Raw genomic sequence first — 283,160 nt, 5'->3', positions numbered from 1 at the left:
ATGACTCCGATTCTGAACCCATCTATGAGGTGCGCACCATCAGGCATGCGTTCCCCAACCAAAGGAATAAAGGCTACAGAGCAGGAAATATGTCCCCTGCAGAAGACACAGATAGCGAGTCTCATGATGAGTTCCAGACTGAGGATGACGATGAATCCCATATCCCTGAGTTCTAGCAGCATGATGCACATGAATTAAATCCCATATATTGGTGGCAAGTCGGGAGGAACTTGTTGCCACGTGTGCCTGATACAAACACACTGAAGCCACTGATAAGAAGAAGTAGGTGCAAAATGGACCCTGGGTGGAGCTAGGCAGCTGCTGAGTGGGGAGAGGCTGGCTGCCAAGAAACAACAAGGAGGGGGACAACAAGGAGGGATGGGCAGAAGGAAGAGGGGGGCAATGCAGTAGTGAATGCAACCCCTCAGGCAGAGAAAAAAACAGTCCTATGCCGAAGGGAATAGCTTCACTCTCACAAGTCACCAATCGACTCCACTATGGTTGAAGAAGACTCAGGCAGAAACATGTCCTCTAAGTCTACTTGCTTACCAGTATAGTGAGAACTGAAAATTATGGGATCCATTAGGACGGAGGTTAGCAAAGGGCAATGGGCTGTTTAATAAAGGTTGGGAACAGTGATGTTTGTTTCCATTTTCTTTTCTGATCAGCCATGGAGGAGATACTTGTGTTCCTCAAGATGAAAGAATGCAGTATGGTCAAGATTTCTCTGGCTCTGGGGCCTACAGCCTTGTGGTGGGGGTTGCCTCAGAGATGTGATGCATCTTCATTCACAGATGTAGTTCTTTAAATGGCAAAGCTGAAGACATTCAAGTTTTTAGCTGTCCAACTTCCTTCAGCTTTGACGATGTCTGGGCAATTGCAGCATGCATCCAGAGTCATTATCCGTGGCAATAAAGAGAACAATAATTTAGGACACAAAGAGACACTGGTCTCTGTAGAGGGTGTTTACTATGGTCCACAAAAATGTGTAGAGAAAGAGTGGCTAACCTGTGGGCTTCTATATGATATTGGACTCCAACAGCCCCAGCCAGCATGGCCCATGGGTCAAGGATAGGAATGGGAAGAAATTGGATTTAGTTCTCATTTAAAGCCAAATTTATCAATTTTACACTTTCTGAAACAATATCAGAAACAAAACACAACCACCCTTCAAAATTTGCTCATATCAAAATTGAGTGATTCACTTCTCCCACCAAACATTGTTTACAAAAATGCATATATTAGATAAAAAGTGTGCATGAAAAAGAATATATTAGGGAAAATAACATGCAGAAATGCATTGTACTGGGAGAAACTGCATACAAAAACGTGTTCATTGAAATTTAAAAATCCTGAATTTTTATGAGGATTTTCAAAAGTTAAAATTGAAGATTGCTACAGAAATGTGCAAAACCAAATTTAAGATTGGAAAAAAGGAGAAACTGAAAAAAAAATGACAGATCCATCCATCCATAATCAAGGATGATTGAGGTTGGAGTTCAAGAATGTTTGGAGGGGCTGAGTTTGGTCCTTGTGGCTCCCTTCTGGAATTCCTGGTTTAGCAGGATCACCTGTATCTTAAAGAAATGGATTAGTATCAGAGCAGAAATAGCTTGTTTGTTAGGAACACTCCTGTCTTGAGTGTCAGTTGTTCAGTTTGGGGGGCTGCGCAGAAAGCGGGGTTTGTGACACACCACTTTGATACCAGCGTAGAGTCTATAGGACGTGGTTGGGTTTTGGGGTGTCCTTGTGGCCCCCGGATTTTTTTACTGGTTTGGAGTTGATTGGACAAGGTTGGATTTTTTGGCATCCACTTGTGACCCCAATTTGCTTTGTCAGTTACGGTACTTGTTTGGGGGTGGCAGCACAAAATGTGGGGTTTGCAGAACAAAACAGCACAAAACTTTGGCATCAGTTTGAGGGCATCTGGAATTTTGGGGTCACATGTTAATGAAGCTCTCTCAAACCACTGTTGGAGGTTACGGTGAAATATGAGTCACCTCCTAGCTAGCAACTCCATTACAATCAGCAGAGTTACTGTGTTTTAAGGTCGTTGTGCAACTGTCATAGGTACCTATCAGCACCAGTGACATCATGGATTACAAGGGACACACTTCCCACCTCTGTGTCCAGGTAGTTTGAGGCATTTTTAGTGGGGCTTGTTTTTTTTTTTTAAGACTATTTTAGGCTAGATCAGGGTGGTCTTAACCTCTCAGACTAAATGGGCTGCAAGAGTGACACACAACCTGGGGGCCAAACAGTGAATTAAAATTCCATATCATAAAGTGGCCACAATATAGTTAATATTATCTTAATATGCACTATTAATGAATTTAATTAAATATATCTATTTAAATATAAACTTAATATATTTAATTAAATACACAATATTATTCACAACATGAATTTATTAAACAGATTTAATACACAAACACATGTATGCACTTTCACTAACAACGCAGACATCTGAGCTAGAGAATTCTTCGCAAATTGATTGATGTCTGCTGTGGTTGGTTTTTGACATCTGCAGGCACCTCTCAAGTGAATTGTCTGCCAAGTTGCTTTGAGTTTTGGAATTTAATGAAGTTTATGTTTGAAAATGCTTGAAGTTAAGCCCCATCACATTTCTGAATCACTATTTTGGTGAATCAACCAAATGAATCAACCAATGAATGCAGCTTCTCGCCATCTTTGCCATGGCATCTTGCTACTTGGGACTGGTCCATGGATAGACAGCAAACAGAGTTATTGACAAATTAATTACAGGCTTAAATGTGGAGACTACACCATTTCATTTATGGGCTGTGGCATGTCTATTTGGGTTGCTACAGCTGGTGCGTATTTCTGAGGTTCTGCCTAAGAGCCAGGATGCCCTGGAGCTTACACCATACTTCCTACTGCCTGTTGCCAGCCAACCGCAAATCATGAGTGCAAGTTGCAGAGCCCCTGACATCACAATCAAGCTCCTCTTTTCTTACCCCGGGCAGCAGCTTTGAGTAACTAGGGCTCTGCCTACATGGAAAATGAATATACCAAAGGATGTGTCAATCATCAGGAAAAATCCATTGAGACTGTGAGGTAGGGCTTGGGTTTCAGCTATTCAGATACTTAGTGGAACTGCCCACCAAGCCTTCATCCTGGGTTGACTAGCTCATTTTATGCCACCTGAAAACAATTGCCTTTGATACACAAGGCCAGGGTCACTGCTATGCTAAGTATTGTTGGTTCAAGAGGAAAAATAGGTATAAAAGGATAATTTCTGGATGCCAAGCTCTACATTTGGGGCAAATACTCTTTGGTGATAGAACCACAGCAGAGATTTAAAATCACAAAATATGCAGCAAAGTGAAATGTGGATGTATAGCCTGTCAGACCTTTAAAATATGCCCTTGTGAGTTCCAAAACTTCCAAAAACCACGTTTGGTAAGTTAAGATTGGTTTACTTACAAATTCTTCAAAGGTCTGGTTCATGTACTTTTTTCCATCCAGCATTCAGAAAAAAGTTGCACTGGCAGTAAAACTTGTCAGTTACAGAGGTGAAAGTTCCTAAATAATTGGTATAGGAACTCAAAGAGTGGCTTGTGAGAGCTATGCAGCTAAGCTGTAGCAACCAGGTTAGCCTTTTCACTCACTGAGCTTCTCAGAAACACTAAAGGGGAACAAAGGATTGATTACCTAGTCCCTCCCACAATGAACTAAACTTGGCAGGACAGCTTACTCTATGGTCTTAACTCCTTCATGCATTAATTAGACTTATGTATGTTGGTTATAATAGGCTGGTTATCCCACAAGTAGATCATAGACTTGGGCTCTAATCATGTCAAAGGGTCGATTTAAGGCAGCCTTCCACCAGCTAGTGCTCTCCAGATGTTGCTGGACTCTAGTATTTCCCATCCCTGACCACTCAGTTGGAACTCATCAGCATTTGGAGGGCATCAGCTAGAGAACTCTGTTTTAAAGCAACATTTCAGTTCAGTGAAGTGTAAGCATCTTGTTGCTTACTCTGCTGGCATAAAAGAAATATTCACTGCATATAAACGTGCGGCTACTTTGACAGTGAAGAAAACTATAGCACAGCACTTACCCTCTGAGGGACTATGTCATTTCTTAGGGCATACCATACATTTACAGAACTAATATACCACTTTAACATTATGGCTTCCCCCAAAGAATCCTGGGAACTGTAGTTTGTTAAGGGTGCTGAGAGTAATTAGGAGACCTCTATTCCCTTCCCTTTGGCCCCATATCTCCTGTATCTGAGTTTGGTCACATCTGCACTATAGTTTTAAGGCACTATGACCCAACTTTAAGTTATGACTTCCCCCAAAGAATCCTGGGAATTGTAGTTTGTTAAGGGTGCTGAGAGTAATTAGGAGACTTCTATTCCCTTCACAGAGCTTCAATTACTAGAGTGGTTTTACAACCAATTCTTCTTCCCCGGGAACTCTATGAATTGTAGCTATGAAGTGGTATGATACTGCTTGAAATGTATACTCTGTTTATACTCTGTTTCCTGTAGTGATGCATGTGGCCCTGAAAGGCAAAGACTAATTCTCAGATGCACCCAGTTGAGGTTTAAACCAATGGCTTTTTAATTTTTCATTTGTATACCACTTTTCTACTTTGCTATACACAAAGCAGTTTAAAACCATAGATATGAGAGTATACACAGCAAAGATCACACATTCTATAACAGTCCGATCTAATGCAAATAATTCTTAATTAAAAACACAAGTATAAAAACAAACTTAAACCAATTAAAATAACTGGCATTGATCCAAGATCCAAGCTAGTTTTTATAATTTATAGACTAATGTCAAGACAGTGAGCCCGCTCTTTCTGCTTAGTTCTCCTTCTGCTTTCTATTCTGCAGGGCCAGGTACTTACGGCATCTCCTTGTCTCTGCCCTGCATGGGTCAGCCAAGACACCCCAGTGTCCCTCCATGTCTCTCAACAGGACAGACAAAAGATGAGAAGGACTATTATGAAGTCCTGGGCATTCCCCAGGGGGCAACGCATCACGACATTAAAACGGCGTAAGTCAGCCTTCAGAGCATTCAGTTCACCTGAGGAACCGCCAGCCTTGAGGCAGCTCTGTCTGGCTCACAGCCTCCATTCTTCCCTCCTCATCCCCAGCATCACATTTAAGCTTCAAAAGACTTTCCTACTGAAGCCAATAGGATTTGTTTCCAAGCCTAATTGATTTCTTTTCAAGCCAGAGTCACAGCTAGGGAGGGAAAAGTTAACCTTCCCCCTTGCCAAAAATGCCTTTGCGCCATTACTTATTTAGGCTGGAGAAACTCTTCTGTTGGCTTCAGTAGGAAGGTTTTGTGAGGCCTAAATGCAGCTAGGGAAGGGGGAGGCTACATTGTGTGTATAGGACAGAGAGGAGGGGAGAATGATTGAATGAATAAATGGGTGGTGTGGATAAGATAACAAGAGAGTATGTGCTGTTTTCAAAAGAGAAGACAGCATTGAATCCTGAGTCACCTATTATGAAATGCACAAGTATACTTATATATACTTTTAATGGCTAGGAATGGGGATTTGTTATGTTGGGGCAATGAGGAAGCACTGAATTCTAATACCTTCAGAAGTCAATGAAGTAAGCATTTTCCTTCTTTAGGGTTGGCAAAGTGTTTGATTTTGAGTTGCAGAAATAGATTCAAAAATATATATATTTGCCCAGGTGGTTAACGGGTGGTCCCAAACAGACTAAGTTGTTTCCAGAGGGTCAGGAGGTTTGCACAGATCTCTCACCCATTCAGGTAGATGCCATCTTATGTCCTTTGTGCAATAAATAGCACCTACATAACCCACCTGTGAGGAAGGGGTACAGGGTGATAAGTAGCAAGGAGCACTACAGTACTCTTGTACAACAAACCTGGTTCTATTTGTAGAATTTTGCGGTTAAAAAAAAGTGATGGGGAAAGCACTGGAAAGTGGGAGATAATTACCAGTTGGCAGAGTGGTATAACCTCTGCACAAATTTTGTGCAAACAAATCAGGATGAATTGCTCAAAAAATAAACAGGCCACCTGGAACCTAATTCTTTACATCCTTTCCTTTAACTGAACAGCTACAGAGAGAAACTGAAGAAGTGGCATCCTGACAAAAACCCAGATAACAAAAAGGAAGCTGAAGAGAAGTCCAAGGAGATAATGGAAGCATACAAAGTGCTGTCAAACTGTAAGGGCTCAGACTCCTAGACCCTTCTGCTGTTCTCACTTCACTGGGGCCTTGGTTTCCCAATGAGACACAAGTTGACCCTGGTTGCTGATCAGCAAGAGAGTGAGGGAGAGTGTCTTTTCAACCAGTGCTATGCACTGAAGCAATCCTGGTTAGAAATCCACACCAGTAATCTCCAATCTTTTCCCACCTGAGAAGCATCCTTAACCCCAACCTGCAGCATGGGACCCACATTTATTTTATTTTCTAACATACATATTCCCCTTCTCCTTCTCTCTCCAGATCTATTGACACTGCTTTAGGAGTCTACGGGCTTAACCGTCTTCTCCCTATGGAACGCTGGGAAATGCAGTTTGGGGTGGGAACCAGCCAGTGGTAGATCTCTCTTAGCACCTGTGCCAAACTGCAATTCCCAGGCTTGCAGGGGGAGAGGCTAACAAGTTATAACTAGTACAGAAATGGCACCAATATTTAGAGTGGATATATACCCACACTTTTTTCTCTCAGGCCCCTATCTTTCTACTTTTCTTTTTCTTTTAAAGTAAATGTTGTGATGCCATTGCTACGACCCACCTTATGTCAGACTGGTCCAAACCCAATAGATAAAGAGCTCCTGACTGCCTGGAGGCATCACCCACTTTGTTTATATGCACAGGAGGCTGATGTCCCCTTCGTGCCTCAATGTTTCCATCTTCCTTTTGGGGAATTGCTTTGGGGTGCTCATCTGAAGTAGTAGAGCTGCGGGGAAACATGCAGTTTCGCCATCAGTCCACTTCCTATTAGTAGGTGCCTAGAGCTTCTCTCCTGCAAAATGCCACCTTCTTTAGATGGCTGCCAGCATCTCTGCACCTTTTCATGGCTCCCTATGCTGCTGCAATTGACTATAACTAGGGACAGGGACATAAATTTGCTTCAGCTTGCATTTTAATGCTACTCTACCTTATTCGCGCTTCCCAAACCAAAACACAAGCCAAAATGCAGCTATCCTTCGAAATTCACACTTACCTTAATTTTGCAAAGCAGTTCTTAATAAAAAACAACAACCCCCAAACACCTGTGTATACATTAGAGGAAAGTAAAAATGCATATAGCAAAAACGACACACAAAAATGATTCATAGAATCATAGAATTCTAGGGTTGGAAGGGACCCTGAGGATCATCTAGTCCAGCCCCCTGCAATGCAGGAATATGCAGGCTGTCCCATGTGGGGATCGAACCTGCAACCTTGGTATTATCAGCAACATGCTCCAACCAACTGAGCCATGCAACGCGCTCCAACCAACTGAGCCATGCTTGATTCATGTTAGGAGAAAATAGCTTGCAAAAACTAGGCAAAATTGCAAACAGATATTAGAAGAAATGTTGATGAATTTTCACATGGACTTAAAAAAAAATGCAAACTAGTGCAGGAATGTGGTGAATTGAATTTAAAGATGGAAAAACTAAAAAAAGGGAGAGAAACTGAAACTGGCAGGTTTGTTTATCCCTAACTGTAAGCTTCTTAAAAAGCTGGTTTGTCACTGGGGGGGAGGGGGAATACAATAAGTTTCAGTTTTATGGATGCCTTGTGCCTAGAGGGGTGGTAGTTTTCCAAATCCTGAGCCAAGTGCTTGCAGCTGGCTGCAGCAGGGCTGGAGAACTTTCAGGTATATCTTCTGCCTTTCAGCAAACAAGCGTAACCTGGATTGCTCCCTCCAGAACAGACAGAATGAAAAAGGTGAGTGATTTCACAATTCAGTCTCACGTTCCTGAGAGGAAATGGAGAAAGCCACAATTAGGAGTGTCTTTGTGGAGCTCTTCTTGATCCACAGAGCTGCAACCATTGGCCAAATAACATGCGATGAGGAATGTGTGGCAGCCAGTGACCTGCCTTTCCTATCTTGCCCCGATAATATATTTAGCTAAAGTAGAGCTCCAGTGCCATGTCATTGGGTGCTGCTTGCAGGGGTGAAGAAATTCAGAGTGTGATGATGCCACATGGCACTTCTTCTTTAATTACATGTTACCAGGGAGACCGAGATCAGCAACAGCCACTTGTTCTTTGTAACATGTGTTTGGGACTCAAGGCAGCGGAAGAGAAAGAGTGAAACATCTTTCTAATTGGATCCAGCTTTGACTTAATCCCACTGAGGTTGTCAGCTCAGCTGACCTGCACTGAATCCTGGGTCAGCCAGCCAGAGGCCACACAATTAATATAAGAATGCTGTTTGCCTCTGGTTGACCTGGCAGACAGAGATCAGATCGAGCATAATCAAAATCATTATCTGATGCATGACAGAAAGTGCTGTATTGACATGCTGGGTGTTAGCCGGCTAGCTCAGTTGTGGGTACCTTATTCCTGCCCACCACTATGTTACAGGTTTATGACCTATTTCAAAGCATGTCATGTACTTTTTAATTTTCATAGCTTTTCAGCTCTCAATAACCTGCACTGCATAGCCTTTTGCGCTTAGCTACTCCAAGTGGAACTTCCCTTGATGACTGTTCCAAAGCTGTAGCTTGTGCAGAATGTGTTGGCTGATTTTTTATAACCTTGGAGCCACGATTCAAGTGCTGGTTCGACCTATAGAAGAGCTAAAAAGCTGGTATCTGGCATATCTAATAAACAGTTTCCACCCCTTCCTTTGCATAGTTATTGTTGGCTGTCTTCCCAGCAGTGTCCTCCATCCAACAATAGGCCAGACGCACACAGCGCCATTTGTGGTTGCTGCTCCCCAGAATCTCTCCCTCTGGGATTTGAATATTTAAAGATGGGAAGCGCTATTTTGAGTGAAGCAGGCATCAGCAGCTAGGAGATGTTAATGAGTAGTGTCAGGTTTATCTGCATATATTAGTTAGAATTTAGTTTTAGTTTTAAAAAATGTACAAAGGATGTTTCCAAGCATGTTTGAAGTCTAAAATAAAAGGGGCAAAAACCCGTTGGCTAATGACACACTTTCTCAGTCAGCTCCTTATGCTTGAAATTTCAATTCCTTCATGGAGAACCAATTACTTAGCTGGCCAGAAGGTTGCTTAAGTAGGTGTTTGCCCAGCCGAGCCCAAGCTTGCTTTCCAATTAAGGGTATAACATGCTGTTGAGAACTAGCATTGCTGCAGCTCATCTGCCTGCCCTGCAGCCTGACAGTCTGGCCGGCAGGTGAGTCAGGCAGAGCAAGGTAGCATCACTAAAGCTGTAGGGATGCCTGAACAGCCAGAGAATAAAGGCAGGACTGATGGTGCATCCGAAGCAGGTTAAAGAGAAAGCAGGAGAGACTGGAAGCTAGCAGAGGAGGATAATGGAGGCAACTCGGGAGCTAAAGTAGGAGGCAAGGGAGAGGAGGAAGATGAGGAAGACAGAGAAGGTGGAGAAAGCACAGGCAGTATAGAAATAGAGGAGAATGAAAGGGTCAAAGGGGGACAGGGCTCCTTTAGAGGAGCAGGATACAAGTGGGTAGAAGTGGGTGGAGTTATAGAGCAGAATGCCCCAGTAGTGAGTCAGAAAACAGGAGAAGGCAGTGTAGAGGTTGATAAGATCCCACCACTACAGATACCATTGGGATTAGTAGGAAAAGTTAACTATTAGAATAAAATTTAACCACCATGATATATTAATTGATGAGTCATCCATTGCTATTTAATCTTTCTTGTCTTCTGTTGCTTGTATTGTCATATATGTTAATTCAATGATCCATCTATCTATGAATGAACAGAGAACAACTTGGATCTAATGATGCTAAGAGCCCTGACCACTTCAGAATAATGGGCTCACCAGGTGGTCTCTAAGAGACACCCTGGGGCTCTGAAGACCCTTGGGGTCTTATAGGAAATATGGTGTGGTTCACACATGAGCTTTGCTGACTTTTGCCTTCAAGTAAGATGGAAGTGCTGAGCATCCCAGGCCACTAACTGAACTATCCTTTAAATAAACTGTGGCAAATAGTCCCACTTCTGAACTCATTTTTGCATCCATTTTGATTGGTTCTGGAAACACTAGAATAAGCCCTATAAGCTAATTTACCTTGCCCCAAAGCATCACAATTAAAGTTGTTAACATGGAAATCAAAGACATCTTCCTGATTTTGTAACATCCTTCAAAGGTAGCCCAGACCTGTGTGTCAAACTAGCACATCACTATTCCCCATTTCCTATCTTGCAACGAAATGCTTTTGTCTCCTTTTAGGAGAAAATATTGAATTAGTCTGACTTAATCAAAACAGCTGTATAGATTATTTGAACAAGTTGTGTTCACAGCAATGCTATTTTTATAACTTATACTTTTATTATGCTTAGGTGTGAGCCAAACACATTTTTGTACGTTAGGTTTTTATAATACAATATATCTATGTAACTTCCATCCAGATACACTTAAAAAATCCGAAAGAAACTGTATTTGATGTAGTTCTATTAAATGTTGCTAAAATTATTTTGCTTTGATGATAGTAAGCTATGTTTAATCAAATTTTTTGCAGAAGTTGCATTGTATGTACTTCGGGTATATGATTATCAGATCCTTTCAAGAAGTATATTTTGTGGAATGCAGTCTTGTTTTTCTTTGATAATCGAGAAAGATTAGAAAAATGCATCTCCTTCAAAGGAAGTTGGGTATAAGTATCTTTCTGATATATTAAATTGTGACTTATGCTTTTAATTTCACTTACCGTATTTTTCCTTCTATAACATGCAGATTTTTTTCTCCTAAAAAGGAAGGGGAAATGTCTGTGCGTGTTATTGAGCGAATGTGTGGTCCCTGGAGCCAAATGGCGTGAGGGGAGGCAAAAAAAATCAGGCAAAAATCAAATCGCGAGTCTCGGAGAAGGGAAACCTGAAAAGAGGAAGCGGCTGCTTTCCTGCATTCTGCCTCAGGGTCTTACTGCCCACCCTCCTCTGTTTCCTTGCTGTGTTTGCTCAAACGGAACAAAGAGCAGGGAAAGCCCCTCCCCTCCAGGCAAGCAGAGGGGAAAGCAGAGTGTCGTCTCTGTGCTCCGTGCTGCTGAAAACATGCAGGAGGGAGAGAGAGAGAGAGAGAGAGAGAGAGAGAGAGAGCTGGCTGGCTTGGGTGGGTAGGTGAGGGAAAACTTTTGCCTTCCTTTCCTCCCTCCCGTTATACCCCTCTCCTGCATTCTTAGCCAGCTGCTTCTCTGCACACCCCTCTCGTGCTCCTTGTCCCTTCTGTGTTTTTCCTTCCCTCCCCACTTAAAATGTGGTTAAAAAGCATGGATCCACATGAATCCTCAGGATCTTTGCATTGGGTCAGCCCAAATTCACCATCAGATCACATAGCATGTCCATGGCTACAGCCTGCCCCCAAAAAATCACGCACCCACTGTTGCCTGGGGCTGCAATGGTGCAAAAACGTGGTTACAAAGCATGGATCCACAGGGATTCTCAGGATTTTTGCATTGGGTCACCCCAAATTCACCATCAGATCACATGTCTGTGGCCACAGCATGAAGCACAAAAATGATACATCCACTGTTTCATTCAGAATGTTTTTTCCCTTGTTTTCCTCCTCTAAAAACGATGTGCGTGTTATGGTCAGGTGCGTGTTATAGAGCGAAAAATACGGTATCTTCTTTTCTGAAATGCTTAAGTTCGACTAACTAAAGGAAATGTATTTGTTATGCGCCTGAAGATTCATACTTGAACATTAAATTTTCTGTGTGCTTATAAGAAAGGGGACTTATCCCCCTGTTAACATGGCGGTTGTTGCAGAGGGAACCAAGGTGAAAAACCTGTCAGACTACAGTAGACTACAGACTGTAAACAACTGTTTCCACTGCATAGAAATCAGGTTTAGATTTGTCCTGTGAACAGAGCAAAATTGTCACAAGACTAAAAACTTGGTTTATTGCAGGTGTGATGCCTGCCCATGAGAAACACAAGAGTAATACGGTAGACGAGAAAGACCACACCAAGCCAGACAAACCAGGTTCTCAGGATGACGAGTTGAGTGTGGAGAATGACAAGAGCTCTTGCTCTGAGTATGATGACTCAACATTTGAGTCTGATGATGAGTCGTCGAGTTCAGAGCATTATTCCACCTTGAACTCTGATGAGTCTAATGAATCCAGTTCTGAGTCTGGTTCTGAGTGTAGCAGGTCAAGCTCCAAATCCAGTGAACCAAATTCAGAGTCAGATTCCGAGTGCAGCGATCCAAGTCAGAAGTCTAGCAAGCCCCTTCCTTTGCATCCACATAGAAAGCCTCACAAAAGACACCGGGCAAAGCATAACCAATTGTCTCCTGAGAAAAAGGATTTTCCATTCGGGAAGGGTAAGCAGACCCAGGATGGGAGAAAGAGATTGCAGACTAGGGAGAAAAACCTGCCTGTTGAGAACAGTGCATTGCACACTAGGAGCAGCAAGTCTGGTAAAGAACCTCTTGTGGAGAATAGTGAGAGCAACAATGGGAAGAGGAAAGCCCGAACTCAGAAGAATGGGGCCTATGCAGAAAAGGCCAGGCAACAGAGCGAAGATTGGGAGACCCATACGGGGAAGGCTAAGCTTCCCAAGCTAAAAACTGAGCTGCATGGTGAGAATAAGCTTCATACAGGGAAGATGAAACAGCGGCATGAGAAGTCAGAGTCAAGCACCAAGAACAAGCTTCGGAATGTGGAAGCTGATGCCACCCCTGGAAAGCATGAGATGCAAACTGAGAAATTTTCAGCACAGAAACGTAGATCCCACCCAGGACGTGAACCTGATCGTGGGACAGAGCAGTGTGCTGGGCAGAAGGAACGATCTGACAAGCAGGAGCCACGTATTGGACACCTGAGGTACACTAAGAGGAAAACCTCACCAATCAAAAGTAAGGAGATGTCAGGGAGGATGACTAAGTTGATATCGCCAAAGTTGAAAGATGGAAAAGCAATATGTTCCCAAAAGGGTGAGCTGCAGGCTGGGGAAAACAAGACGCACGCCGGGAAGAGCAAGGCAAATGTCCAAAAGAGGGCACTGAATGATGAGAAGAGTAGGATGAAAGTCCAGAAAAATGAGTTGCATGCTGTGAAGAACAACATGGCAGTCCAGAAGAAGCAGCTGAATGCTGGGAAGAGCAAGGTGCAGGTCCAAAACAGTGATGGGAGAGGTAACAAAGCAGATCCCCAGCACACTGAGAGCACTATGCCTGCTTATACATGGAAGGTGCCAGCTACCGTCTGGCTTGGTCCAGCAGAAAATACAGCAAGGTTTCTCTTTGGTGGGGGCCCCGAGTTCTCTGGTGCTGGCCAAGCACCACTTCCGGCTAAAAGAAAACCACGTGGAATGAATCAGGCCATGCAAGTAAACCAGTGGGAAAATATCCAAGCCTGGAATAGAATAAACCAGTTAAATCCAAGGAAGAGCATGCTTCTTCCACATATTGATGCTCCAGCTCATAATGGAAAGACTTGGTCTCCGTATTTAAGTAGCCAAGGGGAAATGTTTGACCCAAATGCCCCGTCTTCCTGTCTGCGATGCTCCCAATGCTGGTGCAAGCTCTTTCATGACAACCTGTGAGTGTGGATGAGTGCTGGGCACCTCCAGGAGTGAGTGTTTGAGAGTACAATAAAGGAAGGGTCAGGAACCCAAATTTTATTTGTTCATACTTGGTGCTTGCTTTTACTCAACAAGATACATGGGAATTATTATGAGGCTACCCAGATGCTGGACTCCCAGAATCCCTCAGCCCTAGCCAGCAAGGGATGATGGGGATTGTAATCCAGTAACATCGAGAGAGTCACAGATTTTCCATCCCTGAACTACCCTAACAGATGCAGCAATGGGAACACTGAGTATCCAGTGGCTGATGTGGAGAGGAACAACGGTGCTTTGGCCCAGGGATCGTTTTGCTGAAATAGTTGTCTGTCCCCAATATCCATGACACTTAAGCCACTTGCTGCTTTGTCTGAATTTATCCCCACAGCATTTACTTTTCCTCCTCGACACTCTGATAATTTCTGCCCCGATTGCCCATGCCTACATAAGATGCCAACATATGAACATCCAAAGACCTCAGCTGGATGAAACCACTGGACAACCTAGTTCAGCACTTGGCTTTCCAAAGTGGCTAACCAGATGTCTTCAGTAAGTTCAAAAACAGGGTATGAAGGCAACAGGCCCAGTGCTATTTTTCAAGGAAAAGAGATGTTGGAACTCACCATGAACACCTTATATTGGCAATGGTGCCAGAACTGAGTTCTGGTGAGTTCCAGCTGGGGGAAAAGCCCTGAGTAGGCCTCTAATGGCATGCACCTCCCAGCCTCAATCAACTGGTATTCAGTTGAATACTGCTCTTGAACATGGAAGCTCTGCTTATCCAGAATTTGTCACAGTGAGTTCACTAGAACTTACTTCCCTAGTAAGTGTTTAGAACAACAGAAGTTTTGTTCCCTCCCTGCATATAAATAAAATGTCCATGACAGGAAGTGAACAATGTAACACCAATTTTTGAGATAGGGATCCAGTGGGGGCCCAGGAAATTATATGATGGTTAGCTTAACATCTATTCTGGGAAAACTAGTGGGAAGCATTATTAAAGACTTAATTAGAAAGTATACAGGCGGGTGATTCCACTATCTCTGGCACCACATTAGGGCTATTATCCAGGTTTTATTCAGGTTTCATTATTGAAGAGATAGGGGACCAGCCATTAGGAATGCTTCTTTTTCCCCAGGAGATCGTAGTGTAACCTGATACCTGACTAGTACATTACTAGCCTGTTTTGAATGTCTACTGCCACCTCCCCCACTCCATCTTGAGACTGTAATCAGATGCAGGTCACATGGCTTTTTCCTACCCTTACTCTGTATTCTGTCTGCCGTCTAGCCTGATGTAGTTTTGGAGAAGTCAAATGCTTGTACCCTATTTTGGTTGACCTGCTAAAGGTATTTTCCCTAATATGGATTGTGACTGCCATGAGTTGTAACTGAGTGCATGGACATATTTCAAGAGGTTTGTTTTTGTTGTTGCATAATTTTTTTCCCATTTATCACTCTGCAAACAGGAGCAGAGCAGGACAAATCCCTTAGGAGATGTATGTCAATCACGATTGTTACTGTTTTATGGCCTGTCTGAAGCTTCCTACCTCAGGAATCACTGGGACACTCTATGCACTATCTATTAATTATATGCACCTATTCATTACATGACATGCATCACTTATTAACAACCATGCCGGCAGTTTGGCTTGAGAAAATTCATGGATTATCTCCCTCTGGGATGAGCCAGAATGAAAAACACAACAGGAGGGTACCAAGGCACTCATTGCAGTGTGAACTTTTATAAGCACAAATAGGAACAACTGGTTAGGTTGTTATCCAAAGCAACTTGTCCAACACTCACAGATTTAGCTTTCTATGGCATTGAAATAAATTGAGATTGTGACAGATTGGCGGGGGGCACCTCTGTAATATCAGTTGCTGGCACCACCTCAGCTTTTCCCTAGCTTTGAAGCCCAAAGACACCTCAAAATTATGGGCTTTCTCATGATCAGGGAAATAACACTCCTCAGCCAACTGATCATCATAATTGGACCAACCTCTGATTCCCATACACCTAACTAAGCAGGCATTTACTGCAGACCCTCAAAGTGTCCCTATTTTCCAGGGTCATTCCTGGATTTACAGAAGCTGTCCCGGTTTCTGATTTGATTCTGGAATGTCCTGCTTTTCCTTAGGACATCCTTATTTTCACTGGAAAAATGTTGGAGGGTGTGGAGTTATGCGACCCTGAGCCAAGGAGACAAGTACAGTGGTACCTCTGGTTACGAACTTAATTTGTTCCGGAGGTCTGTTCTTAACCTGAAACCGTTCTTAACCTGAGGTACCACATTAGCTAATGGGGCCTCCCGCCTCCGCCGTGCAATTTCTGTTCTCATCCTGAGGTAAAGTTCTTAACCCGAGGTACTACTTCCGGGTTAGCGGAGTCTGTAACCCAAAGAGTTTGTAACCTGAGGTGTTTGTAACCTGAGGTACCACTGTAGCTGTAGTGTCTTAGAAGACACCTGAAGTCAGCCCTGTATAGGGAAGTTTTTCTAATGTTTTATGTTTTATCATGTTTTTATATATGTTGGAAGTCGTCCAGAGTGCCTGGGGTAACCACGTGTAAAGAAAAGGTTCCTTTCTAAATCCCCATGATGCAACTCAGACTAGCTTGGAAGCCATGTGTTCTGACACATTAATGCCCATTCATCCCAGACACATGGAGATTGATGGTAGTTCCTCGGGGTGAGCAAAAGAATACTTGACACATGCTCAGACACACACTCTTCTTTATTATTCCTTTGCATGTTCTAGAACTGAGCCCTGTCATGTCTGGCTGCAGGTGGATCCTAGCCAACCCTACACACAATGGAAGCCAATGACAAAACAGTGTTATTCAGGGACCCACAGATATGCTGCATGACTTTGTGTTACAAAGATGTTATTTCACAGTTTCATGTGTTCATTTCGTACAATCACACACAGTGCCATATATTCCTTACCATTTCCTCTCCATGTCTGTGATGAATCCCAGCCTCTAGTTGTCACATGGTGATGCCCTGGCTTGGAGTCCCCCTCCCTCAATTACTAACCCTTCCCAAGTACCATACACCTGGGCCATGACCAAGAGCTTGCAGCCTCACCCCCCTGACATCACAATCTGCAGAAGATTGTCATTGGTTGCAGTATATGCTCATCAAGAGAGGGTAGATGCAAAAGGATGATGGAGAGGTCCTGCTGTCCTTTCCTATGTCCAAGGCAGCCAGAGGCAGAAACAGAGGCTTTGGGCAGGTATGAAGAGCCAGAGGTAATGAGTTCATGATGCAGATAGCATGCACCTTCTCCCTCCCTCCTGAAACAATAAGATGAATTCAGAACTCCACAGCAAGAGGGTGGAAGAAGCCAAATAAGGTCTATGTCTCCAGGGATGCAGATGGAGAAGAGTAAAGTCTAGAGAGACCCTGGAATGCAGAGATCAGAATCGGGAGGTTAGACCCTTAAGCACAAAAATGTAAGATGAGCCTGCTGGATCAGGCCAATGGCTCACCTAGTCCAGCATCCTGTTCTCACAGCAGCCTTCCTGCTATTTTATATCTGCATTCTTGAACTACAAGTCCAGATGGCTATTCAGTGGTGGGTGGCTGTGGGTAACCAGTCCAGATATCCGCAAAGCAATTGCACATATCCATAAAGCATGTCCTTGACATTGCTTAAAAATACATAAAAATATGTAGGTGGAAGGAAACTTAATGGAATTCCCTTCAGAATATAGATCAATTTATTAGTTTTCCTAATAATCTCTACCTGGCCTTGCAGGGATTTGAACCTGTCGCTATTATACCAAATGACCTTCTCAAAAACAAAGCCCCCTTTTGGCCATCTCATGTCCTAGTGATCTTGTGTGCATAACATGGATTAGTGCAGGGTGCCCAAACTTTTTTCAAAGAGGGCCAGATTTGATGCGTGAGGGCCGACCAAAGTTGTTGAGCTTCTTATAGGATTGAAGTTGCTGAGTGAATATGTGTTGCAGTGCAAATCTTGTAATATTGTCTGCAGTCTGCGCTAAATGAAGGAGAGATGTTGCCACTGTTTCCACTTGTAAAGATCCAGGGCAATTTACTGCAGGTATATATACTTAATGATTTACATCTTGGTTATCAACACAGGCCAAAGACCTTTTTATTTTACTTAAGTACAATAATTTGTGCCTTTGTGATGCTTAGCCAGGACCTAGGGCCACTTTTTCATTTATTATACTGTATAGTGCAATGGGACAGCGCTGGCCCCTGGCCTCTTAAGTGAGATGGGCGCACAACCCCAGAGTCTGTCAAGACTGGCCCGTACAGGCAGGGGTACCTTTACCTTTACCTTTATAGTGCAATGGGTGGCGCTGTGGGTTAAACCACAGAGCCTAGAGCTTGCCAGTCAGAAGGTCGGTGGTTTGAATCCCAGTCTCTGCTCCTGCCAACCTAGCAGTTCGAAAGCACATCAAAGTACAAATAGATAAATAGGTACCGCTTCGGCAGGAAGGTAAACGGTGTTTCTGTGCGCTGCTCTGGTTTGCCAGAAGCGGCTTAGTTATGCTAGCCACATGACCCAGAAGCTGTACACTGGCTCCCTCGGCCAATAAAGCGAGATGAGCACCGCAACCCCAGAGTCATCCGCGACTGGACCTAATGGTCAGGGGTCCCTTTACCCTTTTATAGTGTAGAACAAGGGAGTTGGTCAGCAATGTCCTCCTGAGGTGGAAGCACATGCCACCTGCAACTTATGTGAGGATGGGATAGTGGTGGCTGCACATAAAGCTAAACTGTGTTTTGAACAGACATCTTGTATTAGGTACTTTCAGCAGAAGATGTTTTGCATCTGGCATCAGTTGAGTCTTCTGAGAGCTGGAGTGGGTGAGTGTGGAAGCCTGGCTGGAGGATGATCAATGTCCTACCATGTTCTCTCCTAATTTACAGCTGGCCTCTGCGCTAAACAAGCTGCATCATGGTTGATTACTACCAAACACTGGACATCCCTCAAACGGCCTCCTCAGATGACATTAAGAAGGCGTAAGTAGCACAGTGTGCACCAACCACAAGATGTTATATGAACCTGAATTTGGCACTTCATAAAATAGCCCAGTTTGGCTCAGATCAGTTTGGAGCCTGCCCAGTTTAACTTGGGAAGGTCTATCTTACCTGCTTCCTTCTCCTCACCTTTATTCACTATTGGGATTTTTTTTTAATGACTATGACTTTTTTCACCTTTGACAGAAGTGGATACATAGCAGCCCTTCCAGAGTAGATAAACTGCCAAATTGCAGGTAAATAGGTCCAGGGGCTTTTGTGCTGAGCACATCTAAACTGTGATTCACCCCTACCCCTTTAGGAATATCTGTGCAATCTGCCCTTTAATTATGTTGTTTGGTGCATTCAATTTCTATCCTACCTTTTCCCAAGGATTCCAGGTAGATTATGTGTCAGGGGCTCAGGAGCAGAGGCACAGGGAAGAGAGGAGATGGAGAGCGAAGGGGAAGAATCCGAGGGGAGCGTAGGAGAAGAGGACAGTGGACCGAGGGATTCCATGAGCCTCTCCAGCGAATCAGAAGATTCACAGAAGGGGGCGCCAGTGGCCAGGGGTAGGGGGTTCCCAAGGGGAACGCCCCAGGAGCAAGGGGGCAGCAGGGACTCCCAGAGCAGTAGTTGGAAATCAGGACCAGCTTCCCCACCAGAGCAGAGTGGGGGGGGGAAGAGTCCCAAGGATCGGGGCCAGTGCATTCCCCATCAGGGAGAGAAGATGAGGCAGGGCTGACCACGCCTCCATCAGAAAGTCGGACAACGGAGGGGAGGTCAGATCCGGCCAGTATCCCGGAAGAGGGAAGCAGTGACCGAAGTAGTGTAACGGTTAGGAGAAAGGTCACTGGGTTGGCGCGAGAGGCAAGTTCAAATGTACAGGAGCGCGGGACAGCAGAGAATGAGGATTGGGAACCGGGTCCTAAAGCCCGCAGGAGGCAGGGGGAGGAGCTAAGCGACTCAGCGTCGGAAGAGTCCAGAAAGGGCAATGCCCCAGCGGGCAGGAGGACCCAGAAGAGGAGAGAGCAGCGGAAAAGGTGGAGCAGGGCTAGGATCTTAAACTGGTGTCAGAGGGGAGGAGACTCAGACGGGACTTCGCCGATCTAGGGTTTAAGATGTAGGGCTGCGCGCTGCGGCTTTGAAATGGAAATTGAACTTCAATAAACACTTTTGTACATTACGACAGCCTAGCGTTGGTCCTCTGTGAGCTGGGACCTAGAGGCAGCTCTGACATTATGGTATTGCACTTCAAAGCAATCATACGATAACATAGCTAAATAAATTAAAATCACCCCATGCTTTTTAAAAATATCATTTATTGAAAAATAAAAAGGACATAATTACAAGTGCACAGAGTAATATGACACACACAAACAAAAAGAAGATGAAATAGTACTCATGTAGAAAGCAAAACAAAAAAAATCACCCCATGCATGATTAACCCTGCCACAGAATGCCAGACAACAGAAAAAAAAGTTCTGCAACCATTCTGGACAGCTTACAGGCCCAGACTTTGATTGGACAAAGGACTCTAGGACAAAGGAGTTGTGGAACTATAGGTCAGCCACCAAACTCACCTATCTACAGTACATGCCCTCGCTATTTGAATTTGATGCATGGACAATGAATTCAAGGCGGCACTCAGTAATAATAATGGCCAAAGGGGCTTAAGAGGTCAGATTTAGCACCTTGCATTGTGAATGGAATGCAACAGGGCAGGGAGCCAATGCAGATGCTACATCACAGTGTGGGATCCTGCATGGAAGCAGGATCCCACACTGTCTACTAGCTGAACCCACCAGATAGTAACTGAATGCAACCAGAGTGCATCATAGTAGCCTATCCTCGAGGTTACAAAGGTATTCCTACAAATTGGTTGTACGCTGGCTACATGGTGGTCCTTTCTGTAATATCTTGGGAATGCAGAAATTACATAATTGCCAATATTAGGGTTGCCATATTAAAAAAGTAAAAACCAGGACACCCCAAATTTTGTTGAGCTTTTTTGGAACCCCCACCCCAGATGTCAATTCCGCCTTTGAAATCCCAAACACTGCAGCCCTAGTCAATATTGCTTCTTATGTGAAGACTTCTAGAAATCAACAGATTATGTAGTTTAGGCATGCACCATGGCATGTACTGCTGGTATTGGGGAAGAAATGATACCTCTCCTCTTGACATAATATTGAGAGGTGACGGTTTCTCTTAATGGTAATCCTACAGTTCAGTCTCTCCTTTTGGACTGCTGTAGGTACAGGAAGAATGCACTGAAATGGCACCCAGACAAAAACCCAGGGAACAAGGAATATGCGGAGAAGAAATTCAAGGAGATAGCAGAAGCATATGAAGTGCTATCAGACAGTAAGACATTGGACCATTCTCGCCATTCCCCATCCCAGGGGTCTCCCATCTCTGAGCTGTTCCCTATGTGCTCCTATATGCCCCCTGCCTTGTTGTGATCTTTTAGAGACCTTCCCTATAATGCACACATGCCTCTTGCTGAGCTGCTGCTGGCTCCCAGTTCTCCCTCCCTGCAGGCCACAGAGATGAGAGCTCAGCCCAATCACAGTCCACCCAGCATGAGTTTCCTGGCATCCCCTTTGGTTCACTGCTAGACCTGCCAGCCTGCCTTCCATCCATCTCTTCAAAAGGAAGAACCAGGGGCACTTTTAGCAACTATATTTTCTGCTACTCAGTACTTTGCTGCTGTTTGGGGCCACAGTGCTTAGTGTTGGAGGAAGAGCTTGTGGTGTCTCAGGGCAGCGATGGAGCAAGCCAATCGGGCACCTGGGGGGGCATGCGTGCCCTGCGTCCGGGAACGGGGCCAGCTGGGGCAGGACGTTCCGCAGGACCTCCAAGGAGTCTGCCTGACTCCTCCCACTCAGCCGCCCTACAGCTGAGGTGTGGTGGGAAGTGGTGGGCAGACTGTTTGGGGAGAGACGTGCGGCATGGGTATGCTGCAGACCCCGCGGTGAGTGCCGCCTGGCATTTTGTCACCCTCCACTTAGTGGTGACACCCGGGATGGACTGCCACCACCGCTCCCACCTTGCTCTGCTACTGTCTCAGGAGTCTTGTAGCTAAAGCATATGCACAGGATTGTAGCAAAAGTTGAATGGGCTTCAAGATGGGACTGGCCTCCTCTTGTTCCTTATTTCTGGCAGGTTATAAGCGGGACCTTTATGATCTCTACGGACTCGAGGGGCTGATAGGACTAAGCACAGGTGAGTGGAGGTTGGTGTGTAGACATACAGGACATATTATCCATACGCACCTCTGTTCTGGGCTCAGTCCTCACCACAAGCACTTCCTGGTGCTCTCACCAACTGGTGCTCCTCCCTGCTACCCTGAAAGCATAGAGTTTGTTTAGTACCGGAGGGCAGGAACCTACCCTGTGCAGGCTGTCCCAGGCTTGCACTTGGAAATTTTCTTCCCTACTGGAAATCTCACAGGGAGAAAAAAAATCCCGATGAAAATCTGGGTTGCTCAAAACACATTGTTGCTTCACTGTATCCTTTACCCTTCGCCCTTTCTGTGTTTTTATTTTGGGAGCTGTCTTCTTGCTTGACCACTGTTTGCAAAGGGGTGCATGCATGGAGATCCCTCTTGCATCAAGTGGGAATAATGAACCCTGAGAACTGAATTGTTTTCTTTTGCGGTTTGGGCTGCTTCCTGCTCTGTGTTTCTTCCTTTCTGGCTCTGCATCTTGCTTTGGGCCAAGAGATCATGCCTAGATTTAGCTGTCCTCAGCATATCATCCCCTTTCCCTCCTTCCTCCACTCCCTGAAATACATCCACGGTGTGCTGAGAAGTGATGGTGACAGGTATCTGGTTTGTTTTCTTAAGGTGTTGGGTTTTATCCAAGCGCCACTGAGACTCCGGACTTCATGTTCACCTTCCGTGATGCAGATGAGGTCTTCAGAGAGTTTTTCAAAGGGCAAGATCCCTTCAGTGAACTCCGTGGTATGTGCTGGCATGAGGGAAACAAGGGGTAGGCAACATAAAGCTGCCTTATAATGGTGTCTCTGGCTCACAGCTGTCTCCTCTGGTGGGCAGCAGCTCAGGCCTCAGGCAGAGGGGTCTTCATCAGCCTTTGCACCTGAGACTTCGCTTCATTTAACCTGGAGATGCCAGAGACTAAACTCAATGTGTTCTGCCAAGAGAGATTTATTTTAAAACAGCAATGCTACACCCCCGATTCCCCAGGCTGCATCCCTTACTGGCCCTCCCTTGCACCATCCTTCTTGAGTACTTTATTCTGGTGGGAAAGTGTCTTTGAACCTTGGTAGTCGCTTTGGCTTGCCGTGATAGAGAGATGTGGAAAGGAGGAGATGCAGAAGCTGCTGAGTTTTGCATGGCTGGGCTGCCGCTTACTATACAAAGGTGAGAGCCACATTTGTGTCCCTGCCCACTTTGCACCTGGTCCCACCCACCAGTAGCATGCAGCCACTAAAAGTCTGCCTGGGAGGGAATGTGGTCCTTGGGCTGCAAAAGTTTCACCACCCTGCTTAAAAATGTCTATAACTTACTTCTTCTGCTAAAAAATAAAGGCCCTAATGCAGGTGGCGCTGTGGGTTAAAGCCTCAGCGCCTAGGGCTTGCCGATCGAAAGGTCGGCGGTTCGAATCCCTGCGGCGGGGTGCGCTCCCGCTGCTCGGTCCCAGCGCCTGCCAACCTAGCAGTTCGAAAGCACCTCCGGGTGCAAGTAGATAAATAGGGACCGCTTACCAGCGGGAAGGTAAACGGCGTTTCCGTGTGCGGCTCTGGCTCGCCAGAGCAGTGATGTCACGCTGGCCACGTGACCCGGAAGTGTCTCCGGACAGCGCTGGCCCCTGGCCTCTTAAGTGAGATGGGCGCACAACCCCAGAGTCTGTCAAGACTGGCCCGTACGGGCAGGGGTACCTTTACCTTTTTAACACCCTAGACGCAGTACCTTTCTCAGAGACAAAGGAGCTAGATGTTATTATAGCTTTCAGGACCAAGGTTGCAAGACAACGGCCTCACTCACATTTTTCTTATTTGCATTCTTTTTCAACAGTGGAAACAACTAAAATGTTTCCTCCCCTCTCCAACGGTTCACCCCTGTGCATGTTTGCTCAGATAGCGGTTGCACTGTCTTCAGAGGGTCTTGTGCCCAGATAAGTGTGTGTCGGATTGCTGTGTCACCAGGCTGCTGAAACAGAGCCATTTGGAGAGGAAGAGGAGTGGACTTTTGAGAGAGAGAGGATTGTGTGAGCTCTGTCCTCCCAGCCTGAGCCTGAGCTCAGAGCAGTGTTCTGTTCACTCTAATGAATCAGCCACCACAAGAGTGGATTATATTCACTACCATGATCCACAGGGCTTTTCTTCTTTGTGCTTTGACAGAGACGAGGACAGGAGGAAGGTTCCAGGTCTAGCTTGGCTGCAATCTTTCTGCTCTGTCCTCGCCCTTACTGAAGGGGTGCATGTCACATAAGACATCCTCTCTGTATCTTGGGGTATGGTATAATCATGGATTTGTATTGCATTATATTACCTGATCTGCTTAGGCTCATTGCACCAAGCAACAAAACCGAACATGTCCCTGCATTATCTGGGTTATAATGTGTAACTGGAAAGTCTTCCACTTATCAGCCTCTTCCTTCCTTTCCAGAGGAGTTGTCCCCATATACAGATCTTCAAGGAGGAATACCCCAGTGGGTCATGCCAGGCTGTACTACCTACTCCTATTGCTCCTACAGCTCTCCATTCCAGACAGGTAAGGCAAGGATGCATCACCTTGCAGCCTTGAGCAGCTCAGTGGGCAATTGCAGGGCTTGCCTCTGTGCTTCTTCAATACACATTGCCTCTTCCATATCTGCTTCTCTACCTCATTCTGGCTCTGTCATCTCACAAGGACCCAGTTCACCCCTGCTTTTAAATGTCCGAGGAACAATTCTCCTGTTAAGTGTTGGTGCCTCCTTTGTCCCATCCCTTCATTCCCACTGACATTTGCAGTATGGGAAGGCCTCTGCCATTTGGCTGGTATTGAGGCCTGCGCTAGCTGCCTCCCTCCCTCTCAGCAGTGATGTTGTCACTTTCCCCTCCTAGATTTCTTCACTACGTTTGGGCCTGGTGCTGAATTAGGAATAGGCTTCTGCTCTGTCTCCACATCCACTAAGTACATCAATGGCAAACGGATAACCACCAGGAGGTGAGGTGACAAGGAGGGGCCAGGTGCACGAGAGTTAACCTGCCCCCTAATCAGATGTAATGGCAAACTACCATTTTCTGCAAGAGCAGAAACAACTCACTAAAGTAAATTGTGCAAAAGGAGAATGGAGAGCGAAGAGGGAAGAGGGAGTTTGTGAGTTTGGGACTTTGCCAAAGCATCATTTGGCATTTTGTTTGAACTTAGAATATATGTTCCTTTTCTATTACCTGTCCTCCATTAACCCAAATTAATGTGCTGTGCAAATAATACAATAGAAGAGACCTTCAAAAGCACTTCATGTGTGATGAAATGCTCTTACAAATGGGAAATTCTTCCTTATGTTAAACTAAAACTTCTTCCCTTCAATTACTTTTGCCCTGTCCACCTACCTGATCACCTTCTGAGATTTTTTTTAATACTATTAAAAACGACCAGTATATTGTCCTTCCTTCCTTAATCTGTAAGCTGATCCTTTGCTCAGATTGTTTAACCTTTTATCTTCTTACAGTTCATTTATGAACTGGTGTGGGTTTAAAAACCTTTAGTGTCCAGGCCTCAACACAGTACTGCAAATAACGAATTATCCTTGCTGTAACGTTTCAGATTTGCCCTTGCTTAATTTCATTTTGTTCCTCTTGACCAGTTCTCGTTATTATTGAGATAATTTTGAATGTGTAGCTTGTCCTTTGGATTCCTTGAAATTCCACTCCATCCCCTGTACATCTGACTCTTCTGGCTCTTGCATAACAATACCGGTTATAATAACTCCCACCCCTGTGGAGTAGATCTTGACAATTGTTTCCTGCTTACTATTGGTGGTTTCCCAATTAATCAGTTTATTTGTTTAGATATATAACTAGCCTCCATGCTGTGCTTGTGTTAGTTAAAAACTGTTAAGGCAGAAAAAAATGAAGCAAAACATTCTCAGTGTTGACAATAAAAATAACCACTCTTTATTAACTTTGTGCTAAGTCTTACAGTGCTTCTGAGCAATGCTCAGGTTTGGATTGTGCTGAGCTTCTAGGAGGGAGTTTTTAGGGAAGAAGTCACCGAGAATGCCTCTGTTGTGTGGCTGTTGGGGTGTGGGTGTGGGGTGTGGCGGGGCGGCAGCACACGCTTGACCAGAATGCAATGTGGCAAGTGCTGCAATGCAATGTGGCAAGGCCTCTTTTGCAGGATCCTTGAGAATGGGCAGGAGAGAATGGAGATTGACGCAGACGGGGAGCTCAAAGTGGCAGAAGTGAATGGTAAGAAATCAAACTCGGAGGGCACTAGAGTTGGGCACACATCTAGAAGGGAAGATGGGGGTCTTGGCCTGCATCTTGGTCGGTGGTGACTGGTGTTTCCTGTGACTGCCAGAGCCAATGGGTGACACTGAGCCTAAGTTGCGGAGGAGCAGGAGCAGCTCTATGGCTCACTCTAGGCTGGGCAGTCCCTGGAATAATAAGGGCATCCACTGTATCTCATCGCCCATTAGCAGCTGTGCAAGGATTAAGACTATTTGGGTCCAGGCTTGAATTGGTCCATGTTTCTCCCACATTAAAATAAGCAGAGAAATCCACTGAGGTCAGGATATTCTTTTCACGTTGGCAATGGGTCCTCCTTGTTTGAGGGCTGCTGAAGGGGCACTGGGAAGGCTTCCCATTCTATGTTGCTGTCTCAGGTGCTAAAGAACCCTGCCCCTGCTCCCATTGTCTCTCATTCCTATCCAAATGACACTGCTGCATGCTGGGGCAGAACGCAAAGCCCCTTTGAGCCTCAGGGATGCTGGGCCCACAGAGTGATGCTGAAGGGGCTGCTTCCCCACCCCTTGCTTTGTTCACCTCCTCCAGACCTCACCAACGACGACTTGAAGGCCACAGTGGAGCTCATCCAGCCGGAGCAACACGAGATCCTGCGCTCATCTGCTACGGACATCCCGACTCCGCCACGCCCGCAGAGCGCAGGGTTTTCTTTCGCCCACCCTGAAGATGAAGACAAGGAGCTGCACCGGGCCACCCTGGCCTACAGCCTATCTGAGATGGAGACCGTGGGGCAGCAGCACCTGGCAGGCGCCCCCCGAGACAGCTCCAGGAAGAGGCGAGGCAGCGCTCGGAGGGCACAGAAAAGGATGCCTGGGCCCAGCGAGGAAGTGGCGGGTGCTCCCTTTCCCATTAGAGCCAGGAGCCCGGGCGCAGGAGACAACACAAAGGAGGACAAGCCAGCAGAAGGCCCAAAGGGCAGAGACTGTGCTGAAGAGCCGGAGAGGCAGCAGCTCGCCTTGCCGGCGGCCCCTGAGGAGAACGACTCGGTCCTCAGTGACATGCGGTATGTCTTCCCCGACATTATCCCTTCCCACAGGGAGAGGGAATCCATCATGTGCACTGTCCTCTGAGCCTCACCGACATGCAAGAGAAGAACGCTCCCGTGTCCAATAAAGGTCACAGCCTGGCTGTTGGTCTCCACAGTGGCATTATTCCCCTGAGAGGGGGGCATGCAGGGTACCCCAGCCCAGGAACCGTCTGGCTCTGCCTGAACTGCCAAGCTCAGAGGTGTGCACTTATTTGTGCACTTATTTTATTTAAAACCGTTTATGTATCACATATTTTTTTTTAAAAAAAAAAACTCTTAAGAAAGTAATGTATCATGAAAACATTAATGATTTCACTATGTGCACATCATTTGCATAATTCAGGCATGGGGAATTAGATCTAGCTGGTAGAATGGATCCTTACTTCCCCGACAGACCAGCTTTGAGCCCTGGGCTCCTTGGGAATGGGGGACAAATTCAATAAATAATTGAGTCAGTCATTATGATGTCAAGTGACCACTTTCAGGCATCCTACGAGCGCCAAATAATTTATTCTGATGTCGGAATTTGGTTTTTCTGGGTGCAGCCTAATTGAAAGTGTGTTGGTGAGAACCAGTCAAACCAGAAAAGAATGGAGAAGCTTCAAACAGCTGTGGTTGCCTGATAAATGGATCATCTCTAGGATTTGTCCTCTTCCCCTGCCACCATATTACTGGCTTGTAAAATTACGAAGAGCAAGAAGGGACCAAAATCCTGTCTTGTTGAAGAAAGGGCAGCCTTCAACCCTACAGCTCACTTACTATTAAGTGTTCTTAGTGAGGAAGGGAGATGTTCAAGTCTAGCTGAAAGCCGCACCCTCTAGTCCAGATGCATGGGAGCAGGTTACAAAGATTCAGTAGCAAGGCAGGTGCTTTGCACATGTAGAGATGCCAGTCACCTTTCCATCACTGCCTGCAGACATTGAGAAAGGCTTGTCCCAGCAGATGCATACAAGATGGATGGTGCATCATGTCAGCAAAAGATCAACCTGTTGAACGAGTTGTGGTTAACACCTGCTCTGCATCATACCCTTGAGTGAAGTTAATGGCACCAGGAAAAGGTGTATGCTAGTAGGGTGAGGAACCTGGAGGCAGTTCTTAGAAGCAGGACACCCACACAGATTAATATCCCACTGCACAGGCCCTGATGGGGTGCTGCTTTTATAAATATATAAACTGTTAGAATCTCACCACAAAGTTAGGAACATGGCTCCAAGAGAAGACTCTGGTCTCTCCCATTGCATCTTAAGACACCCTGTCATCCCCTGCCCCCCATTTCATTTGTTTTAAAATAAGCAAGTTTCTACCCTTTGCAAAAACATATGCAGACTTGCCAGGTAATGACACTGTTACAGTCTCTCTACATTGACCACTATTCTCTCTCACACAGAGAAAGACAACAACCTATTAGCATATGCAAATTTTTAAAATATAAACCAATTTAGCATTGCTAAGCATTAAGCATAAGCAATAAAAAAAAACAGGTCAGGATGATTTAAGCCTCTACCCTGACACTGTCCTATTGATTTGATGCACAGCCTTACCAATTTTTCTGGATTACTGTAAGAACATGGAATTCCCCATGCATCCAGTAATTCCTTATGACTTTGGGTGTTCACCAGGAAAGCACTCCTTTTTGTGGCTTCCATCCACTGGGGGTGAGTAACACACACTGGGGAATTGGCATCAAGGCTTTTTGCCAGGGTGGTTTCTTCTTTGTGTGTTAACTAGCTGGCAAATGCCTGTCTGTGGTAACTGTTACTCATGTGATTTGTGTATCTAGCACCACCAGTTACAAACAGCGCACAGGACTAGCTGAGAAGCATATGGAATTGAGGGATAGTGTTATAAAAGGTCTCTTACTCATCATTCATAAGAGGTTTTCCATTCTCTCTCTCTCATCCCCCACTGCAAAACAAAGTGTTTCCTTATTCGCCTGCCCCCCTTTTTCTGATCTGTCACTTCTCTAGCTCCTTTGCTGCCAAATTCCACCCTTTCATTCTGGGGCCATGCACCCAGGCCCAAGCCAATTATCAGATTCTTACTGTTGTTTTTGAAGACTAGGTAACCCTGTGACATTATCAAGACCCACCTCTTGAGTCTCAGGCCTTAGGATCCTGGTGGAGACCTGGCTGACAAGTTTCTATATAGCAGCAATATTCCCCTAATGCTGAGTCACTGCAGCTGGCTTCTGCCATCCACCCTGCCTGTTCTAAATTGCTACATCATGTCTCAGTTGTGCTACCGCTCCCACCCACCAGTTTATAACAACAATCTATGTTCTGGTATTTTCTCAGCTGACCTGCTGCCTCCATGTTGTGCTAATGTTGGCAGAGCTTGCAGCCAACTACTCATCTCACCTCCCTCACACACCATTTCACACAAGTCCTTACTTTCTAAAACAAGAAATTTATAGTGTAAGACACATCTGGAGATTATCATCCCCCCCCCCCATGGAACATCCATATAAGGGCAATTACCTTTACTAGGCTCTTTATGAGGCTGCCTTGTGGGACATCTTTGGGAGAAGAAAAGGCTAAGGGGTAAACCCTACACAAATCCAGAGTAGAGTCCCTAAGGCTGTTGGATGGTGTTTTGTACACCTCCTCCTGGCAACTCCTGCAGCCAAGCTGGTGCCAAACATATTGCTTTCCTCTCCTTTGAAAAAGGAAAACTTTGTGTTTGCAGGTGTCTGTAAACAGGCAAGACCCCCCCCCCCATTTCCTTTGTTGTGTGAGGTAACTTATGTTTTTATACATCATTTATAATTTTACAATTCTATAATTTCAGAATTGCACCCAGTTCATTTACTCATGAGTTGTTTTTAATCTTTTGACTTGATCATTGAAAGCTCCTTGTGTCGTATTTATACTATTTTGCTGTTAAATCCGTTTTTCCTTTTATGGGTATTTTTGTTGTTTAGAAAAATAAAATACTTAACAGTCTGATACCCTTTATGCAGAGAGGGATGGTAATGTGGCACTAGTACAGAAGGGTTTTAATATTATTATTATTATTATTATTATTATTATTATTAACACTAGTGGGAATGAAATCCATGTAGCACTGAGCATCAGGTTCAGAGAGAAAAGCTGCAACCTGAGACCCAGGGCTTCCTGACAGTGTAACCCTAGACGTGTCTACTCTGAAGTCAGCCCCAGGGAGTTCGACGAGCCTTACTCCCAGGCCTGAGATGCTGCGAGATGTTTCCACTCACAAAAGGGGGGCGGCTTCCCCGGCTGCGCAAGGGGTTCCGCCGGCGTACCGGAGTCGTAGCGCACATCCGCGTGGGGCCGGGAGGGGGCTCCACGCGCCGCCCGCCGCAAGCGCGCTCCAGAGAATTCCACCGGAGCCCCGAGCAGCTGTCGGCCGCGGCCTCCTCGCCTTACCTCACCGGTTCAGAGTGCAGGGTTCGACGTCACAATGGAGGCGCGCGTTCCATTGGCCGGCGCCGGCGCCAGTCCCCGGGGCCGAGCTGGGGCTTGCAGGCCGGGGCCGCCCTCCGCTCTTCCCTTGACAGCCGCAGCAGGAGGCGAGAGCGGCGAAAAACTCGCGTCCCAAGCGAGCGGGGCTGCGGAGCTGCGGAGCATGGTGCAGTCGGGACGGAGCCTCCTCCAGCGCTGAGGTACGGTTGCTTGCTGGCTTGCCTGCTGCCCGCTTGTTTCTCGGAGCATCGGGTGCCATTGCAATAAAACAAAAGCGAGGCAGATGACGGCCAGGGGAGAGCGGCTGCATGAAGAGATCTGGAGATGCAGATCTCTTCTAGGATCCCCGGGATAGGAATGTGGAGCAGCTGGCAGATCCCCTGAGAGAGGCTGTCTGCCGACCCACCGACGAGGCTCTAGCAGCTCTGACAAGCAGAAGTGTTTAGAAGTTGCGCTTGCTGTCAATACGATTTAAAAACCGCTTTACCCCTATAGAGGGGTGGGAGGGTATTGTTTTTCCTATTTCGTGTCTTTGCACTGTAAACCGCACTTGTGGGCGAAGGGCGGTATATAAATTCAGCGAATAATAAATAAAAACAACAATTTCGGTCCTTTGCTATCGCCCTGTCGTCCCCGCATCTAGCAGGACTGAAGGGTCGAAGGGTGGCATCCACCCCTGGTCTCCCCGCTTTCAAGTCACGCTCTTGTGTCGGGTGGGCGTTGCGTGTGTGTGTACGTACGTTACGCGGAGAGAGCAGCTGAGTTTCGTTCCGCAGTAACTAACGCGCTGTCCAAAAATAGGGTTTAAGATCCGGGAGGCTGTGGGTAGTTTTAGGCATGCCTGTTTCTTCCCCACCCAAAATGCCATCAGAAAAAGAGGCGTTTGCAACCCGCCGGTGCTGCCCTGCACGGAATGCGTGTTGGTTGTTTTTTTCCTGCCGGCAGGAAAATGGGTGCTATGGGGAAAGGCGCTGTTAGAACAGTCGAGAAGCTGAAACGCGATCGGTCCCTCGCACCGGCCGGATGTTGTGCTTGTTGTTGATCCGGTGGCGCACCGCAAAACAAAGGGAGAGGCGAGGGCCCAGAGCCAGCCCCGAGAGGGACAAATAAGCATTTTCGCCGGGAAACGGCAACAAAAGCACTCACGCTTTCTAGGAGAACTCGGGAGAAGGCTTGTCCCTGATTGCAGGCTGCTGCAAACAAAATTGTAGGATTCTGCCAGCGGATTGAGATAAATGGGAAGGGGCGGTGGAAGCTCCTTAGAGGAAGAGTTGTTGTTTTAAAAGATCAGTTTGATAGGATGAGCAAAGGCAGGGAGTTGGTGACGATTTTATTCAGATTTAATTTGATTCAAACACAAATGTGCACTAGGCGAGGCGGGAAAGAGAATATTACGTTCGGGCAACTTTCGAAGAAGTGAGCTGGTGCCATAAAAAAGCCAAATGAAATGAAAGGTGTAGGAAGGTGCCCTTTTTTCCCCTGAGGAAGGGAACTTGATGAGGTTCTGAAGAGTGTCTCAAGTCAAATATTTTGACCTGGAAACCCATCTCCCTGATCTCGGAGTCCTTAATATTACTTAGTATTAGTTTGCATATTTTAGGGTGGTGTTGGAAAGTCATTCTTGACAGAGGGTGACCTCAAATGGAATGTCTCTGCATAACTTGGGGGAGGGGCAGAAGGGAAATATTTTTAATGTGGAAATGGGGTTAGTGTAACAATGTTAAGGTGGAGTCTTTCTGCTTCTTTCCCAGAGGAGGAGAAAAGAAAACCACCCTATTGCAAAAGCCTTCTCTGCCTCTTCTACTCCAGCAAAGTAGAGGTAAGGAAGGTACCCCTGTCAGAGAGTTTAGGCAGAACCCAGCTCAGAGGAGGATAGCAAGTGAAGGGGCACCCTGTCATCTCCACACCAGCTTCCAATTTTGTTTACATTTTGGAGGACACGTTGACAGAAGAGTGGATGATCCACAAAGGAAATGGCAACAGGAAGTGGTGTATCATGAATCTGATAAATTGAAAATCCAAGACTGAAGAGCTCAAAGGAGTCAGCGCTGATGAGTATCAGCATTAAAAAACAAACAACCCCACAGAGTCAACATCTTTGCATTGTAACTGCAAAGAGCATGGGGTTGTGATTTCATTTCTTATCATTCATATAGCAACTAGCCTGCAGGAGTTCTCCTTGTGAGTTAAATGCCCGAGCATCCATTTGTATGATCCAAACAGGTAAGGAACAATCTGCAGGTCAGCAGGCAAAGCTGAGCTTCAGAACTGGGCTGCAACACTGAGACAGAAAACCCTCCTTGGTCGTTTTCCTGCCTTAGTGTTGTCGCAGTAGCTATTCTTGCTCCTCCCGCAGCCTCCTAATCTCTTAAAAACTTAATGGCCACTAAACCGCTTAATGCATAAAGATACTTAATGAGGAAGGCAATGGGCCAGTCGTATCCTTTTGGGTGCACTGGGCCTGGGTCAGCTCAGTGTTGCCTTTGGGTAGGAGAGATTCCCCATGGATCCCTGATCCATAGGTTCCATAGCAAGGGATGGTCAGGGATGATAGACATTGGGGGTATCTGGAGGCTCACAGATCCCCCCCCCCCCCTGCTTTGCTTGATGATCCAAAACCATGGAGCAAGCAGCAGTGTGGTGTTGTGGATGCATCTCCACACCATGGGTCCTTTAGGTTGCAAAGCAGCTCTTTGCTGGCTGGAGGCAATTTCATCCGCAGTCTGTGGTTGACATAACCCAAGCAGCTTCCTATATGGAGACAAGCAACATTTCTTGTGTTTTAAGCAGTACTCTTCATATATGAATCTGGCCTAAGGCTCCAGCCAGCAGACAGTTTAGTAGCATGGGCTGCTAAACCTGTCTGGCTTCAGGCGGCATGGGCCAGGACTGCTATGCACTTGAAGTTTCGTAGGAGGAGTTTTGGAATTGGAACAGCTTCCCTTAAATCCTGATGCAACCAAGCAGGGGCCATTCAGAAGCTTTCTTTCAAGCACCACCCTATTCTACTTGCATGCGTGAATGGGTTTAGTAATAAGCATCCTAAGGTGATTCCTGATAACCAGATGTCTTTCTGTCTATCCATCCTGGAAGAAGAGACTTTTCAGTGAGAGGGTGTGTCACCCATCTAACTAATGTTTATGCAGAGTAGTTGTTTCAAAAGCAGCAGCACCAGGTCATGGTAATTATAGATCCAAGCTGGGAAATGTGTGGACTCTGTCTGCTGAAGTCAGGCTTCTTTAGTCAGAGAACAGGAGGCTTGTACCTCCCACGTTATTCTCTGCCCCTTCATAAGGCCACAAGTCCCTGTTAGCAGCACCTTGTAACACTGTGATAAGCACAGAGGTGGCACCCCATACAGCTCAGATCCAGGCAGATAGTCGTAGGAAGATGCATGAGATTGGGACCTGCCTGATTTATCCTTGTGGTGACTTAGAGTTTTCTGCAGATAGTTTCATAAGATATACACTTGCAGCATAAGCCTGTGCATGTTTCCATGGAAGTAAGATCTTCCGTGGTACTCTCATGTGAGCATATATATAAGATTGCAGCTGCAATCCATTTATTTTGGAGTAAGTTCCACTGAACAGGCTTAACAGGCGTGCGTAGGATTGCATATTCAAAGAGCAATCTTAAACCTGTTTCTCAGAACTGCCACTGTGTCAGGCAGGGATTACTCCCAGGGAAGTTGTGCATAGGATTGCAGTTGTAATCTCTTAACTGGGCACTGCTGAATACAGCCCATAATGTGTGCTCTGGTTATTTGTGCTATTTTATTTTTTAAAAATAAATAAATCCTTATGAAGCACTTCATGGGCTGGGAAAAAAGCTAACTGTATGCACATCTAAAGCTGTTCAGAGCTTTGAGTGGAAGTCATCATAGTGCTACATCGCTCATTCTGTAAGTGCAAGGATTTCTCTTCGCTTAGCAGATCTCCCCCATCTTCTCCCTGCCCCTACATGCCCTCTAAATCTCTTTTAGGGGTTCCCTCAATGCTCTGGAGCAGATTAAAAGAGGACACAGGGCAGGAGGAGTCCCCTTGCCCAAGCAGAAATCATGGTCTGACAGGATGCACTGGTTGAATACCACCCCCGAATCTAGTAAGATGATAAAAAAAAATTGCAGCTACAACCCTAAATAAACTTACTAAGAAGTAACCCTTATTGAACCCAGTGGGACTGACCTCTGAGTTCACACTGCATTTCAAACTACCCAGGTTGCAACTCTAAGCCACAAAGAGCAGTTTCCTTTGTGACCATTAAGCTTCTCTTACAGTTTTTGTTGTAAATGTGAAAGATAAAGAGAGGCATTTGGTATGAGAATAAGTCTTCCAGACAATCTAGTTTTTACTTCCACTTTCAGGGAAAATATGCAATACCTTCTCAAGCTGAAATGTGTTTTGCTGCTTTTGCAACATAAAATACGTGATTTAATAACTTTGCATACAAAATTTCACTATTGACATATTTATGAAATGTACAGAGGAATCTTATGCATATTTCGTAATGCCTTCTCTAGTTTAGTTTAGTTTATTCCCACACTTAGGATTGCAGCTTCAGGCTGGATTCCTGTTTGCATTTACCTGGAAGTAAGTCTCCTTACCCACAGGTGGCGCTGTGGGTTAAAGCCTCAGCGCCTAGGGCTTGCCGATCGAAAGGTCGGCGGTTTGAATCCCTGCGGCGGGGTGCGCTCCCGCTGCTCGGTCCCAGCGCCTGCCAACCTAGCAGTTCGAAAGCACCTCCGGGTGCAAGTAGATAAATAGGGACCGCTTACCAGCGGGAAGGCAAACGGCGTTTCCATGTGCGGCTCTGGCTCTGGCCAGAGCAGCGATGTCACGCTGGCCACGTGACCCGGAAGTGTCTCCGGACAGCGCTGGCCCCTGGCCTCTTAAGTGAGATGGGCGCACAACCCCAGAGTCTGTCAAGACTGGCCCGTACGGGCAGGGGTACCTTTACCTTTACCTTTAAGTCTCCTTAAACAATGGTACTTATGTCTGAGTAGATATGCAAAGGTTTGCACTGTTATATCTGTAGCTGGAAGTCTGTGGCACAGTTAGAAGATTGGGACCAGGTCAAAAGGACAGTACACATAGGCTAGTTGCTTCTAGTTTCTCCAAACTAGATCAGATGTCACCAAAAGATTAGCAGCAATTCACCAGCAGGGAAGGCCCTTTCATAAAAGATGACAGCACCCTCTAGGTGTGGAAATGCAGCTTGTATCTGAGTGTTGTATACATTCAAAGCATACACTTCATTCTCTAATGATGTAGATTATCCTACATAGATATCTTTGCAATACACATTTTGAGTGGGTAGAAGCTTATGCATTTCACTCATTCAATAGGAGCTTCCCTGCCCACACCCCAGTGTTAGAGAGAGAGAGAGAGAGATGAGAAGGCATTTCCACCCTCCCTGGATGTTCACATCTCTATCTATTCACTTTTTAGATCTCTCTTCCTTCTCTTTAAATGACTGGACATTTATTTACAGTACAAACATAGCAAGCGCATAAGTGGATCTTTCACATCCCTTACTATTTTCCTTAGAATGTGTGAATGCCACACCTGTTGCTTTTTATCATTTGTCTAGGCTGGGTGGTTGTTGTTTTTTTGGGGGGTGTTTAATAAGCACTGATTTCTTATGGTGTGTATAGTCAAGGTGTGTGTAGGAGAATAAAGTATGGTTCTTGTGGCATTGGGAACATCATGGTTAGACATGATCAAAATTGCTGTGAATCAACTAATGTCCATTGTGTGTGTAGCAGCTTGGAAAGGAGGAGGGCATTGTTGGGATGTGGCGTTTTCTGGCAGCTCACAGGAGTCCCTTTTCCAGACATACCTGACTTTGCCAGAGCAGCTGATGGCCAATCCTTGGTTGGCTACGCCTGATGGATTTGGTTTTTCTCACATTAGAGTTGTGCACCCTTCCCTGCTGCAGGTTTTTTTCCCCTCTCAAAAAGAACTTTATTGAAACTCAGAGCAAATGAACCAAGTCTGCATTTAGAAGAATGTGTTTGGTCTCTTGGTGGTGAAGCGTGGCTTATGTTGATGACACAGAACTCTATGTGGCAGAGGGAACTTGATTTTGGAATCATGGAACTGCTTGATAGCTGGTCTGTGGCACTTGCTAGCAGCAATCTCTTCCACCTTCATGATCTGAATTGAGTGAGCCCGAGCTCTAGGACGGGCTCCCATATCGCGACAGCTCCAGCAGTTGTCAAAGCTCCAGCAGTTAGCACAGCCAGATATCGAAATTTTTCACCTTCAACGGAAACTTCTCAAAAACCTGTCCACAGTACACAATTTCCCCAGAAGATTTCTTTGTCTTCTTCAGCTGAGAGACAAAGTACCAGAAACGGGACTTTGCAACAACATGATTAGAGGCAAAGATGTGCATACGATAGAGAGGTGGTGTTGGGCACTTAGGAGTGGGGGGCATCTCCCAGCAACTTCCTCATGGTGCCTGACGCCTAGTGGCGTAGTGTGGGTTGTCAGCACCCGGGGCAAGGCAAGTAATTTGCGCCCCCTAACCCATGGATTTGCGCCCCCTAACCCATGGATTTGTGCCCCCTAACCCTAAGATGTTGCGCCCGGTGTGGCCGGCCCCCCCTGCACCCCCCACGCTACGCCACTGCTGACACCTTCATGGTGCTGCCTCTTTCCTTGCCTGCTGCAGTTGTACCAGTTGTTTTAAGGACTCAGGAAAGGTAAAGATCTTGGTCTGGTTGTCTCCGTGAACCCTTTTCATGTGTTACTACAAGACTCTTGACACAACCATTCCGTTGTAGTTTCTGACTGGCGAGAAAGGGTGGGTGGGAGGGCTATTTTAATTTGGATGGTGTTAGCTTGGGTAATGCCCAACAGAGGTGTGCTATACTAACCTTTCCCTCTTACTCTAGGTTTGCAGTGTAGCACATTTGGGCACGATGGTGGATTACTATGAAGTGCTGGGGGTGCCCCATGGCGCCTCACCGGATGACATCAAAAAGGCGTAAGTTGCATTCTCTCCATTTCTGACTAAGGCTACTGACTGCTAGTCCTGGTGTGGTGGTTATTAGTGTGACTGTGAGATGTGGAAGTGGTGGCACGGTGTACCTGGCCACAGTTTAGTGGAGGGCAGCCTGTTTAAGTTTGTGACAAGAATAATGAGCACTCAGAATGCTGTGTTTCCCAGTGTTAGGGGATACAGGGTGGTTTTGTGGCAGTAATTGTATTGCCAACTTTGCCTTGGACTCTGATTAGCCTTAGACACTGCATTTTCCCAGTGCTTTGGGTTTTTTCCTTTCTGCTTCCATCTTTGGTTCTACTCGAGCTCCTAGTTTTCCTGTGGACAACCTGGTAGCTACTAGTTTCAGGTCTAATGTACAGTACTTGATCTGAGAATCTGTTCTAGCTCTTAGGGCTGTTATGCAGGTACTTAGTTGCCAAATACTGACAATTCACTTTTCTTGCGACTCCTCAATTGAGGGCTGACTTATGTTTGTCTGATTTCCCTCCACTGCCTAATTAACATTCACAAACTTTCTGCCTGCAGGAATACTATAGCATATAAAAAGGAGGCTTTAGATTGCCAGGAGACCAGATCAACATAAGTATTTAAATTCAGTTTCCAAACTACATTTTGTATATTTTCCAAAAACCAAAGCACATATTGATTGGTTGCCATATCCGTTAAAACGTGTTGATGTGCTATTAAATAGTGCCTTGGAGATTGATTCAAGGAGGCTGATCCAAAACCTTTGCTTGTGCAGTTTGTGTGAAGATTCAGATATGATTTGATTTTTAAATGAGAAATCTACTAGAAGTAAAACTTTAAAAAAACCAGAATAGCCTTTTTCATGCAAAATTATTGTTTTTAACCCACCTTACAGAAAGATAATTGAATGGGAGAGGGATGGGCTGTTTGTAGGGCTGCTTTTGTTTTTGGAAGGGGCGTAGGGAGGTCTGCACTCCAGAGGTGGACAACTTGGGTTGCACAAGAACGAACAGAGGGAGAACGTGTCGACACTTAGTGCTGTGCCAGGAGATCTTTGTGGCACTGCAGTATAATGAGAGCTGTAGGATCCAAGAGCCTTTTGGCCCAAAATTTCCCCTTAGGGGAATGCCTCCACTCTGCTCCTTGTGTTAGCGCAGGCTGGAGCTGCCCTAAGGTAGCAGCACACCTGTAACAGGAGAGAGGTATTGTAGAAAACCTTGTTCCTCAGCCTCCCATGAAGCAAATTATCAGGTGAGCAAATCTCCAGGCTTGTTGTCTGCTCTTCCTGTGTGAAAAAAACTCTGTGGATCCTGTTTTGGAAGTGCAGCAATCTACTTGCCTTTGAAAAGCCAAGGAACGGTAAATTGGCTTTTGTGCTACTGTGGGAGTGAAGTGCCCCCTCGTGGAGGACAGATGGCAGAACAATGACCGATGACCACTCTTGGTTGAGCTGGAGCTTCATCTGCTGTGGCCATCAGCTGCTATCAGCTCCTGTGGGAAGAGAGAGGAGTCTAGTTTCACCTGGAAGCAAACAAGGATCATTTAGTCCCATGTGTTGAAACTCCCTTCCCACAGAAGCAGAATGTCCACATAAGCAGAAAGGGTGTGTGTGTAGGGTTGCTGCTAACTACAAGGGGGTGAATGTGTAGGCCAGTATGTGACTGGGGGGGGGGAGAGAGAAGTTGTCTGTGGGCTTGGTTCTTGTCAGGGCCTATAAGAATATACACCAACCAAGCTATCATGGTTGTCTTGTTGTCAAACAGGTACAGGAAGAAAGCCTTGCAGTGGCATCCGGATAAAAACCCAGATAACAAGGAACATGCTGAGCAGAAGTTCAAGGAGATAGCAGAAGCCTACGAAGTGCTATCGGACAGTAAGCATCAACTCTCTCCTCCCCCTTTCTTTCCCTCAGGCTGTTTCGGTTCATGTAGGGTCTTGGCCCTGGTTGTGGGCTGTTTCTGGAGACTGAGGAGATTTCTTGTTCCTTGTAAGAGAAGGAAAAAGAGGAGGAGTGCAGAGTTTTATTCACAGGGTTAAGGTGCAGATGTGGGACCTGTGGCCATCAAGATATGGTTGGGCAACAGCTCCTGTAAGCCCAGACCTTTGGCCATACTGGCTGGGGCTGGTGGGAAGTTCCTCCCTCCCCCTAGCCCCCATTTTTATTCACCAAAATAAAATGAAGCAGAGAAGGGAGAAAAAGGGGCATGTTTTTCAAGCAGAGGCAGAGCATGAGCAAGCGAAGGCATATAAAAGCACGTAGCAAAAGTGCCCTTTGGAGACGCCTTTAAATGAGTGGGTAGACGCTGCTTTGAAGGGTGCGTTGCATGTCTCTTCATGTTCCTGTATCCTTGGAGGTTTTTAAGCAGAGGTTGGATGGCCATCTGTCATGGATGCTTTAGTTGAGATTCCAGCATTGCAGGGGGTTGGACTAGATGACCCTCGGAGTCCCTTCCAACACTTCAATTCTACGATTCCTCTTTTAAACCTCCCACATTGTGTTTAAAGGGGAAGTGTGGAATGACTTTCCCAAAGCTCTGGGAAGAATTTTGACAGGTGTCAGCCCCACCCTCCTGTCAGACATGTGATGCCATCATTATGTCATGTGATTGGCTGGCCAGTTGTTCTGTCCACCTGTCCAATTGGGCCCTGTGGCCAAACCTCCAGTGTCTGGCCTCTGGAGCCAAAAAGGTTTCCCATCCCTGCAATAGTGGAACTAGAAACCAAGAGGTAAAGTTGAGAGCACCCACCCAAGCCTTGTGGGACAATTGGCCATTGGGACAGGCTACTTGAGGAAGATTGGGCTTCCTTTGAAATGAGAGCTTTTTAAGCTAGACTAAATGGAAGGTGTGTTTCATTAACTGTTCTCTCTCTCAGCCCCTAGCTGTAGTATGATTCCAATTTTGCTGGCTGACTTTTCACAGTTATTGCAAGTTTTTCTGAAATAATTCAATGTTTACTGAGCATGCTATGCAAATTACTACTAATTAACCCAAGCAGAACTAGCTTTGGGTAGACAAGACAAAGGACTCAGTAACATTCCCTGCCCCGCAGTCCATGTGTGTGTGTGGGGGGGGGGCAACTGTTTCCCAACTAAGTCAATGGCAGACACGTCTGCTTGAGCCTCACCTCTTTTTTGTGGGCAGCTATCTAACCCAGGTGCTTTCTGATTTCAGAGAGCAAGCGTGAAGTCTATGACCGATATGGCAAAGATGGGCTCATGGGTCAAGGTAAGGAGCTTGGTCAAGATCTGGGTTATCCTGACAAATATCACCAAAAACCAGGATCAGTTTCAAAGCAGATTTCTGCATTGCTAAGAGGACAAGAACAAAGACGGCAACAGATAGCTTATGTGCAGCTCAGAAACACACAGGCCTTCTGCATTAGCTACTTTAGCTGTTGTCATAGCAGTGTGCTTGAGCGACTTTCACAGGGAGCAATTTCCTGGGAGAAATTTGCAGAGTTGGGTAACTTCTTTGGGAGCAGAATATTAATTACTAAGGTCTTGGCTGCCTTGTCAGTTCCAAACCAAAGCAGCTGTAGCGCAGGTAGGCCTTTCATGGCCCAAACAGCCATTTTTTGTGATTCTTAACAGGGTTTTTTTCCTGTTCTGTAAAATGGGTTTGTCCAGCTCTGTAGCCCTTTTGTGGCTTTTGACCCATGAATCAGTGCTTGATTAAACTATTTCCAGGGGCTGCAGGCATAACAAGGCATGGCTGGCTGGCAGGCTGCAGGTTTGCTGGGCATTGGATGTAAATGATTTTAGTTATTCAGTACCCCTAAGCCAGAGGTTTTTAACCTTTCTGAGTCCATGGCTCCCTTGACCAGCTACATACTTTCTGCGGCACCCCTGTGGGGCTCAGGAGCCCAGTTATGTCACCCCTTGCCAACAGAACTGACAGCTTCTCACCCCTTTTCAAACACCCTCCTCTCCCTTCTCTTTGGGAGCCCTCTGGGCAGCTGCAGCTGCTGCCCCTGCCCCAAAGAGAGGTGCCTTCTCACATTGTCCCACAGGGGCCTGTGAAGCACCCCCTGGCTAGCCCCAGAGGCACCATTCGCCTTGGGAGCTTGTCACCAGGGCTGCTGCAACGAACAGCTGTGCAATCCTTTGGGAGGCAGAGACACAAGAGGGCATCAGAGGAGGGAGAGAAAAAAAGAGGGACAGAAACCAACATTGCTCATGGCACCCCTGACCATCATTCAAGGCGCTCCAGGGTGCCACAGCCTTAACCTTGGTAAACAGTAAGCCAGTGTCTTGGTTTGAGGAAAATAAAGGTTCACATTTGGTCTCTGCTTCCTCCACAGGTGGGCCCTCCGGGTCAAGGCCACACCCAGGACCCGAATTCACCTTCACTTTCCGCAGCGCCCACGATGTCTTCCGGGATTTCTTTGGCGGGCACGATCCATTTGCTGACTTTTTTGGTGTGCATTGGGTTTGATCCTCATTTGTTTTGCAAGGGGATTTTACCATATAGGGCACTTCTGTGGAGAGTGCAGTAGGGTTTTGTCACTCATTCCCTGCTCCACCCTGCCCCAATCCTACAGGAAATTCTATGACCTACATGCTACTGTTGTGGTTTGGGTTATGCCAGGTCTGTTGGTGTTTTCTTGTGTGAACATGGTGTTACTTTATTCTACTTGCATCTAAGTTCCTTTGTGATGAAGCCCAGAGTGATTAAGCAGTGCAGTCTCCCATCCAATATTCATGAGGCTGAGACCCGCTTAGCTTTGACAATGTAACCCTGTTGTCCTCTTGGCATTTCTGGACTGCAATTCCCATCATTCTTCCCTCACCATTGGACATGGTGCCTGGTGCTGATGGGAGTTGGAGTCCAACAGCATCTGGAAGACCCACAGCCTTAAAGCCACACCAGAACATTCTCCAGAACTCCTTATGCAGCTGAGGAGAGTAAATGGAGAGGAGGGGGTCTTAGACAGTGAAGAGTCCCTCCTTTTTGGATCATTTCCAGATTACAAGGAACCAGATCCTTTCTGGGAAACCAGATCCCTCCTAGTTAGAGATGGGCCAAATGTTGGCACTGGCTTTAGTACAGACCTCGTTCTTACCCAGAACTTCTGTGTTAGGGAAGGGAAATGCTCCCCTCTGTGTGATGTAATTGGATCAGCTCAGTGGCTGTCCACACCTACTCCTGGCACTGGGTGGTTTCTTGCAGCTCTGGGAGGCTCTGACAAGGCAATAAAACTTTTGTGTGGAAGGAAGCAGCAGCAATGTGGTGTAAGATGCATGAATCAGAACTGCGGGCAGATAATAGGCCAGAAAACAAAGGGTATGGATCTGCATGCTTTTGAGTAGGAGTCTCCCTGCAGAGGAATGTAGTGGTTGACAATCTCTTTTTTGACCTCTCTCCAGACGATCCATTTGCAGACCTTCGACCTGGACCACGACACCCTGGGGCAGGGCCATTTTTCTCTCCCTTTGCAGCATCACCAGGTAAGAAAGGAACAGCTGGAAGGACTTGCCTGCCCACCTGCTCCTCGCTGTGGCCTCCAGTTCCCCACCCTGGTTCCAACTGCACTTGGACCCTTGCTGTAGGGTTGACTTCTCCCTTGGACTGTGTGCTTTGCACACTGTGACCTGGTGTCCACTTTTGCAAGGCCACATTTCTTCTCCTATTTGCCCCTCCTTGGAAGCTCAAAGGAAAGTTTTCCTGCCTGGTATCTCTTTTCCTTTGCTGGTTCATCTCCCCTGGCCTTGGTGCCAGCTGCACCCTTCCTTCTCAGTTATTCTGGCGCGCTCTCTCTTTCAGACTTCTTCTCCCCAGGGCTGGGTCCTGCTATGAATGCAGGAATGGGCTTCCGCTCTGTCTCCACCTCCACCAGATTCATCAATGGCAAGCGGATCACTACCAAGAGGTAAGCTTAGGAGGACGTTTTAATCCATTTGCCTCCTGTCTTCTGGCCTTGTCACGCAGATTTTGGGCCCTCTTGGGGAACGACCGAGCCCATTCTTTCTGTTCTCCCTGGCCCTCGTCCCCTTCTCATTTCTGCTATCTTGTATCTGTATGAGGCAGAGGATATCTAGAAGTTTTATATTTACTCAGGTCACTGGTCCATCTAAGTGAAAGGAGGGGAAAGGCACACAATCTGTACCAGATTGGGGATGCATTCCTTATTTACGTGTGTGTGTGTGTGTGTGTGTGTGAGAGAGAGAGAGAGAGCGTGCGCACATTAGCTCTTTCTTGTTACTGGTCATCTTATCAGCAGCAAGTTGGGGAAATCCCATGGCCCCTGGTATTTTAGACCTTTTTGCAGCTTGCTCACATGTTGCTGTCCCAGAGAGTTAGAGGTTTACTTGCCTTGTAGCCTTGTAACTTTTATAAACTGCAGTCCCTCTGGTGATCATGTGTTTGCAGTGGATTGTACAGGGTAACACCTCTCTCTCTCCCCCCCCCCCCCGCCCACTGTCCTACAGCATAACTGAAAAGGTTAAAGTGTACAGGAGAAGTCAAATTTGTGAATTGATGCTGACCTTTCTACACCCCAAACCTCCAATCTAGTGGAATGAGGCTGGCCTCATAAAAAATACGAAAGACATAATACATTAAAAAATGAGATTCTAAGTTGATGCTTTTGTGCAAAAACCCTCATCTGTAGAACAAAATATATTTATTGGTCTCTCTTCTTCAAAAATAAATTTTAAGAGCAGCTTCAAATAAATTTTTGGTGTTTGTCTTTGAAAAATATAATGAAGGCGAGCAGGTGCATAATTACGGGTATGGTAGTAAGAGAACTGTGGTTGCTATTATGGGATTAATCATGCACCCAAAATGTAAGCAAAGGCTAAACAATAGATATGTTTGTAGCCATGCGACTTAATGTTTTCTCCAGTTCAACATTGCTGGGGGAAGGTTTTGCTTGGTTTTATGTGTTCTTCACAAAGTCATTTCACTTTTCTATCCCCTCCCCTCCCCCCTGTTCTCCAGGATCATCGAAAATGGGCAAGAGAGGGTAGAAGTGGAAGAAAACGGGGAGCTGAAATCCATCCAAATTAATGGTGAGGAACTAAAAGGGGAGAGGTATCCCGAGTTTCTTTTCTCTGTAGTCAGCCGTGCACAGCTCTCTCCAGATGAGAGCAGAAATGTGAGCTTCTCTGGATGCCTGCTGCCTTCTGTGTGATCTCAACCTGTCTCCTGGGAGACGGAGAAAGTAATAGACCCTCATCCCCATGGAGTGCCTCTGACATTTAATCTACAACTTGTAAAAAGCTTTGTGAAAAATGTGCCCTCCCACCAAGCGGTAGGATGCCTGTGTGCCAACCTCTGAGACATTTGGGGGTTGGAAGGATCTCCCCAGCACTCCTGGCCTCTTTCAGAAACACAGGCAGAAGGAAGGAGGGGGGCTTTTCACACTTGTGTTGGAATGGCTTAGAGAGGTAAAATAAGAGATGAATGTGATAATAGCACATGCCAGGCTGGTGGCTGAGGAACGGAAGAGAGCAGTGGGAGAGCTAGGAAAGTTTTCACCTGGGCCTTAAGACATCCATTACCCACAAAGTGTGGTGCATATATTGGAGAAGGGAAGCAGCCTAGGGTAGTCACCTTCAACTTTTTCAGACCCAGATCTTGCCTTTAATTTCAAAAATGCATTCAGGGATCAACTTCATTATCATTATTATTTTCTAACCATATATTTATTTGGTGGTAGTGTTGCTGTTGCAACTGTCTTTAGGCCAGGCTGCAAATCCTTACCCACCAGCTGAAGATCCTGGGGCAGGAGTCCTCAACCATTTTGGGTAGTTTTGGAAATCTCAAAAACCGTTGTGAGCACCACAACAACTGGCAGTACTCGAGCATAATAGCTGCATGCCCCCCCCACAAGTCTATTCAAAATATTGTTTGGAAATGGCAGGTCCCAAGGAGGTGTCTGAGGATGCTGTTGTGTCAGCTGGCACCATGATGGGGACCCCGCATCTAGGGTGCTTGGCCTTTCTGGGCCAGGCCATAGCAATGACAGGAGGGGGAAAGTATACTTGGGGTGCCTTCTTTGGACCATTGTTGGCTCAACCCCCTTCCCTTTCAGGTGTTCAAGACGACTTGGCCCTCGGCCTGGAGCTGAGCCGGCGGGACCAGCAAGCTGTGCAAAGCCGCAAGCCAGCGCCTTCCTCGCCGGCGCCGCAGCACCCGCCCCCCAAGCGCCCCTCCCCCAGTTCGTCCCCTGTGATCTTGTACACCGACAGCGACGAGGACGATGAGGACCTGCAGCTGGCGATGGCCTACAGCCTGTCTGAAATGGAGGCCAAGGGCCAGCACAGAGCAGGTGCGAGAGGCCCCTCAAAAAAGCAGCCCCCTGGAAAAGCGCAGTTGCCACAGGGGAGCCACGCCACAAACAGCCAGGTGGACAGGCTGTCCAAGCCCCCCTCTGAATCCCCCTCGGGGGCCGTGGGAGGGAGCGGACGGGGAAAGGGCAGAGGCAAAGACTCCTCCCCTAAGAAGAAGAAAGATGCGCAGTGCAGCCTCCTCTGAGCCGGCCTGAGATGGGGCTTTCATTGGTTGGTGCGCTTGGGACCCTGGCCAATGGAGGAGCGGGGGGTTGTTCCATCAGGACCGGCTGCCGTGATGCGTCACTGGCAGAATCGCCCGAAGGCCCACCCGGTCAGAAGAGGAGGTGCTACTGCTGCTGCTGCTACTGAGTAAAGGGCAGGAGCAAATTCTGTTAGCTCTGTGTGTGTGTGTAATTTGGCATGGAGAGGCATTGGCCCAGGCAGCTCCTGCACAGCAAAGCCCTGGTGCCTTCAGCAAGTTCAGGCTGTGCTGTCTGCCTTGCTGCTGTAGTGCATGGCTTGGCTGTATGTCCCTGTCGTTCTCCTGTACTGCATAGATCCACGGGGGGTGGGGGGTGGGAGGGGGCTGTGCTCTTGGCTGCCACTGCTTGCCCTGGGCACTAAAGGAAGCGAATGCATTGCTCCCACCCCAGGGTTTTGTATCAGCAATTTGGGGGAGCTGATATATATTTATTATTATTATTATTATTATTATTATTATTATTATTATTATTATTACTTCCCAAATAACAGAATTTGATGGCCTATGTTGAGGGTTGTCCTCTAAATTTGCTCTGGATCTGAGTGCCTTTTCTGCACTAACATCCCCTCCCGTCTCCATGAATGGTACCAAATCCTGTGTCTTTATCCCCCGACCACTGCCACTGGGGGGAGGGGGTGGGCAACGAAACAACCCCCATATGTGAAGGGCTAGTGAGAACTCAACCTGCGCTGAAGGCGGTGGCCGTCCTACAGTGGCTAGCAGCAGAGCGGTCTGTTGATGGGCTGAGATGTCAGAGAAGGCACAGCTCTGAGAGAGGACTCTGCTCTCTTCCGCTTACTTGGCAGCGCTGGCCGTTTTCAGCCTTTGGGGGGGGCAGCCTAAGCATGGAGACACACGTAGGAACTGCCTTAGGCCCTAACGCTTAAGCACTCAATTTCCTGTGCAGAGGAAGAGAGGGGAGGTACCACAGGGGGGCAGGGAGGTCTGAACACGGACCAGGCTACATTAGTTGTGTCTGTCATGACAATGTAGTTGAAAGGCACTTCCTGCTTTTGGAACTTCCTGGGGACTGAGGAATGTGTGAGACATAATGCATGTAGGTTTATACCTCTGTGGAGAACCTGTGGCTCCTCCAGATGGTGCTGGAACGCAACTCCCAGTATCCCTGACTTTTGGCTGAAGCTGATGGGAGCAACATCTGGATGGCCGCAGAGGTTCCCCTTGCATGGCCTGTAGTTTGCAAGTGCATGCCATCTTCCCCTGCAGCTTTTGCCTGCCCCTAAACCAGCGGTTCTCAACCCTGCTTGCTGGCGTCTTGCACCACTCCCTGCTGCTGTGACCTCCTCCTTTCCCCCTCCCCTGCTTCCCAGGGCCTTTGCACCCTCCTCTTTCTCTCCCTGATCCCTTTTGTGTCTAATGTAACCCCCGGTGGCAGGCCCTGGATAAGGCTTCGGTGGATGCTCGATGTAGGAATGTAACTTGTTGGTGCCCTTTCTCTCTCTCTCTGCTGTTGTTGCTGCTGCCGCTGCCGCCACTGCTTGTCTCCTCACCTGCCCATCCCTCCCTCCTGTGCTTCCCATGCCACAGACCCTGATGGACAGGCATACTCTGTCTGATGCCCCTCCATGCTGCCTCTCTGCAGGTAACCCTCAAGTGTTCATTTTGTCCAGTTGGTTGAAATGGCAAAAGATCTGCAGGGTGGTTCTGTTGGTGGTGGTGGTTTAAAATAATAATAGCAGAGCTGTGTATATTTCCTACACAGCCTGGCATTTTGCCATACAAGGCTGCCTATCTTTTAAAGTGAGTTTCTGGCTGTTGAGATGCAGCCACTTCCATGTGCTTTCCCTTCATCTCTTCTTTCCTGTCACCTGTTCCTGGATTCTAAAATTCCAGAGGTTGGGGTTTTTTTTTGGGGGGTAGGGGGTATTAATTGGCTTGTAGAGCCAGGGGGCAAAATGCATTTTTGAAAATGCTTAAATATTTGTTGATAGGAAAGTGCAGTTTAAGTATATATTGGATTTGTTGGTTGCAGTGTTTTATTCTGGGTTTGGAGCAGAATGCATGAACCTCAGGCCCATTAGACCGCTTCCCCCCAAACCATGCTCCTATCAATCTGCTGACATCAGCTGATGAGCAGGGGATGATGTTTTGTTTTGTGTTGGCTGCACATGTCAGTTCCCCACAATGCAGCCAAAGTGCAGCCAAAGCAGCAGGATGCAACTCCCTCCCCCAATCAGCTGATGAGAGAGAGGATAAATCTTGTTCAGAATTCTTCAGTTCCGCTGGGTGCTGCTTTGCCAGTCTATTTCCTGAGGCGAACATGTTGGCAAAGCAGACCACCCCCATGGGTCAACTTTGACAGGTGAGTGGAATCATCAGATGATTGACTGGTGGTCAAAGTTGGCTTGTGGGGTGTGAGGAGATAAAGACCTGGCTGATGGGGCCCAAAGGGTTGTCCACTCCTAGTTTGGCAGTACAGAATATGCACAGCCCTAGTGATTTTGATTGTGGGAATTGATCTGCCCCAAATCTCTCTTGCCTTTGTGTGCACATCCCACGCTACAAGATTCCTCATTAGTCCTTGCCCTGATACATCCCTGCACTGGGTACTGTTTGAGGGAGGGTGATAGATCCCCTCACAGCTATATCAGCTAGGGGCACCCGAGTTTCTTGGGCAGATTCACATAATTCAGTTGGCAAGGTGAGGACATGGCTTCAGCGTGTGGCTGTGGCCAATTGGGGCCTAGAAACTGCTTCAATTCATATGCCTCAGCTGCAGTGCTCTCCCTAATTCATCGCATCATTATAGAAGCACCGCATAGCTCAGTTGGTAGAGCATGAGACTCTTAATCTCAGGGTCGTGGGTTTGAGCCCCACGTTGGGTAAAGGAGTCCTGCATTGCAGGGAGTTGGAGTAGATGAGCCTTGTGGTCCCTCCCAACTCTACATTTCTATTATTCTGTGTGAAGGTCTCTAAGAGCTCCACTGGTTAATATAGAATTGGGTGTTGAACATTGCCCATATGTGAGGCTACCAAGAGAACACATTTAATCTGCTCTGAGCTCCTTTTATAGGAAAGATTGCCTATAAATAACAAAAAGAGGTGAGTTACAGATAGGTAGCCGCGTTGGTCTGCCATAGTCAAAACAAAATAAAAAAATTCCTTCCAGTAGCACCTTAAAGACCAACTAAGTTAGTTCTTGGTATGAGCTTTCGTGTGCATGCACACTTCTTCTTCATGCACACGAAAGCTCATACCAAGAACTAACTTAGTTGGTCTTTAAGGTGCTACTGTAAAAACAGGTGAGTTTGCCTTTGTGTACAACCTGGGGCTCCACTTCTCCATAAGCACAGCTTGAACCTAGTGCTCTTCAGCTTTGGAGCCCAAGGTGATGTTGGACTACAACTCCCAACATGCCTGATCATTGGCTAAGCTGGCTGGGGATGATGGGAGTTGTAGTTCAACAACATCTAAGGCCCTAAAGTTGAACAACACTGTGTCTAACCCACGTTCTCCCTGTGCCTATTTAGATCCTCTCATAGACGAAAGCAGCAGCCTCTCACTCAGGAGGGGCTCACCTGTGGCCCTCCAGATGCTGCTGAAGCACAACGCCACATCACCCCTGACCATCCTGGGTGTGAGGCTGATGAGAGTTGGAGTCCAGCAAGTTTTGGAGGGTCACAGCTTAGTCACCCACCTTCAGCCTCTTGCTCCAGAAGAGTTTCCTGGAACTGAGTGTTGCATATGACTGCAGTATCCACAGGAATGGTCATTCTCTGAAGCTCTAGGTCGTTTTACATTTAAAAAATCTTCCAACCACACATTTTGAGCAACTAAAATCAGGTCTTAAAAAAGAATTTCACTCATTCCAAATATTTCATAGAAGGTACATGTGCACCTGCCGCACCCCCAAGTTCCCCCAATTTTGTACATTGGAAAAAATGTATTCCCTTGTCCCCCCCCCCCCTCCTCCCCAGGACTTCATACCTCTGGTTCCCTTTTCCCTCCCTTATGAGCAATTTGCAACCAAGCCTTTGCAGGATGAATATTTTCATGTAATGTTTAACACTTTAACTGGCAGGGGACCGTGGATGGGTGGGAAGGTGATGGTTCTGCAGAGCAACCGGCTACAGTTCCTTATTTTGCATGCTCGGATGCACCCTTTCCTCCCGATTTGTTAAAAGGGCAGTGGCTCTTTCTTGACCTTATAGTCCACAGCAGCTGTGCCTTGATGCTAGAGCCCCTCACCAGCCCCTCCAGCCCACTCCCTCTCAGTACTGCAAGTCTTACTCCTGCTTGGTGAAGCCTGACCTTCTGGGGGGTGGGGGGGGGAATGATGTAGTGCACAGCCCAGGCTCTGCTTGCTGTCACATCACTTTTCACTGCTGTCTGATTCACTCGGTGTCTGTTTTTCTCCCTCCTCTTCCCCCCTCCCTCCTGTCCTGTCTCCTTGCTTGTTTCCCCAGGTGTGTTCTGAGTCTGGAAGAGCCATGGGAGAATTGCCTCTCTAGCACTCTGTGCTCCCAGAAGGCTACTCAAGCCTGGACTTCGCTTTCTGTTCCCTCCCTGAGCCCTGCCTGGGGGAACGATTGATGGGCAGGTGCCGAGTGTGTGACTTCCTCCCCGCTAGTTCTCTCTCTGCTGTGTGTCCTGTAGCACTCAGTAGCTCCAGAGGGTCGGGCTCGGCGCAGCCCATCTTTTTTTAACACAACAACAATGTACTTGTAGCTATGCTGCTGCTGCTGCTCCTGAGTTAACAGACCTATTGGTGGGGTTGGGCGGAGGTATCCCCAAGCCCCCCGCTGCCTGTAGCTCCCTTTTCACCGGTGCCCTGTTCCCTTGCAAGAGAGGACCGTGGCTAAAGGAGTGCAATGGACTTTTTTCGCTGGACCATTTTATGAGTAAGTTATGAAGGAGACGGCGGTGCTGTGTGAACTGTGGTGGGCACAGGAAGTGATAAGCCTTTCCGATGCAGGTTGGCCTTCTGGTCCTCTTTAGCTCCTGCAGGGACTCTCTGGGCCGCAGCACAACAACACTCTTCCTGTTTATAGTGTTGACTGACTGATTGGGTGTGGGTAAGTGTGGAGGTGTTGGGACAGAAACCGTGGGATAAGGGCTTCCGGTTTTAGCATAGAAGACTTAGTGCTCGACAGCAGCTGTGGGGCAACTTTTGGCCCTCCAGATATTGCTGGACCACAGTTCTCCTCAGCCCTGGCCACTGGCCCTGATGGGAACTACTGTAGTTCAGCAGCACCTAGAGAGCCAAAAATTCCCCCTCACCTCCACAGCGGCTTTCTCAGCCTGGTAGTCCATCCACATATGGGGCGCAACGGGGGTTGGACTCCCAGCAGCCACCTGCAGACCCAAGGGTGGGGGAGGCTGCTCTGGGGCCAAAGGACTATAAACCAAATTTTCCCTCAGAGCGGCAGGGATGTCACTTTTCCAGACCAGGCCTTGCAAAGAGAGTGGGCGTGTAGTATAGGCCTCTCATGCCAGGAAGGAGAGGCCTGGGGCTGTCTCTCTCTCTCCCTCCCTCCCTTTCCTTTCTCTCTGATCCCTTGGAGGAAATCCTCTCCCAGAAAGTAACAGGGCTGGAGTTAACTTGCTCAGTGTATCTCTTGACTCGGGAGTGAGATTGATCTGTTTTGTAATTCAAAGCACTGGCCTGGTATATAGAGTGGAAAACATTGTCAATAAATTTATTTGCAATGAATGCTGTGTCAGAATTTCATCGCTGGTATCAAGTACTTCAACTCACTTACAAATACTGACACGTGCCAGCTAGGAAAGGAAATAAATGGGCCCCCTAGGGGTGGGGGCTAGTGTCTGCCTTGACTCAAGCCAGCCCCCAGATGCTGAGGATTGAACCTAGAACCTTGTTCATGCAATGCAAATGCTCTGCCATGGACTTAAGGCCTCCCGTGTTCAGGCTGAGCAGCTGAAGGCAAGCAGTCCCCTTTGTATTCCTACCCTTTCAAGGAAGCGGCTCAGGGCAGTGGACGGGTTGTGTGCCTGGCATGCGTTGGGACACTTGGCCACAGCTTTTGCAGCCCACAATGCGAATAGCACAGCCCCACCCCACCCCTTCTGGATGACACACAACATGAGTAGGCTGGGCTGCAGCTGCACAAACGCGACACAAAAACTTTATTCACATCAAATACAAAATTAGATTCTCTAGAAATGTCTCTTGGTGTACGTAACATCACAGAGAGAGAGTGGATGGGGCAACATAGTGGGGAGGAGCAGGCATAGGTCCATCTCTCCCAGAGCGACACCCCACCCCCTTTTTTGGAAAAGGAGGGAAAGGCTGCTAGGCTATAAGTAACGGGGAGTAGACATAGGGCAGGCATGGCCAAACTTGGGCTTCCAGTTTTTTTGGGGACTACATTTCCCATCATCCCTGACCACTGGGCCTGTTAGCTAGGGATGATGGGAGTTGTAGTCCCAAAACAGCTGGAGGGCCAAGTTTGGCCATGCCTGACATAGGGGAAAGGAGCGATTGGGGTAGAAGCCTTGTTACGCTTTCCCCACTCTCACCTGTATAGACCTAGGGACCCTTTGGGGGCTGCTCCAAATTGAAGGCGAGGAGATGATTGGAGGAGGAAGAGGTGGAAGGGGCATGAGGACCACATGGTTTAATTAGATAGACTTCCCTAGCAGTGCCTTGTCGTGGATATTACCCCCGATTATGGCACAGGGACAAAGCAGCATTCTGTATAGATGAGGAGCCCACATGCACCCACAAAGTCTACATCTCTCACCTTTGTAGAAGCAGGCACATCTACAGTGGCTGGACACACAAAGGAGGCTCCTTGGAAAACTTGCCTTGAAAAGTGTCTTAACACACTGTTTGAGCGCAGAGCCCCTTGTATTGCTCTGGCACATCTAGCCATGTTTATTAGGGCACAGACTAACCTCCAAGGTGTGTCAAAGTACCCACTTCCCACTAACTAAGGGCTGCGTCCAGAGCAAGGGCAGTCCACCTCCAGAAGTTGCTAGACGACAAACTGGCTATTTGCAATGCTAGCTAGGGCTCCTGGGAGTTGTAGATGCCCAGCAGCATGTGGAGGGCACAATACTGGCAACCCCTGTTCCAGGAGAACATGGGCAGGGTAGCACCCAGCAGTATGAGGAGGGTTAGGGGCTGAGGAGTGGGGCAGGCAGGTGAGGGGCCACCACCCATAGCTTAAATTCAGTCATGGTCGATAACATGGAAATAGACTTTATGAAGGAAGAACATCCCAGGCAAGGACACGGCACAGCAGAGGCAAAAGGGATCGAGTTGGGGGGAGTCACAAAGCTGGGGTACGCCGAGTGGGGCATCACTGTGGCAGGGCCTTCAGGATGGCATTCACCTCCTCCGCCACGGCTGTCAGTGCAAACTCAAACTGGTCCTGGGGATACATAAAATCAGTCTGGGTGTCGGCATCCCCCACATCATGTTCTTAATCCCCCTCACCTCAAAATTAGAAAAAAAGGCAGCAAAGATGGGGAACCTGTTGACTCCAACTCCCATCAGCTGCTGCCAGTCCTGGATGCTGGGAGTTGGAGTCCAGCAACATCTTCTCAACAGAAGGGGGTGGGGAATGTGTGGCACTGCGGCTGGGGCTGCACTCCCATCAGTCCTAGCCAGCATGGTCAATGGGCAGGGATTTGAGAAGTTGCAGATTGGCAACATCAGAGGGACCTCACTTTCCTACCACTGCAGGTGTAAAGAGCTTTAGGGACGGGGAATGGGGAGGGGTGTACCTGGCCCTGCTTCACAGAAGGGGCTTTTGCCTGTTCTTGTTTTGACAATGCTTCTTGCTTGCCCAGATGGAGAATAAAGAGGGAGAGGGTGTGTGTGTGTGTGTGTGTGTGTGTGTGTGTGTGTGTAGAAGCTATCCTACTGTACAAAGGTAGACTTGAGCATCCTCACTGCCCACTTTTGTAAGCTTAGCCAGGAAGGAACACAGCGTCAGCCTGCTCTGGATAGGGTTTGACAACCCAAAAGTCCTTAGTTTCTTCCTTTTTTCTTTTTTTTTACTTCAGTCCTCCTTATTCCAAACCTAGGCACTCTTATCTCCTGGGTAAAAACCCCCTGACCTTTAGTATGCTACCAAGCACCATGTCTGACCCCCCCAAATAGGCAGGGACAGAGAATACAATGGTTGCTTGACTTAGGCCTCATCTGCACTACACATACAAAGCCACATCAGACCACTTTAAACCACCACAACTTCCCCCACAGAATCCTGGGATCTGTAGCTTGTTAAGAGTGCTGAGAGCTGTAAAGAAGAAAGACCCCCTATTCCCCTCAAAGAGCTATAATTCTCAAAGTGGTTGAACATTCGATCCCTCTTCAAAGAGGACTCTGAGAATTACAGCTCTGTGAGGGGAATAGTGGTCTCCGAACAATTCTCGGCACCCTTAACAAACTACATCTCCCAGGATTCTTTGGGGGTTCGTGACTGCTTGAAGTGATGTGATGCCACTTTAAATGCATAGTGCAGGTGGGCCTACACTTCCCTTCCACCCTGTCACTGCCAGAAGCATTCTTATTCCATGCCCTCCAGGAACCAAGTTATGCCACCAGCGTCCACCCACAACAGGTGTTTCAGGTTTTGTCCACAAGTAGTGGGCACAGGGCAGGGATAGCTCAGGTGATGCCTGCCAGATGTTGGCCTACAATTCCCATCATCCCTGACCATTGATGATACTGGCTGGGGCTGCAGAGCATTACATTGGCTACCTGAAAGCAAGCATCCCAACATACCTTTGTCTGCACCATGCCAGGTCGCTGATCTCGCACGTGCTCCAGGGTGGCTGCTATGTCAATCTCCTTCACACCTAGCAGGCAGGCAGGAGAGGTAAAGTCAGAATTGAGTGAAGGGGTAAGAAACAGTGAAGAGGGAAACTCCATACCCCCATGAACAAAATGGTGGCTGTGGAATCTGAAGATAATCAGGGGTAAATGCAGAAGAGACAGGAGGAGATGGTGGGTTGGAGGCCTTCAGACAGCAGGGGCCTGTCTTTGTGCAGTAGTTTGTGCACCTGGAGGTTTGGCCAAGACCAGGTTGTGTGCATGGAAAAGACCTGCCTTCCCTCCCATCCCTTCTCACCTTTGGCCATTCGGTTCAGAACCATGTCGATAAGGATATACGTCCCGGTCCTTCCTGCGCCATCACTGCAAAAAGATAAGAGGTTTGGCACTGCTGCTGAGAACAACACAACAAAAGAGGTGATCCAACTCTGCTGTTTCCCTTAGAAGGGGACCCTTTGACCTGACAGTACAATTTAGTTCTATGACATGAGATGCTTCTGATGGGCAAATCCCCCGCCCAGCCCGGCAAAATCCATCACACTTTGCTGTGTGCTTCTGAAAAGAACTGTTCTCTGTACCTCAGCGGGGTGGTGTTTCCACGGCAACACCACAACCAATTAGACTCAGCCTTCCCAGGGCATTACCTGCAGTGGATGACGATTGGGCATGAGCGGCCGCGGTAGCACTTGTTCACCTTCCTGCCGGAACAAGGAGAGGTTAGGATCAGAGAGCAGCCCTGATTTGGGTTTCAACTGATTGCAGGGCAGTTGCACAGATTAAGGCAATACCCTCCCCACCTCACTTACCAAGCCAAGGAGAACTAGGAATGGGTGCAAGGATGGTTCTCAGCGAGCTCTTGACAGCAGGAGCTCAGCACCAAGTGGGACCAAAACACTTTACTCCCAACTATCAGCAGTATACAGGAAGGAGGACATTGTGTACAGATGGAACTTTGCAAAGTCAACTGGCAGAGATTCTCCTATGTGGCCCATGGGACATTTTCCAAAACGTCAAAAAAAGGTGAAAGTGCAGAAGCCTCCAGGAGGCATGGAGCCTAAAATGCTACTTTGCAGAACAAGTGTTCCTTTTCAAAGCCCGTTCCAAGTGTCTCCCAGCAATCCCCCAAATGGATTTTTAAAATTTGGTTCATCACATTGGATTTTCAATCCTCTTCACCCACCAAAAATGGTATTTTAAAAATCACATACTAATTGATCCACTGGAGAGCAAAATGTCATTCTATTTAATCTGCCCCCTGCAACACACCATTAAATAACCCAAGTATTACCTTCATGAGTGCATTAAACCAATGCGATTACTATAGTGCACATGGTAAAATGCAGTGAACAAGTGATTGAGATTGCTTGCACCAGTCCATATATTTTTCCTAACAAAAACATTTATTTCACATTTACATATCCAATATGAAATGCGTATCCTTCACATGACCAGTATTCCACTGTAGCAACACGAGAGTCCTTTGTTTTGTTATTTGGGGTCCTTTTCACAGCTACACATCTGATTCCACAAAGTGAGTGATGCTGCTCTCATCACTTCACCTTGATTGCTCTTCTGGAGGTGAAGAGCCTTGCTTTCTTGCTAGTTACAGAATTTTTGCTGGCAAGGGGGAAATGTCTTTATTTTTGAGAGAGGAATTTCTTGTATCCACACCATGGGGTGTCACAGATCAGCTAGTCAAATTGTGTGGACAATGAGAAGGAATTATGTCAAATGAATCTAATATATAAGAAAGATGATATTCTGGTTATTTGATTGCTGCACATGTTGAAGGGGCTGGATCTGGATCAAAAAGGACACATTACTCTGCAGAGCATCAGTCAGGCAGTCTGACATTTTGGAGCACTTTGATATATATAAGGTTCCAAAAAGCAGGTGCAGTATACCAAAATATCTCAGAGGTGGGGAAGAAAGCATATTATTGAAGATGTCTGCAGGCTGATTTACAAAACTTCTGCCTATAGCATTCAGGTGTGAAAAATACGATCTTATAGCAGGAAAAGGGAACCTGTGACCCTCCAGATGTTGTTGGACTCCAACTCTCATCAGCCCCACCCAGCAAAGCCACTGGCCAGGAATGATGAGAGCCAGAGGCACTGCATCCACTGCCTGCAAACTGCAGGTTTAACTGGCAGGCTATGAGCAAGGGACCTGCTCCGTATCAAAGTGCCATTTCCATTTCCATGTGCTCATGGTGGCAGAGAGTCATGGGCTCTTCGCCCTCGTGGATCAAATCCCCTCTCTTGCCTTATGGCACAGACCCTCCATCCACTCACAACCGCCACGCACGGCTTCCTTGTTCTCCAATGGAAATCTGCACGTAAGAGACTGGATCTAGTTTTGGGCCTCTTTTGCTCTGGTGAACGAGGGCAGAGCAGGGAGGGAGGGCAGAAGGTGGAGCACGACAGCAGCTGAGGCCCTGTCTCGTTCCATGCAGCCAGCACAGCGGCCAATGATCACTTTTGTGACTATGCAACTGGGCCAGGATTACTAGCTGCAAATCACAAAAATGACACTGGCGGCTGTGAGAGAAAAAAGAGAGAGGAAAAAGGAAGGAAGGAAGAAGAGGAGGAGGAGAGGTGGTGGTGGTGGTGGTGAAAGAGAGAGAGAGAGCGCGCAATGGTGTAATGCAGGCAGAGGAAAGAGCTAAGCGATTTCCATAGGGAACTAGAGAGGCAAAGAGCCTCATAAAGCAGCACCAACAGGACACAGATGGGAGAGAAAGGCAGAGCTGAGAGCAAGCTGGGATCCTCTCGTATTTCAGCTTGCTTAGGTTGCACATGTGCCCTGGGCCCCCAAATGCTGCCCATTGGTGGGGGAAGCTGAGAAGGCCACAGGAACCGTTGAACCCCAAGCCGTGACACCGGGATCCTTTCCTCTCTGTCATCTTCCAAGCCTGAAGCCACACAGAGAGTTTTCCTAATGGATCTGGAAATGCACAGAGATGCCTCTTTTTGCAATGGCTGCCGGGGAAGCTAAGCAACCCCACGTCCACACCCACCACCAGCACAGATGTCAAGGCAGCAGGAGTCCCCTTGCAAAAAGAGGATGGGTGAATGCAGAGAGAGAGAAAGAGAGAGAGGCTTATTGGAGCACGCGGGAGGGACAAGACAGAGGGAATAAAACAGGTTAGAAATAATTTGGAAGCAGGTTGCGTAAGATGGGCCAATCGCTCCAGACGCAAACTCTCTATAAGGGGGAAAAGGACCCAATTTCACAGTCTCCCTCTGCTCTTTTACAGTGTTTTCTCCACTTTTTTTGCCCCATGCAGTGTTTTTATCCATTGGATCTCATCTCACTGTGAGGCTGGGTGGTGGGGAGAACCCACACAACATAGACCACAGCTGAATTTGGGACCCTCACAAATGTTGATCCTTGGCTGCTGTCAGAAAACATGCAGAATAATGACACATATTTGCATAGTTACCTTCATTAGACTAAGATAAGTGTGGGGACCCCTTTGGCCCTCCAGTTAATGCTGAACAAACAGTTCACATCAACCCCGGCCACTGGCCATGCTTGCTGGGACTGATGGGAGCTGTATTTCAGCAACATTTGGAGGGCCAAATGGTCCTCACAGCTGGCGTAAGACATCCCACTTGGTTTTCCCCATATGGAAACTGGACTGGGGAGGGAGGCAGCACACGGGGCCATTTCCAGATCTTGGTAGGAGGTGGGGAGGAAGATGCCCAGCAAAGTCCAATAGCCCCATTCTTTGAACCCTGCTGTAACTAAAGCAAACATTCATTGCCTTTCAAAAATGCGTATCTCCATAACATTTCTTGTGATTCTGTGTTCATACTTCACAATAATCAGGGGAAATGGCCAGTCCTGAAGAATAAATTGTATCTGGTGTGAACTGTGTTTCATACTGCTCCTCAATGGCACCCTTTTGAGTGAGGTGTGTGGAATTCAAAGGGTCCAGCTGCACACAACTCCCCTGTCTATATCTGAAGTGTGTTTTCCAGTCACGAAACTTTTCTCACTTAATTAGAGGCATTCGGAGTCAGTCCCCCCCCCCATCCTTGCCTGTTTTGAAGTCTGCATCTCCCAAAACACATTCCACTTAAAGCATTCTCTAAGGCTGATTCTAAAGCTGAAAGGCAAAGGGTTCGTCATCTACGTTAAGTGTCACTACCAGCCCACACGCCACACTGTGACCCACACAAATAATGCAGCACAGTGAGTAATTATGTTACTTCCAGGTAGCCCCTCAGCACTGCAGCCTCTATAGTCAGAGCGGATGCTCCACAGAGCTAAAGCCCAGAGGCACACTATTTCCCAACCATTACAGGGACTCCCAGCATGACTCATGCACCAGAACATTCCTTCCTGCACAAAGTTAACACCATCGGGCTAAACGACACAGTCGGCATCAATGCAATTTACTTTTGAGTGACACCTCCAGTTCCTAAGTCTGGAGTGATGCAGGTAATTGGTTCTGGAAATGGGGGGTGGGGTGGGGGGAAGGCTGCTGAAGAGGACTTTGATGGCTCCCTTAGAGCCTTTGGGATGCAAGAAAAATGGAGTGCCTCAACACACAAAAACCAGCCTTCTCATCGGTATTGCAAAGGGTGGGGAAGGAGATAGTACTGTAAGGGTCATCAGCACACATTATGAGGATCCAAAAGGGCACTTGACTCCATTTCCACCCATCCTAACTGTGACCTGCCTGTGACACCCATTCTGAGGGGATATCAAGCTCGTGAAAAAACCCCGCAGAGCTTTTGCCTTGGGCGCCTTCATATGGCTCCAAGGGGCACAAGTAATGTCGTAGGTTAACTTGTGCCTTCTTTCTATGGTACTCAAGTCTTCCTCCCTTTCCCCTGAAAGCTTCCTAACACTGGTCCTGAAGACCTTCCTCTGGACCAGAATAGCTAGGAAAGATTCGAAACATGGCCTAGCCCATTTCCAGGAACTCAGCTACATAAGCTCTGACTCCTAACCCTCCTCTTTGCCCAGTGCTATCACAGACACCATGTGCCAGAGCCCCCCCCCCCGCAACATCTCATCCTAGTTGACCACTGAGGGGGGAGGCACGAAATCCCACACCTGCGGAAGTCAAGGAGAGGCCGTGTAGTGGTGGGGATGCCCTCTGCAGGCCAGCTCAGGAAGTGAAACTGTGTCAGAGTTCGTGTCTCCTGAGACTGGACGTTCTTCAGGTAGAAGCTGCGCACCAGGAAATCCTCACACCAGATGTGTTCAGAGACCAGGTTCACCTGTAAGGTGGGGACAGGGGGAGAGAGGGGAAAAAATAGCATATTCACTAAGAGGCCTTACCCTTCCCTAGCCAACTACACATAAGCCAACCAGCCCCCAGTTTCCCCTGCTGCTATTCCCCCAGCCCAGCCCCAATGCTTTATTCTGCTCAGTCACTTGTAATTCCTTTCCTACCATTCCCCCAAGTGGCTAGAGCGGGAGTAGCTTGCGTGGTTCCTTTCCAGAAGTTGCAGGACTCCAACTCCCATCAGTCCCAGCCAGCGTGGCCAGCAGTCAGGGACCATGGGAGCTGAAGTCCAACAACATCTAGAGATTACCACATTGGCTCTCCCTGGACCAGGGGAAGTGGGACTCTGTTCACCCCTGCAGTTGTCAGGCCCACGTAGGACTTGTCTTGCTCTTCCCTCGTGAGCACTGTGTCCATACAGCCAGCTGACTTGGGGTTTGTCTGCACCATTTGGTTTTCACAGGCAGTTACTCTCAGGGCTGCGGACCCAGTGAGTGTATCAACCAGGCAGCCCTTGCAGAAGTTACCTTGGGCCAATCACATCACTTCCTGGCCCTTTGCAGGGTTACAGAATTGTGCAAAGCAGTAAGAGTTTGGGTCAGGGATGGCCAACGGTGTTACCTTGCGAGGCCACAAAGCAGTTTAGCACTACGTGATTCAAGGACTTTGTTTCCTTATGCTCTTTGTACATAGAAGATGGTTTTTGCGTTGCCCAAGAGGGCTTAAGAACCAAGGATTTGGTGGGCAGTAGGCAGCTAGCTATCCAGGATCAGGGAAGAGATTGTGGCAGGAGGAGGAGGAGGAGGAGGAACTGGCTCCATAGCAGGTAGTTCTCTCTGACATGCTCCCAACTGGGGGAGGGGAGAGGTGCATGTAAATGGTGTGCCCATGTGGGTGGGGCAGATGTCACAAGCCTTTCCCACAGAGCCAGCATCTCTGTGCTTCTCAGTACGGCTGTGCTCAGCTCAGTCACACAGCAGGGAGCTGTGTTGTCATTGCCACTTTGTGAGACAAGAGGAAGCTAGGGAAGGGGTGCAGCTCAGTGGCAGAGCATCCACCTTGAATGCAGAAGGTCCCCAGTTCAGTTCCCAGCATCTCCTACCTGGAGACTAGGAGACAGCCACTGCCAGTCAGTGTAGTCAGTACTGAGCTAGATGGACCACTGTGCCAACTCAGTATGTTCCCTAGATGCTCATAAAAAGAGTGGCAACTTGGGATTCCTTTTCCTTGAATCACGTAAATAGGAGACTGGGACAAGTTCAGGGATGCTGATCACAAAATAACTGTGTCCGTAGGCCCTTGGGCCACCGCTCACCAGACTCACCTCATAGATGTGGTACAGGGAGGAGCCCTCATCAGGCCAGTAGCGGTCACACTGCTTGACGCCGTCCTCCACTAGAGGGCTCAGCATGACAATGACAGTGCAGCCGTTCTCCCACACCATCTATGCACAAGCAAAAGACACTTAATTCCCAGCCCTCAAAATGCAAACACCCTTCTTCTCTAGACCAGAAGAAGGCGGAGTCCACAGCAGGTACTAAGGGGCACGTGTGGGTCGAGGGAATGGGCCCAGGTTGTATGTTCTCATAGGACAGAGTCACAGAGGATAAAGCTACTAATGGCTGCTAGTTACAAGGGCTTTGTTCCAAACACTGTTGGAGGCAGCGTGCCTCTGAATGCCAGATGCAAGCTGAGAGCTATTGTGCTTAGGTCCTGCTCTCAGGCTTCCCAGAGGCATCTGGTAGGCCATTGTGAGAAGAGGATGCTAGACTAGGAGGGCCTTTGGCCTGACCCAGCAGTGCTTATATTCTTACAGGGCAAGTCAGAGACCAAAACCATCTAGCACACAGGAATGAAGAGCTTGTTCCTCTCCCTTCTGTCCAGGATGGGACCCACCTCTACTTCATTTCCAGGTAGGATGTGAACCAGAGTGGCCTGAAAGCTACCTCAGGGCTGTGGGTAGGGCCAGACATCCATAGCCACCCCATGAAACTTGGCACTGTGTCAGGCACAGAATTTAGTAAATCTTAGCTACAGTTTAAAAACAAAGCAAAAGGACAAGTTTCATTCCCTCATGACTGCAGAGGTAAGCTTGGAAACGTACAAGCCATGGTCTAGCCAAATTAAGAATTTAGAGGGGAGCCAAGGAGGACTTTTACAGATTGAGCTCCAATGCTTTGTGTACCTCCTTCTTCTGGCTAGCAAAAGTAACATAAAATTACACAAAGGGCAAAGCTAATCGTGCAAAAACAAACCAATATTCAGGACCTTTGCCAATTCACAAAATTTATTCACGGCAGTGCCTCAGTGTGGAGCATGCAGAGCTTCATCCATGGCCAGGATTGAAGGTGCCTCTACAGCAGGGATGGGGAATCCATGAGCCCCTAGAGGAGGTGGCAACCATGAATAGCCTGTAGGGCAAGGACGTAGCTGCTCCTGTTGTTGGACTACAACTCCCATCATCCCTGGCCATTAGCCATGGTGGTTGGGGCTGATGGAGTCCCAACAACATCTGAAAGGCCACAGGTTCCCGATCTTTGCCTGCCCTTTGCTATTCATTGCCACCACCTCATCTAAGGGCGCCGTATAGCATATTAATGCAGACAGCGTGAATCTCTGCCAAACAAGGGTCAGCCAGCTTTCTCACACAGTGCAGGAGTAAGGACCACATCCTAAATGCCTCTTTGCCCCCACACCACCCTTGAGCAAGATCTTCCCTGAACAGGCTACCATGAGCCATGGTTGCCTCACCTGCCAGAAGTCAGCGATAGTGTGGGACGGTGGCCCCTGTGTAGCAATGTATGCTGGCATCCGTGGATCATGGTCAATCTGCAGAGAAAATAATATGTGTTATACTCATCTTGGAGGGAAGGGGAAGAGTGGAACTAGGGGCAAAAGAGGTCAAGGGGCAGGACTCTAGTCTGCCTGAACTTTGCTAACTGCGATAACGCTGGATGGAAATCTTGTGCCAAGACAGCAATCATGCTTAGCTGTACCCTGAACATTAGAAATTACCGTATTTTTCACACCATAGGACGCACTTTTTTCCCTCCAAAAATGAAGGGGAAATGTATGTGCGTCCTATAGTGCGAATGCAGGCTTTCGCTGAAGCTGGAGAGCGAGAGGGGTCGGTGAGAGAGCCCCACCGCCAGCCCCACAAGCTCGGGCGGAACGCCGCCATCCCGCTGTCCCCCGACTTGGTTAGAAGGCTGGCGGGGGGAGAAGCCTGCTCCTCCCCATTGCCAGCCCCGCAAACTCGGGAGACAGCGGGAGAGGCGCCGCGCGCCCTCCCGCTGTCTCCCGACATGGTTTGGAGGCTGGCGGAGGGCTACCTCCCCCCCCAGCCCCGCAAGCTCCCAGAGCGATGCCAAAGCTGCGCGCAGCTTCGGCATGGCTCTGGGTCCCGTTCTGGGGGAGGGGGAAGCTCGGGCTTCCCCCGCCCCAGCCCCGCGTCTCCAGCCGGGAGACGGTCGCGGGGGGCTGCTTTAGCCCCGCGCGCGCTCTCCCGGCTGGAGAGGTGACGCGCGCCTATGGCAGGAGCCTCCATAGGCGCGCGTCACCTCTCCAGCCGGGAGAGCACGCACGGGGCTAAAGCAGCCCCCCCCCCGCGACCCTCTCCCGGCCGGAGAGGTGGCGCGCGCCTATGGCCGCTGCTCCTTGACCTGCTCTTTGGGGCTGGTGGTGGGCTTCCCCCGCCAGCCCCAAAGAGCAGGTCGAAAGGAACCTGAAGCCTGGAGAGCGAGAGGGGTCGGTGCGCACCGACCCCTCTCACTCTCCAGGCTTCCAAGGTAGCCGCCTGAACGCACCTTAAAAGGCACCTTGTTTTAGAGCGGGAAAACAAAAGGGGGAAAATTCTCCCACTCTCTGCGCAGCGCTTCCTGCCGCTTCGCTGAAGGGGCGCTGGGCAGAGAGCAGAAGAATTTTTTCCCCTTGTTCTCCCCCCTCTAAAACAAGGTGCGTCCTATTGTCCGGTGCGTCCTATGGTGCGAAAAATACGGTAATTCTTTTCCCATGACTTGTCATTGGCCAGGCTCACAAATCCATAAGAAGCAAACTACCCCACCCTCCTATATGAATTATTAGTTAGGAGGATAAGTCACCATGCCTGGGTGGGTATGGGGGCAAGGGGGAGAAGAGAAAAATTAAACCCAATCTCAACTATATAGGGTTGTACTCAACTAGCTTTTGTTTAGAGCAGACCAGTCAAAATGAATGAACATTACTAACTTAGGTCCATTCATTCCAATGGATCTACAGTGGTACCTCAGTTTACAGACACTTCAGGTTACAGACGCTTCAGGTTACAGACTCCACTAACCCAGAAATAGTACCTCAGGTTAAAAACTTTGCTTCAGGACGAGAACAGAAATCTTGTGGCAGCAGCGGGAGGCCCCATTAGCTAAAGTGGTACCTCAGGTTAAGAACAGTTTCAGATTAAGAACGGACCTCCGGAACGAATTAAGTTCTTAACCCGAGGTACCACTGTACTCTGAGTAAAAGTTAGTTGAATACAATTCATATTGTCCATTCTACTGCACTTAAGTCATACACGTTGCTATTCAAAATAGATTTCCTTTAATCATCCACGATAGAAGGTTGAATGGCTAAATGACTTTCTCTAAACGGGTTATAGTCAGTAGAGCATGAGACCCTTAATTTCATGGTTAGTGGTTTGAGCCCCATGTTGGGCAAAGGTTTCCTGCATTGCAAGGAGTTGGACTAGATGATCCACGTGGTCCCTTCCAGCTCTACAATTCTATGAGTCCCCTAGGATACACAGACAGTCTGAAAGGGGAGAGTTTAGGTTAGTGGAAGGGTATTTGCTTAGTTTCAACACTAGGAGGAGCAGGGCTGCATGACAAGAGAGCAAGAATGTTTTCCTGATTCTGGAAGGCAGGTAAGATAGCACTTGGGAAAGCATCCAGCATTTCCCTCCAGTTTGGCAGCACTGGGAGGGCGCATTCAGAAAAACCAGTTTGTTGGACTCAGGGAAGAGCTTATGGCCAAGAAAGGGTAGGAGAGTCTGTGCTTTCATTTATGATGGGTCTGTCGCATTTTAGTGAAGGGACTTGGTGGCTTTGAGGACATCACTTAAAAATGAGCCACAGATGATAGACTTGACCGAGCAAAAGGTTGCCCTCTTGCATGAGGGCAGTGTGACAGATTCAGTGGAATCCAGGGGGCAGTTGAGTGGAGAGTGTGAATCTGAGTTTGTGGCACTCACAATAGGGCTGGCATTGATGAAGTCACTGCGGGAAGGGTTGCTCTCTGCCTTCAGCTTGATGCGGGCATGATCGTCTGGAAACAGCAAAAAAGTGCAATGAGTCAATGTAACAGGACCCAACTGAGTAGCCAGGGACCCCTGGAGGGTTCTGGGCCTCAGTCCTAGAGTTCTCAGAGAACATGAGCTATCACTAAGGATGGATGAATCCTTCCATTCCAGTTTCTCTCAGTTTCTCATTTTTCCATTCTTAAGTTCAGCTCTCCACATTGCCACATCAGTTTGCTTTTACAAAAAAACAAAAAACAAAAAACAACCCTTCAAGTCACCAGCATTTTAGTGAAAATTTATCCTAATATACACATTCCCCCTAATACCATTTTAGTATCTTATTTTCAGAAATATATGCATAGAAACTCCCCCGGAAACTTTGGAGAAGTCCGAATTTCAAAGAATGGCTGTGCTTCCTTTTGCACATTGTTTTAGAAAGTGCAAACTAGACAAATTTGTTTTTAAATGCAAATTAAAACTGGAAAAAAAGCAAGTCATTGGTCATGCAATCATTCAACAATCCCCATGCAGAAGAGCCTCAGAACTGGCATGCCAGCAGTGGCCCTGGAAACAGGGATACAAGGAAGAAGCACCGTTTTGTGCTACTCACAGGGCACATAATCAGGGTTGCGGTTTTTCTTGATGTTTGCTTCACGCTGCGCAGCCTCACAGGCATTAGGCTCAGCCTGGTATGCACACAGCGCCTGCCACTCCTTGGCTAACCGGTCACGGTTGCGCAGGTGGTCCTCCATGTATGCCTACAGGTGACGGGGGGGGGGGGACGGACAGCATCATTACCATCTCCTATACATGTCCACTTGCACAAGCACATCTGCACATACACTACCCCAGACAAGTAATTTTAAACATGCAATTTTATTACGTAGATGTTGTTTGAAACTGCTGGTTTGATTTATATTATGAAAAGAATTCTTTTTAATGTTTGCTCTTACCAGTGTTCTTTATTTATATTTTTGTCAATATTTATTTTATTAACTTTTCAAATTTTTCAAATTCTTTTAAACAACTATCAGAGCAAATCTCTCATTTCCATTGACTTTATATCCACCTTCCCACAGCAGTTCTTTTCTGACCTTATAAAGCTGCTATATTACTTATATTTTACCAATTATATATGTTAAATTATTAAACTACAATTCTCATTTGCTGCTATACTTCAAATCCTGCATGCGTTTTAACATAACAAGGGTATTTATTTTCCAAATGTTTCTTTATATTTCATATTGTTTTATGTAAACCACTTAAGGGGTTCTTGTTGATTAAGCAGAATATCAATTCTGCCAAATAAAGAAATAAAAGGTCCAGGGGTAGCCATGGTGCTGCCCAGATGTTCTGGTCTGAAGCTGTGGCCCTAAACATCTGGATGACACAGTGTTGGTTGCCCCAGAAATAGCCAACCATCAAAAAGGAGACTGCTGATATCTATAGGCCAAGATCCATGGGGAGCAAAAGACAGCAGGAGCACTGTTGCGTACTATCTGAAATCAGAAATCTTGTCATTTCATCTACTATCATTTTGCCCACACATAATAATTGTATGTCTAAAGATGGGAACCTGTGTTGCTTCAGATATGGTTGAAACTCCACTGTCCCTTTGCCTCAGCCAGTGTGGCCAATGTCCGGGGATGATGGGAGTTGGGGTCCAATGTCACTTTTAAGACCACAGGTTCCCCACCACTAGTCCATAGCACCTCTGGTTGTTGCAAAGCTGTTATCTGGCGACTTTGCACCTCAATAAAGCCTGTACCTCCACACACACACACACGGTGCAAACACGCCTCACCAGAATCATGTGCCCAGTAGAGATGTCCATGTTGGATTGCACAGGCTCCTCACACCAGGATGGTGTGCTGCTATGGGAGCTGGGGCTGGCCTGGGGTGCATCGCTGAACTGTGAGGAGACACTGCTGACGCGGGAATTCTCCGCCGGAGCGGAGGGCGAGGGAGCTTCGGCACGGCCAAACAGTGATTTGGCAGCCATGTGCTGCCGACACAACTCCTGTGGGAAAGACACAGCTGCAGCAGCTAATGCACTAAAGATCTGCCACAGGCAGGGCGAACGACAGGTCAGAGCTTGCCAGAACGTCAGAGGCAACAAAGCAGTGTCCTTGCACACAAAGCCCCTCTTCCAGGACAGAAGCTTTGTGGCTCCTCCCAAACTTTGGGGAAACAATTTGCAGCTCTTTGCAAAGGGCAAAATGGGCCGCACCGTACCTGGTATTCAAAGGTGCTGTCAGCCGCTCCCTCAGGCCCCAGCCCTGCCAACTGCTCCTTCTCTCGCTGCTTGGCATGCTGGCGCAGACAGAAGACCACCGCGGCGGCTATCACAATGCCGGCCACACAGGCCAGCAAGACAAAGGTGAGCAGCACCGAGCGGAAGGTGTCGCCAAAGTGTGTGGGGTGCGGGTAGGTCGCAGCCTCGTTGCGCTGTGGGGAAGCAGACAGGAGTCAAGAGCAGCACAGTGGGATAGGAAGGAGCTCCTGGGACAAGCAAAGGCGGAAGAGAGAGTCAAAATTGGCACATGTGGCAGTCGTGGCTGCTGCCGCTCCCACGATCTTTGTATCATGGAAACCAACCAGGATTTCCTCTGGCTCCTTGAAGAAAAAAGTTCTCATTTCCTTGATCCACTGTGAAAACCCCAGCAGTCCATGGGAGTCCCTGCCAAACTCTTCTTCCCTACATTACGTAACCTGCAGCCAGTACATTTCCTCCCACACTGAACCTGCATGCTGGAATCCCCACCACACGTGATCCAATCCCTCGGTTGGTCTCTTGCTGCCAGGGCACTGCAGGGCTGGGGAGCTCCAGGAGCTGTTGGACTACAACTCCCAGCATCCCTGATTACTGGCCACACTGGCTTATGCAAGCTGCGGTCCAATAGCATCTGGAGGGCCCCTGCCCCACTCACTTTCAAATTTGACTTGGGCAATGCTGGGCTGGTGATCCAGGATTCTCCAAGCCCCACTTCTTGAATAATCCCTGGCCGTATTCAGGTACTCGGCCTGCTCACATGTAGATAAACATGCTAGGAAGAGCAGGTCCATGTGGCTAAGCTCCACCCCATCATCTCTACACAGTTTAGAGCCTTCCATGAGTTTTGAAGGTAAATGTCAGAAGCAAGGAGCCTCTTCCACTCATACAGGCCTCCTGTAAGGATTTAAAGCCAAGCACAACCAGGGATTCAAACTGCACTGGGTGCTTCCACCAAGTTGGGGGCAGATCTCTGCTTTAGAGCTGTGAAGGGCTCTGAACTGTGTAGAGGTGGGTGTGCTTCAGAGGGCAGGTCTGAGCAGCACAACCAACCCTGCTTCTCCGTCATGTTGCTTAAACTCTTAAACAGGGCTATGGTCAAAACCCAAAGACCACTGCAAATCCCAAGGCCTATGACCCCCCAGCTTTACCTGCCCAACACCTGTCTGTAGGATCTTCACTCCCACCTCCGTCTCCAGCTGTGGCTTCACCAGTGCTAGATGGGAAAAGGGGACAAAAAAGGAGGGACAGCTGGCAAAAGGGCAAAGGCAGGCAGGCAGGCAGTTGCTGGGGGAGTGAAGCCTTTTGAGTGGCCCAGGGAGTGGTGTGCTAATTGCTATCTCCGGATCACTGCCATGTTGCATGATAGCCTTCCTTACTTTGTTTACTAAAGGCAGCTGCCTTCACTGATGTTTGCCTATTGCATCTGAAGGAAGAAATGGATACTCTGCACATGGACATTAACTGGGCAGGTGGACAGCAGGATAAAGGGTGGCCAAGCACCAAGTCAGGAGGGAGTACAATGTTGTAGGGCAGGAGTGGGGAAGCTGTACTCCTCCCAGCCTTGCTGGTCTACCTCCTCCCTGACTACTGAATATGCTGGCTGCAACTAATGGGATTTGGAGTCCATCTGGAGTATTATCCAGCCCTCCTGTTCCATATCAAATTGAGAAGAACCACTAGAGTCCTTCTAGATCCAGGATGGCGAAATGAGTCTGTAACCAGATGCATTATCATGTGTTGCAACTATCATTTCAGAGTCAACTTACCAGCCCTGTTGGCCACATCACCCAGAGACAGGTTTTGGTGGTTTTGACGGATGCGGAAGGTGAGAGCTGGGCCCACAACACTGCAAGGTGAAAGGTTTGAGGTTACAAGGTGTCCTGATTCCATCCTAGCACAATATACACCCACAAAGCAGGTTGCCTCTGCTGCTTTGTGTATCACCATGTTCAACAATATCCAGTGCTATTTTTCTAGAAAAAGAGGTGCCAGGACTCAACCTTGTTCTCTTATATTAGCAATGGCACCCACCTGAGGTGCCGGAACTGAGTTTCACAGATTTCTGGCTTTAAAAAAAGCCCAGGCAATAGCTAACCTTCTAATCTCATGACACCTCCTTTATTTACCAATTAGGAGCTTGGAGTCAGGCACTGTAAAGGCCACCTGTGTTTTGTCTCAGGCCAAGAAGCGATATCACAATCATAATGTTGGGTATGCAGAAGGGTTGGGGCCTAGTTCCAATTTCAATGCAAGCATGCAACAATATGAGAAAGGGAAGGAAAGAGAGACTGTGGCCACAATGTCCTCCAGTTCCTTGCCCACTTTTAATAAAAGTTGTGTCTTCGGTACAAGCCAGCTGACGCAACAACTTCCAATGCCACTTCAGGTAACCGTATTTATATAAATAGGCAAGCGCCTTGTGACCATCCAGCAATGGGAACCTGCCAGGACAGGATACATTAGCTACTTGAAAAGCATTGAGGAGATCCCAAAAGACCCCTCAGTCTTGGGAAAGGCATCTTCCTCAGGATATGCTTCCAGAACCCTCTCCAGCCTGCCTCACCAGGCTCCTCCCCTTCCTGAGGTGTCAGAGGCAGCAACACACTCCTGTTCCTTATGGATCCCCACCTCTCAGTTAAGTCCCAGTAGCACTTGCCTGATGTTGATGAAACTGGCCGTGGACAAGTGCACGTGCTCAGCCAGGATCTCCAGGAGCCGGATGCCAGCAGCAAGACCCAGTGGCCTGCAGGTGGTGGAGACAGAGGAGAGGCCAGGAGCCAATGGGAAAAGCATGCATGGGAGAAACATTGGGAGGCAGAAAGCGGGAGGGCAACACTTTCCTTGTACTGGTATACAACAAGCAAATGCCAACAACCTCCTGCCACCCACTCTAAGGAAACACCTAAGCAATGTAGCCCATGAGAGCTGTCAAGACAACCCAACAATATGAACAAGATGGCAAATATGTGTTGGGATTAAAGTCCAGCTTTGCCCAAGTGCAACAGCAAGAAGCCATAGGATTTGAGGGACCAGGTGTTGAGAGAAGAACATTCCTTGTTCTCCCTCATTTCCGCCCTTCTTCATGTGCCCCCTCCTCCACAACAGGTCCAGAGGGTGGCAACACAAGAAGAAGCCTTTTCTGTAGTGGCTGCCCACTTGTGGAATGCTCTCCCCAGGGAGGCTAGCCTAGCGCCTTCATTACGTATCTTCAGGTGCCATACGAAAACGTTTCTCTATAACTAGGCCTTTGGCTGATTAAGCATTCTATGGCTTTTTAAATGCGCTTATGGGAGCAGGGTTCTTTTTAAATGTATTTTGTGTTATCATTTTGTGCTTTTAAGTTGTGAACTGCCCTGTAATCTTCAGCTGAAGGGCGGAATACAAATTTAATGAATAATAATAATAATAATAATAATAATAATAATAATGTGTCTAAATCTCGTACCTGTGTTAGACAAGCACATGCATTTTTACCTCTCAAATAGTACCCTATCTCCCAAATGTTAGAGAGCACACACCTCGCCCCCACTGGCCTAGCTCCTATTTCCTTGGCCCTCCCCCTTCCCCCCATGTCCCGCCCCTTCCCTCACTTTTGGTCAGTGACAATGTAGCCATATTCCTCAGCAGCCAGCGCTGTCTCTGGCCGGTCCTCATCCTTGCCAGGTCCCCCTACTGATGTGTGGCTCTTCTTCATCACTGCCACCTCCCTCTTGAGGCCAGCTGCTTCTCCCTCACCAGCACGGAGGGGCTCAGGTTGTTCTGGGGAAGCTGTCATCATGGTTATTTTGGCCTTAGTTGGGCTAAGCGTCTCCCTCTGTGCCTGCACCTGCCCCTCTGTGGGCACAGCACTGACATAGCTCTCTTGAGAGGGGGGTGGCTCCAGCTCCTCTCCATGTTGCATTTCAGCTTCTGTCACCTGAGGAGAAAGAGGCACATCACTCACCAGCACCTCAACACTTCCAACCTGCAACAACCAGCGATTGGGTGATCCCTCCTGCCCTCTACTCCAACCAAAGCCCCTGAATCGTTAACTGTGCCTGTTCATTATCAGCCTCAGGCTGGCCAACTCTGCCTTCGGGTCTCAGAGGCACACACCAAATCTTCTCCACAGGCTGTCCATCTAGAAACTAGCTGTGGAGGATTGTACCATAGGGGCTGGAATAGGTTAGGTACAGGCCAAGTCTACTCCTCAGGGCAAGACGTTGGTTCATCAACTCAGGCTTCCCATACCGTTTGCCCCCTGTAAACTGTGTGAAAGTGAATTCCAACAATCTTGAGGGCCTTAGGAACTCTGGGCTGGAGACTGCCCTTTGCTTCTAGAAGGAGCTGCCTTACCCGCTTAGATTCTGGAGTGTCTGGTCCAAGCCTACCAGCTGGGGAGAGAATTAGAAGAGTATTTAGTTTCTAAGGTAGGGTAAAGGTAAAGGTACCCCTGCCCGTATGGGCCAGTCTTGACAGACTCTGGGGTTGTGCGCCCATCTCACTTAAGAGGCCAGGGGCCAGCGCTGTCCGGAGACACTTCCGGGTCACATGGCCAGCGCGACATCGCTGCTCTGGCGAGCCAGAGCCGCACACGGAAACGCCGTTTAACTTCCCGCTGGTAAGCGGTCCCTATTTATCTACTTGCACCCGGAGGTGCTTTCGAACTGCTAGGTTGGCAGGCGCTGGGACCGAGCAGCGGGAGCGCACCCCGCCGCAGGGATTCGAACTGCCGACCTTTCGATCGGCAAGTCCTAGGCGCTGAGGCTTTAACCCACAGCGCCACCTGCGTCCCCTTAGTTTCTAAGGTATGAGATCTTAAATCCTCAAGCCAACCTGGAAATCAAACTACCCACTTTGGAACCTCTGCCCAATGTTCCCAGATGTGCAGGAGGGGGTAGGGTTGGCGTTTTGATTACATAGCAGTAAAGGTATTCTGTACAGCAAGTACATGCTCCCTTTCATTACTACTTCATGGGCTACACAGCTAAGCACAGAAAAACAGGTTCTGGATAGAGCTCCAACTCAGATTTATCCCCAGATTGTGAGAAGCAGGGCTGGATCAGCACAGTAATAGCACAGCTCGGCCCTTGTCAATGCAGACATAGTCCGGATATTGTTCCATGTTATCCCCAGACACACACAACCCTCTCTCCATCTCCTCTCCTTCAGCTATAGACATCCCAGCTGCCTCTTCTCCCAGATCCTCTTACATATACCATCTTGCCGATCTTACCTGGACTCCTGAGGAGCCGGAGAAGACCAGCAAGGGAGCTGAGATGCTGGGGAGTGAGATCCTGGGGCCTGATGCCATAGCTGGCAAGCACTGCTGCCAGCCTCTCTAGTGCTCTATCTGTGGAAGGGAAATTGGGGAAAGAGGGAAGGTGTTGCAACAGCAGCCCCACCAGCACCAAGGCTTCTAGGCTGAGATAACAAGCTACAACAGGGGTGGGGATCCTGCGGCCTCCATAGGCCATTGTACTACAACTCCCATTAATCTTGACTGTTGGCCAAGACTGACTGGAGCAGATGGGAGGAGTCCAACAGCATCCACAAGAGCACAGATTCCTCACCCCTGAGCTACAAAGTGCTTGAGGAACCCCTTAGTGAAACACAGGTAGGAACAGTCTCACCTGGCTCTGCCAGGAGTGCCCGGGGCTCCCCTCTGTATTCAGAGCTATCGCCATAGTCCGGAAAGGGGCCATCCATCCTGGAATCGTGCTTCTGCTGCGCCATAGTTCTCGATTTACCTGTCTGCTCCTGTGTTAGGTAAAGTGCTCCCAGGTCCTGGAAAAGTTGACCTCCATCCAGTCCCTGCTGCCCCCTATAGGAGGGAGCAGTGCTGGCACCAAACAGGGCCTTAGAAGCAGCAGTTCGGTCCAGCAGAACAGGGTGCTCAGCGCTGTGAGCATTGGGGTTGTCCCGGAAGGTACCATCTGGGTAGCTGAACTAAACACAGGGAAACAGAAAGGCAATCTTGAAGTGTTCACGGCAGAGGGCAGCAGAGTGTGTCCTAACATGCAGCTAGACCCATTTTGTGCAATGTAAAAAAACAAAAGTACAGTGCAAAATAAGCTTTTGTGCAGTTAGGCATATGGGGTTTAATAAGGAGTTGGTGGGTTTCTAAAAAAGAAATAGATGATAAAAGGAACTTTTAGGTTGAAAGGATATAGTAAAAAAATAGCAACTGAAGTGACTGATTGGAACTTATGGGTTAAAATAAAACACTATAAGCATCCCACCCCCTCTAAATATCCTTCATCCTAGCCAGCAAGAAACTTTTTCCAAAGGCAAAGTGGTGCAGTTTAGTATTCAGTGGCCTGCAGTCCAAAATCTATCATCAGCAGTCACAGTTCTGCTCAGGCTTTGAAGTGACTCCTTCCTACTCAACGCTTCAGTAAAACTTAGGCCTCCTAAGCACATTCAGTTCTCTCCGTTTGAACAGGCCACCTTGCAAATCACAGGACAGGCCCTTGACTCTCCTTCCAGCTCTTCGTGAAGACTCCTTGCCCTTACTCTGTATGCAGCACTGCTGAGACACACCTGGTGATGTGGATATGAAGATAAGAAGGGCTCCTTGTAGCCTAGCTCAGGCTGAGAAGCCAACAGCAGCTCCAGGTACCGCTGCAGGAGGACTGGAGGGAGAGGAGGCTGGTAAGCTGTCTGGAGGGAGGCAGGCTCTGGTGGCGAAGAGGATTTCCTTGGAGACAGGTGACTAGGCGGGAACCTGAAAAGAGAACAGTCATGGACAATATATTATGCTATCAATATGAAGCTTGGCATCTAGAAGCTCCCATTTCCCAGTCCAACAAGATGCGTTTTTTGCCTGCTACAATATTATCAGAGGCAGCGCCTCTAACTCTCTGTAGGGAAGTTTTCCCATCCTGATACAGTTAAGTGTTCTTGCATCGATGGCCACTGCTTGGACATCTTGTGGACATCATCATGGGGAGTTTCCAAACCTCATAGTGGGCTGTCTCTGTTTATTTTTAAGTCCTGCCATTTCCAGTTCTCTTCCTGGCACTTTTTGAGTTTGTCTCCACAATGATTTGCTGCCTTATTTCTTGGGCTCTCAAGAGTCTTTGCCTTCAAAACAGTTGTGTACAGAAAGAGGGGGGAAAGTACCATAAAGAAGCAAGAGAAAGAGATTTTATAGACGTGGAGAGAATAAAATGTTGCCTTAAGATTTGTTCAAAGGTGGTTCTTACGTTGAGAGCTTAAGAACAAGCCATTTCTAAATGTCTTGCAAGCTTTACAAGCTCCTGGAAGAGGAGTTTCCTGCTCTGAAATTAGTGTTCTACTAGAGCACTGGAGTCGGATCTCAAACCACCTACAACAGCTTCCTTTCCCTTGAATGTGGATAAGAGACAGCAGACTTCTCTGTGCTTGTTTTTGTGTTTGAGTTGTCCCTTCTTAAAAACTGTCATTCTGAGTGACAGACAGATGACTATCAGCTAGGAGACAAGGGAGTTCCCATTTATTCTCCAAGAGACATTTCCCTCTCTCAGTTGTGATAAGCAGATATTGGATGAAAATTAATGGCAGCAACTCAAGTAAAAGCTCACATTCCAAATGAACTGTTCCCCTTACCTGTTCTCAGCTACAGACTCCCAAGGAGGTGGAAGGTGAAGTCTGGGGATGCGTTCCATCTCCCGGGAGATCACGTGTTGGGTAAGGTCATCTTGCCACGATAAACCTGCCATGAAGATGGAGAGCTAAGTCAAAGCATGGCCACAATAGCTAAGCATTGAATCCAGCGCTGAAACTATGAATATCATCAAATCCTCGGGAAGCAGCTGTACTCCAAAGAATGACCAACTGCAGAAACTAAGACTAAAGATTTTAGCACGGCATCTCCAAAATATAGGGACAGGTATTTGCCAGAGAAAAACAGTAAAATACAGGGCCCCATCCATTTTATTGTGAATTGTATTGTGGCTGTTATATATGCTTCTCCTTTCAATACTGTTTGCACCTGCAAAATTTTTGGGGAAGATACACTGCTTTGTTTCTAAGTCCCACAACTTCCTGCTGAAATGCTGCACCTATTTATACAATAAATGTTCCCATTTTCTTTTTGTCCTGCTTTTGTTGTGCAATAATGCAGCAATCTTGGGGAAGCATTGCAGAACAACTAATAAAGTGGATTGAGGCGTGGTTGGTCCACTTCTAATGCACTATTATTGCCACAATATATTGCAAAATACACACACCAAAAACAACAACAACAACATCCAGCTTGGAGGACCCCATAGTCTGAGCATATGTTAGATGTGCCTGATTATCATATGCATTTATAGCATGCTGTCATAGCTCACTGCTAAAGCATCTGATTTGCATGCAGAAGATCTCAAGTTCAATGCCCAGCATTTCCAGGTGGGGCTGGGAGAGAATTTCGTCTGAAACCCTGAGAGCTGCTGCCACTGCTAGTCAGTTCACACAATATTGCACTAAATGGACCAATGGTCTCACTTGGTAGAGGGTTTGGTGGTACTTGGGGGTTGGACAGACTCCCAAGTAATGTTGCCAGGACTAGAAGAAGGGGCATGGAGTGCTCTTAATTCCCTCTCCTGGTTTGTGCAGAGCTGGCTCATTTCCCTCATCTTACGTTAATTCTCCTCCTCCTCCTCCTCCTCCTGCACGGACACTTACCTTGTGCCATGAGATGCCGTAGCACATCCTGCAAACGCTGGAGCACAGAGGCTGTAACCTGGAAGTACGGCTTATCTCGAAGGGAACCTTCCTGGCACTGACCAAACAATCCATCTGCAAAGATAACATGACTATGAGACAGTGGTCATGCAACTCAGGGTGGAAAGATCGGTGAAAGGAGGGGGAAGAAAAAAGTAGGGTGAGAGAATAACACAGCTAGGCAGATGAGATGGTGGTTAGTAGGCTGCTGCACAGCTTATGGGGAGCTTCAATATAGAGTGTGAATACAATATGTCTCCAATGAATTTCACGAAAGTCCATCCTAAGATAATTAGATATGCAAAAGCTTGAAGCTGAAATACACTTTCCTGGAAGTAAGCCTCATTGAATTCAGTGGGATTTAGCCCAAGGCAAACCTGGATAGGATTGCACTAAGAGACAGGGAAAGTGAAATAATTTTGTCTTGTGAGCTTAAGCATGCAGTCACACCTTCTACCATTAGATGCCCAAATGGACCAATATCACAACAAGGCTATAATTCATATGAGAAGCACCAAGGAGTATCTCAAGGAAACATGCCAACATGGAAAAGAGGCAAGCACTTGTCCCATTCTTGGGGCAGAAAGGCTTCCAGATTCTGTTGCACATGTGGTCCTCTCCCCCCCCCCTTCATAACAAATGCAGAAAGTCTATTTTAACACAGCAGGGGAAATAAGTGTACATCACTCTGCAGCAACAGGTGCTTTTCCTCCCTATGGTCTTAATGCCCTTAATTCCAATCCATCCCAAGCTTATTTACCTTGCACACAGACTTCCTGTTGGGAGCAGAGTCTCCTGTCAAATAGGCAGCCTGGAAAGAGAGTGACAGAGACACACCAGAGTTTTCCAGAGAGACAGTATTATAATTCATATAAGAGATGCTCCAGCTTGACTGCTGTCAGAATTCTTGGGCCGGTCAGAGGTATGTGCCTATCTCTCCAGGCACCGGCTGAATTCTTTTGACCTCCCTCCGGCGACTCCCGGAGGAAAAACACACGAGGTCCGTTCCGGCGATTTTCCTCAGGCTGTGAGAAAAACACACCAACTGCTTTTCCTCCTCCCTGCTCTCCAGCATATCCCCAGGGAGGGGAATCAGACTCAGACAGAAATGTATCTTACGTTCTTTTATTCCTGTCTTCAGCAGTCAAACGGTAAAAGAGAAAACATGTCTGCTCTCTTCAACAAACAGAGAGAAAACTCCAAACTCCACCCATGTACATCCTGTACAGGTCATATGACACACACACTGAGCTAACATCCGGTGCTCAATACAGAATGGACTGCCCCTTGTTTCCATGGCAACAGTCACACACATCCTGTTTGGCTTTCCAGCCACAAGCAGCAGACTTGGCTGCTATAGCCTTTGCTTGCTGCTGCATTGCTGCTTTAGAATAACATACTCCCCCTAAAGTATCAATGCGTGCAGTGAGCAAAGCGTCATCCAGAGAAGAAAACAAACAGTTGTTATACTTATAACACTCCCCTGCTGTTTCAGTTCCACCCTTGGAACTACCCGCCACTGGTTTTACCAATGTACCTCTCTGGTTGTGTGACTTCCAAGGAATGAGTGCATCTGCATTACCTTGGTTAGCAACTCTCTGTTGTGCCTTTGTCTCTGACTCAGACACAGCTTCAATTTGACCTTGGTCGTTTACAACAGCAACACATGCAATAGCTAGGTTTGCAAACTCCTTTGAATACCTTTTGGGTGGTACACCCTTCGTTGCTCTCTCAGACCTACGTAAGAGGTGCTGCTCTCCCTTGCTTTCTGGTTCAGCCTCTGAACTCTCGGAAGAACCAGTACTAAGCTTAATCAGTGGTTCATCCTCCTCTTCTGAGGGTCTAGTCATTATGTGAGATTTCCTCTCAATGACTGTGACAACTGAGCTGTCTGAGCTATCGCTGTCATCATCAGTACTACTGAACTCAATAAGATCAAACTCATCATCATCATCATCAGAATCATCATCATCACCTGTGGGAAATGTGTGAACAATCACTCTCTCCTGTTCAGGAGCACTCTCTAGAAATTTTGTGAGAACCACCTTACCAGATTCAGACAAAATTACTCTGTAGAGACCCTTTTCATAACCCACAAAAATGCCTCTGGCATTCTTTACTCCACCTGGAGCTTCTGTTCTCACATGAGACCCGAAAACCTTGAAATGGGCAACAGAAGGTTTTCTGTGGAACAGTTTCTCAAAAGGAGAACATCCCAATTCTTTTGAAACCTTTCTCAACCACGTGTAACAAAATGACATTAGTGACTCAGCCCAGTACTCATGTGGCAGATGTGAACTAAGCAATTGCGCTTCCATTCCCTTTTGCAATTCTTTGTTCACCCTAACACAGATACATCTCTTCCAAGCTTCTTCGGAAGCTGCAATTTTGTGTCTTATCCCTTTCTTCTTCAGGAACCTCTGGAAATCCTGTAAGAGAAAAATTGGCTTCTCATCTGTGCAAAGACAATTTATGTCAGCATCATGCATATTTTTAACCTTGTCACAAAACTCTTTAAACCTTTCTAAGGCTTCTTTCGGTCTCTCCAAAAGATAAATCCAGACAAAACCTGTAAAAGAATCAACACATATTAGGTAATACTTTGCATTGCCTCTAGAAGGTGCTAAAGGACCAATCACATCAGCATACACCCGCTGAAATGCCTTGTCGACCCTCGAGGTGACCTGCTTGGCGTTCTTCTTGGCTACACCTGCAAAAGAAATCATGTTAGAATCACAAGAATTACATTCCATGTAATCACTTTGATCAAAAGTCAACAAATACAGTCCATCTTTCTCTTTGGCAGAAAGATACGACTCTCCATCTTTGTAGATCTCGCAGTGTTGATCATCATAGGACAGTTTTAGTCCCTTCTTGGCAATCTGCGAAACGCTGAGCAGATTGTACTTCAACTCTGGAACCAAATAAACATTGTTTATAGTCAAGTTCAGACTTTTAAGATACACAGTCCCAATTCCGGTCGCTTCCAGCTCTTGACCGTTGGCTTGTTGTACAACGAAGCTTTGCTTCTTAAACGACGAAAACAAATCCCTGCGATGGGTCATGTGAACCGTCGCTCCCGTGTCTAAAATGAAAGATTTCCCCACTTGTGGTGTGGCTTTTAGGGACAACAAAGCCTTTGCAGGCTTCGCCTGTGACTTGGCATGACTTCTGCCTGACGCCTCAGACTTCGTGGAGCTTCCCTTGGCTCCTTTGTTCTGACGTGGCTTCCTGCAGTACCGCTGAAGATGCCCAGTCTGTCCACAAATGTGGCATCGGACAATGTTCAAAGCTACGGCGTCTCCTCCAGTAGCTACAGCAGTGGGGGTGTTAGAACTCCGTTCTTGACTCCCCCTGTCCTTCACTTCCAGGGCGGCAAGTCTGTCATGTTCACAAAGAACCACGGCAAAGACCCTGTCCGCCGTTAGATCAGCAGCTGGGAGAGACCCCAGCTGACTGGCAACGGTTTTGTAAGTCCGATTCAGGCTGTTTATCACCATGAAGCAAAACACTTCCTCATCCAGACGGAAATTGCGTTCCACCATCTGCTGACGCAGAAATTTCATTTCCGTCAGGTGCGCTTGAACATCTCCATCAGGCGCAAGCCTCAGGTTAGTCAGCTTTTCAAAATACAGCAATGCTGAAGAACCTGCATCTCTCTGATGTGTCCTTCTCAGCGTGTCCCAAACATCTTTCGCGTGCGGTAAATCTTGTATATGAACAAGCTGAGAGTCTGACACGCACAGAATTATAGCAGTTCTGGCCTTCACATCCTGTGACTCCCAAGCACGCGTTGGTGCTGCAGGGATGGGGTTCTCAATCACCTCAAACAGTCTCTGATTCTGCAGCAAGGCCTTCATCTTAATAGACCAAGATGCATAATTGTCACTGGTCAAGAGGGGTGGAGAAGGCAGAACTCCCTTCTTGGCATCCATTTTGAGTCCTTGCATTGACTCTCAAACACAAGCCTCTAAAATCCAATAGCTGGCTTGTTTACACTCTGTGCACCTGGCAGCAATAACACTGGCCGCTTGGAAAGTCCCTTTCACAGTTCCTTTGTAAAGGCCTAGTCAAAACACGAGCTGTTTATGCTTCTCCGAGCACAGCCTGACATCCAGCCCTTATCTTGAAACTGGCCTGCGTTGCTAAGCAACCACATTCCTTTCCTTGGACAGGAAAAACCACAGGAATGTTTGGAATGCAGACTCTTCTCTCTCGGAGCTGTTTTTCCCAAACGTTGCTCCCATGAAGCAGAGAATTAATCCATCTGCATTCACACTCTTAAGCCCAAAAATCTCATACCTGGGCTCCGTAGCTTGGCTTTCAGCTTCTTCTGGTCAGCTTCTAGCTGCAGAGAATCAGCCTCCATCTCAGGCTTCAATGGAGAGGGATGAATACAGCCTCCTTGATGCAGACTCCCATGGATCGTAGCAACCATCCTCTGCTACCAATGTCAGAATTCTTGGGCCGGTCAGAGGTATGTGCCTATCTCTCCAGGCACCGGCTGAATTCTTTTGACCTCCCTCCGGCGACTCCCGGAGGAAAAACACACGAGGTCCGTTCCGGCGATTTTCCTCAGGCTGTGAGAAAAACACACCAACTGCTTTTCCTCCTCCCTGCTCTCCAGCATATCCCCAGGGAGGGGAATCAGACTCAGACAGAAATGTATCTTACATTCTTTTATTCCTGTCTTCAGCAGTCAAACAGTAAAAGAGAAAACATGTCTGCTCTCTTCAACAAACAGAGAGAAAACTCCAAACTCCACCCATGTACATCCTGTACAGGTCATATGACACACACACTGAGCTAACATCCGGTGCTCAATACAGAATGGACTGCCCCTTGTTTCCATGGCAACAGTCACACACATCCTGTTTGGCTTTCCAGCCACAAGCAGCAGACTTGGCTGCTATAGCCTTTGCTTGCTGCTGCATTGCTGCTTTAGAATAACACTTCGCAGGGGTTCAAATCTACTTGGCTACTGCAAATAGTATGTATTTCGAGACCTAAATTATATTACAATGTTTCAAATGAATAGAACTCATTTCTTTCTACCTTCAGGATGTCCTTACGTATGTATGATCTTGTTGGACTCAATTGCCACAGTGCAGTCACTGATGCATAAGTCGTATCCACAAAGAGCCGTGTGCTCCGTATTGCGGGCCCAATTTTATGGAATGCCTTTCCAGTAGAGGTCAGACAGGCCTCCTCCCTGTTGGACTTCCAGCACCTACTGATGACTTTTTAAATTATTACTCCAGTAGGCACTTAAATTGAAGTCTGATTTTATACTTTTAATAAGTGTTTACTTTTTTATATAAGGTATTTCTTTTACCCTGCTTAGACGTGACTGTTGTCAAGTGGTAAATGAACTGTTTAAACAATAACAACAAGTTAAATAATAATCTAATCACACAGATCTATAGCTAACCCAGCAATAACCATCACCTTCAAGGACAATTCAGGAATATCATAAGCAATAGTCTGACTGAATAAAGAAGCTAGTGATTAACCTTTTTTTAAAAAAAAACAAAAACGGAGGGTTGACAGAAAATACAGGAATCCAACCGTTTGATAATGACATCGCCTGGATTCCTTTCTAAACCCTGATTGAATGAAGGATGCAAAAACAACTTTTAAACTTGTCAACGGTGCTTTATTGCTGAGCAAAAAGTCTGACTCAAGCTGTCTGCAAGGAGCTAACCATGGTGCTGAAACTTACCAGCCCCAATCTTTGCCACAACTGAGGCAAGGAAATTAAGTCCACTTGAAGAACAGGCACATATTCCCTATTCCCCCAAATATTAGAATGGCTTTGCTACAGGGGGTAATGTTGGAGCAGCTCTCTCTCTCATTAGCTGGGCCTTATCACTTAAAATAGTAAATAAACAGAGGAAAAGAAGCAGGCAAAATATCTGTGCAGCAAAGTTTCAATTAAAAAGTCTCAATTAAAAATATCTGGGAGAACTGTTTCAGGAATTACCAGATATTGTGTATGGGTGTTAGGATATACCTTTCTGGAGGCAAAACCAACACAAAAAGGGCATTGCTGTGTTTTTTCCTTTGTTAAGTTTTCAGTATTTCCCACTCTACCCCAACCCGCCCCCCCCCCAAATGGTGGCACAGCTTTCAAACATTTAGAAAATGACATTTAATAGCAAACAAGAGGGAGATGTAGAATGAAGTATATAAACTAAGAACGTTCCCTAAGGGTAGATTCATATTTTATGGAGCAGATGCCTGCCATGTGTGTGTTTGTGTCTTTCAGCAACTACCATGAAACATGAAGAGCAGACCCATCTCTCTAAAGGCACAGGGACACACAGTATGTGCAATAAGGCTTAAATTGGACATTGCTCCCTCCCAGATATCTATCACCTGTGTGTACACACACACACACACACACACACACACACTTCATTTTATGGCAATCATCAAGGCAAACACTGCTATATAAGCCGTAGACATGATTGCCGTGTAAAATGTGAAAATCCCCAGAAGCTTCCAGGTGTGGCACTGATTCTCTGGGAGGAGAAAATACTGTTATACAACGTAGCTCACCCATCCAATATGGATACAGATACTGCTAGACTGTACCAATAGCCCTGAGCCTACAATATCTACCCAGCCAAGCTAGGCTTGGTATTGGCAACTGACTGAGAACCATCCTTCCTGCCCCATTGCCCAAGTGTTTATTATCCTCCTTTTTGAACCAAAAGGACAGGGCTTTCCAGTTACTGCAGTCTCAGTTCTGGAGCCCTCTTCCTTGGAAAGCTCACTTAGCTATTTGCTTTTGGTGACTTGTGAATATATCCTTATTTCAGAAGGCATTGAGGGGTGTGTTTTAAGCATGAACAACTGCTGCTTGCATTTCTTTTCTTTTCAGTTTTTGTACTGAAGATCTTACTGCTGTTTTTAGTTACAGTTTTATTGTTAGTTTTATGTACATGTGTCTTCTAAAAATTTAAGAGCTGCCTTCAGTGATTTGTTAAAGCAGAAAGGCATAATAAAAATGTATTTTTAAAATGAATAGAGAAGGTGGCTAACAAGGACAAATCCAAAGTGGTAATAAATTTAAAAAAACACACCTCAACAATTAAAAGGTCATATACAAGATAATGAAAGAAGTGGCAGAACGAATCATTCCCTGGAAGGCTAGACAGTTATGTTGACCAGGTGCCTCACCAAAGACTCCTTAGTAAGGTTAGCAACAGGAAAAACTAAAAAGCGATGTTAATTGCATGAAGGCACCCAATGTGTTTTTGCTATATAAAAAGCAGCAGAGAGGGAAATTGAGCTACTGGGGGACAGCAAAGGTGAGAAGGAAACTAGTATGGCTCATAAGCTCCCATTTGCAGCAGTGGATGTTCCCTTGAAATGCAGATAGCAGTTTGAGCAGCATCAAGACCTTGGCAGGGAGATAAGAGAATTAACCCTCCCCAGGCCCTAAATGTTTACCCAGCAGCATAGGCTTCACTCAGCTATTGGTCTAACAAGACCCATGCACATTAACAGCACTCACACAATTAAGGTTGATTCTAGTTTGGTCCTAACAAGTTGAGGGCCTGATTCAGAATTCCCTCCCTCCCTTGAACTGTGTGCAGCAATTATAATTTCTTATTGTAAGCATCCTTGTGTGGGCTTGCCCTAAAAGTTGGGATACAAACAGCTAAAATAAAACAATAAAATAATTGTCCCAGGGGCCCACCTCACAAGTGCAATACCCAGGCGTTAACCTATTCCTATTCTTACTAAAAGCTACCCAGAGCGGTTCTGAAAATGACGAGCAGTGGGAGGGGGGCACTACTCCCCCCCCCCCCGAGATCTTCTATCAGGAGATAATCAGAGAGGCTATGAATCACACAGAGAAGTCTCTGGAACTGTGACGGATCGTTTGGCATTCCTGGTGTTCCAGTGCATCAGAACTCCACAGATTAATGCTACAGGTATCAAGACTGGAGAGAAACCTATGGGGGTCATCTGATTCAAAAGTGTGTAATTATAATTTACACAGATGGGGGACGTGGGCATACAATACCCAGCTCTGGCAAATGCTGGGTGCAAGGGACAGCCCATGAAGGCAGGTTGCTAGAAGGCGGTTTCACATCCGCAGGGAGAAACGGTCTCAAAAGTAGATACGTAGTTTGTGTCTCTCTCTCTCTCTTCTTCATTTATAATGCCATGAAATGTAGAAGAAAGCAGTATAGGCTGCAGAGCACCAAAGCACAAAAATAGTAGGTCTCTTTGCCCATCAGCCACATCCACAATGAATATCACAGCTGCCCAGCCAGTGAGTCAGAGCAGGCCGCGGAAACACACTTGCGTAGCACTACCACTGACGTCCTTGTCGGTGTGAGTCAGAGGCCTCTGGAGGAATGGGATTCTGCAGCCAAGCACAGCAAGGATGGCTCTGGCTCTGTCAGCACACCTGTCCTAGGCAAATTCTAGTTACATGTTCAGCAGAGTCCAATATGGACCTTTCAAAATGAGATTTGAGCAAAAATGTCAAAAGATGCTGGCTGGGAATAGGTCTCAATCTCTACAGACGGCAGGTGGCAGCTCCTTAGAATCTGTCTACACCACCACCAAGGTGCTAGGCAGCATTGTTCCCCACAAGGGGGAGGAGGAGCACACTCTTGGATGAGGCAGAGCTCCTAATTAGGAAAGGAAGTCCCTTCTACAATCCTCTCTCTGCACATCCTTTCCTATTTATCCCAGTAGAACATTATTTATATTAACCAAGGGAGTATGCTGCTCCTACATAACTAACAGGGCTCAAGATCAGGGTAGTCCAAAAAGACAATGACAGGTTCTGCAAGCCCCTACAATGAAGTAATTTCCAAGTTTCATGGTTTCACCTTAATACCCCTCATTGGTCCAAGGTACTTCCTTTTTTCCTTTTCATCTGCTACAGCACAACCCATTCTTCCTCCTCTTGAGATCCTACGCACAAATGACATGCCAGGGGAAATCCCAGCATGTTTCTTGGCACCTCCAAATGTCCACAGAGAATATCTTCAATCAAGAAGGGCTGTGCCCTGCAAACCCCAAATACAACCAGGCCGGGGTGGGGCAAGTTTTCAGCTAGTGGCTCTTCCATCATACCAATATTTTTTGGTTGTTTGTTAACATAACAATTGGCATCTTGGATTAATTTGTCCAGCCTTTGCAACTAACTGCCCCTTGATATTTTTGAAAGGAAGAAATGGGCTAATGGCTTTAAGAAATAGTCACTTGTCATGTTGGGTGGGTTGGGGAAGATGGACACGAAGAACAGCCTGGTTTTAGGGAAGTTTTTAATATTTAATGCTGTATTGTTTTTAACACTCGACTGGGAGCCACCCAGAGTGGCTGGGGAAAACGCAGCCAGATGGGCGGGGTATAAATAATATTTATTATTATTATTATTATTTCCAAGAATTAAGAAGGGGAGCCAAAAACTTTCCCCATCTGCATTGAGAGGGAGATCCCAGGATAGACTGCTTGATCATTCTTCCCCAGTTCTGAAATCCATAGACATAGAGAAGAACTCTCAAAATGGTTGAAGACAAGAAGTTCCATCTGTGTTGCAGCCAGAGTTGATGCGGTGCAAGCAGTTGTTTAAAATGCCCCGGCCTTCCTCAGTGCTTGGAGCCTTCAGGAAGCTACAGACCAAAATATTTATACATTGCAAGGCTGTTCTCAAGCCATGAACTGCTGCCTCATTCCTGCATTGTAGCCCGAGTATTCCCTATGAATGTGTGCAAGCCAGGATAGCAAAAGGCCTGCAGAAGTCTTTCAGTGGGTCTCCTGGTATCACAAAGCCAGATTTCTTACCCAACCCCACACACTCCAAACAGATTGAGAACACTTTGAAGTATTTTTAAAGCCCAGCTTTTCCGCTTGACAGACATAGAAGTAAAAGAGCAACATGATGGGAGATAGGGCACTCCAGAACCTGAATGAAAAACAAGTTTATAACAAGGCCACAATATACACATTGTGTACACCCAGTATGTATGCCCAACATGCAGAGTTATTTTTAAAATGTATTTCATTAAACCTTGATATATTTTTAATGCTACATTAAAAATACATTCTCTCTCTCTCATACACACACACATGCATACACAGAGAGATTAATATCACTGCAGATGCTGTACTGGCAATAGGATTTGGCTTCTAGTCAAAATGTGGAAGGCCGTGAGAAACTTGCTGTTTACAAATGCTTGCTGAAGCTGCAATTGCCTTCCCCCTGTAAACAGTACTTGGTGTTCAATTCCTAGCAGCTAATAAAGAACAGGGAAACAATTCTGCCACATTAGGATTCTCAAAGGGCAAGAAATGGGTTTTAGAAAGTGAATGAGGGAGAAATAGGCTCATGTGCAATATTTTGATTTTTGACCAGGGAAGAGTTCTTTGTCTGCTGCAGGGTTTCTTTAGTGTGTAGATGGACACAAAATGTGCAGCTGGAAAGCTAAGGGGGAAACTAGACACACTAGGTGTTATGTGTTATTCAAGCACTTAAATAACAGGCAATGTCAGGGACACCATGTACACAAACAATGTACAGGCAGAATATGCTCAGTTTCCATTTCTGAGCTGCCCAAACCTCATTAAAATACCTTCACACTTTGGTCACAACCTCTCGTACTTCAGATCCATTTTCAGGCAGGTAATGTTGCATAGGTTTTCCTTTTCCACAGACAGCCAGGTCTTTCTTTTACTTCTGAGCACAATGTTTGCGCTCAAAACCAACTCCCCATCAGAACTATGGAGTCTGGTAGAGAGTATGCTGGCAAGGATCAAAGAGACGTTCTTGCAAATTGGTGACCAAACAAATAATTTTACCTTTCCATATTTTGGTCTCACTCTTGTGCAGCCACAGCTCAGTGCCTCTACAATCCTTTTCTTCTCCTCAGTTACTGCACAATTTTGCAAGTAAGGCGACAGAATGTCAAATCTAACCTGGAAAGCACTGCCTCAAACTCTTTACCATATACGCCAGTGCTGAATGGAGTCTGAGTTACATAAATCAGGTGCTATTGTTTTGCTGAGTGAATGAACAAGGCTGTCTAAGTTTACAAATAACAACTTGCCACTATATTTAGGAAGCTGGTTGTCTATTGACCTGTTATGTGACAAGAAGAACCTTTCCACTTCCCCTCCTCTTCCCTGGATTTCAGATGATGTGCAGAAGTGTGGAAAGATTTTCCTCAACAGTTGGCACAACAATATAGGTGGGTAGCTTGCCATGTGGTTACATGCACATCATGGTAGCTAACCACTGGGTAACTGGTTATCAGTAGCCACCCTTTTTTCTTTATTTCAGGAGTGAAGAATCTGTGGCCTTCCAGCTGTTGTTAGACTCCAACTCCCATTAGCTCCAGCTAGCATGGCCAATGGTCAAGGGTGATGGGAGTTGTAGTCCAACAGCATCCAAAGGGCTACCCCTGCTATATGAGTTGTGCAAATAAGTTCAGAAGAATAGGAAATGCTTCTGCCATCTTCATCCATGGCAATATGAATGCTGACATGTGGATTTTTGGCAGGAAAGAAAGGTACAGATCTACCATACTCTGATACATTATTGTAGGTTGCCAAAAAGCATCCTATTCATTGACACTGATCTAGACTTCTAACATGTCATAGGAGGTAGAAGGAGTGGGACTTTGGTTGAACAACAAACATCAAGCTCAATATTTTTGCCTTCAAGCCTTCTTTGTCTATAAACACACCAGGCAGAATTTTCTAAATGTGGTGGAAATCTCTTAATTTTATTAACCCATATTAACCCATGCTCATTACTGTCTAGTCTCAGACAGCTTTACCAGCATCCCCACAGGTCAAGGGAAAGCACAGGTCAAGTTTTAGATACAAAAAGCCAGCAAAGTATCCACACACAAATTACCAACATGCCCTGGGGCTAGTGATAAGACCTATCCAACCCTTCCCTTAAATGAGCCAGTTCAGCTCTTTGATTTTATACCATCTGGCCACAACTCAAGCCTCCATGCCACCACAAGTGTCCTTCACGGTTCCTGTGCATTAAACGCCCACGGCCCAAGCAATGCACTCATATTCCATGGCCATCACTGGGTTCGGTGTGAGGGATTTATCTCTCTCCCCCCCCCCATTCCAGCATTCCCACCTCCCACCACACAGTCTCTAATGCACCCTCACTGCCAAGCAGGGCAGGAAACTCAGCAAAGGAGTCCATCCTCAGCACCTAACCTATAATAGGTGAAAAGCTTCCAGTAATCATTCTACGTCAAAATTCATCAACATGGCAGATCAATTCATTCACTTCCCTCCTTGAACATGGAAAAAAAGAGTTTGCAGCTCCCTACGTTAACAGTTTCTCCCAAAACTAACAAGCAACAACCTTGCCCTCTTGAATGCCCCCCAAGACAGCCTGCGAAGGAGGGTGGTCCAAGAGCAAACATCCAAAAGGTTCATGAACCTTCACATTTGTTCAGTGCATGGCTGAGTAGTGGTTCTGGAAGGGGTTGCTGTACATCCAACCTATTCAGCCAAGTGCTACTGAAGCACTGAACCAAGATGCAGATTTGCCCAAGTTTGAGAGCTGCAAGGAAAAAGGAACATTGACCTTCCTGCACCATTTCCTGATGCAACCTCATTAAAAAGAAAAAGTGACCTATGGATTCATTTTGCAAATAAGGAACTGCCAAGAAGGAAGCCGAAATCAATAACCAGGCCCAGAGAGGGTACCAAGCTAAGCTTATTCCTCTGCACTTTTATAGCACTTGATGGAGAGAGCTCTGCTGTTTCCTAGAAGGAATCCCTCTCAGCATCCCAGCTTTCTTCAGCCAGTGGGAGGGAGGGAGGGAGGGAGGGAGGAAGGAAGGCAATTTCTAAAGGGGCACAGTGGATGTTTGCAACAGGCAGCTGGGTCAGGCTGGAAAAGGGGAGGGGGTGAAGAGAAAGGCCCAGCGAGAGAGAATGACGTCAGTGACTGAATTGAGGAGGAAAACACGGCGGGGGGGGGGGAGAGAAGCGGTCTACTCTGGAGCTGAACAGAGAAAGGGGAGGCAAAGCCAGCCAAGGCTAACAACGCTGTGACGTGCACATGACAGGCTGCCACGCAAAATGGTGACAATCTCCCTTTGGCGGGGGCTGAAGCCGCACCAGGGAAAAGGAGGAAAACATCCCATGGGAGAGTGGGGTGCGTGTGGGTAGAGAAATACATCGACAGCTGTGCAAGGAAAAGGGGGCAACGGGGGCCGGTGGGGGGAGGGGGTAACCAGCACCAACACCCAACCAGGACCCTAAAGCCCGAGGGAAAATTCTGGAGGATTCAGTAGGCAAAGCAAAATAGGGAAAGGGGGTGGGGAGACAGCATGGGGGGGGCGAGAGCCGCTCCACTCCATGTTTCCAGCGGAACTGATGCAGACGTGTTACATGGGCTGTTTAAAGAAAAAAAACAACAACCAAGGGATCCCCACTGGAAAAGAGCAACCTGCGGGAAGGGTAAGAGCGAAGGGGCCGGCATCTCCCTTCGTTCCCACCACCTTTCCGTCTCCAAGAGCGACCTCCCCCCCCCAACCCCCACCATATTTAATAGTCGAAACCCAACCCTCCTCCAAGGATACTTTTCCAATCCTCAGGGCGGAAATAAATTCGGATTTATTCGGGGGCGGGGGGAGATCAAGACTAGGGAGCTCCAGCGTGCACGAAAAATAGGAAGCGGAGCTCCAGGCTGCCATATGGTAGCGAAGGGGCTGCCCCTAATCTCTGCCAGCCGGGAAGGAAGGAGCTCCTTGGCTCCTCCAAGACCCCCCCCCCTCCGCTCACCCCGCCCACTCCAGTTCCGAGCATCCCAAGCGAAGAAGCCTTCCCCTTCCCTCTCCGGCGTCCAGAGTCCTACCCTTCTGGCCACCCTCCCTCATTCCCGCCCGCTTGCATCCTTCTCCTCCTCCTCGCCACCCCCAGGTGATCCATCTCACCGTGCAGCACTTGCAGCGGGCGATCCGCGGCAGCGCCGGCCCCGAGGAGCGGCAGCAGCGAGAGGAGGAAGCAGCCGAGCGCCCGGAGCAGGCTCCGCCACCGCCCCATGCCGGCCGGTGCCCCCGCGCTCACAGCCCAGGCAGCCGCCGCCTCCACGGCCGCTGCACCATCCTTAACCCGGCAATCAGCGCCCCCTCCAGGCCGAGACCAGGACGCGCACCTCCAACCAGCCAATCTCAATGAGCATGCAAAGCACACTCTGGGGCCCCAGTGACCTATCGCAACGCAGGGAAAGGACACGCCTCCACAGGGAAAGCCAATAATAAAAAAGCCACGGCCACACCCTGCTTGGGGGAAAAAAAGTTACGCCTCCCTATTACACGAGAGGCCACGCCCCTCTCGCCTCGTATTAAACTCGCCGCATTCTCAAATCCATGTTACACCTCCGACCAGTCGCACCGACTTCGCCAGGCGAGGCTGGCACACACCCCTCGCTGCTGATGCATTAAGTTACACCAATCGTTCCGTTAGCGGAGGCTGTTGAATTACACCTCCTGCAGGCAGGCGCAGCCACAGTCTAGGGTTTGGCCACATTCCACTGAAATCTCCACCACGATCCCCCCAAAGAGCGCAGCGACCAGAAATAGCTCTGTGTGACACGCTCGGTTATAAATCGGCAGTGCCTCTTTTTCTACCTGAATGGGGGAAGGGAGGTTAAGCAAACTGAATCCATTGGGGGGAGGGTTCCCTATATGTCCTATTTTTCCTATAGGTCCAAAGCTCCCGCTCTTCGTTCAAAAGGAATGATACAGGGGACTCCGCAAGGCAGCATTCTGTCATTCCACTCTCACGTGATCCACAGACTTCTGCATATATCCTTGAGGATTCCTGCCAGATGGATTGTGCAGAATCGACCCTCTCTCCGTTGGTAGGGTAAAGCAGAACTCTAGATGATTTGCAAGCCAGCAAGGAGGTCTGGCTCGTGTGTGTGTGTGTGTGTGTGACAGAGAGAGAGAGAGAGCGCAGGTGCATTCACGCTCTTCCAGCAAGACTCTTCTTAATATGCTCTCTGGCTTCTAGAGGCCTGCACAATCATAGTAAACACATTTCCCCTAAAAATGGCCAGTAGTAAAATGGCTTTTAATAGACCTATTTGCCACTTTCTGAAGGAATGCCACCAACAATAGTGAGTGCCCCCTTGCCTTCCTGATGCAACCTCATTAAAAAGAAAAAGTGACCTATGGATTCGTTTTGCAAATAAAAGACTGCACCAGAAACAAGAGCACTTCTCAAAAGCAGAGCACGTGCTTTTGATTCAAGGCCAGTCATCGCACACTCTCCTCACCAGTTCCAATAAAACAGGAAAGGCCCAATGCACTCACTAGAGGGGCTAAGCCAGAACAACAGCCATTGTATTGAAGAGCCAATCTTAAGTGCTCCTGCCAACTTTCAATGCAGAGCAGCTCCAACCCAAAAGATGCAAGTTTAGGCTCTTGTGACAAAATAACCTTAAGGAAATTCACACGGCTCTGCCATGTTTTTTCGGCATTCCACAACAGCAACTTTCATAGGTTAATTTAGTGGTTAAGGGGCAGCAGGAAGAGGGAAATGCTATTTGCTCATTTCAGCTGGTACCTCCTCACACACTGTAGGAATAAAGCTGTTTACTTTTTCAAACTCCCTGTCTCTTTCTATAGAACTAGAAACTTATCTAACTTGCTAGGGGGTCAGGCAGCATACAACAAGGCTGCCTCTCTTTTTTTGTTTCCCTACAATTTTGTTATAGTTGGAAGAACATGTTTCACCATCAACTGGAGGACTATATAGCAGGCAAGAGATTGCTTGTGTGCCATCTAGAAAACAGGGATATGGAAGCAGAAGTTAGGGGCACAACAAAAAAGCATGAAGTTTTTGCAAATGGAAATGTTTGATTTTGCCTTGGAAGACAGCGTGTCGACTGTTTTGGTCAAAGGATCAGACAAGAGACTCAGTTCTTGCCCAGGGGCTCCCATTGCTGGCTTTTGCCACTGGAAAAAGATGCCTTCCACATAGAGCAGCGATAGGTAGGAACCTCAGATTTGGGGGCTGAATGCAGCCCTCCAAGCCTCCTGATTATTCTCATGCCGCATCGCTCAATGGCTCTGCTCTTTCCTGGCAGCAATGTGTCCCTGACCTGTGACCATGCCCCTGGCTTGTCTTGATGAAGGGTACAGATGCGGGATGGGTGGAAGGTGTATGTAAACACTTCCGATTTCACTGTACAAAGGTTAAAAATCACACCTGTTGCTCCCCACACTTTTGCCTCAGACGCCACCCATCACTGACACGCAGCATCCACAGGTGGCTGCCATTGAGCAAACAGAGGCCTCCAGCTGAAAAGGTTCCTCACTACACCATGCATGGCGACATTGCAGTCAGCTTCTTGTGTTATTCCCTTCCAGCAGAACACCTGAAGGAGAAACTATGGGGGTATTAAGCAAATGGTTCAAATCTGGAGGAAGGTGACCAGGTTGACAAGGCAGTCATGTCTGTGTCTTTTCTATTTCCTGTCCACTTTTCATTAACACCACTTGTCCAGATTAAAGCTAAAACCACAGGCTCTGCTAAAGACAGGTATGTATTGTTTGATGATGCTTTGAACCTCCAGTCACTATTTTAGATTAGAGCTGTCAATCTTCCGCCCTAATACGGAGAGCTGGGAAACCCATATTCCTACTTCCCAGGACCAGGCCTGCATAGGGACTGAGGGCACTTTCAGACTATCAGTATTTTCAGACTGGGTTCAACCACATACTGGCAAACTCTGGTTGCACAATTACAGTGGACCAGGACATCCTGCGCCAAAAACCTGCTTCTCCTAAAGCCTATGCTCTTTGCAATAAGGAAAGTGATGGGAAAATGCACAGGAAAGTGTGGGATAACACTTGTACTGATGCAATGTCATCTAACCTCCTGGCAAACAATTCAGGAGGAATGCTCAGTGAACAAGTCTTCTGGAGCTCCCTGAGTAAGAAGATTCCATTCACTGCTATCTTAGGGCTGCCATACATCCAGAATTTCCTGGAAATTGCTGGGACTTGGCTGTCAAAAACAGTGTCCAGGTGGAATTATCTGGGAAAATCAGAACGTACGTCAATCCAATTTTTGTGTCCGGATTTTCACTTTTGAAATATGGCAGCTCTATGGTATCTAGGCAGCCAAGTTTCTGGGGATTCCCTCATCCATGGCAAGATAAAATAATCCCCCCCCCCAGCTACTAGAATTATGGATAAAAAATGGTGCTGAACAGTGCATTCTCAGAAACGTAATCTACCTGGTGTGATCTTGTGTACTTGCCTGTGTATATAATGCCTCTCAGACATTGCTTGCTTGGCACCCAGTATCTCTCATTGACATTTTGAGAGAGGCACTTCACACAGGGCGGTAGCTAATTTAGAACCCAACCACGTGAATGAGCAGAGGATGTGGGAGTGGGATGATCCAATTAAAAGTATGCATCACTTGGCATTTATTCAATGCTGGAATCTCACCCATAATTTCAGTGCCCACGTAAAGCACCAAGATGACTGTAGATAGCCCTTTAACATGTCATTATCTTGAATAAAGTTTTCTATCAGCTATGAAGGAGCGAGGATGAGCTGTTCTATGGCACTGGCTCTCTGGATCAGGCCCTCCTGGCTGTACGCAAGCCTCAAATGCCCAGCCTCTTTTGGAAAATGACTGTAGAAAGGGGGAAAAAGATGCAACTCTCCAGAAGCAGTCGCTCGATGAGCCGCTGTACAACATGTGCCTTAATTGCTATCTGGCCAGGGAGAGGGGGCGTTAGCCGCTTCCTGTGCTTGAGATGCTCTTCAGTTGCTCAGCAGTCCCTGATCCAGCACTGGGAACAGCTCAAAGAAGGCCTGGGAAAGAAGGAAGGAAGGAAGGAAGGAGGAGGAGAGAAAGAGGAAAAGAGGAGGAAGAGTCAGGTTTGGTGGGGTAAGAACAACCCTGGGGGGGGGCAGCTGTCAAACACACACATATGATGGCGTCACCATGGCAGCAGGAAAATCGTGAGGCACCATGTTGCCACAGAAACCGATCACCGACTGGAGGGCACCATCGTTGCCATGGTAACATACAGACAAGATTACAAGGAAGAGATAGGGAGTGGGCGGCAGCAGGGCTCAACCTGCAACCCGGGGCGGGGAGGATGGTGACCTTGATACGTATGGAAACCTTGTTCCTGTCTGCCAAGCTCTTTTCACACTTTGTGCCCCCCCCTCCTCCCCAAACAATACATAGGGCCAGAGGGAAAGCTCTCTGTTTACATTGCCCTTCCCTCTTTCCTGGCCTGCTCCCAACCGTACAGCCAAGGCCCGTGACAAGTGTGTTTCTTTGCGAACGGGATACTCCTCTCTCATGCCATTCAGGCTTCCTCAGTCTAGCCTAACTCACAGGGTTGTTGTGAGGACAACCTGGGAAAGGGGTGGGTGGGAGACCTGGGCACACACCCACACCCTTGGAGGCAGCAGAAGACAGCTCCGCTCAAGGCAAACGCTTTCCCTCTGCCCCACCTGAGCTGCCACCCACCTTGAAGAGAGTGATGGACTGCAGGACGCTGGAAGTGCAGCACATCTCGCGGATGGAGTGCATGGCCAGCTGCGGGGAGCCCATGTCCAGGACGCGCAAGCCAAGGCGGGAGGCCAAGATGGGCCCAATGGTGCTGCCGCAGGGAGAGTCATTCCGAACCATGAATTCCTGCAATAGGCAAATGAATTGCTTTCTCTTAAGGCTCCTGAGCAGCTGATTTGGCCTTGACACTGCCCACGGGTTAGGGACTCCCTTTAGCTGTTGGACCAGGCCATTAAGAAAGGTGGCCAGATATGGATCTACTGAGCGTCGATGATGGGAGTGGAGGAGGTCTTTGGGGAGAAGGTTCTGGGCACCTATGTGCACAACCCCAGCATCAAGAGACAGCCATGGGGTGGAAATGCTGTCAACACTCCACAGACCTTAAAACCCAAGAAGGAACAGCCAAGGGTTGGAGAGAGAAGGAAGTGGGAAAAACCCATCTTCAGACGAGGGGTAAGGTCTTCTCCATAGCATTTCATCCTGAAGGCCCACCATTTCTGGTCCCATTTCCCGTCCCCCAACGGCAGATGGGGCATCTTGCCCCATTGGTCCCTGGCTGCAGAATCTACAGTACAGGGACATAGCACTTGTGTATTTCCCTACGCTGGCCAATCCAAACTCACCCTCTAGTGGCCGCAGACATTAAGTGCAAGGGGAAAGCTTGGGAATAGCTCTTGAGGTAGAAAGGAACAATGCTTACTTGCAGGGGGACGTCCACACGACTGGCAATTTCTCGGATCAGGGCCTCGGTGACAGCAGTAGAGGCATAGCGCTGGTTGCTGTTCACTTTTATTGTAGGGCCCTGCGCAAGAAACCAGAGGGTTCAGAACAAAAATATGTACTAAGAAAGGAGATGTGGTCTGCACACATCAAGAACATAAAGCTTTGCTTCCCGAAACATGAGCTGCAACAGAAAGAAGGCGGTGTGGAAGCCAAAAGGAACCACTGGAAAGCAGAGACCTACTCTATGGCAATCTTGCCCCAGAATAATGCAGTACTTCTATGTATCCCACACAGAAACAAGCATAGGCCCGTGTCTTTCTTTGGGCTTTCAGACATTTTTCCCTCTGCTCTTCTGGGCTTGTGGGATCAGGAGATGAGCAACCGCCTTGAGCCCCCCAGCCATGGGATGGGACCAGTGCTTGCCACCAGACATCCAAAGTCCCAGAACAAGCCCCCTGCCCCACTAAATACAACAACAGAAAAATCCACTGGCATAATCATTCCTTCCATCTACCGTAGCTAGGTGTGAGTGTCATTGCTTATGTAGGCAAAACAGCACCACTACCCCAATACAAAATCTTAAGGGGCTTAGGCAAGCTCCTAAAGTTTGCAGAAGTGCTACAATATTTTTATTTTGGGGGAGGAATACCCAAAAGCCAAAGGAGGATTGAGCCTGCTCAGTGGGCACACGATACTGAATAATGGGCAAGGGGGAATGAAATGAAACACCCTATCAGAATGGCAGGGGCAGTTGGCTGAATCCAGAACAAGAGCACTGCACACTACAATATTCTGTTGCAGCTCCAGCCTGTAAGGTATACATCACAAATATTGAAAAGGACAGGACTGTAACTAACATGTTGTTTCCAGCAATTGAATAACCTTTGGCATACTTCCCAACATCTAGGCTACGGGAGCAAAAGCAAATCCCCCACACACCCCACCAGCATCTTCAAAAGCTCATTCTTACATTCAGAGGCAAGGTTTTGTGTATTAAAAACCAATGTTATCAGGTCTTAAAGAAGAATTAACTTCAGTTTCAGGAGTAAGTTTTGCTATCTCCCCCGTTCAACTTGCGCTGAGGACGACTCTGCTACTGCTTGCAGAGTCTGCCTTAGTTTTCCACATTTTATTGTTGCCTCGTGGCCCCGTCACCTACCTTGTGGAACTCTGGACGGTGGTTCTTATCATGCTTGTCGCTGCAAAAGAGAGCATCAAATTAGACCCTGGCCAAGTAGATCCAAACTCTTAGAAACATGAGGCTGAATTTCGAAGAAGAGACAATGGAATTAAACTAAGAAGAGATGTGGTGTTATTTCAATGCCTGGGAGCAATTTCAAAAGAAGCAGGGGTTTTTTGGGGGGGGGGGCAGAGTGGCGCTCCTGATGTGTCAGTGAGAACACCTGTACGCAGATTTATGCACAAAGGACTTTTATTAGAGCAGAGACAGGCATTTTGGGGAAGAGGAGCACTGCCATATGCCAGTGGCAGGATGAGAAAGACCCTCTTGACAGTGATGCCTAAGAGCTGCATCTAGCCCAAGGGCACCATTTGCCAGGGGGCAGATTCAGCGCTGGGTACATCATCTGGAACAAGTACAAGCCAAACTCGGAAGGCAGAAGAGCACCTCCATTTTCTGACTTTCAGCATACGCTGCCTTCGACACTGCCAAACTGTTTTCTAGGACCATGAGGCCTGGGAGAGAGAAAGTGCATTTGTCGGGGAAGGCTGAACATAACTACTGGTTCTGCCTCAATCCGTGTCCTTTGCCAAAACGCTACCCCTGAGGGTGGTTCCAAATGTTGCAGGACAACAACTCCCGTCAGCCCTGACCACCAGCCATGCTGCCTGGGGCTAATGGGATTTGGAGTCCAACAATGTCTGTGGGGGGGGGGCAGATTCCTCAGTTCTGCTCTGGAGGGGTCTAAGGCCCAGGACTTCTGCTCAGCAGTTTAGGGAGCCTTACTCCCTTGTTATAATTGAGGGAAGGGCCTTTAAATAGATGACTTGGATTTTGCAGATTAGCCTAAACTGATAAAGAGATGTTTCTGACCTCAGGATTTTCAAGTTTGAGAGTTGGTAAGTCAGACAGCTTGCATTTCTATCCTACAGTTTTAAGTATCAAACGATTTCGTTTATAAAACCATGGGACTAGATTTTATTTTATTTTTTAATGAAAGCAGAGCCTCTTTGAAAGCCGAATTCCACAACAGATGCCAACTTTTCAGCTTGTACCGCAAGCCAGAAAATTCACAGCAGTAAAATACTTGCTAAACCCTCGTGCATTTCTTCCTGCTGGGCACAGCAACATACTCACGCATAATTGGGGTGCACGGCATGGGCCATGTCAGCACTGATCATGCAGGACTTTGGCACGGCTTCCTCAAAGGCTGTCAAGTTCTGGGGTGAAGCAGAGATGCGCCGAAGGACAAGTTCAGTGAGGAGCGAGCCAGCCCCCTGTGCACTCTGGGAACCAACCTGCCAGATAAGTCAAGTCAAGTCAGTAAAGGAGCCAGCAAGAAGAGCCTTTTTAACCCAGAAATATTCCACCTCCCATCTCAGTATGATGCAGCAGTTAGGAATGCTGGCTTATGATGGGTGTGGGGACCCTTTGCCCCTCTAGATGCTGCTGATATACAGCTCCCATCAAGCAGGGCCAATGGTCAAGGACAACAGGAGTCAGCAACATCTGGAGAAGCCAACATTTCCCACCCTGGACTAGGACCTGGAAGACGAGGGCTCAAATCACCGCTCAACCAGCAAGGTTGATGGGTGACCTTGGGCCAGTGTCTCTCAGCTGAGCCTACTTCACAGGGATGTTCTGAGGATAAAATGGAGACAGGGAGAAGCAGGAATGCCATCCTTGAGCTCCTTAGAAGAAAGGTGTTTCATAAATGAATTAATAATGTTTCAGAGAGCAGACGTGTTTCTGCCCCTTAAATTCTCATAACATTTCCCCCCCATCATCTATCAAACCATCAGGTGGAGCCACTCTCCAAATAATAATATTCATCTAATGCTCAGAACGGCAGGGTGAGCTCCTGTCTTTCAGTCCCAGCTCCTGCCCACCTAGCAGTTCGAAAGCACCCCCGGGTGCGAGTAGATAAATAGGGACCACTTACTGGCGGGAAGGTAAACGGCATTTCCATGTGCTGCGCTGGCTCGCCAGATGCAGCTTCGTCACGCTGGCCACGTGACCCGGAAGTGTCTCCGGACAGCGCTGGCCCCCGGCCTCTTAAGTGAGATGGGCGCACAACCCTAGAGTCGGACACGACTGGCCCGTACGGGCAGGGGTACCTAATGCTCAGAACAGGATTTCACTTTCCACTTCTGCAGCAACATAGGAGGCTGCCTTATACCGAGTCAGACCACTGATCCATCTAGCTCAGTATTGTCTACACTGATTAGGAGCAGTTCTCCTACCTGGAGATGCCGGGGATTGAACCTGGGACCTTCTGCATGAAAAGCAGATGCTCTACCCCTGGGCTATGGCCCTTCCCTCTTTTCTACCCAGAATGTAGCCTTGCCCATCCACAACTGTCTCGTACTGACCTCTTCATTGTCATAAAGTGCAACCAGGCGCACATTTGGTTCTTTGGCCAGAGCTCCAGGCTCTTTGCTGGATTCAATCAGCGCCTGTAGAAAAACATAAGGGGAAAAGGTTAGGGAGTGCCTAATGGGGCAGGATAGGGAGTGCCCTGGGACAAAAATATTTGCTACTAGTCTATGCGTTGCTATCTTGTGAGCTGACTTCTTAAAGAAACCATGTCAGCGTCTCCCTTCATGTTCTCAGTACGTTAAATTCTGTACTTACAATTGAACTATTTTTCTTTAATCTGTAGGTTAGACTGGCCTCCGTGGCCTGGACATTTGCAAAGGTTCTCTACTGAGCCAACTTCTTAAAGACTACCGGTTTCTCTGCAATGCTAGATCCCTTCTGGCACCACAGGAAAGACTACTTATGGCTTCTGACTAGATGTCTGTCCACCCCCCCCCACCTGTGCCCATCCTAGGTATCTGGGAAAGGATACAAGCTCAGGGACTGTGAGTTTTGTGCTTCCAGCTGTCTTGGGCCTCTAACTACAGCAAATGGAAGGACTCCCTGGGGCTCAGCTCTTAAGCTGCAGTCCCATGTCAGAAAGCTGGTGTACTGGGGAGAAGAGTGTCACCAGGGTAGATAACTGGTGCCTTTAGTCATTTCACAAAAAGGAGAATTTAAAATCACATGCTGCTTCCGCTGTAGTGCAACAGTTCTGGAAAAAGCTGTACCTGGGCTTCTGGGAATTGATATATAATGAGTTGAAAAAGATGTTGAAATATACATTTGTTAAGAAACCAGAGGCTTTTCTTTTAGGAATAGTAGGAAATGATATAAAGGACTGCAAACTTTTCCAATACGCAGTAACTGCAGCGAGAATACTACTGGCCCAAAGATGGAAACAGGAACAACTACTGACGTTAGAAGAATGGAGAATGAAACTGATGGACTATGCAGAACTAGATAAACTAACGGGGAAGATCAGATATCTACGAGACCAAAAGTTCATCGAAGATTGGGGAAAATTTTCAGATTATTTGAAATGTATTTGTGATGAGCAAATAACACTAGTGGGATTTCAAGAAGCTCTGTGAATGTTTGAGTAATATTGTGTTGAAGAAAAATAAGAGAGTGAAGGTATATAAAATGCAGTATAAAAATTAGGAAATGTGTAATTAAAAAATCGAATAATGGATGATTATTAGAGAGGCTGAAGGAAATCCAAAAGAGAAAATATGTGATAAATTTAGGTTGGATATTATAAATGTATGTTGGAAAATTAATAAAAATTATTTATAAAAAAAGGAAAAAGCTGTACCTGTCAATGCCCTACCTTTTGACAAAACTTTACAAAAGACCCAAGGCCCATGCCTGATGCTACATAAATAAACATTGCACTTGGCTGCTTCTGACTTTCTCCTCACCTCCCCCCACTCCTGCATGTCTGGTTTACTTCCATGTAAACCACAGTATTCCATTTCATCTGAGCTGGAACCCTTGTGGTTCTGCATAACCCCTCCATGATTTGAAATGTTTCTCTACCTGTTGCTACACACAGAGAGAGCCCCAGAGGTATATTTCTGCACACAGCCATTCCCACAAACATAGGAATAGTTTCACCATGCAAAGTGGTTAAATGGGTCACCCCACCTTTTGACTGCAAGAGTAACGGGTGATTTTAGTACATGGGGTGGGGTGGGGATGGAATGTGAAACAATAGAGCAAGGGTTAGAAGTAGTTTCTAGGTGACTTCTGGGGGAAACACAAGTTATTAGAGCAGATTAGAGGATGGCTCCTTTCCATGGCACTGATGGATCACAGAAGAGGATTCATCTCTGACCCAACACCCCCCCCCCCGACCGCACAAAGTACTCACCTGCAGGGCACAGTAGCTGCTGTGGAGGTTGTCCAGGCGAGGGGAGAAAATGAACTCACTGAAGGCGCCACCTAGTGTCTGGAGGAGGATTCACCAGAAAGAAAAAATCCTGAGCTGGGACCAACCTTTCCCTGGTTCAGTCTGTCTGCCACACCACACATTCTCCCTGCAGGTTTTGCAAACGGGTTGGAGAGTAGCAGCTGGGATCTTTCCCCAGGAGATGAATGAGAATCTGGAATAAGCATCTCTCTCTACGCCTCTCTCTCTCAGACCAAAGGGTGGGGGACCTGTGGTTCTCCTGATGTTGCTAGACTACAACCCCCACCACTGACCATGCTGGCTGGTAGGAAGCTTGCAGGTTCCCCATTGCTGTGCTAAAGGAAAGTTGCATGGAGCTAGAAAATGTAATGAGTTCAACCATGTGAACCTTAGAAAGCTAGCTCTGTCCAAAACCAAAACCCCACTGCCAACCCCAATGCACTATCTGTCTATCTATCTATCTGTCTGTCTGTCTGTCTGTCTGCCTGTCTATTTATTTAATAAAAAAGGGCACTCACAGGAGGCTGCGTATCCACCAGGCACAACTCCATCTCCACCACCTGCTCCGGTTTCACCTTCAGCTGGGAGCAGAGGAGGGCCAGCAGGGCTGGAGAGTGACGACTCTGTGAGAAAGAAAAGTTGTGAGAAGGTAAAAGAGACATACTCCACTCTGGAAAGCTGTCAATTCTCCCCTTTGTTTTGGACTTGCCTACTGCACCTCTCCAGCCAATTCAACAGCATCCTTGTGTCCCCCGCCCCCCAGTCTTACCTGGAGAGATGAGGTACAAGCTGTGTCTGTCTTGGACGTCTTCTTTTCCAGGGCCTCCTGGACTTCTGTGGCCAGAATCGGGACCCTGGGAACGGCAGGTGTGTTGGCTGTTTAACTGGCTTGCTCATTATTGATGCTTTCTGGGAAATTTGGCTCCAAGAAGCAACTGGAGCCCACAGAGCCACCAAGACCCAACAGCACAAAACACTTCCAAAGAAGCCAAAGTCAGCCCCCCAGGCAGAGCAAGAAACTCTGTAACTACACCTCACCTTTTTTTCTTAGGGAACATCCCCTCCCATTGCCATCACATCCCCTGCCATCATATCGGGAGCATGGTCCTGGTACCCAACAGCCAAGTGCCAGCAGCCTGGATCCTTACAATCTCCATGGGCCAAGTTAGACATGCTGGCAGGGCTGCCCCATTGTCAACCACCTGGTGTCCCAACCATGTCAGGTGGGCCACTTTCTTGCTTGTACGGTACATGAAGCTTTGAAGTCCTGAGAATCAGCTGAGTGTCAGGGTTCCAGCACACTATGCACAGCTCTGTGCAAGCACCACCTGATTGTTGGGGCTGGCACAGAGCCATGCAAGGAGCTATGAACAAGGCTTGGCAGGCGATGCTGATCAGCCAGGCCAGGTGTAGGGCAGGTGGGTATGGCTTGGTTTGAACTTAGACAGGCACGTGACAAAGACCATCATTTCAGCAGGCATTTTCCATTGGCTTTCTGCTTTTACAATGAATTTTAATTATTCTTTTTCTCTATAAGGTGTAGTTTTCTTAAAAAAATTATGTACGCTGCTTAGGAATTCTGAACGTTAAGTGGTCTATAAATATTGGAAGTAAAAAAACAAAACCAAATAAAGATGGGGTGCCAGTAAGCCCTCCAGTCCCAGCCAGTCTGATACGATTTATACACAGAATCCAGAGCAGGGCCTCTCTAGGCAATCCTAAAGCACAGAGTATTGTATCAACATAGAAAGCTGTCATATATACCAAGTCAGGTCCACCTAGCTTGGTGCTGTTTAGACTTGCAGTGGCTCTCCAGGGCTTCAGACAGGGACCATTCCCAGCCCCCAGCCCTGGAGATGCTGGGGGGCTTGAGCCCGGAACCTTCTGCATGCCAAGCAGATGGTCTTCCTCTGAGCTAAGGTCATTCCCCATCAACCAAGGGGATCAAACTCTGCAGCTGACTCTCTTCCTGAAAGGCAAATGACAGGAGTGCCTGCCAGGCCTGCTGCCCCTCGCCCCAACCCACCATGGAATATATGAGCACAGAGGAACAGCAGTTTACACACTCACAGGTGCTGCTCTGTGTTTGGCCCGAAGCTCTCATTCACATTGCGCTGGAGGTGGATGGCCAGGTGTGGGATGCGGAGGATGGGCTGCTCCACCCTCACCAGCTGCTGCTCCAGGCGCCCTGTGGACAGGTCCTGAAACGGAAAACAGAAGGGGGACATCAGTGTAGGGTGTGGGTCATTCTGCCACTTTCACCCACTAATGTGGAGAGGGGAGGAAGAGGAGAGCGGGATTAAGGCAGCAGCTGGGAGCTAAAGGCTCTCATTGAACCACTAGTACACCCAGCCTAGTGTTGTATACAGCAGCAGCTCTTTGCGGTATCGGGCAGGCCTCCTTCGCTGCCCGACTTGCAGAATCCAGAGATCAAATTGCAAAGCAGGTGATCTTCCACCAATATATGGCCCTTCTGGAAAATAGAGCTATCATGAACAATCTAAGAAAAGTGCCCATGTGGGGGGGGGGGAGGCAGCTTAGCAGGGGGGAGAGACTGGAAAAGATTGGACCAATAGTTTAACTTTGCTCATGGTTTCACCAATACTGACAATTAGCGCTTTCAGAGGTAGTGGGGTGTGTGTGTGTGTGGGAGAGAGAATACTTCCCACCCCCTATGTTGCTGGCTTGGATGAAAATGGGAGATCCTCCCTCCTTTAGGTAAAGGTAAAGTTACCCCTGCCCGTACGGGCCAGTCTTGACAGACTCTGGGGTTGTGCGCCCATCTCACTTAAGAGGCCAGGGGCCAGCGCTGTCCGGAGACACTTCCGGGTCACGTGGCCAGCGTGACATCGCTGCTCTGGCGAGCCAGAGCCGCACACGGAAACGCCGTTTACCTTCCCGCTGGTAAGCGGTCCCTATTTATCTACTTGCACCCGGAGGTGCTTTCGAACTGCTAGGTTGGCAGGCGCTGGGACCGAGCAGCGGGAGCGCACCCCGCCGCAGGGATTCGAGCCGCCGACCTTTCGATCGGCAAGCCCTAGGCGCTGAGGCTTTAGCCTACAGCGCCACCTGCGTCCCATACAAACTCCTCACCCACCCTCCTTTAAAGTTGTCCAAAAACAACAACAAAAAGAAGAAGAGATCTGTTTCAGCCCTGAGCGTCTGTATTTAAGCAAATCAGAAAGAATGCAAAAAAGAGACCCTTGTTCTCAAAATATGCCAACTAAGAGCATTTATGACAGCTCAAGGCATTTTAGAACATGAGTTTGGAGGAACTTTTAGAAAGTTTCACATTTCAATTTGGTAAGAGTGTCACCATAACTATGCACCCTTCCATTCCCACTTAATAAATCTTCTGGCCCACACAGACCATGCACCTATGCTTGCAGGAACCTCATCTCCACTTGGTTTAAATTAATGTTTAATTTTACTCTCAGGTAGGTGTGTGAACAGAATTGCAGAATGGAACAAAGCCCCAAACATCTTTTTGATCAGAACTTTCATCTCTTCATCGCTTTTGGTTTCAGTCATATTCAGACAAGTACTTTAAAGTATGCAAAGTATGGCACACTTTGAACTAGACTCCAGTCCTACTCAAGTGTAGCTAGGCAACCAGCTCCACTGAACACACTCATGTTTACCAGGGCAGAAAGCACTGATCGGGTAATTCATTAAACAGAAGATTAAAATTGCTGGTTTTTAATAACACTTTTATGGACTTTGTCTCCAGGGAAGGCTATTCGCTGTTGGCACCTTTGTTGTATCTCAGTCTCAATCAAAACAATGCAATGCATGAAGCTTGATTATTCCACATGATAAACGGTTTCCTTCATCAAGCACCCTCAGAATATGTCAATTCATGTTAGCATTTAACAAACTACTTAAAAAAAATCAAGACAACCAACTAAAATCTTCAGTTTAACAGCATATAATAGCAAGAACCCCAAACGAAAAAAGCAACAACTGGGCAACAGAGCTATCTGGAGTTTGAACTTGTGGAAACTGAGCTATTTCTCACACCTAACCCAGGGCAGTGGTGGAGAGGAAGTAGCCACATTCAAATTTCAGCCATGTGACCCCAAGGTTCTCACATTACTGGAGTGGCAATCGAAGACGTCATGCTGTAGGACAGAACAACATCTGGCCCTCAGATGTTGCTGGGAGTCTCCCAACTTCTGTCAGCCCCAACCAGTGTGGCCAATGATAAGGAATGATGCATGGTGGGAATCCAATGTCATCTAGAAGGCCAAGTTCACCAGTCCTACTGCAGCAGCTCCCAGGCTGCAAAGCAAATATAAGAATAGGCCTTGATGTGCAGGTGATGGAAACTTCAGGCCTGGATTTCAGGCCAATGCAGCCCACCAATGCTGCCATATGTCTGGATTTTCCCGGACATTATCTGGATTTCAAAGGGGGGAGAGCTTTCCGAAAGGAGGTGCTTTGTTCTGGATCTTAGGCAAGTTCTTTTGGCTCAACAATTTTGGAGGCGTCCTGGTTTTTGAAATATGGCAACCCTACCCACCAAGTCTCTCTATCTGGCCCTTGGTACTCTTCCCTCCTCAGCCATACCCTTTAGTAGATCTACTTCCTGCCCTCCTTGAGTGTTTCTTCCTAACTGGAATATGTCCTTGTCCTTGTCAGTGTTTGTAAAAAAACAAAAAGAAAGGGTTCTGACCTCCCTTTGTTGCCTCAGCCTGATGCTCGGACCCTTGTCGGCATAAAAGAGTCCACGAGAAAAGTATCCTTGCAGAGTTTTATTCTTAAAAGTCTTTCTGCAAAAGCGACTGACCAACTGTACACACATCAACACTACCAGCTTTCACTAACCAACCAACCCAACCAACTAACATTTCTCACTCTATATATATGGTGCAGGCCGCTGACTCATGCTGACCCACCTTTTTAAGCATTAAAGAAACTGCAGCCAATTTTCAGCTCTGACAGTCCTTGATAATACCTTGTGGGTGTCTGGATAGAAGACAGAGAGGACTGTGTGTGTGTGTGTGTAGAAATTACTCAGCTGCCCAAAGATAAAAACTGCATTAGCTTCTTTGTGCACTTTTTGTCTCTGGCCCTCCCCACCCCCACTGGCATGTGCCCCTGGAAGGCTGTCCAGAAATGAATTTGGCTCTTAGGCTGGCAAGTGTTCCTCACCCCTGCCCTAATGTGACGTGGCTGCAATACTGGAGGTAAAGTCACATAGTATACACCACAGTGCAGGGCCCCAGCCAGGACTAACCTTGACAATGACTCTTCCTGCAACAGAGAGGTCACGGTCAAACCAGGTGCTCCAGATGCCTCCTCCATATGTCTCCACAGCCACCTGGACTGTGCCCTCCTGGCTACGTTTTGAGCAGCGTTTCACCTGGATGACACACAAGGACATTCATACGTATACATATAACAGCACACACTGAATTAGCTCCTCAAATTGTAAGGAACTGACCCAACATCAAGAAATAGGGCCAGAGTTATTGTCATAAGAGTGGGTGGCAGCTTTGGATTTTTTGCAGTTACATTCATTGTATACATATATACCAAGTTATGCACTCAATTGGTTGGTATTCTGTATGCATTTATTTGGTCCATTGCTTTCTCTTTAGTGTTAAAAGATGCATTTCAGTAAGTCCAGTTAAAAAATCCTAACCAACAGTTGTTGTTGTTTTTTTTAAAAAAGGAGTAGAAGAAGGCAAATCCAAAGGGATGTTGTCCAGACTGCTGCCAGGAGGAGGAAGCAAGTTTATCACAATTCTGCAAACACTGGCAATCCAATAACATAGGCAAAAGGAACGGCCGAAAACAGTATTTGCAGGAATGGGGAACCTGTGGCCCTCCAGTTTTTGTTGGGAGTCCTACCTCTCACCACGACTACTGGGCATGCTGGTGGGAGTTGGAATTCAACAGCATCTGGGGGGGGCATAGGCTCCCCACACCATCCATATTGGGTATCGGGACAGGCCTGTTCACAGAAAGTCAATGCAAAGGGGGAGACGACAAATAATGCAGGACTGAGACAACAAGAGGGCTGCAGGAAGGAAGGAATGCTAAAGAGTACCCAGGGGCATGCTAGGCAGTATTGGGGGGGGGAGGGGTTTGCTGCTTACCCGCAGACATGGACTGTCTGTGTGGGCTCCGATCAAGCTGAAGCCATTGCCTGGCTGGTACTGCCCCCCAACAGCAAAGGCAATCAATGTCGAGAGGTTTCTGGTCACAAAATACTAATATGGCGGGGGGAGAGGGGTTAAAGAAAGAGTTGGAGACATCAGTGTTTTACCCAGTTCCATAGATGGGGTGCCTGGCAGAGGCCTCATCTGGAGCACCCCACTCCTTTTCACACCACCCCAATTCCCAAATGAGAAAGGGAAGGAAGAAGCTGCTCTATTTCCTCACCTTTCGGTCAGGCTGGATATCCCAGTGTTCAGTTTCTTTCAGCTCCTGGAAACCAGCCTGAAGCAGGCGGCTCCGACATTCGGCCACCACTGCAGAAGAGGAAAACGTAAGCAGTCATGAAGGGGGCATGAAGACACTCACCCCCAGCTGGCCAAGCTGCATGCAGAAGCAGGCTTCAAAGAGCTATTTGGCTGCCCTGAATAAGGTGGAAGTTTGGGGGACTGCTTCCCCCTCCCCCAATTTTGGGACAACTGTAATGCTCTTCACTTGGGGATAGCCTAAAGCTTCAGCTGATGCAGAATTCTCCTCCCAGAAATTTAACTGGGGACAAGTGCTGGGATCCTGGGATCTCCTTTATCATACCAGCTGCATTGGCTGCTGGTCCATCCCCAAGTTCAATTCAAGGCGCTGGCTATTCTTCAAAGCCCTTTATGGCTTGGGAACATACACCTCCAGGTCTCGCCTCTTCCCAATACGTCTGAGTCCTAAGGTCAGCTGGTAGGTGGTCTTTCACTGGGTGCATTTGTCTTGGTTTTGGGGTTCACAAGGTCTTTCTCTGCGGCAGCCTCCCTACTAGGAATTCACTGTCCCACAAGTTTTGATGGCAGAGCTTTGAAAGGCTGGGGTATAGGTAGGTAATGAATGATACCCCACATCCCTGCCAAAAAACCAAAATCAGCATGATGCAGCTTAAATTGCACTCACAGGCCTATTTGTACTCTTGAACTCAAGTGTGAGAGTCATATTGTAATGTTATCAACCTGACTTGCTTACCCTACCCTAGCAGCAAGCATAGCCTCAGCTACAAAACCTTTTGTGGCTTCCCAGCCTCTGCAGGTTAACATCCATGTTACCGCACCTTCACAGAAACGATTAGGATTTGCTGCCACCCCTACACACGGAAGGATAGGCAACTGCTCAGAACACCCTCTGGGTTCAGATGTCCACAGAGAGCAAACAAGAAATGTATTAAGGAAAGCAAGATAAACACGTGAGGAAAGGCGAGGCCAGACAGAGCCGAAAAGGGTACAGAGAAAAAGCACTTGTGGTAAATAAATCCTCATCTGCACAGGGCTCAAGCATTTGCCCTTCTAAAGCTCCTTCCCTAGAAATGTTTCTTGTGACATCACCATGCAACAATAAAAATTAAGTGTGAAAATTAACAAAGAATGGTGGGTAATTTGGATTCATTTATTTCAGTGGGTTTACTCGGAGCAGAATTTAGCTGAATACAAGCCTGAGCTTGTACTTCTGCCCACTGAGCATCCAACACAGTGGAGAAGATAAACCACCCTCCTTGTATTTTAAAATGATCCAATGAACCTTCTTGAATCAAGCAGAACCTGTTTGAGCCTCTACAGGGGAAATGAAACAGATGATTCACCAAGACTTGCAGATAAGGAACATGTTGCATGCATTAAAGTTCTGCAGAAAATTATGAAAAGCATCCCACAATATTCCAAAAGTTTAATTATTAAAAGCATTTAAATACCAACTTATCCAGAATTTCAGGTAGTGAACAACCAACTGTATCACAGTACAAATACAGTAAGATGGATGAAAATCCTTAAAAGCTACTCAAGTTACAAGGTAGAAATGACTGGACAAATAACATTTTCCCCCCTGCCTGGTGCCAAAAAGAGAGCCTAAGTACCAGGCAAGGCAATTTAGGAAGGTTGCTCTGAGGGGGACTATAGGCTGATAAAAGCCCTTTATTTTGTTGCTGGATGCCAAACATCTGACATAGTAGTCACCTGGAGAGGAGGTTACATCTACACCATACATTTAAAACATTCATACCACTTTTGTCATTGTAACTCCCCTAGGAATCCTGTGAATTGCAATTTGTTAAGGGTGCTGATCCTCACAGAACTACAATTCCCAGCACCCATAAACTATAGTTTCCAGGATTCTCCATGAATGTTAAACTGCTATAAGAGTGCTTAATGGTGCAAGTGTGACCACAGTCTCAGCAGATCTTAAAGGTGGGCGCCTTCAGGCTTAAGGGCTGAATGCAGCATCCAAGGTATCTATCTGGCCCTCAGCCCTTTACCCACTCCACAGCCCTAATGGCTCTGCTTTTTCCTGACTAGAATGCAGACACCTCACATTTATTTATTTCTAATATAATTTTATTTTTTATTTTGACAAAGTAATAAGAATAAATAAATAAGAATAAAAATGTGCACCCCATGCCCAAGACCATTCCATGGTAACTATCCAACCTCCCAAAATTTCAACACCTCTTTGTGATGGTTTGACCCCTTTCCGTTTTAACAGTACAAATTCTACAAACACCTGCCATAGCTCCTCAAAATCACTTTTCTTGCATACAACCGGTCTTACCTTAATAGCACATATTAATATATCATTAATAGCTATATCCCACCCGCACCACTTCATACCATTTTCCCATTTTATATCCACCTTGCCCCTTTCCACTTCCTAGCCATAGCTGGCAACTTTCCCCCTTTTTTAAGGGAAATTCCCTTATTCCGAATAGGATTCCTCGCAAGAAAAGGGGAAAGTTGACAGCTATGTTCCTAGCTATAATAACTCGTGCAGCTGTCAATAAATTTGTGAGCAAGTCCTTCCCAGCCTATGAACCTTCCACACCATCATATATTGATAATAATGGTACCGCTGGACTTTCGGCCAGCTTTAACCCAGTGATTTCTGTTATCTCCTTAAGCACCCTCCGCCCCCCCCCCCAAATTGTGCATATCCACACCCCTCACACCGCGCATTTAAAGCACACTGCTTACGCCGCCGCCCCACAGAATCCTGGGAACTGTAGTTTACTCCTTCGCAAGAGCTACAATTCCCAAGACCCAGTTCCTGGGATTCTTCAGGGGGAAGACATATGCTTTAAATGCACGGCAGACCTCCTGTTGGAGAAGTACTTCCCGGGCGTGAAGCCCCCGGTCCCGGGCTCCGTCTTACCGTGATAAGGGGAGGGGCTCCGGCTGATAAACTTGAGCAGCTCCTGCGCCGCCTGCTTGGAGCTCGCCTGGGGAAGGAAAGGGAGCGAGTCACGAGGGGGCACCGGAGCAACCCGGCTTCGCCTCTGCGCGGACGCCCCAAGGCCACGAGGCCTCCCGAGAGACCCTCCGCGCTCCTGCCACCCCCGTCCCTCTCAGCAAAGGCCCCTCAAGCTTACACTACCTGCATGGTTGCCCAGCTCCGGCCCGGCCAAACAACGAAGCCCGCGCCGCTTCCCTCTCTAGCAAGAACCGGCCCCGCCCCGCCCGGCTGCGCTGGGCCTGCTGGGCCTTGGGAAGGGAAGTGGCGGGCGGAGCCCCCTCTGCAGGCAGCTCTCGGTAGGGCCCGGGACGCCGCTTCAGAGGTCCGCCGCCGGGCGTGGAGGGCTGGCCGTACGTTGCAAACGCGATGCTTGCCATAATAAGCCACCTTTTCGTAGAATCGCTGAACTACAGTTGGAAGGGACCCGAGAGTCATCTAGTCCAACCCCCTGCAGTTGGCCTAAGTGTGTTCCTGCTGTGTGCAACCAAAGTCCTACCAAGTGCTTTTTTCTAGGGAGACGCATAATCCTAAACATTTTGTGACTCAGTTTGGCCTCATTGAGGGGCAGTATTTCAATATCAGTAGGAAAATGAGAGTACCCCTAAACAATTAAAAAACCAAAAAACACTGGTCCTATCCATGACTTTTAAGGCTCCGTTTTCAGCGCGTCTTTGAGTGTTCCACCACTGTAACGTGTGCTGCCGTCGGCATGGCCAGAGTAAGGAGTCTTGCACCATATCCTATGGCGCAGGGATGGGGAACCTGAAGCCTAGGGTTCATATCCAGCTCTCCAGGTCTCTCTGGCTGGACCCTTCTCACCAATGCCCTCAAGTGCTTTTGCCTTCCAGGAATGTGTCTTTGAATCGTGGTTGCCTAGAGGGAGGATGCAGAGAAAAAATTGGGGAGTGAGGAAACCTCTGGTTTTTGCATTACTGGAACGTACCCTCCTACATAAAGGTAAGAATCACATCTGTTGCCCCACATGTGGTCCCCAGAAAGTTGTCGATAAGAGAGTATGGCCCTCCAGCTGAAGATTTCCCATCCCTGCTGCAGCCCATCAGCCAGCATAGCTTCAGTGTAGGATTCTGCCCTAAAGCATAGGACAGAATAATCACATTTGCAGGTGAGATCAAACACTGTGATTCTATATTCTCTGCATAATGAGGCGTTTGTGCCAGGGCAGGGAATTAGAAGGTCTGTTTTCACGAGCAGGCTGCAATCCTATGCCCACCTATTTGGGAGAAAGCTCTTTTGAACAAGATGGGGCTTACTTCTGAGTAAATATGCATTGGCTTGCTAGGTCAGATTCTCTCTTTGCAGTTCTTGTGGTTGTAAGCAGACCTGAATCTGGTGTGGGAACTTGCTTCCTGACACAGTGTTTTTTGCTGTTTTTCTTTAAGATAGAAATCAATTTTCCAGCTGTCACGGTTGCAGAAATAGTGCAGCACAGTATGTGCGAAAGGCTGGGGAAACTATACAGAGATGTTAGACATTGTGTACCTACATAATGGCAAGTGGCCTGCCTGACTTTTGTTCTAAACACGGCTCTCTGTTTAGTTTTGCCTTATCTTAATATCTGTTCCCTCTACTTCAGCACGTATTCCTCTGGCCTTTATAAGCTCATATGAACCTCTCTTTCCTTGTTTACTATCTCGGCATTTGTGAAAACATTGTGCACCCTGCTGTCAGAATAAAATTCATATGATTTACCAATTAAGTCTATTTCTGAGAAAATGATTCCGCGCCACAGGTTGAAGTGAAGATGAATACTGGATTGAAAATACATGCAAATGACTTCAGAGCCCTTATTTTATTATCACTGTTGCATATAGCAATTGAATCTAGATGTGATGTACAGTATATTGTTTTTACCCCCCTTGTTTCTCACAACATTCCTATGAGGTAGGTCCTTTTCAAAATCCCTATTTTGCAAATAAATAACTTGGTCTGAGCAAGTTGGTGCCTAGAGTAGAACTGAAATCCAGGTTTCTCCAAGGTTTTCATCTAGCTCATAGCTGCCAGCTCTCCAGCTTTAATGAAGTCACAACACATGTAAGACACACATGGGTTTCCTTCCCTAAGCAAATGTGTTGGATAGAGGGAGTACCCTTCCTTCAAAGAGGATTGTGACTAATATTGTGGGGCTAAATTCTTGGGACATTTTGCAGCTATTCCAGGGGACTTTTGCTATGATGTGCTTTAGTTTACAGTCCCTCTGAATTGTGTTCTAATGGATCTCTGAAGACCTGGCATAGCTCAGTCGGCAGAGCATGAGACTCTTATTCTCAAGGTTGTGGGTTCAAGCCTCACATTGGGTAAAAGATTCCTGCCTTGGAGGGGGTTGGATTAAATGACCCTCATCATCCCTTCCAACTCTATGATTCTATGGTCACAAGTACATGTACCTGATTTAACTCTTTACAGCCATTGCATATTGTTTCCTCTATGGCTCTTGGTTCAGAGGCTCGGACTGAGCAAAAAATTTTTATATCCTGCCTTTCTTTCAAAGAGCTCAAGGCGGTGTACATGCAGCCTCACGAAAACCTTGTGAGGTAGATTAAGGTGTGCGAGAGAGAAAATAAACAACTGTTTGACTTTTAGAAGACACCTGAAGACAGCCCTGTTCAAGGAAGTTTTTAATGGTTGATGTTTTATTGTGGTTTTTAATATTTTGTTGGGTGGGAGCTGCCCAGAGTGGCTGGGACAAACAAACAAACAAAATGACTGGGTCCACCGTGACTCATTGAGCTTTGTGGCTGTGTGTGGATCTGAACCTGGCTCTCCAAGACCTAGGGATTCTTAGCCACTGGATTGTCTCTTGCAAGGGTTAAGTGAACTGCAAGCCATGGCGCTGGAGAGTGCTGCATACACTCCTGCTGCATACAGGCTCCTGCTCTTCTGCAGCTTTGCTGCTGGTGTTGGTTGTTCTCCCACTTGGGGGAGCTCCTGCAGCAGGAATCTCTTGCTAATAAACTCCAGGGACACTACCCTCTTGCCTGCTCTCTAAATCAACCTAATTTTGATTTCAGATATGTTATTTGTCTAATGCATACACATACACACAAAACATATAGAAGAACACATCAATGACCAACTCATGCAGACACAGCACTGTCAGTGGCCAGAGCAAAGGAAGGGAGCAGATTTACACCAGTGGAGCCTTCAAAAACAGAAACAAACAACAACAAAAGTCATCAGCAAAGTGATTAAAAAGAAGAAGGGAAAACAGCCAGCAGGGTTCATACTTTTCGTAGCATCATAGAATTGTAGAGTTGGAAGGGATCGTGCGGGTCATCTAGTCCAACCCTCTGCAGTGCAGGAATGTCAGCTGTTGTTCTCTTGTGAAACTGATGTTGCATATGAAGTCAAAACTTACTATGCTTGTGTCCAGTGCTTTGGTCAAAAGTGTGGCAAGCTCCAAAGGGTGGGCTGTACAGATGGAGATTAACAGCAGTTTCCACATGGCTTGGGTTTTCTACACGGTGCAAGGCAATTCAGCCATTACTATAGGTACATTGGTTTCTCTTCAAAACCCTTTCTGATTTCTTCAGCATCTGTCCAGTTCCCTTTTTGCCAGGCCACTTCAACAGTGTCTCTTTTACATTTCCTTAAAGTATCCTCATAAAACAGTGAAAATCTGGATGATCATGGACATAGGTGTAGCCAGGATTTTTGTTAGGAGGGACAGAAACTTAGTTTGCTATGTATTTTTATTGATTTTTATTGATTTAGGGGGAGGGTAGCTGCCCCCCTACTCCTCCCACGGCTACGCCCATGATCATGGATGTTGCTGCCATGGCCTCCACCCCAGCATAAGATGATCAAAGTTACTACAGTGGCCTTGTGCAAAGACTTTATCGCTTTTGCAGTAGATCTCTGTTTTAAGATAATAAATAAATAAATAAATAAATAAATGCACCTCCCTAAAAAAAAAACCACAACCCTCTGTTTTTCCTCATTTTAATGCAAGATAACTGTCATGACTGCTGAAAGGAACAGAAAAACGCAGCCCAAATACAGTCTACCAAACTTCACCCACTGGTGTGTGACGGCCAGCGGCAAAATAACAATGAATATTATAAATGAAGAAGCTGGAATGTGACAAAGCTAACTTGTCAAATGGTCACACAGAAAAATCAGAACTGAATGACCCACCATTTGTGGAAGCCGCCTCTGTTCACTATAACTTGCCCTATCTAAGTGGTTCTTTCTGTAGCTTACAGGAAAAAATATTTGCTCAGCCAACAGATCAGTGCTTCCCCCGCCCCCAGCCAACAAGATCAATGCTTTAAAAGCTCATGGTAACAGTTTTTTTGCTACCAGCTAATTTTAAATGATATGCATGTACTCTCTGTAAAACAGTGTATAAAATAAGAAAGTACAAAATGCGTTTTTCAGCTGATAAGACAAAGATATTATAAAGTAGGATCCTTGCAAATATATACAGAGTAGTTTTGTACCTTTGCCCAGTATCCTAATGCAGCCACATTAATCCTTTGCAGCCATACAAACTCTTTGTATCTCACTTATAGACAAAAAAGCCTTTTTCCCATATGAGGCTACATTTCGGGAAATTAGTAAATTTTGCCCCATTTCATATTCTCAGATTATGTGATGCCCATCTAATGTATCATTTGTATGGATATGTTGTATTTTTTATTTTTTTTAAGTTTGCAAATATGACAGGAAAAGAAATATGTAACATCAGCTGACATTAGTGATAAGATTAACAAAAATTATATCTTAAAGGTATAGCTTAGTATAGGAACTCCATGTGTCCAAACAGGTATCTAAATAAGAAAGCAATGCATCTGAATGCATAAAAACCAGTGAGATCTTCAGACCACTTAGTAGGAGATGGTGGGTGTTTATCCTTCATGTCTTGTAGTAGAAGCATCTTTGGAACCATAACGGCTTGCTGGATTCACTTTTGTTGTTCATCAGTCCCCACACCACAAAAATATAATTAGAGAGTGTGTGGATATCTGCAAACACCAAGGATTTTGCAAAAGCAAAGTTAATTTCTGACCAGAAAGAAGACACCATAGGGCATGGCCACATCATATGCCTCAAAGTGGTGTTTTCAGCATTACATTTTATAATTATTTTGAACTACAATCTGTTCCCAAAAATATACAGTGGTACCTCTGATTGCGAATGAGATCCTGTGATGGCCTGGGAATCCGATTCAGAGGCTGAACCGGAGGAATCCCAGCCTGCACAGGAGTCCCCGCCTCCAGGGCCGGCTGAGCTGGCGCAGGGCCTTGATTCTGAAGCGCCTGCACCTGTGCCGGATCCTCAGCAGCAGGCACCAGGTGAATCCACTCTGGCTCTGGAGGTGGTTGAGGACTCAGTGCCTACAGGTGAGTCTCCCCCTGGGTCCAGTAACTCTTCAGCCTCTCCTAAACTGCAGAGGCTCAGGGCAGAGAGGCGGAGAGAACTGGTTTCTCCCAGGAGGAGTGCTCGCCTTAAGGCCAGGAGAGGCGGGTCTCCTGGGGGCCGGGACTGCCCCTGGCCTCAGAGAAGATAAAGGCCAGTCAGCCCGGTCCCAGGTTGCGGGAGCAACGTCGTTGAAGAGCTGTTTCGGCCAGCATCCAGTCCTGTTCCCTCAGAGTTCCTGTCCTTGCCCGGCTCCTCGCTGTGGACCCTGCTTCGCCCGTGGAGGACTGTCTGCTGACCCTCAACTCAGGTCCTGGACCTCGCCCCACGGTAACCTCCCCCCTGGACCAGCACAGATCCATTCCGGAGGCCCGTTCGCAACATGAGCAGAACGCAACCCACGTCTGTGGATGCACAGGTCGCAATTCACCGCTTCTTCACATGCATGTGACGTCATTTTGTACGTCTGCACGTGCGCGAGCGACGAAACCCTTTCTGGTACTTCCGGGTCACTGCAGGACACAACCTGAAAATGCTCAACCTAAAGCCAACGTAACATGAGGTTTGACTGTATTGAGATGAACTATTCTTCTTTTATACAATTCTGTGGCTTCGTTGAATTCTTTTGCACTTGGTTACTGTTGTAGAATACGTGGATTATGGCCTGATATATGTATGCCCTAAAAGCAAAAGCTAAGAATATTTTCAACAAGAAAACTGCCCATTTGGGAGAAAATATGATATAAATTCAGCCTTAGGAGTAAACTATCAACTATTGTGCTTCTATTTTAAGCACTTGAATTTTCATCAACCTGAACGGAAGGTGGCATTGAGTTTCCACTTGGAAATTAGTGTCACTGCTAAAAATAAACATTTATCATAATTGTCCTTGATAACTTTGTTATTAGGTGGCCTAAAAATGCAGCAAAATGAATAGTTATTTCATCACTTTTCTGATCCCACTTAAGGCTGTGTATACATAACACAGCTATGTTGTTCTTTTTCTCAATTCAGATTGAACCAGTTTGGGGAAAATGCATCAAAATGTAGACAGGGTAGATATGACTAATGGTTTATGTATGTCCCACATTACTTCCCAATCCAGTGGTGGGAGCACATTAGGTGCAGGGTAAATAGGCCTAAGAATCATGTGTTGGGTACATTAGACTACAAGGGGAGTAGTCACTTTACTAAGGCTACATCCTTTTGTGGTGGTACGGCCTATCCAATATGGTAGAACTGCACTATGAGGACACCCAATTCAATTATATGTGTGACTAGCTCAGAAAGGCTAAAATGCAATTGCCCACTTTGATCCTCTGTCGACAGTGAAAACTGCAATTTGGGATGGGTGCCAATGACAAAATACTAGAGAATATGGAGAACCTTTGTCCATTGGCATTATCTGGGAGCAGCTTACATGGAGCCAGCAATGCTTTTCTGTACCCAGTAGTAAAGGAAGGTTTCATGTGACATTATTCAAGGGCTTATCATCTGGCTTTACCTCCCAGTTCCCTGGCTAGGTTGAAGGAGGCAGGCTGCAGCAGGAAAAGACCAGCAGGACCCTGGACCTAGGAGCAATGCAAGGGGCAGATGAACTAGTTTCAGTTCATCTGCCCCTCTCCATCTCCAAGCGCCAGTGACATGTTGTGTGCCACACAGAGGGGAGCGATGCTCAAAAGTGCTTGAACACCCCATCAAGAATTCAGACTATCAGACCCACCCTGAAATCCAAGCCCTTTCAAGCGGAGAACTGTGAATTCTCACATCAAATGCTGGAGACAGCACCCCCACCAGTACCTCTCAATCTCTGGGACACCCCCTGCTGCCACTCAAAACATCAGTTCAGCTGCCAGATCTCCATGACAACCATAGACAGTCAGGGCAAACATCAAACACCGACAGGAATAGGTCAAGTTACCGTCATTACCCAAGCAACAACTGATATCTCCTCCCTTTCTAAGAAGTAGGGGTGACTGTCGCAGAAGCCAGAGCTCTTGATTGTAACGTGGTAAGCACTGAAGGGTAGAAAGGCACACCTTATTTCTTCCTCCCCTCCTCTTTGAGCATTTTTGCAGGTGAAGCTAAGAACTGTTTTTAAGTCTTATACTACTTGTAATGAAGACTCATTTTAAACCTGAGGGCCCAGTTGTAAGGTGAATTTACACACAAAGTATAAATGTTCTCAACCACATGCCAAGCACACAGTGAAGAGTTCTGCTCAACTGTGAATGAATGGTACCTTGAAGAGATGTTTTAGCTTCAATACAGGAAGTGATGCACCTGGGGTTAAGAACTTAAGAAGAGTCCTGCTTGGCCAGACCAGTGGCCTACCTCACTGAGAATTTTGTTCCTATGGTGGCCAACCAGATGCCTAGAAGAAGCTCACAAGCAGAACATGTGGAGTCCACCAACTAGTATTCAGAGGGATAGTGACTCCAATATTGTATGTAATATACAGGGGTACCTCAGGTTAAGAACTTAATTAGTTCTGGACGTCCGTTCTTAACCTGAAACTGTTCTTAACCTGAGGTACCACTTTAGCTAATGGGGCCTCCCACTGCCGCCGCGCCACCATTGTGCGATTTCTGTTCTCATCCTGAAGCAAAGTTCTTAACCCGAGGTACTATTTCTGGGTTAGCAGAGTCTGTAACCTGAAGCGTCTGTAACCCGAGGTACCACTGTATAGCCATCATGACTACCAGCCATTGATTTGCACCCTTGACGGCATGGCCTCTTTTGAGTTATTAAAAAAGGCGAGAGGTAGCTGGTGGATGACCATGCCAGTTGAGGAAAATGGGAAACAGGCTCCTGGGTTCTCCCTCTGCTGACAAGAATTGGGTTGTCATGCTAACTACCCCTCCTCTGCGGAGATGATAATCAGATGGTTTTCTTGTGCAGCTGGAATATTATTATTTTTTTAATCTTTAAAAATCCATTTTGCATGCATTTTTCCTAAACTGCTTTGGAAACCCCAATGGGTCGAATGGCAGATTTAAACAACAAAAAAAAGCAACTTTAAAAAATGTTTGTCTTTTCCCCATGCTTCAGTTCCAACCTTTGAGTGAGAGGTTAAATCCATTTGGGCTGTGTCAGTGGCAGCACCCATACTAGAAGCAGTTGTCATCTAAAATGTCCTTGAAACTGATCGCTCTGTGCGGGAGGGGATTGGAAGGGTGGGAGAGGCCTCCCGTGGACCTTCGAGAGAGAAAGGGGGACCGAGATCTCTCTAAAGGTCTATTCAGTGAAAAGATGGACTGATTCCCCAAGTGTAACAATCCCGATGGGAAATTCTATTTCCGGGACTGTCTCCCATCATTGTAGGGTGATTGGTAGCAGCTGCTGCAGCCCCTCCCTAGACACCCACACGAGAAGGCCAGGGTGGTCACGGCAGCAGCTATTCTGAGCGTAGGCAACGACAGAGGGGCTGCCAAAAACAGATCATCCCACCCTCACTATCTACGGCTGTTTCCCATCTGTCACTGGTCCAGAATCAGCTACAGGCACTATCACCACCCCACGTTGCAATTGTCTGAAGAAACTAAGTTATCAAAAAAAGGGAGTGTGTGCAGGGGGAGACACTTCAGAGCTTTAACATGCCCGAAATAAAATAAGCAGCCTTCATTCTAATCTATGGACTTGGTCAATAGGAAGGCAATGTCCTGAAATAGGGGATGAGCCTGAAAAATCAAGTGGCAACTCCAACTGCTTATGTGACAATCCCACATAATATATTAAGCAACCCGCTTCCCCATGCCATTGACTCACAACTTTCCCCTGCTCCCACCACCCTCCATAGGCAATATGCTTCCAGGAGTTCTATACACCGTTCCCCTAAAATAAATATATCATTGTTTCGTTTTGCTAATGCGTCACTGCCTGCTGGCTGTGGCTGCTTTACCGCCTGATGTCTGTCAACATGAGGAGAGAAAATGTGTTGACACCCCGCCTTCCCAGACATAATGTGGAATGAATGACAGATATGAAATCTGTATAATTTCTCCCCTCTTGCCGACTACTCACCCTGCCCATAGCCTGTCTCTTGTACTAACTGGGGCAGTGGGGGAGCATTAAACTCACCTGCCATTGATTGCCTAGTACTTAATGGTACAGCTAGTTCATTTTAGACCTTCGGTATCATAATGGAATTACAGAAGGGGGGGGGCTCCTTTAGAGGGCCATGTGTGTAACTTCAAATATGAAGCACACAATTAACATTTTCCCTCTCATCACCCCCACTCCCTGCATTACTAATGCTTCCACATTCCCAGTGCGCTGGCACAATAATGTTTTCCCAACCCTCTTCTATCTATCTATCAGTTCATAGCACCATAAACAGGAGCAAAAGGGGAATTGCTTCTGTTGTCTTGGTGGTAAACACATTTACTTGGGAATAAGCCCCATTTTTTTGTAGAAAAGGATATTCCCTCCTGTCCTTTCTGAATGAACAACATTTTTTAAAGTAAAAATAATGAAATTAACGCCTATAGTTATGTAGATGCATGGGCAGCCAGTCCAGTTTATAAAATGTTATTAAGAAAAAAAAAAATGATTCTGCAGAGCATCATTCCTGGCAGGTCCCATCATGCCTGTGCTGGTGTAGATGCTGATAGGAAGCCTGCTTGCCACTGTGCCCATCCTTTGCCACTCTCTGCCTGGACTTTGGCCTCAAGGTCCAGCTCTAACTGCCCCACTACTGGCACTAAAAGCCTCCATCTGTTCTTGCAGCTTCTACATATCTGAGGGGCACACATCCTTCCCTTCTCATCTCAAATAGCATTGCTGAGCCCTGCAGATGCTTCTCTGCCTGCCGAAACCTTGACTCCCACCACACCTTGCAAATCTTCAAAGGAATGAATGGTTTTTCTCTCAGACCAGACCCATCCAGGTTTCCCTGGAAGCAACATTCCTAAGACCTGTCAGAAATATTTAGGATTTATTGATATCTTGCAGGTCTTGGAGAAAGCAGATTAGAGCTTAAAGCACAGAGGAAGTGGAGTTTAATATATAAAGTAAAAGCAAATAGTTGCACTGAGGAAATACAAGCTGTAGATCACCACTGATCAGAGAATCTGGTCCAAATGGAGTAATTTCTGCTACTTCGATCAAGCCTGGCTGTGACAGCATAAGGCAGCAGGTAGAAAAGACAGTGTTGAGAGCATTTCTCCCGTAAAGGGCCACATTCCCTTAGGGGTAATCTTTTGAAGGCCACACCAGCAAGGAGCAGGGCCAGAACCACACCATAGTCCTCTCATCCATGTGCAAGCACCCACTCACCATTCATTCTCTCACACACCCAGGCAACAACTATTATGGAATTATATTTTTAAACAGCGTCCATCTGGGACCAAAAACGAAACCCAACCCTTCCTCATCATGGGAGGTGGCTGTGGCTGATGGGAGTTGTAGTCCAAAACTTCTGGTGGGCATCAGTTTGGGGGAAGGCTGTGTCAAACCATGGGGACGTCACTCGCACAAGTCCCTCACTGTGTGGAGTTCCATGTTGCCTACTTGCACTGAAGGCCCCTGTTCCTATGGCTGCTTGCATGTAGAAAATGAACCTGTATGTCAGGTGGAAGACAGAATTAAAGATCTGTTTCTGCAGTGGAATTTCTGTGTGGATTCTCCCAAGGATCTTCACTGGGATTGGCGCTGTTTAGTTTGTTCATAAAAGATCTGGAGTCAAGAGGTGCTATTGGTGAGGTGACCCCAGTGGCGTAGCGTGGGTTGTCAGCACCTGGGGCAAGGCAAGTAATTTGCGCCCCCTAACCCATGGATTTGCGCCCCCTAACCCGTGGATTTGCGCCCCCTAACCCTAACCTCCAGGTGTTGCGCCCGGTGCGGCCGGCCCCCCCTGCACCCCCCACGCTACGCCACTGGGTGACCCACTTTGTGGATGACATCCAATTCTCCAGGGTGCTGAAATCCTAAGCAGAATTCAAAGAGATTTAAATGTACCCCTCCAAGCAGTGTGATAAGGCAGCTAAACATCCCATGAGAGTCAATAATAAAGTGAGAATCCTGTTCCTTCTTGGCTTCTGACCACTTGGTTAATATTATTGATATTATGATATATTTATTTATACCCTGCTTTTTCCCCTGATGGGACTCAAGGCAGCTTACAGATAAGAACAAGAACTGGTAAAAACATAATATAAAAACAATTATTTTAAAACAATTAAACATGGATAGAATTATATACATGTATTAAAGTTATATGCTTTGTTACTCAAAAAGAGGCTGCTGGTGTTACCCAAGGGCCTAGGCATTAGCCTGAAGAGCCAGAAAGTTTCAATGTCCCATCCCTGGCCATATTCCCTGATGGGGCTTCCTCTTCCTCATTCAAGCTGTATGCATGAGGTCAGAGAGAAACATGGGACATTACTTGCCTCCTTTTCAGCTTCTGACTCCCGCTCCTTTTACAGACATGAAACTCCAAATAAAATTTCCCTAAGTTGGAAGTGTCTCTGCTACCTTGCTCCCTTGCACTCATTGTCTAAATATGAGATTGTTTGGGGCTAGGCTAGGCCAAGCAGGCAACGTAGAACATGGCCTGGCCATTCTTCCCTGCTGGGATAGTCATAAAGGATACCAACCCCACATAGAGCTAAGTGAATGAAAGCAGTAACCACCTTGGATGAGCCAGTAAACACAGCCGCTGAGGAGTGACGTGGGAAAGGCATGCTATAGTCCTGGTTTAGAAAAGGATGGCAGCATCAAATATTGTACAGATTCTAAAGGCAGTTGTGTTCCTCCCTACCCAATAGTTTCTGCGATTGTAACCTTTTATGTTGTGCATTGCTTTGAACTATTTGGGAAATGAGTGCATTTTATACAAATCAGATTTATATTACTGTACTTGGTTTGATGCCAGACTGTCAGTATTTTGTTGGAGGGGATCTAATGCATATTGGAGATTTAGCTTTTCACAACTGAAGTGAATTAAAGCACATCAAATACACTTAGGAAAGTGATAAGGTAATGCACTGAAAAGTATGGGGTGAACAGATGCGAACCAGGAAGACATATAACCACCACGGCACAAGCAAATCAGGACAAATGCTCATTTTCATATAACCTCCCTGCAAACGAATCAGAATGAATTCACAATGAAGATCAGACTTCTTTGTATAAGCAAATCAGGATGAATGCTCAATAAACAGGTTATCTGGGGGAGCCCATTGCCACTTCTATATTCTTTGCACATTAAACAGTTCATACAAGTGGCTTAAACCACAGAAGATGTTGCAGTGTGAAATACTACAGCAGCAGGGTCTGTAGAAGGGTGTAGCAGCTGCTGCCAGAGACTGCAGCGGGACCCCCAAGTTCCACTGCTTATGAGAGTGAGAGCTTGAGTAACCACTAGAGTGAACAGCTAGATGCACACACAAAATCAGAGAAATGTTTCATAAGAGACTCATTCTTATTCTCTGCCCTGCACAGATGAAACGGGACTTTAGATGGCTGCTGCCAGGGACTCCCTCTTCTTCTTGCTTGTATGTGAGTATTATCAGGAACTTGCCAAGGGGCAACTTGGTTGTCTAGGAAGTCCTTTTATATATTTCTCACATCACATTTGTATCCTCCAATGAGCTCCTGGCAGGATGGGTTGTCCTATTTTATCCACAGGGGGAATATTTAGGATTGCCATATGCCCGGACTTTCCCAGACATATCCGGAACACCGCAGTCAGAAGCAGTGTCAGGGAAAATCCGGGTGTATAGCAACCCATGTCGGCAGTGTAGTTTTTGGTGATTTACCATAAAATTAGCTCAAATAAATATGGAGAAGTATTTATTTTGCCCATGTACACACACACACACACACACACACACACACACACACACAGGGGTTCAGATTTTTTAAGCATACTTTCTCTTACATTCATATGCTGGCTATGACTCCCTCCAGATGGCTCCCTTTCTGGTGCATGGAATGATGGGAGTCAGGAGAAGTGACATGAGTGTAATTAGGGCCCAATTTGGGTCTGTCTTAGGGGAGAAGTCAGTTCTCTCGAGTACATAGAATAGGTTTCTGTCTGGCAGGAAGATAGAGAAATCTTGCAGCAGTTAACACCACAATAGCCCGCCTCCCAACTTCCAAAAGACACCAAACCATCTTCCTGATGGAGGTGACTGACTTGTGACTGGCTGGCCACAGTCACCTGTCAATCAAGGCACAGCTGGGTCAGATACTCTAAAAGACGGCTATTGCCCAACAGTTCTATGTCCCTCAAATTCCCCCCACTCCAATTGAACATCTACACTGCTGCACATGAGGCGACCGGAAGCCTATTTGTAAGTAGCTGCATTAGACTTGAAACGAAACAATTTCTTTCTTTTTAAAGTACCATTCTGGTTTTACCTTTGTCTTTTTATTCTAAATAAACTTCATAACTATGGTGTTTGGGGGTCTTGGGTGCATTTCTGCCAGACTGATAGGCAATTTCCCCCTATATCAATTTGGTCCATGGTGTGTGTGTGTGTGTGTGTGTGTGTGTGTGTGTAAAATAGGTTTGACAGAGAAAAGAAAGCTACCTTGGTCTCTGGGGAGGGACAGGTAAGCAGGATGCTCTCTCTCCTTCCCATCCTAAGGATTTGCCACAGAAAGCACTCCTGAGGTGAGTGTGGAGGCAGCCTATTTGAGAGCCCCTGGTGTGACTGGCCTACCCAGCTGGCAAGACCTATTCCTTACAAGAAGGCTGAAATGAAAGCCATGTAGGCTCTTAGGAGATGCTAGTGCTCCACACCCAGGCAGTATTGGCCACCTCTCATTTCATTCCCTTCCCCCCACCTGGCCACCCCCAAGATGAACATATGTGGTTTAATCCTTCTCCATAAATCACCCCCCACCCAAACTCCTGGCAGAAACCAGCTTGTCTGCCCCATGTCTCCTTGGCACTGGGATGTACTGCTTGGATGGGGTGTGGCTGACGCCAGCTCTAATTTCAATTCCCCCTTCCCTTCCCCCTGCTCATAACTTGCCCTTTGCCACATATTGAGGTCTCAGCTTTCCACAACCCAGCAGACAAGAGGGTGGCCCATGGCTCCCAAGCCCCAGACCTTTTTGGAACTTAGAAGCTGCCTTTATACTGAATTAGACCATTGGGCTAGATGATACTGAACTATCATCTAGCCCAGTATAGATGATCAGACACTTTCAGATGGTAAAGTAGCAGCTTGCAAGTCTGCTGAAGTCCATACCGGACAATGAAATTAATTCCAAGAAACCAAGTCAAAGTCTCCCTTCATGTTCTTAGTACAGTGGTATCTCGAGTTACATACGCTTCAGTTTACATACACTTCAGGTTACAGACTCCACTAACCCAGAAATAGTACCTCGAGTTAAGAACTTTGCTTCAGGATGAGAACAGAAATCGTGCTCCAGCAGCACGGCAGCAGTGGGAGGCCCCATTAAGGTTCAGAACAATTTCAGGTTAAGAATGGACCTCCGGAACGAATTAAGTACTTAACCCGAGGTACCACTGTATGTTAATTCTGTACTTGCAATTAAACTATTTTTTCTTTAGTCCGTAGGTCAGATTGGCCTCCATGGCCTGAACATTTGCAAAGGTTCTCATATAATTAAACAAATACAAGAGTGTGCCATCATCCAGAAGCTTATGTATGCAGAGCAACGGCGCTCAGTAACATCACAGACAGTTCTTATTCTGCCACTCAATCACCAGCCAACACTGTCATGGATAAATCATAGTGAGAGCTGCAGCAGACGCAAATTACCACCCATCAACAGTATCTCCCTTGCTTTAGTTACATCTCTTTTGCGTCTACGGGCTCCATTTATGAAAAACACAAGGGAACAAGATTGCTTGTAACTATATAAGGATGCATTTTATTCTAAAGCAAGCAATAAAAAACCCCATCCTTTCTTCCACGTCTTTAGCTAGAACCCGAGCTGGCAGGTCTTCTGAAGGATCCATTTTGTTGTCAAAAGCCGTATTAAAAACAGTGTCAGTACACTATCTGGTCACTCAGCCCTATAATTCCTTATTAGGGGGCCTTGTGTTTTGGAGGCTAGAAGTGGGAAGGAAAGGAGAGGAAGGGTTAGGAAGGGAGTAAGAAGAGGTCAAGGCTGGAAGAAGGCTGTGGAGGAGGAGGCAGGCATCATGGATGAATGGGATGGAGGAGGGGAGAGGGAGGGGGGAAAGGGTGGTTGCTTTGGAGCCTGTGCTTTGTTTTCTTCTCCATCCCCATTATTTCCACCTCCCGCACAGCATTGGGATGAGACAATCCCCATCTGGAAATACCTTCCCTTTTACAGTCAGGCAAGAAGGCGCAGGCTGCAGCAGTGGGATGAGCCCCAGACTTACCCTCTCCTTGGAGGTGCTCCATTTGTGAGGGAGTGGAGGAAGGGAGATCCAGGATGTGAGGAGGCACTGGCAGTCGCAGAGAGGGTCATTGCCTCCAGGGCCACAGCTCCAGGGATGGGGGAAGAATGTGAACCATGCTACCAAGGTCAGGCTGATGCACAGCAGCTTCACTCTAGACAGCTCTCCTCCTTGTGAAAACGGCAACTTGCAAGACAGAAATGATGGCTGCTCCACCATTGACTGTTCCACTATTGCAGTCCGATCTCTTTCCCTCTCACTTGATTGTTGGTTTTATTGGGCAGGGCAGCATGCTTATCCACTTCCTCTGGTCCCGCTGCTTTCCCCTAGGGAAATCAGTTCTTTGGTGCTCAATTGGAGCAAATGGCAATTGTATCAGATTGTGATTATTCCATAGTCAATGTGACAGAGATAATCGAGGTGCTTCCTCATGATTCATGGAGAACCTAGTGCCACTCCACATTCTGTTATTTACCATGGGCATTCACTTCTGTGCTTACAAAGCGAGAATGAATACTCCGCATCTCTTAACATTAGAGGCATAAGAAAGCTGTGTTGAGCAATCTGGTGTATGTACTCTTTCTTAAGAGCGTGGGGGCCTTGATGGATCAAGCCAAAGTGAACCTCATCTAATTTTCTTTCCAAGAATCCCAACAACCAGAAATTGAGCAGTGGACCAAGCTCTACCTTTTGCTTAACCCTGGTCCACCATACCTCTTGCACATAGGATGTGGACTGTGGCAGGCCTTCCTAATCTGTTTCCATCCACTCCCTAAACACATGCAAGGGGCTTCTCCATCCCAGGCATCCCCTCTCCAATTGCAAGTATTTGGATTCTCAAGAGCTTCCTGCTGTGCCAAGTACTGGAATGCACTGTGGTGTCATTGAGGGGAGGAGGAGTGTAACACAAAGGTAGAACTGAGTTTGGAAAGACAATGAAATATTATGCTGTCACTTGGGTAAAGGAGGGTGATCACCCAGAAAGGAAATCAGGGCCCCTACAGTGGTTCAGAATACTGCAGGGGTAGCACTGCACTGTGTGGAAACCTGAACCACACAGTTGGATCCTTGTCCATTGATGTCAGATGATTGTAGGTCTTGTGGGTATGTAAGGAACTGCTTTTCAAGCACACACATTTTAGTGTTACAATGGTACCTCGGGGCTCCGGAATGAATCCCGTTTGCATCCCAAACAGAACATAAGACGCGACAGCGCCGCTTCCGCACATGCGTGTGATGTCATTTTATATATTTCTCACGTGCGCCGTTACTTCTAGGTCGCTGCGGAGCGCAACCCGAAAGCTAGTGGGGCTGGCGGCGGGGAACTGAAGCCCGGGGCGTGCTGTGCAGCGCGCCCCAGGCTTCGAGATGCAGGCTGCTATGCGCAAGCCTTGGGAGCCCGACGGGAACTCCCGCGGAGCTCCCAAGGCTTGCAGAGAGCTTCCTGAAGCACCAACCTTGCTAACAAGGCCTATAGGTCAGGGCCTTGTTAGCAAGGCGGGGGGGGGGGGACCATGATAGAGGTACATTAAATTATGCATAGTGTGAATAGGGAGAAGTTTCCCTATTCCTCAGGTCACTTTAAAAGGGGATTGGCCAAATTCATGGAGGATAAGGCTATCAATCACTGTTTCGCCATTCTGGCAATATTCTACCACCAAGATCAGAGGCATTGTGCCTCTAGATATGAGTCACATGGGAGAAGGCTATTGGGCTTATGTCCTGTTTGTGGATTTCCCATAAGCATCTGGTTAGCCATTGTAGGAAACAGAATGCTGGACTAGATTAGGGCTTTGGCCTGGCCCAGCAGGACTCTTCTAATACTCTTATGTCCGCAAGGGCAGAAAGGGTTAATTTCACTTTCACCAGCCCCCCCTCTTCCCCCCTGGCTCTGAATAGCACGCTGGCAGCATAGCAGCAGGGCTATTTAGGTTTAGTGGCTGCCACCTGGGGAATGCAAAGGGGGAGGAGATTCAGGGAGCATAGGCTCTGACATCACTGGCTGGCTCCATTCTGGGCACATGGACAAACAGGGTGATTCACTGCAGGCTGGTATTATCTTGCAAGGAGGTTGCCAGTGACTCAGCCCCCAAAGTGGGAGGCAAAGGAGTACAGGCCAGGATACCCCAGTCTTGTTGGGCATATAGCTTGTTTTTGGTTTCATAATCTAAGCCCAGGAGATTGCAATGTTCTTTGGGTTTTTAGTTTTGGTTTCAAAATCTAAGCCTAGGAGAGTGTAATTCCCTTTGGGTTTTGTATGAGGTGAGATGAAGGGCACTAGAAGCCTGTGGACATTACAGCCAGTGCTTTTTTTTCTGGGCGTATGCATACCCCCCAAAATTCTGTGAATCTTTGTACTTTTGTCCATTTACTATTTATTTTTCCTGATTTGAACTATAAAATGGTGATTTTCTTGAGTCAAAATGAGAGTATCGGTAAGCATTTTTAGGGAAAAAAGCAAACAGGCTTATTGACTCCCCTCACTCTCCCTGAGGAAATATATAAAGACTAATCCCTGGCATGATAACTGGCTGCACTAAAACCCATAAGTAGGAAATAGTATCCAGAACCCATCTAGTCCATTAGCTAGGAATAAATATCAGGTTAAATATGCTTCAACTACTCTGGGAAAGATTCCTTTTTGCCTCTTTTTGCAAGTTATTTGGCTTCATTCCAAGAACTTGCTTCTCTGCCAAAACCTTTAGGGTTGTGTGTGTCTGTGTGTGGTTTTGTACTGAATGTTTGTTTTGCTATGTTTCTCATTGTGGTGGGATTTCAATGTCCTAATATAGCGTTTGCTTCTTTCCCCCATTCCCAAACCATGCTCCTGGCATAGCTGTTTACATATCCGAAAGTTTTTCCCCCGTCATCAAGCCTGACCTATTCTTTCAGTGATCTCACATCCCCTTTCACTTTCCAAAGCTGGTACTTTCCACTTCACCCCCTCCTTCACAGTATCCCTTGACCATCCTCAGGGCCCACGGGCATGATCTGGGCCCACTCCCAGATGAGGCCTAGCCGTTGCCTAGCAGAACGGAACTGTTGCATCCCATGACTGGCTTGTTCCCGCCCCACAAGAGATTTCTCACTGACAAGAGGAATCCACAGCTGTTCCAAAATGGGAGCTGGAGGAGGGCAAGGGGGAAACGGGGAGGGAACAGTGGGATGATGTCAACACTCAGGGATACAAATAGCCAGAGCTCAGATCCCCGTCCCGACTCTGACTTGCTCACCCAGAGCAGCTGTTCTCTCTCTGCCTCCGTCCTGTCCAGCCGCCACCATGAGCCAATCCTACTCCTCCAGCCAGAGACTCTCCTCATACCGCCGCACCTTTGGTGCTGGCTCAGCCTCACCTTCCTTCCCGCGCGCCTCCTTCGGTAGCAAGGGCTCTTCTTCCAGCTCCGTCTCCTCTCGGGTCTACCAAGTGTCCCGCAGCGCCGCGCCACCCAGCCTGTCCAGCTTCCGAGCCAGCTATTCGGCCCCACTACGCTCAGCCTACCAGGGTGCCGGCGAGCTCCTTGACTTCTCCCTGGCCGATGCCATGAACCAGGAGTTCCTGCAGACGCGCACCAACGAGAAGGTGGAGCTGCAGGAGCTCAACGACCGCTTCGCCAACTACATTGAGAAGGTGCGTTACCTGGAGCAGCAGAATGCACTCATGGTGGCCGAAGTCAACCGGCTCAAGGGAAAGGAACCCACGAGGGTGGCCGAGATCTACGAAGAGGAGCTGCGGGAGCTGCGGCGCCAGGTGGAGATGCTGACCAACCAGAGAGCACGTGTTGATGTGGAGAGGGACAATCTGCTGGATGACCTCCAGAAGCTGAAGCAGAGGTGAGATTAAGGTGCCAGCATCCCCTCCCCTCCCCATGCTTGCTTGAGTAGCTGGGGCTCTTTCCTTGTCCTGAGCAAGAGGCCTTCCTTGACCAGAAGCAGAGTGAACAGGGCAAGGCAGGGCATATTCACTTTGCGGCTGTCATCATCTCCCATCCCTGGCCTTTCAAAAAGAAATACAGAGGCTCGGCTACCTTTTGCCACCCTTGACCAGGGCCTTGGCTAGTGAGTGTCTTGCCTATGCACTGGGCATCCTTCACCCTGATGCTGTCCTTTTCTCCAAACTACCCTACTCTGGCCCAAACTGCCATCAGCACTCACTCCAGTCCTTGGCCAAGACTCCAATCCCTTTCATGGAAGGTGTTCTCCTTCTTTGTAGAAAGTTGATCTTAAAGGCCTTGACACCCAAGGGCTTCTAGATAACTGATGCCCTAGAACTGTGCTCTATGTCAGACAAGTGGGTCATTTTCCTAAGGCACAGCAAAAACAAGCATCTCTTCCCCATATAGGCTCCAAGACCCCATGCCAAGTTGCTTATTCTTAGAACAGGGTTTAGGGTGTGTCCAGTGATGGTCCAGACTTCTCTGCCGCACCAGCCCTGCCTCTCACTTTTAAGCTTCTTTTAAATCTTTATAAACACAAGAAGCCCAGATGGTTTGGTAAAACGTAGACATTTGTTGTAAAGAGGCACAATCAGGTTTAAGTGCAACTATTTCTGTCTAAGATGAAAGGGTCTTTAGAAATTTTTACACTCGTTTAGAGAGTTATATATTTTAAAGACACAGTGTGCTGATGAGACTATCTGTTCCCAAGCCAAGAAACCCCACCACTGCTTTTATTGAGCTAAGGGGACCAAATTGTGTTCGTTAAACACTTGTTTTGATTTGGAAGATGTGGATAACTGAACACATGTATGCCTGTACCAGATGCACACACATGCAGGTTGTGTTTAATGCTTCAGTATTAGATACTGAGGTTTGTTCTCTCATGAGAATAAATCTTGTCTGAATTTCCAACCAAAAGTGACTGTTATGCCCTCACTATTTGAGACGAAAACTATTTGACACTTGGCCTGCAAATAGCTGCTTACACTTCTTATCAGATCACCTCTTGTCCTCTCTTTTGATAAGCTGAAGAGACTGAGCACCTTACTCCTAAGCTTATCTCTCATTCCTAAGGTCACTCTTAAGCCTTTTCTCTGTCTGTTACAAACTGTTCATTTACATCCCAGCTCCAGACAGGATCTACCAATCACAGGCCTATAAAATGGCCATAATAGTAGCCTACCTCAAACAATTGGTGTAAGGTCTAATTGAGATAAGAAAACTTTGCAAGCTTTACCCTGATCCCTAGGAATAGGGTAGGCTTTAAAAATAACCAACTCCAAGCTCCAAACATGTGCACAGATATTTGTGGGATGGCTATAAGATCTTGTTTCCAGATTTTGCTCTCGTCCTTCAATTATTATGCTGAAGAGCTGCAGCAGGTACAGTGGTGAGGATGCTAACTTACTCAGCTAACTTACATCATTAATTGTCTAAGCCAGGGATGGAAAACCTGTAGCCCCCCAGATGAGTTTTTTCTTTCATAGAATTGTAGAGTTGGGAGGTACCACAAGGGTCATCTAGTCCAACCCCCTGCAAGACAGGGATCTTTTGCCCCACATGGGGGTTGAACCCACAACCCTGAGGTTAAGAGTCTCATGTTGTACACCCTGAGCTATATGGGCTGTTGGACTCCAGTTTCTCAGTCAGTATGGCCCATGATAAGGAGTGATGGGAGAATTTCAACAACATCCAGAGGACCACAGGTCTTCATCCGGTGCCAATCCTGATTTATTTCCGTCTCAGCAATCTCTCTCCTAGCTCTTCAGCGGCAAAGCATTACTTGTTATTGGGAAGGGCACCATTCCCTGCAGCTCATCCTATTTATTCGGCCTAGTTCCCATCTGTACCAGCCCCCAATACCAAGGGTTGGCTATGCAAGTACAGGAGCAGCTGCCCCTGGTGGGACTTCCACCTTTTTCTCCTGTGGGAAGCTCCATGCCAGCATTCACCAACACCTTTCAGATGTTTGGACTACAATTCCCATCTGCCCCAGGGAGGGCAGTCATGCTGGCTGTGCCTGATAGGAGTTGTAGTTCAAAAATTCTAGTGAAGGTTGCAAGGTTTAATTCAAAAACTCCGGTGAAGGTTGCACTATATCTTTAGCAGCTACATAGGACACAAGAAATGCAGCTGTTTCCGTGCAGAGATGCAATCACTGAGAAAGCCAGACTTGCTGAGTTTCTGCCTGCCACTGTTGCAACCACAAACCATAAATTCCAGGTCAGGGCAAGAAGAACCATGTAGATCACTAGGTACAGGACTTCTGAGCTTGAGTCAAAATGAAGAAGAATAAAGTCAACTTCAGGCCTGCAAGTGAGTCACAAGCAGCACCAAACAGTGAAACAAGGACTACTTCAACACTTCCCCCCCTCCATTAAACCAGCCTTCTATGTAGCAATGGATTCTGGGTAATACTGGGTAATAATTCAGGGCCTGGGGTGAGAAAGTTTAAACAGCCTCTTAGAAATGTAAGCCCTTGAGGGGGAAGCATCTTAGTATCTTCCTTTCATGAAGGATGAAGCCTAGTCCCCCAAAACCATGGCCAGCTTGAGGGAATCGGACACTCTAGATTTTCTCCTCCTGATTTAGCTCCCTTATGACAGACAGGGCACAACTGGGCACAGCCGGAAACAGGGAATGCTGAGCCATCAAGACTGGGCACGTTGACAGGAAATCCTGGCATTTCAGAAGGATAAAGAAAGGAGAAATCATGATGGAGGGTCCCGGGAAGCAAAGACCTCTCCCAGGCCACACTGGGGGAAGTCTGCATGACAAAGCTACGCCCGCTGAACTGCCCTCTTCTGCGCAACTTTGAAAGTTGCAAGAGCCCTGATCCTTTTGGTGCCCCAGTTGTGGTCACATCCACACATATTTAGAGCACACTTATACCACTTTTAACAGTCATGGCTTCCCCCAAGGAATCCTGGGAACTGTAGTCTGTGAAGGGTGCTGGGAACTGCATCTCTGTGAGGAGGTCTCTTAACAACTCTCAGCACCCTTAACAAACTACAGTTGGGGGAAGTCAGACCTGCTAAAGTAGTATGAGAGTGCTTTAAATGTATGTTGCAGGCGTGGCCTGTGATTGAACACTTTTGCAGTGAACTGTGAACTCCATGGCCCTTTGTAACCACAGGGAAGAAGCTGGTCCCTCTGCTTGAGGGTTAAATGCACTAACAGAGCACCCACTCTCGTTGGAAGTATAGTAAATCAGCCACATTAGGATAGTCTACCAAGAGTACTACACAAACACTGATGCTGTAGTAGTCGTAGGTAGCTTTTTCAAGTCTGGTCCTGGATGTCAGAAGCTTAGAACAGTCTGGGGCCAGGGCCTTGCAGCCGCCACTGTAGAGTATGTGGGGGCTTGATGTGTGGAGTTCAATAGTAAAGGGGTCAGTATTTGCCAGAAACTGGATCCCAGTGCTGTCTGTGATCAGAGTTTCAGATGCCCACAGCCTGCCCTTAGTGTCCAAATCTCCCCCTAGGTGATGTCACGCATCTTCCATGTCAAAATGCCTGGAAGACCATCCCTAGCATTCTGGCTCCTCAATGGCATTCCACCTGTCCCCATATCTTTATAGCTTGTGCCATGCCTTTGCCATTTCCCAGTACCCCAGGCTGGGGGTCCACATTATTCCCTGGAATTCCAGTCTGGAGACCCCTCCCCTCTCAGCACTTGTTCCATGATTCTTCTTTGTAGTCTCTGCCCTGTCCCATGCTCCAGGCCCGCCTCTGTGCAGCCAAGCACTGCTACCCTAAAAGGGAAGGGGGAGTGAGCATTATCCACAAGTGAGCTCATGCCTTTTGTGCCTGGGCCTTTGACTATAACAGGCAATGAGAGGACATGTTCCAGCTCCCATCCCTGCCTGGCTCCCAGCCAGATCCCACTCCACCCCCTGGAATGCAAGAGAATCGCTCATTCCAGACGCACACATCACTCCTGCTGCTTGGATGGAGTCACAGGTCACGGGCTCTGGGGGAGCCACACACAGGCTTTAGCCCCCTGGGATGTGTGTGTGCAATGCAGTGTTATATATCCAGGCCTTGGAGGGCCTGGTTCATCTGTCAGTCTGACACCCCTCCGTTCTGCCTCACTCTCCCAGGCTGCAGGAGGAGATTCATCTCAAGGAAGAAGCGGAGAACAACTTGGCTGCTTTCCGAGCTGTAAGTCCAGACCTTACCTGGGTTGCCTCTGCTGTGGTCAGTTGGGGGGTGGGTAAGTGGGTGTGAAGGAGAAAAATGCTCATGAAATAACAGGGCGAGTCTTGCTCCATCGAAAGTCAATGGTCCCACTGTCTGACAGAGGCTGTTTGAGCACCATATTCCAAACAGCAAAGTTTTCCTTGTAGGAGCATTCACAAGGTCTGGGAAGAATGTATTGTTTCTCTCACCCCTTCTGCTCAGCTTCTTCCTAAAGTTTAGTGCCACCGTTAAATTAATGCAGCACCCTCTACTGTTTTACATTCTCTCTCTCACTCACTGTATAGTGCAACATCAGTTAACAATCCAACATGTATAACCTTTGGGTGTGAAGTTTTGTTCTGGACTGAAGTTTTCAGTCATTCTGGGGTACCTATAGCAAAATGGGTGTTGAGGGGCTCCCTCATGGGTACAGATCTTCAGATTAAGGGAGGTATACTACTACTACTACTACTACTAATAATAATAATAATAATAATACATGTATCAGCTCCCTTTAAGTGGTGTTCAGCAGGGTCAGGCATGAGTGCCAGAAAATGAGTGTCCTGCTCCTAGTTCAGGAATTGTGGACTGGCCCTGAGGGACAGCTCGTCCCACGCATTTCCTAAACTTACGACTGGCTAAATTCCCAGATGTTGTTAGTTAGCGATCGGAGGGGCAGCTTCATGGTCTTTTCACAAGCAAATAGTTAAACATAAGCATCTTTTCTCCTTAACATATTTGTGCCACAGTAACAGTGAAAAATGACCATGAAACTGGGAAAGTATCACTGAGAGGAAGGAACTCCAAGTGCTTGAATAAAGATTTATTTCAAGCTCAACACATTTTGGAATAATCCTTTTGGAGATTTGCACTCCTGATCAAGTACATAAACCACTTTAATAACTTGTATTGGAAAAAAGCATCCAAAATGACATCTACACAAACTACTAGAACCAGTAGCCTTTGCAGTTGGGTGTTGCTTCTATGCAGGCACCTGACTGCACAGGCAACTGGTTCTAGTTTATAAAAAGATGCTTTTTGGAAGAGTTACTATGGTGGTTTGATGCACTTCATCGGGTTTGCTATTCAGAATGTGCCTCCAAATAAGCATTATTCCAAAACATGTCAGGCCTGAAATAAATGTTTCTTCAAGGACCTGGAGTTCCTTCCTCTCCACCTCACCCCCTAAAATAGTGGCCAGCCTCTACTGCATTTATTACCCTTGAAACCAAGTCTCCTTTTTTCTGCCATCACAGGATGTTGATGCAGCCACTCTGGCCCGCATTGACTTGGAGAGACGTATTGAGTCACTGCAGGAAGAAATTGCATTCCTCAAAAAGGTGCACGAAGAGGTAAGTGTGTATCTTTGTAAGTGCCCTTGCAGCTCCTTCCTTAAAATGACGGCTGCCATAAGGGGAGTGGCAGATGGAAAGAGGGGGAGTCATTGAAGGGGATGGTGACTAAGTAGGAGTGGAGATGCAGGTTTAGCTATAGGGATGTGGGTGGAACATGGGGTTGTATGGGAACATGTTACTATGCTATAAGACTTATCAGTCTAGCCCTACTTGCACTGGTCCTGATCTTCTGCTGCCATTGGTTCCTCCAGGAAATCAGAGAGCTGCAATCACAGCTACAAGAGCAGCAAGTCCAGGTGGAGATGGATGTGTCCAAGCCAGACCTGACAGCAGCACTGCGTGATATCCGTGCCCAGTATGAGACCATTGCTGCAAAGAATATCTCTGAAGCTGAGGAATGGTACAAGTCCAAGGTATGGGACACCCACTCTCCTAGGAAACAAGTTGCATTGGCAGTGGGGTCAGGGGAGCTTTGTGCGGGCTGTTGCTTATGGTATGGTAAAGGTTTGTTTCTTATATTAATCTGCACACACACCTTATCTTATCCCTTCTCTCTGCATATAGGTGTCTGACCTGACCCAGGCAGCAAATAAGAACAATGATGCCCTGCGCCAAGCCAAGCAGGAGATGATGGAATATCGGCACCAGATACAGTCATACACCTGTGAGATTGACGCGCTCAAGGGCACGGTGAGGTGCCATGCCAAGTTGATGGCAGAGTCAGATCACGTATTCAAGTATTTCCCATTGAGCAACATTTGCCCCCACGTCAATTGATGTTAATCACTTTTTACTAATGTCACGAATTAGTGATAGTGAGGCGTAAGAGACCTGTGCAAGACACAAAAAGGACTCTTGATTTTACCAGGCTGCATTTCTGTGTTGATGGCTGATGTGATTGCCATTCGCAGCCCTTTTGAGAGGGCCTGTAGCTCAATGATCAAACACATATTATGCACAACTGAGGTCCCAGCTTCAATCTCGGGCATCTACAGCTAAAGGATCTCATGTGGAAGGACTAGTAAACACCTCTGGATGAGATACTAAAGTCCCTGCCAGTCAAAATAGAGATCGGGGTAGCCAATATGGTGCCCTCCAGATGTTGGAATCTACCTCCCATGTCCAATGGGATATGTCATCCCACAAAATCTGGAGGGTCTGTTTTGCACTTCCTTGAAATTCAGCATACTGGAGGTGGAACAGAGTTGTTCTTTTCTGGGCTTTTGTGGAAGCTCTGGCTTCTTGAGTCTTGCCTCCTTTCTTGATTGCCAGTCCTGTTCTCCCACTCTGCAATTTCCCCTCATTCATCAAGTTTAGTTCTTACTCCTCTAAAATGCTGTAACCCATCCTCATCCTGCTGCTATGATTTTCATCAGATAACTGCAGCTAGAGAACAAAGAATCTGAGAGGTGACTATTGTTCTCCTACGCAGACACATACAGGGGTTCTGAAGTGCTTATTTCCCCATTTTTTGCTTCCAGAACGACTCCTTGATGAGACAGATGAGGGAGATGGAGGAACGTTTTGCTGGCGAGGCCGGCACTTATCAGGACACCATCCAGAGGCTTGAAGAGGAGATCCGACACTTGAAGGATGAGATGGCAAGGCACCTGCGCGAGTACCAGGACCTGCTCAATGTCAAGATGGCCCTTGATGTTGAGATTGCCACTTACCGCAAGCTGCTGGAGGGTGAAGAAAGCAGGTGAGTGCTGCCCCCCCACCTGCAATTTTTCAGGCCTGGGACATGCATTTGGGCACTGTCTGACAGTTTAATCCCAGATATATTTGCTCTGAGGAACTGCAAGCAGCAGATTTTGAGCAGCTGACCCTGCGGTCCTAGTGTGGTGGTGAGGCACAAAGGCCCATTATATTCCTTGTGTTTCCTAACAGCAAAGATGGACTGTAGTTGGGAAGAAAATTTGCTCTTCTATGGTGACATATGATTTAATGCTCATCCAGACTTCTACTTGTCCCACCACGTCCCCTGGGAAAACTTGATCTTTACTGTTGAATCAAAGCAAACGTCAGTTGGGTTTTCCTCTGATTCAATGCCAAAGAGCAGGTATTCCTGGAGAAAGCTGTGGGGCAAACAGAAAACCATTCGGACCTGTGTTTTCTAGGCATGGGGCAAGTGGACGTGTGGACAAGCCATAAGTTAACCTTCAGCTGTGAAAGAAAGAGGCTAGCTAATATCTCAAAGGTCAAATTGCACCTTGTTTCCCCCCCCCCTTTTGCTAAATATGTTGGTGTACTGACGGCAGAAGGTGGAGCATAGTGATTGTTGGTTCAGGGCTGTTAGACCAAAGGGAGTCTGAGTAGGAAGAAGTCCGTGGCTGAACTGACTCTCTTCCTCTCCTTTTCTGTGTAGAATTTCACTGCCCATTCAGACTTTTTCTGCAATCAACTTCCGAGGTAAGTTACATAATGCCTGTGTGCATTATGCATTTGGTAAAAGAAAGAGGGGGACGGGGAATGTTAATGTGTTCACTTAAAAAGAAAAAAGAGAAGAGCAGCAGTTGAAGAGTCAGGCCCAATTTAGGGAGCATCAAATGGTGGTGAGTTACATGCTAAATATCCCTGCTAGCACCAGCATATGCAAGGGAATGGAGCCATTTGGAGGGCAAAGTGGGGAGGGAGGGGTGTTTTTCTGTTAAAAAGTGTGCCTCTCCCAACATGCCCCCCCCCCCAAGTTCCAGACATGCATTTGCAAGGGTAAATGTGGCTGAAAGTACCCAGTAGATGGACTGAAAGTAGTACCTTGGTTAAGGCTAGGGGTTAAGTTTCAGCGGAAGAGAAGGAGGTGGAGGAAGGATGAAGCATTTCCTTCCACCCTCCACTTCTGGATTTCAAATCCACCTCCAAAACGGATTTGCCCTACAGCTGAAAATCCTACAACTAACACTTGGTGTTCTGTTACATGCATTTGTACACAACAAGTAGTTCTACCTGGAGATGTTCTGACTGCCTCCTGAGCTGAACAGACCCCATCTCTCCCTCTGAGCGCCCCCAGTGTCCTTCTGACGCATTTGTTCTGCACTGACATCATGAGCTGATGCCAGCAGATATGACCACTGCTTTTCAAATAATATATCAAAGCAACAACAACTCCCCATGTATAAAACTAAATTATAAAGGCTGAAATTCAATGCAATACAATATTTACTCAATACCATGACATGTTATTTTAGCTATGTAACAAACCGTTGCAAGTCCATCACATATCAGCATCCAGTTCTGTGTTCTGAGACTTCTGCTCTTCACCCAAATGCATGTTCCCTTAGAAGATTATTCAATCAATAATAGGTTATTCAAACATTTCATTTGGCAAAAGTTCAAAGCCAAATCAGTATCATTGTTGTTGTTTCCAATTCTGACTCCGACCTTGGCTTGGAGCTGCTGCTGAAGCTGAGCCAGCAGCTGGGTTTGGAGATGGCTTGCTTTGCCACAAGTGGGTAGTGCTATATTTGGTTGGGAAGGGAAAGAGGAGGTGCACGATGTGGGGGGTGACTTACGTTCATGCCAGATTTTTGGACCCCTTGATTGGATGATGCCAGAGCCACCTTCCTCAACTTGTGGGCTGGACTACAACTCCCATACCTCTGATCGTACACCATGCTAGCTGGAGTTTATGGGAGCTGCAGTCCCAGACTTCTGGAGAGGACATCCTTAGGGAAGACTGTGCTAGAGCAATGCCAAAGGTGGTCTGTGGTTAAATGAATAACTGCACTGTGTGCCAAGGTGGCAAAAGAGTGTTTGCATCAGTGCGTGTGCATCCATAAGATGAAGCTGGGAGAGAACAGGGAAGGAAAGGGACTCCTTTTTGTTCTGCAATTTCCATAATGTGACCATCTTCTAAGTTAATATACAGTGGTACCTTTGTTCTTGAACTTAATCCGTTCCGGGAGTCTGTTTGACTCCTGAAACCGTTCAAAACCCGATGGTGCAACTTCCAATTGGATGCAAGAGCTTCCTGCACTCAAGCGGAAGCCGTGTCGGACATTCAGCTTCCACAAACGTTCGCAAACCAGAACCCTTACTTCCGGGTTTGCAGCATTCGGGAGTCAATTTGTTCAGCAACCAAGCCATTCGGGAACCAAGGTCTGACTGTACGGGATGAGTGAAAACGAAGGCAGGGTTAAATGGGGGAACATGCACTTATGTACAGTGGTTGTGGGGTGCTCACAGCTGAATGTGCCTATGACTACAGAGGCATGCACCCATGTGGACCGGAGGAAGGTGTGCCTCTCTTAGTGACTTTCGAAACCACAGTGGGAGATGGAAATTGTAGAAAGTTGAGCTGGTCTAGGGATGGAAGCTGATACTACCGCCAGGAAGAGGAGGCTTGTGCAAGGACTGGCATGTTATGAAAGAGGGAAAGGTGTTCTAGGAGGAAGAGGCTCTCAGCCACAGCCTGACGCTTTTTATTGACCTTGCTCCATCTTCATACAGCAACCTGAGCACAACCACCAGCAATTACTGATGTCTCTTTTCTCTCCTATGTACAGAAACCAGCCCAGAGCAGCGAGGCTCTGAGGTCCACACCAAAAAAACAGTGACCATCAAAACCATTGAGACACGCGATGGGGAGGTGAGTGGGCAGACCTGGAGAATAATAATAATAATAATAATAATAATAATAATAATAATAATAATAATAATAATTTATTATTTGTACCCCGCCCATCTGGCTGGGTTTCCCCAGCCACTCTGGGCGGCTTCCAACAAGGATGAAAAATACACTAAAATGTCACATATTAAAAACTTCCCTGAACAGGGCTGCCTTCAGATGTCTTCTGAATGTCAGGTAGTTGTTTATTGCTTTGACATCTGATGGGAGGGCATTCCACAGGGTGGGCGCCACTACTGAGAAGGCCCTCTGCCTGGTTCCCTGTAACTTGACCTCTCGCAGTGAGGGAACCGCCAGAAGGTCCTCGGAGCTGGACCTCAGTGTCCGGGCAGAACGATGGGGGAGGAGACGCTCCTTCAGGTATACTGGACCGAGGCCATTTAGGGCTTTAAAGGTCAGCACCAACACTTTGAATTGTGCTCGGAAACGTACTGGGAGCCAATGTAGGTCTTTCAAGACCGGTGTTATATGGTCTCGGCGGCCGCTCCCAGTCACCAGTCTAGCTGCCGCATTCTGGATTAGTTGTAGTTTCCGGGTCACCTTCAAAGGTAGCCCCACATAGAGCGCATTGCAGTAGTCCAAGCGGGAGATAACCAGAGCATGTACCACTCTGGCGAGACAGTCTGCAGGCAGATAGGGTCTCAGCCTACGTACCAGATGGAGCTGGTAAACAGCTGCCCTGGATACAGATTTGACCTGTGCCTCCATGGACAGCTGTGAGTCCAAAATGACTCCCAGGCTGCGCACCTGGTCCTTCAGGGGCACAGTTACCCCATTCAGGACCAGGGAATCCTCCACACCTGCCCGCCTCCTGTCCCCCAAAAACAGTACTTCTGTCTTGTCAGGATTCAACCTCAATCTGTTAGCCGCCATCCATCCTCCAACCGCTTCCAGACACTCACACAGGACCTTCACCGCCTTCACTGGTTCTGATTTAAAAGAGAGGTAGAGCTGGGTATCATCTGCATACTGATGAACACCCAGCCCAAACCTCCTGATGATCTCTCCCAGTGGCTGCATGTAAATGTTGAAAAGCATGGGGGAGAGGACAGAACCCTGAGGCACCCCACAAGTGAGAGCCCAGGGGTCTGAACACTCATCCCCCACCACCACTTTCTGAACACGGCTCAGGAGGAAGGAGCGGAACCACTGTATGACAGTGCCCCCAGCTCCCAGCCCCTCAAGACGGTCCAGAAGGATGTTATGGTCGATGGTATCAAACGCCGCTGAGAGATCCAGCAGAACTAGGAAACAGCCAGGGAAGCCAGGGAGGTAGAATGGGGGAGACATGCAAACCGATGATCAGTTCTCAGGATTCCTTGGGGAAAGTCGTGTTGAATGTGCTTTAAAGATATGGTGTGCATTAGGACTGAATCCCTCTCTTTCTTTCTCTTCCTTTGTCTAGGTGGTGAGCGAAGCCCTCCAGCAGCAGCACGAAATGCTGTAGATCTTTTCGTCCCCAGAGAGGCAACTGGCCCATCTCAAAACCCTCTCCCCTACCGCGTGCAAAGGCCCGGGGTTGCTAGCTCCCACGCAGTCTCCCATTCACCCATTCTGTGACGGCACCACTTGGAAAACCTCACACACCCAGCCGCATACATACACGTGTGTGTGTGCGCGTGCGTGCGCATGGCTCTCCCTGCACCCCATTTCCCAACGCCTTTCTCTTTCTGCTCCCCTTCTGTTTTTCCTGTCCCAGAAGCTGCAGGTGGATGTGGCTAGGAACACTGAAAGAGAGGGGCAGCTGTGTATGTGTGTGTGCATCAATGCATATGTTCCTGTGCCCTTTCTGTGTTGGGGGTGGGGAGGTTTCCTGCTGCAATAGGGTCTGAAGCTCTGGCCGCCGACTGCAGTGTCGATCTCTCACCCATGCACCATGCAGGCACTGACTCTCCACCAACATGCCCTGACGACAGCCATGTGTGAAGCTTCACCCCCAGCCTGAGTGCCGCCACAGGCCCCCTGTCCCCTCAAGGCCCGTCTGCTGCAGCAGAAATGTGCCTGGTCTGCAGGCTATGAGGGGACAGGGGAAGGAGGCAGGGGAAGCTGGCACAGCCCAGAGGACGGAGATGAGCCAATTGCCCAGCCTTGCCTCCGAGACCAAAGCCACAGTGCGCCTCTCCTCACCCCACCTCCTGCAGTGGAGCAGGACTCCTTGCCTGGAGGGTTGTGGGGAGGGGCTTGTTATCTCTAGCTTCAGTGAATGTCAGTCCCTCCAAGGAAGCAGCTCTCCTGATCTTCTTAGCTTGCAGTTTTGGCTTCAGACAAGCGCTTACCCTCCCACCCATGCTGGGATTTCCTGCCAGGGCAGCGGGCAGAAGGTTGGGAGGGTTGGGCCCCCTTAAAGCAGGAAGTGAGTGGGACTGCTTAGGGTAAATGAACCCACACCTGCTGCAAAGCAAAGCTCCTAAACTTGGGGTGTGAGCTATGGGAAACACCAAGGAGGGAAGAATAGCACCGATGGGTGCCAGCTAGAGGCATCCCTGTCTTGAGTGTTATCCCCATCCTAGATCCCAATCTCTCTTGTAGGGGCTGCTGCATACAAGGGGCCATTTACAGGAGCTGGAGAAGATAAGAGAAGGAACTGGCAGGTGATGGATTTGGGGAGAGAGAGAGCAAGAGTGTGAAAAAAAATGGTGGGTGTGTGAGTGAAAGAGGAGGGAGGAGATGGAGAGATGCTGTGTGCCCCTGACCCTCCCACCCCAGCACGCCCCTGGCTCTGCCAAGTGATTAATAAACTATGGAGCACAAAATTGGTGGTCTGTGTCTTTTCCTGTCCCGTTGCATGCCTTTGGCTGGGCGAATCTTATCCCATGTGATCACACACAATTCTTTATCAATAATGATGATAAAAGCCTTGTCTGGTCAATGTTCAATCAAAACCAGGCTTCTGTGCCTTCCGAGAACTGTGTGACACACAATGGCTTGATTGAACCGTCTCCTCCGTTGGTAGTGCTAGAGATGGGAGAAGCAGCACCCAGCTAGACTTCTCTCTGCCATGCAGCTGTTACAAGCACATAGATGTGCCTCAAAGTCAGACAGGAGCAACCGTACATGAACCTACACTCTGTACTGCAGCCCAAGGTCTCCTGGATATCCCCTTGCCCAGGAAGAAAGGGGTCCATCCTCCCATGAGCCCCACAATACTGGTTTACTTTACAGCAGGGATGGGGTGCCTGTGGTCCTCCAGGTGTTGTTGGACTCCAGCTCCCATCAGCCCCAGCCAGCAGGGCCAATGCTTTATAAGGCTGTTGGAAGGATTGCTGCTAAGATAATGCATGGGAAGCACTTCCATTCTTCAAAGTGCTATGCAAATCTTAAGGACTGTTATTTATAACTTCAGGTTTGAGGATGCTTCATGGCATTCCTGAAACGGGCTCTCCTGTGTGACAAAAGGAATACTTGGAATACTTCTGTGCATAAAAGATGAATCTAGGTGTAACCCTTCCCCTCCTGAGTAATCTATTTGCTGATTTTAAAATACGAATGCAGCCCAAGCAGTGGGAGATTTGACTTATATCTGCAAACAAAAGAAAAGTGGGCTTCACCAAAAGCAGCAAAAACGCAACAGGCAAAGCCAATGGATGCAGTTACAATGTAATGAATAATAATTCCCAGGCTGCTTTGAACATCTTTGTAAGACATATGTATTGACAACCATATAATTAAAAAAACAACCTTCCAGCATTAATCATCAACAATAAAAGAACCAAATACTTATCATACTGTAGTATTGCTACTTTCCTGTAACAAACATGTTCGTTTCTGAAATTGGTCTTGCAATCAACAAGTTACCCTTTCACGACTAACACATAAATATACATCTGTGACAGAAGGCTGTCTCTGCACAGAAACTTCCTTCCTAAGTATTTAGGCAGTACAAAAATTCATTTTGACAGTTGAAATATTATCAGTTGTCACACTGAGAATATTAATAACATGCAATGTTTGTTGATGCATAATATAGTTGCAAAAACTAATGTGACTTTACTTTTAGTAACACTATTCTGGAAATTCAAGAGCAAATTACAAACGTCCACTGGCCTATTGTAGGCCAGTGATTCACGGAAAGCCGTCACTGACCATGAGCTGAAAATATTCAACAAGTATATGTGCATGTATGTGTTTATGCATGTATACGGTATATGGAAACATGTGTATGCATATGCTCTCTGTCTCACACACACACACACACACACACACACACACACACACACCAGCATGGGGCCAGAAGAGCCACAGTTTTAAAATCAATAGATCACCTGGATTTTGAATCAATAAGAGTCTTTGTATCCATAACTCTAATGTCTTGGATCAACATTAATTTGATTATATGAAATACTACAGATGTTGGGATGCTGCATGGCTGAGCAGGTAATGTTTAATAATCTCTCATATTCTTTATTAAAATGGGTGTATCTTTTGATGAAGCTTTCTTCCATCCACTTAATAAGTACATTATATATCCGCTATGTACATGAACTAATATATGTACTGACAGCTGTGTTGTCTTCTGGATTGCTAAGCACAAAACGTCCACTTTGTACCCAGGATTTCTATATCTCCCCTCCCAGTCCAATGTTGTGCACAAAGATGTACCACCGGCAACTGTCGGGTGAATTACAGAACCGCGCTGGTACCCAAAGAAGAATTCTGAGTTCACACACTTGATATTTGCCTTCCCTGCTCTCTTTTGTTCTCTAAGTATGCCAGCTTTCCATGAATGAACTGCCCCATGCTCTGAGGATTTTCACTAGCATCCGTTAAGATGGCAATGGCTCTCTAGGGGTTCAGGCAAGGAGTTTTTCCCAGCCCTACTTGAGATGGGTAGAGATTGAGCCAGGGATGCAAAGCATCGCTGAGCGATGACCCTTCTCCATACACCCATGGGCTTTGTCTGCAATGAGAGAAGTGTTGGGGAAATGCACCAGAAGTATAAAATGATACTGCTTTGGTGCAAAGTCAGTTAACCTCCCCACAAACAAATCAGAGTGAATGCTAATTAAATAGCTAACATTTTCTAATATACCTGCAAGCAAATCAGAATGAATGCTCAATAAACAGCTTGTCGGGAAGGGCTGATGTTCTGTGGATTCCCTGTAAACAAAAGGAATGAACCACAGAGAAAGGCTATAAAAGGTCCATCTGGTGACACCCTTAGGCACATTGATCTTTTATGCTGCTGCTTTTCTGTAAGAGATTTGTCATTCTTCCCAGAATTGTTGGTTTATAAGATTAAACACACACACACCCATTTATACTTCTATACTTCCGCACACTGCCTGCATGGGAGAATACTGGGTAATGACACAAACTCTTGTGTGCCTCACACTATGCATAGGTGTCATTATTACGAGCATGTGTAGAAGTGTGGCTTCCTTTCAGAGTAATTGTATCATGTGAACCAGCACGTGGTTCATTGCTCAGGGCTAAAAAAGAATATTTGGCAGTTTTTCGTCCATGATAGAATTGCACAGAAATAGAGAATTGTAGAGTTGGCAGGGTCCCTGAGAGTCATCAAGTCCACCCCCTGCAATCACTGGATCGCTTTATTAGCTAAGCTTCCTTCGCTGGTGCAGTAACAGCCCCACCAAACACAAACTCTCATTAGCCCTGCATGTAAGCCCGTGATTTCTATCATCTTTATCTAATTTGCCAGAAGGCTCTTTTTCCTCATGTGGAATATCAGCTGCTCTCTGTTAAGAAAAAATAGGAGGGGCAGCTTTGCTCTTAGCATTTCTTGTGGGGGGTGTTTGGCATTTTCTGAAGCACTGTTCAGTTTCACCAGAGTTCCCTGGGCCCCACATAGAACTAGAGATGGAGAAATGCATTCATCACTATATTTTTCCTTGCTCTCTCTCTCTTTTCATTTGCTACACCATCTTCAAAGGCTTAAAGCCCGAGATGTGCTCATTTCCTTGACAAGGCTGAATAACAACTTTATTATATAGCACCTTTTGAGTGTTCAAAGCCCTTCACATACATTAGCTCAGAAATCCTTACAGCAAGTCTACAAGGTAGGGTCCTATTGCTGGCATCCGTCTGTCTCAAGAGACATTGGAAGCGTGAGCCATCAAAGGTAAAGTCAAACTGCTGGAGAGTTACAGTGCCTGCTGTGGAGACCAATATAGGAGAGACATGTTTTATTGCAGGTAGGGCAGATGAAGGCTTCTGGTTTCACTGCTACAGATGGACCAGTGCATTTCTTCTTTCTGTGCTCCTCCCCAGCAGTCCTTCCTCCTCTGGCCACTGCTGTGGACGCACAATCTGACTGTCTCAAGGCGCTGTGGTTGTCTGGAAGGGATGATGTCAGCCTTCATGCCATGTTTGCAGACATCTTTGTAATGCAGAGTTGGTCTGCCAACTCAGCTCCCTGTAAATCACCTCCTTGGGGATCCTGCCATCTTCGACTCTGTGAACATGACCAAGGCGGCATAAATGTCATTGAGACAGAAGTGCGAAAATGCTGGAAATGTGGGCTTGGGAGAGCACATCTTTGTTTGAGACTCTTGTCCTGCCTTAAAATTCCATTCTTACCATAGTTCTTGTTACATTACAAGTGTCGTTACGATCCTGCCAAAATTTTTAATTGTTTTCAGTGTTCTGCAAGGTAACTTATAAATTTTCCCCATTACAGTGGTACCTCAGGTTAAGTACTTAATTTGTTCCGGAGGTCCATTCTTAACCTGAAACTGTTCTTAACCTGAAGCACCACTTTAGCTAATGGGGCCTCCTGCTGCCGCCGCGCCACCAGAGCACGATTTCTGTTCTCATCCTGAAGCAAAGTTCTTAATCTGAAGCACTATTTCTGGGTTAGCGGAGTCTGTAACCTGAAGCGTATGTAACCTGAAGCGTATGTAACCTGAGGTACTACTGTACTTGTAAAAGTTTTTGTTAGCCTACTGTACAAAAGTAAAATTCACCCTTTGCTTGTGGCCCTGCCCGCCACAGGCATGTGGCCCCCAGAAGGTTGCCCAGGTCAGAATGTGGCCCTCGGGCCGAGAAATATTCCTTGCTCCTGCCCTAAATAGATTGCAGGAAGGGCTTTCACCAAGAACAGAGACGGGAAGTCATTCTGCCCCCCCCCCCCAGCAAGTCTTTTCGGAAGAGACAAGGTTCTTTTTGGGCCCAAGCGAATAACTTTTAATGCAAAAGGAGTGCAATGTATTCAAAAGATCTGCCTGATCCAATGCAGCACATCCTTTTCCCTTCTTTCATGAGATCAACTAAACTACCTGGCACAAAGGCAACCGATATCCAGCAGGTGGCAGCATAGTGCAACCCTTCTCCGGGCCTGGCACCAGGCTATGCAATAGTTCTCCACAATGGATTGAATCCCAGAGCAGGAGGAGCCTTAATTTTGATCCTTTGCTTTCATTGCGTTTTATGATTGTTGATTACTGTTATCCATCAATTTCTCTCGGGCTGGTTTTTTACAATTATCCTACATAAGGCTGTGGGCTGCTCCTGGCTCCTCCACCTGTCAGAGCCTTCTGTAGCAAATCATGTAGCTGCAACCTACACTGATTTTACCACTCTGCCAATGTTCCTCCAGTGCAGAGTTTATCCTTCCTGTTTTCTTGGCCCTGGGCTCCCCAGATTTAGCAGATGTCCCCAAAACCTTGAGCCAGCACTATCTGGCTCTGTGCCTCCCCTATTCTGTCTCTCTCCCTGCCTCCTTTTTCTTGCACTCTCAGGTCTCTGTTCTGGCTTCATCTGCCTGTGCGTCCATAACCTTCCTCTTCCTCCCTCCTTCTCCCCCTCCCTCTCTTCCCATCCATCTTTACCAGCTCTTGCCAGCCTCCCTCTCGTAATTCATTACATTTATATCATGCCCTTCCTCCAAGGAGCTCATAGTGATGTGCATTGTTTTGCCCCCTCCAATTTAATCTGAACAAAGACCCTGGGAGGTAAGCTGGGCTGAAAGATGACAGCTGCCCCAGGTGAGCGTTATGGCCGAGTGGGGACTTGCACGTTCTCTCCATTCCTTCTCCAATGCCCTAATTCTTTTTTTATCTTCCCTGGCTGTGTTTCTTATTTCTCCTCTCCCCACCCACTCCACAAACACAAAACCAGTGCTATCTTCCTTTCTGCCTCCTGCTACAAACCAGATCATATTACCTCCCACTTTCGCTTCTGGCAGTGGTGTAATAGTAAATGCTGACGTACAAGAGTCCTGAGTCATTTGTGAACCACCTTGCGATTTCTGCAAACTAAAATGCAATTTTGCAAGGACAATATGTGTTACTGTTTAAACTGCTAGTGTGAAGTAGGAACCCTATCTAAGATAAGGAAGACCATATCTAGCATCTAATTTTGTTCTGCATTCACTTTCTTCTTCTGTGCTAATCAGTTACAAAACTCTAACACCCTGTGTCCACCCATCATCCAGGCACTCTTACATCATTGTTCTTGGATTTTGAATAACTTTACAGACAGCTTTTGGAATATTTCAGTGATATCCCTTACAATATCAAATAAGAGTTTAAAGACAATGTGAATGATAAATCGTACTGTTTATGTAGTATGTTTTTAGTGAGATAGTTCATTGGTATTTCAACTTAATTCACTGGGATGCTCATTGTAGATTGATAAAAACCATATTACGGATGTTACGTTATGTTGTTATGTTATAACATTGTGCAATAAAAAATTCAATATATGGGGAAGTGCAATCTATGGAATTAATGGGTAGAATTCAACATTGCACTGTGATGGACGTTCTCTCTGTGCAAGCATTGCAGCTTGCAAGCTGGAACGATAATCTCCCTCTTCTCCCTGTGCTTTGTTTGTGGGGTCCCCCTACCGCGCAGCCAATTTGGGGGGGGGCATGAGGGTGTGCAGGGGGAGAAGTGGGAAGCCCTGTTGCATGGGGCTCATTAGCTAGGGTTGCCATATTTCAAAAAGTTAAAATCAGAACACCCCAAAAATTGTTGAGCTTTTTTTTTTACAAAAGCGCCAATTTTTCGATTGACTTGCCTAAGATCCAGGACGTATGGCAAAATCCAGATGTATAGAAGCCCTACATTAGCTGAATCCCCCCCCCCCCATACCCAGTGTGGCTGGGGAAACCCAGTCAGATGGGCGGGGTATAAACAACAACAACAACAACAACAACAAGTATTGCAATGTATTTTAGAAATATTGGAAGCAGATTAAATGAATTTATATAAATTATTAAAGTGAGATTTTGGTGATTTTGGGGGTATATGACTATGTCTAAATAGTAGTGGGTTATATAGATTAAGAAGAGTGCTATGCATACACGGTTAAGTAAGTGTGAAGCGTTATTAAATGTAGATATGGATTCTGCAGAGGATGTGAAAAAACTGTTACCAAAGGTTTTCTGTTTTGGGGAGTGGGGGTGGATAATGTTTTAAAAGATCTGTACTTCAATATTCTTGTGGCCACTGGGCTACATGGGGAAAACACACTTCCAAATTGTCACTATTTTGAGGGTGAGATCCCACGATATAATCAAGTTGCACCATTAGAGTGAATGGGGAGCTCTTGCACTACAAACCCATTTCCCCCAAAGATTGGATTTTTTTTACAGCAGGGAAAGTGGCTGGGGGAAATGCACTGGAATACGTGTGGGATCAAATGCCAGTGATAGCCATCAACCTAGATGGCTTTAAAAGAAGAATAGACAAATTCAGGGAGGAAAGCGCTACTGAGGGCTGCCAGCCACGAAGGCTATGTTGTGCCTCCACAGCTGGAGGCAGCAGTGCTTCCAAATGCTAGTTGCTGGAGACCACAGTGGAGGAGAGAGTGCTCCTGCGCTCGGATCCTGTTTGCACTTTCACCACAAGCATCTGGTTGGCCACTGTGAGAACAGGAAGCTGGACCAGGCGGGTCACTGGCCTGATCCAGCCGGGCTCTGCTTCTGTTCTTAAATCAGGACAAACGCTCAAGGAGCAGGCTGGGCCTGGAAGCTCCCATTGTCTCCCCAGCCAGTCTTCCAGGTGTCCCCAGCATGGTTTGCGTAGGGACAGGTAAGGGAGGGCTGGGCCTGAGAAGCCCCCAAGGCCTTAATATGGAAAGCCCCATCCTCCCATGTCTATCTTTGCGAGGAAAGCTAAGCCGCCCCAGTCATGCGCTCTGCTCTTCTCAGCTTGGGTCAAGGAATGTGACACATCAGATGGCAGCTGCTATTTGGGAGGAGGAGGAGCAGGGGGAGATGGGGGGGCATGTTGGAAACTGCATAGGGGCTGGGGACTCATTGGTCCTGGGCTCCACAGAAAAGAAAAAATAGGGGGATCCTTTGGGATAGGGGAGGCACCAAGTTTGCTAAGAGGTAGGGAAAGTTTTAGGAGTTGTGGGTTGGGGAGAAGTGAGTGCTGGTGAGCAAACTCAGGAGGGCCGTCTCAGCCTGCACCAACCAGCCTGGCTCTCTTGAAGTGCTGGGATGGGCTGGCTGCAACCTGAGAGCATCCTAAAAATAACCCCCTGCCCGGCAGAGGAATGACCTTCTGGGACTTTGTCCGGCTGGGTGGGCAGGCACCTGGGGCTGCAGCGTCCATGCCCCCTGGCAGGTACCCAGCAGCCGGGGGTGGGAGGTCACACGCGCGCAGAGGGTGAACATCAAGCAAGGGGGACGGCTGCTTGGGGAGCGCTGCCAGGGCCCAGGTGGCCGGTGGGATTCCCAGCCTGCTAGAAGAGGGGCTTTTGTTATGGACTAGATCTGCAAGCCCAGGCAGTACTCGACGTGACAGGTGTGCAGGCCCCACCGAGCCATGCAGAGATCTCAGGGGCAGAGCAACCTCCATCCGGCTGGGGGGACGGGACGGGGCTCAGGGAGAGCCCCCCCAAGCCCTGCCATCCCTCCCAAAAGAGCCAAAGTTGCAACGACTGAGCAGGGAAGCCCTGCTGCTGCTGCTGCTGCTGCTGCTGCGCCGGTCTTCCTGCAGGAGCTGACGGACACAACGGTCAGCATCGGCCACAGCATCCTGCTGAAGGTTGTGGTGGCAGGCAGCCCCCAGCCGCACCTGAGCTGGTACAAGGAGAAAGTGCCCATCGCATCCACCAAGGAGCAGGACGGCCAAGAGGAGGAGTATGGCAGCCTCCGGATCTGCAGCTGCAAAGCAGCCGACGCCGGGGTCTACAAATGCATGGCCAAGAATGAACATGGCGAAGCGGTCAGCAGCGCCACCGTGACTGTCGCAGATATGGAAGGTACGGGCAAAGTGAGAGGTGGTGGTGGCGGTGGGCAAAGGTGCTCTGCCTGGTCTCTGTACCGGCAGCAAGAAGGTTTGTGAAAGGATCCGTGATTGCTGCTCTTCTCAGAGATGGGTGGCTCCAGGTCTTCAGACCTGTTGAGGGTTAAACCACAGCTAGTGCTTCTCCCTCTTTCCAGCGCAGCCCTAGAAGTGGTGAAATTATGCCTCAGACCATTCACAGAGTGAGTCAACACAGCAGTTTCCAAGGAATGCCTCTGGGATTAGTGGTGCAAGGGGTCCACTCTGGTTGTTGGCTCTTGGGCAGGCTTGAGCCCCTGCACCTCTTTAGAAGTGTATCAGAGGCATGGAACAGCCCTCTGCCGCAGGTAGAGGCATTGCAGGAAGAATGGGGGCTTCCTGCAGGCCGTGTTGAAGACTTGTCGCCCCGTAAACACCTGGGCCTTTTTCATTGGATAGAACTGGGCAAAGAAGTGCTGTAGCAGCAGCAGCTAGTAGATGATAGATAGACAGACAGACAGACAGATAGATAGATAGACAGACAGACAGATATTAGGACTAAATTTGAAGCAGGAGCCCCAGAATCTGTGCACTCCTCATACTTTTTGTCATCGCTGGGGTGCAAATTAAACATAAGGAAGTAAGTGTCTCTGAGCACATACAGAGCGGCAATCCCTATTTACAGAAGGGCCATAGCTCAGAGGAACTGCACTTGCTTTGCATGCATAAGGTATCTCTATGTAGGAAAGCCCAGCATGAAATCCCGAAGAGCTGCTGCCAATCAGTGTAGACAATACTGAGCAAGATAGACCACTGGCCTGACTTGTTATAAGGCAGCTCCATGTCGTTCCTAATAACCACAGCTTTCTCTTACATGTCTGCGATAAGGCTTCCCAGCAGCTCTGAATCTGGCTGCTGATGGAATTTTGATGTTGAAATTAGGTAGCAGACCCCTGGAGGACCTATTAGGTTGCTTTGAAACCTTGCAGGAGAATTCAGCTTGTGGCGCAGATAGTATCAAAGGCTGTGTTTTTAACTGCAAAGCAAACCTGGCAAAGATAAGGGGCTCTAGACGGGCACATCCTTCCTACCCACTACATGAGCACAGCAATCTGTAGCATCTGAAAGCTGAGTCCTTTCAGGAAATTAAAAATGCCTCACACTCTGCCGGCACCCTGCCACGTAGGTTGCTTCTGGCACCATCTTCTGAATCATCCTTCCCTCCCAGCATCCTCCATAAACTTAATATGATCTGTGGTTCTGCAGTGGTGCTGGGTGTGCAATAGAAGCTGAAGCTTACCAACCGAAGATTCCTTCATCGCGGCTTGCGTCAGAGAGAGGGGAAGGTGGTGGTTTGGGTTAAAGTTGGCCCACTGGGAAGGTGGCAGCAGTACATAGGCCAGGACTGGCGTGTGCAGAGGCGATACATCCTGTTTTTGCATCGCAGTTCTGTGATCTCTGCTCAGATTTAGGGTTAAAGTTGGGGTTCCTGGGTTAGAAAACACAGAGAAAACACCCTTTCCCCTTTAACAGTATTAAGAGAGGCGTAGAAGGGAAAACACTGCTAGGTGTGGTTCATTTTTCTGAATCGGCGTCAAGAACAGGAGAGGCAGAGAACAACTCTTTCAGGCTTGGCAACTCTGATGTTGATGTGTTAGGGAGGCTCCTGCCATCTTTGCAGCCTTGGGGTCCCCACATTCCTGAAAAATCCCATATTTGTGTTACAAATGCATTTGGCGCCATCTCTGGGTTGTGTTCTCTGAGCATCATCCAAACCACCAGAGAATCACATGGCAGCTGTTCCTCTTGGGGAATTGTTGACACTGGCACCCATTTTGTCAGGGAGGTGAAGGTCATAACCTGGATGGATACAGATACATCTGGGCCAGGGGAAAAACAACCCTGGCCCTAATATGGCCCAAAAGCTTCACGGGGAATGTGTGGATGGGAGCCTTGTAAATTTACCCCCCCCCCCCCCACGTCCCTTACCCTGTTCCACATTCAGTGTCTGCAGAGGAAACATGTTTATGTTCAAATCCTCCAGCTTTGTATAATTTAGACAGTCTGGGAGGCCTGCCTTCTTCCTGGGCCTTGTTTGTTAGACACAGGGCCAGAATGAGCATCTGGAACACTTGGGTAAATGCTAAGCTAAAAAGGCCATGGTAGGATCTGACCATGCTGAGGCAGATGCCCCTTCAGCCCACTTGCTTGCCTATTTCCTCCGCTCTGAGCTTCCCTGAGTCTGGGAAGCCACCAGCCGTGTTAAACTGCTCAAAATGCACCAGTCCACTCCAAGGCATTCTGGGAAATTCAGTATGGCAAGGGATTCCTCAGAGCCAGGTAAGCTGCAGCTTAAGGAGCCGACTGACCAGGGGTAGGGATGATGGCACTCAACTTCGCAGCTGGCCTGGATAGGTGAGTAGCAAATGTATTGTAACAAGGCCTAACGGTTTCGGTTCCAGAGACACTGGTAACAGAGAAGAATCATAGAGGAGTTCAGTCTTACCTGGTTGAGGCAGCTATTTTTCTTATGCTGAAGGGTTCTCCACTCACCACCATATAATATGATGTGAAGCTAACCAAGCATAATGTTGCTTTTTTCCATGTAAGAGGGAAGGATCGCATGGATTAGGCCTCGGGGTGGAAGGCCCACCTCTAATGTTACCTTATGTGCTTGGTGATGGAGGGTATGAAACCACTGTTTCTCTTAACACAATGTAGGTTTGCAATGCAGATTTAAGGCTGCTCTGCTGCCACTGGAGGAAGGAATTTACTTTGCTTACAGGACAGCTGGGCACACTGCAGACCCCAGGGCTGGTGAGATTCCGCCCACCCACCACCCACATCTGTACATACAATTTGGCATATAGGTATTTGTTGTTGTTTGCAAATGTGTGTCATGGGCCTGTGCCCTGAGTCTTTTAAATACCACCTAGCAATGCCCCTGCTTTCAATGTTGCTTAGCAATTATCCCATTCAGGTGTTCTCTATGTGTAGAGAACCTACAGACAGAGGAAGAGAGCAACAGGACTGCACTCTGGCCTCAGCCCCAACATATTGCGTGGCTCTGGCCATGCCCTCTGGATACTCGTGCAAGGGCTGTCTGCATGGGGAAAGTTCCACACCGTAAGAAACCCTGCTCAACCAGGGTCTCTGATCACTTGGGAGCCTATGTGTGAACAGCTGTTCGCACATAGGTTTTTTTGTAGGCAGGTGTCTGGACTTCCAAGACACATAGAAGATGCCACATGGATGCTGGGCATGAGGCCAGCAATGTCATCATGCGCTGACCTCCACATATATGTTCCTGCATGCAGGCTTCCGATAGGCACCTGGTTGGCCACTGTGAGCCTTTAGCCTTTGGCCTGATCCGGCAGGGCTCTTCTTAAGCGCATACAATGTCTGAGTGGGGACAAGAAAAAGGAAAGTGTTGTTGTCGCTGTTAGTATGTGGGTCAATTCAATTACCACCTCATGCACAATCCTCCCAAGACTGGCCCTGGACATCTTGCCAGTTGCAAGTTGCATGAGGTGGAGGCAGTGCTGCCACTCAGCAGGACCAAGGTGGGGTGGGGTGAGGTGGATTGATGGTGGTGGCAGGCATAAATGTGCACACACCTGGACCCACAGCTGTCAACTTGGGACATGCCTACCCCTGCTGCTGCCCTGCCACATCCTGGTCCCAGCAAGCAGCATAGAATCATAGAATTGGAAGGGTCATCTTGTTCAATCCCCTGCAATGCAGAAAGATTTTGCCCAACATGGGGTTCAAACCCACAACCCTGAGCTTCTTGTGTTCTACCAGTTGAGCTATTCCAGTGGCCCATTCCATTTCATTACCACAAGCCAACGAGACTGGCAGCTTGATCTTACTTCAGTACTCACAGCACCCTCCCCTGCACCGCAGGGCACCAGGCAGGCAGTGGTGGTTGCTGTCTATTGGGACTGGTAAGGTGTAATGCAGGAGGCCAGCAGTAGGTGGAGCTAGAGCCAATGACAGTCAGAGCCAGTTAATTCTGTTTTGGACTCAACCTGCTGATTTCTACAAGGGGCAACCATAAGACCAAGGAAGAAGATGGCGATAGCCAGACCCCTGGACTGGTTGCAAGTAAAAGCAGGCGAGTGCGAGCTCGATAAGGACAGGCTGAGGTGGGGGGGCAGTTGCCCATTTGACCTAATCATGGACCGGCTTCCACTGGCACCAGGCTAGCTTTTGGGTGCAGAGCAGGATGCAAGGTACACACAGCTCCAATACCTAACCTCTGCTCCCTGCCCTCAGCATCCACTTCTTGGGTAAACCACCCTACTTTGCCCACATCTGATCCTCAAGGTTAGAAGTTGCCCTTTCCTGCCTATTTTCTTTAAGAACAATCATTGTTCAGTGCAGAAGTAGTAATGTAGAACTAGGTGGTGTGGTGCAATGAGTCCGTGCATCTGGCTATTAACCAGAAAGCTGGCAGTTCAAGCCCACCCAGGGATCGCTGTGGGCTGGATTCCAGCATTGCAGGGGGCTGGACCAAATAATGACCCTGAGAATCCCTTCCATGATTCTATGATACTAATCCAGGGCTTCTCCTAAGAGTATCCCACGGTATGAGGTCGGGGTCTGGTTGGTACTGATAAAACAAGAGTCTTCTGGGGGGGGGGATCCTACTGCTGATGTCAATTAGACCACCTTTAACCAAAATGTACGAGTTACCTTTCTGGATCAGAACCTTTTTCGTTCCTAACCATGACCAGCCAGATGCTATGGATTGTAACAGTCTGAGGAAGAAGAGGATGGACATCTCATTTTGTTTATGCCACCAACCTCACCCCATTTTCAACCCAAAGGCAGGACCCAAGCATGAGGAGGAAAGAAGCACTTTATTGGGGATCAGAGATCCAGGAAACCCCAGCCCAGGAAGCTGAAGCTAAATTGTAGATAAGGCTTGGCAATGTTTGTGTAAGCTGATTTCCCTGTAGCTGTGCACCTACTGTCCAGATATTTTGGGTTTTTTTCTAGAGTCAATCAAAAGCAGTGCTAGAGCAAAACAAGTAATATTCTGAACAGCGAGTCATGGCCCCATCCCTTCTTTAGAACTGAGTATGTGCTTGTGCAGTTAAACTAGGAATTCTCATTTGAGAGACAGAGAGATCTGTGCCCTGTGTGAAATGCACTCCCAGGGACTCCCAGTCCCAGAATTTCTTGTTTATCGGCAGAAGGAAGGGGCAGCAGAAAGGAAAGACCAACAGCTATCATGATCGAGGACTACATTGGTCACATTTGCACCGTACAGTTAAAGTACATTTAAGGTAAAGGTAAAGGTAAAGGTACCCCTGCCCGTACGGGCCAGTCTTGACAGACTCTGGGGTTGTGCGCCCATCTCACTTAAGAGGCCAGGGGCCAGCGCTGTCCGGAGACACTTCCGGGTCACGTGGCCAGCGTGACATCGCTGCTCTGGCCAGAGCCAGAGCCAGAGCCACACACGGAAACGCCGTTTACCTTCCCGCTGGTAAGTGGTCCCTATTTATCTACTTGCACCCGGAGGTGCTTTCGAACTGCTAGGTTGGCAGGTGCTGGGACCGAGCAGCGGGAGCGCACCCCGCCGCAGGGATTCGAACCGCCGACCTTTCGATCAGCAAGCCCTAGGCGCTGAGGCTTTAACCCACAGCGCCACCTGCGTCCCTTAAAGTACATTTAGGGACACTAATAATTCCACATTTGAAGTGATATAATTAAGCTTCATCATTTGATTTGGGCTGGGTGGGAGATGAGTTTTCATCTAATCTGCCTGCTTGAAAACCTCCCACAAAATACTGAGAGTCTGGAGGCAGCCCGTTTTCCCAAATCACAATGCCTCCCCCCAATGCAATTGTTCTGCAGTACAGTAGGGTAGAAGAAAAAAATTATCTGATGGCCACCATGTGCTCTTTACCCAGAATGCCACAGAATGACAAAACACTTGGGGCATCGCAATTTGGGAAAATTGCTATGGTGGCTGCCATTGTAGGTGCAGAAACAATGGTACTCTTGGGCCTCGGCTGGCATTTGCTGTGATGTGGTGTCTCCAGGTGGAGAGAGATGATGGCTTAGGGAGACATAGGAAGCTGCCTTCGACCAGGGCAGGCTATTTGTCCACCCAGCCTGTCTATGTCTGATAATGACTCAGGGTCTCAGATGGAGGCCCTTCCACCACTACCTACCCCCTGATCCTTTCCGATGGTGATGTCAGGTCCTGGACCTAGGACCTTTTGCATGCAAACCAGGTGTCCTGCCATGGAGCTGTGAGGCCTTCTCTTGATTCAAGCCACATAAACAAGATCACTGCCTGCGTTGAAATTCAAGCCATGGCCTGCTTGGCTCCAGCTGGCACTCCTCACCACACTGCTATGCCACCTCTATTCAACGTGGCCAATACCTTATTGGAGTTTTCAGCCAAAGTCCCTCTCTGGAGCCTCTCTGGAGTTTTAATTTTTATTTTAAGCCAGCCCATTGTGTCCTTGCTATGTGCACCCTTCTCCTTCGGCCCCTTCCCTTTGGCAGTCATCAACAGTGCTCTCATTCCATTGCCCTTCGCTCTCCTCCTCCTGCAGCCTTTCCGCACTAACTCCTCATTTGCCAAGGACTCACCTGGTCCTTTTCATCTCTCTCTCTCTCTTTCTGACTTGGTGCCCAGCCTTTTTGTATCCATGCTGCAGTGCCATCCTTGGGGACAAACCTTGCAAGAACACCTAGTCCTGTGCTCTGCTCTGCCTTGCCAACCTTCACAGGTGCTGACTTCAAGGCTGATTAGCTTAACAAGGGCGGCAGGGAGGGGTTGGCATGCTGGCACGACTGTCCCCTTCATAATTATGGGATTGAGGGTCCACTTCCAGTGCCCCCATACGTGGGACAAGACTGCATCATGGCTCTGCAGGAGCAGAAAAGAAAACGTAGCAGCGAGCAACATTGCTGGTGAGGCTCAGAGTTTCTGTGCCAGGTGATGATTGATCTCCTGGTACCTTTGCCATTGTCCTACGCAGTTATACTGGGTGGGTGGAGATCCCGCATCTGAGATAGTTACTCTTTTAAGGAGGGTGACATGGGGACCTGATTTTTTTCAGGTGTCAGCACTGGGACAGCATTTTTTGGGAGCACAGCATCATAGGCAGGTCATTTGCCTGCCTCAAGAGGCTCTACGGAAAGAAGAGGTTTGAAACTGGACAGCTGCCAGGCTGTGGACCACAGCCAGCACAATAAACTGTGCAGGTATTTGCCTGGAAGCAAAGGATCAAAACCACAATGCTTTAACAAACCCATATGCACGTTTGCAAATGCATACATATCTATGCACTTGTATTTTCTGGCTAGCCATCTTTATTTGTTCAAATGTACATGTGAAAACAGGGACAGAAGGGCAGAAAAGGGGCCTTAGGTTGCATTAGAACAGGTGCCAAGTTCTCATTTGGAAAAAAGTGCCTCTGCCTTTCAGTGTTCTGAGGCACCAAAACAGGATGCAGCTGCAGGGCCTTCTGCCCTTTTCCCTGCACGACCCCCATTGCCTATGCCCTGCTCTTCCCTTTCTTGATGTGAGGTAGAATTAGGGTTCAAGCAAATGTGGAAGATCTGTGTGACTAGGTATCTCATGCTTTCCCTTTAAAGCAAATGTGTATGTACAGGGGTATGTACACATGCACACATGCATTAAAACTGGAGCAGTTTTAATGCTCCCCCTCCCACTGTTTCCCCAGCCTAATGACTCCTCAAAACCTGTAATTGACTCTACAGGGTGGGGGAGGCACCCAATCGACCAGGGATTGCTGTAGCAGCAGATTTTCCGCATTGGCCGGGGTTGGACCTTTGATGTCCCTGCCAACTCCATGATTCCATCATACAGGTATTTGCCTTGTTTCCTTCTGTAGCAAGGGAGGGGGTGAGGTACATATGGGAAATAAGACAAGGGAAGAGCTTAAAGATCCCCACCACTGCGCTGATTGAAAACAGTCCCCCACCTAGCTGTTTTAAAGAGGGTGTGCGTGGAGTGGGAGATCCAGTTTCAGATCCTTCTCGCCACAGGTGAGAAGATGATCAGTAGGGGAATCCTATGAGAGGTACCATGGTTGGCACCTGTCTCAAGCATCTTAAGGCAAGTTTTCTGGTCAAATGGAAGCTGGTTTGAGGAAAAAGTGCTTTGAGCTAGAGGATTCATAGGGCTTGTGGCTAAGGTCTTGTAAGTGCGGCTTCACAAACTAGCAGTCGGAGTACAATGGAGGCAGAGTAATATGAAGATGCTCTCAGAAAGGAGGAGAAGGAGCTGGATCTTCAGAGAGTTGGGCCAAGACATTTGCTGAAAAGATGAGACAAGGGGCTCACTCACACATTTGCTTGACCCGTATTTTGACTGTATTGTGTATTGATTACTTCTCCCAGCTCGGAGTGCGTTTCTCATTGTTCTGAAGCTATGCTTTGCAAAAATCCAATCTTGCCCGCTGAAGTGGATCTTATCAGATGCATAAGAAAATCTGAAGATTTTGCTTAACTGAGCTTCAGTTCAGCAGCTAAGGTAGGATTTTAAAAAAGAACAGCTGTGGAAGAATGAGAAAAGCTTTTATACCTGGAAGAATTGATTAGTACACAAGATGGTCTATATATGAGTCAAGTGATAGTGTGAATAAGTCAGATCATAACGGGGGGGGGGGGGCAGGGAGAGAGATAAGAGTACCATATAGTGAATGTGAGGCTAGTATGGCTAAGGAGCAAAGTCTATAAGATGCAAGAAGTCTGCACTCTGCTAAAGAATGGAAAGATTATTTAAAGACCAAAAGGGGAGTGACCAATGTCTAATCCACAATGGGTAGAGCAAGACTAAGTGCCAGTAAAACTACCTGGGCAGCCTATTTATGTTGTCCCCCTCCAGGAATGTGGTGAGTCTTCAGATCCTCGGCTTTGAGTTCTCCACACCTGCTTGTTCTGAGGCTTTGACATGAATCACTCACCCACTCTCTCTGCAACAAGAGAGCTGCTAATTGTGAGGAGAAAGTTGAGATTTGCAGGTTTCAGAAAAGGTAGGTCTATTCCATGGTAGGCATGGTGTGCTTTTCTAAGCAGAGACCCCCTCAATTGCTTGGGGACAATTAACACCAGAATAATGAAAACAATGGAATAATCCAGTCTACGGTAATTAGTGTTTCGGTCAAAAGTTAGGTGCTGATACAGATCATGATAAAAGTGTTGTAGGCGCCAGAAGCAGGGGGGTAGGGGAGTGGCAGCCTTCATAGAAAAGCATTGAGTTTAATCCAGTGTAGGTCATGCCTTCTCTAGGGCAAACTGAGACAGTGGGCCTCTCTCTTCGGAAGGTAATGTAGAATGACCATGTGAAAAAGAGAACAGGACAGTGGCACTCTTTAACATTTAACTTGTCAATCCAGCTACACCTGTTGAAATTCCCTATGCCTATTTAAGGTGTAGGAGCCCCACCCTCTTTTGCATCTGGCCACTCTGGCATCATGTGATGTTGGAAAATCCAGTGCTTGCTTTTAAATCCCAGTCTCCTGCTTCCTGATTTGCCCTTATGGATAAACCAACAAGAGTGATTGACAGGGCAATTCTATATATGCGTGTTTTCAGAAGTAAGTCCCTTTGAGTTCAGTGGTGCTTACTCTTGGTTGGGGAGGCATAGGATTGCAAAATATCTGTAATCAACCGATTTGAGCTCTGCTTTGTGGGTAATAGCACCAGCCACACCATCCATTAAGTTACATTCAGTGGATGTTTAAAGCACATGACTATTATTATTAATCTATTGTTTAGGCACCTTCTAAACAACTGTCCCAAGGTAAAATACACTGAAGATAATTCACAACACAAATAAAGGAAATACATTTAAAGCAAAACTAAAACTTCCTCCAAAGAATCCTGGGAACTGTAGTTTTGCCCTCCAGGAGATACCATTCTTCACACCCTTAACAAACTACAGTTCCCAGGATTCTTTGGGGGAAAGCTATGTTCTTTAAACGTGTATTGAATGTGCTTTAAGTGTATGGTGTGGCTCTGCCTGAGTTTACCCTGTTCCCTTGCTGACAAATAACCCCCACCAAACTGTCACTAGAGAATTAAAAGGAAAAATTGGAGGGGTATGAGGTGACAAACTTTCCTTTTTCACCAGAAGGGCCTATCTAACAGAACAGTAAAGGTAAAGGTAATGGGACCCCTGACCATTAGGTCCAGTCGTGACTGACTCTGGGGTTGCGGCGCTCATATCGTTTTACAGGCCGAGGGAGCCAGCATATAGCTTCCGGGTCATGTGGCCAGCATGACTAAGCCACTTCTGGCAAACCAGAGCAGCGCACGGAAACACTGTTTACCTTCCCGCCAGAGCGGTACCTATTTATCTACTTGCACTTTGACGTGCTTTTGAACTGCTAGGTTGGCAGAACAGTAGAACTCAGTAAATGTGTACCCCAATGGGTGTGTGTTTGTGCATGACCAGGATGTAGGGATCGGGTGGGGGAAGAACATGTGTTTATGTTGTAGCCTTATTTGAGTTCACCGATTGGGTCTGCGTTGCTCCGGGACAGGAGGAAGGAAGTCAAATGACACCAAGGTTGATTCAAAGAAAGAGTTTATTCTGCTCTCTGGATAGCAGAAGGCATTCCTTCAATGTGTGGATATCCTGGTGTATGTGCACTGTAATTTTGTGCAAGAGTGAGCAAGTTGTGTGTGCATGTGTTGAAGAAAGGATTAGGTATAATGAAAAAGAGGTGGTGGGTTTGTTGCCGTTTCTGTTACCAAATTTGTGTGTGTGAAGATTCCCAAATGTAACATCCTCTGCCCTTAGAGGCCATGTTTCCTAATCCTAAATGTGTATGGGCTTGTTATAATTATTTAATATATGAAAGATGCCATATATGCTATTTCACATCCCATTGCAGATTGTATTCCAGTGTTGACCCATGCTGGCAGTCTCTACATTCTTCTCGGTTAAACAATTTTTAAAAATTTTTTAGTACCTAGGACTAGCTGCCTAGACAGGAGATTAGGGTTAGCTCTTCTTTGATCTGCTTTTCCATGCTACAAACACAGATAGGCTTCCCACACGCCTTAGATTATCATTGATCCTCTCTGCACCTGCTGTGCTTAATCACTTTTCTTTGTTTCATATGGTTCGTACTGTTAAATGCCAACTCAGCCTCTGAGCAGTAAGAGACTCCAGGAGTTCCACCACTTATCCAGTGTTCAGTTTCCATGGAATGAAGGTCAACTGTGGTGTTTTTAGGCTATATAGTTTTATTTGCATGTAAGTGCAACCTGAGCATAAGATGGAGGAGCTCACAGCATTCACACTTGCTTCTCAATTAGTTACAGCTCTGAATCCAACACAGAGCAAAAACATGTCTCTCTCTGCCTCCAGCTCCGCTCTCACACATTTCTCTGGCTTTTTTTCTTCTTTGTTTATGGCACTTACCTTGACAAAGGAACCGCTTTGGCAAGCTTGCTCTTATACATTCCACCGAATCCCCACACCCAGATCCCAAGATTTGGAAGGAGCCCAGACCGATCCCCCAAACTCCTCATAATATGATTCATTATGTGTTCCCAGCATTGTCCCTACTGATATAATCGGCTCAATTTTGCTTTTGTTGACTAACCAGCATCAGGATGTTTTTCTAGACTGGATGCTCACAAGTGTCAAAACTCCCCCTGTGGAGACCTCTACTAATAACATGCTGACTTTGATCGAAGGTGGGCATGAGTATGTATGGGCAAACTACACTTACGCCCCTGCTGCAGATGTAGCCTCACTTCTAATGTCCCACAGGTGTTGCATGTCATGTTGTGTTGAAACAGTTCACTTTCCTTCTTCCCCAAGAGAAAGGAAGCTCCAACCACAATTGGGTGGTATTTAACCTGCTTCACAGGTTTGATGTGAGGATAAAATGGGATAACTCCAAGGTTTCCTTTCTCTTTCTTTTAAAAAAAGAAATCAACTTATTACCAAGATGCACAAGGAAATGACATAACAAGAGGGATGCTAGATAGATGCTAGATGCTAGATAGATAGATAGATAGATAGATAGATGATAGATAGATGTAGACAGACACACACGCACACCCCTTCCCTTTGAGTGCTGTAGACTATAATAAAATCTGCTACCCCCCCCCTTAAAGGTAAAGGTAAAGGTACCCCTGCCCGTACGGGCCAGTCTTGACAGACTCTGGGGTTGTGCGCCCATCTCACTTAAGAGGCCAGGGGCCAGCGCTGTCCGGAGACACTTCCGGGTCACGTGGCCAGCGTGACATCGCTGCTCTGGCAAGCCAGAGCCGCACACGGAAACGCCGTTTACCTTCCCGCTGGTAAGCGGTCCCTATTTATCTACTTGCACCCGGAGGTGCTTTCGAACTGCTAGGTTGGCAGGCGCTGGGACCGAGCAGCGGGAGCGCACCCCACCGCAGGGATTCGAACCGCCAACCTTTCGATCGGCAAGTCCTAGGCGCTGAGGCTTTAACCCACAGCGCCACCTGCGTCCCCTCTTAAATATATGCAAATTAAAAACAGCAATTTAAATCCTAAACACTTTGGGGAAAGAGTCTTGATTACAAGAGCCCCAGCATTTTGCATTGTGCTCTGGATCGTCTGCCTCTTCTTCCTCTTTTAAAAAGCCAGCGATTCATGTTTTCACTTTGCTTACAGGGAAGCTGGGTGTACTGTAAAGCACAATGTTGGGGATGCCTGAGGAGACATATAAATTAGCACATGGAAGTGCCCTGGGCCTGTGTCCTAAATCCTGCTTAGGACTGCTGAAATACAAATGCAAAGATGTGGCTAATAAATAGTTCCAAAGTGATGCAAAGGTTTCGGATCCATCAAGATTCATAGTTCAAAAGGCACAACCTCTTTCCAAACAAGTCACTGACAGAACTTCTACAGATGTGCATGACTGCCAGGGAGCTGGGGAACAGAGTTCGGATAGCCTGCTTATTGCACCCTATTGGACACTGAAACCATTTGAGTTCCCACCGTATCAGTTAGGGATCTAATAGCACGGTTGCACCTCAAGACCAAGATAATCAAAAAGCATGTGTTTTACATTATTGCTTTTTCTCTGCTTTTAAAACATCTTCATGCCATAGTGCAACCCCCATTTCTCCTCCTCATCAGAAGCACAAGCGGATAAGTGGACTAAAATCTGGCATAAGTGGTAGTCAAAATGGTCGCCTTGCCCCCCAGATGTGTCAAGCTGAGTGACTTTGGCGCTGTCCAACTGGAAGCATCCCTGGGCCAAGAACAACCCTTCCACATGCTGCGGGGGGGGGGGGGGTTGGCACGTCCCAAATGCATTGCTAGTCCCAGTTTCTGTGTGACGGCTCTGTCTGTTGCAGCTGTCCAGTCAGTCAGCCTCTCGCTTGGGGTTTGGTGGCTATTTTTGTGACGGAATGTGCCAGCCCCTCAGATTCTAGTGGGGCAGCCAGAGCTTGTGTTACACACCAGGCAGAGGGCAAGTGCCAGGCCCACAAGGGGAGTAAATATAGTGCTTACACTAGAACATTGCACTGAACCCTCCTCAGGCATCTAGGCTTTTCTCTGTGTGTTGCCGTCTCATGCCTGAGAACATGGCCGGCTTCTTCTCTCTCCCCACTCCCACTGGCTCCTGACATGTTTCACCACCTTCAGGGCAAGGAGGGGGGGAAAGACGAGGAAGGGTGTCTCCACCAAACACACCCAGTGAAGCTGGCAATACTCACTCAGAGCCAGATATTATTATTATTATTATTATTATTATTATTATTATTAGTCAACTTTCACACGAGTCTCAAGGCGTCTTACAAACATTCAATCACATGTTGGCAAATCCAGGTTGCACAGTTCTAGTTGATTGAGAGGCCTTGACTCAGAAATCCGCTTGCCCTAAAGATAAGACTTTTTCCATCAGGAAATTGTGGGGGGAAGCCCTGGAAAGTGTTGTGTATCCCTTGTTTCGATGCAGAGTTGCCTAACCTCCCTGTAAACAAATTTTAATGAATGTTTATTAAATGGCCAACATTGCCTAATATGCCTGCAAACAAATCAGGATGTATGCTCAATAAACAGGTTGTCTGAAAGTGCCTTTAAAATGGTTTTTAAAACTATGCAAAAAGCATAGATAAGTTTAAAAACAATGCAAAATGAACACCTTAGACCGAGAACTTTTCACGAAAACGCTGTGCAGTCAATTGACAGGGTAAAATAAAGTTACATCTCTTGAGTTTCTGAATAGGGGAATCTGGAGAGATTTTGAATAGCAGGCAGGGAAAGTGAGAGCTGAATGAGATTCTTGTTATAACTAATTATGCTCAGAGCATTTCAGAAGTGCAGCACAGCACTCTGGGGATAATCTTTCCCATTCTGCTCTCCAGCTCCAAGGTTAAAACGGTTTTGGTGCTTTGCTTCCTGGGAGTGGAAAAAAAGGCTTCCTCTCTGGCTCAGAAAAGAAAAATATTGGGGCTTGTAATTCTGGTTCACAAAGCATATAGAAGCAGAGCAACCAGATGTGGAAGAGGAAGGTGCTCTTGCACCTTTAGTAGTTGTGTAGAAGAGGAAAATTCAGCAGCACCAGTCAAGGTGCAGGAGCCCTGTCCTATTTTTCATCCAGGGCCAGTCCAAGACATTTTGCTGCCTGAGGCAAAGGACAAGATGGTTCCAACTGCCCATTCACAGCTGACTCATAGCAGCCTGGCATTGAATTCTACCTCAGCACTGGTGATGAGAGACTGTCCTTCACTGCTCCTGAGAGCAACAGGCTAGTTTCTGAGCTGTGGGGTACACCACATGGCATACATACAGCTTAGCCCTCCAGCATCTTGCCATCATTCTCCCTACTCTCTCAGCATCCACTGCCTGAAATGGCTGCTTTTCTCAGCCTAATGGCCACTCTGCTCAGAGGTGGAACTTTCAAATAAGCCCCAGGACTTGAAAGGGAGGTGGGGATTGTCCAGAGGCCCTCTGAGTACCTCCAGGGAAGAGAGCAACTGCTAGGAAAGGAAGCTGCAAATGGTCCCTTCATCTGAAATTACACTTCAGAAGGGCAGTATGATGTCAGGGGAGGAGGAACAAGGTTGCAGCCAGACATTTTGACTAGCTGACAAAGCAAGTCAAAATTTGCCTACTGGGGTTGCCCCTACAAAGGTAGCAGAAGTGAGTTGGGGGCACTGAAAATCTATTGACAGGAAAGCAAATATCACTTCAAGTTGCTCCATGCTTATATTCCATACGCAACCAGTGCTGTGATTCTACATAAGTCCAAAAAAGAGAGGGAAAACTGCAGAATGTGGAATTGATCCAAAAGCATATTGAGGGCCACAGGTTCCCCTTCCCTTTACTAAGGAAAACCTTCTCTCAGCCTTAGGTCAGATGCAACAAAGAAGGACAGGGTCCCTATTAATTGTGCAGAAGAGAGAATTCAGGAGATGTAAGCTTCCACGACAAACCATGGCCACTGAAATTTCGTCTTCTATACCACTATTAAAGGTGCAGGAACACTGTATTTCTTTTTTTGAACAGAGATCACGGAAAAATGGTATGAGGGCAAGGCTCCTTTAAGAGATGGCCTCAAAGTAACAACTAGCAATATATAAGAAATGAAGGGGTGTGGCTAGCAGTAGAAAACAAGTTGAAAAGATAACTCAGGTGCAGTGGTCTTGCAGTACATCAAGGGTGGGGAACTTTTTCAGTTTGAGGGCCACATTCCTTTCTGAAAGACCTTTCAAGGGGCCACATGTCACTGGTGGGCAGGGCCCAAGGCAAAAGTGGGTGGACCAATATATTATTTTTTTACCTTTGTATAGTAGGCTACTTTCAACTCACACTTGCCTGCCCTGCTCTGCCCAGGCAAGTAAGAGTATCTTCATTCTTCAAAGATGCATGACAGCCAGGCAAAAACACACACTAAGGATGTGGAGCAAGGCTGCTGAGGGGTGTGTCTTGTGGAAAGGGGGTGTGGCTGGAGAAGGGGTGTGGCCTGGGGAGAGTCTCTGTGGCTAGATTGCAAGGTCTAGAGGAGTGAGTGCAATTAGACCTGAGCCTCCATCCCTGTGCTATTTATTTAAGCATTGGCAGGATTTTGTTTTTTTTCAGCCGGAACTCTTCAGAACCCAGTTCCGGCACCTCTCAGGTGGGTGCCATTGCCCTTATAAGAGAACAAGGGAGGCGCTCATGGTAAGTTCTGGCATCTCGCGTTGGTATTCTGCCTTTTAGGGCTAGCTCTGCCAAGGCCACTCACAGCATTTGAAGACAACGTTCATTGCAGCAAAAGCAGTGAAACAACAGGAAAGTGTTATAGCAGCAAGGGACAGTGCAAGCGCTAAAGGTCTCCTTCCCCACTGCACCACTTGCTGGGGGTGTGTGTGTGTGTGTGCTGTATTGTACCATGATATGGAGCACCAACTCAAAGTAGCTTTGATCCTGAATGTATGGAACAGCCAGTACTGTGCTCTCAGGATGGGGGTGGATGGATGGCATGACCACCTTTTTGGGCTGGGCAGGTCCCACTTGACAGGAAAGGAGAGATGCCGCCTAGCTGCTCAGCTGTTCTTTTTGCAAGCCTCCGGCATTTTGTGTATTGTGCTTCACTTATGTCGTCTTGGTGGTTAGTAATGGTTTGATGATGGTGTTTTTTTGTTTTATTGCTGATATTAACACAATATGCGAAATGGAGGGCATTTCTATGGTGGTTAAACTGCATCGAGCACAGTCAGCGTAGAAAATGGCCTGGATAGTTAAACGCTCCCTAACAAAGAAAAGGAAAAAAATGGCTCTGCACACAGGAAATATGTTTGTTTGTTTGGGAAGCAGGCTATAGGCTGAACACTTCTCTCCAGTATTTTCCTTCTCAATGTGCAAAAACTGAAGTATTTTAACAGGAGGTAGTGAGTTATTAAACATGTGATTTCTCCACTTGCACCCTGTATGTTCCTGGAAAAAGAGAGAGAGAAAAGATTTACCATTTGATTATGCCAAAATCAAATGTATAAATTGGCCCCAACACAAACCCCATGGCAGTAGTTTGTGGCAGAGGCTGGCTGAGTATGCTCAGGCAACAATCGGCGCTCCTGCTGGTTTGATTGAGTGAGAGCACTTAGCTTCACATTCAAAATTAATGAATTTTTTTAAAAGCCTTTAAAAGCCATTCAAAACTTTGTGTGTGTGGCCTCTGGTAGCTTGAACTGTTTTGTAAGTTGCAGGCTTGCAGCTGATGAAATTGGTCTTGGTTATGGAATAATAGATGTAGACCCTAATAGATGTAGGCTGGGCACACAGCAAAGAGGACAGGCTGCTTCACCTTTGTGCATAAAAATCTAGCTGAAATTCACTCTTCTGCACAGAAAATATCTTTTATATGCCTGTTGTCTTTGTCCATGGAGTTTTCTTGGCAGGGATACTGGAGTGGCTTGCCAGTTCCTGCTCCAGATGGATCACGTTGGGTCAGAACTCTCCACTATGACCTGTCCATCTTGGGTGCCCTGCACGGCATAGTTCATAGCTTCTCTGAGTTATTCAAGCCCCTTCACCATGGCAAGGCAGTGATCCATGAAGGGGGCACAGTATTTAATGCTGGGGAAATCTTGCCCACTCTTTCACCTGGCCACCCTGTGAGATGTATTGGTCTTTAGTGTGTTGAAAGACAATTTGTTTAGAATGTGTAGTCTTATGTGCACTGTGGCTAATCTTCTGGTTCTAGTGTTTTGTGACTGGTTTGCATATTAAACCATAGTCTAAAACAAACTATGGTTTTATGGGAATAAGGAGCATGATGGTGCATACTGTTCAGAAGCTCCCACAGAGCTCCTTCCCTGCTGTTACTGCTGCAAAGCCATGAATGAAACAGGTCAGAGTCTGCTTTTTTGTGTTGTCTGAACCCAGGCTCATGGTTTGTTTCTCTTCAAACAAACCATAAGTAGTAACCAAGGTTTGTTCTTCACTTACTGACAGTTGTTTGTTTGGGAGAAACAAACCATGAGCCGAGATTTGGATGATGTGATGAGCCATATTGTGACTTGTTTCATTCATGGTGTGGCAGCAGCTGGAGTGGGAGAGTAGCGCCATGGGAACTTCTGAGCATCATGTACCAGCATGCTGCTCATTCACATTAAAATTATGGTTCATTTTAAGGTTGCCTCTTGTGCAGGTGTTTGTGGCTGGAGATCTTTAGTAAATGATACATGCTAGTATCAGGGCTGTCCAATTTCCCCACCCCTTGTGATTTTTTAACTGCTGCATGACAGCCAGTAAACCAGCAGGTGAAACTTTTTACCTGAAGGGACTGAGCTTTTACTAGCTGAATTTTCACCTACCTGCAGCTGCTAAAGCAGGGATGGGGAGTCCCCACAACAGCTGGAGGGCTTCAAGTTCCCACCCCCGTGTTAAAAGCTCAGGAGCTCTGCCAGAAAACACACACACAGAGGTGAGCATTAGTTGGCACACTCCATCAGCTTGTTCTTGTAAAAGCAACAGGACAGCAGGCTGTTTCTTATAGGCTTGTCTGTTGAACGAAATCTGGTGCCTCCTGGTATTTTTTGTACTTCTACTGTGCTAATGGCTTTCACCTTTTGTTCAGCTTGCGCATATACATGTGTTATGCATGGAGCTTATGCCTTTCTGGGACTCTGGCTCACTCCTACGCTTCAGTGTTTGACAGATGCAAATATGTACACTTTCTTTTACATTACGCAAACCATGAATGAAGCAGCAAGCAAGTGGCATGAGCAAATAGCTAGGTGGCTCTGGGGATGCTGCATGCGCTGCAAGCTGAGGAATTTTGGGTACCTTTTCATAATAACATAACCTATTTTTGCATTTTCAAAGCGGCATTCAGACCTTAACACCATAGGCTGTGATTGGAGCAGGAGGTACATTTCAAGGCACACTGTTCATTGTAGGTACACAGTTGGTAAATGTACACTAGGCATTATTTATATATAGTCTTTAAGTGCAGATAGGAAGTATGCAGACACTTTGCCACACGTGAGGCTTGGGACTCAAAGAGATTCTCCCTTAATGATTGTTGTTGTAATGTCATTTATTGATTTATATACTGCTTATATTCCAAAATGGCTTCTAAGTGGCTTACAGCTATAAACTCAATACATAATTAAAATGCACAATAGCAAAGCCATTGGGGGTATTAAAGCTTCCTCAGTTAAAATATAGAATAAAACAAACAAGTGAAAAGCAAACAATTTAAAAAGAGTTAAAACAATAAAGTCAGGAGCTTGCTGCAGCTCCCCTTCCATGTTATTGTTAAACTGCGGCTGGGAAAATGCCAGGCCAGGCCCGTGTCCCTTGAAGGTCATGGCACTGCAGGGAGGAGAAGAGACTGTGCTGTGAATGACACAGCCTATCTTAAGCAACTTAGCCTTGTGGACAGACACCCAGAGAGCTAAACAAGGGGGGTCAAGTTGCAGTTTGGTTGCTCCCTTCTCCCCTCAAGGCTTCCTAGGCACAAATAAAGCTGGTGATGTCATAGTCAGCACCCTGGCCGGATCTTTTTCCGCAAGGTGCAGGCCTGGGTACATGGTGGGAGAGGCCACAGCCAGTCTGGGGTCCTTGCCATGATGATGATATCAAAGGAAATCCTGGTGAAGGGAGTGTTCTCCCTGACACTAGTACTCTCTGCATTAGGCCCTTTTAAAATTCCTGTCAGCTTAGAAAATGTCAGCTGCTTCCTTTTTTAGATGAAAAAACCATGTTCCCCAAAATGTGGAAGGGTGGAGGAAATGAATATCTGCATCCTGTGCACGAATGTGTGAAATATACAGCAAATGTTCCAACTGTTCTTATTTATCAAGAGCAATCTCTGTTTTCAAGTCCCTGGTAAATCGTTGTCACTATTTTGACTGTTTCAGGAGACTGAGGGATGTCCCCCCCCCCTTAAGAATGGAATAAAGGGGTTTGTGACTAACAGGTTTATTATGGCACCAGCCTTCATGGATCGGAGCCCACGTTTGACAGCTGTATCTACGGGTATAGACGGGGGGTGGGGGAGGTGTCTTGTGAACAGCACAATCAGCGGGGTAATAAAATACAAAAAGTACAATCTATGTAAAGCTTAAGTTATGCAAAGTGACCACATTCACAACAGCCGTGACTGGTGATAATTCCATCATCATAGCCGAAGAATAAAAATGTAGTCCATGTACGTTGGCCTACTTTCCATTCTGTAGGGTTCAGCTCTCCTCAGGTCACTGAAGGTTAAGCTCTGGCTACATACACACTCTACATTTAAAGCACATTACTTTCTCCAAAGAATCCTGCCCATGTACGTGGGGCTGCCCTTGAAGACGACTCAGAAACTTGAGTTGGTCCACAGTGCAGCAGCCAGATGCTGGCTGGGGTTCCTTCCAGATGCTGTGTTTTAAAACAGCTGCATTGGTTGCCGGTTCATTTCCAGGCCCGCTTCAAGGTGCTAATATTGGTGTTGAAAGCCCTAAAACGACTCAGGCTCCAAATAATCTGATATTAACTGTTACAGCTTTTGCACCCATAGATCCTGGGGTTCGATTAAAAAACCCAAAGTGGTTCCAGAAAGTCTGGCATCTGCCCACTCCTACTCTAGGGGGAAGGAGTGCCATTGATGGGGCGCCACCACAGATAAGGCCCTTCCCCACATCACTACCCCATACGCTATGCTTGGTGATGGGATCATGAAGAGGGCTTCCTCTGCAGGCTGCAGCTAATAGAGAAGAGTTTTAAGTGTTTGGGACCAAAGTCATTCAGGGATTTGTAAGTGAGTGACAAAAACCTTGAACTGATCCCAGTAGCATATTGGCAAACCAGTGCAGTTTGAACAGGACCACTCACAAAAGTGGCAGCCACCTTCCACGCTAGCTGCAGGTAGCCGTGCATGGAATGTGTTGCAGTCATCTAAATATGAGGTTACCAGAGCACAGGTAACTGTTGCTGAGCTATTCTAATCCAGGAATGCTGGAATGGTGCTGGAATGCTGACTGAGCATTGAGGGAGGAACAAAACTGGGGAGATGAGAAATGGAATGGCTGGAATGCCAAACAGGAAAATCTCCAGGCTGCACCATTTTGTTGTACTTGTTAACCCACAAAATGCCAGTGCGCTTATTTCTTTGCGCACCCAGCCTCCGCAACTGGGTAGCAAATGTGTCCGGATGTGCTGCTGCTATTTTATAAATTCAACCAGACTTATTCTGAAACTTAATATTTCATTCCAACCTCTTTCAGTTTTCAAAACTATTTCTGGTTATGTACTACAGCATATAAAATCTTCTGGCTGGTTTAGTTTCTGATTTTCTGTGGCTTCTCTTTACTGGATAACCTGGAATCTTTCTTTTTTCTTTAGTGTGCTATATAACGTTGCTCCATTTGGTGCTGCATTGTGGTTATTATTGTGGGAGGGGTTCTTTTGTCGAATTTGTGATGTTGCATAACTTGCAAGAAGAAAAGCGATCAAATGAGAAACTATTTATAGTCAGTAAACTCTTACAATTGGGAAACTGTTGTGTTCAGTTTCTGAAGCTCATGTTCTGCTTCAAAAACCAGTACCAGGAAGTTGTTTTCAGGGTAAATGAGTCCAGCAAGTCAATGTGTAATGGGGGGAGCGGGGGGGGGGAGGGGAGGGCTGTGAGAAGAGAGGTGTTAGCAGGTGCTCCTGCCTTCCTCTGTGAAAGACTGGGTAGTACAAAACAGGGCAAATGAGGGTTGCTTGGATCTGACACTGGGCCCATATTGACGTCTGTGTGGAACTGAAGTGAGCAAGGAGTAGCACAGAGAGGAACTAATGGGGTCTAGACAAACATTGATCATTTGGCTTTATCCCCTTTCCAATTAGTCTGAAAGTGTTGCGTCTTCAGCCCCACTGAGCATTCTCTTGACGGTAGTTTCATCCAGCCCACATTTCTCTTGTGAACATATAAAAATGTCTTATGCAAATGGACCCCTAAAAGCTTTTCAGCCTGCACCGTTGCTTTCACCTTCTCCAGTATACTAACTGCCCACAGTTAGGAAAAAAACAATGACTGCGAAAAGGATTAGTTTTGCGGATGTTTTCTTTTTAACAAGTCCGTAGGGATTCCACTGTGTGTTATGCTATCTCCTTCCACCCCCATTGCTCCTTAAGAATGCTTCTAGCATCAAGACACTGGCCCAATAGCAACCCAACATGGAGATTTCTGAGACATTTACTGTTATCTTTAAAAGGCAGCAGCAACTGCAAATTTAGCTTCCCAGAAAAGAAAAATCACCCACAACCTAGCCTAACTAGAAGATCGGTGAGCATTACTGCCCCGGCATTTCCTGGTTTCCTTTAGTTTGGAATGAACTTGAGTTGGGTATCAATCCACTTGCTAGATTTGTGTGAGTGTGTGCCCCCCGTTTTTTGCACTTCTTTTTATTTTTAATAAACCAAAATTGGCTCAGACATCTGCTGTCATTGTGCAGATGACAGCTTCATTGAATAATAATTTGGGTGCATGGTAGTGGTGGGGGCAGATGGAGAAATAAACCATGTCATGATGTGTACAGCAATTTAAAAATGCTACTTTGTACACAGAGGGTGGGAAGGGGGAACCAACTGCTGTGTTTTAAGCTGCTAATCTGTATATGCCTTGAGCCTAATGAGAAGGAAGCTGGCAGGCAGTGCCCCCACCCCCTGGTCTGGCTGTAGGTAAGGAGGCAAGCAGGTGGGGGCTGGCTGAGAGCAGACTGAGGTTGGTGGGGCAGTGCCCCATCTGTCCTAATAGAGCAGACACCACTGGGAATGCACTTGGATTTAGAGGCTTCATCAGCTCATAAATGACCTCTTTTAAAAAGGGTCACTTTCAGACCTCGGCGTGGATCCATTGTTAATGGATCAGTTATGAATTGGACCCAGGGGAGCCTATGCAGCCATTGGTTTTCCCCACCTCTGCTTATTCCCATTTCTAGCTTCAGAAATGCATGTTTTATATGAATTGCCTGCGTTCTTCCATGAAATATTTTTAAAGAAATGCATATCCATTTAAATTATAGTATTTTTTCCTAGGTTTGCATCTCTCTCTATAAATGAGCATATGCAAAATGTATGCAAATCTGCCCCTCCTTTCTCTATTTTTTGTGATGCAGTTCCGCTCTTTTGGTGTTTGCAGAGCTGAAATTCCCTCTTTAGTGCAACTATTAAAGGTGTAGGAGTTCTGTCCTCTCTTTTTCTGGTGCTAGAAAGGCTCAGAAAGTATGTTTTTAGCTAGATCTTGGCCTATCTTATATCTTGCCAACATGACACTTTCAGATAGGGATCCCATGTGTCCAGGCTCTGGACTGATGTGAAATAACTATTCCTTCTTTTCTTTTGGAAAGTACAAATTCCTTTTCATTCCCTGTGAGGACTGCACAATCAGCTTATCAAAAGCTTGAAGCTGTCGCTGTCTGTCTGCACAAAAGTATCTGAAAAGAGGAAGATATGTTTACCCCCCTGTGTGAAATGACGCAGTCAGCCCTCAGATTCTCATATCCCACAGAGTGAGGCCTTGTTTATATTTTCAAGTAGAATTTCCACCTTAAGTGTGCACCGTTTGATCCATTTCAAACTAATGTTCCTTTTCTTTATCTGCTAGTACCCAATTCACACTATTTTTTATTTTTTTACTGATGATAGGAACCATGTTGTGTGACTATGTGCAGCAGGCATATTGTTTCATGCAGACTGCCACCTTCTCCATGCAATTTCAACCCGCCACATCTAATTATGGCCTGCTTTGGTCCTGCAAATCTACAAGAATATTTATTTATATGAAGCTCCCAGAATGTCTTAGTAAGGCCACCTCCTGCCCTCAGGCTTATGAGACCCAGTGTGGCATAGTGGTTAGAGTGCTGGACAAGGACCAGGGAGACCAGGGTTCAAATTCCCACTCAGCCATGAAGCCTAACTCACAGGGTTTTGTGAAGATAAAATGGGGAGGAGGAAGAATATGCACATCACCACCGCCTCTCTTTAAAGCAAATACATCTAAGTGGATCCATTTTTGGAAGCAGCCTTTCACACACTTGCAACATGCTAAATATGTAACTGAGGGTACACATTAGATGTGTGTAAAGAATACATTTGAGGGTGGAAGCAGTCTATCCACATTACCTTGCCTTCAATAGTGCAAACAACAAAGATTCTTGAGACATCTTAAAGACTATGGTAACTTTTGTAGGCTTCTTGTAGACCATTGTCCACTTCATCAGATGCAGGAATCTTTGCTGTTTTTGAAATGTTGAGAGAAAGAGAGAGTCATTTGAGGGAAAAGTAAGTTGGTTGGTAGGCTAGAGGGACAACCGAGGGAGAATGAGATGAAGGTGACGCTTGAGTATACTTATAAGAGAGTTGATAGTTGTTAGATAAGCTAGAGTGGACACACTGGCCACATTTACACCATTCATTTAAAAGCACTAATATACCACTGCAAACATCCATGGTTCCCTCCCAAAGAATCCTATGAACTGTAATCTTTTAAGAGTGCTGAGTGATAAGGAACACCCCCCCACACACACACTCCCACAATCCCCAGATTTCCATGGGAAGAAGGATTGATTGTTTAACCACTTTGGGATGACCCATAGCTCAGTGATCCATGCCTTGCACAGACAGATCACAGGTTCAGCATCTCCAGGGGGAGCTAGGAAAGAAACCTTGGAGAGCGATTGTTAGCCCATGCAAGCAATTCCAAGCTAGATTGACGAATGGTCTGATTCAGCACAAGGCATGACAACCAGAGATCCTCATTCAGGGGAGCTCACAGGTTGGGTATTGCCATTCTGTACTGCTTGTAAGCTTATAAACTTCTCATCTGGAGTCTGTCATTGCACAAGGCAAAATGCTGACCAAGGTGAACCAGCATGAAGTAGTCTGAGTCAGCATGGTGATCCTTCTGTAACAATCCTGAAGTGCTCCCATTTCTCCCTAAGTTTATGCATCTTATGCTGGAGTTAGAGTGTCCTGATTTGACCTTCTTTGCACTGCTTGAGCTGAGCGGCTGTGTTGGTAAAGCCTATCGCTGGAAAGAGGGCCAAGAGTGTCGGCAGAGTTCTGTGTGGTTCTGCTGGGCCCCCGAAGAGGTTGCACGAAGTACCCTCTATGGTGAGATCTTGGTCCGCTATGTTTGGTTCACCATTTCTGTTTGGAGGGATTGCTAGGAATGAATGGTTTAGTGGATATGAGGAGTACAATTGACTGAAAGTGGGGGTTCAAGGTGTGGAAATTTTGAGCAGAAGGCCGTGAGAGGAGGCATTGTTTGTGAAGCTGGTAGCCTTATTTTAGCTGCCATCTGATAGTTAGCCTCTAACTCACATGATGGCAAACTAAAGGCAAGGGGCTGTGTACAGCCCCCAGCTCCATTTCATGTGCTCCCCACCCCATGTCTTCTGAAACTGTTACTCTTCCACTCCATCACAGATGCAATCTTCCTATTAGTTTCCTTCTTATCTTTCCTGGATTGTTAAAGGGTCAGTATTTTATTTGATAAATGTACTTGCTTTCTCCCCTTGTTGCATACCTTGGAGCAAAGAAGGTTTCTCTTACCCCTTCCAGATGTCAAAGAACAAATTTGTAGTAGTCTGTTCTATGTATCAAACCTTGTGGGGTTTACTTCTGCATAAATCTGCACAGGTCTGGGCATTTTAATTTGAGGTAGCCATTGTGAAAATTGAAAAGGGTGTATTCTTGATTCTGGAGTAGATAATCCCAAACACCTTTGTCTCTGGCTCATGAGGGCTCCAACTGATGACCCCTCCACCAAGGGAATGCAGCCCTTGCCCGCAACCTGCTTTAGCCCTTCTACCCATAAGTATTGTGTGTGTGTGCGCGCACACACGCGCATTGCACACAAACACACCTTCCTGGTCTTTCCCACTTAACCTAAATTGAGCAGGAGTTTTGCTTTTTCTGTGTTGTTCTGTGCTGCACCTAGAGCAAAACTCTTACTACACCCACCCACAAAATGCGGAAGCGTAGTCCTGCTCAGAGTAGTGGGCAGTGTAGTGTGTTTGCATGTGAATGTCACGCTGTGTACTGGCAGATTTTATCCATGGATGGGGAAGGGAGAGAGGGGATGTTGAACCTCACAACTTCAGACAGGAGGAAACAAGGACTGCCTTGTAGAACAGAGGAAAACTGCATCTGGTCCAGCATCCTGCTTTTAACACTGGTTATCTGAATGTCTGTGGGAAGCTCTCGAGCAGGGCAGGAACAAGGCAACAGCCTTTCCTTGTTACCTGTCCCTCGCCCCCCGCCACTTCCTCACTGGGGGTATGCTGCCTTTGAACGTGGAGGTTCTCTTTAGGTACCGTGGGAAACTCCTGTCGAGAGACGCCTCCCTCTGCAAGGGGCTTTTCTCAGGGCGCTCTTGGGATGTAGCCGGGAAGCACCGGGGCAGTGCCGATGCCCACTAGACGGGACCCACGTCCCGATGCTGAGCCTTGGCTTTGCACCGCGGCGCCCTTTCGCCCGTCCCTGCCTCAATCCTTCCCACGAGGCCACCTCGCCATCTTCCAAGATGGGCAGAAACCCTCGCCTACCTCCAAGCCCTCCATGGCAACCGTGGATTGATGGGCGCTGTCGAGGGTGGCTCTGGGAGGGGTAAGCTCCCCACCCCGCCAGGCTTAGAGGGGAGGCAGCCCTTCTGCGGGGTGGGGGGCCACCCCTCTCATTTCTCTCCCCCCCAGCTCCTCCCTCCAACCCCTCCCTCCCTCCGGCCCCTCCTTCCTCCCAGCCCCCCCCCCACCTCCCCGCCTGCGCTGTCATTGTCTCGGGCGGGCGGGCGGCGGGCGAGGCTCCGGGCTGGCTGGCAGCTCTGCCAGCGCAGGCGAGGCAAGGAGCGGAGAGAGGCCGGCGTCCGCTTCCCGCGGAGGGATGCTCCTTCTGCCCCGGCCGCCCCTGCCCTCCAAGCCCGGCCCCGCCGCATCGCGCTGACCGCCGGGGGGTGGGGTGGGGTGGAGGGCGCCCAGGGGGCGACGGAGGGGCGGACATGAAGAAGATCTGGGTGAAGAAGCGTCTCCAGGTAACGGGTCCGGGCGTGGGACGGGGGAGGGGAGGAACGGGGTGCCCAGGCGGGGTGCCCAGCAGGCATCATCAGGGCGTTGTGGGCGCCGGAGGGGAAAGTGAGAACGCGCACCCCTCGCGGAGCCCCACCCGGCTTTCCCGGAGTAGGATTCCCCGCTGGTCTCGGGATGTGTGCCACCTTGTTGCCGGGGTGGGGTTGGCCACGCCAGGGTGGTGGTTGTAGATGGGTGGTCCTCTGCGCTCACCTTCCAAGCCCCTGGGCTCGAGGTGATGATGAGCAGGGTGCTGTCTGGGGCTTTTAAGAAATGCCCGGGATGGGATGGGGGCGATTAGAAGAGCCGTGCCTCTTCTTCCCCTAAGATGCCCGAGGCGATGGATCCTGGGGGTCGTGGCTCTTTTTACTCTCCATCCCCAAGCCCGGTGGCCACGGAGGCTGAGCGCCTCTGCGTCATGATCCGGCACTGCGCGTCAGCACCTGGCAGGAGCGCAGCTCCTCGTGGCCTGGACGTCACTCGGGGGCCTCCAAGCAGGGATGATCGAAAGGGGGGGGAGGCTCCCCGGTTCAACTAATAGGGGGACGGGAATCATTCACAGCAGGCATAGCTAGGGCATGTCATCACCCCATCACTGCCTGCTCCAGTAATAACGTATCCCACCACTTTTCCACCCCATCCCACCCTATCCCTCCAGCGCTGATCTTCCAGCCAGGATGCCCCACCAGCTTCCCTCCCTGCAGGGGCGAGACTGGGAAGCAAGGGCACCAGATGAAATAAGGAAGGAGGTCGGGGCGGGGGTTGTCATCCTTCCTGCTTGGTAGCTGTCCAGAAGCATCTGTCTGGGCATCCTTGGAAACAGGATGTTTCATCTTTGATCAGATGGCTCAAGGCTTTCCTCCTCTGTTTCTACAGAGGCCTGCGGCCTTGGCAGCCTGAGGGGAGATGAGCTTTCTAGACCTGAGGACAGCGATGCCAGTCTCACCTCTGCAGAGCAGAGAGCTGTTGCATCCCAAACCAGGCAGGCAGGAAACAGACTGACACACATGGTGGAGTGGGGAGCATACAGCCATCCAAAACATCTCTCCCTCCCCTCCTATATGCAGTTAAGAATGGAGAGCAGCAGAGAAAGAAGGACCCTGGCTGGTACAGAAGGCTGGAGTCCGGTTAGGCCGTACACCCTAGTCAAGGCTATTGTATCCCCATTCATTGCCAAGGCAACAAATCCTCATTGCTAAGAAGGGATTTGCCTCCTGGCAGCCTCCAGCTGCAACACCATTCTTGCTTGGTACTTACCTCTTTGTCCAAATGCCATTTCCCCTTTTTCCTACCATCCTAGTGCAACTCATATTGAGCAGGATGTCCAGCAAGGTGGCCACCTTAGATTTTGGGCTGCTTGTGCTATTGGCCACGGAGCAGGGATGCACTTTGCCTGCCCAGATGCCTCTTTGCCCAACGTGCCACAGTAGGAAGCTGCTGGGTATGTGATCCTGGAGCCAGGGCTTGCCCATTGCCATGTGCCCGACAGGGAGGATGCCAGCCAGGTATCCATTACTGCCGTTTTATTGCATTTCCGTTTTCTTAATGGGGGAATTATCCACCAACAGCATAGCTAATCTATTCATACATCTTTCTGGCCTGGCACATGGGCTGCCCGCCAGCGCCAGTCTTGTTTGGGCAAGCTGGCTTGGCTGGAATACAAATCCACCTGGATCAGTTGCTGTTGGGAGCATTTGTTTCTTCTGGCTGCAGTTTATACCTCTGATACCTCCCACCTCAATGATGTCCAGTACAAAAGAGAAAAGGCCAAACTGGGTGGGGTGGGTGTGTACATTACCCTCTCTCTTGTGCCAGCACCCTGCATCACCACATCTCTTACTTATCACAGAATGATCCTGTCACCTCCATTTATTGCCGCACAAGGTGTTTCACCTCACTATTAGCATCGTGGAAATCTAGCTGGTAGAGCAAATTTTCTGGGAGATGGGACAGCAGGAAATCTGGGAGTGAGGGGTGGGCGACTTTGTGCATCAGATGCTCTGTGTGTGCGCGCGCACGTATCAACTTACACACATACACAAGTGCATCTGTTTCACTGGTCCTGAATTCAGAGAGCCGTCCTTCCCTGATGGATAGTATGATTGGCCTGTTCTTGGGCAACCTGTCACCTACGAAGCCAGTTGTAGCTGGATGCATGTGCCAGGAATGATTTCCCACATGGATCCCATAAGTCTTGATAGCTGCTCAGAACCACATAGAAGAGCATGACGGAGACGAGAGAGTGAGCAGAGGGGAAAGCCATTGCCAGTGGCAGCACTTCAGCCTGTTACTGTTAGGTTGCTGTGCCGGCGTGTGCCTGCGCATTTGGGGCAACTGGACTGGATCTTCATCTGTGATGAAATGCGCAAGATGTGCCTCTTCTGAGGGGACTCACCAAATGTTGCAGACTCCCACCTGCCCAGGGCTCACCAGAGTGCGGCAAGATGAGAATTTAAACAGTGGAACGCTTATCTTTGGGTGGGGGGCAATTTCTCTGAGGATTTCCTCCCAGGAAAGAGGCAGAAAGTCAGCCACTCAGGCTCCTGCCCTTCTGACTTTTCCTGACTTTTGGTGGAGCCAGCAGCACATGACCTTGGGTCACACCCACGCCATATGTTTAATGTACATTGCTTCCTCCAGAGACTCCTGAAATCTGCAGTCTACCTCTCAGAGTGCTACAGTTCCCAGTACCCTGATCAAACTACAGTTCCCAGGAGCCATGCACACTAATTGTATGGTGTGGGTGTGACCATTGTGCTTGGCTCTGGTGGATCCCATGCCTTGCAAGGCTTTGTGTAGATGGTGCAGTAGGGGGCTGATACACTTTTTGCCCTGGTGACAAGTTCAGAAGTAGGTGGAAGGCCTTGCCCCTGGCCTCCTGCTGGGGTTCTGGTCTCTGTGGTGACTGATGACTATATCCCGTGAGCACTGCCCCATCACCATATTTCCCCTATCTCCCCCTCTCCATCTCAGTCGGAGGTAATGCTTTTTCTTTTTCTTTTTCCTTTGCAGAAAGGTGGCCACTCGCGGCGTTTTGGGCGCTTCACGCATGGTGCGTTGTATTACTTCTGCCCTTTCCTGCCAGAGGCTTTCCTGATATGTTGGGGGCTGGTGGTGGGGGGAGAGAACAGGCAAATAGAAAAAGACTCTAGCTGGGGTTGCGGGGGGTATGACTAGCCTATTCCAGGTGTGGGGAACCTTTGGCCCTACAGATGTGCTGAAGTACAGCTCCCGTTATCAATGGCCGAGGGCTGATGGGAGTTGTAATTCAGCTGCATCTGGTGGGCCAAAGATTTCCTACGCCTGTCCATAGCAACCTCCTCCTGCACCCACTTTGGGAGGGAGATTGCGGGGGTGCGATGAGCTTAGCTGATAGAAGTTAGAGCTCAGTTTGTAGACCTTGGGAGCTGTACATATTCTACAAAGGCAAAGGTTTCTGTTCCGTTAACAAGTGACATTTTACATGTATAGTTTCTCCTACAAGGTTGCAATGATGGGAGAAACTACACCTTCGCAAAGTTGACCTGTCTCAGATCTCTACAAGGGATAGAAGCCCTGCCCTTTTCAGAATAAGGAGGCAACATTGCCAAAAGGGGGGATCCAAAGGGAAGCTGTGCACTGTGATACGGTGGCATGTTGTGTGTGTTTTATATAAAGAAGGACCAAAAGACAGATATTTCAGACAGGTTGAATTGCTTTGTGCAGAATCACATTTATGACATTTATGACATTTATGACATTACCCTGTCTCAGCTGAATCCTATCTCTTGCTCACACACACAGCCTCTTGGCCCCTCCCTTTATGTTTGAGCAAACAAGCTCGCTACTTAAAGCATTGTTTCCTATTTTGTCCAAACCAGGAAACAATGGTTACCAGCTTTGGAACAAGTCAGGATATTAAACCATAGTTTGAAGTTGGTTTAATCGCCTGCACTGTTCTGAAGCTGGAAACTTGATGCCACCCATTGGTAATATATTTAGGACAGGCAAGATGATGTCCATATAGAATTCCCTAGGATGGTACATAGTGTTGGTCCGTAGCTTAGGTGGCTACGGAATTTATGGCATTCCATAAATTCAGAGAGGGGTAGGCCTATCTGTTGCCATAAACTATAATAACTAAATATAAAATGTGCTTGTTCAGAGGCAGTGTATCTTTTATTACCAGATGCTAGGGACAAAATACAGAGGTTGGCCCTCAAGTTAATGTCCTGATTGTGAGTTTGCTGGGAGGGTGGTGGAAGGGGCGGGGATTTGTGGTTAGCTACCATTTGGGAACCATAAATGCTGGAGTAGGTGGATCTTGATCTGATCCTGCAAGTTATGCTCTATATAGTCACATAATAGGGGGCTTTTGTTGCCACCCAGCAAGGTTTCCTTTCATCAGCTGGCACTTCAGTTGCTGTGACATAGGTGGAGGCTGCAGCTTGGGGGAAAGGGAATGAGAGGGTCGTGGCTTAGGGAAGTGGAGAAGATATTACTGGTGCTGGGCGTTTTGAACCCGGGTCTTGAAACATGTGGGGATTATTAGAGAAATGGCTGTTGCAACCCCACCCACCCCAGCCCAAGTTTTTAATTTAGTTTCCTGCTAGATTTCACTCCCCAGGCAGGTCCTTATGAGTTTCAATGGCAGAGCGGCACCTTCTACCATTTAGGTTATGTCCGTATGCCTTGCCTTCTTGTCCACTTGCATTCTCCCAAATTTCAATGGGTTTCATGGGCCAGGGGCTATAAATCCCCTCTTCCATCACATGTTGGAATATTTGAGGGCCTGGGCTGATTTGGGCGGTAACGCTTTGTTGACGTGTGTCTCTCTTTCTTGCTGCCCCTATGGAAGCGAAGTTTTCCGCTCCTGCAGAAAGCAAAGTTACGGTAGGAAATTGTGCTGCCTCATGCTTTTCTCTTCCCGAGCTGCATCTCATCCCACACCCCCTCCCAGCCTACCCTCCTGGCTCTCTCCATGCCTCGTCTTCATCCTGCTGCTGCTGCTCTCTTCCTTTGCAGGGCTCATCCTATTCTAGTAGAATTTGGTGGGCATCCTTTTGCTTCTCTGTATGACTGGCCTGATCATCTTCCCTTCCCACGCTGCTGCCAGCCCTTCCCTGCGCTACTAGTACATGGCAGAAGGTTCTCTCTGTCTCTCCACGCGAATCTTGCTATTATGTGCTAAATCAATTTCCCATGGAGATGGACATGCAACGCTGTACATGGATCCCCTCCTGCCCCCAACATTCTCTCTTTTTAACCGAAAGCAGACTTTGAGGAGGTACAGTTGTGGGAGCAGCTTGACACATTCCCTTCCAGCTATTATTCTGCTAAAATAAAAATAAAATAAATCTCACACACGCACCAGCACTTCAAGTCCTCTCCCCAAAAGGAGCAGGGCTCTCAAAGGCCCAATTTTTTTGTTTGACTTCCGTTCACCTGGCATGGCTGTGTTGTTGGCCTTTCTTCAACCTGCCAGTCGATTTGCTGCCACACTGATCTGTCAAGCGTCACTCACGACTCTCCCTGTGGTTTTCTTAGCTGTGGGGTAAAGGCTCCTACGGAGAGCTGCAGCTGCCAGAAAAATGAGCTTCTCTCTCTCTCTCCCTCTCTCCCTCTCTCCCTCTCTCCCTTTCCTTTCCTTTTTTTATGGAGGAGCCACCATGCCCAAGAGGGGAAGACTCCTGGGCTCTCAGTATTTGACTCCAAAGACTTACTAATTTATGTATATTTTTATCCAGTCCTTCTTTGGGGATGTGCAATCCAGGCTGTACTTGGGAGCAATCTGTCATGCTTCCATGGAATCTCTCTGAGGTTGCTGTTGAACCAAGGGGGGCAGAATGATAACCTACATGTCAATATGTAGTGGCATGTAACTTTTTCAGATATATATATATTTAAAAAGCAATTTCAGGAGGCTGTAATTGGGCGTAAAGGAATGGTGGCTTGGGAAGGCTTAAGGTATTCCCACCAGCGTGTTTTCCCACTCAGATTAGTTCCCATTAAACTACTCTTTCCACCTGCAGGGAAGAAGATACAGCCCCCCTCCCATATCTTTCTCCCTGTGGAGAGGAAAGCAGCAGGGGGAGGGGAAAGGCAATTATAAGCAGAAAAATGGCTGCCGGGGAAAAGCATCTCCTTCCCACCCACAGGTCTTCTGATCCAGATTTCAGCCTGACTTTCATTTTTTTAAAAGAGAAAATATGTCTATAATATGAAGTTTTGCCATGAAAATCCCATTTTCCCTTGCAAAGTGTGGCTTCTGAGGCAGTAATTTGCATCTAGGGAAATGCAAGAAGAAAGGGAGAGGTCACCCCCCCCCATTCCACTTGCCTCTTCCAATGTTCAGGGCCCTTGTTTACCTAGCAGACAAAGTTCTGGAATTCCACAGAGGTAGAATCGCAGAGATACAAATCACCTCTTCCCTTGGGCTCTTTTCAAGGGAGAAGGAATGGGCCTTCCAGGCTTCCTTACTTGCAGCTTTGGTATTTGTTTTCCTCTAGGCACTATGGCTGCCCTGAGTATCTAGATCCTGAGAGGGTGGCAAATTATTGTGAGTTGAAACCTGCACTGCAAGGATGCCACTGGTTGTGCAGGGCCCTGGATAGTCTGCATATGTTCCTGCACATGGCTGAGTCAACACAGTTTGCCATTTGATGCCTTTCCCTGAATATGGTAGACTCCAGGTCATTGCTGTTGGGCATATTGCAAATTAGGGAACCCCTGAAAGAAAATGGAAACTCCACAAAGAGAATGCTTCTTAGAATCAGATTCATTTCATTGTATTTAGTGATCAGCCATCATGTCTTTCATTACATTCAGAGCATTCAAAATGATCCGTGATAAACCTTAGCCCAAAATAAAACCATACTAATGTATAAAATGACCTAGAATGCCACAAATACAACCCTAAAACAAATATTGTTCAATGCTTTTCCAATGCTACAACAATAAAACTGTGAGCATAACAGAGCCCTGCTCCAGGATTCTCTAAAGCTGAGCATTGACGGTGGTTTAAGAGCATCTCTGCTGGAGCAGCACATCTGACACCATTTTGTATGTTTTTCCTCTGTGCCCCCCATACTTTAGTACACACTTATGAAAAAAGAATCACCAAAAATATAGACAACTATTTCCAATAATGAGTAATTATTTTATGCAATTCAATTTTTATATTGTACCTTCTCTTCATAACACCAATAAAGGAGTCAATCCGGCCACCCCTTTACTGAGAGCTGAATTTTCAAGTTCTTACTTGGGACTTCTGAGTCGCGCAGGATCTGTTTGTGACTCTGCCATACAGTTTTGATGGATGGGTACAACTACCCAAGGCGAAGGTGTGGACTGACCTGTTGATCAAGGTCCTCCCTTCACCTTGTCCTTTCTCTTGCTTCAGACTCGGAGACGGGAGAAGATGATGCCAGCAGCACACAGGTGACCCAACGCAGCCAGCTCCAGGATGAGACCACCTATAGCTCCCCGACAGGTGAGGAGAAGAAGGCAGGTGAATGGAGAGGTTTGGCAAGCATTCTGAGCAGAATGGGCATGGAACTATATTTCAAACCAAAGATGTTGCTGCTGGTGCCCCAGCAATTCTGCCCCCAAATCCCCTCACAATCCTGAGACTGTAGCCTCCCTACTGCCTGGCCCTTTCTGAGGCAAGAGTGGTATGTCACATATACCATGCCAACACAAATAGCCCCCCCCCCGGCCGTGATTTGTTCACCATGAATCCTATGAGCAGGGACGTCTTCTGTCCCTGAGTGTCCAGCTTTTTTGGATCATTGGCCAAAGAGTTTAACTCTCCTTCAGGGTTCCTTTTTGCAGGCAGCTACCATTGGAGCATGAGAATTACTGCTCCCCGGAGACATAGCCAACCTGACATCACCTTTTCCTGGAAGAAGGGCACATATTAACCGATGCAGAACATTAATTTAATAAAGAGGGCAACTTTATATCAGAAGATGACTCAGCAAAGCATAAAGGTCATTAGATTCCACAGAAATAAAACTGAAAAATCGCAGGCTTTAACTATAGCCTCCTCATACTAGGTTCCTTCAGTACCCAGTCACTTCAGACGGTGCTCATGCACCTTCCACAGAATGACTAGGCAAATGGGGCAGGGGGAGATAGAGCCCTTGGTTGATCATGCATCCCACTTAGCAAATTGTGCTTAATGGGGGCTGTATTCTGAATTGAGCAACACTTGGAATCTTTAATGAGCAGGGTTTAAGTGTCGATGGGCATATATATATATATATCGTTCTGCATAACATTATACCGTATAAAAAAGCCAGTCACACTCCCGGGTGACAAAGAAACAGAACTCAGGATGGAGCCGTGCACATGTTTATGCAGATAGGAGCAAGCTGGATTCTCAGAAGTCAGCAGTGTGCGGAGTCAGGTTTATTTCCCTGAGAGCACCCACCTAAGCAGGTGAATAGTTTCCATTCATTCTTTTGAGTAAATGTATGAGATTATTCCCCATGCACTTTTCACTGTTAGCAACCTTCTTTGGCTTTCCAACCTCAGTTTTTCATTGGGCAACTTTTAGCCACCTGTTTGCCTTTCCACAATCTCCTTTAGTTTAAATCGTTCTTTCCTCTCGAAGAGTCTCTTTAAAAAAGAATGCAGTCCTATTCTCTCACATTCTTTTTACTGAACAAAAAAACAGGTCCCAGTTTTCCATCACAAAAGAGGTTTCCCATTGTTTTGATCATCCCGGTACCTCTTTTCAGGTGGTTCCGGGGACAACAACACAAGGCATAAGCTCCCATTTTCAGTTTGGGCAACTTTATCCCCAATGAAGTTGTCTTCAGTGCCTGGCACAGAGCACTGCGGTTCTGGCCTTCCATCTCTGCTCTTCCTTCAGTAGGTAGTCTTGGGTAAGCTAGTCTCTAAAAAGTTGGGGGAACAATGATCTACCTTGCAAAGCAGGATAAACAAGTCAATGATTGCAATGCACTGTGCATGTTAAAAGAGCTACATGAATATTCATTTATATCATTGCAATAAGAAATTGTTCGTCTCTCCTTCCTTCACTGCAAATGCCTGACCTTGTGCGTTGCATAATTGTGTTTCCCTTCACTCTGGCCGCATCATCTTGGTGGCTGAGTTGAGTTATTAAGTGACCAACCTGGCCTTGTCTTCTTTTCCTTCTTCGCCCCTCTTCTTTGTCCTTTCCAGCTGAGAGAAAAATGCTTATTCTTAGCCCTCAAGAACACGGCCTGACGCTAACCCATGATATATGCAGTGGCACTGCACGCTCCAAGAAACTGATACTTTACAGCCTCCTAAATTAAACAATATCGATAGAATCTCAGGTTACCAGGCCCCGATCTGATGCAAGGGAGATGGGGGGCTTCCCAGCCCCCTCGATCAGTCCATGTCTGTCTTTCCTTGCAGGGGAGTCGGACACGCTGGTGGATGCCTCCATGAAGACCACGCCGACCTCAGTGCCAGGCCTGTCCCAGACAGATGAGCACTCCAACTGGTCAGGGAGCCAGACCACGGTGTTGGAGAAGGACCCAGAGGCTGGCCCCATGGTGAGGGGACCCTACCTGCACCCCAGCATTCCAAGGCAAGCACCTGCCGAGGCCCGGCACCTGGGGGTGGAGCCGCTGGTGCGGGCATCACGGGCGGAGCTGATTGGCGTGGCCCCGGGGTCCGAAGACAGCCTGTCTCTGGGGAGCGACCCCTACGGCAGTGCCTTCAGCCTGTACCGGGGCCGTGCCCTCTCCTTGCACGTGTAAGTAGCCATGGGGCCGTGGAGTGGGGTGCAAGGGCCATTATGCTGGGACCATCTCTTCCCCCCTACTCTCCAGTCATAATCCCTCGCTGAACCCTCAACCTCTTAAGTCATTGATTCCGAGGCACCACCGAAACTTTCCCGAGCCCCATCATCACAGTCCCGATCCCTGATGTCATGGCACCCTCCATCCACAGCCCCCACTGCACTCTCTATACCCTCTGAAGCCACCCACACTATACTGCCATTGTCTCTCCTACTGCTTCCTCTGCTGCAGTATCTTCCCCTTCCCCATCACCTCCTGCCTTTGCTCTCCTAAAATGTTGCTATGAGGACAATGGGCTGCATAGGTAGGTATCCGCTGCTGTCCCAGGCTTCCCACTCCCCAATCAGCATAGAGAGCAGAGTCTCCATAGCTCCTCCCCTCCCCAGAGTTTGCTGTTTTCCTTTGGCCTGGAGCTGACCCTGTTTCGCATAAAGCCAATGGCATCAGTACTGGGCCCTCCAACACCAAACTCTGAGAGATGCCCATTTAATTGGGGCATCAATTGTGGCACTTAAAAAAACAACAATCCAAGCACAGTGGGCTGCACTCACTCTTCTGACACATGGCAATATTATTTAAATTGTTATTAAAATAATGCCTATATCACCTTTCATTTCAAAAGGAATACCAGTCCTGGTATGGGCTAGCGAAGAAATTGCCATGACCAAGCAAGTCATTTAAGCCCTCCGAATCCTGGATAACCCAAATCCAAATTTATAACTTATAGGTGCAACTGAGCTAATATTAAGCACTTCTGAGTTCCATTTACTTCAAGGGAAGATTAAGCACCTGCTTAAAATGAATCCTTTTGAGATTAGTGGGACATAAAAGTGCTCTACTGAGGCTTGATTGCGTTTTATGTAAATTAGCCAAACCAAGACAGGATCATTGGATGGGAAATTGCCATTTCATCTGAATGTTTGATTTCACCCACACACAGAGGAGACCTACTTAGTGTAGGTAAAGGTGGAGACAGTCACAGGAGGTTGTGATTGTCATATAGACAGGGGCCTATATTGTTCCCACCAAGGCCTAGATTAATGGGGAGAAATAGCAGGGTTTCGATGCCACCATCCACGTTTGGGGATTTTAGTTTAAAAAAGTAAAGTAAAGGGAGTGCATCATTCAGGAATATATAATTATGTATGGTGTAGAGTAAATGGATACAAATATTTTTTTTCTCTAGCTGGCTACTGTGGAGACAGAATGCTGGACTAGATAGGCCATTGGTCTGGCCCAGCTGGGGTCTTCATATGTTCTTATATTCACCTATTCCTGAGGTCAGTGCATCTGACTGTTAACCAGAAGATTGAGGGCTCAAGACCTCCCAGGGATGGCTGTGGGCAGGATTCCTGCCTTGCAGGGGGTTGGACTAGATGACCCTCAGGATCCTTTCCAACTCTATGATTCTATGATTATTAAACAACTTCAGGCAGGCAAATCTGGAGAAACTATAGAATACAGAAGCACAATCAGAGGTAGGTAGTCATCCTCATCCATAAGGATGATGTGAAAGAGAGACTGGTTGCTGGTGATTAAGGGAATGGTAATTAAGAACCCAACAAATGATGTAATGATAGTGATGTGATTATCTCTTTGGTAGTGGTGCTTTTGGCTACACTTATGCGACTTTTGATAAATTCAACACACACACATATTTTAAAACCCCCTGTTAAGAACCCCTTTTATTCTAGAAATGTAGCGATGCAGGGAGGCAAACAGGGAGAGATGATAAGCCATGTCGAGTGCCAAATCTCTTCCTCATACCATATATAGATCCATTTCAGTTTCTGAGCCATTAGCAGGCACTGCCCACACATTTTTATTATTTCCCCTCTGTAATAATGGGAAACTGGATACCAGCGGTTTTTCTTAAAAGCGAAAGCTGAAACCCGTCATGCTGTGAAAATGGCAGCACACTCCAGCACACTGCAGAGGCAGTGAGTGTAGTAAGGATCTTTGAGAGGGTGGGTGCAGAGCTACATTAGGTCACTTGAGACTCCCTCATGTTCCTTTTCTTTCCTCCTGAGTTTGCTTTCCTAACTTTATCCTCACGCTTATCATCCTCCGGCTATGGTACCTGACTAAGTATACACTTGCATAATTCTCACTGTGTGTGTGTGTGCGTGTGTGCATGCAGCTGGACACGCATGCCCATTTGTTGTAAGGAACTGAGTTGGCCTTAGAATGAATGTATGTGTGCCAAGTATGTATCTGTTCGTATGTACACCTGAGTTAGTGTTTGTACCTGTGGGAAACAGCATGTGTGTGTACAGGATGCAGCTCTCTATTCTCCTACCCTCTGCCTTCTGTTGCATTTCTGGCTGCACCAGGGCCTCCCTTTGTCTTCCCCTGCTTCCTCAAACCAGGCCAGCCTATACTCATCTACCACTGATGCACAGCCTGATGAACTCCCCCCAATCTCTTCCTTTGCCCTGGCATGGCTCATTCAGCAGATAAGACCAAGAGTTGGATCTTGCCAGGAAGAGTGGGTATTTTCTCTGGACTTTTGGCGGAGAATCCCAGTTCACCCATCTGGCCAGTCTTGGAATCAAATATGATGATGATTTATTTATATATATGCCACCCATCTGACTGGGTTGCCCTCAGCCACACTGGGCAGCTTCCAACAAATTAAAACACAAGTAAGACATCAAACATTTAAAAAATTCCCACGTTTTTATGAGGCAAGACCAATCGCAATGCAATCCAGACCACAGTATGCCACAGCACAGAGCAGGGGCACTGTAGAAAGGTCTAGGTGGGGCAAACAGCTCGAGGAGATTCAGATAGTAAGCCAAGCCACACACTGCTGGAGAAGGCAAAAACAAACACATACAACCTCCTCTGTACACATGCACACACATCTTCATCTAAGGACAGAAGTACATGACTGTTCCTCCTTCTCATTGCCTCACCTCTTTCTTCCATGGGTAATTTAAACCCCAGGTCTGCCATTAGGAGGGGTTGGCCATGTGCTTTTTAATCCAGGTGGTACTCAGGGGTACGCAGTACCGGCACCCCTTTGTTGTGAGGCACTTACTGTAACAACTTCATGGTGAGTACCGGGACCTATTTTTCTAGAAAAATAGCACTGGTTCTCCATATTTATTTATTTTTGAATGTATAATCCACACTTTCATTAAAAAGTAGCAAGACGGAGTAGGAGGATAAAATCAACAAAAGGATAAAATCAGCAAATATAAGGATAAAATCAACAAAAGTTCCGTAAAGCAGCATTCAAAACATGAATAAGACATCAGCATAGGCACCTGCTCCCTTGCCGCTCACCTTCTTTTGAGTTTTTCAGGCTGTCCTGCCTTAGCAAACTATGCCATGTCTTGCCTTCCAACTGCAGCAACCTCCCCCATGGTGGGTACCGGAGGGATGATGGCAACAGCAGCAGCAAAACCAGCACAGATACCCTCCACCCACCAGCACAGAAGCCTCCTCTCCAGCGCCCAGTGTCCCCCAGAGCAGGGCAGTGCCCCGTCCAGCCGCCTGGGGCTGGCCGTGGCCCCACCCCACCTGTGGCTCCCCGCAGGAAGCTGCTGATGCCCCCCGAGTTCCAAGATACGGCATCCGAGGAACTGGACGAGAAGCTGAAGCGCCCCAAGTCATCTGGCTACTCTCAGGCTTGCACAGGAGAGTCCCGGCCCCAGACGCCCCTGAGCGAGGCCTCCAGCCGTGTCTCTGTCCTCCGCCCATCCCCCAAGCTGCCGCGGACGGGCTCCAAGATCTTTGACAAGCTGAAGTTCTTTGAGGAGCGGCGCAAAAGCCTGGAACAGAACGAGAACCCTTTTGCGGGGCACACGTGGCTGCCGCTACGCAAGACGCGCTCTTTTGACCAGCCCGGCTTTGACGATGCCAGCCCCTTCCTCTCGGCCGTCTCCCACGAGGACCTGCAAGAGGGCACCCGCTCTGAGCTGGGTGGTGTGGCGTTCCGGCGCCGTGCCTTCCACCAGAAGGCGGCCTCCTTGGATGAGCGCGGCCGCTTCTCCAGCCGCGTGCACGACATGGAGCACAAGTTCACGGAGGAGCTGGGCCGCATCAAGCGCACCGTGTCTCAGCAGCAGCTGCGGCGGTCGCAAGAGCTCTTCAGGTCACCATCGCCACGTTCCTCCGCCGATCCATCTGCTCCCAGGGTCCCGCCACCACGGAAACTCAAGCCCCTCAAGGCTTTGCCCCTGGCAGAGAATGCCCACGGCGTGCAGCAGCTGGTGTTGTCCAGCGTGGTGCTGGTGGGGCCCAGAGACGAGACCAAGGGGACGCAAAAGCCTCTGGCGAGGAGCGTGGCCACAGCTGAGCAGGTGGCAGAGCCCAGCAGGGGTCAGAAGGAAAGCGAGCTGAATGGGCAGGATCTGCGGAGGAAGGTGGAGCAGTGCCCGCTGACTCTGGCGGCCCCCTTGGGAAGGAGAGACCTCCTGCAGGCTGGGCATTCAGAGAGCAATGACTGCATGGATGGAGGGTCTGTGAACACGGCGAAAGGGAGCCATGAGCCCAAGGGTCCAAGTGCAGCCTCGCATGCCCGGAAACGGGAATCTGGCCAGAACGGACATTCCCTGCCCTGGGCCAAGATGGAGCCAGGAGCAGATAGAAGCAGGGCAGGGACCCACGGTGCAAACAGAGAGTTGGAAAGAAAGACTGGGAAAGTGGCAGAGAAAAAGGACAACACATTGCAGCCTCAGGAAGGGAAGAGTACTCGGAGCAGAGGCAAAGGGCGCCGGACGCGGCGAACGTCGCCTGAATCAGGTATGGAATCAGGGCAAGTGTTGCTGTCTCCTTGGGGAGGAAGCTGGCAAGCTAGGCTGTGCTGTATGCTGTGGGGAGAACTCCACCCAACTTCCCACAGAAATGGAGAGGCCTGTAATGTCCTTTCCTTCACTGTAGGCAAGACCCTTAGGATTCAGGCCAGAGCATCATGCATTCCTGGGATTGTATGAGCTCCTCGAGAGGGTTGGTAAGTGCTCAGTCTTGGCTTGCCCTTATCTGTTCTGACTGCTTCTCACATTTCTGCCCATGTCATCAGCATCTGGGATGTAATCTCAGCCAGGCCTTGCCTAGAAGAGTCATTGGTGCATAAGCTTAGCATAGGACAGGTGTGGGGATCCTTTGGACTCCAGATGTTGCTGAATTACAACTCCCATCAGCCCCAGCAAGCATGGGGAAGATGGGAATTGTAGTACAGAAACATCTGGAGGACCAAAGGGTCTCCACACCTGGCATAGGGTGTGGGGAAGAGCAGGTTTTTGCAGGGAAAGCTCTGGAGCAAATACAAACAAATGGTTGGACATGGAGCTTTTAAGCTCAGATCTGTGCCTGGAAAAAGTGGGGCAAAAGCTAAGTGTGGATAAGCCCCTCCTCACTATCCTTGGCCCTCTGTCCTTTTTGTGCCTTTCCATAAAACAAAGGGACAGCCTCTGATCTATGGAAGTTGGAAAGAGGAGCATGAACTTGAGATCCAGTTTCTGAGGCAGCCGAGTGAGTGTGGCAGGGCCTCCAAGTAGCTGGCAGATACAAGACATGGTGCTACATGTACAACAGTTAATTGGTTCACAGTTCACTGTGGTTATGTGTTCGTTACAGAGAACTGTAGTCTCCTAATGGCTAACACAGGTTTTGTGACAGGATTTTCAGTACTTCGGAGTCAAGAATGGAAATACCTGCTCTTTGGACTAGTGCTGGTTTTGTTCATTTGCTTAGCATTTAGGTACATTCCTCATGCATTCTTGCTACTGCCTTGTAAGGTAAGTAGGCTGGCCTTAGTATCCCCATTTTACAGACTGGAAGTGAGGCTGAGAAATGCACACATCTTGAATGCACAGAAGTAGTGTGTGTACCAAGGGGCTGCTGTACTGGGTCTACCAAATTACTGACAGAAAAATAAGTCTTCCAACTTCCTTCCCAGGTAGCCTGACTCAATAAGTGATCATAAATTTAGACACATTTATGACTAGTGTCAGCTTTGAATGCATTGAGCTGTAACAGTAGTTTTATGAGGGTTCTAAATTTCCCCCCTCTCTAAACAAGTGAAATGAAGCTCATCCTCTTTAGTTATTCTTAGAGACCTGTGAAGGTGGCTATCTGCGTCAAGGCAGAGTGAACTGTGCCACTCAGGAGGCTCCTCTAATCCTTTGGACTCAGCTAGGTCGCAATAGATCAAGAATCCACACTGTGCTAGAGAGAGACTTGGGGAGATTAAGGATTTTGAGCAAACTGTAATCATCAGCACATAAAAGGGCTCTCACTCTCTCGGGGCATAACAGAACCAGTGCATGTGAAAAAGAGAGCTAAGATTTAAACACATTCCTTCCCAGAAGGCAGTGCAAAGTTTTATATCCATGCAAGTTGTGGACCTTTCCCCCTCCTCCACACTACCTCTTTTGCAGCTGCTCTTTCTCCCTCTCTCTGCACAGAATCTTCTGATGATTCCTACATCTCGGCGGGTGAGGACCCACTGGAACGCCCCATCTTTGAGATCCCTATCGAGGATGTAACAGTCGTAGCTGGAACAGAAGTGCTGTTCAAATGCATCATCACAGGCAACCCTTCCCCAGAAGGCAAGTGCATGGAGTACCAGGAAGAGTGTGGGATGAGTGAGGATGAGCATGCATAGGCAAACCTGTGGGGTGCCCAGTGCAAGTCAGAGTGAGAGGGGCCAGGAGATGGATGGGGGCCATCTACTCTACCTTTGCTGTTGTCTCTTGGATCATACAGGTGTCTTCATTTCCACAGATCTCTAGGGAAAACTGGTTTTATTTGGTTTTGTGTATGTTGCCTAGCTCACATCAGTAAGGATTCTGCTTTGAATATGGTCCAGAGCCATGTGGTCCTGGTGGCAAAACTAGGAGGAAAAACACAAGGCTGGGGGAGAGAAATGGTTGCAATTCCAGCTGCCCAATAGTACCAAGTAATGTTACTAGCAAGTAATGTTGCAATTAACTAAAATGGGGAAAAAATGGCCTAACCAGGTTTTTTGCTTTTGTTGCAAGAAAAACAAAGGGCAATACTATTTTATTTTTAGCTGCAATCCTTTGATAGGCAGGCAACAATCCTGCTAGACTTTCCCTCCCTTCACCTACCAGGTGTTTGGGCTTCATCACCAGCTCTGCTTCCATGCAAATAATTCAACCCTTACCCCTGCACCAGAATGTTCTATTTCAAAAGTTGATAAATTTTACTATGATGCAGTTTTCCAGCAGTAACACCTGTGGTGCTGCCAAACTGTAGTCCTGTATTAGGGCTGGGAAATAACCCAGGGGAAACAACCACCATCCCAGGGCATTACCCTCAGCGGCCCTGCTGCATACCCTCTTCAAGTGTTTTTGCCTGGCTGAAATGTGTCCTTGAATTCTGATCATGCTTCTTATCTGGGATGGAGGCCAGAGAGGGGAGTGTGAATGTGTGTAGAAACTAGCTTACTGTACAAAGTGGAGGGAGATGCATTTGTTTGGCTGTGGCCCTGCCCACCACTGCCATGTGGCCTCTGGAAGGTTGCTGAGAAGGGAATGTTGCAAAAGGTTCCTGACCCCTCCTCTCTGAAAAGGACACAGATCCAGCAGTCAGTGGATAAAGTGGGAAGTGCCATGTATGGGGGGAGGTGCTGTATGTACAGAAGTGTCCCCACATGCTCTGATCTCCTACCCACTTGCCCCTTCCCCACAGTGTCATGGCGAAAGGATGGCGTCCCCTTTCGGAGCAGCACCACTCGCCCTATCAAAGCAGAGGGAGAACGCCACACCCTGCTGGTCAGGAGTGCCCGTGCGGCTGATGCCGGCCTCTACACAGTTTGTGCCACCAATGAAGTGGGCGAGGCCTGCTGCAGTGCCATCTTGACTGTGCGGCCAGGTAAGTGGCCGGGGAAAGCCAGCCAGATGGGTGGGGTACAAATGATAAATTATTATTATATGATTATAAGTGTGTGATGACCGCAGTGGAGGCAGCCCAGAGAGGACCAGCCGAATCCCTGAAGGCCAAGGGAGGGTTGTAGAGTCATATTCCTTCCCAGGCCAAGTTTGGGGAGAAGCAGTTTCCTGCCTTGGGGCTTAGTTAGCATCCTAGGCTAGGTCTTTTTCTGTCAACCTTGTGGTGCCTCAGGCTGCTGCCGCTGCTACTGCTGAAAGAGAGATGAGGCTGCCTTTACCCTACAAGGCTTGGTTTAGGCCAGCCTGGCTGACAAACAGCCAGCAGCAGTCTTGAATGCGGGCAAGAAGGGAGAGACGGCCTGGACTGCTGGGCTCTCAGCACCAACCCCACGAGGTGGCGGCGGGGGAGGTCGAGCTGGCTGGCGGACCGACTCCGATTCCTGATCCGTATTCCGGACCACAAACTCCGCAGGGAAACCCGTGTCAGCGGCGCCTGCAGTTTGCAAGCGTTCCTGGGCACGTGCAAATGAATTATCCGAAAGGATGCAAATGAGGTCGCCCGTCTGTTGATCTGAAATGTGAGCCCTGGAGGGGCTGGGGTCGGCGTCTGTCTGGAGCCCCGATGCCTTCCTCGGCTGTGGCTCGAAGGGAAGGCGGTTCCGAAGAGGCTCCTGGATTCTGCCCGGCCTCTGGCGCCTCCGTTGAGGATCCGTTTGCCCATTCGTCTCCTCCGTTTCGGACGCTGCGTTTGAAAAGAATCGGGGATTGAGAGAGAGAGAGAGAGAGAGAGAGAGATCATCATCCTCGGGAAATGGCTGTAGGATCCTCTTTGCCGCGCCGATTGCAGGCTCGGGAGGGGCGCGCCGTTTGTTCCCTGCGTTCTTGCGCTGCAATCCTATGCATGTTTACTCGGAAGTAAGTCCCGCTGCGTTCAATGGAACTTAAACCCAGGTAAGTGTGCATAGGATTGCAGCTTTAGTGGGTTTGAAATTGGGAACTCGGCAGGGAGAGGGAACGCAACTTTTCAACTCCTAGGTGGGCGTTTTGAGGGGAATAGAGTTGGGTGAAGCGGAGAAGGGAGCGTGTCTCTTGCTCCCATTAACCCTTTGTTTGTACAACTGAATGGTGTGAAGGGATGAGGACCCTCCAACTTCACCACATCTGCCCTATAGGTAGGAAGAAATGGGATTCTGCTTTGGGTGCCCCTCTGGGGACTGAGAATTTATTGGTCTATAACCTCCCAAAGCAATGGGGCTGCAGAAAGGGAAGCCAGCCTCAAATTCTCTCTAGGCCTCTTACCTTGTTGTCCAGAAACTTGGAGGTGAGAGAGACTCTTATACTAAGAACAAAATAAAAAAATTCCTTCCAGTAGCACCTTAAAGACCAACTAAGTTAGTTCTTGGTATGAGCTTTCGTGTGCATGCACACTTCTTCAGATACACTGAAACAGAAGTCACCAGACCCTTCTATATAGTGAGAAGGTGGGGAGGGGTATTACTCAGAAGGGTGGTGGGATTGGGTGATTGGCAGATAGCTGTGATGAGCCTGTTGACGACTCTTAACGACTGCAATAGGTCTTACAGGAAAAAGCAAGGGGTGAGAAGATGAAAAATGGCTTTGTCATGTATAATGAGATAAGAATCCAATGTCTTTGTTCAGACCAGGTCTCTCCATGGTTTTAAGTTTGGTAATAAGTTGCAATTCAGCAGCTTCTCTTTCCAGTCTATTTCTGAAATTCCTTTGTAATAGAACAGCTACTTTGAGATCTTGTATAGAATGTCCTGGGAGATTGAAGTGTTCTCCTACTGGTTTTTCTGTCTTGTGGTTCCTGATGTCGGATTTATGTCCGTTTATTCTTTGGCGTAAGGTTTGGCCTGTTTGTCCAATATAGAGAGCTGAAGGACACTGTTGGCATTTGATGGCATACACAATGTTAGACGATGAGCAATTAAATAGTCCCGAGATGGTATGTGTGATGCTGCAAGACAGACCCAAAAAAGAAAATAACAGAACACCTCTAGTCATCACATACAGCTCCCAAGATAAAACAGTACAACGCATCATCAGAGATCTACAACCTCTCCTGGACAATGACAATTCTCTTTCTCAAGCTCTGGGAGGAAGACCTTTCATTGCCTACAGACAGCCACCCAATCTTAAACAACTCCTAACCCACAATAATACTACAACCAGACTTAACACGGACACTGGCACCAGAGCCTGCAATAAACCCAGATGCCAACTTTGCTGCCACATACACCCGGACAACACCATTACTGGCCCCAACAACATCACACATACCATCTCGGGACTATTTAATTGCTCATCGTCTAACATTGTGTATGCCATCAAATGCCAACAGTGTCCTTATAAATGCTGCCAACAAGAAAAAATAGTGGTGCCCATGATTGGAGTTGCCTGATTCATGACTGTTTAAAGTCTTTCTTTTTACCAGATGGAGATGGCATAGATATAAATCAGCAGTGGGCTTTTCTGTATGCCCATGGGACTTGGCAGGGTTACAGGCAGTGTTGGATTTGATAGCTTCTAAAGCAGTACTGGGAAAATGACTTGTTGTTTCTGTTTCTTCACTCTGCCTCTTTCTGGGTAAGAGGATTGATATAGACCAACTGCAAGAAGGGTTTCACAACCCAGATGATCAAAATATTTACATTTATTTATTATAAACAATGCACTATGCAAATTACACACTAATAGAAATGTTGTTTGTGCAGATTCATATATGCATATTTGAGGTGCCAAACTTTTCACCTCATGACTTTGCCACAACAGATTTACACAAAGAGCTGTTTCTCTGAAACGGCCCCACTATACACACATGCATGAAAACCAGTCAAAGAATTGTAGGTCATTACTACGTTTATTTATTTGTTAATACACTTTAATCTCACCCCTCCTCCAAGGATTTCAGGAAAACATAATGGTCTCCCCTCACCCCCAATTTTATTTTATTTTGTTTTGTCCTCACAATGGCCTTTTGGGTGGGTAAGACTTGAGAGATAATGACTTGCCCAAGGTGAGCTTCATGGCTGCTGAATATCTGAAAACTAACATTCTTTCTTGAACTGATAGTTGTCATATGGGGGTGAGTTTGGATACAAGCCTCTCCATATAAAACTGAATTAATAAAATCCTTGCAGAAGGATATTACCATCTCAGTTATGAAGACAAACATAATTCAGAAATGTCACATGGTACAGTTCTACCTCTTCAGAATGCAGGAGGAGGGAAGTTCACATGTTTGTCATTAAAAGAAAAAACAAAACAACCTCCATGTCTGTGGAAAGCATGTCAGGAAGAAGGAGGGTTCTGACTTAGTCTCTCTTACTTTTCTACTTACAGAGATAGTTAATTTAATTAAACGGGTAGCATTCAAACATGTGATCCTTCAACTGCATTTTGAATGATACAGGCCTAGGAGGACTGTATACCATGTGATGTTTCTGATTGTGTGGTTCTGTTCTAAATCAGCCTCTAGGCTCCATTCCACAGAAGCAGCAAAGGTCTATTTGAGATAACAATGTTCATGCTAGGCTAAGTGCAGTGTCCTAATTGCAAAATAGGGCATAGTGGAACAGTCAAGAGGAAGGATGGAAAGAACTAATGGGGTGTTAGTTGGCTTAGGTAGGGGCAGGAAACTGGAAACTTGCATACATAAGAAGGAACAGGGGAAAGCAAAGAATGAAAACACTCTAACCATTGCACACCCTTAGGGCCAGTGTTTTTGTTTCAGGGCCAGGGCTACTGTTACATTATATGCCTGCCACTTCCCCAAGTTTCCATTTGGGGCTGCTCTAGTAACGTTTGAATGATGAAAATCAGGTAGGAAGAGTTGACAATGTGTTACATCCCACATCAGCAGAGTGGGATGGAGCCTGCTAGGAAGCTGGTAGCCATAATGCCCCAGTAAGAGTATCTAAAGATAGCATAAGCAACCAAACATTTCCTGCTGCTATGCATTTCTATTACTATTTTGAAGGAACCAATGTATTCCAATGGTCAATTTGTGTTATTACTTTTTGTATGTGCCCCCTCTTCATGTGCTATTTTTTTTAAAGCAAAAGCAAATGGAAACCTCATCCCTTAGAATACACTGTAGGTACAGTGGGCTATCATGCAGAAAGCTAGATTATTATCATTTACTCTGTGCTTGTGGCTAAACCATCAACTAAAATCCCTGTACATGAGCCCTGGCTGCTAGGTGGGCGGCTATGTCCTGGTGCTGCTTTCCCCCTTGAGCTGGAGAGCTTTGCTGCTTCAATGTGCTGTTCTCAAGCCATGCCCTAACCATCTTCTGCCTGTCTAGCTCCTGCAGATTCCCACAGCCGATTGGTACCCCATCACGAGCTCAGCAGCCCTGTCACATCAGATGAAGAATACCTGAGCCCCTTGGAAGAGTTCCCTGAGTCTGGCACCCCGCGGCACCACCCTGTCATGAAAGTGCAACCCCGATCTGAGATTGGCCCACCCCCGGTGCATGTGGGCATCAACTTCAAGGCTGCCCCATCCTTTGAGGTGAGCAGGTGGTGAGACTAGCGCAGGAGGGCATGACAGTGGAAAGTAACCTATGGCTTTTGCATTCAGGTTATAAGCCAGCACTCCCTTGGATTGGGGTTAGGGGCCCTGGGCTTTTGACATGCTCAGACATTTGAGGCAAAAAGTAAATTCCAGCTTTTACTCCACTGAAGGTATTGCACCTAGCAGAGCTTGCTCTGCACTCTGCTTATCCCTGCCCCCTGCCTTAAAGAGAACTTGCTTCCCATCTCCCTTTGCAGTTGGCATGATCCTGACACCCTCTCTTGCAGGTGACACTGAGTGACCAGGAAGTACTGGAGGGGCAGGATGTGGTCCTGCGCATTCGGGTACAGGGAGAGCCAAAGCCCATTGTGCACTGGTGAGTAGGTTTTTTGATACAGCATAACTTCACAAGTAGCCATGTTGTCCTGGGATGAGATGGGTGCTGAAGCTTTCCCAGTTTTGCAATATAAGAATCTCTCTCAGGCAACCAGTCAGGGAACTTGTGTACATCAAGAAGAGTGTTGGGTTTATTTTATTTTTCCTGTCTGGCCTTCAGTACTCCCCAACTGACTAACAACAGTGTGATATGTAGACTGGCAAAATATTAAACAGACAAGACTGGTCTTTGATTTCCAAAGGGCACAAGACCTATCCAACCTGAGAATGGTTTGTTTTGTATGTAAGCGGTGGGATGGCAAAAAGAAAGCAGGTCTTTGGCCTTCCAGAATGTGTCAAGAATCAGACCTGAGACTGATGGGCCTGGATGTAATGGCAAAAATAATGGGATCTCTGATCTTATGGCTTAAACTGCCTTGACTATATTGTACCAAAAGCTATGTTTGTAGTAGCAACAAGGTTGGGGGAAGGCCAATGCAGAATTGACCGTCCAGATGAAGTATGTAGCCTCTTCCTGAGGCATGCTCCTTTGGAGGAGGGATGGTGAGATGAGATGACAGAAGAAGCATTTTGTGAAGTTGGATGGAGTTGCAAGCACTGCAGGCTCTCAGACCCTCTCCTCTGTCCTCTAGGTTGAAGAACAGGCATCCAATAAAGTATGGGCGGCGCATTTCTGCTGTGGAGGAGGACGATGGATCTTTCTGCCTACGTATCCGCATGGTGGAGTGCACTGATGCTGGCTATTATGCCTGCAAGGCCATCAATGAGTATGGCACCAAGCAGTGTGAGGCCAAGCTTAATGTACAAGGTACCTTTGGAAGCCACAGAGCATGAAGATTAATGCTTGCCTGCCATGGGCTGTCCCCAGAATATCCTGCTTGCATGCCGATTTCCTTGGTTTACTCACTCATGTAAGCATGCTTCTGACTCCCCCCCACCCCCAACATCCTGTGACCTATATCAATCCTCTGCCCACGAGTAGCCTGTGGCTCCATGGCTGCTTGTTTCTGGTTGTATTATAATTCTGTCTCCTGCCCCTAGAATTCATGACAGACCTTGACTGAATTTTGCCCTTTTTTCATCATGAGTCTAAGAAATTTAGAGCTCCAGTTTAGAACTTCAGCCTAACACCAGATTATCGAGAGGCACAAGCAATCAGGTTTCTGTGGACTACTATGGTAAATGGGGCAAGGAGAGGAGAGAGGTTCAGCTGAAAGCAAGAAGGTATCATGAGTTCCTGAACATAAATACTACTTAGGATATCGTTAACACTTTTTGAATGTTGAAAGCATTTCCGAAATCCTTACAGCAGACTTGCATGGTAGTTATATTATACCCATGTTGCCAAAGTGGGCTTGAGGTTAAGAAGATAGTGGCTTGCTGAGGGCCTCCAGATTAGTGTAGCAAAAGGCAGATTGGAACTGGGGACTTGGCTACTTACTTACTTACTTATTTATTTATTTATTTATTTATTTAGCAAACCTTACATACAGCTTTATAGTAATAAAACCACAAAGCTGTTAGACAAAAAAAAACACATTAAAAGTATAAATAAAAGACAGTTAAACAGGTACTTAGAAAACATTCAGAACTAATTAAAATCAACAGTAAGCTAAACCATTATTCTATGCTACAAGCTTATATTGGTTTTTCTTTCATTTTAAGTGGCATGGACAAGGTGAGGTGTGCCACCTCTGGTAGCAGCTATTAAGTAATGTTAAAAAGCAACAAATTAATTAATCAATAGATTTGGATTTCCTGCCTCAGGCACCAAAATGCTTTGGACTGTCACTATTCATGACTTTCATTAGAGAATCCTGGGAATTTTACTTGCCTCCTTAGAACAGGGGACCCCTGGAAGGAGGGAATGGGGCCAAGCTAGATGAGATACTTCGTTTTGGGATAGTGGATGCTTATGATGCTGGGATTGAGATCAGCCTTTGATGCTGGGATTAGGAGTGCTCCCAGTCTATTTTTGGGTGGGATTCAGTCACATACTGGGAAATTCAGGTTGCACAATTATAGCTGGTTGGGAGATCTCTACACCCCCCCCCCAAGACAGGATTCTTTCCAATAAGGAAAGTGATGGGGAAACACACTGGATAGTATAGGGTAACACTTGCTTAAACGATGCAACGTCATTTAACCTCCCACAAACAAATCAGGATGATTGTTCATTAAATAGCCAACATCCTCTAATCTTCCTGTAAACAAATGAGGGTGAATGCTAATTAGCACCAGTTATCTGACAGCACCCTAGTAAGAGCAGCAATGGGAAGGGGATGCTTCTTCATTCGTCTCCATTCCATTTATTTGTACACTCAAAATTTAACCCACCCATTGGTGGGAAAGCTGTGGGTGGGGACAGTGTCTGTGAATAAACAAAGAAGAAAGGACTAAGTGGGCCACCCACTTCACTACTCTTCAGCTCTCAAATGCAACCATTAGAAAGTTCAAGTTCACGGCTGTAGCGTGGGCATGCTCTGAGCCACTAGCCACTAGGGCAGTCCAACACAAGGCCATTTTTTGGCAATCCTCAGCAACATTTGACACCCTCTCACCCTTCCAGCCCTTGCACTGCCTTCCCAAAGGCTCTGGGCTTTGGGAAGGAGGTGTGAGGGCTCTGACAGGGTCAGAAAGTTAGCTCTTTCTCAGCTCTGAGAAGAAGCTGGAAGGGCCTTAGGAGACTGCCCAAATCATTGCACCTCCTTCCCAAAGCCCAGGCATGAGGTTGTCAAATTTTCTTCTCTCGCTCCCCCCCACCCTGGCGCAACAAGGCAGCGTGTGGCCCACGGGTTCCGTATTGAAGTAGGTAGGGAAAGTTGGACCGTCCCTGCACTAGGCTAGGCTCATTCTCCTCAGGAGCCCTCCATAGGTAGCTGCCTTCTCCTGAGCATGGCAAGCGCAACTGCCTTGAGACCCTATGGAGGCCTGTTCCAGATGGGAAGAAGAGCATTCAGCTGTTGCTTAGCAACCAAGCACCAACTGCCTGTGTTCTCCCAATCCTCCCCCATCCCACTTTGAGCTGAAACAGTGGCAGCTGCTGTGGAATTTTGGAGAAAGGAACCGTGAGCCTCAGAAAGGAAAGAGATGAGAGAGAGAGCCCACTGAGGGGGCCTGATGGCTGTGTATACCAATGTACTGCTCCCACATTTCCATAAAGACAGCCTCTGTCTCTGCCAGTGGCTTCCACACTAACCATTGGGGCAATGAGCAGCAGCAAGTTTTACCGCCAGCTCTCAGTACACTCCTCCCTGATCCCTCAATCCTCCTATGCCTTTTTCTTCTTGGCTTGGTTCTGCCTTTCCCCCCACCCTGTGGTACCCAGAACTGGGTCCCAGCAGTGGTCTGCCACCTTCTTTCCAGTTCATTTCCAGCAGAAACTAGGGCCCATCTGCATTATACATTCAAAACACTTTAAACAGCCATGGCTTCCCTCAGAGTTTCCTGGGAACTGTAGTTTGTCAAGGTTGCTATGAGGTATTTGGAAACTCTTAACTCTCCTCAAGAGAGATATGATTCCCAGACTTGGCCGGGAAGAGGCTCAATCGTTAAGCCACTCTGGGAACTGTTGCTTTGTGAGGGGAATAGAGGTAACAACTCTTAGCACCCTTAATAAATGACACTTCCTGGGATTTTGTTTAGGGAAGCTAAGGCTTAAGTGTTATGATACTGCTTTAAATGTATAGTGCAGATGGGGCATGCGCCAGGCATCGTCACTACCACCAGGTGAAGGAGCAACCCCAGGCATTTTGCTGCCTGAGACAAAAGGCAGGATGTGCCTCCCCATTCCATGTACAGAATTTGACCACTTACAGTAAAATTACTTCTTCAGTACTGATGCTGGGGCATTATCCTCCACTGTACCTGAGGGCTGCAGGTTGCTTTACAGGGCGCAGAGCAGGCTAGTTGATAGGACTCGGGCAGAATGGTTGTAGTGGGGCTCTTGCCACCCCAGCATTTCCTGCCTGATGTAGCTGCCTCGCTTTGCTTAATGGTAGGACTGGCACTGGAGCAACCAGCTCCTGTCCACACGGGCATCTCTTTACAGTGCCTGTGAGCCTAAATGGGAGGCTATCCCCATGCTGGTTACATCTAGTAAAAGGAGAGGCTCACTTCTCAGCCTCTGTTACCTGACCCCATAATGCCTAATATGGGCCTGAGTGGGATTTGTGTAGGGAGGAACTGGAGCAGGCTGGAAGGAACCAGCACTGTATTTTTCCCTGTCATTGATAGCTGAGGGTATATCCAATATTGGCTCACCTCAGTCTGGTGGGACTTTTGGTTCTTTCCCCTACACCCATTTAAAAGGCGCCCTTTCCACTTTGATCAGCCTCTCTTGCTGCCTCCTTGTGCTGAATGCAAATCCCTCTGATTGGCCCATTGCATCACCTTTTAGGGAAATAGAGGCAGGGCTGTTTTCAGGTCCTGAGTGAACAGGGCTTGCAGGGTCTGTTCCTAGGATCACTGGACCTGCAGAATGTTCCCAGGTGGCATGTTTTACCTAGATAGGAAGAAGAGTCTGACACTTCCTATAATGGGTTCTGCCTGGCTTCAGTGTTGGACTTGGTTGGCTTGGGAAGAAGGGGACACTGTCAGGCAAATGGGAGTGTGTGTGTGTCTGTGTGTAAGTGCACTGTGCTTGCTCTTTTGCTTTGCCAGACAGTGTCTACATCTGTGTATCTGCCAGGCAAACCCTTTGCTTTGACCAGGCATGTGTGAATTTGTCTGTGCTTTGCCTCTGTGTCCACCATGCTACACTAACCCTTTGCTTGCTGACTGTGTTTTTGTCTGTACAGGGGGAGTGAGCTAAGGTACTGCTTGGCCCCTGGGCCGCTCTAGCCAGACAACTTGGGCAGTTGCCTCTGCTCCCAGCGTTGACTGAACAAACCAGACTGGCAAGGCTTGGCTCCTGCCCCCACCCACTGGATGGCCAGCGCCGAGACTCACCTGGACCCACAGGGCCTGGCTGCAGCTGGAGGAGTGAGCCACTGTGGGTGGGAGAGTAGTTCTGGGCTGCCCTTAGCTGCGTGAGCTGAACCAATCTGTGGCATCTCCTTAGTGCGTGGGCAGGAAGCCTCTCTGTACAATCGAGTCTCCATGTGATCCACTCTAGGGCATATAATCTCAGTGGTGGGCACTGTGCCTGTACCCAGGCGTTACACCTCTAGGTGCTGATGGTGTTTAATCCCCGTGCCAGCATCCATTTCTGTCTGGCCTGAACTGTGGCCAATGTGTGGTGCTCTCTGTTTCTTCCATGTGTCCATGTCTTCTTGCCCCTGTTTGCACACTCCTGTTTCCAGGGGCCTGGGGCAGAGCACTAACTTGTCTGCTCCCTGGCCAGCTTCTCTAGAGGCTTGTGCTGCTCACCTACGGACCACACACACTAAAATGAGGCAGCTTTGGAAGGAGGAGGCCCAATCTAGGCCTTGCTTTCCCTCAAATCCAAGAAGGTGTCTTTGGCAGAAGACTACATGCTCAGCTTTACGCAAGGCAGCATCCTTATCTGCACGAAGTCTGGACAGCACAAGCTCACTGGGAAGGGACCTTTGCCCCTGAGTTGTGTGGGATGGAGGAGGGCTCAGGGAAATAATGGCACCCCACTAGACTTGAGCCTGCTGGGCTATGGAGCATCTTTAATGAAGGAGGCCAGGGATGCAGTCTCTTACTACCATTGTGCCCACCCCGCTCTGGGAAGGTCTCACAGGGGCTGGGCTACAGTGAACCCCTTTTTTGTAGAAGAAATAAAGTCTGTTTCGTTTGGTAAAAGTGCTGTGTGGTTTGTTCCTAGCGCAGACCCCTGTCTCCCTCTTCCCCACGTCCCCTTCTTACCCCAATATCCTGCTCTTGTGTTCTCCACACCCCATCATTCTTTCATTCACATTTAATTTGCTTCTGAATATGGCTGCCTTCCTCTCTCCTGCTACTCATTCCTGGTTGCAGTGGTTAACGGGTTGCCAGCCTCAAGTAGTATTTTGTTGAAGTATTAAACACAGAACACACAGAAGTATTTGCTCGGATTTGTCTTAACTTGGTAGTTTGAAGTGTGCAAAATTTACAGGCCATTGGTTCCCTGATGTGTGGAGGAAAGATGACCCTGGGCCATGGGGGAAGCAACTTATTCCTTCCCCTTAGTTCTTAGTCTTGCATCCTGGTTTAGCACTAGAACTAGAGTTACTGCATCAGGTTTTTCCATTCAGCATTTATCGTGGCTTTGGGTGTTTGAGATGTAGGGGAGGAACAGGCAGTGCAAGATACATATGCTTCCTCCTCCTTTGCGTCTTGAGCAGCCTAAAGTTATTTGTCAAGGTGATGGTATTAGTTACCCCCAGTGAGTTGTGCAGCTCTTGTAGAAAGTTAGCCATGCCTCAGAGCTACTCTGGGAGAGTGCAGAAGCCCTAGGGTTTTTTTGTTCATTATACTTATACAATTGAAGAAACTAATAGGCATTGAACATAGCCAGAAATGGAATGAGTGAAGTTTCAGCATACTGAAGTCAGTCATTGCTAGTTTAATCTAGTTTAGCATTATTATCCTTATGAGAATATTGAACCAAAGGAATTGGAGTACTGCATGACACTTAACAGTAGGGATGGGGAAGGGATCGCACCCTTTACTCTTGCTGGCAATCAACAAGATGTTGGCCAGCTTGGCAATCTCACTTAGCCATGAATACTCACTACATGCTTCCCCCACCTTGTGCCCTGCATCTTTTCCTGTTTTTGTTCCATTGCTCAGAGACGCATCTTTCTTTCTCTCTCTTTTTTTCCGTTTCCTCCTCCCTTCCCCCTCCCCTCCTTTTCCCCAGTGCACCCTGAGACCCAGTCCTTGGCAGTGCTGGCCCCCCTGCAGGACGTGGTGGTGGGGGCTGGGGATGCAGCTCTCTTCGAGTGCCTGGTGTCTGGCCCACCTGATGTGGATGTGGACTGGCTATGGCGGGGGCGCCTGCTCCAGCCTGCTCTGCTCCAGTGCAAGATGCATTTCGATGGGCGCAAGTGCAAGCTACTGCTTACCTCTGTGCATGAGGATGATAGTGGTATCTACACGTGCAAGCTTAGCACAGCTAAAGGTAAGGAAGGAGGAAATGCTGCACTGGGAGAAGTCAAGGTGGTCCAGGAGCAAGAAGGGAATGCTTGTAACTGGCTGCTCACCTTCAACAAACCATTGTAACAGTGCCTTTAATAGCAGTGTGATGAACATATATAAATAGGTGATGTTTATCTCCATCCCTTGAAACCCTTAACCTGTTTGTTCCTCCATATTCAGGTGCTCTTACAGGCACGAGAGCAGGTTGGGCTCAGTTTTTTTCTGGTCAGCTGGCAACCCTATTTGCAACAGGGTCATCACTGCACTGATATAATTGGGTGGGGGGATGGTGTCTCTGTGATGCTGAAGTTTTAAGATTCCATTTTTATTTGACCATTCAAAATAGGCACACATGTTGAAAGTGTTACAATTCATTCCTTATACTAAAGCAGGAAGCATGAATAGCCTGCTGCCATAGGCCCTGGGGGCTGGCATGCCTCATTAAACCAATGTAAGAACCGTCACTTCACCCTATCTGCTTCCCTGCCACCTAGAAAACACATTGAGACTACAATCCTAGGTGCACATTACTTGGGAGCACTTTCTATTGAACTTGATGGACTTTCTTCTGAGTAGATTTGTTCAGCTGGATAGCTCAGTTGGTTAGAGTGTGGTGCTGATAATACCAAGGTTGTAGTTTTGATTCCTGTAAGAGACAACTGCATATTCATGCATTGCAGGGGGTTGGACTAAATGACCCTCTGGATCCCTTCCAACTCTATGAGTCTATGTACCCATTTGAGAGAAGGTCCTACATATTAAACTCAGTAGGACTTGTTTCTGAATAGATGTGTATAGTGTTGTATCCATCACAGATTTAGTAAACCAAATATATATATCAAGGCTGGGGAAGGGCAACTGGATTGGATAGGGGAAACTGCAGAACAAATTTAGTTTAGTTTACTTATGGACATCCTGAAGTGACTTAAAATACAATAACAAATTCAATAAAAAGAGTACAAATATAAGAATACGAAAAGTGTTCATGCAAAGTGGGTGGTGGGAGTGGAGAAATCGCCTAACAACATGAAATATGTCCCCACTGCCATACGGGGTGAACAACAGCAGCTACCAGAGCCCAGCCTGCTGTCCAAATGGCCAAGGGTTATACAGCACAAGTTAGAGCCAATCCTCACTTTTCTTTGTCACATGATTTCTAGTCACAGGTCTGAGAGGTTTCTTTTTTGTCTTGCTACTTTCCCTGGGAAAACCCGCTGTTTCCTGCTGAATCAGAACAAACGGCAATCGACAGAAAACCAAATAAACGGCACAAAAAATATAATGGCATGTTTTGGGAATTCCCTTGCCAGTTATTTCTATGCTACTAGTTCATTACAATTCTCCTGCAAGGACCAAAGAGACACCTGGTTGTTTTTAGGGTGTGGGGTAGAGAAGAGCTTCCCCATTTCCTTTCGTATGCAGAGCTATCTAGGGTTGAGTAGCTACCATACATTTAAAACACATGTATTTCCCCCATATAATTCTAGGAACTGTAGGTTACCCCCAGAGAACTATAACTCCCAGCACCTTTAACAAACTACAGTTCCCTGGATTCTTGGTGGGAGAGTGAAGTCATTTGCTTTAAATGTGCTTTCACTGTAGAGTGTGTGCTCAAACACAGTGCACTTGAGTTGGCGTTAGATAAAAAGACATTCCAGACTGGTGAGCTGAGATAAATTCCTGGGCAATTTATGGGTTGAGGGGCAGGGAGTCAAAGGGGCAAGAAGTATAGTAAAGGATGCAACTGTGTGGCCGTGCCAGTCCTCTCTGGGTTACAATCCTGGATTTGAGTCCCTAGCTGAGAGTTGCTTTCTGGACCTGTATTAAGGGACAAGAAGCTTCAGCAGAGAAGGAAAGAAATATATTAATATAGTAGGCCTTATACCTTAGGTATGTACCGAGCTTCTGAACTGGCAGGACAAATAATACAGCCAAGAATAACCTCCACAGACCTGCTTGCTTGCTTTTATGTGGCCAGGCTGAAAAGGTCATTTCGTGCGTGGAGAGGTTACATGCGGAGCGGCTAGCTTGCAAAAGTGGGCAAAGGGAAAGCCCCCACCCTAAGCTCATATGAGCACACAGTTCACATTCAGAAAAGAAGGCTGTGTACAAACTATACTTAAAGCACATTTCCTTCACCCAAAGAACCCTGAGAACTGTAGTTTGCTAAGGGTGCTGGGAATGGTAGCTCTGTGAGGGTTCCCTGAATCCTTGGGATGTGCTATGAATATGCTTTAAAGACACAGTGTGTATGTAGCAGAAGACATCCAAGCACCACTTTTTTTCCCAGGGAAGGGGATAGCCATACCTCTTAAGAGTTTGTAGCACCCTGCTTGTGGTTAACACTTAGCTGGAATGAAACATTCAACGCAGCAATAGAGAAATTAAAATAATAATTTATTTGTCAGACAAATAAATATGAGGCACAGTGGTATATGGTTACCAAGCTCTGGCCTGGCCTCTTGCCATTCTGGCCAGCACTTATATTTCCTTAATCCAGCCCCCTTGCTCCTCCTGTGGCTGCCTCTGTCCAATCAGCCTGGTTGAAATTCCTATTGGCTATTTGCTAGAACCAATCACAAAAGATACACCCATTTCCTCTCGCCCTTTTATGGGAATCAAAAAGCTATATATTCTTCTATCTATAAATGACAAATAAGTAGTAATATATCTTACATGTGTCTCAACAAGGAATCTTAATTACCAGCTCACCTCTTGCCCTCCTTGCCCTATTGCCTTCCAAAACAGATGATTAATCTTGAATTTTTATCTTAAACATATGTCAAGGATTTTGAGTTCACATCAACATTGAGAGTTCTCCTTCATTTGAAGGTTTCTAAACAAAAGGCCTGACAACCATATATCAGGAGTGCTCGATGGCGTCTCCTGTCTGGCAAGGGGGGGGGGCTGGTGGCTGACTTAATTTCAGGATAGTTACAACTCTTACAACTATATGAAATAAGAATCTAGCATTTCTTAAATCCTTTGCATAATTATATTTAAGCTAATATATTCAATACATAAATAACATTTTAAAAGGAAAAGAAATCTTAAAAGGATCTTAGTTTAAGAAAGAAACAGCTTTAGAAAGACTTCCCAAAAATGCTCTCTTTCTTTCTGCCAGCTCTTCTTCTCTTGTTTCTCAGCCTCAAAAATAGAAAGAAAGAAAACCTATTTTCTCCAGCCAAGCCAGTTGTCTTTTTCACTGCTCTTGACCTTCTTAACCTTAGGAAGAAGATATGGCTCATTTTACTATTTATCCACCCTTAATTTGTAGGGTCAGTGTAACCTTGGCTGTCAGCCTGTAATTCCCTTTTTACGACTTTGAGAATTGTTTTCTGCTATAAATCAGGGGGGCCCCTTGTCTAGGAGAAAAACATTTTGCCAAGGTTCTTAGGCAGCTGGTCTTCTAAGACTGGTCTTTTAAGATACAGGCCCTGATTAAACATATAAGCTTTAATAAAAATGCAAGCTTATGATTAGATGGCTCAAGTTTGCACCAAGCCTTGAACCTGTTTGTTGCTCAGATGCTATGTCATTGTGCCCTCTAGCACCCAAGGCCATGCACAGCTACTCCGCTATCAAACAGTTGCAGTAAGGAACTCCACTGGTGCTTTTAGCTAGGCACCAGAGTTCTAGCCCCAGACCGGGAGTTCCATGAGAGAAAGGAGCTGAGCAGTCCTATTTCACTTGCCTCAGACACACCCCAGACCTCTTTGGAATCTGTTCACTGGCTTGGAAGAATTACCCAAGTGGTGTGGGATTAGTTAGGGCCTGCAATGGCATTGCTTGTTACCCATTTCTTGCCACAATCACCTCTCTGTCTTGCTTTGTGGCAGAAGCGGTGGGGCTGAGATAAATTTAAAAACGGCACCTTGTTTGAGTGTAAGCAGCTTAGCAAGGCGAGACAAGTTATATTGGCACCTGAGGGAGAAAATTCCCATAAGCACTGGAGGCTAGTCCAATAGGGTGAATGGAGCACTGGGCTGCCAGCCTCAGTCTGTTCTCAGCCAATCCCCACTGCTCACTGTCTTGCTTGTCCAGGGGGCAAAATGGTCTGTCGGCTTCCTCCTCCTTAGTCTCCTCCTCCTTAGTCTTAACAGGGTTTCCGTTGCAGAATGAAGCAGGGAGGATGATGGGGGATTTGCTGACTCTGCCTGTTATTGGCTCTGGCTCCACTGATTGCTGGGCCTCCTTCCCATATGCCCCACCAATTCCAATGGGAACCAGCCAACACTGCCCAGAAGTGCTTATCACTGGCAACAAAAAATACAATTTTACCTTTCTGGGTTGTACTTATCGCCAACAACCTGTTTGCAAATTAAACCCACTGGTAGTGCCCAGTGTCTTAGTAATGATGACACTACAGTGGCTGTCACTATTAGAAAGGCCTGCACAGTAGTAGTGGCAACCTGATTAGGGAGGCAAATGACTTTTATTTACATTCTCCTTCTCTCTCCTAGTCTCAGACATGCTCAAGTACATCCTCTGACAGCCCTGTCAGATGACAGATTCAAAGCCAATGAACAGATGTTGGAGGGAGTTGCAGAGGAGGGGAGGGAAACTGGCAAACCTGACGCCTACCCATACAAAGGGGCTTAGATTCTGTTACCTTAGTGATTTGAACAGAGGCTGGCAGCTTTGGCAGGAATGTTCTAAGGAGGGTTGTTGCCACTTTCTCCTTTTGCCCACACCCTGGCCTGGATCCTGTGCCTATAACAGCAACCTGACATACAGAAATTTAGCAGCTGAGGATTTTTGTGGTTTGGAGATAAAGCAGTGTGTGTGTGTGTGTGTGTGTGTGAGAGAGAGAGAGAGAGAGAGAGAGAGAGAGCATGCACCTTTCCCTGTTTCATTTCTGTGCAGCAGAAAGAGTAGCATTCAGTGCAGAAGAGCAGAACCATTTAAAAAGTTGGATAATTCATTCATTCGCCTGCTTATTTGTATGCTGCTTTCCCACAAGAAATTAGCCAAACTGGCTCAAGGTGTTATCCAAAGATTAGCAAGAATTTTCACAAGGAAGAATAGCAAATAATTATATTGCATTAATAAGTAAATGAATCATAAAAATAACCTACCTCCAAGCATTAGGATCTAATGGTCACAAGGAGAATTGGAAGCCAGGGTCAGCTTTAAGACAGTGCCCAGAAAGAAGCAGGAGCAATTAGCTTATGAACTCTCCTCTTCCTTAATAACTCCAACCCTATGCCCAAAGAACTTCCTTCCTGCTCTTTTGCCCCCAACGTTTCCCTTGCTCACAACTTCTCACAAGCGCCCCATGCCCAAGGGTATAGCAGTCCAGTCACACAATCTGCTGCCAGCTGCTTCCCCTACTGTGCCTTCCATCCATGACACTGAGGCTGCTTTCAGAAGGGAAGGGAAGATTTATCCAGGGCCCTCCACTGTAGCTGACCCTTCGCTGTGCCTTGCAGATGAGCTGACATGCAGCGCCAAGCTGACGGTCTTGCCCTCGCAGCAGCCACTCTTCACCCGCAAGCTGGAGGCCGTGGCTGTGGTGGAGGGGCGGATGGCACGGTTCGACTGCAAGATCAGCGGCAAACCCACACCAGTTGTCACCTGGACACGCTTCGGTAATAGCCTCCATCTCCCAGTACAGGAGGCTCTGGGTAACAGGGAATTCAAAAATCAGCTTTTGGGGGGTTGGGAGGAGAATAGAGCGTGGGACTGGTGCCCATCTATTCATGGTGGCCTTGATGTTGCAGAGAGATCAGGCCGCAGGGTCAAGCTGCTCCCCACTCCACGTTCCTTTTTGGAAACCATGACAACTGGGAGGAGGGGGCAGGGGCAGACCATCAATCAGCTTCTTGAATTGAAACCAGCACATCTGATTACGGTCAAATGTGTCCACCTAAGGACTGGGCACAGAGTCCCTACCTCTCAGTATCTATGGAGTTTGGCTGGGGTTGCACCCATGTACATGCCTCTGTAGTGTTCTCTTCACTGTCTTGTTGGAGTGTCCACAGTTCTCAAGTGCACAGCAGGCCTTTCTGCATACTCTGTTTCCAGCTACGAACTCACCCGCTGCTCTGGATGACAAAGTTGATCTACAAGTTTTTATTCAGGATCCTGAGCTGTGCTGGATGCCGCCCTCTTCTTCAGACTGGGGGCCGGTTGCTGGCAAAAGAGCTCTCCCACATTTGTAGCAAGACTAGCATGTGTAGGGCAGTGTGCCCTACCTACCCCATGTCATAAATTTCAGTATAGCTACTCTTCTGGGGTGGGGGTGGGCAAGGCCTCTCCCTCTTTATTTCCGTTCCCTATCGTGGCCCAAGGGATAGAGGGATGCCACCTCCCCGTTCCAGGCCCTAAACCAGTGGAAGGCTTGGTTTCGTTAAGGATAAAGCCTGCCTTGGTTCCTCCTGCTTTCGGACCAGGGCTCTCTGACTGAGATGTGTCTGATGCAGGCCAGCCTGTGCAAGAGGGGGAAACCATGCGCCTGCAGCGGGACGGCGGGCTGTACTCACTGCTGCTCCTGCACGTGAGCTCCGAGGACGAGGGCCAGTATGGAGTGAGCGCCAGCAACAAACATGGCCGAGCCGAGTGCACCGCTGAGCTGTATGTGGAGGAGCCGAGACCAGCAACCAGCTCTCAGATGTGAGTATGAGGAGAAAGGAAGGGCTGAGGATGGGGCCTAGGATATCCCATTAAATCAGGGGCAGGGAACTGTTTTTCCAGCTCAAGGACCACATTAGCACATGGATAACCTTTCAAGGGGTGAAAGATTCTGTGGATGGTAGGTAACCTTTCTACAGTAGGCTTTGTTTCAGCCACAGAAAAGTCAGAGAGTGTTCTCTCTCTTTCTCTCTGCATCCCCAAACACACACCTTTCTCCATCCTCTCTCCAGGCAAGCAAGGGACATTTCTACAGTTCAGGAACATATTCCAGTCAGAGGGGAAAAGCACTTGGGGCCTGAGGAGTGGGGTGGTAGTAGTCTGGGGAGAGACCCAAGGGCCAGGTAGAGAACCTGGAGGGCCACATTTGGACCCTGGGCCTGAAGTTCCCTACCACTTGCCTTAGTTGTTGGGTCAGTTGTGGGCATTTTAATATTTCTTACAGCCAATGTTCTGACACCAGCTATCTTCCTGTGCTAATTTGCTTATGCGAATGTACCCATGGCCTCCTAATTCGGCTTGCACTGTACCCTGGCACTGCATCTTTTTTGTGGAGAGGACACATTTAAGGCCTGGGCCATTTTTAAACAGTCCTGACCAATGGAATAAATGCTGTTTGTTTTGTTTGGCTTTTGACTACACAGTGTGGCTTCTCCCCACCCCCAAGTTCCATATTAATGTCAGGCAATAAACAGCTAGAAGTTGTTTGTCTGTGATATTAACTTCTGTGTTTCAAATGCATTGCCTTACTGACATTTGTATATGAGTGGTGATAGCTGCTCCCCACCCCGGCCCGGCAATCCTAATATGAGGGGGAAACTCCTCAACCTGGGAGTAATTCTGTATTCATGAGAACCAGACCCGGCCTCTGTTCTCACTGACCCAAGCTCACAGGAAGCTCCCTGGAATGCAGGCCCCGTCACAGCCTGGCTCGTTGCCCAAACCAGAGTGGCCCTCAAACACAGTCGCTCTCAGAAGGCTCTTGCCGACTTCTTGTGAGAATCAGCTTTGCCTGTGGCCTTACCAGTCTTTCCCAACATACTCCGCTCTTGTATTCCTGTTCCAGGTCTTATAAGTGCACATGCTCTTTCAGAGCACAAATCCTTCAATGCATCAGCAACTATAATTAGCATGCTTAAAACGATGGACATTAGCCAGACAAAATAGAGGCATTTTATATTAAGGCCAATTGAACCGATTACATGTAATATAAAAAAGGACTGGGAGAGTCAATCTGTTGTAGCAGAATAGCAGATATCCCTGGCACTTCATGCAAACAGGCAGTTATCTAGTTATTCCAGGGCAATGAAAAGCATTATCCCTCCCCAGAGCCAAGCTGTTGGGTTGATTGCAAAGACATCTCAACTTTAGTTAAAGGCAAATGTTTTTCCATTCCTCTTTAAGCGTGGACAAAACCCTGAAGCGATTGAACTGGGTTGGGTTCGGTACTGTATATTATTACCCAGTTTATTACCCAATATATTACCTATTTCATACAACCAGCAGATTTTCTTATGGCTATCAAAAACTGCTCCAAGAAAGTATGGCGTTTCCTGCCTTATACACCTACAGTTTTTTGTTTGTGAAGCAGGAGGAAATATATTCGCCAGCTGCTTTTGCCTGGTTGATTTCTCTTGGCATGGTTCCTTATCTCTGTATAGTCACTATCAAACTCAAGTAGTTAGGGATCCTCATTTCCCAGCCACACACTGGATGATATTGATCTGTTATTTCCCCCTGCAATCACTCCATAATCCACATTTGTTTCATACTTCCGCAGCTCCTTTTGGATCACTTGATCTCCCTTCTGTAACAATGGAAGCACTTCCCAACCCTCATTTGTCTGCTGCTTGTTTTCCCTGGGGAATGTTTGCAAGAAAATCCCCTATGGCTTTTCTCCACCATGTCTGCATCTGTGAAACCTGATCATGGCTTGCCTGCAGAGATGGCTTTTCCTGTTCCAATAGGATACCTCCAACTTATCATATCTGTGGCTGTGATCCTTTGTGAGATGTGGCTGTGGAGTCCCATGAGCAGGGCAGCCCTGTGGCTGGGCTGGCTGCTTTGATTGAGACCTCTCTTTCCTCTCCCTTTTTGGCCTTGCAGCTCCAAGCTGGAGAAGATGCCCTCTATCCCCGAGGAGCCAGAACAAGGGGAGAGCGAAGTGGAGCGCTTCACCATGCCTGACTTTCTGCGGCCGCTGCATGACCTGGACGTGGTGGAATCCAAGGAGGCTGTGCTTGAGTGCCAAGTGGCTGGGCTGCCCTACCCAGCCATCACCTGGTTCCACAAGGGCCGGCGCATTGAGAGCACTGATGATCGCAGGATGATGCAGTGTAGGCTTCTCCCCTTGCATTTCACCCATGTGCATAAGGGAGCTGCCTCATGAAACAGGGCCAGATCCAGAGCAGGGAGGCCTTGGACCAGGCAGCCTCTGTGCACTGCCATCACTTGTTTATTCCTCCTCCTCGTTGTTATGGTGATTGTAATTTATCTCATCTGTGAGCTGCTTTGCACAAGAAACAGGGTCCCTCCAGACTTTTTTTTGGGAGGGGGGGGATGTACTTCCCCAGTAAAGAGCTGGAGGATAGGTGGCTATGTGAGCAGCTTCTTTTTTTCTTTCTTGCCACCATTGTCCCCTTGCTCAGCTTACCCCCCTCTGGGCCAGAGGAAGGTGGCTGTGGCAAGGAGGCAAAGGGGAAGGGGCCTGAGTCTCTTGGCAGTGGGACCTCTGCAGAGCCATAGGTCGCAGCGGATGCCCGACTGTGCCAACCTCTGACACTGGCCTTGATAAAGAAGCACCAGCTGGAGCTGGGGGGCAATTTGCTGAGCCCTTCCCAGTGAAAATAAGGCAGGGTTGAGCCAAAACATATTGGTGCTTGAGGTGGAAAATTGGATGATCCCCCCTCTCTTAACAAATTAACATGAGGACCATCTGCCGGGAAGTTCCCCATCTCAGACCTCACAGGAGCTGTGCTGTGACTTGCACAGTTTCCTGTGATTTCCAAAGGAGCATATGCAGAACTGTGTCCAGGTTAACTCAGATCTCTTTGTCTCCCATTCTCCTCCTCTTAATGGCGAAAGGTGGCTGGGATGACAGTAGGTGGGTGTCATTGCCCCTGCGTCACACTGGCTCTGGCGCATCCTGCCTGTGCCCATCACACCTGTAAGGCAGCACGTCCTTACCCCAGCAGCACCTGCAGGATTCTATCCCTCCCCCCCACACACATTGCTACACCTTCCCTCCCCATGTCCCTAATATCATTTCCCTAGCAAACATGTCAGTACCTGTATGCTTTGGCTCTCACTGGTTGTTCCTTTGTACAAAGATTGTAACGTGTTCTCTGTTCCCTCCCTTCCACCATGCATTGCAGACAAGGATGTGCATCGCTTGGTCTTCATCTCTGTCAGTCACGCCCACGCCGGGGTTTATAAAAGTGTCATTGCCAACAAACTGGGCAAGGCCACCTGCTATGCTCACCTCTATGTCACAGGTAAGGATGGGGAAATGGTGGGAGGAGCTGCTGTTCAGCATCAGCACCCCATGAGGTGCTTTGCCTGGGCCCAGGGATGGCGAACCTTGGGCCTGAGGGCTGACTATGACCCTTTAGACCTCTCCGTCCAACCCTTGGTGCACTTCCCAGGCCACAACCCTCACTTGCCCTGCTCCACACCCTCAAGTGCCTTTGCATGGCTGGAATGTGTCTTTGAACTAGAATATAGTCCTTGAACTATAACAATGCCTGTCACTTGCCAGGAGTTGTGAGGGTGGGTTGGTGTAGAAAGTTCCGACTTTCGCATGGCTGGAACACAGCCTATTTGACAAAGGTAAGAGCCACATCTGTTGATCTGTCACTTTTGACTCTGGTCCTGTTCTCCTTCTGCCTCTCGTCATGCCCATTGCAGGCATGCAGCGCCACACATCTTCTCAGTGCTGGTGTTGAATGCCCCTCTGTAATATTTTGAATCATTCTCTCCCAGGATGGCAAATGTGAAGTCTAAGGGCCTGATTCCAGTCTTAATTGGTCATGGAGCTATCTTCTGGTGGAGCAAGCAAGTCATCTATATAGAGGGCTTCAGATGTCTTCCAGCTCTCTGCTGTTTGAACCTTTAACACATTGGAGACCACATAATATCACTGAGTCCTGGAACTCTAGAAAGAGTGACTTAAGCACCCACTAATTAAAAACATAGACTAGTACCCAAGCCTCAGAATCCCCTAGGGAGGGGGCAAAGGTGATCCTGATCAGAAAGCAGAATATGCTGTCTGTGCACATGCAATATATTTAAAGCACATTTGAAGGACATTTCCCTGCTCCTTGAAGAATTATGGGTATACAGTTTACCCCTCACTTTGTTACAATTCTCAGCAACCCTTCACAAACTACAGGGCTCAGAACTCTTGGAGGGAAATAACATGCTTCAAATGTGCTTTACAGGAATAATGTGTACATATACCCCTGTCTCCTCATCTTTCTTGATGGGTCCTCACCCACCTCCATGCTTGTCTTTTACAGATGTGGTGCCCACACCCCCTGATGGCCCGCCGGCCATAGCTGCTGTCACTGGCCGAGCAGTCACACTGAAATGGAACAAGCCCAAGTGGCTGGATTCAGCTATTGGTAAGCAGGGCCAGGAAGGCAAGTGGCAGTGTAGTGGCAGCCGGGTGGAGAAGGAGCTGGGCTGTGAAGAAATAGCTGCTGAAGGTGCCAATTGGGAGAATTTGGTGTCAGATGCAGGAGCTGGTGCCCCAGTCTCTCCTGCTGTAGGGCAAATGCATCTTAGAGGGCAGGCCATTCCACATAACTGGATTCCTCTGCTGGGCAGCCTGGCAGTTGTCACTGGGCAGGTGGGCGCACAATCTGGTGCTGCGATTGCAAGTGAGGCCCCCGCTCTCACTGACAGCTGCCATTGATGTGTTGTACAGCCCACTCTCTCTGCGTGCTACTGGCAGGCAAAGGGGGCATTACACATTTGCATACACTGACTGGAAAATGTGTTTGCATTAGCACTGGTGGGTTGTTGTTAGGGGTGTATCTGCTTCTCTCTCTCTCTCTCTCTCTCTCTCACACACACACACACACACACACACACACACATATCCCACACATACAAAGCTGCGCCTCAGAAAAGCTGCATTTTGCAAATTAAGCCAATTTGCACAATTGCTGTTATTTTGTATGCAGTGGTACCTCTGGTTACGTATTTAATTCGTTCCGGAGGTCCGTTCTTAACCTGAAGCACCACTTTAGCTAATGGGGCCTCCCGCTGCTGCCGCACGATTTCTGTTCTCATCCTGAAACAAAGTTCTTAACCCAAGGTACTGTTTCGGGGATAGCGGAGTCTGTAACCTGAAGCGTATGTAACCTGACGCGTATGTAGCCCGAGGTACCACTGTACTTTATGGTATACAAAATATGTGCAGGCCGGTAAAACAGTTTACCACAAATCTTATTCAGCTACCTGAAAATTTCAGATGGTGTTACTCACACACTTCCAAGTATATTCTTCTTAGCCCATAAGGACTAGAAACTTACTTTGTTGTTTTACTTCTGTTGTTGCTGACCAAAAGCTGTTTTTCATGCAAACCTAAAGGGCATCAATTAGCTTTAAGGGGGAGAAATCATCCAGAGGGTGAGTATTATCCAGTTTTCCCAACAGCCTGCCATATCCTTGTGACTCACAGACAGGTCCTTGCCTCCCCACTACTGTAGTATTGAGTGGGGGTGGCATACAAGCATAGCATAAAGTCCTAACTCTGGACAAATGATGCATAGCCTCACTAGCTCTCTGCTGGAAATTCTCTTCTTCTGTTCTCAGACCCTGCAGCTGTGACTTACACCATCCAGCAGCAGGTCCTGGGTAGCAGCCACTGGACTGTGATTGCCACAGGGGTACATGACACTAGCTACACTGTCCTGGCTCTGAAGAAAGGCATCCACTACATGTTCCGTGTACTCACAGCTACAGCCAAGGCTAATAGCAAGCCCTCTCCACCCACTGAGGCTGTGCAGCTCCTTGATCGTGGTAAGGCAGCGTCAAAGCAGTGAAAGGGGAAAAGGACAGGTGGTGGGGGGTGGGGAAGTAGGAGGAGGGAAATGGAAAAGAAGCTGACACTATGGTAGTCTCCTCACACACACATACCCCAAGCTGGAGTGATGATGCCTGAGGGCAAATGAGATTTTCCCAGTCTCAGTCTGATGCTCTGGTGGTTAAACAAGAAACATATTTAGATAGACTCAGACAGAAGCAAATAGCCAAAGGCCCATAACAAAACAGAAGGAAAGGTTGCATTTCTAGCTTTCTGCTCCTTTCTGGTCTCATAATTAGGCCGCAGGGTTTACTCAGGTTCTAATCCTAAATATAAAGATTCTGATATAATTAATGTCATGGTTTCTCCAGAGCCCATGGCAGAAAGCCATAAATGCTTTCTCCCTTGGCGGAACTGCTTGCCACCTCCAGCATCTTTGAAGTAGCTTCTCTGTTGAAGTAGAGTTGCTGAATCCTTTGCTTGGCATGTTCTCTATACACATTGAAAATCCCACGAAAGAACTGCTAGAAGTGGGTTTCCCCCTTGCGGCCAAGAGCCCATATTAGAGCACTTTTGGCATAATGCTTATTCTGGGGTAGTGGAGATTCGGCTCCGGGCTCAGTGTCTGGGTACAATAAATCAGGAATTATTCGGGAATGGCCTCTGGAATGTGAACCCCCAAAGTAAGGGTTCCTGTTTGATGTGTCAAAACAGGAATCTAATCTAGCTAGCTGAGAACTTGGATATCTGTCCACTCCCCTACATACTGATGGTCCAGGGTGGGGAACCTGTGTCCCCTCCAGAAGTTGACCTCCAAGTCCCAATAGTCCCAGCCAGCATTGCCAATGGTGAGGGATTATGGGAGTTGTGGTCTAGCAACCTCTGGAGGACCACAGGTTCCATATTCCCGATCTAGAACAGCAAACTGACCTCCTTGTGTTGCCTGCTATGGTGGCTGTGCTTGCAGGGCCTTACCTAGCGGAGGCCCCCATGATCCTGGACAAGCCGGATGTGGTGTATGCGGTGGAGGGGCAGCCGGCCAGCATCACCGTAAACCTCAACCACGTAGAGGTTGCTGTCACCTGGAGAAGGTAGGGAAGCTCCCAAGTCACACTTCTATAGAATCCAGCTCACAGACTTCTTGGTAGGCTGTTGAGTCAACTGCATGTGCCATGATGATGTTAAGATCTGGGATGAGAACAGCTGCCTTGTATCTTTGGGAAAGGGAGGAGGAGGGTCAAAGGGAAAGAAAAAATAAACGACGGAGGGACTTTTTCTAAGGGTGGCCTGCAAGGAAGGTACCGTATTTTTCGCCCTATAGGATGCACCGTCCCATAACGTGCACCTAGTTTTTTGGGGGGGGGGATAAAGGGGGGGAAATTATTTTTCCCCCAGGCGCGGGGCTGGGGCGGGGGAAGCCTGAGCTTCCCCTGACCCCAGCCCCCAGAACAGGCAACTCTCCGCAAGCAGCGGAGCCCAGCGCAGGGCTCCCGCGGCTTGCGGAGAGGTGCGCGAGGTCTGGGTGCACTGAGCTCAGCGCGCCAGGCCTTTGTCATGCAGGCAACTCTCCGCAAGCTGCGGGAGCCCAGCGCCGGGCTCCCGCGGCTTGCGGAGATCTGCGCAAAGTCTGGAGAGCGAGAGGGGTCAGTGCGCACCGATGCCTCTTGTTCTCCAGGCTTCAGCGAAAGCCTGCATTCGCCCCATAGGACGCACACACATTTCCCCTTCATTTTTGGAGGGGGAAAAGTGCGTCCTATGGGGCAAAAAATACGGTATTTGGCTTTTGCTGTGTTTTATTTCATTGCTTGTTTATAGCCTGCCCTAGTCTCCAGGCTCAAGGTGAGGTAGAATAATTTCACCAGAAAATCTGATGTCACTGAAGGACTCACAATTTAAAGGCCATTTTGTCCTTAGCTTGGAGCGCAAGCCTGGGTTTGCCATCAAATGTTGAACTCAGCAATGGCAAACCATGACCCCTTTGGTAAGTCCACCTGTCTGATACAGGTCTTTGCAGTGGAGGCTGGTCCATTAGGAGAATGGGATGCTGCCCCACAATCCCAGAGCGTCCTCAACCCCAGCCCCTACTTGCCTGCCTTTGTAGTTACAAACAGTCCAGGAGACGGTACTGGCTCTCAGCTTCTTCTTCCTTAGTCTTTTTAACAGGAAGGATGGGTACCAAACTGGGATTAGTTAGCGCTGTCTGTCATTGCCTCTGGCTCCACCCACAGTTTGGCTTCCCTGCTCTCTCCCGCAACAGTACCCTAATGGGTCTCTGCAAACACCTGTGCGTCTCATGTTCCCACTTTCAGATATACGGCTGAAATATCTTAGGTGGACGCCAAGGATGAAATTGTCACAATTTAAGGAACCTACGGCACTGAGTGGGTTATACAGTGTTTGGCTGAACATTCATTCTCACCATCTTTTAATTTATTGGAATATGCATGAAAATGAATTATAACACATTTTTTATATTGTATAACTTTAGTTTCAGGTGTGACTCGACAGCTCCTCATGCTGCTAATGTTTATGTTTCAAATTAATCAAAAGAGCTGTGTTATGAGTCACCCCATGAAATATGTCGTGCTTCTCATCAGGAGCTCAGTGTTAAGATTCTGAACAGAAGCAAGAGCTGTGCTCTTAATTGCTGAGGAACCTGGATTTGGTATGAGGCCACAGAGGCAGCTGGCGAGGCAAGGTGACAAGGAACTGCTAGTGGCAAAAGAGGTGCAACACAGGAGGCTCCCTTATGCTGAGTCAGACCGGCAATCCATCTGGTTCAGTGCCTGGTTGTGGATCTCTGATAGGGAACATTCCCAGCCCTACCTGGAGACACCAGGGAATGAACCTGGGACCTTCTGCATGCCAAGCAAATGCTCTACCACGGAACTACCGTATTTTTCGTCCTATAGGACGCACTTTTTCCCCTCCAAAAATGAAGGGGAAATGTGTGTGCGTCCTATGGGGCGAACGCAGAGCTGCCTGCAGTCCCGGGGCGAGCGCAGGTCTGCGCAGCCATCCGGAGCGGGGCGCAAAGTTGCACCCGCCTCCCGATGGCTGCACAGAGCTGCCTGCAGTCCCGGGGCGAGCGCAGGTCTGCGCAGCCATCCGGAGCGGGGTGCGAAGTCGCGCTCACCTCCCGATGGCTGCGCAGAGCTGCCTGCAGTCCCGGGGCGAGCGCAGCTCTGCGCAGCCATCCGGAGCGGGGCACGAAGTCGCGCCTGCCTCCCGATGGCTGCACAGAGCTGCCTGCTGTCCTGGGGTGAGCTGCCTGCATTCCGAAGCCTGGGGAGACTGGGGCGACTTACTGCTGGCCTCCCTAGGCTTGCGGATAGCAGGCTGTTCTCCGGGCTGGGATTGGGGGAAGCTCGGGCTTCCCCGCGCCTGGGGGGGAAATAATATTTTTTTCTTTATTTCCCCCCCCCAAAAAAAACTAGGTGCGTCCTATGGGGCGGTGCGCCCTATGGGGCGAAAAATACGGTATGTCTCTTCTCCAAAGTAGTGGGATTTATAAGGTGGTCTTCTACTAACTCCCATTGTGCAAGTGGAAATCCTTGAGCTCTTAGTAGAATACCACCCTATGGGTCCCACCACTTTGGGGAAGAGACATAGTTCAGTGGTAGAACACCTGCTTGGCATGCAGAAGGTGCCAGGCTGGGAGAACCCCTAGAACAGATAAAGGGTGAGTGTGCAGGGGAAAAGTCCTTTTGTACTAGCAGTAATCCTTGTGCTGCTGGCAGGTGCCTGACTTAGCGCTATGTTGAATACAACCCTGAGCCTCCCATCCCATGCTCTTCTGCCTTGTCCCTGCCAGGTCCGGTGTGGTGCTGAAGGACAGCGATGCCAGCTGGGAGATGAGCATGCCCGATGATGACCAGCACGCCTTGCGATTCTTCCGGGTGGGCAGGGGGGATGTGGGGGAAATGACCTGCGAGGTGAGCAACCAGCATGGATATGACCACTGCTTCATCAGCTTGGAGTTGGCAGGTATGGGATGCCCAGAACCCCTGACATGCTCCAACTTCATCCCCAGTTTTGACTCTCGGCCATGTCTCCGCTGACGACCATGCCCCACATCCTTATATATGGAGTCACAGCCTCGCCCATTGGGATAGAACTTGCATTTAAGCTCTTCCCAGAATCTGGAAGCAGACTTAGGGCCCACCCAAGCCACAGCCAGGTATCACAAGAGGCAGCAGTCTGCTCTCAGTCCTAGGCTTTCACATAAGCTGGATATCACAAGGCCAGAGGAGAAGGTCTTCCCCAGAGGGAGGGAGCAAGATAGGCAGCTTCTTTAGTGAACTAAGCTGGGAAATTTATTTATTTTGGGTTCACTCAGGGAGGGGAGGGGATCTTCCCTTGCTTCAACAGATTGTGTGTTTCTGTCCCCAGAGGCACCCCGCTTTGAATCGATCATGGAAGACATTGACATTGGGGTGGGCGAGACGCCACAGTTTTCTGTGGTGGTGGAGGGCAAACCCCTCCCGGACATCATGTGGTACAAGGTGAGTGTGGGTCTTGGTCTTGGAGAGGTTGCCTGTGACTGAAGGATGTTCCTAAGTTTCAGTCTATGCATCTACTGTGTCCACCCTGTCAGTGGCTCTCAGTTTGGACTCCTAGGGCCCATGATATCTCAGCCATGGCCTTCTCCTCAGCAGAGCAGATTCCCCTCAATCCTAACCAACTCAAGGGCTTCTTGGCCCGACATGAGATAGTCATGAGTCTCTGAGTGGCTAGGTGCTTGGAAGCAGGGCATGTGCCTTCTGTCCTTTCATGTGAATAGCCAAGGCCCAATGGTATGGAATTAAGGCCTGCCTAATATTCTCTTCCCCTGCATCTTGAGTAGTACAGCTAAGTAGAGACACTTGGGTTTGTTCAGAAAGAGAATCAGTTGAGGAAAGGGCCTTGGACAATGAGTCTCAAAGAGAAGCTCGATCCTCTTACAGTTTCCTGAAGAAAACTGGGCCTGCAACAGCACAGTAAGAGAAAACCATAAAGGAGATTTCCTCAACCTGTGCTTAGGGATGATGGGAGTTGTCGTCCAAAAACATCCGGAGGGCAACAGGTTGGGGAAGCCTGCCACATGAAATGGTTCCGCCTACCTGATGTTTGCAAGTGGCTTGTCTTGATGAAACATCCCCAATAGGATGAGGTGCTCCTGACGGAAAGCAACCACCTGAGCTTTGTGTACGAGGAGAGCGAATGCTCGCTAGTTGTGCTGAACACTACGGAGCAGGACAGTGGGGTCTACACGTGCATCGCTCGCAACCTGGCTGGAGAAGTGTCTTGCAAGGCCGAGCTAGTTGTCCATGCAGGTACGTAATATCGTGCTAGTCATAAGAGCTGCTGGGCTTTAGTTGGGTGCCAGGACTGCAAAAGCAGTGTTGGCTGTGGGTCTCCTACTGGACCATGGTGAGTGTGAAGGCAAGGTTAGAATTGCAGCTGGCAATGTTCAAATCTAGAGATGGTGTGTGTGCTATCCAACCCAGCATCCCTGCGGTCAGTTGGTGGAGCTAGAGGCTTTAGTACAACAGGCAGAAGATTGACTTGACTAGGCAAGGGCAGAAGGCCAGGCTCCTGTCATACTGAGAGTGGTCCTGACCAAACCAGAGACTGCCTGCCCATCACAGGAGCTATATTGACCATCTCTGCTCTGTTCCAGCCTAAGAACCCTACATGGAACATTAGTAACTGGTTTATACAATCAGACCAGTTTATAAAATCCAGCACAGTATTGTCTACAGAGTTCTAAGCAGGTGTCTTCCCCTGATCTATCTGGGGATGCCAGGAACTGAACCTTGGACCTTTTGCATGTGGAGCACGTACTCTACTGCTGAGCTACAGTGCCCAGTTGGCCACTGTGAGAACAGAGTCCTACCCCAGATGGTCCTTTAGCCTGATCAAGCAGGAGCCTTGTCATGTTCTTACATTCTCAAATGTGCATTTGGAAACACACCCAGAGTGTGAATGAGGATGCTCATCCCTTCCCCAATGATGCTTAAGCCAGGGATTCACTCATTCAGGTGATCTGCGGTGTGTCCGTGGATTTGAGGTTGAAGATGGGGAATGGCGCACCCAGTGCATTAAATAGTAATTCTGATTTTTAATTGTATTTGTACTGCTTCTTTTATTTCTCATCTTGTATTTTATTGTATTAAAGTTTGAATTCTATGGAATAACAATATATAAGAAAGACATTGTAATTGCTACACGAGGCAGAAAAATGATTAAGTGGTCCAACAAGACGCTCTGAAATTTTCAAGTGGTCCATGGTGAAAAGATTTGGGAACCACTAATTTAAACCCAAGTCCATAAGGGAGTCCCTCATAATGGACTTCCTGCTAAAGATTTGCACAACCCATAAAGATTTGCACAGCCCTTATTCCTCTCATAATATTGTACCAGTGTGGGCCAATGGGATAAGAGTCAGCTCTACATGAGGATGATGAAGCTTCCCAGGTGAATGGCAAAGGGGGCCAGGAGGAGTCATGGTCTTGTGCTGCTTATGCTCCCCCCCCCCAATACCCCTGATCTATCACTGCTGCTCCCACTGTTGTTCTCTCTAGCTGTGCCAGATGCTGACGCCGCACGGGCAGAAGAAGCCGCACACACAGCTCGTCGCCTGGCTGAATATTATGATGTCCATGAGGAGATTGGCAGGTGAGGGAGTCCTCAGTTAGAGAAGAGGGGGAAGATAAGGCAGATTGTACTGGGCCTTCCTCTTGGTGTGAGGTGGCTGAGGCTTGAAGGCTCCTTAAAAAGGAATGGGAAACCTGTGACCATGGAGATGTTGTTGGGCTCCATCAGTCCCAGCCAGCATGGTCAGTGGTAGAAACTGGAGTCAAACAACGTCTGCAGGGCCACAGGTCAGTCACCCTGACAGGTAAAGGAACAGATGCACTACTTGGCCACAGGAGTTTTGTTGGACTTACAAACACAGGTCCACCCATGGGTTGACCAGGTCTGTCCCCCTGGTGTACAGTTTGCTGATCCTTGGGGCTCAGTGCAGTTGTCAGAAGCTCACAAAGTAAGGCAGTGGCAGTATCTTGCTGCTTTTCCACCTTTACTCACATATGGGGATTTAATCTGAAATGATTCTTCCGGGGGAGTGGGGCAATTACCTCTCACTCCCAGGCATGTAGAAGGATGCAGCAAACACCAGCCTGTACTACCACCTTGTCCCTGAACTGTGCCGAAGCCTCCCGCTTCCAGAAGACTCTGCTGGTGATAGTGGCACAGCCTCAACCCTGGAAGTTTGCTCTGGGATTAGAGCCTTTCACTGAGGCTTGTCATGTTGCTTTGGTAGAAGCCTGTGCTTTACCAGCATTTAATTGATATATTAATTGGAGGCCTCTCCCTTCAGGTTAAGAACAAGTTTTCTAGAGAGGACTAGAAAACAGCAGGGGCTGGGCCTGTTCTCTCAAGAACGCCCTCTGCTTCTCCATCACTCCTCCATCCTCACAGGAGAAGTCACTCTGCCATGCCCTCTGATCTCTTTCCTTGACCAGCTGGGCCAAGGTCAAAACAGGATGACCATAACTCAGCAAAACAAGGGGAAGAGCAAGGAATGGGTCTGGATTGTGCTTCATGATAACCTGTGTGGTGTAGTGGTTAAGAGCAGTAGACTCATAATCTGGTGAACCGGGTTCGCGTCTCCGCTCCTCCACATGCAGCTGCTGGGTGACCTTGGGCTAGTCACACTTCTCTGAAGTCTCTCAGCCCCATTCACCTCACAGAGTGTTTGTTGTGGGGGAAGAAGGGAAAGGAGAATGTTAGCCGCTTTGAGACTCCTTAGGGTAGTGATAAAGCAGGATATCAAATCCAAACTCCTCTTCTTCTTCTTCTTCTTCTTCTTCTTCTTCTTCTTCTTCTTCTTCTTCTTCTTCTTCTCAGGGGAGCCTTCTCGTACGTGCGGCGAGTGACCCAGAAGAGTTCCGGTTTGGCCTTTGCCGCCAAGTTCATCCCGTGCCGCGCCAAAGCTAAGAAATCAGCACGCCGTGAGCTTGGCATCATAGCTCAGCTGGACCACGAACGCATTGTCTACTTCCATGATGCCTTTGAGAAGAGGAATGCCATCATCATTGTCATGGAGTTGTATCCTCTATTTGGGAGATCTGGTGGTGGTTGGGCAGTAGGTCATTTAAAAAACGTATATTTTATTTTTTGGTAATGGTTATGAGGGACTCCTAGGTGGACACTGCTTTTGAGAAGCTGGCAGGATGGGGCCTCTACTTACATGACATTTCCCTTGACGGACTATACAGCTGCACAGGAGAAGAACTGCTAGAGCGGATTGCGAGGAAGACCTCTGTGAGCGAATCTGAAGTAAGAGCAGGCTGCTGTCATGGGAACAGGCCCTCAAGGCCATCTTATCTTCATTGTCCTGGAAGGGCTTCATTTCTTAGAAAATGTATTAACGCCCCTTTCTCAGCCTGTATGGCTTTCCTATTAGTTTACATGCAATAATAAAAAAAAAAACCACAGCAAAAGAAAACAACTGTACAGGCAGTGAAGCAGCAGGTAAAGTAAACTCATAGAGTTTGAAAATGATTGAAAAGCAATAGATCTTAAAAATAAAAATAAAAACCTAGCTAAACAAGTACCAGGGACAAGGACGAGCAAATTTCCATAGCAATGACAAGTTGGTGGTTTGGGCTCCAATCCCGCCTCCTGTGTGTGTGTAATTGGATGTCTCTTTTTTTGACTGTACCTTATGACTGTTGCTGGGTTACTCCCCTGCAGATACGTTGCTACATGCGGCAGGTCCTGGAGGGTGTCAGCTACCTCCACCATCATGGCATCTTGCACCTTGACATTAAGGTGAGTGCCCCCTGGCATGTCCTGCTGTGGTCAGCCTTGGCCCTCATCTATATTCCCTGAGCATTTGGCTCAGCCCGGTTGGGATTCAACTCTTCCTTTGTACGGACTGAAATCATAGGCCCCGACATACATTTAAAGTACTATGATACCACTTTAAACAGTCATGGCTTCCTTCCCGCAAAGAATCCTGGGGAATGTAGTTTGCTAAGGCTGCTCCCCTCACAGAACTACAATTCCTAGAGTAGTTTAACAACCAGTCCTTCCCAAGGAACCTAGTGTGGTGCAGCAAAATTATTATTCCTTATTATTCTTTATTAAATTTATATACCACCCTTGATCCGCAGGTCTCAGGGGAGTTCACAAGATAAAATTACAAGATAAATAACGCAAAATACATAATCAAAATATCAACAGAAACAGCCGAATAACACACCCCAACATATAAAAGCAGTTTAAAATTTTTACTTTTTTTAAAAAAAAATTAATAACAATTAAAAAGCACTTTTAAAGAACGTAAACAGTACTCTCTGTTGGGCAGCAACAGTCCTTTTTTCAGGCCCCGCCCTAGGCCTGGTGGAGAGAGGCAGGAGCAGAACCCTCAGACTCTCAGCAGGTGTTCCTTCCTTCCTGGGCAGCAGTCCTTTTGTTGTCTGTCAGGCCCTGCCCTGACAGGGAATGGCTAAACTAATATGATCTTTGATGCTGTGGAATTAGACTTTGCTCTAGAAATGTGTTGGTGAGAGCTGCTATCCTGTATTGCAGAAGCAATTGGAAGGCCCCAGGCTTGTCTCCCTTGCTTTTCAATTCCCTAACATCCTTGGCTTTCCACCAGATCTCCACTGGGCTAATGAATGGGCTGCAAGGAGGTCCTGGGGAGCTTATGGAGTAAGAACCAGCTTGGGTAGCCAAAAGTGTCACACTGCCTTGTGAGAACAAAAATTCCAAACAACCTGAGGTTGATGGCAGAATCCCCGTTATAATATATGCTTGTTAAATAGAGAGTGATGTTCTCAAGGTACCTGTAATCTATAGTATGTTGTTGTTGTTTTATACCCTGCCTTTTCCCCTGATGGGACTCAAGGCACCTTACAGATTAAAAATAAAAAATAGGAAAAAATCCTTTAAAAAACAACTAAACATTGATAGATTTTATATATGTGTATAGTTTTAATTCTATTAAAACTACAGTAAGGGTGAGCAGAAGGGGGACTTTGATCTACTAGTAGATTTCTGGGTGACATGATGTAGATTGGCAAGGATTTCTGACTCCCCAATTGTTCAACAATGACAGCAACAAAATTATTATTGCCATCATTGATTTATCAGTTGCCTTCTGAACAGCTGTCTCAAGACGATGTGCACTAAAGATAATTAGAAACGGTTAAAAACACAAAAAAGCAAACACATTTAAAACAAAACTAAAACTGTATAATGTAGACACTTGTGGTAAAGACCCATTTATCCAGCTGGGAAAGCCTGTCTGAACAAAAATGTCTTCAGTTGTTTCCGGAAAGTGCAGATAATGGGTGCCTGTCTCATCCCTCCCTTAATTATACTGCTGAAATGAAGAAAAAAAAAACATTTTTAGAGTGGGAGGATAACCAGGAGTGGATTTTTGTGGGAAAGGATTGTGAGCTCTGTTTTGTTCTCTTACTCAAAACAAATTATTGGGTCTGGTTCTTTTATTCTGAGAAACACATTTGAGATTTTTCAAGAACCATACAATAAAACCAAACCAACATGTGAACCAGCACACATAGTACTGAAATGTACAGAATAGTATACAGAGAACCCCAAACAAGGGAGAAAAGGAAAGAACGAACCCCTCCATCCCCTGTCCAGAATGGGAATAACACCAGGAAGACGACACACCTTGTACACAATCTCACCATTAGGACACATATATCACAAAACAATGAAAGAAAATGGGGGCAGGAGGTATGCACATTCTATGGGACACGATAAGAAATGATACTGCCCCACCTACGATATCACACTTCACCAAAAGAATTGATGGCAGAGAGGTGACCTGGGCTCTCCGACACTGGAATTATTATGAGGAAAAAAGGAACCTGCCACTTTTTATTTCACCTCTGGCTGGGTGCGTTTTTCAGATAAAGCTTCCTGCCATACCTGGTTGTCCCACCTCTAGAGGGTAGGTTGTGGTTCACTTTTCCGATCTCCATCCATACAACCTGGAGGAGATGGATGGCGTTGAAAATTTTCATGTGACATGCTGCTACAGTTCTCTGGATTTGTGCAAATCTAAGGGATCAATAAACACACACGCTCCGCCATTCAGGAGATTGCTGGAAATAGTTACAAGCATGCATGGCATTGAGGAAGTAGTGGACATGAAAAGGGGCTAGACACCTTTCTGAAGACCACAGCATAGCTCACTGGTGTGAATAATGCAATGTTGGCTGTAGGGAATCCCCTAGAGAAGGGAATGATTTCTGTAATCTGTGCCTATTGTGGGTGAGACTCTGTCACGTTTCACAGTTGTGAATTATTTTGCTTACCTAGCAGCTTTTTCTCGGGGCACCTCCTTAAAACCTCTCCACTTTCCTTTCCCACAGCCTGAAAACTTGCTGCTGGCTGAACCCAGCAGCGATCAGGTGCGGATCTGTGACTTTGGCAATGCCCAAGAGCTGATTCCGGATGAGCTGCAGTACTGCAAGTATGGCACCCCCGAATTTGTGGGCCCCGAGATTGTCAGCCAGAGTCCAGTCTCCGGTGTCACCGATGTTTGGTAAACAGATGCACCTGCACAATATGATGTATGTCTGTGCACACACATCCCTGAAAGGAGCACCAGAAAGGAGAAATTAAAAGCTAAAGGGGAATTCCTGAGCTTGAGTATTGGGCAATTTCAGAGAGGAGGAATTACTGGGATAGGCCCTTGCTTAACCTGTAGTCGAGAAGATTTTTCTGGGACTGTGGGATGCCTATTGGAAGAACAAACTCAATTGGATCTGGGCTTGCAATTGCTGGTTTGCATGGGGCAGAGAACACAAGAGAGGTGTCAAGGTTCCTCCCTGTCATGGACTGTGCAGCTTGTTTTGCCTTGACTCTTGCAGATCAGCCCATGCTGTTTCCTCTTAAGGACAGTGCAAAACACTTTTTTGTAGAAGTCTTACTTGGGGAGTGTGAGCATGATGCACTGGCTAATTATTGCCCATTCTACTGTAGTGCATTTGTTTCAACCTTAAGTTGGATTCCGACCTCTTGATGACCCCTTACAAATCCAAACACTGCAGACCCTAGAATGGCCTGGTGCTCTGGACTCCCTGATCATGGAGCCATACCATTTGCTAGCCAGGGGCTAATCTAATCTATCTATCGTTACATGCACCCCAAGGCTCGAAGCAGTAAGAACTCCAGGGGTGTGTCATAAACTTGATTTCTGAAGGCTTGCTTTTGTTTTGTGACATATGGCTTATTTTCACATGCATACAGTACACATTGAACATAGGCGGAGTTTCACAGCATTAAACACACTCCAGCAGATGCTTCTCCCTCATCAGATTAGGGGGACCACCAGCAACATAGTATTCTTGCAGAGAGCAAAAACAGAGGCATATGAGTTAGCACATTCCACAACTGGGAGAGGGAAGGTAAGCCCCCTTCCCAAAAGGCTCTCTTCTGGCAGAGGGGTCTCTAGCCTTTAGCTCCTGTAGAAACAGATCACTTCTACTTGACCATCTATTTTGCAGAACAAAGCCACCACACCTTATCTGACAACTGAAGCAGCCCTTCTATTGTCCAGACCCTAACCTTCCAAACACAGAATCATTGAGTTGGAAAGAACCTCAACCAGCTCAACCCCTGATACCATCATCCCATTTTATCTATCTGTCCTTAAGATCACTAAGTATAGGTACCACCTGGATCATATAACTTAACTCCTCCTAGAGATGTCCTGTCCAAGCACTGAAATTTTGTCTGTTCTTTTTTTACAGGCCAGTGGGAGTAATCACATATCTATGGTAAGCCTCAGGTTGGAGGACTATGCTAGGACTGTTCAGGTTCCTCCCATCTCCCTTGCAGCTCCTACCCTATTATGGTAAAGAGAAGGCACAATGAGAAATGCCAGGGCTCTTCCTTGTCCTGGAAGCGGATAATTCCACCACTATGCTTTGACATAGTGTTCCCATTCAGCTCTCCAGAGAGCCATGCTCTACTGTCTCCAGGGTGTGAATTATGGCTTGGGGAACCTTGAAAAGCTACCCTGGTAAATTTCCTCACCCTATCACTACATCCTTGCATGCAAGGGCATGGGAAACCCAGAGAGCTTGTCTCAAGCCTGCAAGCCAATGATTTTCTGACTATTCCCTCTCTCAGTCTCACAGGGATCTCCCCGTTCGTGGGTGAGAACGACAAGACCACACTCATGAACATCCGCAACTACAACGTGGCTTTTGAGGAGAGTATGTTCACAGGACTGACGAGAGAGGCTAAAGGCTTTGTTATCAAAGTACTGGTCAATGATCGCCTGTAAGTAATAGGGTATATTAAGGGTCTCCCTGAGGATTAGATAGAGGCATTTACCTGTGTGGGGTGCAAAGAGGACTCCCCACACACAAACTCCCCGCCCCCATGGCAGAGAGAGGGGAAAAAACAACTATAATTATTCCTTCTCTGAGAAAGGGAAAGCTATGTGTCCAGAGGCACAGAAAGAAAAGCCACCTTAGAGTTGGGGCCAAAGAGAGTTCCAGGCCTCCCCTACCTGGGTAAGTCACCAGCAGGCTGCCAGGGCTTTGCAGCGAGAAAATATGCTCTAGGGCCCCTCCAGACACCCTTTTTATTGTGTATTGATGATGATTTGTGCTCAGGATGCTCTCAGGGTGGCCACACATGATCCTGTGGCTTCCTGCTGAAATCCTGCGACTTTTTATACCACAAGGATTCTGGTATACTTTTGTTCAGCTTTTGTAGCCGTATAGCCTCTAAAGGTGGCAATAATGTGATAGCATTGAGGAAGCATTACAGAAGTCAAAGGAAACCAAAATAAATCTCTAGCAGACTGCTATTGTGCCAAGAACATATTGCAGAACACACACACAATAAAACAACTGCCCAAAGGGGCCAACACACACTACATCCACTTTAACACACGTTTTGCACTTAGGAAAATTACAAAGAAATGCACTGGAAAGTGTGGGATGAATGAATGGTTAAGGAGATATAAGAACCCCAAACTAGCAAATGAGGGTGAACGATCATTGCTGTATAACCTCCCCACAAACAAATTGGAACGAATGCTCAATGAAGACCAGCTACGGCATAACCTCTGTCTGTGTAAGCTTTGTGTAAGCAAATCAGGATGACAGCTCAGTAAACAGGTTGTCTGAAGGAGCCCAAAGACACACAATGCTTGGGGACAACCCCCACCCCGCCCAAAAAGCTTTGATGTGATCCTCTCACCCTGACTTCCATGTCTACTATAGTAGCAAGCAAGAATAGTGTATTATTTATTGATGTAATGTATTTTAACCCTACCTCTTGGAAAAAAAGCAAGGTGATTGTGCAAGAGTGATCTCACTCTTTTTAAGCTGTGAGGTTTGTTAGCCATTCTAGAAAGCAAGGAAATGCTCTCACAGTCCTTTGATTCAAGCCTGGAAAGAAGGAGCATTGGAAGGCAAGTAATCAGAGGAAGCCATTCTGCTTTTGGTGGGAGAGAGGAGAGTGATTGGAGGTGGGCTGGAGGAAGCAGAAGGAAAGGAAAAGGACATGCTGAGGAGCGGTGTGTGGAAGTGTGGGCTTTAGCTGCAGCTCTCCTCTACGCTAGCGAATGCTGTATCTACATATTGACTCGTTCTTGTTTTCCTTCCCAGGAGACCCAATGCAGATCAGACCCTGGAACACCCCTGGTTCAAGGTAAGTCCATTTGCTGATGCGTCTTTAGAAAGAGAAGTGGGGCCCATGTTGGGTGGTGATGCCTTTCTCTAGGCAGGAGAAAATCTTGGTAGCTCAAAGTGGGAGAGGTTCCTTCAAGCAAAGGCTTCTGCCACACATGCAGGGAGCAAAAGCAACTCTTTCCAGCTGCCTGAGCCAGAGGCATCTGTTTCGCCACTGTGGCAAACAGGCTGGACTAGATAGGCCTTTGTTTTGACCAAGCTACAGAGCTCTGCTTGTTCTTCTGACCCTGCCTGCTTCCACCCTTCCTTTCAGACATTAGCCAAGGGCAAGAGCATCAGTACAGATCATCTCAAGCTCTTCATATCTCGCCGGAAATGGCAGGTAAACTTGGTATCGGAGACAGGAAACACCTTGGCAGCTGTCAGTGTGCTGGCAATTTATTGATTGGTTGATTTGCGGTTGTGAATTCCCTCCAGCAGCAAAATTAAGGAGGGGGTGGATGGGAAGGTGGACACCATTGTGCAGAAAATGCTGCCGTGAAGCACAAGTGGTGTGTGTGTAATTGTTAGTGTCTGTGTGCGACTGTGTGGGCATATGACCCTGCCAATTGCTCGATGTGGCCCCTGACAGTTTTCCATGGTGCTCTTCAGATGTTGTTGGTCAACCAACATGTCCAATGGTCAGGGATGATGGGAGCTACAGTCTGACCTCATCAAGAGGGTGGGCAGCCAAGCCTGTGAAATGAGGTGTGGGTGGAACAGAGGCACTCTGGGTCTTTGTTTGAGCTCCATCCCATTCTTCCCTCAGCATGTGCTTTGTTTCCCCAGCGCTCCCAGATCAGCTATAAGTGCAACATGGTGCCACGGCCGATTCCTGAGCTCCTAGAGGACACATCCAGCCACTTGTCTATTGCTGTGCCTCGCCTCCTCAAGGAGACCTCGGTGTTGTCCTCCTCTTCGGATTCTGATGACCCAGAGGAGTTGCCCTACATTCCCATGCCCCATCAGCCCGAATTTTCCGGCTCCCGCATGTCCCTCACTGAGATCCCAACAGATGATGAGCCTCCTGGCCCTGAGGGGGCTCCAGCAGATGAAGAGGGCACATTGATGGAGTGGCAGGATGATGAGGGGCAGGGAGCTGTGGTGGATCCCAAGAGAAAGGAAGAAGCAGAGCTCTCTTTCAGGAGGCAGAAGGGCACGTTGCCACGGAAGCGCTCCACAGAGGCTGAGGAGCCTGGCTCTTCCGACGAGGAGACTCACGAGGCCCAGAAAAGGCCAGAGTACCCCAGGAAGGCCCTGAAGAAAGGCTCCAGCCTGGATTCCCCAGAAGCATCTGACAAAGCTTCGCGTAAGGGGGAGCTGCGCCGCGGCAGCTCTGCCGACAGCGCCCTGTTGCTTAGTCTTCCCTCGGATGAAGCGGAGCCCCACTCCCGCAAACGCCTGACCAAAGCAGCCTCCATGGAGCTGCCCCGTCGGAGCCCCAGCCCTGGCACGCTGTACCGCAGGAAGGGCGGGCTGCCAGAGGAAGAATACACCCAGCGTCTAGAGGTCATGCGGCAGCGCCTGCTTCACGGCAGCCCCGTGGATGGCAAGCTGAGCGGCTTGCGGGGGCCGCTGCTGGAGACCCTTGGCCTTGAGAAAAAGGGCTTGAGGCCTCCCAGGCTGGAGAAGCAGCTGTCCCCCGGGCACAAGATGGTGCGCGCAGCCTCCATCGAGACGGCTCCGCAGCACATGCCCCCTGAGGGGCGCCTCCTCCAAAAGAGCAGCTCCTTCAGCCAAGGCGACGGGGAGCCTGTCACCCTGCACCGCCGCTCCGGAGCACCGCTGGAAATCCCCTTAGCCCAGGCCGAAGTCCAGAGGCTGAAAGAGACGCCGTCCCTCTCCGCTCTGAATGAATCCAGGCCCCACACGCCACACGAGGTTCCCTCCAAGCCGCCTACCCCTGAGGCAGAGGCGGGAACAAAGCCCATCGGCAGGGCTAGCTTGAGAAGACCAACCGCCAGGGGACCTGAGGAAAAGGCGTTGGCGAGATTGTCTAAACCTGACGCTCCAGAAGCGGTGAAAGCCATAGGCTCTCCAAGGGAGTCGACAACTCGCACACCCATCTCACCCACCCCAGGCAGCTCGGCCCCCAAGCGTTCGGCCTACGCTGATGTCATGCAGACCCTGGCTGGCGAGTCATCCCAGGTCCCTCACAGGGAGGCCACAGAACCTTCTGCGGCTGCCTCAGAAGGTATACCTCAAACCTTTCCAGCTGCAACACAGTCCCACCCCACTGCTGCCTTTGCCAAGAAGGCTGCGCAGACCCCCAGCAAGGAACCCTCCCCCCAAGTTCGCTCCTCCAGTGCTGAGCACATCCTGGACATTGACTCTGAAGAGGTCTTTGAGGCCAAATTCAAGAGAGGCAGGGAAGGCTCCCTCAGCAGGGGCCGCAAGCTGCTCTCCAGGTCTGAGGAGCGGCAGCTGGCTGGGCCGCGGGAAGAGGGCATCTACCGGCCAGGCCCTGTGGGAGCCCCACTGGAGTTGTCCAAGTCTGGGGTCTCTCGACACCTGGGCGAGCGCTCTCGTTCTGTGCAGGACCTGCATGAAGTGGAGAAGGAGGGCGGCTTCATCCGCAGGATGTCAATGCGACTCCGACGCACGCCTCCCGTCGAGAGGAGGAAGGCCAAGGAGGAGGAAGGAGGGGGGGCGAGGCTGTCTGGGGGCCTGGCTTCCAAGGACAAAAAGGACTCGGACAGCCAGCAGTCAGAGCCTGGCTCCAGTGAGTCGCCCGTCATGGCTGTGCGCAGGAAGATCGGGACCACCATGGGGCGCCTCTCCACGCATCTGCGCAGCCACTCACAACGTGGCGAAGAAGACCAGGCAGCTGCTGCTGGTGGCGACCGTATCAGGCAGCCTGAGAAGAAAGCTCCTTTCCTCTCTCACCTGCGCCGTGCAACTTCAGAGGGGGAAAACCTGCGTCAAGTGGGTATCCCGCAGAACCAGCTGGCAGCCCAGTCTGCAAGTGTCCCTTCCACAGAGTCCTTCCAGTCTGACACATCCACAGGCAGCGGTGAGCAATGGTCTACAACCATTTCCCACCTGGGAAAGCGGGTGTGTGTGTTATGGTTGATGTTTCTCCATTGAGGGAGCATGGCTCCTCTGTGCATGTTTAAAGGCATCCTTTATAAGTGCTGTAAGTGACTGTGGAGGCCAATTCTGGACCCACACATCCTTCCACAGTGAGGACATTGGTTTCCGGGTGGGAGTTGATCACGGTGTGGATTTGCCAAGCGTGCCTTCCTCCTAGCATGTTTCTCCCTTGCGTCCCTTGTATGAGTGTCTACAAAGCCCCTGACACCTTTGGTAAAGGCTGTTCTCCAACTGGAGCGCTTCCAAGCCAGTGTTTCCCAGTTGTCAGTGTTTATACTACATTTTTAAAGATTTGCCTTGAGACAGTCTTTAAAGCAAGCACTGCATCAATCAGGGCCCCCAACAATTTCCCAGGATTCTCTTGGCTTGCGCAAGAAAGAGCCCACCCATATCTGTCATTTTCACAGGTCCTGGTGAAAGCCAGCGGCGCGGTTCTCGCTGGGAACGCTGGAGCTTGTCCAGATCCAAGAAAGACAAGGTTGCTTCACAGCCCAACATTCCTGCCAGCCTGAGAGGGGACGGTGTTGTCATTATGAGCCAACCCTATGTGCTCAGCGAGTCAGGTATGCCCATGAAGAAGTGTGGGGCTGCCATTGAGATAAATTCAGCCTGGTGTGGCTGGCCAGTGGAAGCCTGAGTTGCTCTCACCTATTCAGCTGAGCTAGAAAGTTCCAGCCGCTGGGGCAATTATAGCGGGCCGTTCTAGGGAAACGTGATGGCGAAGGACCGAACTTGTATCTTCTCCACTCCACTCTATAGGGCAGGGGTGGGAAACCTTTTTCAGTTGGAGGGCCACATTCCCACGTGGGCTGCTTGTCAGTGGTGGGCACAGCCAGGGACAAAATGGAGTGGAAGAGGTGGGACTCCTTAGAGCAGGCCAAATTCCAGTCATGCAAAAGTCAGAGGTTACTCCTCACACCTCTAAATGACCAGCAAGAGGCATTATTACCATTCAGGGACACATTCTAGCTAGGCAAAAACACTCAAGGAAACCATGGAGCAGGACCAGTGAGGGGTGGAGCATGGGAAAAGGGGGTGGGGCCTATGGAGAGAGGCATTGGCTGTGTAGAATTCTGAGGGCCAGGCAGAGAGTCCTGTGGAGCTGCAATTGGCCCCCAGACCTGGGGTTTCCCCAACCCTGTTACAGGGGATCATTTCTATGCTGGGGATGGAATTCCTGCCAAGCCTTTTAGCACCATCTATGTGGTACTTGGAAGCAGCCTCGGATTTACCCCTTTTATTCTTTGTCCAACGCAGACTTCCCTCCAGTTTTCCACATAAAATTGAAGGACCAGGTACTGCTGGAGGGAGAGGCAGTGCAGCTCTGCTGCCTTCCTGCAGCCAGCCCTGCCCCTCGCATACTTTGGATGAAAGGTAAGCATTGTGTCACAAGGAGCGTGTGTGTCTGCATGTTGGGGCTGGAAGAAGCAATATAGCTTCTTGACTCTCAAGATCAGAAAGGTGGAGCCTGATACCTGCCGAGTTGTTTCCCAGTGTGTGATTCCTAACAGTTATCTTACCAGACACCCAAGGCAGGTTCAGCCACAGAGCTAGGAGAGGTCAAGCCCAGAACTGAGCTGCCATTTGGGCATCCATGCAGACAGACCTAGCTGTATACCCCTGCATCACCATGATGCAAATTGCGTATCCTTGCACTGGTTGCCATCCAAATGGTTACATTCTCTTGGAACTCAGAAGTGCCGAACTCTCTTGGGATAGGGACCCCTTGGGTTCAGCCAGGCAAAGAGGTGCTCCGACTTCTGATGGAGCTCACATGTTTGAGTAACTGAGTATGAACTCTGTGGCAAAGATGCATTAGAGCACAAGCAACAGGAGGAGGATGTAAGGCAGTGTGCAATATTGATATACCTAGAGTGGTTGTACGGATCGGTTTTCTTGTCCTCTGCAGATAAGAACACCCTGGTATCAGAGGGTGTTCTCAACATTGTGGCATGTAAAGATGGCCGCCAGCTGCTCACCATCTCCAAAGTCTCCAAGAAGGATGCAGGCTTGTATGAATGCAACGCTACCAATGCGCTGGGCACTGCCACCAGTTCCTGCACCCTGGCTGTAGCAAGTAAGGATAGAAAAAGAGTGCGCTGCGGTTCCCCACCACCCCAACCAAACATCTATGAGCTTGTTGCGGCAATATATCTCATGTAGCAATGGAAGAGAAATATGATTCAGTGTGCATTGACAACTGAATCTATAAAATTCACCTATTCTGAAACAGCTCTCCCTTTACATTCACACTCATCTGAATTCAGAAGTGGAGTTCTCCAACCAAATAATCTTTACAAAAATGCATGTATTATAGGAATATATGCATAAAAATGAAGATATTTGTGTAAATACGTGTACCTTAGTTTTTAAAAAAATGCATGCAGAAATTTATCAAGAGAAACTTGTACTGAAATGATGGTACATGAGTTTTGTGTTTTTTTTAAATCCACAAATTCCTGCAAAATGTGGAGAACTGAATTTAAGACTGGAAAAAAATAGAAACTGTGAGAAACGAAATCGACAGATCCTTCCATCCCATATCTCATAGGTTACTATCTCATGCTCTTCCATTTATTTCTCTTTTCTCAAACCTGTTCCTAACAGAGATTCCTGGGAGACCAGGCACCCCAGAAATCCCCCAGAAGTACAGGAACACAGTTCTGGTGCTGTGGAGGCCAGCGGATACTCAGGCACCCTGCACGTACACGCTGGAACGGAAGATGGATGGTATGAACTGGTGGGATGTGGAAAATATTGCCAGCTGCTTTCTGCCCTTTCCTTTGCAGAGGCTCTAGTCGTCACATGTATTCCCCTGGTTCTTTGTGGACCTTCTGGGGCTCCATATCCACCACCTCCATGTTCGCATGTGCAGAATTTTTTATTCTTCTAATAAGGCTACAGTGCAACTCGCAGTCATCTTCTCATTCCTACTCCTTTAGTTGCTTGCCCATTCCCAAACAGCTGGAGGTACGAGAAGTATTGCTTCCTAGTAGTTTCCCTTCCCCATCCTCTTGCATTATATGCAGTTCAGTTACAGATTCAGCCCAACTCTGAGGACAAGATACGGAGTTCATCACCTTTCTGTACAGATGGGTGTTTTCAAGACTAGGTTCAATCTTCACGCAAGGCACAGCCTCTTCCAGTGAGCCCCCCCTCCCCGAGGCAATATCCAGCCACTGTCACACATGTTTTGGTAACATGATCCAGATTAGGCAGATATGGTACACACCCTACGTGGAGCTGATTCCAGAAAAGGTTCAGAAACTTCAGCTGGTGCAGAATTCAGTAGCTAGGATGGTGCTTATCAGAGCATATGACTCCGATATTGTTCATTGGCTAACTGTTCCTAATTCAAAATCCTGGTTATGACTACAAAGCCCCAAAACAGTTTGGGACCAAGCTATCAACAGTCCTGTCTCATTTGCATTCTTCCCCATGCTTTGTGGAGCTCCCTGCCCTACCCTAATCAACCCTCTCTTTACCTGCGTTTCAGTCTGATGCCAAATCTTTTTTTCTTGCACCATGTTTTCATTTTGATTTTTTCCCTGCATTCTGTGGTGGTTGTTGTTTTTTGTTTGTTTCTGGTTTTCAGCATTGGTTTTGTTTGGTCTTTAATGTGTTATATTTACTGCAGATAGCTTTGATGTTTTCCTTCCCCCGCCCCAGGAGAACATGAGTGGAAGTTGGTCAGCTCAGGCATCGCTGACTGCTACTTCAACGTGACAGATCTCCCCGTTGCGAGCATGGTCAAGTTTCGTGTTGCCTGTGCTAACAAGGCGGGACAAGGCCCCTACAGCAACCCCTCGGGGAAGGTCTTCATTGAGGGTGCAGGTGAGGACAAGGGAGGTGCTCTTAGTCCTGACAGTCTGAACCAACCAATAGGTTGCCGTAGCTGTGTACACACCATACATTGAAAATACATTCCCACCATTACCAGGAAACCTAGGAGCTGTTGTTTACCCCTCCAAGTCCTTTAACAAATTACAGTTCCCAAGATTATTGAGGGGGGGATTTGTTTCAGATATATGGTATGCTTCAAAAACTGAATGGTGTGTATGCAGCCATTGTGCTTGCAAGTATTCCACAAGCCATGTCCTAAATTCTGGCTGCAAGCCCACCTCATGGTGTCAAGGTGCAGCTGCCCTCGGTAGGGAGGATATTTCTTTTATTGAGCTGGCTCTGCTATAGTTGGGATTCCCACTGTTTGGTAGCTGAGAGGGGTTCCCTCTATAGATTTGGTAGCTGAGAGGGGTTCCCTCTATAGATTTGGTAGCTGAGAGGGGTTCCCTCTATAGATTTTCCCTTGCCTTTTGAAAAGAGGCAGGCCCTCCCCTTTTGAGCCTAAATCAGCCTCTTCTCCTCTCCCAGAACCCAAGACTGCCTTCTCAGCTCTCACTGCCAAAAAGAGTACAACTGCCCCGGAGAAAGCCGCTTTCACCAGATCCACCCAGACCCTCACTGACCAGTCTCCCCAACCCATGCGCAGAAATACAGGTCCCCTGCCGTCCTCCCCTCCCAGGAAGCACAAGGGGGCAGTGCCGGCACAAGGGGGCAAGGCTCCTGCTGCCCCCAAAGTGACTCAACCTGAGGAAAAGCCTCTGGCCACGGTGAAGGCCAAGCTCCCGATTGCGGCCCTGGTTCCATCCTCCAAGGAGGCCTCGTCTTCCGAACCTCCAGCTGTTGCGCCATCCAACTCTCCAGAGCCAGACTCGAAGCCTTCCAGAACAGCATCTTCTCTCAGCACCCACAGTGCCTCAGTGCCCACCAGGGTCTCGCCTGCTGCAGCATCCTCCCCTGGCTCTTCCGTCTCCAAGTTTTTGCCCATCTCTCCTGCCTTACCAACCCCCGCAGCAGACTCGCCAGTGACTGTCTCCCCAAAAGCTGTTCCCTACATGGCCACCTCTTTCATCTCCATCCCACCAAGGGCACCCAGCACAACGGAAGGTGCACACAGCCAGCCAGTTACCCCCAGCCCAGAAGAGGGGCCTTCTCACACTCGCTTCCTGAGCCGCAGCAGTACCCCTGGCCGGGACGCTGGGAGTGGGGCTCAGGGCAGGCTCACTTCAACTTCCAAGGATGAGTCGTCGTTGCGCCAAGGGGTCCCTCAAAAACCCTACACCTTCTTGGATGAGAAAGCAAGGTAAGAGATCTTTCATAGGGACATAGGAAGCTGAAAGCCCGGTGCAGGAAGTGGTCATTCTGGTCCACTATTATCTGGCTGTTGGTGCTCCAGGTTCAAAGGAGAAAACCTTGTTCCCTGCCCTGCACCTGGATATGTCAGGGTCTGAACCTGAGACCTTCTCCTAGATAGCATGCAAAGCAGCACAGAATGATGCCTCCCTCTAGTCCATTTCTGGACCAGGAATTTCTCAGCATTGGGTGCAGCAACCAACCTTCTCTGATCCTGGATGTAACCAAGGCCTCTCATGTTGTGGCCATAGCATTAGCAGCCTCCCTTGCCCCCGTCCACTGCCTCCAATGTATCTTCAGAGATTTAGACCCCACGCCAGAAGCCCTCCTTCTCCTCTGTGCCCAAGCAATGCTAAACCCCCTTCCATTCCATTATGGTACATTTCAGTCATGTACTTGACTCTCTGACTCTCATCTCCACAGGCCCAATCACACAACCATGTTTATTGCATGAAAATGGCAAGAATCATATGGCAGGTGTTTCATTTCAGCTAAGCCGACGGAGATTAAACTTGTCACACAAATTCAAGAGCTCTTTCTACGCATTATGCAGTTTATAGTAGTAGACCAAAGTGGTAGAATTCTGGATTGCGCTACTTCATACTGCTGTGCCTGGGAAACACATATCTTTGAATGTTCCCTCCAGTGCTTTTAAAAAACCTTATATGTACTAAACTAGCTTGTCAGAAACATTTAGTTATAAACCCTCTTCTTAATGTGCTTGCTTACTACATGCAATGAACTTGTTACAAGATGGAGCATTCAAAAATGTGACCCCTTCGCAGCTGTGATCTGGAGTGGTACTGTCCAAAACTGTACTATCACAGTCTTATAGTCTCACTCTGTAAAGCAGATGGGGAACCTCCAGCCCACAAGTGCATCTTGGCCCACTCTGTCTCAGCCAATCCTGGGTGATTTAACTATATGAAAACTGTTGTCATATCCATTGAACTCTGTGGTTGCATGTAACAGAAGCTATGTACACTGTGCCTTAGCTTTTGTTAGGCAGGCCTAGCAAGCGTCCAGACATGCACTTAGCATGCTCCATGTATATATGTGCAGGGGCCGGTTTGGAGTGATTCGGGAATGTAAGGAGAATGCCACAGGCAAGCGATTCATGGCCAAGATTGTGCCCTATGAAACGGAAGGCAAGCAGAGCGTCCTGCAGGAATACGAGATCCTAAAGGGCCTACACCATGATCGCATCATGACTCTGCACGAGGCCTACATCACCCCCCGCTATCTGGTGCTGATAGCTGAACACTGCCCTGGGAAGGAGATCCTCTACCACTTTGTTGACAGGTTTGTTGCGGGGTAGGTTGGGAGGCAGGAGGAGGTTAGGGGTGGGACTCCAGGATGTTAAGAGGAGAAGCTCTGTGTCTGAGAGGGCCAAGCATTGGGCCACAGAGGGGTTTGGCTAACTAGCAAGGTAACAGAGAGTTGCAAACATAAAAACCAGGATGAGACAGTAGTGTTGGTCTAGTCACACGCAATGGGGGCATGAATCAGTTTGTGGGCCTGAATCAGTTTTAGTTGACCAGAAAACCCATGGCAGAGGTGATAACTGGACCTATTCACAACAGGGCAATTGAAGAGGGCAAACTGTGCCACTGAGTCAGAATAGTAGAGCTGAAGGGAAATAAAAGTAACACAGTGCAGATACCTCCACTCGACCCAAACATTTGAACCTATTCCTTGTCATCTTCTGCTTTATAATCTGGAACAGCAAGAGGCAAGTAAATTATGCTATGCTTTAAGACACTGCAGGACACCTTTAGTAAAATACATCTAGATGGTTCAAGGAAGGGCCTGGCTTGAATGAAGAGTACTTAGTGACTGAGGACCATATTATACACATTATAGTTAGTGACTGAGGACCACATTATACAGAGGAATTTTTTTCTGCAATCTTACTTCTGTGAATATGTAAAAGATAAATGGATATAAACCTTTCCTGCGCTTTGATGTTCATGAGATTGACATGAGCGGATTCCTGTGAATGTGCAACTTGATGAGCTTACAGTCATTAGTTGTTAACCCTTGCCTCTCCTATTCCTCTTGTGGCTGAAATGCATAGTATATGTTCCTTGAGGCAAAGACCTTTTTTGTTGTTGCTTTGCATAAGAAAAGGGGTGAGGGATTCATGGTCCTCCAGATGCTGTTGAATTCTGCCTCTCATCAGCACAGCCAATGGCTGAGTTGGTGAGAGTTGGGAGTCCCAAAAACATCTAGAGGGCCACTGATTCCCCACCCCTGCTACAAAGCACCATGTCAATTGATGGCACTGCCAACATGATCATATACTGGCAGCAACTTCAGATCTCTGACTGCCAGTCCTCATGTAGCCAAAACAGTGCCACCCATGAACAAAAGGCTCAGGGAAGCCCCAAGGTTTGCAAAAGTACAAAACATTTGTGAGGGTGGGGAGACTTAACAGCCCAATAAGAACTGAACATGCTCAGTGGGCATAGAATGCAGACCGATGGGTAGAAATGGAATGTAGTATCCTGACAGGAGATACTGTATTTTGTCACGTCCCACATGTATAAATAATAGTATACTAATTAGTAGTATATCATGATAATAATGATAATAACAAATTATTATTATTATTATGTCATTGGATCATAAGTGGCTTTCTGTTGTGCAACTGATACTCCTTGCAACACTTTTAAGTGGAATTTCTTTTTTCAGATGAGTCTGTATAGAGCACAGGTTTCCAGAGCCTCTTATTTTAATTTTAATGCATTTGGCAGCCAAAATGTCTATGTCTCTGTCCTGGATCTAGCACTGTTCAATATTATGATTAATGACTTCAGTAAAACATTAGATTTTGCTGATGATACAGAACCAGAGTGGGTGGGGGAAGGAATTGCAAAATGTTTAGGCTATGATTCAAATCAGAAAGATCACAATCAGTTGGAGCACTGGGTGGGCTGGGGGTAAAACAACCAAACCCAACAAATGGATAAAAGACAGGACAGAAAACCCCAAGTGGACACAAGACAACTAGAGGTAACTGCTGCCTATTTCCCTAAAGGGTTGAGGGGCTGCCTTGCCCCTATGTTTCAGACTCCATGTGATTCTTCAAACCCTCCTGTGGTTCCAGCAACCTGATAGCCTTCTCCTTCTCCATGAATTTGTCTCATCCTCTTTTCAAGCCATCCAACTTGGTGGCCTTCACTGCCTCCTGTGAGAGCAAGCACCATAGCTTGGCTGGTGCTGCGTGAAGAAGTACTTGGTTTTGTCTGTCCTGAATGTTCCAACATTCAGCTTCAGCAGATGTTGACAGTCTCTAGCATTATAAGAAAAGGAATATGGTGGTGGTATTTAGTTACGAAAAGTGGAATCTACAGCAACATGTTGCAGTGTGGAGCGCTTCTGTTCAGTCAGCCCCTCGTGCCTTTGTTCCATTTTCCATTCCACCCATTTCTCTGATGTTCCTCCAGCCGTCAAAATTCCATGGCTGCTAAGTCTGCTTAATCCTCACTGGGATGTCCTTTGGGGCACCCTGTCCTGTCCCTGTCCTCCTTCCTGTGTGGAGCAGTGCTATTTTGATTGCACATGCAAAGCTTAAGCAGCAGGAACAAAGGAAATTGCAAAGTAATGTAGAACAGAAACAGGGTGGTGGTGAAGTGACTGAAAGTAAAAATGAAAGTAAGAAAATAACATATTGATCAGCCCTTGATCATTTAATGACCCTCGTTGTCACACAGCAACACACAAGGATGAGGTTGGGGTGGGGTTAAAATTTTAACTTCTGACCACTGGCAGCAAAAAACATCATAGGTGGGCCTTGAATGGGGTTGTACAGACAGGGGAAAGTTTTAAAAGAAAAGATCAGTTCAACAAATGCATGAAACCAAAACAAAAATAGATGTATAAGTTGTTTAAAAAAATAGAAAATATAATCATGGGTTTTCACTGTGTATAACATAAAGTCACCAGTGTCCTTATTTAGGAGTAATGGTACCATATTGTTGTTTAATTGCACCAGTACCAATACAAGTGCAAGGGAAGGGTTCTTGTGTCCTTCGCTCTATCCTCTCGGTGACATGCTTTACTTTACAGGTTCCGTTACTCAGAGGATGATGTGGTGGGGTACGTAACACAAATCCTCCAAGGACTAGAATATCTGCATGGACGGCGCATCATTCATCTCGACCTGAAGCCTGATAACATCATTGTCAGCCCCACAAACACATTAAAAATTATTGACTTCGGCAGTGCCCAGACCTACAACCCACTGGTGTTGCGCCAGCTGGGGCGCCGTGTTGGCACACTGGAGTACATGGGTGAGTATCTTTATGGAATTGGCATACCAGAAGATTGGGTAGGGGAGGATGTGCGTGAGATTTTGTGGGCAAGGCAAACTGCTTGTGGAGTAAGTATGCCATGGAATGAATATACATGGTACCTATAGGCTGAGCTACACATGTGGCTAATGGGTTGGAGTTGCATACTAATTAATTGACAAAGGGACTAGCACCAAAGAGTGGAGATGGCAGAAATGGGGGAATTCCTCCCTCCCCAGAATGTTAAGTTCTTGGTTTCGTAGGCTACTCTTTTGCAGGACTCACACTAGGAGATGAGGACAGAACTTTAAATCATAGAGTTGGAAGGAACCCTAAGTATCATCTGGTCCAACCTCCTGCAATGCAGGAATATGTAGCTCTCCCATACAGGAATCGAACCTGCAACCTTGGTATTATCAGCACCATGCTCTAGGCAACTGAGCTTTCCCCAGACACTTTACTGCTAGGGTTGTTTGTGTGTGTGTGTGTGTGTGAGAGAGAGAGAGAGAGAGAGAAAGAGAGAAAGAGGGAGAGGGAGAGGGAGAGGGAGAGAGAGAGAGAGAGAGAGAGAGAGAGAGAGAGAGAGATTTGCTGCTCCAGGCTTAGAGCTGTTTACTTTACACAGTTTTGTTCACCTCCCAGGCTAGACCACAGATGATTCACTTGCATCTTAACCATAGAGTGGCAGAGGATCAATCAGCTTAATCCAGTGGGTCTCATTAGCACAACAAACAGAAGCCCCTCTGGGCTCATTATGGCAATTTATTTCTTTATTTTTGTATAAGATTTATTGCCCACCATTCACCAAAAGGACCCAGGAAAGCTTATAAAAATATAATCATACCATTATAAAAGTAAGTAAGGCAGTTTATACAACTATTAAAAAAACACAAGTAAAACCAGCAGTGAGGTGGCATGAAGGGGCAGAGACACCTACCTGACTTTCTGGCATGTGATCCACTGCCGTTTACCAGGAGAGAAAAGGGGGATGGGAGGGACACTGGCGTGGTGCGAACACACCAACTCCCAAATTTGCAGCCAGCTCACCTCTCCAAATAAGCAGTAGTGACTGACCTATCAGGAGGTCAGGTAAACACTTCCCCCCACCCCACTGTCCACCCCTGAGTAAAAGAGTTCCAAATAAAAGCAGCACAGTATAGGTTAAACAAAAAAACCTTTAACTGTCAAAGGCCAGGGTAAAGTGGTGCAGCTTCTGTGCAGGGAAAGACATGATCCTTCACTGTTTCCTTTGCAGCTCCAGAAATGGTGAAGGGGGATCCCATTGGTTCAGCAGCTGACATCTGGGGCTTGGGGGTCCTCATATACATCATGTAAGTATGGCAGAAGAGGGCGAATGTGGGAATCTGACAAGCAGGGGAGAAGAGGTGGAATTAGAAATGGATGTCCAGAGCCTTCTTTTCTAACTCACCTGACCAGATTCACTTAAAGGACAGGATTATCCTAGACTCCTGCCTGCAGTCATATATCTCTGATGCACCATAAAAACTTCTCCATAAAAACTTCAGATCGGTACCTCTGTTCCCCATGGAGGTGCTGTTCCTCCCTTGAAGCTGGGAGTGCTGGTTTGACGGACGAGTGATATTGTGCATGTGTGTGCCCTGAACTTTTATCTTCTATTTTGCTTGTCAGGCTCAGCGGACGCTCCCCATTCTTTGAGACGGATCCCTTGGAAGTAGAGAGCAGGATCCTGGCAGGGCGTTATGATGCCTTCAAGTTGTACCCCAACGTCTCCCAGAGTGCTGCACTCTTCATCCGCAAGGTTCTCTCTGCCCATCCATGGTGAGTGAAAGAAGGGTGAAAGGCCTTGGAGGCAACGCCATGGGATGGGTGGCGAGGAAAAGTTGCCTTCGTAAAGAGCAGTGGAACAGACAGACCTAGAATCTGGGGGAGCGTCAGGGCAAGACTCAGATTACGGAGGTTTCTCTCTCTGGTGGCATTTGAGCCATGGGAATGGTGCTACGGCCATAGCCCCTGTGTCAAAAAAGCAGGTACTGCTTAGTCTTGGATTAGTCTGGAGTTCAGAAATAAAGTCCTGAGAGCTCTATGAGCTGCTGAGGTTGAGAAATTCCAGAGTAGATCTTTTCAGCAGTAGCAAAATGCAGTCTGAGTCCAGCATCCCTGAGATCACCATCACCCTTGATGTTTAAAGCGTTTGTACCAGGGATGGGGAACATCTGGCCCTATAAATGTCCTTTGACTTCAACTCCCATCAGCCCTAGCCTAAATGGCCAGTGGTCAGGGATGGGTGGGAGTTGCAGTCCCTCTGGACTAACAATACTAGGACCTGTAATTCCAAACCAGAGGAAGCTAGGTAGGACTGTGCTCAGTCTCTAAAGCAAACTGACCATGCAACCCTAGGCATGTGTGCCTGGAAGTAAATTCCACTGTGCTCAACATGGCATACTCCCAGGTATGCAGGACTCCTGGTGAGTGAGAATGGGCTGTTCTAGGAGATGAGAGTCCTGAGCTATGTCCTCAGTCCCCAACTTTTCTGCTACAAAGTCTGGGTGTGGCCATGTTTGTGGAAGGACTGTTGCCCAGTGATGGAGCTCGTGCTTATGTTCTGCATGCAAAAACCATTGGCTTAAGGAAATATAGGTACAAAAGGGAGAATTCCTGGTTGTCAAGATCCAGGTTTGAGGCAAGTAAGAGAACACCAGCAGAGATTTAAATTCACAAAACACGCAGCAAATTAAGGCGTGCCAAGATAGGCTGTTAGACCTTTAAAATGTGCATCCTTTAAAGAGAGTTCCAAAGTTTCCCTCTTCCCCTAACATAGAAAAAGACCACATTTGGTATGTTAAAAATGGTTTACATATAAACTCTTCAATGGTCAGATTCATGTGCTTCAGAAAACTGCACAGGCAGTAAAACTTGGCTTCATTATAGTGGTGATGGTTCCTAAATTATTGGTATAGGTAAAAGTCAAGAGTGGCTTGTGCGAGCGATTCAGCTAAGCTGGAGCAACCAGGTTAGCCTCTTCTCAGGTGGACTGAAGGAGAACAAAGGCTTGAATGCCCAGTTCCTCCCAAGGTGAGCTAAACCTGGCAGAACAGCTTACTCTATGATCTTAACCCCTTAAGGCATTAATTAGACCTAAGCACATTGCCTATATGAGGCTGGTTAGCCCGCAAAAACTCCCAGGTTCAGTCACCTGAGTGTCCCGGTAGGGCTGGGAAGGGCTGCTGCTCCTGAGCTAGATGGCCCAGCTCAGGATAAGGCAGCTTCCTATATGTTTTCCACAGCTCATTCCTCCAGTCATGTTCCTACTTCCTCCTTGTTCTTCTGGGTCTGGGGAGGGCTAGGGAGGAAAAAGGCAGCCTCATCCTAATATCCCTTGGCCTTGCAGGAGCCGCCCAGCTCTCAAGGACTGCTTTGCCAACCCTTGGCTCCAGGACGCCTACCTGATGAAGCTGCGTCGGCAGACCCTCACCTTCACCACCAGCCGCCTGAAAGAGTTCTTGGTGGAGCACCAGCGGCAGCGCAACGAGGTGGCTACCAAGCACAAGGTCTTACTGCGCTCCTACCATGGCGCCAGCAGCCACATGCCCTAGCCGCCTGCCCTGCCGGAGGAGCCACAGAACATTCCAGCAGGGGGCGTGATGGGCCCAAGCACCCAGCCAGCCAGCCAGGGTGGGACTTGTTGATATACCTCATGGATCAAGAAGAGTCGTCAGCACTGGCCACTGTTCTTCGCTCTACCTACCAGTCCTGGAGGTAGCCTGGCCCAGAGAGAGGGAATCTGGGGGCCGAAAATGGCAGATTGACAAGATTCGCTGCCATGGGGTTGGGTTCAGGGAGGTATGAAGCGCAGTGGGCCATGAAGCCATGCTGTTCCCAGGCCAAGGTCAAGGTCAAGGGGGGAGGAGAAAGCCTTGACGTTTCCTTGTCTAAATAAACTCCTCCTCCCCGTGGGGATGCAAAGGGCCCTTCCTGTATTGTGCCTCAAGGGCTGCGTCTGTACCCTGCGTAGGTCAGGCGCAACCAAGTGCTCCCATTGACTTAACAGCAGATGCAAAACATGCCGGCTGCAGCCACTGAGCAATGGGGCATCTCTTCCTTACATGCCAAGCTGAGCTGAGAAGAAGACAAAGAAGGATCAACCCCGAAGTATTGCAGAGAAGGCATTTCAGCAATGGAAAACTCCAATTCCCCCACCTGTATAGCCAACATATGCCGCATAGGGAGTATAATGGATGTTTCTGGTCCCCAAGGCAGGGGCTGGGAGTGGAGGTGCTGATGGTACTTTCCCTGGGGTTCCTCTCCACTCACCTCTGCTTGGGTATCCAGAAGAATCCAATCATGTGAGGCACCCACCAGTTTTTCCCTGTTTACATACCTACCATCCCACAATGCCTCTTCTTTGCTGCTGCCTTCCTTGTGTTTTTCTGACACGGATACATGCAGCCCAGTCCTACCTTAAGCTTCAGAACCAGTGCAGAAGATAGATGCCTTCTCTCCCTGCATGCCTTTCTGAATCAAGGACATGCTTCAGATACACCACCCCCTCATACATTTGCCTACATGAACCCTCCTCTCTTTCATTGCTCTTTTGCCATAGCCCCTTCTGGCACATACAGATCACTCACGATGGCACAGAGACAAGCAGAGGTCCTCCAAACATAGGCACCTTCTCCTTTTGCAGTCAGGCACATGTGACCTTACATGGCCTCTGGTGGTGGGTGGGTTGAAGAGGACAACAGGGTGGGTTCTAAGTCTTGGGGTGGGGGTAGTGGCCGTTTGTTTCTCTGCTCTTGACCTGTGTAGTGTCCATAGCAAACCAGACCTGACATACCCCACTGAGAAGGGTGGAGGCCATTTTGAAACTGAGAGTCTACAAGTTTTCACAGCTGCTCCTTAGGGCAACCCAGGAAGGACAAACCTGGATTTCGTATGGGTAGGGAATGAAGAGAATGTACCACTGGCGCAGAGTTGAAAGCAGACCTACCAAATGAAGCAGACCTACCTAACCACCCCCACCTTGGCTGTATGAATCCATGACCATGGTTCCCCATCTCAGTCTTTTCACCCCATGCCCCAGTGTGTTTTGATTGTGAAGATGCTCGTTTCCCTGTGGCATGGAGCAAGCAAAGCAAACCAGGACTGCTTCCAGATGGGTGGCTTCCTAGCGCTAATAAATCATTGCTCTTCCACTGTAAGGTACAAGAGGAATTGCAGCTGAACTTTGCACACTATCAGGGATATTGCACTTTTCTGTATGTTCATCCTGCTATGTTCCATCCACACCAGTGGGTGTGACAGAGCTGCTGGGTGGGGGAGGGGGAGGAAAGATCTAATTCACCTAAGTGGCCATTTGAAGAAGAAACCTGAGTGATTCTTAAAAAAATAAAATAAAAATCAGTTATTTATTTAGTGCTAAGCACTTCTTCATTAAAGTGTGATCGCCCATGATTGCTATGAAAGTGTTTCATGTTTGTTTTGGACCAGAAGTGAAGTTTGGAAGTGTATAATTAGGGGGGAAAGCACATTGCTAAAATGGAGGTGACTAGAAATATTTTTTCCCCCCCTTTTATTTTTAAAATTAGTGTTATAGCACTGTAGCACTCTTTAAGAAGCATGCCAGTATTCACATCCCTATCCTAATACCCCAACAAATCAATAATGTTGTTAACAATACTGACAACATTGTTTAAAAACCTTATGCCCAACACAAGCGCCACAAAGGCGCTTGACACTGTCTCACTGACCCACCCCTATTGCAAACGAAAGGGAAGACGGCCTGTTTTCAAAGAAGGACCTCCATGCCAGCTGAGACGCAGGACCAACTGGCTGGGAGCCAAATGGTCCAAGCAAACCCAAACATCTATATAGCTGCATGTAGGCTACTTTCTATAACCTACCCCCCAGTCTTCAGCCCACCCCTAACTCTAACCCCACCCACCACACTATATGTCACCACAACACACTAGGCTTGATAGACAATATAAGGTGAGAGACACAGGACAACCCAGACGGGTTGGCAGGGAACCATCCTAAAAAATAAACATACCAAATGGCTAGCTTAAAAGCAATTACACTAAATGTGAGGGGATTGGGAAACCCTCTTAAAAGAAAATGCATCACCTCGTATGTAAACACCATGAAACCACGCAATACCTTCCTACAGGAAATACACAACCCCCACCCAAAGGAAGCAAACTCCTGAGCAAATCCCACTTCAGTCATGGGTGGCACCTCGCTCAGGAAAGGCCAGCAGAATAGCCATAATACTTAGTAGAGACCTAAATTTCCAAGACACAACAGTGCTAAAAGACAAAAAAGGCAGATTCATTTTTGCTAAAGGGGTACTAGATGGCAAAACTAAACTGACAATTGGCTCCATATATGCCCCAAACACAAAACAACTGGAGTTCAAACAGAAAACACTAAACAAATTCCTCTCCTTCTCCGAAGGGGAAGCAATCTGAGGAGGTGACCTCAACCTAAATATGAGAGGCACCTTCCTAAAAGACATCCATCCTACAACCCCCTGGGCAGTCTTGTCTCACTGCCAGTCACATCTTTCACTCAAAGTGAGAGGCAACCTTGCGGCCACTAAGGTTGTGGGAGTGTGTACACATCCTAAGACATGCCTTGTTCCACGTTACAATTTATATTTTAATGTCTGGCGCTGAGCAGACAAGCTTCAAGCCTGCCACACAAAACACACACTTTGCATCTGATCTAGTACTTACCAGAAGCCATATTTTAAAATAAACAAGGAGTGAAGGGATATCAATCATCCGAGATGAAGCATCAGCAAAGCACTGCTTAACCTTAACGCCCTCCTCCCCAGCATGGGCAGCAAAAGAAGCATTAACAATTCTCTCCTGAAGCACTTCAGCAGTGCTCAGCTTTGTAAGGGGCTTTTCCAAAGCCTTCCTTCTTAGCTGTTCACAAGGGAGTGGGAGTAGATAAAGAGCCCCTTCTCCTTTTCTTTGGAGAAAGGAGTGTGTGTGTGTGTGTGTGTGTAAATATATAAAAAACCTCAACCCTCATCCAGTTAATTAGCTCCACTCCTTTCTCTAAAGAAAAGGAGAAGGCTCTCTCTCTCTCTCTCTCCCTCCCTCCCAGATATTGCTGGACTACAACTCCCATCACTCCTGACCAATTGGCCTCCAGCTCCCACATCCAACAACAACAATATGAGGGGCGCCATTTTCCCCACCTATCCCTGACACATCTGTCTGCAGCTTCTACTCTTCCTGAATAGGCACTGCCCTAAAAGATAGATAAAGTCCCCTCCCTGGCAAAGGGGGAGGGGGATCGACACCTTCAGTTTTCACTGACTCACTCACCAGTGCTAGAGTCAGGGATAGCTGTACTAGTAGGCCGAGCAAAACTTCCTCTCAGGCAGCTGATTCAGAGTTTGCTGAAAGGGCAGCACATTTGTAAGTTCTTTAATTCATTATTGCATTTATTTATTTTTTACTGCCAGGGAAGCAGGGAGGTGTAGGGCTGGAAAAGACTCCTGCCTGAAACCCTGGAGAGCCATAACCGCTGCTGGTCAGCACAGAGAATCCTGAGTTACATAGGCTGACCAGTGGTCTGACTCTGTATAAGGCAGCTTCCTGGGTTCTGTTGTAATTTATGTTGCAGTACTGAGGTCAGAACTGCTTGTTCGTTTCCTCACAACAATGTGTGTGTGTGTGTGTGTGAGAGAGAGAGAGAGAGAGAGAGAGAGAGAGAGAGAGACCCCAAACTACTGGGATAAGAAATTGGAGATACTTCTCCCAAGCCCAGGTTGCTGCTGTTAGAACATTCTCTCACATTCCAGGATGGATGCCATTCTGGAAACTGTAGTGCACTTGACACCTCACTAACTCCTCAGGGACGCTTGAGCTACTACTGTACGTCCTTCAGGTTTCTCTTTTAAATCAGACATCATACTAGTGAGTACCAAAGAAGCTATGCAGAAGCTGTGAGACAAGACTACAAGTCCTAAAGCATAATCCAAATTCTTTTATCAGGTTAAACATGAAGGAAAATGCATAATCAATCAGATATTGTAGCCAATCGGCAGTCCAAAGACGTGGCCATGCGAGTCTGTTGCAGTCTTGTGGCAGCTTAAAGGCTATCACTTTCTTTATGGCATTGGCCAGCTGTGGAGAACCTCGTATCTGGGGATTGAATGCAATCCTTCAGGTCTCCCTATCTGCCCCTCCTCAGGCCACTCCCCTTAGGCCACGCACCTCATCTTTCTTGTCTGGCTGGAATGTGTCCTTGAACTCTGACCATGCCTCTTGACAATGGATGGTCTTTCCCTGGTTACTCATCCTCCATTTTATCATTTTACTGATAAGAAATACATTGGAAAACAAAAAGAAACAACTCCTAGCAGTGCTTGAGTTATGCACAGATCATAGTTGGGGCCCTGACCTGGACTCTGTACCCGACTTATTGATGGCGCTACGTAAATAAGAAATGTGGCATCATCAACAACAACAATAATAGTAATAATAACTGAGCAGAATATTTGGGTTTATACAACTGTGCTCCTGCTCTGGATAATCCACATTCAACCTACTTTCCCTATCAGGACAACTGGGCTGTAGGGACAACTGGGCTGTGGTTCAAAGCACATCCACCTTTGGCAGCCAATTGTACAAGTAAAATAAACAGAAGTAGCTGCACAGAAGTGGTATGGAAGAAGCTCTCCCAGGCTTGAAACCAGGCACAGAGGAGATCTGCTATTGCTGCAGCTCTATAGCAGAAGTTAAATAAATCCTAAACTCCAAAGCAAGGCAGCAGTGTTCAGAAAAAGACAATGTGGAAAACATGCTATGATGATGGAACCCTTTATAAGAATCTTGAAATAAACAGGGTTTTGTGTGTTTTTTTAAAAAAAAACAATTAAAGATCAGATCTAATCAGGACATAATATAACCCATGTTAACAAGGAAATTAAACATTTTTAAAAGAAGCTACAGGGAGGATCAATATCTACAACAAGGGAAACAGATTTCCTGTCTTGCACGTCAAACTTGTATTTTAATAAACTAAAATTTTAATAAACTAACATTTTAATAGCATTGAGACTTTCCGTGGTGTAGTGATAAATTCTGAACTACAGGAGCTCTTCATGATAACCACCATAGCCACATCTCTTCAAGATTATACAACAAAAATGAATAATTGGCCAAAGCAGACATAGAATCATAGAGTTGGAAGGGACCATGAGGGTCATCTAGTCCAACCCCCTGCAAGGCAGGAATCTTTTGCCCAACGTGGGGCTTAAACACTCGACCCTGAGATTAAGAGTCTCATGCTCTACCAACTGATTATGGTTGCAATACCAAGTCTACCTTTTCTCCTCCTATCCCCCCCACAAAAAAAAAAAACAACTTTTGCTCAGCGTCTAGCTTGAAGATGAGTTCTTCCGGTGGACTCAAAAGCTATCTCACTATTTTGTGTCCTTTTGATAGCATAATAAAGGGAATCTATTCCCCCCCCCAAAATTGAAATGGCCTTTCAACCCTCAGTCATGTATGCTAATCAGTGTGACCCACCTCTTTCTCCGCTCAGCTCATTTGGTGGGTTTCTCTCGGAATGGGAAAAGCTTATTTATTTGGCACACAGAGGATTGGCAAATAGAGCCTGGGTATGGATTAGAGCCCCAGGAGATGACATCATTGTCCCTGCTGCAAAACAAGCGGGCAGCAATTTCTGGGGACGTTATTATTTTATTGGTTGAAAAAATAATAAGCAGTGCCACCTTTTAATTTAAATTAATAGCATATCCTACCTTTCCATTCAGAAATGAAACGAAGATGCATAACAAGGCTAATCAGCATTCTCTCTACTCCTGAGCATGTCAGTGCAGTTAAACTGCTTCAGGACCTCATGGTCAAATGGGTCTATTTGGAATGTGGATTGAATAAATCCATAAAGATTTCTGTACAGTAGAGTCGGCCGGCATTCTGGGGCCTGTGGACACATTTGCAAGCTGGAGAAGGTGAATGGTATGTTTAAATTGAAATGTACTATGTAAAACTTAATTTAAAAATATTTATATAAAAGAAGAAAAGGAAGTGTCTTGGGCACCACACACACACACACCACCAAGACAATGGAAAGCTTCTTCCTAACCTACGGTGATTTCAGTGGGGAGGAGGATCCTGCAGTGCCACGAAAGGCCTCTGTGGGCACCTGTGCCTTGGCAAGCACCACACTGGCATCTCCTGCTGTACTGTAGTCACATAACTGCTTCAGCACAACCAGGGCTTCCAAGTTGTCCTTGGCCTTGATCCTATGCCAGTAACTACCACCGGAAATGGAGAAATCAAACAGGTGACTTCCCCCCATTATTCTCTTTTCACTGGCCCCCTTTTCTTCTCTTTAAAAAAGTGCTAAATATCTTCCATACTATGTAGGACAACTGTGTGTCAGAGGTATACATAAATAGGTACATCCATCTCAGCAAAAAGCAACCGAATCCAGGGGCATTTTAAGGATTAAGAGCTTTATTTTGGCATAAGTATTCATGGACTATAGTCCATTTCATCAAAAAGTGATAGTCATGCCTGAGGTAAAATGTTTTGCTGGAGAATTCCACAGGAGATGTTGGGGAGTGTGTTCCCCAACAACGGACATAACTGCTTTTGGTGGACACTCCTACTTTTCTGTGTGAATCCATATGTAGTCTGCTTAATTTCACTCCTTATTATATGATTTGGAGATGTGTGCAGCATTAGGTGAACTACTGGCTGGTGTCATATGGGTTTGGGGAGAATTTTGCTTCTGTTTGCATTTTAAGACAAACCTATTTAATTTGCATTTCCTGTTACAACGTACAAAACGAAACACAGCCATCTTTCCCTGAACTTTGTGGTGAGGTTCTCCACCCAAAAGTGATGTACAAAAATGCCACCAATTAGGAGAAAGTATAAATATGCATATACTCAGGGATAGTGTAAAGAAAAATGCACATATTAGTGAAAAATGACATATAAAACACAATAGCGAAAAATTGTATGTTAGCCAAAATTGGAAATGAATCAGGCGTTAAAATGCCGTTGGATTTTTTGTGAGGGCAAATTCACGAACTGATACAGAAAACGTGGCAAACTGAATTTAAGATGGTGGAAATGAGGAACTGAGGAAATTAAAACGGATAGATTTGTTCCTCCCTGGATGAGGGTATTTTGAGTATACCAAAGGGGTTCATTGTGACGACTGTGGATGATCCACTGGAGCGGCTTGTCCTGCCAATACAATATCCGCTCATCCGAGCAAAGATCCAGCTCTTCCCAACTCTTGGGATATCCTCTGATCCTGTTGCTTGCTACTCCAAACTGTTCTCATCCCTTCCAGTCCTCCTAAGGCAGCGTGTGCATTGGGAACAGCCCAGACAGCGGAGCCTCGCCCTGCCACTCTGTCTCTCAGCCAGAGGGCAGGAATGGTTGCAGCTGCTCCATCTGGGTCCCTCTGGGCTGGTCAATGTGATTACACAGCACCGGGCTGCAATCAGTGCAGCCCCAATTCTCACAGGTAGCTGGCAACAGGCTATATAAGGGAGCGCCCAGGATTCCCGTCTGGGCAGGGGGGACGCGCCCCCCCCCCAGCCAAAGAAGGAGACGTCAGGGCAGGAATGCAGCTGTGGGCATGGGCAGACCTGGCTTCTCCCCTGCAGAGATATAAATTTGGGTGGGATGAGGGGCCTGTGGCCTTTTCCAACACAGCGGAGCTGCATTGGTGCTGTCTACGGTAAGAGAGCTCAACCTCATCAGCAGAGAAGGGGGCCCCTGAGAACTCATGCCCTGTCCCAGCCCTACCACATGCTCCAACAACACCCTACCTCGGGACATGCCTTGGGGAGTGGGAGAGCTGCCTCTTAACTCTCCTTATCTGAGGTGCCTCAGCCTTCCATGAAAGACATGGATCAAAACAGAACGGCTCAGCTGCTCACCAACTGGACAACCTCTTCCATGGCTCAGTTGGTAGAGCATGAGACTCTTAATCTCAGGGTCGTGGGTTTGAGCCCTACATTGGGCAAAAGATATCTTCATTGCAGGAGGTTGGACTAGATGACTGTCATGGTCTCTTCCAACTCTACAGCTCTGTGATGCTATGACCCTCACCAGGGTGTGTCTAAAACTGGAGATATAATAATGAGGGTGTGGGCAAAAGCACAACTTTATTCTCATCCCACTTCAGTGGGTCTGGACTGATTTGCCCCAGAAGAGTGAAGATGACACTCACTGAGGTGTCTTTGCAGTTGTATACATGGAGCAAGACAGCATGGGTCCTCTTGAGATGGTTGATGTGAGCCTCATGGCGTTCCAGCCATGGCGTTGGGTGGAAGCAGGAAGGAAGAGGGTTGGACTCTGTGCTATGTAGGAGCCTGTTTCTCTCCCTCTCTCCCCCACCCCCAATATTGAACCTGCTACTCCTCCATCTCCCCACAGATGTCAAAAGCTGCACCCAAGAAACCAGCAGCAGGTGCTGCAGCCCCTCCCCCTGCAGGATTTTCCCTGGACATAAATGACCCTCAGGTGCAGAATGCTGCCATCCGCATCCAGGCTTCCTATCGAGGGCACAGGTGAGGGGGATGGCAGGTGGGAGGATGGGACTGTTATCAGGGCTGGGCTGAAAATGCACCTCTTTTGTCCCTGCTTTTGACACCCAAGAATGGGTCCACCCTGCTCTTCTGGTGGTAAATCGTTTTAACTGGTTTTCATCTTGCATGTTCATATTGTTGCAACCCACCCTATGGTAAAGGATGGGTAAAAATCCAAGTATTATTAGTAGTAGTTGTAGTAGTAGTGGTGGTGGTGGTGTCTAGTAGTGTTGAGAGCAGGAGAGCTTGTAGAACTGAACATCAAGACTGATTATGTCTCCAGTAGTATGGGGTATGGCTGTGCAGAGAGGCTCAGACCCATAATATCTCCACCCCATCTGCATACACTATTCACACTTCCTCTGTTCTGCTGCTCGCCCCGCCCCCCGCCCCCCGCCCCCCGCTGCTGGATTTCCCCCAGATTGCCATTTGTCCCAATATATCACTTAAGAGCAGCTTTTCCCTCAAAAAGGAGCAAGGCAAGCAGAAAACTTGGCACAGCACAAGTGGAAGGGTAAAAGAGCCCTGACCTTGTTTGGTGGTAAAATCATCAGAGGGAGCTCCCTTGGTTGTTCCACTGTCCTCAGAAGTTCAAGGGGTGGTAGCCTGGAAAAGGACACTTTCTATGTGGGGCATCCTTAAATTTTGGAGTTCCCTCTCTGCAGAGGTGTGCCCCACATAATTTTATACTTCCCATCGCATTCTGAAAATACACCTCTTTAACTTGACCTTTGAATATTTATCTGTCTCTCTGTGCTTCTGACTACCCACCCTATTTTTGTGACTCTAACTTGTTTTAAACAAGTGCTTTCAATATTGAGTTTTTAAATTGCTGTGGCTCCTCCCCGGGCGCTGGGTAATAAAGCAAATAAATAAGGGTTAGAGTGTGCTCATGAAGACAAAGGGCAACCTGAGCAGTATTTTGAGAAGCTGTGGTGGTTCCAGAATATAGTTGTGCAGTGGAAGAGGGTGCAAGAGACAGCAGACATGAAATGGATGAGCGAGAAGGGCAAAAACCAAGGAGGAGGTGAGAGAAGCAGCCAGGGACTTTGGGGAGGCAGCAGGTGATCTGGAAGACAAGGCAACAGAGGACTGGCTTTAGGCATGTAGCAAAGAGGGGGGAAACAAAACTCCAGCACATGTGAGAACTGCAGGTTTGGACTCTGCCATTCTTATTACAGCCCAAAATGTTGTCTGGAATTGGGAAGTTTGGCTGCATAAAGATTCCAAAACTTTCATGGGAAAGGGGAACTTTGGAGATGGAAAAAAGGTGGACGGATGCCTTGCTTCACTGGGATAGTTTCTCCTTTGCTCCATTTAACTAAAATACTTAAAATGTAACACTCCTGGCAGCACACTCAAGGCTCATCCACACTTATCTTTTGCCCTCCGCTTTCTAGGCACATGTCCACATTTTAAAACTCCGCATGCAAGAGTTGTTGTGAGGTCCCACCCTCTGCTTTCACCTGCTTTCACTCTTTAATGCTGAATCGGAACAAACAGCAATTCAGAGTTTCTGTGGATTGCTGTTTGCTCCAATTTAGTGCTAAAGAGCAGGTTTTCACAGGGGAAGAACCACAGCAAAAAAGGGGGGGCCTCAGATATGGAGGTTGAAAGCACATACATGTGACTAGAAACATAGCACAAAAGGAAGTCTGGATGAGCCCTGACTCAGGTGGCCTCAAGACAGTCAGCATCTTGCAGGAAGGACTGAGGCACATACAGAAGTTTGCACAGTGACAGTGCTATGTTGCTGTAGCACAACATATCCACTTTTTAAAATAACTCTTTTTTGGTTAGGAAGTACACTGTAAAGTGTGGGCTTAATGTATTGTTAACAGAAAGATGCACACACCCCTTCAAAGTAAATCAGGATGAATGCCCATTGCCATATAGCTACCGCCACAAACAAGTCACCTCAATAAAGATCAGGCATAAGCATTAGCACCTTCAAATGCAGTGAAGTCATTTCCCCTTGCTGCGTTTCAAGCCACTTTGGCACATTGCTGTACACACCAGAGAGTGTGCAGGGATGCCTTCACCTGATGGGCATTACCTCTTTGGTTTTCCTGCGTCTGCAACACACCCATCCTTCACCACCAAACTCCAATTCAACAAAACAGTCGTCTGTGCATGCCAATAGGTGTCTCGCATGTTGGTACCTCATCTTAACCTTGGCTTATGCTTGCAAATAGGATGGAAAATGGTTTGAGGGAAAATGCATCCAACAGCAGAATTTCTCCAGAAACTACAGGATAGACATGAATTGTGGCTAACCTCATGTGCTGAGGGCTTCAAACACCAGCAGTGGGAGCGCACTGGAGCCAGAGTAAATGGTAATGAGTACACAGCCATAGTCTAACCACCAGGTGAACTTTGTGCAAGAAAATCAGGTTCACACCTCAGCTCCTCCATTCAATCCAGTTTCTGAACTACTAGCAACCTCTTCATTGAGGATTCATTCGGATTTGGTTGCACAAAGTTTGTGAGCAGCTTATATGGCATTGGTTATTTAGCATTCATTTTGAGTTGTTTGCAGGGAGGTTACATGATGCCATGTCAAGGAATTGTTATCCCATGCTTTCTAGTACGTTTTCTTGTCACTTCCCTAACAATAATAATAATAACCTGGTTTTATTTTATTGGAAGCGGGTTTGTTGCACCAGAGAGCTAAATCCACATCAATTGCACAATCTGAATTTTCTGGAACGCAGTTGACTCTTGTATGCAAAATAGCGACAGCCTTGGAAGCACCCAAAACTCCCACCACTCTTGCTCATCACTCTCATTTGCCTTGGAACTATTGGCACACAAAAAAGGGTGCAGCAGCTATTCAGTTTAAGGAGGTAACTCCAGCATCAAAATATAAGCCAATGACTATGTTTTCATCCCTGATTATACTTGTTTTTATCAATTCTGTGGAGCTGAGGAGAAGAGGGATTGAGTAAGAAGAATTCTGCAGAATGTCCCGTTTCCCCAGTCAATCAGATTCTACCCATTTAGCCACAGAGCATTTACTATCATAATATTGTTGATTAATTAGCTGCAGCTTGATAACATGTGGTTCTGAGTGGTTGGCAGGCTGGTCGGGGGTTGGCTGCTCCTTCCAGGCTGCCCAGTTGTGTCACAGCTGGCGACTGCTGCTGCTATCTCCTGCTGTTCTTCTGATCTCTGTCTGTTTTGGCCCTGGGTACCATTAGAGGCAGAGCACTTTGCCACCCTCATTCATGGGGGAGAGGAGCTCCAAGAGGAGCCTTAAAGGCCTGCTGCTTAACCCCCTCCTCTCCACTACAAGGTCCCGCAAGGAAATGAAGGAGAAGGGCCCCCCACGGGTGCTGAAGAACCTCACGGACGTGATGCTGATTGAGGGGAGCGCAGCCAAGCTGGAGTGTCGCATCAGTGCCTTCCCCGACCCCTTCATCCGCTGGTCCAAAGATGGTGCGGAACTCAAGGACGGGCCCAAGTACCGCTATGTCTTTGAGGACCCAGACATCGTCGCCTTGGTGGTCCGTGATGCTGGCCTTCCTGACCTGGGCAAGTACACCATCTCCGTGAAGAACCCCTTTGGAGAGTGCTTCGACTCGGCACGTCTCCTCGTGGAAGGTAATACGGCCTGCCTCCCTTCCTTACATAGCCACACACCCCTTCTAAACTTAGCCACTCACATCCCCTGGGAAGCCAAGCCATTCTTGCAAAGATCCTCATTACGGGGAGATCTCAATTTGGCACATCTCAGGAGGGGAAGGTAATAGCACTCTCTGCTCTGCTCCTTCAAGTCATGCCCCCCCCATTCCCTGCCCATTTCTATTCATAGCCTTGTATCTTGCGTAGAGAAAGCCAAGCCCCTTCTAACTTTAGCCATGCCTCTGCCAAGACGTAGCCTTCTTCCTCCCTTCTAGGTCTCATCGTGGCCCTACCTAGCTATGATGCCAGACCTGAAGGAAGAGAAGAAAGGCAGGGGGAACCCTCTGATGGAAACTCAGGATAGTTTAGTCAGTCATCAGGAAAGGAGGCTAATCCCTGAGACTTGGGCCCAAGAGGGCAGTCTCCTTTCACAACACCTACCGCCTCTAGGCATGGGTTGGAAGAAGATGCGTTAGTCAGAAATAGGGGTTGCTTTTTGTGTGTGATTATTCAATTAATCTAATCCCTGCAAACAAACGTGTACTGTTCCCCCCCCCCCCAATCCCTAAACCCCTACGCAGCAGCTGGGGAAACTGCAAAGTCTATATCCCTGCACAGTATACAAAAACCTGCATAACCAGAAATTGTTCTGACTCTCAAATTCTGTTCTACAGTGAACCTGGTACCTGGGGAGCTCCTTTGTAGGAATTTATTTATTTACCTCGTTTGCCAAAGTATACCTATGGTGCAACAGGGTTTACCAAGTAAATAACTGGAAGATATTCCGTGGCCATCAGACAGAAATTCTAGAACACCTGGAACAGGACACAGCACCATAACAAAACTTGCAGCCCCAGCATTAGGTCCTCATGCCCTAGCAGAGGATTCTGCTGCCCGTCCCCTTGGCAAAAGATGGCTAAGCAAGGGCCCTTGCTCTGATCTCACCTGCTCTCTCCCTCTGCAGTGCCTGCCAAGATTCAAAAGGGCCCAGACAGCACAAAAGCCAAGAAAGGCAGCACAGTCAACCTGACAGCCCACATCAGTGGGGAGCCCGCACCTGATGTTGGCTGGGCCAAGGATGGTGAGGATATTGAAGAGGACGATCGGTGAGTGAAATTCGCCACTGGTGTAATAAGCTTCATAGCACCAACACTGCTTGGGCAGGTGGGCAGCAAGGGGAGCCCGAGAACCACGTCCCTCACCCCTTTCTTTCCTGATTCCATAAGCACTACTAGTTCATGTTCAAATCAACAGGGCTGATGCAATAGCTTGAATTCTCGCATGGGGAACGCGATAACATAAGCTTTCCTTTTTGAAAGAAAGAAGAAGGAAGCACATAGTTCTTCTGGTTATTACAGAGGGCCTTAATGTGTAAGAATCAAAGGACACGTGTGTTGAGTCAGGATAAGTGTGATTTCTTCTTTTAACACAAGTCCTGTTGATTCCTGTGTTCTCATTTGTATTGGACCAGGATGGAACTGACCTGGCAGAGCTAAAAGCATCAAGATCAGGGGCTTCCTTGCCTAGTAGTTAATGGGGAGGAAGTGAGAGAAAGATCAGCATCTGTAATTGCAGTCATTCTGAAATTCTTCAGTTTTGCAGCCCCTCAGCAACTCCCCCCCCCCTGCAGCATTGGTACCATTCTCAAAGCCAGCACTGCATTTTAAAAACAGATTTTAGGTCAGGCCATCAAGAATGGTGCTTTTAATTAGTATTTTGTTATGGGGACGGAATTAGTAGACTGTTGCAGTGCCATAATATAAAAATCATGGGCCCTGGGCCAGAGTCTTCTTTTTGATAATTCCAGCCCAAGTTAAAACAGCCTTGACCTCCATTGTCAAAAAGAAAATAAAATAAATCAAGTGCAAGGCCGTATGTTTGCTGGTTCTGCAGCTCAGTTAGTCAGCCTCGCCCAAATGGAACTGATGGACTGCCAGCGGTCGATGGGTCAGTTTAGCAGCTTCTGCTTTGTGTCCCAACACCAGCTGTCTCTAAGGGCCCTGACTTGAGATTTCCACCTTTCCCTTCCCTGCAGCGTATACTATAACATCGGCAGTGACTCAACAACTCTCACCATCAAAAAGGTGTCGCCGGCGGATGCTGGGAAGTACGAGGTCTTTGTGGAGAACAGCCTGGGCATGGACCAGTCTTTTGCACGCCTTGATGTGATCTGAGCTCCTGCCTCCCCCCTGCCTCCTGTACAGTTCCCCCCAAAAAAGAAACTCTCTGTCATTGCAAAGTATGGTCCAGGGCCATTGTCCTGGAGAGAAGGCTGGGGAAAGCAAATTAAGCCCTGCAGTGGCGCTGTAGGGATATCCTGTCCTGTCCCCCCTAAGATGCAATAGGGAGTCCTTCTCTCATTGCCCCTTTGGCTCTCACCAATGTCATTCTGCCATACCTTTCCTGGCAAGAGTTCCCCACTGTGCCCCAGGGCTGAATCCATTTCTTGGGCAGGTGGGTCCCATCTCCTTGCAGGCTAATCACTTTGTGCAGCCATCGCTGAAATACCTCCACTCCAAGGATGCAGAAGGGGCTGTGCAGTCCTCCCATCGGCAGCACCCGCTTTCCCCCAGCACTTCAGAGATTGTGAACCATCCCAGAAGCCTCCAGATTCTTCCTGACCTGTTTTCTTGCTATTTGAACTAAATAAAACCAGCTGGTTGTACAGAGGACTTGTGTGTGCTACATGCAGTTTATCAGCAGGAAATTAAAATCCTGGAAATCTCATTTGTGTGCTGCAAAGGTGGAGTGTGGGAAGAGTTTCTAGCTTTTTTTCTTTCTCAGATAAAACCTAAAGTCAACAAGAGGGTTCTGTTGGTTCAGAGAATAGGGGCTCATCCAAACTTTCGTCTGTCCCACGTTATCTAGGCACTGGTTTGTAATTTATAGGTCTGGGTCTGAATGGGGTTTTAGTTTGTCCCGCCACTTTCCCCAGGAAAACTATGTTTACTGCTAAATCCGAACAAACAGCAATCCATGCAGTTTGCTCCAGTTCAGTGGTAAACAGAGGGGCCAGACAAAAAACCCCTGCAGGCCTAGAAATCACAGGCCTATGCTTTAGCACAAATGGAAGTGCAGATGATTCCTAGGATTGCTGCAGACTAGAAGGCCCCGTGAGTCTATCTGGTCCCCTAATGGGTCCTGCTAAAAAAATAAATAATAATCTTATCCCACAAAGTCCTTCCTCTCTCCCAGGACCATGTAATCACCCAGCTTCAGGTACAAAAGACTATTTGTGTTCCTGTTCCATATTTGTATCGGTGCTCGGATGGCATCCAGCAATCTTTTCAACCTTCCCCTGCAGAGAACATTAGCTCAGGCGTCTTCATTCTGGGTACCTGGCTGAACTGAACACAGTTTGGTCTCTTCTCCTCTCACATTGTGTTTCCTGAAATGTAGTTCTTCTCAGTAAGTTCTGGAACCAGGATTTTGCCCTTATTCCCTTGGCAACGCTGCCTCCTGCAGGCACTAAAAGGCACTGCAGGACCCCTTTCCCCTGCCCCACAAGCAAGCTGTTCTGGAGATATAAATAGTCCTTCCTGACCATATCAGGGATTGTTTGGGCTGCACAGCTGCTCATCTTATTCACATTACAACAGCACACAACGCTGTATGTCTGTCTCTCACAAATGATGCCATGCCTGGCAGGACTCAACACTAAAGCATGTACTAGGGAATAGTAATGAAGAGTGCTTCTGGGTATGTGCAGAGTGCTTTCTACAAATGAGCATCTTGTAGTGGATCACAGTCCAGCAAGTGTATGGTAAATTTTGAAGTACATCAGCTCATCACAACAGCCCCGATAGCAAGACATCCCAGGAAGAGTCAAAAAATGGCAGACAAATGTGTTGGTCTTGATGGATTATCGTAACACAAACACCAATATAGAACATAATGCAAAAAGTTATTAGGATTAGGATGGAATTCGATGCAGTTTCCTGGGACTAAGCGTCATTGGATTCAGTAGTGCTTGCTTGTAACTGCACAGGTTCAGCTTGTAAAACCACAGAAAGCTTTAAGAAAAGATCCTCAATCAGCAGCCCTTCTTTTAATTAGAAGTGCAAATCATCCTGCAAGTAAGTAAGAAGCCACACTCACCTGCCCCACACCCACCGTGTATGCCAGACCTGGCTTAAAATGTGCTTGTACTCAGTGGCGTAGTGTGGGTTGTCAGCACCCAGGGCAAGGCAAGTAATTTGTACCCCCTAACCCTACCCCTAACCCTAACCCCCAGATGTTGCGCCCGGTGCGGCCGGCCCCCCCTGCACCCCCCACGCTACGCCACTGCTTGTACTTTGCAAGCAAGGCAGGAATTTACACAAGCTCCAATAGGGTTGGCTGCCATTAGAGCTCCCAAGTGGAGCCGCTCTCTTCCGAAAAGTGGTTTTTGCAGGCTCTGCCGATTGGTGGCTAATCCTTGCGCTGCATTAATGGTGAGGGCTGACTGCACTTACTCAAATGGAGAGAGGAAGCCGTCTGCACATGCTCAGTAATCTGCATTCTCTCTAGAATCACTTCGCATGGTTCAAGCCTGCAATCTGAGAACTGATTCTTGGTTCCGCCCTCGAAGCGCCATCCCTTTTAGCCTGGGCAGGCAGAGCAGCAATTCCTGCCCTGCTTTGCAAAAACAGGCTTGGGGCAGGCTGGCGCATAGCTGTCAACCTTCCCTTTTTTGCGGGAAATTCCCTTATTTCAGCGCCGTTTCCCGCTGCTTCCCGCTGCTATCCCGGATTATTAGATAACCCGTAGACTGTCCCCGGGACAGGTGAGGCTGCTGATCCCTTATTTTCGAGGCTGCCGATCCCTTATTTTCAAATCTGAACGTTTACAGCTATGGGCTGGCGCAAAGTGAAGCAGCGTACGAGTCCTGTTGGAGCAGGCCAGTGGCCCATCTGCTCTCAACCTGTGGGAAGAAGCCCAAAAGCAGGACTACTCTTAGGGCAGCGAGGAAGGGACCAAAACCGCCCCACGGCTTGCAACTTCCTCCCCACCCCAAACGCCCTAGCCTTCCCGGACAGCGAAAACAGCCAATCCGGGAGGATCCGCGTCAGCGCAGCCGGCCGGCCGGCTTCTGTCGCGGCGACGCGCCGACTGGATCGCTCAAGGCCCGCCCTGCGCGGACCCGGCCAGCGGTGACGTGGCATTCTCACGTGCTCGGAAGCAGAACTTGTCGAGGAGGGGGCGCAGGATCGGCGCTGCGCACGGCTGCCTCTCTCGCCCGGAGCCTTCGCGGGACGCCCTGCCTTCCTGTCCGCGCGCCCCCCCCCCCAGACGAAGAGGGCGATGCTGAAAGCCGTGGTCCTCATCGGCGGCCCCCAAAAAGGTGAGGGCCGCCAGCAACCCTAAAGCGGCCGGCCGAGCTTTGCTTCCCTCCCGCCCGGTGCACCTGCCCATCAGAGCAGACCCGCCGCCCCTCGCTTGCCCCACTTGCGGCGCCCATGGGGCTTGCGGGGTCAGGCGGAGGGACGTGGCCTGAGCCTCGGTCTCGAGGGGCGGAGGAGCTGAGTCTAAGGTCCTAAGGTCAGGGAGAGGAGAAGGGGGGGCAGGCTTTCCTCCTGGAAGCCGGTTCCCCACATGCTGTGGGTGTGCGAGAGGGAGCTGACTATGTCGTCAGGCCTGGGAGCCCTGTTTTCGAATTTCCATGCAGCTCACTGGGTGACCTTGGTCCAGTCACTTGCTAACCTACCCCACAGGGTTGTTGTGAGGACAAAATGGAGAGGGAGGGAACCATGTATGCCGCCTTGATTTCCCTGGAGGAAAGGTGGGGTAGTAACTTGGTGAGGGACTGACACCCTGTGTGTGTTCAGAAGCCTGCTTGTTCCTTATCCCTTTCTGTATGTGAAGGGTGAATTCTGCCCTGCTCTCACATGAATATGCCTTCTCTGCCCCTCCTCTGGCCCACCTGGTGTCGCTCCCATTCCTCAGCCTTGGCTTCAGTCGTCTGCTGCTCTTCAGGAGCCTCAGAGTGACAGTGGCTTCCCTTGTTCCTCTTCTGGTGGCAGCCATTCCTCTCAAGGCAGCCCATGATTTGTGTGTCTCCTGTCTCGTTTGTGAATTTGATGAGCGACAGCCTACAATTCTGTGGTAACCTTTTCTCTTGCAGGGACCCGCTTCCGGCCGTTGTCCTTTGAGGTGCCCAAGCCCTTGTTCCCTGTGGCAGGAGTGCCTATGATACAGCACCACATTGAGGCGTGCACTAAGGTATGGAAGGGGAATTAAGCTGACACCATGAGGGGAGTTCATAAAAACACCAGAGGAGCCCGCTGGATCAGGCCAGTGGCCCATCTGGGCCTCTGTCCTCTTCTCCCAGTGGCTGACCAGATGCCTGTGACAAGCCTGCAAGATGAACATGAGCACAACAGCACTCTGCCCACCTGTGGTTCCCAGAAACTGGTATTCAGAGGCATAATGTCTCTTGACAGGAGAGGCAGAACACAGCAGCCATTGTGGCTGGGAGTCCTTGATGTCTTTTCCATGAATTTGACTAATCCTGCCTTAAAGTTGGTGGCTATTACTGCTTCCTGTGGGAGCGAGCACCGTTGTTTTAACTTTGTGATGCATGAAGGACTTTTGTCTGTCTTGAATCTTCCAGTCTACAAGTTTTAGTGTTAAAATATGTTACAAAATGTTTCTCTGTCCACTTTCTCCATGCTGTGCAAAATTTTCTAAACTTATTTCAATTCACCTCTTATTCGCCTTTCCTCTAAAAGAAAAAAAAAAAGGTCCATAACGCTGCAACCGTTCTTCATAGGGGAGTTGTTCCACCCCCTTGGTAATTTGGGTCATCCTTTTCTGAACCTTTTCTCACTTTAAAATATTGCTTTTGAGGTGAGCTGACCAGAACTGTATACAGCATTCCAACTGTGCTTGCACCAATAGATTTGTATAGTGGCATTGTGAAACTGACAGGGTTATTTTCAGTCCAGCATGTTGCCTTGTGCTCTAACATGCAATAAATTGAGCAAGTAAGAGCTCTCCTGCTCTTGGCTTCATATGCCAACCAGTGGTTGCTCCATCTTCCTTTCCCTTCTCTGCAGGTGCCCAACATGAAGGAGATTCTCCTGATTGGGTTCTATCAGCCCAATGAGGCCCTCAGCCGATTCCTGGTGTCAGCCCAGCAAGAGTTCAAAATACCCATCAGGTGGGTGGTCACAGTGGTGGCTCAACCGCTGGACATAATGAGGTGGCCACTTCAGGCAGCTGATGTTGGGTTGCATGAAAGGGCAGCAGATTGTTCGGGTATTTAAGTGCATTGATTACTTTTTTCATAATAAATGCAGTGATGGAGAGGCTTTTGTTGAGGAGGGGTGATGCTTGTGGGGGTTTTCTGCCTCAGGTACCAAAATAATTTGCTCATCCTTGGCTGCTTTGCAACAGGACTGAGGAAGAGGAAGTGAGATAGAGCCATTCGGTCCTCCGTCTTAGACAGCAAGATGCCTTGGGCTGGTCCTGGGTAGTCAGTCAGCACTGCTAAAGAGAGAGGAAAGGGCTCCATCTTTACAATCTGCCATTCAGGTCCTGATTCTGCAGAGACTTTGGAAAAGGGGGGTGTAACTCTGTTAGAGCATCTGCATTGCATGTGGAAGATCCCAGGTTCAGTCTCTGGTACCTCTAGATAGGGCTGGGAGAAACTCTTGTCTGAAACCCTGGGCACTTTCTGCCAGCCAGTGTAGGCAGTATTACGATCGATGGACTAATGGCCTGACACTGCCTAAGCCAACTTCCTGGGTCCCTATGCACCTGTTGAAACAGCCAAGCGCATTTGGCCTAGTAGACCTTGGCACAAGCAATTCTTCCCCCTGCAGTGAAGGGCCTTAGCAGCCTCCCATTTTGTGTAGGTATCTGCAGGAATATGCTGCGCTTGGCACAGGCGGCGGCATCTACCACTTCCGGGACCAGATCCTCTCGGGTAACCCTGAAGCCTTCTTTGTCCTGAACGCTGACGTCTGCTCCGAATTCCCTCTGGGCGAGATGCTCAGCTTCCACCGGCAGCTTGGCAATCCAGACAGCTTCCTCATGCTGGGCACCACGGTAATGGTGTGGGAATGTTCAGGGATGCAGGAGAGGATATATTGTCTGATTATATCCTTATCCAACTTGTGTTAACAGGTTCCACAATTTCAGCAGAGTAACATTCCCTTCTTTTAAATTTGCAGCGGCTGCATTTGCTCAGGCTCGCTAAAGCCTCTATAATAACTGTTCTGGTATTTTCCCCTTATTCCCTCATAAAATAGAAGAGACGACACAGTCTTTTACAAAAGTATAAAAAGAGTTTACTCACATTCTGTTCACAATCAGATCCCAGAAGGCAGACTTAGCTTAATGAAGTAGCATACACTTTGAATGTATCTCTTAAGAAGACAGTCCCTTTGTCCTCTCTTGGCTGGAAGCCAAGAGGGCATATTTCGCTCAGTAGATGTTGTGTCTTCAATGCATGTGGTAAAAGAGAGAGAGATGGCTGCCCTGCCCTGTGCTTTTGTCATTACCTTCACAGGTGAGGCCACACCCACCTCTAGTCACATGCAGAGGAAGTCTGTCCCAGCCCAGAAGGAAACAGGAAGTTTACCTGCTGGCTGGACAAACATCCTTCCCCATGTGTAAACATGTTCACTCTAGGAATGTTGTACTTGACTGCTCTTGTGTTTCACATCTTACAAATGGCACAGCCCTGGCCTCTCATGCTGACAGCGCTGTGGGCTTGGAAGGAGGGCGCTGCTTGACACAGGATTGTGGGACCTTTGGCTCTCTTGATACTTGCTGGGCTACCATTCGTATCATCCCTGACCACACTGATTTTGCTGGTGGGAGCTGGAGTTTGGTCGCTGATGGAGAGGTCCCCCCTCCCCGGCTTTGGGAACGCAGTTTGAGGGCTAGCTGCAGGTTCCTAGCCTTTGTGGGGCAAAATGGTTGCCTTGCTAGGATCCCAGTCCCAGTGCTCCTGGCAACCCTGTCCTGCAAATTCTTCTCTAATCCCTCTCACCCCCTGGTAATGTTCCTGTGACCACTTTTCTTTTTTGTCCCTAGGCCAACAGAAAGCAGTCTCTGAACTATGGCTGCATTGTGGCGAACACTGAGACGCATGAGGTATGTGGAAGACTGGAGGGAAGACTGGGCAGCAGGCATGCCCCAGTAGAGAGCTGCTCCACCTGGGTTGAGGAACCTGTGCCTTCCAGAGGCTGTCCGACTACAACTCCCATCAGCCTTGAGTGTTGGCCATGCTGGCTGAGGCTGATGGGAGTTGAAGAGCCAAGACTGTCCACAGTCTCCCCTATTCCTGTACCCCGTCCAGCACAACCTTCCTGTCTGCTGTTCTCTGGAGCCTGGCTCAAGCAGAGCAATCCCCAGCACTGGATGGTGCAATTCCCAAGACTCTTCCTTCTCTGCCCCACCTACATGTCCCCTTCCTTCTCCAGGTCCTGCACTACGTGGAGAAGCCCAGCACTTTCGTCAGCGAGCTCATCAACTGTGGCATCTACCTGTTCACACCAGCCATCTTCCATCACATTGGCGCTGTCTTCCAACGGAACCAGCAGGAGCTGCTTCTGTGAGTCTCTTTCTTAGCTGTTCCTTCCTGCTTCCTGGGAGCAACATTTGGTCACTTACCATCTCTCTCTCTTTCTGTTTCTCTTCCCTCTCTCTGTGTCTCTTCCATCTCCTCCTCATGCCACCCCTTGCCCACATTTAGGGGCGCATGCCTTGGGTAAGTGTCCATCTCCTCCTTCCTCCTGCATTCCTTGTCTCCCGAGTGCTTTTGTGCTTCTCTGCTCCATGGGACTTGGGCACTTAGGCTTAGAACTGGCTTTTTGGCTTCCCAGGGATGGGCAAACCTCTGTGGCCCTCAGGATGTTGTTGGATGGACTCCAATTCCCAAGAGGTCCAATCAGCATGGCCAAGGGCCAGAGATGATGGGAGTTGTAGTCCAGCCACCTCCAGAGTGCTTCAGGTTCCTCATCCTCAGTAGCAGAAGGATCTGCTGTTGCTGTACTTGAGTGGTTATTTTCCCTGACCTAAAGAAATGCCTTTTCTTTCTGGCCACACACCATCTTTCCAGTGAGTCATGTGGCCCCTAACCCTTTGTATGCCTTGTTCGCACAGGGAGGAGAGCACCAATGGCTGGCAACGAGCTGAAGCCATCAGGCTGGAGCAGGATGTCTTCACAGCCCTTGCCGGCCAGGGACGCCTCTTTGCCTACAAGACGGAGGGGTTCTGGAGCCAGATCAAATCCGCTGGGTAAGGGGAGGTAGAGGGAGGTACAAGCCTGGGAAGTGGTTGTAAGCCTGCCTATGAGATAACCAAACACTGAATCAAATTTTTCTCTGTGGATCTGAGCTTTTCTTACCTTAAGCAGATACCTGCATGCTTTTTTGGGAGGCGGGGGACCATAAGAATATGGTGACAATGCAAAAGCCAAAGAGAAACTCCTGAGAGTTATTTCTTATATTGGGAAATGGATGGATTGGGGGGGGGGGCTGACCATGGACCCTGATCACAGCCTCTTTCTTCCTCCATGACTGTTGTTCTGTAGCCACGAGCCCAGGCATGAGGAATTTGTGGCCTTCCAGAGGTTGCTGGATTCCAGCTCCCATCATCCCTGAGCATTGGCCATGCTGGCTGAGGCTGATGGGCGTTTGAATCAAACAACATTGGGTCGGGAGCACAAGTCCTCCACCCTTGCTCTCGTATGTGTGGATCCAGACTCTATATTCCTCCCTCTTTCTCTTTTCTCAAGTGTTGTCCCAAAATTGGCAGGGGGCAGGGATCCAAACTAATAAATATGTAGATCCCTGAAGCAGAACAAGTGCAATTCTAATTTCCCACAATTTAGCTTTTGAGCTTAGAATTTGTGTTTCTGTCGCATGGGTGGCCAGAGTCCAATTTTTCAAAAGAAAGGCAAGAAAATTTGAACTCCCTGGGAGGTTGCAGAATTGGGTTTACAGGAGATACTGCCAGCTGAATGAGGCAGGATAAAAATGTCCTGTGCTCCATCCCAGGAAGAAAGGATTCTTCTTCTTTTGATCATAGGCTTTATTTTTTTGGTGAGGCACTCAGTCATTTTCCTTTGTCCTCAAGAGGACAAAGGCATTCACGGGCTTGATGCTACATTTGGAGACAGGTGCCAGGTGTAATTTCTGGCTTGTTCTCTTTGCCAGGTCTGCAATCTATGCCAGTCGCCTGTATCTGAGTTGCTACAGCCAGTGCCACCCAGAAAGACTTGCCCAGAACCAACCTGGTGGACCCACCATCCGAGGTACTGGCTCCCTCTTTCCACATATGGGAGACGAAAACCACAAATGCATGATGTTGGTAGGATGAGATAATTCTGCTTTTGTTCCACAACATAAAGGGGCCGTAGCATCTGAAAACAGGTTTGCTGGGTGGAGGCCATATCGGTGGTACAGTTTCCAAGGGGTTTTGGTCATGCCTGCACATTGCTGGACTCCAGCTACCACCAGCCACAGCCAGCATGGCTAATGGTCAGAAATGATGGAAGTTGTAATCCAACAGCTTCTAGATGGCACCAGGTTCATGAAGGCTGCTCCAAAGTGTGTGATGTGCCTCCTTTCAGTGTTTATCCTTTTTGCATTGCTTTTGAAAAGGTTTACTAAATTGGGAAACGTTTGCCTGTTTTCTGTGTACTTCATGCAACCGTCTTCAGCCATCATCTTCTGGTGGCTGACTTGGAGCTCTTAGACCTGGTTTCAGAGCCTGCCAGAATTATACTTGATAAAACAATGTCACATCATTCACATCGAAGGCTGTGACAAATACAAATAACAGCAAATCAGTGCAGTAATACAAAGCTAAAATTCCAAATCCTGCATCAAAAGAAAGAAAGAAAGAAAGAAAGACAGACAGACATATAAATACCCCTCCAATGACTCGCCCCCCCCATTGGGTTATATAAAGGTAAAGGTAAAGGTACCCCTGCCTGTACGGGCCAGTCTTGACAGACTCTGGGGTTGTGCACCCATCTCACTTAAGAGGCCAGGGGCCAGCGCTGTCCGGAGACACTTCCGGGTCACGTGGCCAGCGTGACATCGCTGCTCTGGCGAGCCAGAGCCGCACACGGAAACACCGTTTACCTTCCCGCTGGTAAGCGGTCCCTATTTATCTACTTGCACCCGGAGGTGCTTTCGAACTGCTAGGTTGGCAGGCGCTGGGACCGAGCAGCGGGAGCGCACCCCGCCGCAGGGATTCGAACCGCTGACCTTTCGATCGGCAAGTCCTAGGCACTGAGGCTTTAACCCACAGCGCCACCTGCGTCCCTATTGGGTTATATAGACCTATCTAAAAAAATTTGCTATGTAGAACCACATCTCAAATTTTATGTTGTTGTTTTTGTACTAAATGTGCTATGTGCATGGTTATTTTATTGTTCATATAGTTATATGTTATGACAAATCAGTAAAAATTAGTAAGAAAAGAGGAGATTGCAAGGGTACAAAGGAAGGGGCTTGAATACAAATTAAACATCTGTATCTCCACAGCAATTTTATCTATCTCGCTCCTTTGTGCTTTACACTGGAATTATTAGAAAACCATCAGTTTTAGCAAGAGCATTCCTTCTCTCCCCATAATTGTGCTTGGTGAGAGTCTTCTTTAGTTTTCAAGCTGCGCAGCTTGCAGACTTAACATATAGAATAAGAGAACAAGAAGAACATACATTTAGAGAAAATTGGAAAACGTTCATTGAATATATGGGGAAATTGTGTACACTTGAAAACGTTGGCAGCATTAAGATAAATTCAACTGTGTAAATAAGTTTTGATGGATGTAATAATGGAATACTGAATGGTTTAGTTTTTGTAAAATATGCAGGGATTTATTATATGCAAAATGAACCTTGGAAAGAGAAGAAGGGAAGTCATTAATATGTTAAGGATGTTTAAATGAGTATTCTAAATTGTAAAACAGAAAATTATATACATTATATGCTCTCTCTTTAGTTTGTCCCAAGCTACCATGGCAAGGCAGCTATCTGTCTTTGAAAGGAGTCTCTACCCATCTAGGCAGCAGTGTGTGTTTGGGTTATTTGCTTTACAGAGTCTGATGTGCACAGAGGTATTCAGCATTGCTGCTGGAAACCCGCATTGTTGTAGAAAAGCAGAATCTCTGTAGTGATGCTTTCAGAGGGGTGGCAATGAATCTTCTCCATTGTGGAGTAAGGAGAAGAACTAACTCTGTTGCTGCTTATTTTCTATGCAGGGAATGTTTATATCCATCCTGCAGCCTCGGTGGATGCCAGCGCTGTGGTAAGTGTAATGGGCAAGGTGTACTCTGTACCTGGCTCCAGCATGTGTGGGATAGATTTTAAAGAGCTGTGCACTTTTGGTTTAATCTCTGGGCTCCTGAACATACCCTGGACATAAGAGAGCATACAGATGAAGGGGGCTATTGGCATGCGTTGGGCCACTGACCACCCTGTGCCTTTTCCCTGTAGCTAGGTCCCAATGTGTCCATCGGGAAGGGGGTGACGATTGGCGCTGGTGTGCGTGTTCGTGAGTCTATTATTCTGCATGGGGCTTCTCTCCAGGTAGGTATTGCTCCCAAGAGCCAATGGGTCAAGTTCTAATGTCTTGCATCACCTTAGGGGACTACACAGACTATTGTTCTTAGTATAACAAATGTGTGCTTTTATTGCTCATTTGTTGCTTGGGATCGAGACACCTTTTCCACAAAGCAGAAATCAAACAGTGGTGTTTCATCACTGCCTGTTGCACCCATGACTGTAGTTGTATGACTTTTGCAGCCAACCCATTGGATGTTGTCTGTGACATCACTTTGATAGGGCTTCCTCCCCATTGTCCAGTTGTGCCATTTTGATTTGATTCCTCCCTCCCCAATTTTAGAGACTAACTATCCCTCCACTAAATGTAGGAGTCTGCATGAAACCATTTAAAATGCTTGCTTAAAAGTGACAGCCAGCAACAAGGTCCCTGCAGCGATGCCTAGCAATTTTTGAAACATTTTCATTATTTTCTCCCCACCCCTCGGCAAACTGCACTTTTTACTTAATTATTTTGGCACTGCGTGTAGGCTCAGCCCACCATCACCCATGTTTTACACAATGGTAGGATCATTGTACTACTGCTGCCGGATTGGGGTTGGCACTTTGTAGCTCCAATCCAGGGATGTGGAATCTGTGGCCATCCAGATGTTTTTGGGAATGCCATCAGCCGCAGCCAGCATGGTCAGTGGTCAGGGATGGTGGGAGTTGTCATCAGAGAACATCTGGAGGGCCTCAGAAGTTACATCTCTATCAGAGGCAGGAGGCTGTTTTTGGCCTGGACAGCTCTTGCTTTGCTTCTCGTTGTTTTGCTAATGCCCTGCAGGTGGCACTAGTGCACTGCAAAGTCTGGTATTCCCCTGCCAGGTCTGGCCCCCACTTACGGAGGTAATTATTTTATGTATTATCAACGAAGACATACAAATGCAGCTGAAGCTGTGGATTCATGAGAAATGTAAAAGATTTGTAAAAATCTGTGGTTCTGCATCATTTATTAAAAAATTTAGCGGGGCTATTAAGAATTTAGGAGGGGGAATTATTGATGCCCTATATCCTCCCCCTTTATTTTCTTGGTATGTCCCATCTCTAAAAGCACCCAGCATCTTGAGGGCTGCAGAAGTCCTGACTGAAATTCTGAAGAGGGGTTGCTAGTCAGACAATAGCTGGATCAGTGGCCTGATGTGGTACAAGGCAGCTTCTTCCATACATTTTCCATTAAATGTGCAGTACAATCCTAAGCATGAAATATGTCTTGCTGAATTGAATCGGATTTACTCCTTCGTTAAGGGCCAGAGTAGATGAGAAGTTAAGTGTGTGTTTGCATTTATCATGTGCTTAAAAAAAAGGAAATGAAAATATCCATGGGAAGGGGGTGTAATAATGGTTATTGGCATTGTGGCAGGCAGGGAAGTGAAGCTCTTTGCCCCCCTGCTGTGGCCATGATGAAAAAACCCACTCTTCCACAGCTGCTCTTTGCACTGGGAGGGAAAGCGGGGCAGTTTGGGAGGTGCCATTTCCATCACGACCACAGCAGGGGATGGAGAAGGTCAAACTCTCCCTCTGTCTCAATAAACTCCGTTTTTAAAAAGTGCACATTAAATGCAGAGATGCATTTAACACCGCTTCTAATTTGGCCTTTTGTTTCGGAGGGCAGTTTTGATATTTTTATGGTGCGGCTTTTAAACGCTGAAAGTGCTCCTCCACACATGCCTCTAGTAATCCTTGTTTAACAGCTCTACAAAGTTCCTGAATAAATAGAGGAGTTGTTTCTTCCTGTAGAAAATCAATTGAGTCAGTAGTTGGGGTTGTTAAAAGCGGAAAAGAAAGTTTGATGAGTGTCTGGGAAAAGCTACACTTTAGATTTCCCCACAGTGATCTCCACTTCCCTTTAAAGTGTTTTATAAGCACCATTTACGTCCTGGCCTGTCTGAAGGATTAACACCTGTCCATGGCAAGATTGCTGAATCCCAGGGTGATGCCACCTGCAGCATACGAGGAATGCAGGAACTGTATTAGAGCAGTTGGCTTCTCCTTTAAGTAGGAAATGGTAGGGGAGAGGAAGAAAAAGCCAGAATTGTACAGGCTCCTTTGTCCTCTCACTTAAAGGAGAAGGTCCTGCCCTCCTTCATCTGACATCACGGGTGGGTGTGGTTTGGAGGACAATGGCCTTGTGGGCAAAATGGGAACCCTTGGCAGGCCAGGATTGGCCCAAGGGCTGGTGGTTCCCCACCCCAATGTTAGTGCCTGTTCTTTCTTTCCTGCCCCCTTTTCCCAGGACCATACATGTGTGCTCAACAGCATTGTGGGCTGGGATAGCACCATTGGACGCTGGGCTCGCGTAGAGGGTACTCCCAGCGACCCCAACCCTAACGATCCCTACGCAAAGATTGACAGCGAGACTCTCTTTCGGGATGGCCGCCTCACCCCATCCATCACCATTCTGGGTAAGCGTCTGCCCACTTTAAACTCTCTTTCCCCTGTACCTCCCAGAAAAAGAAGAAGAATACTCTCCTTCGCTTCTCTCTTTTGTGTTGGCTGCATTTTCCCTCTCACCCACCCACTTGCTGATGCCTCTTGCTGCTCCCTCCTCAACAGGCTGCAACGTGACCATCCCTGCCGAAGTTGTCATCCTCAACTCCATCGTTCTGCCCCACAAGGAACTGAGCCGCAGCTTCAAGAATCAAATCATTCTCTGAAGGGGCAGGCAGGAGGGGAACCTCCAGCTGCCCCCAGGTGGCGGAACAGAAGGAAGCCCCGGACGCTGCCCCCACCCTCAAGCCATGGCCTCTTTGGACCTAGCATGGGTCACTACAGACTTCCCTCCAGGTCTGTTCATGGAAGCGGGAGGATGGGGGATGCGAGCTTCCCTCTTGGGCTGCTGCTATGTCAGGTGGCTTGTCTACTCCTTCTTCAGAACCTTTCCTGGAAGCAGGAGGCCGCCTCATCCCGAGGCCGCAGTGCTGCCTTGCTACCAGCCAAAGGCACGTGGCAAGGAAAGGATGTGTGGATATGCTGGGGAGCCTTTATTAAACCCAAGGGCTGCATTCTCTCATGCGCAGTCTTACGGAGGCCGTATGCCAATGGGTGGGGTGCTGGAGCCCAAAGTGGGTGGGGCAACAAGAGTCTTGCCTTTTGTATTCCAGCCACGCAGTAAGAGGTTTTCATATACAGTACACACACCTGCCTTTATCAAGGCAAGGAAAAGGCAACATTGCAGTCAAAGGACCTATTCCAGCTGGGGAAATGTGCTGGTGGAGAGAGCAGAGCAGAGCTGGTGTGCTGTGGGAAGAGTCCCAAGGGATAGAGATACCTGGAGGGTTCCCTACCCCTGGCCTAGGCCACTGAAGGACCCAGGGGTACATCTGCATGCCATTTGGGCCTCGGATGCATTCGTTCAGCACCCCACATTTCCACTAGCTGCAGTGCATTTTTCCTGATTCCCCTTAGTACAGTGGTACCTTGAGTTATATACACTTCAGGTTACATACGCTTGAGGTTACAGACTCTGCTAACCCAGAAATAGTGCTTCAGGTTAAGAACTTTGCTTCAGGATGAGAACAGAAATTGTGCTCCAGCGAAAGCAGGAGGCCCCATTAGCTAAAGTGGTGCTTCAGGTTAAGAACAGTTTCAGGTTAAGTACGGACCTCCGGAATGAATTAAGTACTTAACCTGAGGTACCACTGTATGGCAGTGTGTGTCTGTGTGTATCATTTTCCTGCTTGTGCACAAAGGCACCAAACTGGGATTGTGGGGATCTGCCACGGAGACATGCTCTAATCTATTTGCCAAGCAGCTGCCCCATAGTGTGTGCACGCAGCCTCATGTTTCTTCCAGAAACTGGGTGGTGGAGCCTAGAAGCAATTTGAGTGGGCAGCAGCGTGGTGGGGGCGGGGGGCTGGGAGGACAAACTTACTGCATAGCTTAACCTCTGTTGCAAACTGGAGCTTTGATTTTAAAGCTCCAAGACGAATGAGTAGATATTGGTTGAGGGATCAACTGCAGCTTGTTAGAGTGAGTGCATGTTGAGGAAAGTGCTTGAGTCTGTTAGTTTTTAAGCTAATGGGAACAGCTTTCCACAAGGGCTGGAACAGGAGCCTGCATTGAGCAAGGAGCTCTGGAGATGAGATGCAACAGGGACTCTGGCACATGCAAACTCCCACACTGCTGTTGGCGGTTCATTTGCCCTCAGGCTTTACCTTTCCTTGTACAAGGGCTGAGGTTGCAAGGAGAGGGGTTGTCTCTTGCAGAGGTGAAGAACTGGCAGCCCTCTGGGTGATGCTGGACTTGATCTCTCATCACCTCTGACCCTGGGTCTTGCTTGCTAGGAGTAATGGAAGCTGGAATCCAACAACAGTTGGAGGGTCAAATGTTCCTCTATTGATACAAAGTGCCCTGATCTGATTAGGTTCTGCTAACCTGTTTTCCTTGCCTTAATGGCAGGATTCCAACTCGGGGCCTGGGTGTTGGAGGATGCACTAAGCTGCACCTAAGGGAGGTGAAATCCCTGCTCCTGATATAATTCAGCACCAGTGAGGAGGGTTATGTGTTTACATTCTTGCTGTTTGTGAAGCACTTTGAGAACATGTTGGAACATGGACGTATCAATGTAAACAGCTATAGAGGATGTTCAGTTTCCAAAGCAACTCACAGCAAGTTTCCTTTCCAAGGTCTAAAGACTGGCTAAGGTCTGCTGCCACTCTCCCTTGCCAAGTTCAGGAATTAGGACCCTACAGTGAACTGGTAAAAGCATCAGAGGAAACAGCTGACCCAACTCCAGCAGGTAGCGGGGTTGGGGTGAGGGTTATTTGAAACAGGATCTATTGCCTCTCTGTGCTTCTTAACATTGCAAAGGACATATTCTGTGGCTGCAGATCCCTTTCTAATTTGTATTTCTCCTACCCCATCAGATTGTGACCTGGGTAAAATTCATACTAATAAAGGCATTAGCAATTCAGCATTTTGTTGCTGTCTGGGAGGGGGGCTGGCTGCACTGGTGTGCCTATTTTATCTGCTTGTTTTTTACTTGCAGCTTCTTCCATTAAAAAAATGAAATAAAGAGATCATATTTAAATATATATTAATTTATTCTTGAGCTGCAGCTTTCTGTAAAGTAGGATGGGTGGGTTGTGAGGATGAAGAAGAGGAGGAGGATTGTAAAATGCATTGCATACTGCTAGGATTCAAAGTGCAGGTGTTGTTCAAAAACACCATCCTTGGCCGGGCTGAGGGACGGATCCAGGCCCCCCTTTCTCTGAGATGTGTCCTGCATGTCAGGCAGCTTGTTCTGTCCAGTGGAACCAC

General features: G+C 47.6%; 9 protein-coding genes, 1 long non-coding RNA gene and 1 pseudogene across 23 annotated transcripts in view; 7 read left to right on the top strand and 4 right to left on the bottom strand.

The window, feature by feature from the left end:
* The window catches only part of LOC307213014 (dnaJ homolog subfamily B member 6-like), a 10,771-nt gene extending 10,132 nt beyond the window's left edge, over positions 1 to 639 (top strand). Inside the window, exon 8 of the mRNA XM_079970649.1 lies at positions 1 to 639. This exon is cut by the window's left edge and continues 93 nt beyond it. Coding sequence (XP_079826775.1) covers positions 1 to 176 — 176 coding nt within the window. The 3' untranslated portion in view covers positions 177 to 639.
* Positions 640 to 2,948: 2,309 nt separating this feature from the next.
* On the top strand, positions 2,949 to 13,741 carry LOC307199382 (uncharacterized protein). Of its 2 annotated transcripts, XM_079947127.1 has the most exons (5): positions 2,949 to 3,078; positions 4,874 to 5,036; positions 6,080 to 6,189; positions 7,857 to 7,907; positions 12,024 to 13,741. In XM_079947127.1, the coding sequence occupies exons 2-5, from the start codon at positions 4,912 to 4,914 to the stop codon at positions 13,661 to 13,663; spliced, it is 1,926 nt and encodes a 641-aa protein (XP_079803253.1). In that variant the 5' UTR covers positions 2,949 to 3,078; positions 4,874 to 4,911; the 3' UTR covers positions 13,664 to 13,741. The 2 variants fall into 2 exon arrangements, with proteins under 2 accessions (XP_079803253.1, XP_079803254.1); XM_079947128.1 differs by lacking the exon at positions 7,857 to 7,907.
* Positions 13,742 to 16,793: 3,052 nt separating this feature from the next.
* LOC307201277 (uncharacterized protein) lies at positions 16,794 to 51,797 on the top strand. Its single transcript, XM_079950338.1, has 22 exons — positions 16,794 to 16,917; positions 18,591 to 18,683; positions 20,938 to 21,047; positions 21,849 to 21,908; positions 22,531 to 22,647; positions 24,316 to 24,420; positions 24,753 to 24,855; positions 26,032 to 26,102; positions 26,688 to 27,227; positions 30,406 to 30,593; positions 30,704 to 30,808; positions 32,362 to 32,427; positions 37,507 to 37,598; positions 39,347 to 39,456; positions 40,757 to 40,810; positions 41,886 to 42,002; positions 42,952 to 43,032; positions 43,349 to 43,454; positions 44,525 to 44,595; positions 45,621 to 45,857; positions 47,672 to 47,726; positions 50,551 to 51,797. Exons 2-21 carry the CDS (start codon positions 18,619 to 18,621, stop codon positions 47,698 to 47,700), a joined length of 2,427 nt encoding a protein of 808 aa, XP_079806464.1. The 5' UTR covers positions 16,794 to 16,917; positions 18,591 to 18,618; the 3' UTR covers positions 47,701 to 47,726; positions 50,551 to 51,797.
* On the bottom strand, positions 36,560 to 37,045 carry LOC307199482 (large ribosomal subunit protein eL20 pseudogene; annotated as a pseudogene). Its single transcript has one exon. The product of its transcript is annotated as a large ribosomal subunit protein eL20 pseudogene (transcript).
* A 405-nt stretch (positions 51,798 to 52,202) lies between the features above and the next one.
* PTPRN (protein tyrosine phosphatase receptor type N) lies at positions 52,203 to 90,523 on the bottom strand. 3 transcript variants are annotated; one of them, XM_079947124.1, is made up of 23 exons: positions 90,299 to 90,523; positions 77,113 to 77,163; positions 76,314 to 76,427; positions 75,252 to 75,357; positions 74,205 to 74,388; positions 73,295 to 73,610; positions 72,898 to 73,014; positions 72,018 to 72,055; positions 71,273 to 71,598; positions 70,339 to 70,425; positions 69,449 to 69,528; positions 68,831 to 68,895; positions 67,643 to 67,855; positions 67,212 to 67,427; positions 66,018 to 66,165; positions 65,360 to 65,433; positions 62,887 to 62,964; positions 61,460 to 61,579; positions 59,961 to 60,127; positions 55,535 to 55,588; positions 55,189 to 55,253; positions 54,843 to 54,916; positions 52,203 to 53,481 (listed from the first exon to the last, which is right to left on the bottom strand). In XM_079947124.1, exons 1-23 carry the CDS (start codon positions 90,405 to 90,407, stop codon positions 53,410 to 53,412), a joined length of 2,874 nt encoding a protein of 957 aa, XP_079803250.1. In that variant the 5' UTR covers positions 90,408 to 90,523; the 3' UTR covers positions 52,203 to 53,409. The 3 variants fall into 3 exon arrangements, with proteins under 3 accessions (XP_079803250.1, XP_079803251.1, XP_079803252.1); XM_079947125.1 differs by having other exon boundaries at positions 73,412 to 73,610; positions 90,299 to 90,521; XM_079947126.1 differs by lacking the exon at positions 72,898 to 73,014 and having other exon boundaries at positions 73,412 to 73,610.
* A 3,260-nt stretch (positions 90,524 to 93,783) lies between these two features.
* On the bottom strand, positions 93,784 to 110,782 carry DNPEP (aspartyl aminopeptidase). Its single transcript, XM_079986872.1, has 15 exons — positions 110,645 to 110,782; positions 110,423 to 110,489; positions 107,480 to 107,568; positions 107,194 to 107,307; positions 106,329 to 106,454; positions 103,160 to 103,290; positions 101,859 to 101,943; positions 101,608 to 101,712; positions 101,051 to 101,128; positions 99,189 to 99,272; positions 97,954 to 98,114; positions 96,796 to 96,835; positions 95,614 to 95,715; positions 94,872 to 95,039; positions 93,784 to 94,201 (listed from the first exon to the last, which is right to left on the bottom strand). The coding sequence occupies exons 1-15, from the start codon at positions 110,648 to 110,650 to the stop codon at positions 94,151 to 94,153; spliced, it is 1,407 nt and encodes a 468-aa protein (XP_079842998.1). The 5' UTR covers positions 110,651 to 110,782; the 3' UTR covers positions 93,784 to 94,150.
* Positions 110,783 to 129,396: 18,614 nt separating this feature from the next.
* On the top strand, positions 129,397 to 143,082 carry DES (desmin). The gene is made up of 9 exons (XM_079947212.1): positions 129,397 to 130,061; positions 134,269 to 134,329; positions 135,604 to 135,699; positions 135,954 to 136,115; positions 136,267 to 136,392; positions 137,184 to 137,404; positions 138,071 to 138,114; positions 140,208 to 140,290; positions 141,735 to 143,082. Exons 1-9 carry the CDS (start codon positions 129,511 to 129,513, stop codon positions 141,774 to 141,776), a joined length of 1,386 nt encoding a protein of 461 aa, XP_079803338.1. The 5' UTR covers positions 129,397 to 129,510; the 3' UTR covers positions 141,777 to 143,082.
* An 878-nt stretch (positions 143,083 to 143,960) lies between these two features.
* LOC307199487 lies at positions 143,961 to 149,971 on the bottom strand. The gene is made up of 2 exons (XR_013831985.1): positions 147,201 to 149,971; positions 143,961 to 146,716 (listed from the first exon to the last, which is right to left on the bottom strand). It is a non-coding gene; the product is annotated as an uncharacterized lncRNA (long non-coding RNA).
* A 940-nt stretch (positions 149,972 to 150,911) lies between these two features.
* Positions 150,912 to 253,542, top strand: SPEG (striated muscle enriched protein kinase). 6 transcript variants are annotated; one of them, XM_079947033.1, is made up of 43 exons: positions 178,298 to 178,484; positions 181,531 to 181,570; positions 183,361 to 183,390; positions 185,900 to 185,989; positions 187,909 to 188,083; positions 191,656 to 193,049; positions 194,714 to 194,857; positions 195,963 to 196,145; positions 200,490 to 200,698; positions 200,989 to 201,077; positions 201,730 to 201,905; positions 207,906 to 208,166; positions 213,616 to 213,774; positions 214,609 to 214,798; positions 216,923 to 217,152; positions 218,191 to 218,310; positions 219,334 to 219,438; positions 220,637 to 220,843; positions 221,815 to 221,938; positions 224,662 to 224,834; positions 225,240 to 225,352; positions 225,994 to 226,162; positions 227,414 to 227,507; positions 228,741 to 228,941; positions 229,112 to 229,172; positions 229,590 to 229,667; positions 232,247 to 232,419; positions 233,630 to 233,656; positions 234,012 to 234,164; positions 235,505 to 235,547; positions 235,842 to 235,910; positions 236,357 to 238,580; positions 239,068 to 239,223; positions 239,918 to 240,034; positions 240,570 to 240,737; positions 241,268 to 241,390; positions 242,330 to 242,494; positions 243,032 to 243,803; positions 244,916 to 245,155; positions 247,925 to 248,148; positions 249,404 to 249,479; positions 249,799 to 249,948; positions 251,519 to 253,542. In XM_079947033.1, the coding sequence occupies exons 1-43, from the start codon at positions 178,452 to 178,454 to the stop codon at positions 251,721 to 251,723; spliced, it is 9,933 nt and encodes a 3,310-aa protein (XP_079803159.1). In that variant the 5' UTR covers positions 178,298 to 178,451; the 3' UTR covers positions 251,724 to 253,542. The 6 variants fall into 6 exon arrangements, with proteins under 6 accessions (XP_079803156.1, XP_079803157.1, XP_079803161.1 ...); XM_079947034.1 differs by lacking the exon at positions 183,361 to 183,390; XM_079947030.1 differs by lacking the exons at positions 178,298 to 178,484; positions 181,531 to 181,570; positions 183,361 to 183,390 and adding an exon at positions 150,912 to 151,504 and having other exon boundaries at positions 187,909 to 188,251.
* Positions 253,543 to 255,421: 1,879 nt separating this feature from the next.
* On the top strand, positions 255,422 to 267,022 carry SPEGNB (SPEG neighbor). Of its 2 annotated transcripts, none has more exons than XM_079947379.1 (5): positions 255,422 to 255,560; positions 260,577 to 260,710; positions 264,024 to 264,331; positions 265,317 to 265,458; positions 266,388 to 267,022. In XM_079947379.1, exons 2-5 carry the CDS (start codon positions 260,577 to 260,579, stop codon positions 266,524 to 266,526), a joined length of 723 nt encoding a protein of 240 aa, XP_079803505.1. In that variant the 5' UTR covers positions 255,422 to 255,560; the 3' UTR covers positions 266,527 to 267,022. The 2 variants fall into 2 exon arrangements, with proteins under 2 accessions (XP_079803505.1, XP_079803504.1); XM_079947378.1 differs by lacking the exon at positions 255,422 to 255,560 and adding an exon at positions 259,764 to 259,875.
* Positions 267,023 to 269,299: 2,277 nt separating this feature from the next.
* Positions 269,300 to 282,934, top strand: GMPPA (GDP-mannose pyrophosphorylase A). Of its 4 annotated transcripts, XM_079947238.1 has the most exons (14): positions 269,300 to 269,308; positions 269,536 to 269,675; positions 270,456 to 270,553; positions 271,390 to 271,493; positions 272,191 to 272,383; positions 273,377 to 273,436; positions 273,766 to 273,896; positions 274,038 to 274,052; positions 274,448 to 274,582; positions 275,503 to 275,600; positions 277,559 to 277,605; positions 277,794 to 277,886; positions 280,135 to 280,303; positions 280,455 to 282,934. In XM_079947238.1, the coding sequence occupies exons 2-14, from the start codon at positions 269,636 to 269,638 to the stop codon at positions 280,553 to 280,555; spliced, it is 1,284 nt and encodes a 427-aa protein (XP_079803364.1). In that variant the 5' UTR covers positions 269,300 to 269,308; positions 269,536 to 269,635; the 3' UTR covers positions 280,556 to 282,934. The 4 variants fall into 4 exon arrangements, with proteins under 4 accessions (XP_079803364.1, XP_079803363.1, XP_079803361.1 ...); XM_079947235.1 differs by lacking the exon at positions 269,300 to 269,308 and having other exon boundaries at positions 269,503 to 269,675; XM_079947237.1 differs by lacking the exons at positions 269,300 to 269,308; positions 277,794 to 277,886 and having other exon boundaries at positions 269,499 to 269,675.
* The last annotated feature ends 226 nt before the right edge of the window (positions 282,935 to 283,160 follow it).

The sequence above is a fragment of the Podarcis cretensis genome (assembly GCF_951804945.1).
Source record: "Podarcis cretensis genome assembly, chromosome: 1".
Lineage (NCBI taxonomy): Eukaryota > Metazoa > Chordata > Lepidosauria > Squamata > Lacertidae > Podarcis > Podarcis cretensis.
The sequence above is the reverse complement of the archived record's forward strand: the minus strand, read 5'-3'. Positions and strand labels throughout refer to the sequence as shown.

Excerpts from the sequence above, each read along its gene's own strand:
- LOC307199382 (XM_079947127.1), top strand. The coding sequence starts at position 4,912 with ATGGGTCAGCCAAGACACCCCAGTGTCCCTCCATGTCTCTCAACAGGA. Across the intron at positions 6,190-7,856 it reads ATACAAAGTGCTGTCAAACT|CAAACAAGCGTAACCTGGAT; the intron begins GTAAGGGCTCAG and ends TCTGCCTTTCAG. Across the intron at positions 7,908-12,023 it reads GAACAGACAGAATGAAAAAG|GTGTGATGCCTGCCCATGAG; the intron begins GTGAGTGATTTC and ends GGTTTATTGCAG.
- LOC307201277 (XM_079950338.1), top strand. The coding sequence starts at position 18,619 with ATGGTTGATTACTACCAAACACTGGACATCCCTCAAACGGCCTCCTCA. Across the intron at positions 18,684-20,937 it reads TCAGATGACATTAAGAAGGC|GTACAGGAAGAATGCACTGA; the intron begins GTAAGTAGCACA and ends GGACTGCTGTAG. Across the intron at positions 32,428-37,506 it reads TCTACTCCAGCAAAGTAGAG|GTTTGCAGTGTAGCACATTT; the intron begins GTAAGGAAGGTA and ends CTCTTACTCTAG.
- PTPRN (XM_079947124.1), bottom strand. The coding sequence starts at position 90,407 with ATGGGGCGGTGGCGGAGCCTGCTCCGGGCGCTCGGCTGCTTCCTCCTC. Across the intron at positions 74,389-75,251 it reads GAGTCTGTAGCTGAGAACAG|GTTCCCGCCTAGTCACCTGT; the intron begins GTAAGGGGAACA and ends TTCTCTTTTCAG. Across the intron at positions 62,965-65,359 it reads TCATCAATGCCAGCCCTATT|ATTGACCATGATCCACGGAT; the intron begins GTGAGTGCCACA and ends TTTTCTCTGCAG.
- DNPEP (XM_079986872.1), bottom strand. Across the intron at positions 107,569-110,422 it reads GAGCCCCTCCCCTTATCACG|TGGTGGCCGAATGTCGGAGC; the intron begins GTAAGACGGAGC and ends CCTCTTCTGCAG. Across the intron at positions 101,944-103,159 it reads CCAAACACAGAGCAGCACCT|GGTCCCGATTCTGGCCACAG; the intron begins GTGAGTGTGTAA and ends TGCCGTTCCCAG.
- DES (XM_079947212.1), top strand. The coding sequence starts at position 129,511 with ATGAGCCAATCCTACTCCTCCAGCCAGAGACTCTCCTCATACCGCCGC. Across the intron at positions 135,700-135,953 it reads TCAAAAAGGTGCACGAAGAG|GAAATCAGAGAGCTGCAATC; the intron begins GTAAGTGTGTAT and ends TGGTTCCTCCAG. Across the intron at positions 137,405-138,070 it reads CTGGAGGGTGAAGAAAGCAG|AATTTCACTGCCCATTCAGA; the intron begins GTGAGTGCTGCC and ends TTTTCTGTGTAG.
- SPEG (XM_079947030.1), top strand. The coding sequence starts at position 151,066 with ATGCAGAGATCTCAGGGGCAGAGCAACCTCCATCCGGCTGGGGGGACG. Across the intron at positions 229,173-229,589 it reads CCTCTGTGAGCGAATCTGAA|ATACGTTGCTACATGCGGCA; the intron begins GTAAGAGCAGGC and ends ACTCCCCTGCAG. Across the intron at positions 243,804-244,915 it reads TTCTTGGATGAGAAAGCAAG|GGGCCGGTTTGGAGTGATTC; the intron begins GTAAGAGATCTT and ends ATATATGTGCAG.
- SPEGNB (XM_079947379.1), top strand. The coding sequence starts at position 260,577 with ATGTCAAAAGCTGCACCCAAGAAACCAGCAGCAGGTGCTGCAGCCCCT. Across the intron at positions 260,711-264,023 it reads GCTTCCTATCGAGGGCACAG|GTCCCGCAAGGAAATGAAGG; the intron begins GTGAGGGGGATG and ends CTCCACTACAAG. Across the intron at positions 265,459-266,387 it reads GATATTGAAGAGGACGATCG|CGTATACTATAACATCGGCA; the intron begins GTGAGTGAAATT and ends CCTTCCCTGCAG.
- GMPPA (XM_079947238.1), top strand. The coding sequence starts at position 269,636 with ATGCTGAAAGCCGTGGTCCTCATCGGCGGCCCCCAAAAAG. Across the intron at positions 273,437-273,765 it reads CGAACACTGAGACGCATGAG|GTCCTGCACTACGTGGAGAA; the intron begins GTATGTGGAAGA and ends TTCCTTCTCCAG. Across the intron at positions 275,601-277,558 it reads TGGTGGACCCACCATCCGAG|GGAATGTTTATATCCATCCT; the intron begins GTACTGGCTCCC and ends TTTTCTATGCAG.